At 46.2% G+C, this 288358-nt stretch overlaps 1 protein-coding gene across 2 annotated transcripts; it reads left to right on the forward strand.

The window, feature by feature from the left end:
- The first annotated feature begins 38363 nt into the window (after positions 1-38363).
- Positions 38364-227016, forward strand: cps1 (carbamoyl-phosphate synthase 1, mitochondrial). Of its 2 annotated transcripts, none has more exons than XM_052043652.1 (38): positions 38364-38717; positions 75385-75494; positions 79644-79788; positions 90724-90813; positions 91705-91761; positions 91867-91959; positions 92422-92511; positions 93601-93729; positions 93882-93988; positions 97533-97674; positions 104095-104172; positions 105307-105405; positions 107997-108092; positions 112812-113001; positions 130670-130827; positions 136710-136838; positions 138634-138778; positions 143038-143248; positions 145263-145461; positions 149918-150094; positions 162191-162309; positions 169365-169506; positions 171768-171833; positions 171924-171987; positions 172795-172976; positions 173648-173842; positions 174772-174839; positions 176923-176998; positions 180985-181062; positions 191904-192011; positions 207913-208002; positions 210025-210195; positions 212975-213049; positions 214106-214204; positions 219751-219810; positions 221797-221909; positions 222922-223051; positions 226027-227016. In XM_052043652.1, exons 1-38 carry the CDS (start codon positions 38592-38594, stop codon positions 226126-226128), a joined length of 4509 nt encoding a protein of 1502 aa, XP_051899612.1. In that variant the 5' UTR covers positions 38364-38591; the 3' UTR covers positions 226129-227016. The 2 variants fall into 2 exon arrangements, with proteins under 2 accessions (XP_051899612.1, XP_051899688.1); XM_052043728.1 differs by lacking the exon at positions 38364-38717 and adding an exon at positions 39163-39276.
- Positions 227017-288358: the final 61342 nt, after the last annotated feature.

The raw sequence follows: 288358 nt of genomic DNA on the forward strand, positions 1-288358 counted from the left end.
ATGAACATTGAATTCTCCAATTTCATGCTCCCCTTCTGTCCCTTTCTCCCTCCTTCTGCTCCACCTAGGTCCTCTCACACACACCATACTTTCCAGACCCTCGTTACCCAGTTTCTTTCCTCTCCCCCACCTGCCTCCATCTGCCCATCAACCCCTCCTCACCTGGATCCACCTATCACTTGCCAGCACCTGCTCACTGCCCCTCCCCACCTCTTTACACTGGCTCTCTTCCCTCAATACGTTCGATCCTGACGCAGGGTCTCGACCCTCCACAGATGCTGCCTGACTCGTTGAGTTCCTCCAGCAGTTTGTTTTTTGCTCCAGATCCTGGCATCTGCTGACTCTTGTGTCTCCCCCTGGACCTTCGTTCTCCCCGGTGAACATTTTTGGAGGTTTCCTCTTGCTTCATCCAAACTTGGAAATGTACTTCTATAAACTGATTCGTGTCTTTATTGCACTGAGCAATGAGGATGACTTCCCGTGGAGTCAGAGGTTCAATTGTAAGGTCTGAACGACCTCAGTCCAGTCAGGGGTCGGTCCAGCGGGTGAACCAATTGTCTCGGCTGGTCTCGTGTCATTCTGTTGTGGGGAATGTGACCACCTTCCTTCTGAGTGCAGATGGTCAGCTTGGTGCCAGACACTGATCACACACCAGAATCTATGTATCCAGTCCAGTGCAGGTACCTCCACCTTCCCCATCAGACCCCACCTCCCCACTGCCCACAGGACCCCACCTCCACACTGCCCATGGACCCCACCTCCCCACTGCCCATGGACCCCACCTCCTCACTGCCCATGGACCGCATCTCCCCACTGCCCACGGACCCCACCTCCCCACTGCCCACAGACCCCACCTCTTCACTGCCCACGGACCCCATCTCCACACTGCCCACGGACCCCACCTCCTCACTGTACATGGACCCCACCTCTTCACTGCCCACAGACCCCATCTCCCCACTGCCCACAGACCCCACCTCTTCACTGCCCAAGGACCCCACCTACTCACTGCATGCGGATCCCACCTCTTCACTGCCCATGGACCCCATCTCCCCACTGCCCACGGACCCCAGCTCTTCACTGCCCACAGACCCCACCTCCTCACTGCACACGGACCCCATCCCCTCACTGTCCATGGACACCACTTCCCTTGGAGCTCTCACTGCCTGGGAATTCCACCCGTCCCCCTTCTGGGATCTGGGATCCCCCCTTCCCTCACTGCCTGGGGATTCCCCCCCCCCTCACCTCCTGGGTGTCCCCTTTTCCCTCACTGCCTGGGGGTCCCACACCTCACTGCCTTATTGTGTCACATCCTCCCTTCCCTGGGCAGGACCTGTGGATTGTGCAGGCTGCAGCAATGGGATTGACAGGGTTGGAGATGGAGACATCTCCATTGTCCTCACCTATGAATCAGCTCCAACTCCACTCTGTGCCCAACTCAACAGGTTCCCTGATCTGCTCACTGCCACTGCTAACTGACATTGATTCCAGCTTCCTGGAGCAGGAGCCTCCCCACACAAACAACACCTCTACTCCCTGGACTCCTTCCAGTCCTCCCACTGCATGCAAGGCATAGCTTCCACGGCAGGTCCACTCTGGTTGACTAAACCAATACCAGCCGTCTGCTCAGACAGCTCATCCACTGCCTCATCTCCACTTGTGTAAATGGTAAAGGAAAAGAAATCTTAGCCCTCAAGTGGCTGGACTGGTGGGCAAGCCCAATGTGTGGGTCTGTGCCACACACAGAGGGTGAGCCCAGTGTATGGGTCTGTTCCACATACGGAGGGAGACACCTTTTCCAGGATGAGAGTCAAGGCTGTCCAGCCAGAGCTGTCGTCCCATGGGAATATCCCAGAGTCTTCATGGGATAAGGATGAATCCCAGAAACGGCTGCAGGCAGGATGGAGAGGGAGTTCTGCACAGCATTAGAAGGGTGTGCATTAAGTAGCAAACAAGGGCAGAGGGACATGGAGGGGTGGTGGGGAGTCGTGGAGGGTCAGTGGTTGGTCGTGGAAAGTCAGTAGTCGGTCAAGAAGGGCGGTTCATGGATGCAGGGTTCATGGATGCAGGGTTTAGATCAGGGAGAGTGGGGGGAACAAGGACAGTCAAGGGGGGTGGGGTGTCAGTGGGAGAAGGTATGGGGGTGTCAGTGGGAGGAGGGATGGGGGTGTCAGTGGGAGGAGGGGTGGGGGTGTCAGTGGGAGGAGGGGTGAGGTGTCAGTGGGAGGAGGGGTGAGGTGTCAGTGGGAGGAGGGGTGGGGGTGTCAGTGGGTGGAGGGTCACTAAAGGGCTGAAGCACAAGTGTGTGGGCAGCAGGGGCAGGGAGAGTGGGGGTGGTAGTGATCTCCCATCCCTCTCAGACATCAGTCAATACTGCTGTCTCAGTTGGTTTCTTTTCTCTTCTGTCTCGAGCTGCTGGCATTTAAAGTCATCATTACCTTGATAACTTGGGTCTGCGACCATCACAGACATTGCCCCTGTTCTGTCCACCTCTCCCTGCACCTTAACACATGCCCATCTTCTCACTTTCCCAGCTCTGGCGAAGGATCGCGCTCTCTCTCTCTCTCTCACTCTCTCACCACAGATGCTGCCTGATCTGCAGTTTCCAGCATTTACTGTTTTTGTTTCAGATTTCCTGCGTTTGCAGTTTGTTGATCCAGTGAGCGATACAAGTGTCCCCTGAGGTTTGTCCCTCCACAGGACATTCCATCAGCTCGTCATATTTTAGCAGGTGACAATTGATTGACAGTCCAGAATCATCCAATCAGATGATGCTCTTTTTGCCATTGGCTGGTGAGGAGGATGGGCAGGTCAGGCAGTCAAGGCTGGGACTGTGGGGCAAGTCAGATGAGTTGAGAGGTTAGGCAATAAAACAACCAAGAAATATGTCCAAGAAGAGTTGACAACTCAACATGGGATCAGGAATGAAAATAGTAAGTGACTTGTATTTTACTGCATCTTTCATGGCACTGGGACATCCGAAAGCACGTCACAGCTTTGTGGTGAAGCAGGCAGTTGGAGTGGTGGGAAGCTGCAATGTAGAAGGCAGCATGCCTGGTAAATGTCAAAAGGGGCAGGTCCTGGTCAAGGGTCTTCGACCTGAAACATTAACGGTGCTTCCTCCACAGAACTCTTGGTTCTCCACTTGTCAGTGTGTTTGAGTCTTCCTCCTTGCTATTCTCTGCTATTTCCGTATTCCCTATCACAAATTCTCCTGACTCTGTTAGTAGGGGGACCACATTTGGCTTTTCCTTTTTATGTACCTATAAAACCTCTCACAGACTGTATGTTTTCTGTCAGTTTGCACTAATGTTCTGTCTTTACTTTCTTCAAGTTTTGGTCCTCCTTTGCTGACACTCCTCAAGCCTGCAGCTATTTCTGACAACTTTATAAGACTCTTCATTAGATGTAACACTTTCTTTAATTTCTTCTATCAGCTACAGACAGACAACCTTGCCTTTTGGCATTTGTGTCCTAAAGGCAAATTTCTTTTTGCAAATCATGTATTTTTTAAAATGCTGGTCCTGGATTTATGACCCTAGTTTCTACAATACTAACTCAATGTAAAATTCTACCTGTGGGAGATCACTGACAATTGGATTGTCAATTGCATAAAACAAAATCTAATGTGCCCTTTCTCTGGGTAGGTTCGTCAACACCTTACTTACTTATGACAACACAGAAGTTGGCTACTTGGTCCTCTGGTCCCATGCCTGTTCCCAGAGGAGCAATCCAATCAGTCCCATTCCCCCCTCCTTATTTCCCTGCTCCCCTGCAACGTGTTCTCTCTCATCTGTCCACCATCTCCCCTTTCATCCTTATGCCGTTAACCTACACTAAGGAGTTACTTATAGTGGCCGGTTAACCAACCAACATCCTCAGGATGTGGGAGGAAACCGGAGCACCCAGTGGAAACCTATGTGGTCACAGGGAGAGTGTGCAAACTCCACACAATAGCATCAGAAGCCAGGACTGAATCCAGGTCAATGGAGCTGTGAGGCAGCAGCACTACCTGCTGCACCACTGTGCACCATCTTGTACCCATTCAATGCATTCATCCGCTATCTTACTTCCACTAATTTGATTTGCTGAGTCTGTATGAAGTTCATTGATTACTGTATCACCTCTGTTATATGCATCTCCAATTTCCTGGCTTATGCCACACTCAGTACTACAACCCCTATCTGATGGCCTGTAAAAAACTCCCACCAATGTTTCTGCCCTTTGCTATTTTTTAGCTTGGTCTTGAGTTGATTCTAATGCAGCGTCATGACCTGTAAAGCCAAGATCATATCTCACACTGCGCTGATTTGTCTTGTTCACGCCACTTCTCCATTTCCTTGTTACCTGTCCTATCTAAATGTCACATCCCCTGGAATATTTGTTTCCCACCTGTGATCCCCTGCAGCCATATTTCAGTAATGGCAATGAGACAGAGTCATAGAATCGCACAGCATGGAAACAGACCATTCAACCCAATGTGTACACGTTAATCCCATCTCCCAGCACTCGGTCCATCGCCTTCTGTGTCTAAGTAATTCAAGTGCTCATCTAGACACTTCTTAAATGCTGATCATATCCATTTACTTCTAATTGTGCCATTAATTAATTTCCCTTGTAAATGCTGGGAGCATTCAGCACTGTGGCAGATGGTAGATCCGCTGCCTCACAGCTTCAAGGACCCAGGTTCAATCCTGACCTTGGGTGCTGTCTGTGTGCTGTTTGTGTGTTCTCCCTGTGACAGTGTGGGTTTTGTCCGAGTGCTCTGGTTTCCTTCCACATCTCAAAGACGTGTGTTGGTAGATTAATTGGCTGGTGTAAATTGCCCCTAGTGCGTAGGAGTGGTAGAATCTGGGGGGAGGGGAGTTGATGGGAATGTGGGGAGAATAAAATATGGGACTAATGCAGGATTAGTGTTAATAGTTAGTGCAGATTCCTGTCCAGATGAAGGGTCTCGACCTGAAACATCAGCTGTCCATATCCCTCCACGGATGTTGCCTGGCTTGCTGAGTTTTTCCAGTTTTTTGTGTGTTGCTGTGGATTCAAGGGCCTGTTTCCATGCTGCATAACTCTCTGACTCGATGGGATACAGATCCTTTACTTTAGTATGGTACCATTTTACCATCCTTTGACCTCATTTGCTTCAGCCTCTGTTTTTGCCATCTTTTTATTTCACAATAAGCATGGCCACATTGATAAGAACCGGTTCCTAGATTGTGACTCACATAGTTCCTCATCTGCAAAAGTAAATCCAATTTCAGTGGGAAAATTCAAGAAAAGTTTTATACGAGGATAATGTCTCCCATTTGTTACCTGGAATACATGCTCAGAAGTGATGGCAAAAATTCTGAATGCTACACAAGTAGCACAATGTGTGCAGTAAATCAGAGAAATGTAGTGCACAAAAGCTCCATGGTAGAATTTCTAGCTTGGTGGAATTTATCTTTTAGAATACTTCATTCATTATTTAAGCACTTCTTTAAAAAGAATGTCATCTATATATTTCACTTATGACTTTTCTAACTCCTGCTTCCTACTTTGTTTCTCTCCTTCCTGGAATCATTCAGGCTCCCAACCACCTGTCAGCTGGTAGCTGGGCACAGACCTTCAGCAGCACCACTGGAATGTGGCCGCTCCTGTATCCTTTGTACTCTCTCTGCCATTTGTTGACATCGCATGGAGTGTATCGAATTGACCGGAGATGGGGATCCCAGGGGAAGCTGGGAAGCTGAGAGGGATCACCCACTCAGCACTTCTGATGACTGTGGTTCAAGTTCAGGTTTACTGTCCTGGGCATACATACACGGTATAAATGCCATAAAAATGAGCTTTTTGCAGCAGCAGCACAGTACATTATTAACATAAACTTAAATTAACAAATTATATACGTGTGAAAAATAAACAACAATATAAACATAGTGACACTAGTGCAATTTGAAAGGGAGAAAAAAAATATGGTCCGAGGTAGTGTAAGGGTTTTTCAAGTGGGTTCAAGAACCTGGTGGCAGTGGGGAGGAAGCTGTTGTTGAACCTTGAGGTGCGGGTCTTCAGGCTCCTGTACCTCCTGCCTGATGGCAGCATCGAGAAGAGGGCATGGCCCGGATGGTGGGGGTACCTGATGATGGATGTTGCCTTCCTGAGACATCGCCTCTTGCAGATGTCCTTGATGGTGGGGAGAGCTGTACCCGGGATGGAACTGGCTGAGTTCACCACTCTCTGTAGCCTCATGCGCTCCTGTGCGTTGGAGCTCCCATACCAGGCCCGTGATACAACCAGTCAGAATACTTTCCACTGTACATCTGTGGAAGTTTGTCAGAGTCTATGATGACATGCCAAATCTCCAAAAACTAGAGAGTAGAGACACTGGTACGCCTTCTTCATGGTTGCGAATGTTTCAGCCATTTCTTTAACATTAACATGCTGGGCCCCACCCTCGTTGAAGATGGGGATGTTCTTGGAGCACCCTCCTCTCATTAGCTGTTTAATTGTCCACTCCCATTCACTACTGGATGTGGTTGGACTGCAGAGCCTTGATCTGACCAATCAGTTGTGAGATTGCTTAGCTCCAGCTATTGCATACAAAAGCAGAAGATACTGGAAACACTCGGCAGGTCAGGCAGCATCTATGGAAAGAGAAATGGAGGTAATGTTTCAGTCAAAGACTCTTTGTCAAAACTCATCAGACCCTTTGCCCCCCCCGCCACCCTCACCTGTCTATTGCCTTTTTGTTTTGTCATTTAGCTCTGCCTGATGCAGCCCCCAGCATACACTCTTGCACTCCTCATTGAATGGAGAATGGTCACATGGTCTGACAGTAATGGTAGGGTGAGCACCACTGATGGTCTACAGCACCTCGTGGAGGCTCAGCTCCGACCTGCCACATCTGCTCTGATTCTATCTATTTTAGATCGAGTGTAGTGCCACACACACAGTGGAGGTGTTCTCAGTGTGAACACTTTCTCTCCACAAGGACAATGGTGGTCTCTTTTACTAATAACGTCATGAGCAGAGGCATCTGCTACAGATAGATTGATGAGGACAAGTTGGTTTACCCCATGTGTTGGTTCACCTTTCACAGACCCAATTTGGGTCTTGTACTCTCCAGGACCCGGCCTACTTGTTCTGTGGTAATGCCCCCCACTACATCATCCTGGTAATCACCTACACCAAGGTTTGGCTAAGTTGTTCAAATATTTCCTTTTGCAGCTGGTGTCAATTTTCTCCTGATACGCTCTTGCTATATTTACATTGGTGAGGAAGTATATAAATGCAAGTCATTGTTGTCTCAATGATAGGCTGAGTTTCAACAGAGATACATATATTTAACTGGAGTCCAAGGGCAGGTGTTCTGTTGGCCCAGACATTAATCTGCCCTGGCACACATATCTCTTTCAGTAACATCACCCCCCCCGATCAAAGAAAAAAAATTCATTGCTTATATTTCCCAATTAATGGAGCTTCCTGATGTGAATGAATTGGACCACTACTTTTAAACAAAGTCCACAAAAACAGGATAATATGTCATGCCTGCGGGAGGATATTAGCCAGACAATGCTGTTCCCAGCCATTCAAGAAAATTTTAAAAAGCTGCAGATGCTGGAAAGCTGAAATAAAACCAGAGGGTGCGGGGCACACTTGGCAGGTCAGGTAAGGAGTGTGGAGAGGGAGACAGATTCAAATCTCAAATGAAGAAAGGTCTTTAACCTGAACAATTAACTCTGCCTTGCCTTCCATTGATGCTGGTTGACCTGCTGAGTATTCCAGCATTATCTGCTTCTGTCCCATCCATTTAAGTCTGCCTGACTCTTTCACATTAAAACATTTTGTTTCCTTCTATTAATAGTTGTAATATGATAAAGCTTTTTATATCTTGAAATATTATAACACCAGATACAAACACCGATGAAGTTACTTCTGTGCCTAATTCCAGCCACCTGCAGGAACTTTTATAACAACACTTGGTTCGGTGACATTTTCAACAAATGGTGCATTTCCCCTTTCCATCGCTATGTACATTAGGCTTGGGCAGATTATCCAAATGGACTGTTCGATGATTCTTTAACCTGAGGCAGCCATCTCAAGTGGACAGGAGAACTCCTGCTGCACTAATTCTAAGAACATAAGAGTTAAGAGCAGGAAGAGGCCATTTGGTCTGGTCTGCCCTTCAATAGGATCAGAGTTGGACTTTTACCTCAGAGCCACTTCCCTGTACGAAACCATATCCCTTGATTCCCTTAATGGAAAAAATCTATTGATCTCTGTCTTGAACTTGAACTTCAATGTCCTGGACAATATTTATCTCTCCAACGTCATCACTAACAGCAAAAAATTGGCCACATTACTTTGTATGGTGTGCTAATTGGCCGCCAGGTCTCAGTAACAGTGAGAGGACGTGAGATGATCTGGGGTACTGTGAAGTTGTGGGGGGACACAGAATCAATGCAAGTTCTTTCTTGTGTAAGTCACCTGAGTAGATAAATATACCTCAACTGATGACTGGTGGAAATTGATTTGTCAGCACCATTGTTCTGGCTGCCTATGGCATCCTCACCTCTGAGCTATAAGCCCAGAGCTGGTCTGTACCCATCTCTATTTATCAGATTCTAAACCACACCCCTTGCTGCACCTCCCCAAGGAACACTGACTCACAGCCATCTGGGGGAGAGAATTCCAGATTTATTATCACCCTTCCTTCCTTCATCCCTTAATAAAGTAAAGAGTTTCTCAGTAACTAGCTTGTCAGGGCCCATTGTTATTTTAAATCCTCCTATTAAACTCCTATTAAATCCTCCATCTTCAGAGCTAAGGACACTACAGCCAAGTTTCTAGGAACACAACAACAGGGCCGGGCATCTTCTCCTTGGGCTTGTCCCTACATCGTTCAGTTCAATTCATGTCTAAAATGTATCTTGACTCACCACTTGTCAATTTCCCTACCCTTAAAACCCTCACCCACACATCTCTACATCTTTGCCATCAGGAGATCTTTCGGAGCTGCCATTGGGCAGGAGGTACAGAAGTCTGAAGTCCCACACCACACTTCAAGAACAGCTACTTCCCTTCAACCATTCAGTTCTTGAACCAACCAGCACAACCCTTATCATTACAGTTTAATTAACACTATGACCACTTTGACCTAAAATTGACTTCTTTTAATTTTTGTTCAAGTTATGTTCTTTCTTGTAAAAATTGTGCATAAACTATGTTTAATTTGTGCTTTTATTGTGAGTGCTGCTTATATGATGTTGTGTGCCTGTGATGCTGCTGCAAGTAAGTTTTTCATTGCATCTGTGCAAACATGTACATGTGCATGTGACAATAAACTCGACTTTGACTTTGGGAGTCTGGGTTTGGTCAGCCCCTTTTGTGTAATGAAATGCATCCTAACATCACCTCCAAGTGGTTGACCCTACACTTTGTAGCAGACTGTCCCACTGGACAAAGTAGATTCTCTCTATGTATCGTGTCAACTACTTTGACCATCTTAAGCACCTAGGGTTAGATCAATCCTTCATAGGCATATAAACATATTCAGCCCATCGAGCCTGGTCTGCCATTCAGCATGATTGTGGCTAATCCTCTATCCCAACACCACATTCTTGCTCTAGCCTCATTATCTTCAACACTCCAAGGAATTCAAGCCTCATGTTCTCACAATTTAAACTTTTAAGCTCTGATATTAAATGTTGCAGCTTCCAATTAATGGACAATCCTTTCTTATGTCCCTCTTGGAAATGAAAGTGACCATGGATTCAAATCAAGGCTGGATTAGAACATAGAACATTACAGCACAGTACAGGCCCTTCGGCCCACAATGTTGTGCCAACATTTTATCCTGCTCTATCTAACCCTCCCTCCCACATAGCCCTCCATTTTTCTATCATTCATGTGGCTAAGACTCTCTTAAATGTCCCTAATGTATCTACCCCCACAACCTCTGCCAGCAGTGTGTTCCACGCACCCACCATTATCTGTGTAAAAAACTTATTTGACATCCCCGTTATACCCCCTCCAATCACCTTAAAATTATGCCCCCTTGTGTTAGCCATTTTCGCCCTGGGAAAAAGTCTCTGACTGTCCACTCGATCTATGCCTCTTATCATATTGTATGCCTCTATCAAGTTACCTTTCATCCTCCTTCTCTCCAAAGAGAAAAGCCCTAGCTCGCTCAACCTATCCTTAGCCTCTCCAATCCAGGCAGCATCCTGATAAATCTCCTCTGCATCCTTTCTAAAGCTTCCACATCCTTCCTAGAATGAGTTCTACCAAAATCAGATATAAAATCCTTCCATCATAGTATTAAATGAAAAATCTGGAGATCTCACTGTGAATTCCCATGTTCTAATTACCACCCTCACCACAAAAAGCAGAACAAATCTACTCCAGCAAACTACTAACCAATAAGTCTCCTCTCAGCCATCAGCAAGGTGTCAAGGGCTATTTAGTGACCTAACCATTTTTAGCTGCTTCATCAGCGACCCTCCTTCCATCATAAGGTCAGAAGTGGGGATGTTTGCTGATGACTGAGCTATGTTCAGTTTCATTAACAACTCCTCAGCATATGAAACAGTCCATGCCTGCAAGCAGCGAGACCTGGTCAACATTCAGGCAGGGGTTAATAAATGGCAGGTGACATTTGTGCGACAAAACTGCTGGGTTATGACCATCTCCAACAAGAGAGAATCTAACCAGCTACCCTTCATTCAGTGGCATCACAACCACTGAGGCTCCCGTCATCACTCTCCTGTGGTCATCATTGTCCAGAAACTCAACTGATAAATACTGTGGCTACAAGGGTAGGTCAGAGACTGGGTAGACTCATGCCCTGACACCCCAAAGCCTTTCTACCATCTACAAGGCACAGGTCAGAACCGTGATGGCAAATTCTCAACCTGCCTGGATGAATACTGCTCCAACAACTCTAAAGAAGCTCAACATCATTCAGGACGAAGTATGATGGACACCTCATCCAGCACCCAAAACATTCATTGACCCCACCACCAGCACACCATGGCTGCAGTGTGCAGCACCATGCCCTGTAGTTACTCACCCAGGGCATTTTGACTGCACCTCCCAAACCTCTATCTACCACCTGAAAGGACAGGGGCACCAGGGGTATGGGAACACCACCACATGCAGGTTCCCCTCCAAATCACACACTAGAAATATAGATTCACAGAGTTATACAGCATGGAAACAGGCTCTTCTGCCCAACTCGTCCATGCTGACCATGGTGCCCACTAAACTAGTCCCATTTGGCCCATATCCCTCTAAACCCATCCTAGTTATGTACCTGTCCAAGTCCCTTTTAAATGTTGCTATTGTACCTTCCTCAACCACTTCCTCTGACAGCTTATTCCAAATACGCACCACCCTCTGCATGAAGAAAATGCCCCTCAGGTCCCCTTTAAAACCTTTCATCACTCACCTTAAACCTATGTCCATGAGTTTTTAGCTTCCCTTCCCTGGGAAAAAGACTATGTGTGTTCACCATATCTATGTCCCTCATGATTTTATACACTTCTATAAATTTAAATTAAATTTTAAAAATTTTACTTACAGCGTGGTAACAGGCCCTTCCAGCCCAAAGAGTCTGCGCCACCCATTTTAAACCCTCATATTAACCTACCCGTACGTCTTTGAAATGTGGGAGGAAACTGGAGCACCCTGAGGAAACCCATGCAGACACGGGAGAACGTACAAACTCCTTACAGACAGCGACGGGAATCGAACCTCGATCGCTGGTGCTGTAATAGCGTTGTGCTAACCACTACGCTACCGTGCCGCCTCAATCTCCTATGTTCCAAGGAGTAAAGACCTAGCCTGCCCAACCTCTTTCTATAACTCAGGCCCTCAGATCCTGGCAGCATCATCATAAATCTTCTCTGCACTCTTTCCAGTTTAACCACATCTTTCCTATAACAGGGTGACAAAAATGTGGTCTCACCATCGACTTGTACAACTGCAACATAACATCCCGACTCCTGCACACAGTGGCCTGTCTGATGAAGGCTAGCATGCCAAAAGCCTTCTTCACCACCCTGTCTACCTGTGATGCCGCTTTCAGGGAACCATGTACTTGTACTCTCAGGTCCCTCTGTTCTACAGCACTCCTGAATATGTTGCACCTCTTTCATTGTCACCAGGTCCAGATCCTGGAACTCCCTCCCCAACAGCACAAAGGGAACTCCTTCATTAGAAGGACCGCAGTGGGTCAATAATGTGGCTTACCACCATCTTCTCAAGGGCAATTAGGGATGGGCAATAAATGCTGGTCTTTCCAGTGATGCACACTTCTCAAAAAATGAAGGAATAAATAAAACTACAAAGCAATTCCTCTTTGTTACTGTATATCCCAATAGGCAGAAGAAAAAATTTCCAGGTTTTATCTTAGGATTTCTGCCATTGATCATCCCTGGTAGCCCTTAAACACCTATTCAGATGCATCACGGCTTGGTATGGCAACCGCTCTGCCCGCGACCACAAGAAACTGCAGAGAGTTGTTGGCATAGCTCAGCACATCACAGAAACCAGCCTCATCTCCATGGACTCTGTCTATACTTCTCACTGACTTGGTAAAGCAGCCAACAATAATCAAAGACCCCACCCACCCCGGATGTTCTCTCTTCTCCCCCCTCCCATTGGGTAGAATATACAAAAGCCTGAAAGCACGTACCACCAGGCTCAAGGACAGCTTCTATCCCATTGTTATAAGACTACTGAACAGTCCCCTCGTAGGATATGATGGACTCGACCTCACAATCTACCTTGTTATCGTCTTGCACCTTATTGTCTGCCTGCGCTGCACTTTCTCTGTAATTGTAACACTATTCTGCATTCTGTTATTGTTTTCGATGAACTGATGTGATAAAGTGATCTGTATGGGTGGCATGCAAAACAAAGCTTTTCACTGTACCTCAGCACATGTGACAATAATAAACCAATTTACCAATTTACCAAAACACCTCCTGACCATTTCAGATGTAGTGGGCACTGGACTGGAATCTGAGGTCAGCCTAACCTGACTGACAGTGCATCTCTCATCTCAAGTCCTCATCTCAAAAGTCACTCTTGGAAACTCCTGCTGCACCCTACTCTCAGGGAGCTGTGCCAGAACAGAACACAATATTCCAGTGGAATGTGACCAACAGCTTTTACATCAGTTTAGCTTAACCTCCAGGCACTTGCACTCTCTGCCTCTATTTATAAGACCCAAGATCTTGTTTGCTTTCATTAACCCTTTGGTTACCTGTCCTGGCAACTTCAACCTTTTAAGCACAAACACCCAGTTCTTTCCTTCTTCCTGACCCTTATTTCCAGCATGTCATGTCAATCATTCTTTCAAGGAAAACATATCACATTCTTCCATGTATTGAATTTCCTGTCATTTTACTCATTCCACTAGTCAATCTTTCTTGTCTTTGAGGTCTAAAAATAATAATAATAACGCTGTTACTGCTTTTCCATGGAGAGGATCTGCATGATTTGAAACAGTGCCCAGTGCCCTGAGCCAATGGTGTATATGGGGAATTAACAGTGAATCCCGGGTGATGACAGTGCATATCCTCCTCCAGTCTGGAAACAACCATTCATCACAACTCAGAACTGTCCCTGAATCAATTTTGTACCCAGCCTGTTGCCTGTTTTACTTTATGGACTCCCAGCCTACTGTAAAACACCATTTGGGTGTACACAAATCTAATGTCATATGCACCAAGGTCATGCATCTGTTACCTCATCAAAACATCTCAAATCACACTGGTCACCTTCAGCACCCCATCTACCACCCTGGAGGTTTATTCCCTCTGCCACTGGCGTACAATCATACAGGAATACAACACTGGAACAGGCCCTTCGGCTCAATGTCCATGCCAACTTTGGTGTCCACCAAGCTAGTCCCATTTGCCCGTGTTTGGTCCATATCCCTCTAAATCTTTCCTGTCCAAGTACCTTTTAAATGCTTTTCAGATACCTTCCTCAACCACTTCCTCTGGCAACTTGTTCCATATACTGACCACCCTCTGGAGGAAAAGATTGCCCCTCAGGTCCCTTTTAAATTGCTCCCTTCTCACGTTATTGGTATTGGTTTATGATTGTCACTTGTAGTGAGGTACAGTGAAAAGCTTGTCTTACAAACCGATCGTACAGGTCAATTCATTACACAGTGCAGTTACATTGAGTTAGTACAGAGTGCATTGAGGTAGTACAGGTTAAAACAATAACAGTACAGACCTGTGCCTATGCCCTCTAGTTCTTGGTTCCCTTTCCCTCTGCATTCACCCGATCTATTGCCCCTCATGATTCCATGCACCTCTGCAATGTGGACCCTGTACAAAACGTACTGCAGTTACTGGCTCAAGCGATTCTGAAAGCACCTTTCAAACCCATGTCTTCTACCACCAAGAAAGAAGTTGGTAGATTTATTTTTGCCCTTAACAAGTCCACGTTAGCTCTCATTTATGCTACCATTTTCCTGTTTTCCAGAAGCTTCCCCACCCTCAGTCCTTTTCCAGAAGCTTCCACACCCTCAGTTCTTTGGTCTGGGTGTGATCATTGCAATGCTCCACTCCCCTGCTTCAAAGGAGGGTGGAACATTGACTGTTTTGGATTTCCAGGCTGAGAAGTCTCTCGGCCCAGGTATCGTTAGATTTTTGGATGTCAAGGGAATGAAGCCTTGTGGAGCTAGCACAGGAACGTGGTGCTGAGGTAGAAGGTCAGCCGTAATCTTATTGAATGATAGCTATTGCTCCTTGCACCAGATCAGAGAGATACAGGAGGGCTGGAAATGACTGAAGCTCTCCTCCAAGGATGGTGGAAGTGAAGACAGTCATTGACTTCAAAAGAGGAGCCCCAGCATGGACTCAACAGGCTGAATGGCTTCCTTCTGTGACATCATCGCTCTCTGACTATACAGCACACTGCATTCTGTACAATATATATTGTAACCACAGTACTCTACATGCAGGGTCGAAATCTCTAATACTAGAGGGCATGCATTTAAGGGGGGAGGGGGTAAGTTCAAAGGAGATGTGTAGGGCAGGTTTTTTTTTACACAGAGAGTGGTGGGTGCCTGGAATATGCTGCCAAGGGGTTGTTGTGGAGGCAAATACAATAGAGGTGTTTAAGAAGCTCTTAGATAGGCAAGTGAATGTGAGGAGAATGAAGGGATACGGACATTGTATAGACTGAAGGGGTAAGTTTAGTTAGGCGTTTGATAACTAGTTTAATTAGTTTGGCACAACATTGTGAGCCAAAGGGCCTGTTCCTGTGCTGTTCAGTGTTCTATGTTCTATATAGCATGGCGGGCACCTGCTGTGTGCTACATGCTCTTCCTCTTAGGGAGTCGCTTGGATCGAGGGTGACTTGCTTCCCCTGAGGTTTTGTGGGCTCTGAGGTGGCCGGTGAGGCCAGGGTGGGACCTATAGACTCCCTCACAGGTGGGGCACGAGGGGCTGAAGGGGTGGTGGTTTCTGAGTAGCACCGTCCATCAGCTGCTAACAGATGGGCCTCTCTGTGTCCCCGACATGTGGCCTTGTGGTTCTCACTGAAGTGACCCTGATATTGGTTCACTTATCCTCCTGGTGAACTTGGAGGGTTTTGCAGATACAGCATTGGTGGTACCAGTCTCTGGGTAGATAGGGCGGCAGGGATCACGACTGCCCTGTAAGTGATGGGTTTTGTGCCGGTTCTGATCTTCAAACACCCTTTTCCTTGGATCCCCAAAGGCTGTGCCGGTGCATGGAAGGTGGTGGTGAATTTCATCAATTGATATCTGCCTTCGCTGAGAGGCGGCTCCTTCAAGATGAGAAGTCTCCTCAATATCCAGGGTCTCACCATGAATCTTTATTGTTGGAGGGCAGTGTGAAGTGGCAGTGAAAGATTGTTGGAAGTGCAGCAGTGCAGTGTGAATGATTGATGAAAGCACTGGAGCATCGATACAGCCTTGAATAACACTGAGCTTCACTGAGATTGGCTCTGTTATGGACATGTTGGTTAATATCATGATTACCAAATTAGCATTGATTCTTTGTGTTACCGTTGGCTCTAACTAATCAGGATTAAGTTGTACAATCAAATGAAGGTTACCAAGTGATTCAGAACCAGTAAATACATAAAATAAAGTACTTTACAGCCAGTTACTTCATTGGTTTATTTTAGATAATGGCAGTGGAATGAAACATATCCAGTCTACATTGCAAACACCCATTTAGCCTGTTTGAAGCATTGGGGATTCTTTGGGATACCGTTGGCTCTAACTGATCAGGATTAAGTTTTACAATCAAATGAAGGTTACTGAATGATTCAGAACAATTCTGCTACCATGGAGCAGATGGAAAATGGATACGAATATCGCTGGGCTGCTGATTTTGAGGAGGGTGTTCCACAGTCCCTACTGATTAAAAGTGTCAAAGGCCATGGACCATTTCTCAGCCTTGAGAGGCACCTCTTTGTGAAGGCAACCTCTCCAATGCACCAGAACAGCCTTTGGTCAATTAAGGGAAAGGGTGTTTGAAGAATTATATCTCAGACCTGGCACAAACCCACAGTCTACTGGCAATGACTTCCTCTGTGGCAGAGAGCAGGGAGGATCCCTCTGGAGTTACCACAGTTGGACTTGTCTCCTTTCTTGAAGGTGGTCAGGATTACAACATCCCAAGGATTCCCTGGTATATTCTCCTCTTCCCTGATGAGATTTTGCATTCATAACTTAAGCTCTTCACTGTCAAATTTTAGGATTGTGTTGGGAATATTCAACCACAAATAATTCTACACAGCATGCAAATATTGGATAAATAGAAATGAATGCATACAGCACCCAGGACACCACACATCCATAGTATTCATTACAATCTCAGGATACTATACTCAACACATAAACATTGTATAAACACCACTCAGGACACAGCACATTTACAGGGTATTCCCTTCCATATTATCCTTACCTAGATTCAGTGCAGTCTATGTGTGGCTGATGGGGCATGGATGATGCCGAGTTGGTCAAGTGCCGACTTGGCTGCATTTGCCCACATTCCCTCTCCCTTCATTTTTCTTTCTTCTGTTCTCCACTGCCTGTGAGCAGTGCGGCTCTCTGAAGCTCCAACCCCACTGACAGTTGTTGCTGTCAAAGTGTGTGAACTTCCCAACTTACCAGTCTCAACCCAGAACTACTGAAGGGGGGACCTGCAACCTTGATGGAGCTGGGAATGGAGAACTTGTTGGAAAGATGCAACATGGGCACCAAGAGGCATGGCACAGCTGGAAGTTAAGGAGGTTCATCTTGTCACTGAACACTCGAACAAACTTCTACAGATGTACTGTTGAAAGTATCCTGACTGGTTGCATCATGATCTGGTATGGCACTTTGAATTCGCAGGAACGTAAAAAGCTGCAGGGAGGAACGGACTCAGCCTAAGACATCATTGGCACATCCTGCCCCACTATTGGTAGTATCTACAGGAGGTGCTGCCTCTAGAAGGCAACATCTACCATCAAAGATCCCCACCGTCTGGGCCATGCCATCTTCTTGCAGCTACCATTAGGTAGGAGGTACAGAGCTTGAAGTCCCACACCACCAGGTTCAAGAACAGTTACTTCCCTTCAATCATTCAGTTCTTGTACCAACTGACACAACCCTAATCACTACAGTTTAGCAACACTAAGATCACTTTGCACTAAAATGGACTTTGCGTTTTTTTGTTCTAATTGTGTTCTTTCTTATAAAAGTTGCGTATAATTTATGTTTAATTTATGTTTTTCTTGTGAATGCTGCTTATTTGATGCTATGCGCCTGTGATGCTGCTGCAAGTAAATTTTTCATTGTACCCATGCGTACATGTACTTGTGCGTTAGAAAATAAACTTGACCTTAATTACAACAGGTTATATACAAGCAAGAGCTCTGCAGATACTCAACCAGAATCTGTGGAGGGAGAAACAGTCAATGTCTCATATTGATGATCTTTTGTCAGAAGTTATAACCATGGCCTCGGAGGTGGTGGCATTGGCTTTAGGCAGGACCCTGGTCTTTGAAAGCTGATTCCCATTTGTATGGTTAGTGCAGGAACCAGGGTGTTGAATGGCAGGGCTCTGTGGTTTAATGCCAAAAATGTACTGAACAATTGCAACATACATTTCCAAGAATTTATAATGACGAAGAGCAATAAGGGGTGTCAAAGGGAAGCAAAGGCCCTTGAAACAGATCCAGGGATGAAAGAGTACTGAGTGACAGGCTGTCTGACTGCAGAGGATCCGGGAGAGAATTCTGGAGAATGAGGGCAGTGGAAACAGTGAGGTCACAAATCGAATGTGTTCTGGAGGGAAGTGGGCATCACATGGTGCCAGAGGGCAGGATGGGAGGACAAGGTCAAAGAGAGTGAGGAGAGACAAGGGGAGCAGGGAAGTGACTGGATACTAGGCAGGGGCAGGTGGGGGTCAGAACCCCTGAGCCAGGGTATCAGTGCAAGGGGCATAGACCCTACGTGCCAGGTATCAGACAGGAGGCGCAGAAACCTTAGTGCCCAGGTATCAGTGTGGAGTCGCATAATCCTCAGAGCTCGGGTATCAATGAGAGGGGCAGAAACTACCAATCCTGCATGATATTGACCTTGTCTCCTATTGCCCCATCTCCATCCTGTTGTGTTCCTGGGTCTCTAGGTCCTTGGAGTATGGTTGATGATCAGGGGAAGAGGTCTTGGTGGGGGACGTGATGCCTCTCAGCAGTGGGCTTGTGATCAGCAGGTGGAGAAAGGAGGAGATGGGGAAGCCCAGAGAGGCTGGATGGGGGGAGGAGCTGAAAAGGAGGAGTGAATGAAGCTGGGAAGAGATTAGGAGACAGAGGCTTGAGTGGAGGGGGAGAGGTGAGAGGTAGATGTGAGGGTAGGTGGAGGGGCTCAAGAGAGATGGGGATGAAGGATGGAGTAACTCCAGTGGAGGGTGTTAACAGAGGGAACCAAAGGAGGAGTATAGAGAGGATTGAGGGAGGGGGATTAGGACAAGGGGATATGACTGGAAGGGGGAGAGGACAGGGGTGTTAGGGAAAAATCTGGTACAGGTATGTTTGTGCATGTGTGAACATGTACATTTTTGAGCAAGTGTGTGGGTGTGCATTCATGTGTCTACGTGTATGGATTTGTACATGACTGTGTTTGTCTGTGTGCATGTCACTATGCGTTTGTGTGTGTGTGTGTGTTTTGTCTGTGTGTGTTGTGTGTGCTGTGGGTGTATGTTGAATGTGTGTGTTGTGCGTGTGTGCGCTGTGTATGTTGTATGTGTATGTTGTGCATGTGTGTGTGTGTGCATGTTGTGTCTGTGGGTGTACCTGTGTTTGTGTTGTGTGCATGTTTTGTGAGTATATGCTTTATGTGTGCTGTCTGTGTGTGTGTATGTGTATGTACATGTGTGTAAGTGTTTGTGTTTTCTGTGTGTGTGTGTGTGTGTGTGTGTGTGTGTGTGCGTTTTGCTGTGTGTGTGTGTGTGTGTGTGTGTGTGTGTGTGTGTGTGTGTGTGTGTGTGTGCATGAGTCCATACAATGCCTGTTCTCCCACTGTCCTACTCCTCCACACCAGCGGGCCAAGCCCTCCCTCTCTGTGGTCTGTGCAGCAGTTAGAGTTTGACAATTACCCCAGGTTAACAGAATTCACACATGGGCAACATCTACTCCTCAGAAGCGGAGGGAATGATGAGAGGAGGTGGAGGAGGGCTGTATGAGCAGAGTCAGAGCCCATTACTTCTACAGGCAGCAGCAGGCCGGGGCTGAATCAGGACCCTCAGTCAGAGTTCAGTAACATGGACCACTCCACATCGAACTGAGGCTCCTGACCTTGTGCAACATACAACTCTATCAATTTGTTAAAAGAAGGATGATTAGACAAATTCTTTTAGCTCTACTGCAGAACCGAAGAAGTACAAAGGCAGAGAGACAAAATCCACTGGGCAGCCACTCCACTGATAAGGCAAAACGTGAGGGGATAACCATTAACCATGGAAATAAACCCAGGATAACAAGCTTTAAAGGTCCACAACTGTTGGATTTTACTTCAGCTATTCACTATGGGTCCATTAGCGACTTGCATTTCTTTTTTATAAAAATGAGTTACCATAGAACCATAGAACAATACAGCACAATACAGGCCCTTCAGCCCACCATGCTGTGCCGCCCTTCAAACCACACCTAAGACGATCTAATCCCTTCCTCCCACATATCCCTCTATTTAAAATTCCTCCATATGCTTATCTAACAATCTCTTGAACTTGACCAACGTATCAGCCTCCACCACCACCCCAAGCAGCGCATTCCATGCACCAACCACTCTCTGGGTGAACGACCTCCCTCTGACATCTCCCTTGAACTTCCCACCCATTACCTTAAAGCCATGTCCTCTTGTTTAAAGCATTGGTGCTCTGGGAAGAGGTGCTGGCTGTCCACTCTATCTATTCCTCTTTATATCTTGTATATCTCTATCATGTCTCCCCTCATCCTCCTCCTCTCCAATGAGAACAGCCCCAGCTCCTTTAGTCTCTCCTCATAATCCATACTCTCTAATCCAGGCAGTATCCTGGTAAATCTCCTCTGCACCCTTTCCAATGCCTCCACATCCTCCTATAATGAGGCGACCAGAACTGGACACAGTACTCTAAGTGTGGCTTAACCAGAGTTTTGTAAAGCTGCATCATTACTTTGTGGCTCTTAAACTCTATCCCATGACTTATGAAAGCTAACATCGCATAAACTTTCTTAACTACCCTATGCACCTGTGAGGCAACTTTCAGTGATCTGTGGATATGAACCCCCAGATCCCTCTGCTCCTCTACACTGCCCAGAATCCTACCATTTACCTTGTACCTTGGAGTTTGTCCTTCCAAAGTGTACTACCTCACACTTCTCTGGATTGAACTCCATCTGCCACTATCAGCCCAGCTCTGCATCCAATCAATATCCCTCTGTAAGCTTTGACAGCCCTCCACACTATCCACAACACCACCGATCTTTGTGTCATCTGCAAACTTGCTAACCCATCCTTCCATCCCCTCATCTAAGTCATTAATAAATATCACAAAAAGTAGAGGTCCCAGAACCGATCCATGTGGGACACCACTGGTCACAGCCCTCCAATCCAAATGCACTCCCTCCACCACAACCCTCTGCTTTCTACAGGCAAGCCAATTCTGAATCCACACTGCCAAGCCTCCCTGGATCCCTTGGCCTCTGACCTTCTGAAGAAGCCTACTATGCAGAACCTTGTCAAACACCTTACTAAAATCCATGTAGACCACTTCCACTGCACTACCCTCATCAATCTTTCTGGTCACCTCCTCAAAGAACCCTATCAGGCTTGAGAGGCAAGATCTTCCCTTCACAAAGCCATGCTGGTTGTCCCTAATCAGTCGATGATTCTCTAAATGATCATAAATCCTATCTCTTAGAATCCTTTCAAACAGCTTACCCACCACAGACATAAGACTCACTGGTCTGTAATTCCCTGAACTATCCCTACTACCTTTTTTGAATAAGGGGACAACGTTCGCCACCCTCCAATCCTCCAGTACCATCCCCGTGGACAACGAGGACTCAAAGATCCTAGCCAACGGTTCAGCAATCTCCTCCCTCACCTCCCGAAGCAGCCTGGGGAATATTCTGTCAGGACCCGGGAACTTATCTGTCCTAATATTTTCTAACAGCTCCAACACATCCTCTCTTAATATCTACATACTCTAGAACATTACCCTTACCAACACTATCCTCAGCATCATCAAGACCCCTCTCCTTGGTGAATACTGAAGAGAAGTATTCATTGAGAATCTCACTCACTTTCACAGCTTCCAGGCACAGCTTCCCACCTTTGTCTTTAATCAGACCTACCTTTACTCTAGCCGTCCTTCTGCTCTTCACGTACAAGTAAAAAGCCTTGGGATTCTCCTTAACCCTACTCACCAAAGCCTTTTCATGTCCTCTTCTCGCTCTCCTCAGCCCCATCTTAGGTTCCCTCCTTGCTACTCTATATTCCTCATGAGCCGTTGTGTGAAATCATTCTTTCTTGTCTTAAGGATCAAGGACTCTGGACACGAGCTTTGTAGACCAAAACTAGTTTAATCACAAAGGCAAACGCGGGACAGAATGGATGGGAACAGACACACGCTCACTCACGCACAGGATACCACGAACACGAGAGAAGAATCGCAACTGGGGTAAAATACACACACACACACACACACACAGATACAAACAAGCACACAGTAATAATGTACAACTTCAGGATATAACACTTCAATGCCTGACCCACACTAGCATTGGCCCTTAATGCTCTTTGAGTCTGAGTGAAACGCTCCCTGACCATGTGGTGATGCACTCTTACCAATTATCTCTGCAGCGTTGTCTCACTGCTCCTGGGGTCATCAAAAGAGAGAGGGCTTGGGGATACAGCCCTTCTTATGGTGCTAGGAGGCTGGGTGGAGCCTCACTGTTGTGATTTAAATGAGCCAATGGTGTGGGGGGAGTAAAAGACAAAGGTTCCTGCCACAGCCAATGGTCAGGCAAGTTCAGAGGCAAAAGGTACTCTCACACCTGAGGGGTGGGTGGAGCCGCACCTTGATTGACAGTAGTATCACTTCCGATCAGAGGAGCAATGCTGTCCTCTGGTCAGCGGGGGTCAGTGTCATTACTGTCACGTGAAAGCCACATGGATTTCTCACAACACTCCACCCCTCGGAAGTTAGACAACTTGCCAATCAAGGGGGGAGCTATCAGGGTGCACAGAAACCATAACCAACAAAAGGAGGGCAATGGCCAGTGGGTGACAGTAGCCCAACATCCCCCAGTGACCCAAACGGCCACTTGTTTCCCATAAGGTGTCATGCTGGAGGAGCTGGTCCCTTGGTTCTGAGGTTTGGCCACCGAGTCCCCGAAGTGAGCAGCTAGGTTGGAGGGGTTGCTGGATTTATCAGAGATAAAGGTGCAGCTCTCCTTTGTAATCACCGCACATGTACCACCATTCGCAGTGAGTGGACCATCCAGGGCCGTCTGATTCCGTCAGGTTACCAGCCTGACTGCAGCCAGCTCCACCGCTGTCGTCGTTTCTCATGGGACAGTCTGGCCGTGCAATATGGGGGGCAGGCTATCCTCTCGAGCCTCTCCACCTCCGCGATGGCCCTGCTGTCCCTGTACCCGCTGTGTGCTGGGTGCTCCCCCTGTTCACCGACTGTGGATTCAGGGCACCGTCAAACACTGGAAGACAGCAACTGTACCAGCCCGTGGGGAGCCACGGGTAGGCACTAGAGCCGGAGATCCAGTGGGTCACGTTCGGAGTTTAGGGAGCCCCAGCTTAGCGGCACCATCAGCAGTGGTCATGGGGGCACCTGGACACCAGTCTCGCTCAAACTCACAACGGCCAACTGAAAAGGTGGAACTGTACTCATCCTGGCATCTACACCAGCATTCCCTTGGCGTGCTCAGTAACTGCGGAATACTCTGAGGGTCGGGACTCGTGTGGAGGTCAAATTGTATTGAGGGAAATACCAGCTCCTAAAACACCCACCCCATTTGGAATCTCTGGAAGGAATGTGCAATGGTGGGGGAAATGATGAGGAACTGCCATCCAGCTCCCCCAAAACACGGATATAACGAGCCCGACAGGTGTAACAGGGAGACTGAACCGCGCAACACCGATGCAACAGAGATAAAAGGAAAACTAATAAAAACAAGAGAGTCCATGTAAACAGTCCATTCTGACAAGTAGCCAAAGGAATCATCGTCGATGGCAAGGCTTTAACGGCGTGTGCTGGGATTCAGGGGTAGATTCAACCATTCCACATGTTCCACGGTTCCGTCTTTGGAGGTGCTGGTGGATCCATGAGTAATTTCAAGGGAAGGTTGAGCGGACATCTCGTCAATCATCACAGTCAGCAGAAAGAGATGGAGGGTGGAGGGACCGGTGCCTTCGTCCTGTAGCGGGGGAAACAAACTCATTCCCGGCGGGTCAGGTGTCAGGTATGGAGACAGGACAAGTTAGTTCGACCCGGAATTGCGACCCAATGAGTGTCCCCAGGACCGCGCGCAACGACTTCCCCCTTCTGAGGGGGGCGTTGTGGCTGTCGGACCCAGACCCTCCCGGACTCCTCAGTCCCGGGGGATTCGGGGCCTTGCAAGTCGGATGGTGGGGATAAGCCAGATGGCGGGATAATGGAGACCCCCCTTGGCCAGTGGGCCATGTGTTCAGCTGATCGACAGCCTGCTGTAGCACGCCCGACCACCCCTGCAGTGTGCGGGAGGGTGTCAGTGTGCGTATCGTCTCCTTCAGCAAGCCGTTCATCCTCTCAATCAGGCCCAATGCCTGGGGATGGTAGGGGATGAGAAACAGCCACGAGATCCCCTCCCTTGCAGCCCAGTTTTGTACCTTGGCCCCCGTGAGATGGGAGCCCTGATTGGACTGTACCTCCCACAGTACTCCATAGTTGGAGGAGAGGTACTGCAATCCCTTGATGGTGCTGTTCTGGTCGGCCCTTTCACAGGGCACCGCCACCAGGACACCTGAGTACGTGTCCACCATCGTTAAGGCGTATTGCTTTCTGTTATGGCGTGGGAGTGGTCCGACATAATCTATCTGCCACATGCGACTCACTCCCATGCCGTGGCGAATATGACCCAGTGGTCCTGTCAGCCAACCTCGTGGTTTTACCTGCTGGCAGATGGGGCAGTTCACGATCGAGGTCTTACACTGGTCCACTGTGAGGGCGACCCTGAACTGTTCTGCCCAGCGACGTGTACTTCGGCCCCTAGGTGGCCGCTCTTACGGTGAGCCCATGCAGCTAGGGCGCTGAAGTCAGGTTCATCAGGGGGAAGGGTAGCGCAACATATCTGGGCAGCCTGGTCCACCGTGGCATTGTGGATGGCCTCCTGGGTCTTTCTGTGTGTATGGGCATCCACTTGGTGGAGCGATATGTGTCTCTGGGCCGCTTGGTCCCAGACATAGCGCCAATGTTCCTGGCCCCAGAGGGGACGTCCGTGAATTTCCCACCCCGTCTCATGCCACCGCACCATCCACACCACCATACCATTGGCCACTGCCCAAGAGTGGGTGTAGATGTGGACTGGCCCAGTGGAGCTCTGTAGCGTGAGTGCCACTGCTGCTGGCTCAGCCAATTGACTGGACCCTCCAGCTCCCTCTTTTGTCACTGTTTCCCCGTGGTGGGATGAAGTGCCACTGCTTTCCAATGTTGCTTCCCATTTTCCCAGCGGCTGGAGCCATCTGTGAACCAGGCATGCCGCTTCTGCTCGGGATTGAGGGAGTCGAAAGGTTGGCCCCAGGACACGGGGGAGGGCGCGATCTCGGGAATGTCTGGGAGTGATTCCTGGGATTGGGGAAAGGACATGACCTCTTCGTGGAGGCAGCTGACCCCTTCCGGACCGAGCTTGGTCCAGTCCGCGATGTACCACTTCCACTTCACCACCGAGGACCTCTGGGCTCGGCTCTCTTTGTGAGTGGAGTCGGGGGACTTGACCCATCGCATGATGGGCAGATGGGGGCGAAGGATGACAGGGTCAGGGCCAGTTTGGTGTTCTGTGGCGAGGAGCGCCAGGTAACAGGCTGGCGCTTGAAAAGGTTGTAGTGGGCAGCAGTCTCCGGCAAGGACTTGGTCCAGAAGCCAAGCGGGACTCTGCACCCCTGGATCCTTTGCCAGAGGCTCCATTCAGCGACCGACTCGCTACTGGAGACTTGTAGTTCAAAGGGGACCCCTTCCTGACGGGGAGCAAGGGGCAGGGCTTGCTCCACAGCTTGCTTTGCTGTCTCAAAGGCAGCCTGCTGTTCAGTCCCCCAGGAAAAGGTGGCCTTTTTTCAGGAAACCCTATGGAGGGGTCTCAGGATCATAGTAAGGTGCAGGATATGCTGTCTCCAGTAACCATGGAGTCCCACGAACCTCTGTGTGTCGGTTTCGTTCTTGAGGATGGAGAAATTCAAAATTTTGTTCCGTGCGGGCTCAGGGATCTCTCTCCCGCTGGCGTGCCATTGGATTCCTAAGAACAATACATCCTGGGCTGGGCCTTGCTCCTTTTCCATATTAATGGCCCAGCCCCGCTCTCTGAGAGAGGAAATTACCATGTTAAGGGCTTCTGCAACAATGGCCTCGGAATGGCCTTGCAGCAAGACATCGTCGATGTAATGGGTGTAATGGGAGGGAGCTGGGGGTCTGCCACTCCGTGGGTGAGGGCTCTTGTGGGCGGAACTGGGCCATCTCCTGCCGCAACAGGTCCTGTAGCTGAGCTATGAGTGCAGGAGAGGCCATTTCAGGAAAGGGAGGAGCAGAGGCAATGTCAGCCTCTGCAGGGGCAGCCCACGTGGCCCGGTGGTTGGGGGCACCCCCTCAGTCAGGCTTGGAGCTGGGGTGGCCCCAGGTCTTTCCACGGCCAGGCTTCTGCCCGCAAAGCTCCTTCCAGTGTGCGTGGAGAGCGGAGGTCGGAGCTCCATCTATACTCGCACCATCCACCCCTGCACGCAACAGACCTAGGTACAGCTGCCTGCGCGTGCACTCTGTGGACCTTGGCAGGCATCCCCCGCTTTATGTACTCTAATCCCTCCAGGAGGGTGATGGCATCCCGTACGGTCTTCCCCCTGATCGGTCCCATGAGGGGCAGGACCACCAGTCTCAATTCGGGGCGCGCGGTGGTGATAGGTAGCCTGCTAGCGCGCTGGTTGTCGTGGTATTTTCTAAAAGCTCCAGGTCACCTGCCCTCTCATAAATACCTGTCACCAGCGCCCAGTCTCTGATGACCCCTGTGCCCTCGCTGACCGTACTCTACTGGGGTCTCCCGGATAGGCCCCATTCTAGGAGGGTAGGGTACTGGGCCCTTACTGCAGTCACTACCCAGTTCCACAGCGTGGCATCGTTCCCAGCCCTCCCTGGTGCCACCCGCAGGGCGTTGTTGATGCTTTGCTGGTCGGACAGACTCTCCAGGGCACACACCTCCTGGTGGGAGAGGCTCATGATGGAGGCCCCCCCATCCCACAGCTGGAGCAACCACACGGCCAGGTGCTCATCCGGCTGCTGGCGGTACCGGTCCGCCAGCTGCGTTAACTCCTTGATGGAGAAGTCCCTGGTCTCCGTGACCTCGGAGGGGCTCCGTGCATTCTCCCCCGGGGCTGCCTCATCCCCATTCCCCTCCCTCGTGGAGCGGACCTGGGACCGCGTTCGGACAGGTCGAGCCTGCAAGGGCTCTGGGGCACAGGGTGGTGGTTGGGCTTGGAGGGGCTTCTGCTCTTCAAGCACCCCTTCCTTGTCCATGTCCATCCATATGTCCTCGTCCCCAAGCCATGTGCCTAGCCGGTCGCCGCGCCGGACCAGGGCTCGGATTTTAAAGGGATCTGGCCGCCAGCCGGTTCTGCGGATGGCTTGTGCCTCCTGCACCCGGAACAGCTGGCAGGCAACCTCGGTACCCTGGACCTCAAGGTCATTGGCCCGGGCCTGGGCAGTTTGGACTGCCTCCTGGAGTGTGCAACACCGTTGTCGGAAGGTCTCTATCTCTCTTTCCCTTACTGAGCAAGTATCCTGCAACTGGCCAGTAATCTCGACCTGGCGCCTCAGGAGGGATGCTAGGAGCCAGATGGCACCCCTCGGGCTCCCTCTAGCACTGGGGAACCCTGACTGCTGGAGGAGAGCCACCACGTGGTGTCCCAGTTTCTCACCACGTGGATCTAACAGCTCAGCCCAGTCCACGGGCTTGCCTTGGTTTACCAGCAGGCTGGCCAAGATCCCAAATCCCTCACTCTCATCTGTCCACCCCGGGATCCTCTCCTCTGTATCTGCACTAGCCTTGTATCCCCAGTTCCAAAACATTCTCCCCGCATTTGTGTCCAGCCAAAACTCTCAAGACCCTGCTCGCAGCGCCAGATGTTGTGTGAAGTCGTTCTTTTCAGTCTTAAGGATCAAGGACTCTGGACACGAGCTTTGTAGACCAAAACTAGTTTAATCACAAAGGCAAATGCGGGACAGAATGGATGGGAACAGACACACGCTCACTCACGCACAGGATACCACGAACATGAGAGGGGAAGCGCAACTGGGGTAAAATACACTCACACACACACACACACATACACACACACACACACACACACACACACACACACACACACACACACACACACACACACACACACACACACACACTGATACAAACAAGCACACAATAACAATGTACAACACTTCAATGCCTGACCCACTAGCATTGGCTCTTAACGCTCTCTGAGTCTGAGTGAAATGCTCCCTGACCATGTGGTGATGCACTCTTACCAATGATCTCTGCAGCGTTGTCTCACTGCTCCTGGGGTTGTCAAAAGAGAGAGGGCTTGGGGATACAGCCCTTCTTATGGTGCTAGGAGGCTGGATGGAGCCTCACTGTTGTGATTTAAATGAGCCAATGGTGTGGGAGTCAAAGACAAAGGTTCCTGCCACAGCCAATGGTCAGATAGGTTCAGAGACAAAGGGTCTGGTTAGGCAAGTTCAGAGGCAAAAGGTACTCTCACACCTGAGGGGTGGGTGGAGCTGCACCTTGATTGATAGTAGTATCACTTCCGATCAGAGGAGCAATGCTGTCCTCTGGTCAGCGGGGGTCATTGTTGTTACTATCACGTGACAGCCATGTGGATGTCTCACAACACGAGCCCTGTCTGATCCTTGCTGCTTACACCTTATGTATGCTGCCTTCTTCCTCCTAACTAGTTGTTCCACCTCTCTCGTCACCCACGGTTCCTTCACCCTGCCATTCTTTCTCTGCCTCACGGGGACAAATTTATCGCTAACATCTTGCAAAAGATCCCTGAACATCGACCACATCTCCATAGTACATTTCCCTTCAAAAATGTCATCCCAATTTACACTCCCAAGTTCTCACCTTATAGCCTCATAATTCGCCTTTCCCCAATTAAATATCTTCCCATCCTCTTTGCTCCTATCCCTGTCCATGACAATTCTAAAGGTTATGGAGCAATGGTCACTGTCCCCCAAATGCTCGCCCACCGAGAGATCTGTCACCTGACCCGGTTCATTACCTAAAACTAGATCTAATATGGCATTCCCTCTAGTCGGCCTGTCAACATGCTGTGTCAGGAATCCGTCCTGGACACTTAACAAACTCCGCCCTGTCTAAACCTTTGGAACTAAGTAGGTGCCAATCAATATTTGGATAGTTGAAGTCTCTCATTATAATAAACCTGTTATTTTCGCATCTTTCCAAAACCTGCTTCCCAATCTGCTCCTCAGTATCCCTACTGCTACCGGGGGGGGGGGGGGGGCCGATAGAATACTCCTAGGAGGGTAACTGCTCATTTCTTGTTCCTAACTTCCACCCATATTGACTCTAGAGGGGATCCTTCTACATTATCTACCCTTTCTGCAGCTGTAACAGTGTCCCTGACCAGTAACGCCACCCCTCCTCCTCTTCTCCCCCCTCCCTATCCCTTTTAAAACACACAAAACCAGAAATATTCAATATCCATTCCTGCCTCGTCATGTCTCTATAATAGGCGCAATATCATAGTCCCATGTACTTATCCAAGCTCTCAGTTCATCTCCCTTATTCCTGATATTTCTTGCATTTAAGTAAATGCACTTTAGCCCATCCGCCTTACTACTTTTATAGCCTGTACTCTGCTTCTCCTTCCTCAAAGCCTCTCTACCTGTCAGATCTGACTTATCCCCATCCCCTTCTTCTTCTGACCTACTCCTTCAGTTCCCTTCCCCCTCGCAATCTAGTTTAAACCCTCCTGAACCACCCTAGCAAACCTGGCTACAAGGATATTGGCCCCCCTCAGGTTCAGGTGTAACTCGTCCTCTGTACAGGTCCCACCTTCCCCAGAAGAGATCCCAATGATCCAAAAATCTAAAACCTTCCCTCCTGCACCAACTTCTCAGCCACGCATTTATTTGCCATCTCCTCCTATTCCTACCTTCACTAGCGCATGGCACTGTCAACAATCCTGAGATTGCTACCCTTGAGGTCCTGTTCTTTAGCCTTCTGCCTAGCTCCCGAAACTCACTTTTCAGGACCTCATCACTCTTCCTACCTATGTCATTGGTACCAACATGAACCATGACTTCTGGCTGTTCTCCCTCCTGCTCTAGAATCCTGTGGACCCAATCAGTGACATCCCGGACCCTGGCACCTGGGAGGCAACATACCATCTGGGATTCATGCTCACTGCCACAGAACCTCCTATCTGTTTCCCTGACTATCAAGTCTCCTATCACTACTGCCTTCCTCTTCTCCTCCCTTCCCTTCTGAGCAGCAGGACCAGTCCCAGTGCCATAGACCTGGCTACTGCTGCTAGGCCCTGGCAGGTCATCTCCCTCAACAGCTTCCAAAGTGGAAAACCTGTTATTGAGGGGAACAGCCTCCGGGGTCCTCTGCTCTATCTGCCTGTTCGTTTTCTTTTTCCTTTTCTCTCCCCTGACAGTCACCCTTCTATCTACTTCCTGGACACCAGAAGTACCTGCTGTAAGGGAGGTGACCATCTCCTGATGTACAGTATCTACATAACTCTCCCCATCTCTGATGCTGCGCAGTGTTTGAAGCTGCAACTTCAGCTCATCAATTCTGAGCCGAAGTTCCTCCAGCCTTAAGCACTTACTGCAGATGTGGCCATCATGGACCACAGCAAGGTCCACGGGCTCCCACGTCAAGCAGCTGCAGCACACCACCATCTCCTCCATCTGAACTAATTCTTTTCTTCCCCCTAGTTTTTCCTACTTAAAAATTTATAAACAGATAACAGGTAAAACCTTACCTTTACCTACTTACCAGCTACTCACTCACCCGCCTTGCCCCTTTACACCTAAGCCCCTTAAGCCTAAGCCCAACCACTTTGCTCCCTCTCACTCCACTGCCTGCTCCGACGCTGCCTGGTTTGCTTTCTAAACTGCCCGCACTTTACCTGCTGATGTCATGCGCCTGCGCAGTCCAGCCCCCACTATTCCCGATTAAAACTTATATAACTACTTATAATAAAGAACCTTATAAAAACTAAACCTTATAATAAAAACCCTATTAAAAAAAGGAAAAACTTATCTGCCCCGAAGTCCCGACGTCTGCCGAAGTGAAACCCACGAAACCTCCGAAGTTTTTTTTTACCCGCTTTTTAAACTGCCAGATTCCTGAATTTCTTTTTTCTCAGTCATCAGGGAAGGGAGAAAAGTGGTGAGTTTTCTGCAGAAAACCCACACTGTCCCAGAAGAAAAAGCCACTTGGTTCCTGGGGTGGTGAGGAGGGAGGGTCTACATGAGTCACCCCAGTAGTATTCCCAGTGTTATCCCTGACATTTCAACTAGCGATCTTGGTGAGGGGGGAGTGGGGCTCAAGGAGCTTGGGCCTAGCCATTTGCTCCACATCACCATGTGTCTGGGTAGGGGGCTGTTACACTTTGTGAACGTGCTTGCCCCCAGGTCTGGTGAGATCTAGGTGCGCTTCTATCAAGGAGTGCCAACTCTCTTCAACTCTATTGATAGCAGCAAGTGCATCACTCTCAGGGGGAGGTGTTGGTGGAGGGGAAGGTGTTGGCCGAGTGTTGGTGAAGAAGTTGAGGGAACTGGTCAGTTCCCTTGACTTGGTGGGCATCTGACGAACTCTCCATTCCCACTCCAGTGCCTTCATCTGGATGTCTCTGAGGGGGAAGCTCTCAAATCAACAGCCTGTACGTTTCACAGCTGTACACCTCCTGTACATTTCACAGGTGTACATCCCCTGTACATTTCACAGGTGTACACCTCCTGTATGTTACACAGGTATACATCTCCTGGGTCTCAGTGGCCTCCATGCATTTGGTGCTGTGCTCAGACCACCAGCTGGTGTAGTGGAGCTGATCTTGCTGCGTGACTCTGGGCCCATGGGAGAATGAAGCAGGTGGGCTATGGTGAGATGTGGGCAGGACTCAGATCAGTCTCCTGTCAGGAGTATGCGAAGGGGTAGAACAAGCACAACCCACAAAACTCCAGGTTAAAGTTGCCCTGAGACACTTTCCTCCCTAACGTTTGAATATCAAATCTGTCGTGGTCCCACAGAGTAGGATTCTCAGCTATCACTGCCACACCAAAGGAGGACATGAGTGACCCAATCCCATTGCATTCCTCAAAGACCACCGGGGTACAGGTGGGGCTTTACTCTCAGCCCATCTCCCTGACAGTTCTCCTGCATCAGAAGACTGAAGTCTCTGCATATTTTGGACTGAGACTGCCAAGTGGCAGAGGCTTAAGTGCTTTGAGAGAGAGACACTCAACTTGTGTAGGTCAAGTTGTCAAGACACTGGCCCTGTGGCAGGCATACAAAGTAAAGGGCACACAAAGGGACCTGCAGCTTGAAGGATCCCAAGGCATGGAGGAGATGTGGCAGATCTAGATCCTCGTGAAGCTGCTGCTGATGGCTTCTTCATTATGGATCCGGAGGCTCCACTCCTTTTACGGTCTACATTCTCTCCAGACCCACCCAGCAAGGAAGGACTCAGTTTAGTGGAAGGAGATGCTGGTGATCAGCCCAGAGGGCACCAGTATATTGGATGCTCTGTTAACATTGGCAGAACTGACCAATACCCTCCACCAGCTCCAGAGCGGCAACTCCCTGGGGCTGGACGAGCTGAACGTGGAGATCTTCGGTGCTCTCTGGGAAGTGCTGGGGAGGGGGTTGTGGTGATTACGTACAGTTCCTGGGATAAGCCTCGCAGCTGGGGAGATGCCCCTCTTCTGGTGCAGAGCAGATTCCTTCCTCAAGTACTCAGGTCTTTGCCTGGGCCCTGTCCTCCTGTCAGGGCTCCATGCTGGCCCACGTGATCCATCCTGACCGGTCGCACAGTGGGCCACTCTATTGATTGGACCTGATCCACCTTTCCCAGAAGGCTGGTCTGTCAGACGCCGTTCTCTCCCTTGAGCAGGGTTGATCACAGGTACCTTTTTGGCACTCTGCGTGTGATCAGACTTGGGCTGCATTTTATGGTCCAGGCCCGAGTTTTGTGTGCTGCCACAGGGTGCCTGGTAAAAGTTAATGGGAACTTGATGGCAGCCATTAGCTTTGGGAGAGGAGTGGGAGAGGTTTAATGGGGACCTGAGGGGCAACCTTTTCACCCAGCGGGTGGTCCCGATATGGAATGAGCTGCCAGAGAAAATGGTTGAGGCAGGTACATTAACAACATTTGAAAGATATTTGGACAGGTAGATAGATAAGGAAGGTTTAGAGGGATATGGGCCAAACGCGGGCAAATGGGACCAGCTTAGATGGGAAAATTGGTCAGCATGGGCCAGGTGGGCCAAAGGACCTGTTTCCACACTGTATGGCTCTATGACTCCATGAGTGTATCTGGGATGCCAGTTGTATTCCACCTGTGGCGAGTCTTTGCTGGTCGCTGGGGGAGGTGTACAGGTCTGGCTCTGTGTAAAACATGGAAGTTGTCCCCTCGACTGTGCTGATGACGTGCTCCTTGTGGTTGACCTGTGGAGGCTGTACGAGTGCCAACGGGTTTTCTGGGCCACGTCCTCCACACAAATCATCTGGGAGAAATGTTCTGGGCTCTTGGAAGGCCAGAGGTGGGTGCACTTCTTGCTGGACGAGATGGGCCCGTTTGCATGGAGCACCATGCACCTCCTCTGTGAGAGTCGGCCTGAGCCCTGCTAAGGAAGCCCAACCGGCACACAGGCAGAAAAGGGGGAGGCAAGAGCTCGGGTGTTGGACAAGACTGCTCTGCAGTTCTGAGTCTCCTGACTGAGGAGGACGGTCAGTCACTGATGTGCATCCATACCGACATGGTGAGTCTCCATCTTTGGAGCCTGCAGACATATTTGGACATAGAAAACCTCCCAGATCCTGTGCTTTGGTGACATACTTACTCTGCTGGGGCACTGCCTTCAGGAAGACGCACACCCCCAGTGGCAAGCATCCACAGCACTACTCTAGGGGAATCGCCTATCTTTTACTGGGACCTTTTCAGACTGAGGGGGTGATGCTTCCAGTCAGAGTGCTCTCCTGCTGACAGGGTAGGGAACTCTGGATGACCAGCAGCCAGACAAAGGGATGAGGCAGGTGGTGGGGGAGCAGGCTGCGTGCCCCTTGTGGGCTCATGACCACAGCCTCCAGCGGTTCTGTCTTAGTGGGTCTCAAGGGGTCTAAGGTGTGAAGTGATCCGGCTGAGTCAACCCCTGTTTGAGCGGGATTGTTCATTGGACCCAGTCCCGGAAACCTTTCTTGGGAGCTGGATCCATAAGACCATAAGACATAGGAGCAGAATTAGGCCATTCGACCCTTTGAGTCTGCTCCGCCATTTGACATGGCTGATTTATTTTTCCTTCTCAACCTCATTCTCCTGCCTTTTCCCCATAACCTTTGACACCCTTACTAATCAAGAACCTATCAACCTCCGCTTTAAATATACCCAATGACTTGGCCTCCACAGCCATCTGTGGCAATACATTCCACAGATTCACCACCCTCTGGCTAAAGAAATTCCTCCTCATCTCCATTCTAAAGGGACATTCTTCTATTCTGAGGCTGTGCCCTCTGGTCCTGGACTCTCCCACTACTGGAAACATCCTCTCCACGTCCACTCTATCCAGGCCTTTCAATATTTGGTAGGTTTCAATGAGATCCCCTCTCATCCTTCTAAACTCCAGCGAGTACAGGCCCAGAACCATCAGATGCTCCTCATATGTTAATCCTTTCATTCTCGGGATCATTCTTGTCAACCTTCCCTGGACTGTCTCCAATGCCAGCACATCCTTTCTTCGATATGGGACCCAAAACTGTTCACAATACTCCAAATGTGGTCTGACCAACACCTTATAAAGCCTCAGCGTTACATCCTTGCTTTCATATTCTAGTCCTCTTGAAATGAACGCTAACATTGCATTTGCCTTCCTTACTACCTACTCAACCTGCAAGTTAACCTTTAGGGAATCCTGCACTAGGACTTCTACGTCCCTTTGCACCTCCAATTTCTGAATTCTCTCCCCGTTTAGAAAATAGTCTGCACCTTTATTCCTTCCACCAAAGTGCATGACCATGCACTTCCCTACACTGTATTCCATCTGCCACTTCTTTGCCCATTCTCCCAACCTGTCCAAGTCCTTCTGCAGACTCCTTGCTTCCTCAACACTACCTGCCCCTCCACCTGTCTTTGTATCATCTGCAAACTTGGTCACAAAGCCATCAATTCCGTCATCCAGATCATTAACATATAATGTGAAAAGTAGCAGACCCAACACCGACCCCTGCAGAACACCACTAGTCACCGGCAGCCAACCAGAAAAGGCCGCCTTTATTCCCACTCTTTGCCTTCTGCCAGTCAGCCAATCTTCTATCCATGCTAGTACCTTTCCTGTAATACCATGGGCGCCTATCTTGTTTAGCAGCCTCATGTGCAGCACCTTGTCAAATACCTTCTGAAAATCCAAGTAAACAACATCCACTGACTCTCCTTTGTCTATTCTGCCTGTTACTCCCTCAGAGAATTCCAAGAGATTTGTCAGGCAAGATCTCCCCTTAAGGAAACTATGCTGGCTTCGGCCTATTTTATCATGAGCTTCCAAGTACCCCGAAACCTCATCCTTAATAATGGACTCTAACATCTTACCAACCACCGAAGTCAGGCTAACTGGTCTATAATTTCCACCCAATATGAACCCTTCCTCAGTGCCTCACATTGGCATTTCCTGTACAGGCTGCTTCTCTATACTGTCCACTTCCTCGTCCTTGTCTGCCGCCTGGACATGACATGACAGAACATTCTGCCATCTGGCAGTGAGTTGATCACCAGTGGAAGTCTCTCTCTGTGGGAGGACTCCCTCTTTACAATGAGGACCTGCACAGAACAGTCCCATGCAGCAGATTTTTAAGCTGGTTCACAGACTCCCTGGTCACCTGTGTTTTCTACAAGAGGTTTCAGCCCCTGTTTGAACACCCAAGAGGCTACTCTTCAAGTTCCCTTTGCACTTCAGCCTGATCTTCTGGTGGAGAAGGGGGTTGATGTGATTGGGGGAACCTCCTCATTAGTCTGCTCCTAGGGCTGGACAGGATGGCCATTCACAGGTCCAGGCAGCAGGCCATCGAGGGATCTGTCCAAACCAACTGCATGTCCGTCTTCTGAGGCTACATCCAGAGCACATTGTCCCAGGAAAGGAAGCACACAGTGTCCGCTGGCTCACTGGAGGTCTTTTGGGACCAGTGTACACCACAGGGGCTAGAGTTCATCCTGGACGAAGATGATAATGTTTCAATTCCAGACCAGATGCAGGGTCTTGACCTGAAACATCAACTGTCTATTTCCCTCCACAGGTGCTGCCTGACCTGCTGAGTCTGCCTGACCAGTTTGTGTTTTGCTCTAGATTCCAGCATCTGTGGTCTCTTGTGTCTCCAATGTGTCAATTTAAATGGATTTGTTGTTGTAAATAAAGTTGTCTTACAACAAAAAATCACATTTGATATGGGGTAAGATTCCCAGTGCATTGCCCCACCAACAACCCAGGAACAGTATTTTGAAAGTGAAAATGCCAGCACTAATATTTGCCACATCATTGATTCAATTGGTAAATTGGTTTATTATTGTCACATATACCAAGGTACGGTGAAAAACTTTGTTTTGCATGCCATCCATACAGATCATTTCATCACATCAGTTCATTGATGTAGTACAAGGGAAAACAATAACAGAATGCAGAATAAAGTGTTACAGTTACAGTACAGGCAGACAGTAAGGTGCAAGGACCGTGATGAAGTAGATTATGAGGTCAATATTATCGTACTAGGAGATTGTCCAATAGTCTTATAACAGCGGGTTAGAAGCTGTCCTACAGCCTGGTGGTATGTGCTTTCAGGCTTTTGTGCCTTCTGTTGATGGGAGGGGGGAGAAGAGGTAATGTCCAGGCTGGGTGGGGTCTACTGGCTCTGCACTGTCTGGTTAACAAGGACAGTTACAGAGGGTGATAACAAACAAAGGGACATGTAAAAACAGCAAAATATGGGTCAGGGTGACACACTGGCACAGTGTATAGAGCTGCTGCCTCTCAGCTCCAGAGACCCATGTTCAGTACTGACCTTGAACACTGTCTGTGTGGAGTTTGCACATTCTCCCTGTGACCGTGTGGGTTTCCCCTGGGTGCTCTGGTTTCCTCCCACATCCCAAAGATAGTCTGGCAGGTTATTGATGACTGTAGATTAGAGTTTAGTGCAGGTTAATGGCAAAAGAATCAAAGGGAAGTTGATGGGCATGTGAGAGAGAGAGTAAGTTGCAGGGGTACAGAGAAATAAGGAGGGGGCAATAGGACTGATGGGATTGCTCTGTTGGGGGTAGGCAGGGACTTGATGGCTGAATACCTCTTCCTGTGTGGTAATAGGTATAATGATAGAGTATAAGATTGGTCACAAATGGAATACTGTGTACAGTTTTGGTCACCTTGTCATAGGAAAGACATGGTTAAACTGGACAGAATGCAGAAAGTATTTACGAGGATGTTGCCAGGACTGGAGGGCCTGAGCTATAGGGAGAGGTTGGCCAGGCTAGGTCTTTACTCCTTGGAACGTAGGAGAATGAGGGGGTGACCTTATAGAAGTGTTAAAAAGAGGCATAGATAAGGTGGATGGTAGTGGTCTTTGCCCAGGGTAGGGGAGTCCAAAACTAGGGGGGATAGATTTAGGGTGAGAGGGGAAAGATTCAAAAGGGACCTGAGGGGCAACTTTTTACACAGAAGGTGGTGAGTATATGGAACGAGCTGCCAGGGGAAGTGGTTGAGGCAGGTCCAATAGTATAATTTAAGAAGCACTTGGATAGGTACACGGTGGGGAGGGACTTGGAGGGATATGGGCGGAATGCAGGAAATTGGGACTGGCTGTGTGTGCAGTGGTCGGCGTGGACTCGTTGGGCCGAAGGGTCTGTATCTGTGCTGCGTTGTTCTATGACTCTATGCATTAAAATAAATGATAATTCAAACCTTTTGAATGTTGTTTTTGTTTTCTGATGTTAGTCGGGTTTTAAATCGCAAAAATCGTCACCCTTTAACATTAAGGTGTGTGCATTTGTGCAAATTTGTTAAAGATCAATTTAAAGTTAAAAACTCAAGAAAAATCCAGAATAATGTCAATTATTTTCTGGAAACTTTGGAAAGACTGCAATAATCTGGTCAGTCGTGTTTTATTGTGTTCATACGGTGCAGATTTATTTATGTATTTTAGCAGATCAACAACGGGTTCATATTTCCAATGGAAATCTCCACAGGTAAGGTAAACCTGCTATTAAAGGCGCTGTTTGATTAGGAGAAATACGGTGCTGACATCTCTACACGTCCCAAATGACTAAACGGATTGATGTGCTGTAAGCAGCTGATACGATTTCAGCAGTTTACAGGAGAAACCCCAGATCGAAGTGGAGTGAAATAACCCAACGAGACACGAGGTCGCTGCTGGTCAACCTTTAACGTCAGTCACCCAACACAATAGTACAAAAGAGGCCGGCTCCTGACCCCAGTCACTGGGAGCCAGCCTGGCCGTGGATGAGTTCTACAAGGGGACAAAAAAAAACTTCCAAAGACAATAAAGTAATTTTTAAAAGAAGTTGAATCGTTTGAATCCCAAATCCAATCATGAGCAAGATACTAAGAGCGTGCAACTTGTTCAAATCCATCAAGCATGGCATTACAACCTGCAACCCTGTACAGCGGCCAGTGTGGAGTTTGGAGAAATCAGGAGTCAGATTATACAGCATCAAGGTAACTAAAACTTAATCTACGGATTAATAAACATCGCGAAAACACTACTCTCAGCACGGTGTTTACTTCATCCCCAGCCAATCTGGGAGTGAATGACACAACTGAAGAAACTTTTCCTGATTCATTTTAAACTAACTATTCTCCTCTCTGATATGCAAAACAAATCAAAGCGATGCAATTAATTAGCATTAGTTTGGTGACCCCAGTTCTGCGAATAGGGGAGTGAGACGGGGAGAAAGTGATTTGAACCGCGTGTTTGGCTTTGTGCTTATTTGCTTCGATTCTGGAAGGGAGGCAGCGGTTGGCGTGCATTGCATTCCCTGTCCCCGCCGCTGAGCTGGCTCCGGTTAGCGGAGCACCAGGCGGCGTGGGGGACCATCTGGTCCGGAGCTGCGCAGGCGCAGCGGGCGACATTCAGGAGGCCAGGACTCGCTGCCAGAGCTGCGCAGGCGCGGTTGCCGTCGGCTGGCCTGAGAGGCGAGGAGTCTAGGCCGGGGGGATGGCGGCCGTCGGTTTACCGGGGCTCTCTCCCTGGAACTCGGCGGCGATAGGGTGAATGGTGAGCATCGTGACTGGGCTGCACACGTCCTTGGTTGGAGAACCTGTTGACTGCACAGGGCAGAGAGTGCTGGAAACACTCAGCAAGTCGGGCAGCGTCTGTGGGGAGACCCCTGAATGTGCCGCCTTGTGCTCTCGTCCCTGAGAGGGCGTGAAGTATATCACTGCAATCTTCACTATAATACCATAAACTGTCCCTGCTGTGGGATGTGAATGGGATGTCCTTGTGATGCGGATGTGGCCAGTTTGCTGTTGTAAATCTGAAAGCAGTTGAGAGAACCCACCACTGTTCCCATCCATCCAATTAATGTGTTGGGTCTAACTCACCAGATCTATTGAACGTTCCCAATTCCAGAGACAGGGCTGTGTGCTTTCTCCACAACAGGGTACTGTGGATGCCTCCCCCTCAACTCCTGCAAGCTGTTGGACATGGTGATGGTTTAAAGAGTCACCTACAGAAAGCATACGATAAAGTGGGTGAAGAGTTATACCCAACACATTATTTGGATAGATAGGAACAGTGGTGTAGCTAATAAAAGTGCTGTCCCACAGTGCCAGAGATCCAGGTTCAATCCTGGCCTCTGGTGCTGTTTTTGTGGAGTCTGCACATTGTCATTGTGTTGGACACTAGCCACCTTCAGGCAGTGCAAACACCCAAAACTGCACCATGCAACTCCCAGCTTCACGCTAACTGTGACACTATTACAGCGCCAGTGATCGGGGTTCGATTCCCGTCGCTGTCTGTAAGGAGTTTGTATGTTCTCCCGTGTCTGTGTGGGTTTCCGCCGGGTGCTCTGGTTTTTCCCACATTCTAAAGATGTATGGGTAGGTTAATTTGGGGTTTAAAATGGGCGGTGCAGACTCGTTGGGCCAGAAGGGCCTGTTACCACGCTGTGAAATAAAAAAAAATTTCCTCTGGGTGTTCTGGTTTCTTCCCACTTCCCAAAAATGTGTGAGTCGATAGGTTAAGTGGCATAGTAAGTTGCCCCTAGAGTGTAGGTGAGTGGTGGAACCTGGGAGAGTTGATGAAAATCTAGGGAGAATAAAACAGAATTAATGTAAATAGGTGCTTGATGTTTAGTACAGACTCTGCTGAAGAGTCTGCTTCCAAACTGTATCTCTCAATGAATCCATGAGAACATCAGAACTGTGCAGGAGTAGACTGCTCGGCTCCTAGAGCCTGCTCTACCATTCTAAAATCTTGACACCATTTTGCTTCTATATCCACATTCCACCCCCCCCCCCCCCAATTTCTCAAATATCTAGAAATCTATCACTCAGATTTGAATGCAGTTAATAACCGAGCCTGATACTGATTTACTTCTGACTGTTTACAATACTGTAATTTTTTTTGGTAAATGTTGGGAGACGGGAGAGGTTCCGGAAGATTGGAGGGTTGCGGATGGTGTTCCCTTATTCGAGAAGGGGAGTAGGGATAGCCCAGGAAATTATAGACCGGTGAGTCTTACTTCAGTGGTTGGTAAGCTGATGGAGAAGATCCTGAGAGGCAGGATTTATGAACATTTGGAGAGGTATAATATGATTAGGAATAGTCAGCATGGCTTTGTCAAGGGCAGGTCCTGCCTTACGAGCCTGATTGAATTTTTTGAGGATGTGACTAAACACATCGATGAAAGGAGAGCAGTAGATGTAGTGTATATGGATTTCAGCAAGGCATTTGATAAGGTACCCCATGCGAGGCTTATGGAGAAGGTGAGGAGACATGGGATCCAAGGAGACATTGCAGTGTGGATCCAGAACTGGCTGGCCCACAGAAGGCAAAGAGTAGTTGTTGAAGGGTCGTATTCTGAGTGGAGGTCGGTGACCAGTGGTGTACCTCAGGGATCTGTTCTGGGACCCTTGGTCTTTGTGATTTTTATAAGTGACCTGGATGAGGAAGTGGAGGGGTGGGTTAGTAAGTTTGTGGATGAGACGAAGGTTGGTGGTGTTGTGGATAGTTTGGAGGGCTGTCAGAGGTTACAGAGGGATATAGATAGGATGCAAAGTTGGGCTGAGAAGTGGCAGATGCAGTTCAACCCAGATGTGTGAAGTGGTTCATTTTGGTAGGTCAAATATGTTGGCGGAATATAGTCTTAATGGTAGGACTCTTGGCAGTGTGGAGGATCTGAGGGATCTTGGGGTCCGAGTCCATAGGACCCTCAAAGTGGCGGCGCAGGTTGACTCTGTGGTTAAGAAGGCATATGGTGTATTGTCCTTCATCAATTGGGGAATTGAATTTAGGAGCCGAGAGGTATTGTTGCAGCTATATAGGTCCCTGGTCAGACCCCACCTGGAGTACTGTGCTCAGTTCTGGTCGCCTCACTACAGGAAAGATGTGGAAGCCATAGAGAGGGTGCAGAGGAGATTTACAAGGATGCTGCCTGGGATGAGGAGTATGCCTTATGAAAGCAGGTTGAAGGAACTCGGCCTTTTCTCCTTGGAGAGACGGAGGATAAGGGGGGACCTGATAGAGGTGTATAAGATGATGAGAGGTATTGATCGGCTATATAGTCAGAGGCTTTTCCCCAGGGCTGAATTGGTGGCCACAAGAGGACATAGGTTTAAGGTGCTGGGGAGTAGATATAGAGGAGATGTCAGGGGTAAGTTTTTTACTCAGAGAGTGGTGAGTGCGTGGAATGGGCTGCTGGAAACAGTGGTGGAGGCGGATACAATAGGGTCTTTCAAGAGACTGTTAGATAGGTACATGGAGCTGAGTAAAATAGAGGGCTATGGGTAAGCCTAGTAATTTCTAGGGTAGGGACATGTTTGGCACAGCTTTGTGGGCCGAAGGGCCTGAATTGTGCTGTAGTTTTTTCTATGTTCTGTGTTCTAATATCAGAGAAAACTCAGCATCAATCCCTCTGCTCATCATTCCTTACTCAAAGGCTATAGAACCTGTAAAGGAATGCTGGGGTGAAATTCAAAGCTTTGCTCTGGGGTATGATCTTAGAAACAGTTTTGGATTCTGGGGCCATGGACCTCTTTGACCATACATACTGCAGGAGTACAGGGGCAGACATCACTGAGTGCAAAATGGGTTACTTAAATTGGCACGTTTCACATTAAGGTATTATGTTTTTTGTCTGTGTGAAATGCTGCAGTGTCACATCGCCTTTCGTGTTCTCCTGCATCTCCCTGTAGTAGCAGTAGTGGAGTACTCAAACTTCAGTTGAGAAAGTTGTGCTTTGTAGGTTAGAAGGGTGTGGGGAAGAAAATGGTCCACTCTCTTCGCTTTGTAGGTGTCAGCAGTGCAAATAATTATACTTGGTTCCTGGGACAGGGCAAACTAAAAGAGTACCTGTATAGCCCTTTCACTGTGCTCCAATGTATGAAATACTTGTTACTTTGGCGCTTGGTCACTGTTGTAGGAGAATTGGTTGTGCATTTGCAAATGGTGAGGTTCTGCCAGCAGTGATTTGGGTGCTCTTGTTCCACAAATAGGACCCTCTTTCGGGGAGGGGTAGGAGGGATTGTCTGAAAGTGGATGAAGAGACTAGGGAAGGGAAGCAACAATTGGAATGCCTGAGTAGCTTCAAATGCACAGGAGCTGAGACAAGGCTGGGATAGGGCAATTTTTGTGGAGTTAGCAATGGAGAACACTGGCATAACTGTGAACTCTGAAACGCAACTTCACTGTTAGCGCTGAAGCTCGGAGTTGCGTGGTGCCGTTTTGGGTGTTTGCACTGCCTGAAGGTGGCTAGTGTCCAAGCCAAAGTAATGTTTGAAATTTTGCTGGAGGAAATATTACAGGAAAATGGGAAATGGTGGTCGATTGCAGCTGACTGGATTACTCTTTGCAAGGGCCAATGCAGATTCATAGGGCTGAATGGCCTCTACCTGTGCTGCCCTCTTACTTCCATGAGTACACTGAAGCACTCAGCACAGTGGATGACAGCAGTAAAACAAGCAAACAAAATGTTGCCGTTTCAGAAGCAAAAGGAGCAGTATGTGACTCCAGCAATCTGATTCTGAACTCACTGTTATTTCAAGCCAGTTACTATGAGACATGGTGCCTGAGCTGATATCACGGCTTGGGTGTCTGAATAAAAGGAAGGAAAAGAGCTCTGAGACTTGAAGCTATCAGATTTTAAGAGGAGGCCATAAATCATTCTCTAAATAGGCATGATGAATTGTGCAAGGAGAATGGTGCAACCTCAGAATGTGAAGGCAGGTGAGGAGATTTTGTTTTTTTCATTTCTTGGCATTTGGCTATCACTGGCATTTACTACCCAACCCTGCTTGCTCTTGAAAAGGTGGTGGTGAGTTACCTTGAATTACTGCGGTCAAGAAGCTGCTCCCACGCTGCTGATGGGAAGGAGCTCGAGGAATTGGGCAACACACACCAAATGCTGGCATCCTGTTGTGTTTTTTAAAAGTTTTCTTGTTTCTTCTCTAGTTCTTAATCACCTTAAATATCTGCACTTTTATTATATATCTTAGAATGCACTGTGCTTTTAAACACATATCAAATTTCTGTTCAAACAATTTCACCTTTTCAGCTGAATAGCTAATTGCACCCAGTGAAACATTCCAGTAGTTCCCTTTGGATAATTGCCCTAGCATTCATGTTCTTGCCACACTGTGGTGCCCAGAATGACACACAGTCACTAGCTTTGTACAAGATGTTGGTGAGGCCACATTTGGAATATTGTGTTCAGTTTTGGTCACCCTGCTTTGGGACAGGTGCCATTAAGCTGGAAAGAGTGCAGAGGAGATTTATAAGGATGTTGCCAGGACTCGAGGGACTGAGTTATGGAGAGAGAGGTTGAACAGGTTTAAGGTGAGAGGGGAGAGATTTAATAGGAACTGGAGGGGCAACTTCTTCACCCAGAGGGTGGTCAGTATATGGAATGAGCTGCCAGAGGAAGTGGTTGAGGCAGGTACATTAACATTTAGAAGGTACTCAGACAGGTACTTGGATGGGAAAGGTTAAGGGGGATATGGGCCAAATGCATGCAAATGGGACTGGCTTAAATGGGAATCTTGGTCGGCGTGGACCAGTTGGGCTGAAGGGCCTGTTTTTGTGCTGTATGACTCTATGACTAAGGCTGATATAGCACTTCCATAAATTCAGCATAAAATTCTTGCTTTTGTATTTCAGCCGCTGTTGAGAAAGCCTGGGAACACGTGTTACTTTAACTTGCCTTGCCACTTCCTAAATTGTGCACATATATATGGTCCATGCATGTTGTTTGTTTCAATTCATTTTCGGGATCTCCATGTTGACGATTATTGCCCTTGAGAAGGTGAGGCCGAGTCACTGCCTTGAATGGCAAATGGTGACTCTGGAGCCACACACAGCTTGTTATGGACTTGTTTACAGTTCCCAATCTATCAACCTCTCTAGTCTCTTGCACTGCGGTGCACAACATACCACCAGTGCCTGCTTATAGAGACCTTTATGAACCTCAGTGCCTGCTGTCCTTCAGCCTGTGAACGGATCCCATTTTAATTAAAGTTTTACTTATTATAGAAAATTACTTAAGAAGAAACAAGTTGGTACAGTAACAGTGGGGATAGGTATGGGAGGAGATAGGTCTGTCGTTGTATGACGGGTACGGTACTTGTGGGGATGGGTCTGTCGTTGTATAACAGTGGGATACAGTACTGGTGGGGACATATATGTCACCATAATACAGGTACAGTACTGGTGGGGATGGTTCTGTCACTGTACAACACTGATGTGCAGTAGGGGAGGGGATGGGTCTGTTACTGTATAACACAGGTACAGTGGTGGGGATGGGTTTGTCACTATATCACGGGTACAGTACTGGTGGAGATGGGTCTGTCACTGCCCCCCTTACTAAATTTTTGAGCTCTTTTTAGATTCTCTCTATATTATCTCCACATGGTTTTCACTTGTTAAAAAATGGGGTTACATGCTTTTGAGGAACTGTTCTTGACAGAATTTGAAAGCGTTTTCCTTTCTCATTGTGGCTTTTCCTCCACAGTTGACAGGGCTGTCGACTGCACCAGCACATATAATGATCATTCTGTAACTTCTGGCACTTTCAATGAAATTCCAACACAAGGCACACCTGCTTCTCCACTTCCTACCCACCATTCCAAAAAAGACTATTTACTCTGTGACAGCCTTGTTCATTTCCATGTTCAACACATAGGTCCTGTCTCATGGCAGGGATGTGGGCTTCGCAGGCAGAGCGTTTCGTTGCCATCCTTGGTTGCCGTTGAGAAGGTGGTGGTGAGCTGCCTTCTTGAACCGCTGCAGTCCTTAGAGTGTGGGTATACCCACAAAGCTGTTGTGGGGGAGGGTGGGAGTTCCAGGATTTTGACCCAGCAACGGTGAAGGAACAGTGATATATTTCTAATTCAGGATGGTGTGTGGCTTGGAGGGCAACTTCTGGGTGGTGGTCCTCTCCATGCTTTCGCTGCCCTTGTCCTTTTAGCTGGTAGAGGTGGTGGGTTTGGAAAGTGCTCTCTAAGGGGTCTTGGTGAATGCTGCAATTGTCAGCTTTATTTTTCAGCCCTCCCAAACAAAACTTTCAGATCCTCTGGCACCATGCTCATATCTGTGGAGAGCTGGACTGGTACTTCAGCAGGTCATCATTTTCTACTCTCACTTTCAGCAACCAGGATGCACTTAACCAAGGTCAGGTGACTAACCGACTTCCTCACCTGGTTAACAACCTTTTCTATATCTCTTTTTATCTCATCCAGTATCTCATGCTATGTTGATGTGATTCTCTCTATATTAGTAATCTCATTATTTTCAAAGTTATGCATGATTAATTGTGCTGAAGTTGAGTTTATTGTCATGTGCACAAGTACATCTATGTACAGGTGCAATGAAAAACTTGCAGCAGCATCACAGGCACACAGCATCAAATACACAACATGAACAAGAAAAACATAAATTATACACAATTTTTACAAGAAAGAACACACTAGAATGTAAAAACAAAATCCATTTTAGCACAAGGTGATCAAAGTGGTCATAGAGTTGCTAAACTGTAGTGATTAGAATTGTTCTGGTTGGTTCAAGAACTGAATGGTTGAAGGAAAGTAGCCATTCTTGAACCTGGTGGTGTGGGGCTTCTGTACCTCCTGTCTGATGGTACCTGCGAAAAGGTGGCATGGCCTGGATGGTGGGAATCTTTGATGATAGATGTTGCCTTCTTGAGGCAGCACCTCTTGTAGATTCTACTGATGGTAGGGAGGGATGTGCCCGTAATGTATTGGGCAGAGTCCACTACTCTCTGCAGATACTTACATTCCTGCATGTTCGAATTGCTGTACCAGACCATGATGCAACAGTTCATGTGTAGAAGTTTGTTGGCGTGTTCGGTGACAAGCCGAACCTTCTTAACCTCCTAAGAAAGTAGAGATGCTGGCGCACCTTCACTGTGATTGCATCTGTGCTGAGTCCATAGGTTAACTAATCCAAACTTAACAAGTTTGTTTCTTTAAAAGATGAGTGGAAAAATAACTTCAGTCCATGACAAAAAGAGAATTGTCTTAATTCTTGTTCAGACCAGTTTTTATTTGGCTTCTTGTGGTTGTTTCATAGGGTTTGTACCGGAGAAGTGCTGGCGACATATTTTTCTGGACAGGTGTCTTTACGGGCTGTTTTACTGTTTTGTTTATTCACTGTGGGATCATGGGCATCATTGGCAAAGCCAGTATTCTTTGCCCCACTATAGCCTCCTGTGGTGATTATCTGTTTCCTCGAGTTATTGGAGTTTGTAATGATGATGATAATGCCACATTTGTTGTTGTGCAGGGAATTCTGTGCCTTACGCCCAGGTATGATGATGAATGAACAGCGATTAAGTGATTTCGGGTCAAGTTAGTATGTGCTCTTGAGGGGGAATTACCTGCTGCCTTCCACCATCTAGAGGTGGTGGGTTTGATAGGTGTGGTCAGGTGAGTTTGAATGAGTAACTGCAGTGATGTTACACATTGCACCACATTACACGTTGTTGACAGTGCTGGTTTAATGTGCTGAGAAGATCAAATGTCCAGTTCTCTCCCACTCTTGAGGCTGGTAGCATTTGTATAGCTTTTCTATCTGCATACTTATACAGGTACAAAAAACTTAAAAGGGCTAATGGGATATTGGTCATCATCTCCAGAGCTGAAAGCTTGTAGTCGGAAGAGTAGGAAGTTTTGTCCCACCTGAAGCTCTACTCATTCAGTTTTGGGCACTGCAAAGTGTTGGAGGTAGCTAGAATGACTACTGCCTTAAAGGGACAGAAAATCAGTTCGGGAAGCGGAGGACTAATTAGCAATACTTGCAATGCACAAGTGATGGAATTCTCACTCAAAAATGTATGCAAAAATTGAAAATAGTTCAGTCAGTAAGGATTTTGAAAAGGAAGGTCACTCTTGATCAATCATTGAATTCTTTGAAGAACCAACAAAGGGCAGATAAGGGTCATGTTGTAGACGTAATATATTTGGATTTCTAAAAGGTCACTTGATAAGGTGCTGCATTGACTTGTGAGCAAGGTCGGAATATGTTTAGTCAGGACAAATACCAGGATCGATAGTACTTTGGCTACTAAGCAGAAAAGAATGTGGGAGAAACTCCAGAAACTTCGAGCTGCAGCTCCTGAGGGACCATGTTAGGGAACTGGAGATGCAGCTCGATGACCTGCGTCTGGTCAGGGAGAATGAGGAGGTGATAGAAAGGAGTTACAGGCAGGTGGTCACACCGGGGCCATGGGAGTCAGGCAAGTGGGTCACAGTCAGGAGGGGGAAGGGGAAGAGTCAGGTACTAGAGAGTACCCCTGTGGCTGTACCCCTTGACAATAAGTACTCCTGCTTGAGTGCTGTTGGGGGAGACAGCCGACCTGGGGGAAGCAACAGTGGCAGTGTCTCTGGCACAGAGTCCGGCCCTGTGGCTCAGGAGGGTAGGGAATGAGAGGGGAGGGCACGAGTGATGGGGGACTCTATAGTTAGGTGGGCAGACAAGCGATTCTGTGGACGCAGGAAAGAAACTCGGAAGGTAGTTTGCCTCCCAGGTGCCAGCGCCCAGGATGTTTCAGATCGCGTCCAAGATATCCTGAAGGGGGAGGGAGAACAGCCAGAGGTCGTGGTACATATAGGTACCAACGACATAGGTAGGGAAAGGAATGGGGTCCTGAAAAAAGACTATAGAGAATTAGGAAGGAAGTTGAGAAGCAGGACCTCAAAGATAGTAATATCCTGGTTACTGCCTGTGCTAAGTGACAGTGGGTATAGGAACAGAATGAGGAGGAGGTTAAATGCATGGCTGAGGGATTGGAGTAAGGAGCAGGGATTCAGATTTCTGGATCATTGGGGCTTCTTTTGGGGCAGGTATGACCTGTTCAAAGAGGACAAGTTGCACTTGACTCCCAGGGGGACCAATATCCTGGCGGGGAGGTTTGCTAAGGCTACTGGGGAGGGTTTAAACTAGAATTGCTAGAGGTTGGGATCCGAACTGGAGAGATTGGGGAAGAGGTGTTTGGCTCTCAAATATAGAGAGCTAGTAGTAGGTACGATAGGCAGGTGATAGAGAAGGGACGTGCCCAGACAGGTTTGAGATGTGTCTATTTTAACTCAAGGAGTATTGTGAACAAGGCGGATGAGCTTAGAGCTTGGATCAATACTTGGAGCTGTGATGTAGTGGCCATTACGGAGACTTGGATGGCTCAAGGACTGGAAAGGTTGCTTCAAGTGCCGGGTTTTAGATGTTTCAGAAAGGACAGGGAGGGAGGTAAAAGAGGTGGGGGAGTGGCACTGTTGATCAGAGATTGTGTCACGACTGCGGAAAAGGTGGACATCATGGAGGGACTGTCTACGGAGTCTCTGTGGGTGGAGGTTAGGAATAGGAAGGGGTCAATAACTTTACTGGGTGTTTTTTATAGGCCGCCCAATAGTAACAGGGATATTGAGGAGCAGATAGAGAAGCAGATCCCAGAAAGGTATGAGCATAACAGAGTTGTTGTGATTGGGGATTTTAATTTCCCAAACATCGATTGGCATCTCCAGACAGTGAGGGGTTTAGATGGGGAGGAGCTTGTTAAGTGTGTTCAGGAAGGATTCTTGACACAGTATGTAGATAGGCCGACAAGAGGAGAGGCTGTGCTTGATTTGGTATTGGGAAATGAACCTGGTCAGGTGTCAGATCTCTCAGTGGGTGAACATTTTGGTGATAGTGATCATAATTCTATCTCCTTTACGTTAGCGCTGGAGGGAGATAGGAACAGACAGACTAGAAGGGCGTTTACTTGGAGTAAAGGGAATTATGAGGCTCTCAGGCAGGAAATTGGAAGATTAAATTGGGAACAGATGGTCTCAGGGAAAAGTATGGAAGATATGTGGCAAATATTCAGGGGATAGTTGTGTGGAGTTCTGCATAGTCATGTTCCAATGAGACGGGAGTCACGAGAGGATACAGGAACCATGGTGTACAATAATAAATCTGGTCAAAAGGAAAAGAAAAGCTTACAAAAGGTATAGAGAGCTAGGTAATGTTAGAGATCTGGAAGAGTATAAGGCTAATAGGAAGGAGTTTAAGAAGGAGATTAGAAGAGCCAGAAGGGGGCATGAGAAGGCGTTGGCAGGCAGGATTAGGGAAAACCCCAAAGCATTCTACAGGTATGTGAAGAGCAAGAGGATAAGATATGAAAGAATAGGACCTATCAAGTGCAGTAGTGGGGAAGTGTGTATGGATCCGGAAGAAATGGCGGATGTACTTAATGAATACTTTACGTCAGTATTCACGACGTAAAAAGATCTGGGGGATTGTAGTGGGGACTTGCAGCGGCCTGAAAAGCTTGAACATGTAGATATTAGGAAAGAGGATGTGCTGAAACTTTTGGAAAGCATCAAGTTGGATAAGTCACTGGGACCGGATGAGATGTACCCCAGGCTGCTGTGGGAGGCGAGGGAAGAGATTGCGGAGCCTCTGACAATGATCTTTGCATCGTCGATGGAGACTGGAGAGGTTCCGGAAGATTGGAGGGTTGCGGATGTTGTTCCCTTATTCAAGAAGGGGAGTAGGGATAGCCCAGGGAATTATAGACCGGTGAGTCTCACCTCAGTGGTTGGTAAGCTGATGGAAAAGATCCTGAGAGGCAGGATTTATGAACATTTGCAGAGGTATAATATGATTAGGAATAGTCAGCCTGGCTTTGTCAAGGGCAGGTCCTGCCTTACGAGCCTGATTGAATTTTTTGAGGATGTGACTAAACACATCGATGAAGGGAGAGCAGTAGATGTAGTGTATATGGATTTCAGCAAAACTTTTGATAAGGTACCCCATGCAAGGCTTATTGAGAAAGTAAGGAGGCATGGGATCCAAGGGGGCGTTGCAGTGTGGATTCAGAACTGGCTGGCCCACAGAAGGCAAACAGTGGTTATTGAAGGGTTGCATTCTGCGTGGAGGTCGGTGACCAGTGGTGTACCTCAGGGATCTGTACTGGGACCCTTGCTCTTTGTGATTTTTATAAACGACCTGGATGAGGAAGTGGAGGGGCGGGTTACTAAGTTTGCGGATGACACGAAGGTTGGGGGTGTTGTGGATAGTTTGGAGGGCTGTCAGAGGTTACAGAGGGACATAGGGTGCAAAGTTGGGCTGAGAAGTAGCAGATGCAGTTCAACCCAGATAAGTGTGAAGTGGTTCATTTTGTTAGGTCGAATATGATGGCAGAATATAGTATTAATGGTAGGACTCTTGGCAGTGTGGAGGATCAGAGGGATTTTGGGGTCCGAGTCCATAGGATGCTCAAAGCGGCTGCGCAGGTTGACTCAGTGGTTCTGAAGGCATATGGTGTATTGTCCTTCATCAATCAGGGAATTGAATTTAGGAGCCGAGAGGTATTGTTGCAGCTATATAAGTCCCTGGTCAGACCCCACTTGGAGTACTATGCTCAGTTCTGGTCGCCTCAATACAGGAAGGATGTGGAAGCCATAGAAAGGGTGCAGAGGAGATTTACTAGGATGCTGTCTGGAATGCGGAGCATGCCTTATGAATGCAGGTTGAAGGAACTCGGCCTTTTCTCCTTGGAGAGACGGAGGATGGGGGGCGACCTAATAGAGGTATATAAGATGATGAGAGGTATTGATCGGCTATATAGTCAGAGGCTTTTTCCCAGGGCTGAAATGGTGGCCACAAGAGGACATAGGTTTAAGGTGCTGGGGAGTAGGTATAGAGGAGATGTCAGGGGTAAGTTTTTTTACTCAGAGAGTGGTGAGTGCATGGAATAGGCTGCCGGCAACAGTGGTGGAGGCTGATACGATAGGGTCTTTCAAGAGACTGTTAGATAGGTACATGGAGCTGAGTAAAATAGAGGGCTATGGGTAAGCCTAGTAATTTCTAGGGTAAGGACATGTTCGGCACAGCTTTGTGGGCCGAAGGGCCTGAATTGTGCTGTAGTTTTTCTATATGCAAAGGGGAGGATGAAGTGCTCTGCAGGGGTTGGTACAAAGTCTACTGTTCACCTTTCAGAGACTGGAATCTGACATGCAATTTCACAATTTGAGGAGGATAATAAGTTGGGAACTGTGATTAGTGAGGAATGTGTTGGTTGGCATGGACCATTTGAGCCGAAAGGCCTGTTTCTGTGCTATATGACTCTGTCATTCTGGTGAATCAGCACTTTCAGTTCAAGGTAAGTTTGAGATGTTGCATTCGTTTGGGGAAAACTCTGCAATCAGTTGGCCTCAGCTACCACCCAGCCAATGAAAGCACGCTCACTCATCACATGCTTTGAGAAGAAATATCATTGGGCGACTATATTTTGTAAATGGGATCCAGGATGGGAAGACAGCAAAGTATCCAGGATGGAAGAGTGCCAGTTACACAGTCCGGAGAGATGTAATTTGACATCCTATTTTCTCACAGATTTACACTGGGTGCAGCAGAAATCTGATTAGAGCTGATATGATGCCACCCTACTGGTGATTCGGGTAACAATTATTAATAATACAGCTCCCTGCCGCACTGTTGAAGAATGTATGGTGGGTGTGTTGTTTGAGACGTCCGGCTGGACAATTTGGTTATGTGCTCATCTGCCTCTCTTATCTCCCTTCGACTGCACTTTGAAGTCCAGGCGCTGAGCCTGCTGAACATAAATTGTACAGGAAGGAAACAATTTTTGGACCCCCACCCCCAACAATTGTATGGGGCACATATACACGCTGTGCACTTGGGGTTGAGGTGATTTTCAAACTTCCAGTAGGTGACGCTGGCACCCACATGTGGATGGACAGGAGTCTCAGAATGGGTTTTGTGAACTGCGCTCTTGCCTGAAATAATTGTTCACAGGGCATATTGTATCACCCTGGGAAACTGGGAATGGATGATCGTCCAATCATACATCCCAGGATATGTTACCATGTCCCTGGGCAAACAATGTCCCCAGTTGAACAAAAGTACAAGCAAAGTATCAGCACAATCCCATCCTGGCCTTAGCTTCAGGGGGAGGCTGTCCAAGATAGTGGATGCCACACACAACAATCAATTCAATTAATGGCATTAGTGAGCCAGTATTTTCAGGATGTTGTGTAATTGCCTCTGACTAAAGTATGTTCTAAACCGTGGGCTGAAAATGGGAGGAAGTACCAAACTATCGGAATACAATATTTCTTGTCCAAGTTACAACAGGAGACTGTGAGACCACTTTCCATCAGCAAGAAGCCTGACAGACGAGGTAGATGAACTTGGTGCATGGATAGGTACATGGGACTGGGATATTATAAATATTACAGAAATGTGGTTGAGGGAGGAGCAGGACTGGGAGCTGCATGTTCTGGGGTATGGATGGTACAGGCATGATAGAGGTGGAGGTATGAGGGAAGGGGGGAGTTGCATTTTTGATTAGGGAGAACATGGCAGTACTCAGTTGTTAAATTTGTCCAAAAAAGTTTTCTCAAGCAATTAGTAGATGGCCCTTCTGGAGAGGGGCAGCACTGGACATCCTATTGGGAAATGAGGCAGGACAAATGTGGGACCAGTGACCATAATTCTATTAGTTTTAAGTTAGTTAAGGGGATCTGAAGGGTGCATGGAACAAGTTAACAAGCTGCCAGAGGAAGTGGTAGAAGCAGGAATGATAATTAAGTTAAAGACTTTTGTTTAGGTACATGGATAGAAAAAGTTTGGACAGACATGAGCCAAATGCAGGTAAACGGGACTAGCTTTGATGGGCTTTACGGTTGGTGTGGACGAGTTGGGCCGAAGGGCCTGTTTCAATGATGACTCTAAAAGCAAGATAATTTTTTGGGTTTAAACATTAGCAACAAAAATGGGAAGTGCTTTTAACAAAAAATCTCGGCATCAACCAGCACATCTGGCGAGAAAGTTAATGTTTCAGGTTGAAGGTTGATTGTATTGTATTTTTTGTGATCTTTTTTTCAGGATGAAGTTGTCCTTGTACTGTGCCTTCTTTTGGTTCTGATACTGAATTGTTCTTTTGCAAAGTTGAGCCAGGGCAGATTGAGCACAGCCTTGGCTTTGGAGTAGATTTTTATGCATAATCATAATCATTCATTTTCAGGTTAGTGGAAATCAAATTTATAAAAAATCACAAACTCCAAGTTCTTGTGTGACAATGGACATGATAGCTGACAGTGTTTATTATTCTGGGGCAGATGGAGAAGTAATTGAGGACCTGAAAGGTTGCCATTAGGTGTTCACCGTCTGTTGAAGCATGGAATGACAAATGTGTAAGATTGTATCCTGTCTTTGCTATTTTAACGGTTGGGGAGGCAGTTTGTGTGTGCAGACTAATCTTGTGCATTTTGTTGAACTTCAAGGAGAAATGACAGAACATGCTGCAGCTGAGATAATGTGAATAAACAGAGAATATCAAAAATAAGGTTGTGGCAATGTCAACTGATAACAAAAGCTTTGGTGACCTACACAGACTTGGATAGGAAAATGTGCACAGGAAAGAATTGACAGGACTTTGGTTTCTGCACATAAAAAAGTGTAATCCTGGAAGAGGGGGAGCATTTGAGTTAAAGTTAAGGATATTTTCATGCATTTTGTGTTGGCATGAAAAGATTTGAGCATGTGAGGCAAAATGTCAGATTGTCCATTGACTGTTAATGTCTTTGCTTTCGTGTATGTCCTTAAGACTTCAAATTGCTAAAGTCCTTTTTCTTGTCAGAATGCCAATATTAAAGAACATTTGAAGATCAATGTACTGAACTCTGACTTGGATTTATCCTTGCAAACAAGACGCCTTATCTTATTGCAAATAATGGAATGTAATTAGCCAATATCATGAACAATCACAAAGAAGCTGGCTACATGCTTGAAGATTTTGTACAGTCCCCGTTCTAATAGCAAAACCACAGAAGACTTATAACAAAGTTGGGGTTGTCTCATCTCATTGTGCCAAGGTGATTCTTTGATACAGTGAGTTTTTTTTATAGAAAGTTTGTGTATATGGGAGAAGGAAATGGATGATGAGAGAGATCGTTTAACTTCTAAAGGATGATCCTTTTCAAAATTAAAAGTTGAATTACTGCAGAAGAAATACCTGAAGCTGACAATTAACACAATTTAATTTGGAGGAAGTAACCCCATAACTGAGTTTGTGATGGTGAACAAGGGCGGTACTGGGGAGATGAACTGAAACAGTCAGAGGAGGATAGAGGATGATACTGTAGCGGTTGCTACCGCGGAATAAAACAAGACTCTACTCGGAGGATTGCCAACAGAACTGGTTTATTTTCCCGCCTTGTGCGGGCCCTTTAAGGGAGAAAAACTCCCGCCCAAAAAAACCGGCAATGACGTAAGTCCTACGTCATCAGGACTTTCCCGCGCGCGGGTTCTCCCCGTCGCTCGGAAAGACGAGGCCCGCCGCCATCTTGGGCCTCGTCGCTCCGACGCCGCGCGACCCGACTGCCGAGCCGGTTCGCCCGACTAGACGGTGAGTCGCCACACAACCCCCCCCAGAACCGGCGAGACAGTCCCCAAGGTCCGTGGGCTGTGCCAGCTGCCGCTTAGGGGGGCGGCCTCTGCGTCGTGGCGTGGCAACCTCGACAGGCTGTTGCAGATCCAAATGGGCCGGTTTGAGGCGGTCCGCCGTGAAAACCTGTTCCCTGCCTCCAATGTCCAAAATAAAAGTGGATCAGTTATTCCGTATGACTCGGAACGGTCCCTCATATGGTCGTTGCAATGGCGCCCGAGGTGTGCCCCTGCGAACGAAAACAAACTTACAGTCCCGTAGTTCCTTGGGCTGGCAGGATGGGGCTTGACCGTGCCATGAGGCGGGAATCGGGGCCAAGGCGCCGAGCTTCTCGCGCAGTCTTTGTAGAACTGCTGGGGGTTGTTCCCCTTGGTCCTGAAGGGCAGGTATGAAATCCCCAGGGACAACTAGTGGCGCCCCGTATACAAGCTCAGCTGACGAAGTGCGGAGGTCTTTGGGGGCAGTGCGTATGCCGAGCAGGACCCAAGGCAGCTCGTCAACCCAGTTAGGACCCTTCAGGCGGGCCATCAAGGCCGATTTTAGATGGCGGTGAAAACGTTCCACCAACCCGTTTGATTGAGGATGGTAGGCCGTGGTGGTGTGCAGCTGCGTCCCTAGCAGGTTCGCTAATGCAGCCCAGAGACCGGAAGTGAATTGGGTGCCTCTGTCTGAAGTGATGTGGGCCGGAACGCCAAAACGTGAGACCCAAGTTGTGAGCAGCGCTCGGGCGCAGGAATCAGTTGTGATGTCAGTCAGGGGGGTTGCCTCAGGCCACCTCGTGAACCGGTCCACGATGGTAAGGAGGGTACCGGGCTCCTCTTGAAACCGGCAGAGGGCCCACGAGGTCGACGTGTATGTGGTCGAACCTCCTACGGGTAGGCTCGAACTGCTGTGGTGGGACCTTGGGTGTGTCGCTGGATTTTGATGTCTGGCAGTGCAGACAAGTCCTGGCCCACACTGACCTGTTTGCGCAGGCCATGCCAGACAAACTTGCTGGCGACCAGTCGGACAGTAGATCTGATGGATGGTGCGCCAAACCCATGTACCGAGTCAAAAACGCGTCTCCGCCAGGCTGCAGGGACAATAGGGCGGGGCTGACCAGTCGCAACGTCGCAAAGTAGGGTCCGCTGACCTGGACCAACCAAGAAATCTCGGAGCTGCAGACCCGAGACTGCGGTTCTGTAGCTGGGCAGTTCGTCGTCGGCTTGCTGTGCGTCAGCCAGGGCCGTGTAGTCGACACCCAAGGATAGGTTGTGGATGGTTGGTCTGGAAAGTGCATCAGCAACGACATTATCCTTTCCGGAGACATGTTGGATGTCAGTTGTGAACTCGGAAATGTAGGATAAATGTCTCTGCTGACGAGCTGACCAGGGATCGGAGACTTTGGAGAAGGCAAAGGACAGAGGCTTATGATCGGTGAAAGCGGTGAAAGGCCTGCCTTCTAGAAAGTATCGGAAATGCCGGACCGCCAGATACAGCGCTAGAAGTTCCCGATCAAAAGCGCTGTACTTCAGTTCGGGCGGTCTAAGGTGTTTGCTGAAAAATGCCAAGGGTTGCCAGCGGCCTTCGAGTAGCTGTTCCAGTACCCCACCCACTGTGGTGTTGGACGCGTCTACCGTGAGGGCAGTCGGGACATCAGTCCTAGGGTGTACCAGCATCGTGGCGTCTGCCAGGGCGTCTTTGGCCTTAACGAAAGCAGCCGCAGCCTCGTCAGTCCAGGTGATGTCCTTGCCCTTACCAGCCAGCAGCGAGAACAGAGGGCGCATGATACGGGCTGCTGCAGGGATGAAACGATGGTAAAAGTTGACCATCCCAAGGAATTCCTGTAGGCCTTTGACTGTGTCGGGGCGGGCAAAATGGCGGATAGCATCCACCTTGGCGGGTAGGGGTGTTGCCACCGTCGCTGGTGATTTTGTGGCCGAGGAAATCGATAGAGTCAAGTCCGAATTGGCACTTGGACGGGTTAATCGTGACGGCCGAAATCGCGGAGGCGGGAATACAGCTGGCGGAGGTGGGAAAGGTGTTCCTGGCGGTTACGGCTGGCGATCAATATGTCGTCCAAGTAAATGAACACGAAGTCCAGGTCTCGGCCTACCGCGTCCATCAGCCGCTGGAAGGTCTGCGCGGCGTTCTTAAGGCCGAACGGCATCCGAAGGAATTCGAACAGGCCGAATGGGGTGATAATCTCAGTTTGGGGACGTCATCCGGATGGACCGGGATTTGGTGGTATCCCCTAACGAGGTCCACTTTGGAAAAGATGCGGGCCCCGTGTAAGTTCGCTGCGAAGTCCTGGATGTGAGGGATGGGATAGCGGTCCGGGGTGGTGGCGTCATTCAGCCTGCGGTAGTCGCCGCAGGGCCTCCACCCTCCGGTGGCTTTGGGGACCATGTGCAGGGGGGAGGCCCAGGGGCTGTCTGACCTGCGAACAATCCCCAGCTCCTCCATGTGATGGAACTCTTCCTTTGCCAGGCGGAGCTTGTCCTGGAGGTAATCGTCGTGCTCGGCATGAAGGGGTGGCCCTGTGGTAATGATGTGGTGTTGTACCCCATGTGTGGGCCGAGAATTTGTAAACGAAGGTGCCAAAATCGATGGGAATTCGGCTAGGAGCTTGGCGAAATCGTCGCCAGAAAGGGTAATGGAGTCCAGGCGCGGGGCTGGTGGGCTGATTTCTCCCAGGGGATAGGTCCGGAGAGTGCTAGAGTGGACTAACCGCTTCCTTCGCAGGTCGACTAACAGGTTGTGGGCCTGAAGGAAATCGGCGCCTAGGAGTGGTCGGGCGACGGTGGCAAGGGTAAAGGTCCAGGTAAAACGGCTGCCGCCAAAGTGTAATTGAAGCGTACGGGTGCCGAAAGACCGTATCGTTGTACCGTTGGCGGCATTGAGTAGAGGACCTGGTGGCCTGTCACGAGTGTCGCGGCCTGTCGGGGGCAAAATACTGACCTCCGCTCCAGTATCAACGAGGAAATGCCGTCCAGATTTCTTGTCCTGAACGAAGAGGAGGCTCTGTCGGCGGCCAGCCGCCGTAGCCATCAGCGGCGGCTGGCCCTGGCGTTTCCCTGAAACTTGCAAGGTGGGCGGCATCGACGGGCCTCCGCACCCCACCTCTGATGGTAGAAGCACAGCTGGTCACCCGTGTCGTCGTCTGCATTCCTGGGGCGTGGCTGCTCGGTTGCTGGGGCCGGGCGAGGCAGGCGTTGGGCTCGCGGCCTGGTGATTTGACTGACGGACGAACCGCTCTCGCGCTTGGCCCTCCACAGGACATCTGCCCGGGCGGCCACCTCACGGGGGTTGCTGAAGTCGTCATCAGCTAACAACAAGTGGATGTCATCGGGGAGCTGTTCGAGGAAGGCCTGTTCGAACATCAGGCATGGCTTGTGTCCCTCGGCCAATGCCAGCATCTCATTCATTAGGGCGGATGGGGATCTGTCCCCCAGGCCATCCAGATGAAGCAGGCGGGCGGCGCGCTCACGACGGGAGAGGCCGAAGGTCCGGATCAAAAGATCTTTGAAAGCCGGGTACTTATCTGCCTCCGGAGGCGACTGGATGAAGTCTCCAACCTGGGCGGTTGTCTCCTGGTCCAGAGAGCTAACCACATGGTAGTACTTCGTGGAGTCGGAGGTGATCTGCCGAAGGTGGAATTGCGCTTCAGCCTGGTCAAACCAGACACTGGGCCGAAGTGTCCAAAAGGTGGGCAGCTTGAGGGCCACTGCGTTGGCTGCTGCGCTGTCGTCCATTTCGCGGGTCCAAAAGCCGTTTGGACCGTCGGGGTCACCAATGTAGTGGTTGCTACCGCGGAATAAAACAAGACTCTACTCGGAGGATTGCCAAACAGAACTGGTTTATTTTCCCGCCTTGTGCGGGCCCTTTAAGGGAGAAAAACTCCCGCCCAAAAAAACCGGCAATGACGTAAGTCCTACGTCATCAGGACTTTACCGCGCGCGGGTTCTCCCCGTCGCTCGGAAAGACAAGGCCCGCCGCCATCTTGGGCCTCGTCGCTCCGACGCCGCGCGACCCGACTGCCGAGCCGGTTCGCCCGACTAGACGGTGAGTCGCCACAATACCAAAATAACTAGTGTTGTACGCAGTATAGAAGATTATGAAAAATTACAGGGGGATCTTGATCAGCTAGGTATGTGGGCTGAGGATTGGCAAATGGCTTTCAATCTAGATAAATGTGAAGTATTACATTTTGGAGTGGAGAGTATTATGGAACAGAGGGACCTAGGCATGCAAGTGCATAGTTTGTTGAAAGCGGCATGTCAGGTAGATAGGGTGGTGAAGAAGGCATTTGGCATGCTGGCCTTCATCAGTCAAGCTATTGAGTATAGGAGTTGGGAAGTTGTGTTGCAGTTATATAAGACATTGGTGAGGTGGCACTTGGAGTATTGTGTGCAGTTTTGGTCACTGTGTTATAGGAAAGATATTATTCAACTAGAAATGTTGCCTGGACTTGGGGGCCTGAGATTACAAGGAGAGGTTGTGTAGACTAGGACTTTATTCCCTGGAACGTAGGAGATATAAGATCATGAGGGGCATAGACGGAGTGAAAGCACGTAGTCTTTTTCCCAAGGAGGGAGTGCTGAAAACAAGAGGGCATAGGTTTAAAATCAGAAGCGAGGGATTTAATAGGGACATCAGGGGCAGCTTCTTCATTGCAAAGGGTGGTGCGTATTTGGAATAAGTTGCCAGAAATAGTGGTTGAGGCGGGCACATTAGCAACATTTAAAAACCATCTAGATAAGTACATGGATGGGAGAGGTTTAGAGGGCTATGGGCCGAACACTGGCAGATGGGACCATCTCACTGGGCAACACGGTTGGCATGGATTAGTTGGGCCGAAGGGCCTTTTTCCAAGCTGTAAGACTCTATGACTCTGACTCAGTCAAACATTTATGGGAATCCTCAGTACCACATACACATCTGGCTGTGGCTGTACCTGTCTGCAGTAACATTGCAGTTGGGAGGTGTTCTCTGCCTTGACCAACCCTATGGCAGTTGAAGCTTTTCTCAGTGTCGAGCTTCCACTTGCCATGCCATGAGTTCTTCAGCAAACTGAGCAGGAATTTACACTTGTAAAATTTGTAAACTCAACGAAGGAATAAAGCATCAGGAGAGCAATATTTCTGGCATGTTACTGGACAGTGGGTTCCTGTTGGCTATAGACTGAGTCCACAGTCACCTGAACACTTCTTTTGGGAACTGTGGGGAAAATTTATGATGCAAAGTAGGAAGTTATTTATTTTGCAGTTTTGTGTCACTAGATGGCAAATGTCATTTCTGTTAACTCTCAATAAAAAATATAAATGTATTATATGAACTTTATCATTGACTGTGATAGTTGATCGAGGTTAATCTTTACATGTATTGCACTATTCAGGGCAACAAAACCTGAATGTGATGATATCATTAGTTCTTTCTGTAGACTAGAATCAGTGGATACAACAACTGATAAGCCTGTGGTATGTTACCTGTTTTGCTGTGTCCCTGGGTTTGGGATAGGAAATATGGTTGCCCATTATTCTCAGGGCTTTGTTTCCTAGTGGGGTAGAGTGTTGCGGACTGATGTTTGGAGCATCTTGTCCTTACTGCAATATTCAATCACCGTTTTCCAGGCAGTGTCACAGGATTATGAATAGGAGTGGGAACTTGGAAGAAGTAACTCTGTAAATGAGTTTGTGATGGCAAAGCTTTCCCTCCCCCAAGCCTTACAACACAGAGATAAATTCTATCTCCACTGAGTCAAGCATGGCTCTGATGACAGCTGAGAGGAGAAGTGTGTGTCTCACTGTATTCTACCACTTCTGCATCCTCGAGTTGTAAAACTAGATGCTGAGGCGTTTTTTAAATGTTTCAAAGGTTATAATACATCTGCTTAAATTTCTGCCATGTTCAAGGTACATTCACTATATGGTTAAAAGTGACAGATAGACAGACATAGTTGTGGTCAAAGCCGTAGAAGTTTACAGCACAGTACAGGCCCTTTGGCCCATGATGTTGTGCTGACATTTTATCCTGCTCTAAGATCTATCTAACCCTTCCCTCCCACGTAGCCCTCCTGGTGAATACCAAAGCAAGCTTCAGCTAATTTGATTTGTACCATGATCCATCCAAAAAATGGAAAAGAGCAGTTGACAGTGAAAAGACTCTGGGGCCAGATGACATCTCAGCTGTACTGGTGAAGACTTCCACTTCAAAACCAGACATTCTTCTAGAAAAGCTGCTGCAGTGCAGCTATGTGATGCATGGAAAGTTGCCTAGTGTATCCTGTTCAATAAAAGCTGTGCAAATCTGATCTCAAATTAATGTAAGGTATTGTTTACTCACCAGTTTAGATTTTGCCAGAACTCTTGCTCAAGTCTTCATTGGAACTTCAGTCCAAATGTGGAAAGAAGAGCAATTCAAGATGGGATGTGGGCATCTCTGGGAAGAGCAGAATTTATTTTGCTTTCCTTTGTGTTAAGGGCTACCTTGAATCACAACAGTCTTATGTTGAGGTACTCCTATAATGGGGCAAGTAAGAAGTAACAGAATTTTGCCGCAGTGACAGTGAGCACTTAAAGAGATGGTGGTTGGACAAGAGGAGATTGAGCATGTTAGAGTCATAGGTACTACAGCACACAAACAGCCCATCTAGTCCATGCCGACATCTGCCTAGTTCCATCCACCTGCACCCAGACCATATCCCTCCAAACCCCTCCCATCTATGTACCTATCCATGTACCATTAAATGTTTCAATTGAACCCACATCTACCAGTTCCACTGGCAGCTCATTCCACACTCACACCACCCTCTGAGTGAAGAAGTTCCTCCTCAGATTCTCCTTAAATATTCCACCTTTCACCCTAAACCTAAGTCCTCTAATTCTAGGGCCTCACACAACCTTAGGGTAAAAATTCACAAAACAAAGGCCATTCGGCCCATCGAGTCTGCTTCATGAGCTAAACTAAACTTCTTATCTTGCCCCAATTTCTGGCCACCTCCCCATATCCCTTGATACCTTGACTAATTAGATACCTGATTGTTGCTTCCTTTATCCTTTCAGCTGGTAAATGTTGCAGATTTTGAAAGTGCAGTCAAAAGAGCTCTGGTGGGTTACTGTGCACCTTGTAGATTATGTTGCAGCCATATTGCATCATTGGTGAAGGGGACAAATGTTAAATGTGGGCAATGGAGTGCCAACTGTTTTCTGCTGAATGGTAGGGAGTATCTTAAGTTGTAATTGTACTTACCAAGTCAAGAGTATAACTGTTTTTCTTTATGGCACAAATTTACCAATATGGGTCAATCTGTATAAAAATATTGTTGAATGCAAATTATGTTGAATGTCACTCAGGTTTCTACAATTTGCTAGCTTTAGAAAGATTGTGCCAGAAATAGACTCTGCACACGGTTGTGGGTGTGTCCCTGATGTATTCCTTTGGAGACCTTGAAGAAAACTCCCAAAATTAGTTTGGACTTCTTTGGATGCAATGACATATATTTTAAAATTTTCTAGTGCTGCAATCTAACTAGGAAATAGTTTATGTACTTCTTAAAGGTTACTTAATAACTTAATCAGTTTACCCAAAGGTGATGGATTGAGTCTTTAATATAAAATGATTTTTTTTTAGGATGAATTAAAGTCATTAGACATTGGAACACCAGTGAGTTTTCCAAGTCGTATACTATCCTGACCTAGAAATGTATGCTACTGCTGAACAGTCTCAGGATACAATTGCTGGAACTCTGCCCAAAAATACTGGGAGTTTTTTAATTTATTAATTTTTCAGGATACTTGGCACCCTTCAATGATTGTCCATCCCTAAATGCTTTTAGAAGGTGGTGGTAAGAATACCTGCAGGCTTTCTGTTGAAGATACTTCCACAGTGTTCTGAAGTAGAATTTAGATCCAGGGACATTAAAGGAAGAGTGATACATTTCTAAGTTAGGATGGTGTGTGACTTGGAAGGGAACCTGCAGCTGGTGGTATTGCTTCATGCCTGCTGCCCTTGTCTTTGTAGTAAAGGGTTTGGAAGCACTGTAGGAGGAGCCTTGTGCTCTGATGGGTGGAGGGAATGAATATCCAGGGTAGTGGATGTGGTACCAATTAAGCAGGCTGCTTTGTCCCAGATGGTGCTGAACTTCTTGAGTGATGTTGCAGGTGCCCTCATCCAGGTAACTGAGGAGTATTGCATTGCGCTCCTGACTTTAACTACAATTAAATGTGTGGCTAAGGAGCTGGTGCAGGAGGGGGGGGGGGGCTTCAGGAATATGGCTCATTGGGCTCTCTTCCAGGGCAGGTGGGACCTGTACAAGAGGGACTAGTTACACCTGAACTGGAGGAGAACCAATATCTTGGCGGGGAGATTTGCCACTGCTACTTGGGAGGGTTTAAACTAGTCTGGTAGGAGGGGTGGGACCCAAAGCAGTCTTGAGGCAGGTGGGAATCTTGAGGCAAATATAAATGTTAAGGATTGGTATGTGGGACTGGGGTAATATAATCATAACAGAAACATGGTTGAGAGAGGAGCAGAACTGGCAGCTCAATGTTCCAGGTACAGATGCTACACACATGATGGAAGTAGAGGTAAGGGAGGAGGGGGTGTTGTGTTTTTGATTACATTTCAGAAGTGCTTAGGGAGGATATTCTTGGGTGATCATCCAGTGAGGCTATATGGGTGAAACTTGGAAATAAGAAGGGTGTGATCACTTTGTTGTGGTTCTATTACAGCCCATCCCCAATAGTCTGAGGGAATTAGATAGGCAAATATGTAGATAGCTGTAAGAATAAAAGGGTTGTAATAGTAGGTGATTTCAACTTCTATCATATTAACGGGGACTGGCATAGTGCAAAGGGTTTGGATGGGGTGGAATTTGTTAAATGTATCCAGTGACGTTTTCTCAAACAATATGTAGATGCCCCTACTAGAGAAGGAGCAACACTGCATCTCCTTTTGGGAAATGAGGTAAGTGACTAAAGTGTCAGTGGGATAGCACTTTGGGACCAATAACTATAATTTTATTAGTTTTAAAATAGTTATGGAAAAAGATGGGACTGGTCCACAAGTTAAAGTCCTAAACTGGAGCAAGGCAACTTATGAAGGCCTTGGACATGATATTGCCAAGGCTGTTTGCAGGTAAAGGGATGTCTGGCAAATGGGAGGCTTTTAAAAGTGAGATAGGGAGAGTTCAGGGACAGCATGTTCGTGTTAGAGTGAATGGCAAGGCTGGCAGGATTAGGGAGCCTTGGGGTTGACAAGGGATATTGAGGCTCTAGTCAGGAAAAAGAAGGAGGTGTATGACAGGTATAGGCAGCTGGGATCAAGCGAATCCCTTGAGGAGTATAAGGGGTATAGGAGTACACCTGGGGGGAAGTTAGGAAGGCAAAAAGAAGACATAAGATAGCTCTGGCAGATAAGGTGAAGGAGAATATTAAGAGATTCTACAATTATATTAAGAGGGTAACTAGGGAGGGAATAGGTCCCATTAAGGGTCAACTCTTTGTGGAGCTACATGAGATGGGCAAGGTAATAAGAATCTTTAAAAGACGTTTGGATAGGAAAGGTTTAGAGGGATATAGGCCAAACGGGACTAACTTAGGTGCACCTTGGTCGGAATGAACGAGTTGGGCCAAAGGGCCTACTTCCATGCTCTATTTTTAATGAATATTTCTCATCTGTATCTACCGTGGAGAAGATCATGGAAGCTAAGGAATTAAGGGAAATGAATAGTGATGTCTTGGAACATATCCACATTACAGAAGAGAAGGTACTGGTGGTTCATAAAGCATGTTAAGGTGGATAAATATCCAGAACATAATCAAGAGTATCCTATGACATTGTGACAAGCTAGGGAAGAAATTGCAGGGCCCTGACAGAGATATTTGCATCATCTTTAGCCGTGGGTGAGGTACTGGAAGGCTGGAAGATGGCTAATGTTGTCCCTTTATTTAAGAAAGGCTGCAAGGACAAGCTAAGGAACTACAGGCCAGTGAGCCTAACATCAGTGGTGGGAAAGTTACTGGAGGGGTTTCTGAGGGACAGAGTCTACCAGCATTTGGGAAGGCAGGGATAGATTAGGAATAGTCAGCAGGGTTTTGTGCGTGGAAAATCGTGTTAATTTTAGTGGAGTTTTTTTGAGGAGGCGACAAAGGATTGACAAGGGCAGGACAGTAGAAGTTCTCTACATGGACTTTAGCAAAGCCTTTGACAAGGTCTCATGTGGTAGGGTAGTCCGGAAGATCACATGGGATCATAGGTAATCTAGCTAATTGGATTGCAAGATCGTTTTTCAGATTGGAGGCCTGTGACCAGTGGTGTGCTGCAGGGATTGGTGCTGGGTCCACTGTTGTTTGTCATCTATATTAGCAATTTGGATGAGAATGTAGTTGGCATGGTTAGTAAGTTTGCAGGTGACACTAAATTTGGTGGTATGGTGGACAGTGAAGAGGGTTATCTAAGATTACAATGGGATCTGGATCAACTGTGGAAGTGGGCCAAAAATGGCAGGTGGAATTCAGCTCTAAGTGTGAGGTATTACACTTTGGTAAGTTAAACCATGGCAGGACTTGCACAGTAAATAACAGGACCCTGGTGAGTGTTGTAGAACAGAGAGACCTAGGGGGTAAAAGTATGTAGTTTCCTGAAAGTGGAGGCACAGGTAAGCAGGGTGGTGAAGAAGGCATCTGACACACTTGCCTTCACACTCATGGCATTGAGTACAGAAGTTGAGACATCATGTTGCAACTGTACAAGTCACTGGTGAGGCCATACTTTGGAGTAATATGTTCAGTTCTGGTCACTTGGCTATGGGAAGGATGTCATTAAGGTGGAAAGGGTGCAGAATAGTTTTGGGAGGATGCTACTGGGATTGTCGGGCTTGAGTTATAAGGAGAGGCTGGGTAGGCTGGGTCTATTTTACCTGGAATAAAGAAGGCTGAGGGGTGACCTTAGAGAAGTATATAAAATCACGAGGGGCATTGATAAGGTGAATCCTCTCAGTCTTTTTCCCAGTAAAGGGGAGTCTAAGACTAGAAGGTATAGGTTTCAGGTGAGAGGGGAAAGATTTAAAAAGGACCTCGGGGCAACTTTTTTTACGTAGAGGGTGGTGGGTATATGGAATGAACTGCCAGAGGAAGTGGTTGAGGGAGGTTACAATGTTTAAATGACATTCGGGTGGGTACATGAATAGAAGAGGCCGAGAGGGATATGGGCCAAATGTAGGCAAATGGGACTAGCTCAGGTGGACGTCTTGGTCAGCATGGCCAAGTTGGGCAGAAGGGCCTGTTTCCATGCTTATAATTCTATAACAAAGTAGTCTTCCGACTCCAGGCGCATGTTTCCTCTTTTATCCCTGATTGGTCTTAGTCAATCTCCTATTCTTCATATACGTGTAGAACGCCTTGGGATTTTCCTTCATCCATCTCGCCAAGGCCTTCTCATGCCCCCTTCTAGCTCTCCCAAGTCCATTCTTAAGCTCCCTCCTGGCTACCTTGTAACTCTCCAGAGCCCTGTCTGATCCATGCCTTTTAAACCTTAAGTAAGCTTTTTCCCTCTTGACAAGATATTCTACATCTCTTGTCAACCATGGTTCCTTCACTCTACCATCCTTACCCTGCCTAAATGGGACAAACCTATCCAGAAGCCCATGCAAGTACTCCCTATACAACCTCCACATTTCCACTGTGCACTTCCCCAAGAACCTCTATCACAAATTTACTCTCCCAAGTTCCTGCCTAATAGCATCATAATTCCCCCTCCCCCAATTAAATACTTTCCCATATCATCTGCTCCTGTCCCTCTCCAAGGCTATGGTAAAGGTCAAGGAGTTATGGTTACTGTCTCCAAAATGCTCTCTCATTGAGAGATCTGAAACCTGATCAGGCTCATTGCCTAGTACCAGGTTCTCTAGTCGGCCTGTTCACATACTGTGTCATAGAACATAGAACACTACAGCACAGCACAGTACAGGCCCTTCAGCCCACAATGTTGTGCGGACATTTTATCCTGCTCTTAAGATCTGTCTAACCCTTTCCTCCCACATAGCCCCCTATTTTTCTATCATTCATGTGTCAGGAATCCTTCCTGGACATACCTAACAAACTCTGCCCCATCTACCCCTTTACATTAAGGAGGTGCCAATCAATATTAGGGAAGTTGAAATCACCCATGACAACAACCCTGCACCTCTCCAAAATCTGCCTCCTGACCTGCTCCTCAGTGTCTCTGCTGCTATTGGGGGAGGGGGGGGGGTCTGTGGAATACTTCCAATGGAGTGATTGCTCCCTTCCTGTTTCTGACTTCCACCCACACTGAGTCAATAGACGATCCCTCCAGGACATCCTCCCTTTCATGACACTGACTTGGACGAAAATGTAGCTGGGCTAATCAGTACGTCTGTAAATGACACAAAAATTGGCGGAGTTTTGGTCAGTGAGGAAGGTCGTCAAAGGATTCAGAGGGATATAGATCAGTTGGAAATATAGGTGGAGAAATGACAGATGAAGTTTAATTTGGACAAATGCAAGTTGTTAGAGAAACAAAGGACTGCAGATGCTGGAATCTAGATGAAAAACACGATGATGCTGGAGGAACTCCGCAAGCCGGGCAGAATCTGTGGAGAAAAGCAGGCGGTCGACGTTTTGGTTCAGGACCCTTCCTCAGGACTGAAAATAGGAAAAGGGGAAGCCCAATATATAGGAGGGAAAAGCAGGGCAGTGATAGGTGGACAAAAGAGGGGAGGTGGGGTGGGCACAAGGTGGTGATAGGTAGATGCAGGTAAGTGATAAGCAGGTGTGGGGGAGGAAGGGAAATAGATCCACTGGGGGATGGGTCAAAGGTAAGGAGCAAAGAAAGGGGGTAGGAAAAAAGAGAGAGAGGCTAGGAAAAGGAAGAAAAGAAGAGGCATGGTTGGAGGGGGGGATAGGGGTGTGGGGATCACTTAAAGTGGGAGAATTCAATGTTCATGCTGTTGGGCTGCAAGGTTCCAAGATGGAAAATGAGGTTCCTCCAGTTTGCTCTAGGAATTCTCCTGGCAGTGGAGGAGGCCGAGGATTGACGTATCAGTGATAGTATGGGAGGGGGAGTTGGAGTGACTGGCTACGGGGAGATGCAGATTGTGGTTATGGACAGAGTGCAGGTGTTCTGTGAAACGGTCACCTAGTCTGTGTTTGGTCTCACCAATGTCGAGAAGGCCACACTTGGAGCACCGAATGCAGTTGATGATATTAAGGGAGGTGCAGGTGAAAGGATCTCTGTCTCACCTGAAAGGACCCCTCCTAGACCCAACAGGGATAGGGTCCCCCTTGTCCTCGCATTTCATCCCACCAGCCTACGTATCCAACACATCATTCTCCGCCACTTCTGCCATCTTCAATGGGACTCCTCTACCAAGCATATCTTCCCCTTTCTGCCTTTCGCACACTTGCCCCTACACCACCTCCATCATCTCCATCCAGGGACCCAAACAGTCCTTTCCCGTGAGACAGAGATTCACCTGCACCTCCCTTAATATCATCTACTGCATTCGGTGCTCCAAGTGTGGCCTCCTCTACATTGGTGAGACCAAACGCAGACTGGGTGACCACTTTGCAGAACAATGGAGAGAGTGCAGAGGAGATTCACCAGGATGTTGCTTGGATTGGAGGACTTTAGATATGGGGTGAGATTGGATAGGCTGGGCTTGTTTTCCCAGGAGTGAAAGAGGCTGAGGGGTGACCTGGTATGTAAGGTTATGAGAGGCTTAGATGGGGCAGATAATCAAAATCATTTTCCCATGGTTGGGATATCAAAAACAAGAGGGCATAGGCTTAAGGTGAGAGGAAGGACTTTTGAAGGGGATCCTAAGAGGAAGTCTTTTGCACAGAGTGGTTGATATGTGCTGCCAGAGGAGGTGGTGGAGTCGAATACAGTCACTAGTTTTAAGAGGCATTTAGACAGGCACATAAATAGGCAAGGTATTAGAAGGACACCTAATGCTGGTGAATGTGATAGGTGTAGATAGGCAAATGCTTGCCGTGGACATGTGATAAGCACTGTAATAAGGAGCAGATATTCTGCCTTTGTGACACTGGTAAAATTGTCAGATAAATGTGATAACATCCCTGCTCCTTTTGCTAGTGCTATAGGGGTCCTTCATCTTTACCCAGCAGGATTTAACATTTCATCCAAAAGACAGTACTTTCAACAAATGATCTGCTGGAGGAATTGTTGACGTTTCGGATCAAAATCCTGCATCAGAACTGAGATTGGAAAGGGGAAATGACTGGTATAAAAGAGGGGAAGGGGAGTGGTGAGGCAGGAGTCCGAGGTGACTGGTGGACTGAGGAGGAGTGAAAGATAACAGGCAGGTAGTGCCAGGTAAAGGAACGGAGAAGGTGGAGCTGGGAGACAGTGGCAGGCGAATGATAGAGAGAGGTGGGGGGGGGGGAGGAGGGGGTCACAGACAGAGAGACAGAGAGAAAAAAACTGGAGTAACAGATGGAGCAAGGTGGAGACAGATAAACCTCCTTCTCTGGTTCTCGTTTAGCTATTCACAGTAGCAGAAATTTTGACCAGGGTGCCCAAACTTTTGCATGCCACTGTATCCTTTGTAAATACGGAGACCAAAACTGCACAGAACTCCAGGTGTAGCCCCACCTGTACTCTGTGCAGTTGTACTAATACTTCCTAAACTCAAAGCCTCTTGCAGTAAAGGACAATGTTGCCATTTACCTTCTTAACCACTTCTGCACCTGCTTGTGCTTTGTGCATTAGATCACCTAGAGATCCCTCTGATCCTCCACACTGCCAAGAGTCCTACCATTAAGACTATATATTCCGCCAACATATTTGACCTACCAAAATGAACCACTTCACACTTATCTGGGTTGAACGGCATCTGCCACTTCTCAGCCCAACTCTGCATCCCCTCTATGTCCCTCTGTAACCTCTGACAGCCCTCCAAACTATCCATAACACCCCCAACCTTCGTGTCATCCACAAACTTACTAACCCACCCCTCCACTTCCTCATCCAGGTTGTTTGTGAAAATCACAAATAGTAAGGGTCCCAGTACAGATCCCTGAGGTACACCACTGGTCACCGACCTCCACTCAGAATACGACCCTTCAACAACTACTCTTTGCCTTCTGTAGGCCAGCCAGTTCTGGATCCACACTGCAATGTCCCATTGGATCCCATGTCTCCTCACCTTCTCCATAAGCCTCGCATGGGGTACCTTATCAAACGCCTTGCTGAAATCCATATACACTACATCTACTGCTCTCCCTTCATCGATGTGCTTAGTCACATCCTCAAAAAATTAAATCAGGCTCGTAAGGCAGGACCTGCCCTTAAAGCCATACTGACTATTCCTAATCATATTATACCTCTCCAAATGTTCATAAATCCTGCCTCTCAGGATCTTCTCCATCAGCTTACCAACCACTGAGGTAAGACTCACCGGTCTATAATTTCCTGGGCTATCCCTACTCCCCTTCTTGAATAAGGGAACAACATCCGCAACCCTCCAATCTTCTGGAACCTCTCCCGTCTCCACGGACGACACAAAGATCATTGCCAGAGGTTCCGCAATCTCCTCCCTCGCCTCCCACAGCAACCTGGGGTACATCTCATCCAGTCCTGGCGACTTATCCATCTTGATGCTTTCCAAAAGTTTCAGCACGACCTCTTTTCTAATATCTGCATGCTCAAGCTTTTCAGGCCACTGCAAGTCCCCACTACAATCCCCCAGATCTTTTCCGTGGTGAATACTGACGTAAAGTATTCATTAAGTACCTCCGCTATTTCTTCCAGATCCATACACACTTTCCCACTGCTGCACTTGATAGGCCCTATCCTTTCGCATTTCATCCTCTTATTCTTCACATACGTAGAACGCCTTGGGGTTTTCCTTAATCCTGCCCGCCAAGGCCTTCTTGTGTCCCCTTCTGGCTCTCCTAATCTCTGTCTTAAATTCCTTCCTTTTAGCCTTGTACTCCTCCAGATCTCTAACATTACCTAGCTCTCTGTACCTTTTGTAACCTTTTCTTTTCCTTTTGACTAGATTTATTATAGCCTTCGTACACCACGGTTCCTGTATCCTATCATGATTCCCCTGTCTATTCGGAACGTCAATGCAGAGCTCCACACAAATATCCCCTGAATATTTGCCACATATCTTCCGTACTCTTCCCGGAGAACATCTGTTCCCAATTTAATCTTCCAATTTCCTGCCTGAGAGCCTCATAATTCCCTTTACTCCAAGTAAACACCTTTCTAGCCTGTCTATTCCTATCCCTCTCCAGTGCTAACGTAAAGGAGATAGAATTATGATCACTATCACAAAATGTTTACCCACTGAGAGATCTGACACATGACCAGGTTCATTACCCAATATCAAATCAAGCACAGCCTCTCCTCTTGTAGGTCTATCTACATACTGTGTCAAGAATGCTTCCTGAACACACCTAACAAACTCCACCCCATCTAAACACCTCACTGTCTGGAGATGCCAATCGATGTTTGGGAAATTAAAATCTCCCATCACAACAACTCTGTTATTCTCACATCTTTCTAGGATCTGCTTCCCTATCTGCTCCTCAATAACCCTGTCACTATTGGGCAGCCTATGAAAAACACCCAGCACCGTTATCAACCCCTTCCTGTTCCTAACCTCCACCCACAGAGACTCCGTAGACAATCCCTCCACGACGTCCACCTTTTCCACAGCTGTGACACTATCTCTGATCAACAGTGCCACTCCCCCACCTCTCTTGCCTCCCTCCCTGTCCTTCCTGAAACATCTAAAACCCGGCACTTGAATCAACCATTCCAGCCCCGGAGCCATCCAAGTCTCCGTAATGGCCACCACATCATAGCTCCAAGTATTGATCCAAGCTCTAAGCTCATCCGCCTTGTTCACAATACTCCTTGCGTTAAATAGACACATCTCAAGCCTGTCTGAACACTTCCCTTCTCTATCACCTGCCTATTGTACTTACTCCTAGCCTCCTCTATTTGAGAGCCAAATACCTCTTCCCCAGTCTCTCCAGTACGGATCCCACCCCCCAACAATTCTAGTTTAAACTCTCCCCAGTAGCCTTAGCAAACCTCCCCGCCAGTATGTTGGTCCCCCTGGGAGTCAAGTGCAACCCGTCCTCTTTGAACAGATCATACCTGCCCCAAAAGAGGGCCCAATGATCCAGAAAACTGAATCACTGCTCCTTACTCCAATCCCTCAACCACGCATTTAACCTCCTCCTCATTCTGTTCCTATACTCACTGTCGCTTAGCACAGGCAGTAATCCAGAAATTACTACCTGTATGAAAAGCAGGATCTCAACTTCCTTCCTAATTCTCTATAGTCTCTTTTCAGGACCTCACTCTTTTCCCTACCTATGTCGTTGGTACCAATATGTACCCTGACCTCTGGCTGTTCTCCCTCCCCCTTCAGGATATCTTGGATACGATCAGAAACATCCCGGACCCTGGCACCTGGGAGGCAAACTACCTTCCGAGTTTCTTTTTGCTTTCTTCAGAATTGCTTGTCTGCCCACCTAACTATAGAGTCCCCTATCACTAGTGCCCTCCTCTCTCCTTCCCTATCCATCTGAGCCACAGGGCCGGACTCTGTGCCAGAGACACTGCCACTGTTGCTTCCCCCAGGTAGGCTGTCTCCCCCAACAGCACTCAAGCAGGAGTACTTATAGTCAAGGGGTACAGCCACAGGGGTACTCTCTAGAACCTGACTCTTCCCCTTCCCCCTCCTGACTGTGACCCAATTGCCTGATTCCGATTTTCCCGGCATGACCACCTGCCTATAACTCCTCTCTATCACCTCCTCACTCTCCCTGACCAGACGTAGGTCATCGAGCTGCATCTTCAGTTCCCTAACATGGTCCCTCAGGAGCTGCAGCTCGACACACTGGGTGCAGATGTTGCCCTCCCGGAGGCAGGGAGACTCTGGGAACTCCGACATCTGACACTCCTGTACTCAGAAACCGCACTCATACCCCTTCCTTAACTGAAGTCACCTACCTTTTCTCGCCCCTTTACGCCGAAGTGCCTTGAGCCAAAGCCCAGAACACTCTGCTCCCTCTCACTCTGCTGCCCGTTGGATATGGCGGTTGGCTTTTTAACCTGCCCGCGCCGCGCCTGCGCAGTCCAGCCCCCATTCTACCACTTAAAACTTTTACACCCTTATAAAAACACTAACCCTAATAAATTACAACCCTTTTAAAAACTAAGCCTTATACTTAAAACCATAATAAAAAGATAAGAAAAACTTATCTGCTCCATGGTCCTATAGAAATTTGCATCTATAACATCTATAAAACATCTATAGAAACTTGCAAGAGTCTTTGGTGACATACCAAATCCCCTGAAACTCCTAACAAAGTAGAGCCACTGGTGTGCCTTCTTCGTGATAGCGGCAATGTGTTGGGCCCAGGATAGATTCTCCAAGGTGCCCAGAAACTTGAAGCTGCTCACCCTTTCCACCGCTGACCCCTCAATGAGAACTTGTGTGTGTTCTCCCAACTTCCCCTTCCTGAAGTCCACAATCAATTCCTTGTTGTGACACCACTCAACCAGCTGATCTATCTCAATCCTGTATGTCTCCTTGTTGCCATCTGAGATTCTACCAACAACAATGGTGTTATTGGCAAATTTATAGATAGCGTTTGAGCTGTGCTTAGCCACGCAGTCATGAGAGTAGAGAGAGTAGAGCAATCTGGAATCTTTCTCCATTGAGATAATACACTGTCTTTAGATCCTCTTACCTAAATTTTCATCTTCTCACATAATCCACTTGTATTCTGTTGCAGGATACAAATGTCCTCATTGCAAGTGCACCTTATTTTCATGTCATTGGCACACTCGGATACTTCATACTCTGCTCTTCCCGACCATTGATATAAATTGTAAATAATCGGGGGCCAAGAAGTGATCCTTGGAGCACTCAGCTAGTTAGATCCTTCCGGCTAATGACCTGTTTGTCCCAACTCAAAACAAATTGCTGGAGGAACTCAGTGGGTCAGGCAGCATCTATGGTGGGAAATGGACAGTCGATTATTCAGGTCGAGACCCTTCATCTGGACTGAGAGTGTAGAGGGGAGATAGCCAGTAATAAAGAGGTGAGGGAGAGGGGTGAGGCAGGAGCTAGCAAGCCATAGGTAGAACCAGGTGAGGAGGGAGATGATGGGCGGACCTGACTATCTTTCTGCCTCCACAGATACTGCTTGACCCACTGAGTTACTCCAGCAGTTTTATTTTTGCTCCAGATTCCAGCATCTGCAAGTCTCTTGTGTCTCTGTTTATTCTGACTTTCCGACTTCTGTGTGATAACTAGTCCTTCATCCATGTTAACCTCCGGTCTGCCAACACCACAAGCACTTATCTCATGCACCAGCCTTTTTTTTTGTGGCTCCTTATCAAAAGCTTACTGGACATCATCGTCCTGCAGTCACGGGTGGGGGGGGGGGGGGGTCAATCATTGCATTCTTTTGAATATCCCTTCTCCCGACATCCAAATCCAGCCACCTCTGGGCATGGTCACTGTACAATCATTAATTTGGGAAACCTTGGCTGATATTTGTTGCTTTTTGACCTTTGCTGAAGTTGATGAAAAACACTATGATGCTGGAGGAACTCAGCAGGCCAGGCAGCATCCATGGAGAAAAGCAGGTGGTCAACGTTTCGGGTCAGGACCCTTCTTCAGGACTGAAGATAGGAAAAGGGGAAGCCCAATATATAGGAGGGAAAAGCAGAGCAGTGACAGGTGGACAAAAGAGGGGAGGCAGGGTGGGCACAAGGTGGTGATACGTAGATGCAGGTAACAGATAGCAATAGGCAGGTGCAGGGGAGGAGGGGAGAGCAGATCCACCTGCTCTGCTTTTCCCTCCTATATATTAGGTTTCCCCTTTCCTATCTTAAGTCCTGAAGAAGGGTCCTGAGCTGAAACATTGACCGCCTGCTTTTCTCCACGGATGCTGCCTGGCCTCCTGAGTTCCTCCAGCATCATCGTGTTTTTCATCTAGATTCCAGCATCTGCAGTCCTTTGTTTCTCTACTATTTGCTGAAGTTGAGTCGCAATTCACTGACTTGGCACAGATCAGGAAATAAACCTGTCCTTGCAAGTTTATGTGGGTTGACACTCAACCAGTGGCATCTCTCTGCAGGAAATTTTATTTATGATGGTATCCTTTCCTGTATATTGTAACTGAAATATTTGACGTTTTTAGGCACAAACAGCACAACTGATTCTTGACGATGGAACAAAAATGGAAGGAGTGTCTTTTGGGTACCCTCACTCGACTGCAGGAGAGGTCGTGTTCAACACTGGGTTGGTTGGGTGAGTACAGTGTGACCTGACTGGCTGGGCAGGACATGCAGCTTCTGTTTCCCAACAATCCACAGTCTTTCCTCCTGTGGGTGAGGTGGAGTTACCCTCTCACTTCCTGCCCTCTTTACGAGGCAGAGGGAGGGTGAATGCATTCTCAGTCTCAGTCTTGGGTTTCATTCTCCTTGCCAAAAACAGTTGGTACTTTTCCTTGATCACAGCTGGCACTGTGGAAGCTCAAGTTACTTCACAGCTCCCCTCTCACGAGAGACAGATCGACTGGCTCTTGTGTAGTGTGGTGTGTGACTGACTGCCTCCACTGTTAGCACATGGCACTGAGGCCCAGGGAGAAATGTATCTGCCTGCTGTGCTCCCTGTGACCGATGATAGAATCACAGACCCTTCCCTACATTACCTCTCCCCTGGCGCTGACGTGCCTTTAACTGTAACTGAATCCTCATCAGAGGGCTCCTGACATAAACCAAGGTTGCACTGAAGACACAAACTCAGATTTACAGTACAGAAAGGGGCCATTTGGTCCAAGGGGGATGATGAGGTCTTCCCACACGTCAGTTGTAGCCTTGTATGTTACAAACACTTCAAATGCTGAGTGTGGGGAGGGTTTCTGCCTTTGACGCCATCTCGGGCAGTGATCTCCTGACCTCTTCAACATTTTCTCAAATCCTTCCTGGCCTCTAAGAGAAATCTGTCCTTCCTGTTCTCCCTCTCTGATAACTTCATGCCTCTTGGCCTCCCCTCGCCCAGCTGCACCTATCTAGAATCCTCCAGTTTGAAGAAAGCTGTAGATGCTGGAAATCTGAAATAGAAATAGAAGATGCAGATGAGGCAGCATCTGTGGGAAGAGAAACAGTTAACATTGCAGGAAGGAGAGAGAATAAGTTAGTTTTAATTGGCAGGGAGGTTGGGAGAAGGATGTATGGGAGAAAGGGAAGATCCCTGATAGGGTGAGGTCAGGGTTGCCCTGGAGATGAGCTTTGAACAAGGTGGTCTAGTTGATGGGGGCAATTAGGGAGAGAGAGAGAGCATGGTCCTTAGTTGATGAAAACTGTGAAATGATAGCAGTTGGAGTGTGAGAACACCGAGTAGGGAATGTAAGAGTTGCAAAATGCAAAGCCTGGCCTTGCCTCTGATGCTCTCCATCACTTTGTCATTGTCCATTCCCTGGTCCTAACCAGCTCATCTTTACCACGGCCGTACAATTCCTCCACACCTCTATCCTGCACCAGGTTCGTCTGAAGGCCCCTCTTTTCTTCCTTGAACCAGTTCCCCTCCACCAACACATTTATTTGCTTGGCTGAACTTGTCATCGCATTGAACAACTCTCCTTCTACTTCTCCTTCAACTCCACCCACTTTCTCCAGAACAAAGGTGTAGCTGTGGAACATGTATTGGCCTAAGTTTTTCTGGTCTTTCTGAGGGATATGTGGAACTGTCTTTGTTTCGGGCCCACTCTTCCAACTCTTCTGGTACATCGACAACTGCATTGGTGCTGCTTCCTGCACTCGTGCAGATCACTTTTGTGGCCACTTTTCTGGCCGCCTTTACCACCCTATCAACCTGTGCAGCCACTTTCAGGGAGCTATGGATTTGGATCCCAAGATCCCTCTGTACATCAGTGCTATTAAGGGTCCTGCCGTTAACTGTCCCTTTACATTTGACCTCCCAAAGTGAAACACCTCACATTTGGCCGGATTAAACTCCATCTGCCATTTCTCCGCCCATATCTGCAAGATTGGGTTCAATCTATCCTTTTCAATCTATCAAAATATCCTTTGGGAAAAGCTTTGCTGAAATCTTTGAAGACTACATCAACCATACTGCCTCATCAATACATTTTGTTACCTTTTTGAAAAATTCAATTAAATCAGACATGACCATAACAAAACTGTGGTATCTTTGATTAATTCCTGCACTTCCAAGGGTAGATTAATCCTGTCTCTCAGGACTTTTTCCAATAACTGACCCTACCATTGATGTTCATGTTCTCCACATGCTCCAAACCATTCTTTGACAACTTGTTCCTTCCTAAGCTCTTAGTTCCCTAAGTCCTTTGTCATTGCCCCTTCTTGTATATTCCTGTTTATATGCTCCAAATTTCCTACTCTTTTAAAACTATTTCTTATATAATGTGTGTAATTTTTACTCTGTTCATCCATGGAGTCTCAGTTGATGACCCACAGTGTTTAATCTAACAGGAGCAGAGGGACTGGGAATTTATTTAAAGAACCAGCAGCGAAAGACTAAAAAGCTCATAAGAAGGGAAAAAAATTAATTTGGATAGAAAATTTGCATGTAGTATCAAAACAAACAGTAAAGTTTTCAATGGATATATAAAAATGAAAAGGGCAGCTGAAGTCAGTGTGGAACGTCCAGAGACCAAGGCTGGTGATATAAAAACAGGAAACAAGAAATGGCAGTTATGTAAGATCAAAGATTTTCATCAGTCTTCACCACGGAGGACACTGCAAATATCCCAAAAGTAACAAATGGGCTAATTTCAAATAACATGGAAGTACTTGTAATAATCCCAATTATAGCAACAAAGTATTGGAGAAACTCATGAACTAAAGGCAGACAAGTCACCAGGACCAGATGGCCTGCACTCAAGGATTTCCTCCACTCCCAGAGAGAAAAAAAGGATGGAAGAACCATAGAACAATACAGGCCCTTCGGCCCACCATGTTGTGCCGACTTTCAAACCACTCCTAAGACTATCTAACCCCTTCCTCCCACATATCCCTCTGTCTTAAATTCCTCCATATGCTTATCTAACAATCTCTTGAACTTGACCGACGTATCAGCCTCCACCACCACCCCAGGCAGCGCATTCTATGCACCAACCACTCTCTGGGTGAAAAACCTCCCTCTGATGTCCCTCTTGAACTCCCCCACCCCATTACCTTAAAGCCATGCCCTCTTATATTGAGCATTGGTGCCCTGGGAAGAGAAACCAAGCTGAGCTAATATCACAGATGGATGACTGATATAAACTGAGAAGTCAGCTGGCCTGAAGTTGTAGAATTCAGTATAGAGTCCATAAGGCTGCAACATGCCTAGATAGAAGATAAGGTGCTGTTCCTCGAGCTGGTGTTGGGCCTCATTGTGACAGTAGAGGAGGTCACAGACCAATAGGTCAGAATGGGATGAGGAATTAAAGTGGCAGGTTACAGGAAGTTTGGGATCGACAGAAGGTCTCTGACCTGAAACGTTGACTCTCAGGAACATGTCCCCAAGGACGAAACCACTTATTGCCATCATGGTAACTTATTACAAAAGTTTGGTTAATTCCATGCTTAAAGTTGCACAGTCATGCAGCATGGAAACAGGCCCTTCGGCCCACTGAGTCCACACTGACCATCAAAGCACCCACAGAGTTGTGGCTGCCTCTAGACCCAGCTTCTGTCTCTTACCTCATCCTATTATCATCTGCTCATCGCTGTTATCAATGGCTTTGGTGTGATGACTTGTGGTCCCATTCATCTGTGCCTTATGCAGTTTGATGCCTATCATAGCACACTGATATATTCTTTCCATCAGTGTATACTGGTTAAATTCTTCCATTATCCACAAACTAGAAAACTTTTTTTTCTTTTGGCTCATTGTGTGTGATCCTGCTGTGCATGCCAGTGGCTAAGACTGAAACATGGAATTGATGCAGCACTGAAGGAGATCATTTAGCCCATGGAGTCTGTGCTGACGATTTGAAGAACAATCAAGTCATTCTCATTTCCCTGTTCTTTCTCCTTGGTCTTGAAGGAATGGAAGTGAAAGTGAGTGTCAAAATGCATCCTTGTGTCCAGATTATAATGGGCCATTGTTCCTGTCAGATTTTTACATTCAATTTTTGTATAGTTCTGTTTGAAGGCCAGAATTAAACTTGCATGCACCGTGTGTCCATCTCCAGGTAACGTAGTCCGGGTTCATATCATAACTCCCTTCATTCCCACGTTGTCCCTGGATCTCTTGCCAATTGTGATAAATGTTGTCCTTTAGAGCATCCATTGATTTTTTTTTCCCCTATTTTCATGTCCAAATCTGTCATGATTTTATATATTTGAAAACCAGTCCTTGAAATACTTATGATTGAAGGTAGAAGAAGTTTCTTCTTTTGTTTGATGATATTTTTTTCTTTTTTTTAAGCTATCCTGAGACCTTGACAGACCCAAGCTACAGAGGACAGATCCTGACTCTCACATCACCCATGGCTGGAAACTATGGGGTCCCAGATACAAAGAAATTAGATGAATTGGGTTTAATGAAATATGTAGAGTCTGAATTTATCCAGGTAAATTTTTGAGCAAGTGAATGGTTACTTGACGAGGATACCCATCCACTGATCTGCTGAATGAGTTCTAACATTGAGATGTTCAGTATTTGACTTGCTGTTGGGTAAAACTGGAGCATGAAATGTGAATGAATTGGTGACCAGTATGGGAGTAGAAACATTCAGCAGGTCAGGCGGCACCTGTGGAGAAAGAAACAGAGTTAAAGGTTCAGGTTGATTGGCTTTCATCAGAACTGGGCAAAGTTAAGATAAGTCAAGACATGGAAGAGAAAGGAGGGGAGAACAAAAGGCCGACCTCTGAAAAGAAAGAGCTCAAGTGGGGTAAAATGTTGGAATGGATATTGTTGCAAGGCTAAAGCAGGTGATAATAGGATAGGGTACGAAGTAGAAGCTGGGTTTAGAGGAGGTGTTAGTGAGAGCAGCAGAATCAAACGTAGAATAAAGAACAGTACAGCACAGGAACAGGCCCTTTGGCCCAAGATATTGTGCTGAACTAATTAAACTAGTAATTAAATACCTATCTGAATGAATCCCTTCTACCTACACAAAGTCCATATCCCTCCATTCCTTGCATATTCATGTGCCTATCTAAGAGCCTCTTAAACACCTGTATCGTATTTGCCTCCATTACCACCCATGGCAGCGTAATCCAGGCACCCACCAATCTCTGTGTAAAACACAAAAATTGTCCTGCACATCTCCTTTGAACTTACCCCCTCTCAACTTAAAATCATACCCTCGAGTAATAGACATCTCGACCCTGGGAAAAAGACACTGGCTGTCCACTCTATCTATGCCTCTCATAATCCTATAAACTTCTATCAGGTCTCCCCTCAGCCTCCAGAATAAACAGCCGAAGTTTGTCCAATCTCTCCTTACAGTACCTGTCCTCTAATCCCGGCAGCATTCTGGTAAACCTCCTCTGCACCCTCTCCAAAGCTTCCATTTTCTTCCTGTAATGGGGTGACCAGAATTGACAAGAACATAGTGTTCAGTCTGTAAGGTTGCAATGTGCCATAGGAGGAGCTGTTTCTGGTGTTTAAGATTCATTGGGACAGTATGGAGCCAGAATTCTATGTGGAAATGGGGCAGAAGGATCACAAGCTGGGCTGTTGATGTTCCCAATTTAAAGGAGGCTCCACTGTTGCAAGAGAAGGTTGTCCAAGGTTGAAAGGACTGCATGAAATGACTGCTTCCATGAACAGTGATTGGGGCTGGCCAGTGGAAGAGGGTAAAAACAACAGGTGTTGCATCTTTATTGGTTGCCCAGGTAGATGCCGTGGTGGGGGTTCAGGATGGGTGGCTGGGGGTGGGACTATATTTTTAATTTATTTACTTTTGGGATTTGGTCATTGTTGCTAAGGCCAGCATTAAGTAAGCTTTATTCATAATACGAAATATATACAAAGGAAGAAAACAGTGCAAAATACAAAAGCTTAACATTCATGATTGTTACATTCAGTAGTGTAAAACTTGAAGAGAATAAAAAAATGCACAAACATAGCACTATTGCCACTAATGTGACTCCCTGTGGTAATACCCCTTCTATTGTTCGAGGGGCTTCCCCACCCAACTCTGCCCCTCCATGTGCAGTGGCAGAAGAGGCCTAGACTGTGGTCCTTCCCCACAGAGCCTTAGCATTGGCTGCACCCAGCTTCAGTGCATCCTCCAGCACGTAATCCTGCAGCCTAGACTGTGTCAGTCTGCAGCGTTCCCTTACAGACATCTTGCTGTGCTGGAAGACCAATGAGTTTTGGGCAGACCAAAGGGCATCTTTCACTGAGTTGATAACCTTCCAGCAGCACTTGATATCTGTCTCGGTGTGTGTCCCAGGGAACAGCCTGTATATCAGAGAGTCCTCTGTTACGCAACTGCTAGGGATGAACTGGGACACGGACCCTTGCATCCGTCTCCACACCCTCTTTGCAAATCCACAGTCCGCAAAGAGGTGTGTGACTATTTCCTCTCTCCGTGCAGCCTTCCTGAGGGCAGCGTGCATTGGGGGTGGTGTCGTCTGTAGAGGAAGGCTCTGACTGTGAGGGTACTTCTCACTGCCAGCCAAGCGAGGTGTTGGTACTTATTGGACAGATCTGGCGATGGGGCATTCTGCCATATGCTTGGGCAGTTTGCTCAGGGAACAAACCCACAGAATCCATAGTGTCCCTGTCCCACAGTGTCTGCAGTGCATTCCGCGCTGACCACTGTTTGATGGACTTGTGATGTTTGCTTGGAAGAACTCTTCCACAAAGGACAGGTAGTGTGGCAACGTCCAACTGACTGGGACGTTGCACGGTAGAGGGGCCAGCCCTATCTTCCGCACCACCGGGGACAGGTCAAACCTCAGCATGTAGTGACACTTGGTGCCCATGTGTTTGGATCCACACACTGGCTGATACAGCCACACACAAAGGTGGTTATCAGAATGAGGGCAACGTTGGGTACACTTTAGCCTCCATTCTCAGGGGACTTCTGCAGCTTCTAGTTTATCTGGGGGATCCAAGATGGAGCATAACCCATCGGACTTGCTCCGTCTTGGACCCCCAGATAAACTGGAATACGTCTCGGGTGATTACCGAGGCTGAGGGGCGAGGAACCAGGCCACACTTGTCCCAAGTACAGCAGCCCTGAGAGCACATCACACCTGATAACCAAGTTCTTCCCAGTTATTGACAGAGAGTGCTGTTTCCACAAACCCAAGGTTTGTTTTACCTTCCCAATCTGCTCCAGCCAATTCTTGTTACATGCCTCAGCCCCTCCGAGCCTGATCCCCAGCACCTTCAGGTAATCAGACCTGACAGTGAAGAGGATGTTGGATCGGTCAGGCCAGTTACCGAAGAGCATGACCTCGCTCTTCCTGCGGTTAACTCTGGCCGCCAGTGCCAGCTCGAACTGGTCTCAGATGCTAATCAATCTGCCAATTGACCGTGGGACTGAGCAGAAGATGGCGACCTCATCCATGTACAGGGAGGTTTTGACTTGTGTGCCTCCACTGCCTGGCAATGTCACACGTCTTATCCTCTCATCCTTCCTGATGGATTCGGCAAAGGGTTTAATGCAGCACACAAACAAGACTGGAGAATGGACAGCCCTGCCAGACTTGATGGGGAGACTATCTGTCTCCCATTTGGACTGCACTATGGATATCTGCATAGAGCAGTTGGATCCAATTTCTGGCTTCCTCCCCAAAACCTATTTTGGAGAGCACATCCAGCATGTATGTGTTCAATATCCTGTCGAAGGCCTTCTCCTGGTCCAAGCTGACATAGGCGATAGTACCTCTGAGCAGCGCAAGACTGTCACAGGTTTTCCTGCCAGGTACAGCACAGGTTTGGTCTGGGTGGATCACCTATCCCAGGGCAGACTTGACCCAGTTGGTGATGGCCTTGGAGAGGCTCTTGTAGTCCACATGAAGTGGGTCTCCAACTCCTAATGTCCTCTTCCTCTCCCTTCTACTTGTTAATGAGGGTAATGGAGTCTGACATTCTGCTAGCCAGAAGCATAGCGTTGTAGAGTTCCAGCAGGTCTGGGCCCATCCAGTCCCACAGAGCCAAGTACAACTATGCCGGTAAGCCATCACTTCCGGGAGTTTTATTCGTGCCAAGGGAACGGATAGAGTCAGTCAGTGTCGGCCCCTAAAATTCAAGATCACCAGTATGGAGATGCAGTAGGGATAACTTGGGTAACTACAGGTGATTGAGCCTTGTGTCAGTGGTAGGGAAATTATTAGAGAAAATTCTGGGGGAGTTTTTTGAAGAGGTAACTAAATGCATTGATGAGGACCGTACAGTAGATGCATTTTACATGGACTTCAGTATGAACTCTGACATGGTCCCACACGGAAGGCTGGTCCGCAATGTTAGAGCCCTTGAGATCCAAGGCAAGTTGACAAATTGGATCCAACTTGCCCTGGATCCAAAATTAGTTTGGTAATAGAAGACAGAGTGTGAGGGTGGAGTGTTGCTTTTATGATTGGATCCTGTGATCAGTGGTGTACAAAATGGGTCAGTGATGGGCCCCAAGTTGTTTGTTATAAACGTTAACAATTTAGATATGATTGTTGAAGTTATGACTAGTAATTTTGTTGATGACTCAAAAATAAGTGGTATTGTAGGTAGTGTAGAGAGTTGTCTTTGGCTGCAGAATGATACTGATCAGTTTGGCAAATTGGGTAGGGCAATAGCAGATGGAATTTAATCTGGATAAGTGTGAGATGATGCATTTTGAGGGAGTCTCACCAGGGTAGGATATAAAACCATGAGTGGTAGGGCCCTAGGGACTATTGAGGAACAAAGGGACCTTTGTGAAGACTGGGGAATTAATAATGAGAAAGAAGGAGATGGCAGATGAATTAAACAGGTATTTTGCATCAGTCTTCACTATAGAGGATAGAAATTGTTGCAGCTGCAGACTAATAAGTCTCTGGTTCTTAATGGACCACTCTCGACTCTTAATCAAAGTGGCCATTGAGATAGTAGTTGAATTGGTTTGAATTTTCCGAAATCCCCTAGATTCAGTTCCATTAGATTGGAAAGTAGCAAAATGGGAGTAAAACAGAAGCAGAAAAGTACGGGCCAGTTGGCTGAACATCTGCCACGTGCAAAATGTTCAGAGCTATTATTAAAGGCGTTACGGCAGGCTCTTGGAAAAGTTCAAGGTAATGTAAACTCAACGTGGTTTTGAGAAAAAAAAAGTTCTTGGTATAGGAGGCGAAGGTAGCAGGAGCAGGCAACCAGGTGGCCAACAGTAAACTGAGAATGAGCATAAGTGAATCTTACTCCGATTGGCAAGGAGTGGTATATGGTTTGTCACAAGGATTGGTGCTGGCCTCAACTTTGTACAACCTATAAATGACTTGAATAAGGCACCAATATTATTGTTGCTATACCTGCTGATGGCACAAGGATAGGTAGGAAAGTAAGTTGGGAAGAGGACATAATCGGACTTTAGAAGCACATAGATCAGTTAAGTAAGTGGCAAAGAGTATTGTTTTTCCAAATAAATTACCCCTGGAGTTCTCCTTAATTCTAATTGCCAAGGACATTTCATGGCCCCTTCCCTTTTAGCTCTCCTGCTTTCTTCTTTAAGCTCTTTCCTGCTTCCTTTGTATTCCCCAAGTGCCTTGTCTGATTGCAGTTTGCAGATGCTTTCTTTATCTTTTTCACTAAACTTACAATGTGTCTTGTCACCCAAGGTTCCAGAACCATGCCATCCTTATCTGATATCCTCATGGGAATATTTTGGTCCTGAATTTTAATCAACTGGCCTTTAAGGACTCCCACATGTCAGATGTGGATTTACCCTTAAACAGCCACCCTAATCTACCTTCCCCAGTTCCTGCCCAATACTGTCGTAATTAGCCTTCCCCAACCAGGCATCTCGTACCTGAGGATCAGTCTTATCCTTATCCATAACTATCTTAAAACATACAGAATTATGTCACTGTTCCCAGAATACACCCCCACTGAAACTTCGATCAGATAGCCAGCCTCAATTCCCCAATATAAGGTCAAGTACAGCCCCAGCCCTAGTTGGTTAATCTACATATAATTTAAAGAAACCCTCTTGGAGTACCATTACAAATTCCGCCCCATCTAAGCCTTTGGCACGAAGGGAATCCCATTCAATATTGGCGAAGTTACAATCATCCACTACAAAAACCTTGTTGTTTTCACGTCTTTTCACGATCTGCCTGCATATCTGTTCCCCTAACTCCTGCTGGCTACTGGGAGGCCCATAGTATAACCGCATCATAGTAATTGTACCTCTTGTTTCTGAGTTCTACCCATCGGGCCTCTATGGATGAGCCCTCCATTCATGGAACTCTAGTAATGCAACTCCCCCACCTCTTTTACATCCCTCTCTGTCACATCGGAAACATTTAAACCCTGGAATGTTGAGCTGCCAGTTCTGTCCCTCTCCCAACCAAATTTCTGTTATGGCTACAACACTGTAGTTCCATGCACTAATCCAGGCTTTTAGCTCATCTGCCTTGCCTATTATACTCCTTGCATTGAAATAAATACACTGAAGACCATCATTCCCACTATGATCATTAACCTGGCACTGACTGTTCTTTCAATTAGATTACCTTCCCCTCAACCCCTCCACTTGCTGACCTACTGCTCTGGTTTCCTGCCACACAAGTTTTAACACTCCTGAGTAGCACTAGAGAACCTCCCTGTGAGGATATTGGTTCCCCTCCAGTTTAGGTTCAACCTGTCCCTCCTGTACAGGTCCCACCTGCCCTGGAAGAGAGCCCAATGATCCACATACCTGAAGCCCTCCCTTCTGCACCAGCTCCTTAGCCACACATTCAGCTATACCATCTTACAACTATTTGCCTTATTGGTATGTGGCACAACCCTGAGATTACAACCCTAGAGGTCCTGCTTTTTAATCTTCTATATAACTCCCTAAATTCTGTTTGCAGGACCTTGTCTCTCTTCCTGCCAGTATTGTTAGTACCAATATGGAGCACGACCTCTGGCTGCTCACCCTCCCCTTTCACAGTGTCCTGTGCTCGTCCAGAGACATCCTTGACCCTGGGACCTGGGAGGCAATACGCTCATAGGCACAGAAACACCTGTCTGTGTCTGTGACTATAGAGTCCCCCATCACACTGCTCACTAGGCTTTGACCTTCCCTACTATGCAACAGAGCCAATTGTCGTGCCTCTGATCTGGCTGCTGCTGTTGCTTTTCCCTGAGAGGCTATCTCCTCAACAGTATCCAAAGTGGTGTACTGTTAGAGAGGGGAATAGCCACAGGGGACTCCTGCATTACCTGCCTGCCCTTCCTGGTCGTCATCCTCGTTGAACCTGTGGGTGTGGCCACTTCCCTGAAACCCCTATTTATAATGTTGTCTGCCTCCTGTGTGCTCCTCAGTGAGTCCAACTGCCACTCCAACAGATCCATGTGGTCTGAGAGGAGCTGCAGCAGGACGCACATTCTGCAGATATAAGTCATCAGGGATATTTGACTGCACCCATATCTCCCACATCTCACAGGAGGAGCATACCACTCCACTGACTGCCATTAATCTATTCCTCAAGTTACAACTGGCTTAAGGAAAGACCTTACCTTGTGACTGCTCAGCCTTGGCGAAGCCTCACTTGTCAAAACCTTTGGACTTTGACCTTAAGCACTGCACTTGACCTCAAAACAGCCCTTCTCAATATGGCAGCACCACTATAGATCACAGCCTTTATAAGTCGTTCCTTTCCCTCCATGCCAGTATGGCCAATCTGAAACTAATAAACGCTTACCTCCTCACAGCCTTTTTTAAATTGGATGTTAATGCACAGAGAACTGTTCAGAGAAGTTTACCGGTCTAATACCTGGGTTGAATTATGAGTGAAAGCTGATTTTATTAAATAGCAGGGTAGGCTTGAGCTCAGTGGTCTACACCTGCCCCTGATTTGCATGTTTCTTTGCTTGTCGGTTCAAAGCTGACCAGTTTCTAGTCTGTGCTGGGGTGTATGGGGTTGGGATGTGGTGTGTGGTGGTGGCTGGATGAGAGGTGGGGCCAGGGGATGAGGAATAAGGGTCGGAATGTGGGATGGGATTGTTGTAGAGTCGTACAACATGGAAACAGGCCACTCAGCCCACTGCATCCAAACTGACCAGTGGGCACCCACCTGTATTAATCCCATCTTCCAGCACTTGGCCCAGAGCCTTCTATGCCTAGGTAAGTTCAGTGTTCGTCACTGCTTAAACACTGTCAGTGATTTTGCTTCCATCACTGTCTCCAGCAGTGTGTTCCAAGTACTCACCACTCCTGAGTGAAAAAGGTTCCCCTCAGATCCCCTCTAAATCTCATACGCCATACCCTAAATCTATGCCCTCCAGTTTTATTCATCTCTAAGGGGAAAAGATTCCTGCAGTCTTCCCTATCGATACCCCTCATAATTTTACATACTTCGATCATGTCCCTTAACCTCCTCTGTTCCAGGGAGAACAGACCCAGCTTCTCCGGTCTCTCCACATAACTGAACTGCTCCGTCCCAGGCAACGGCTTGGTGAATTTCCTCTGCCTTCTCTTTAGCGCCATCATGTCCTTCCTATAGTGCAGTGACAACAACTGCACACAGTACTCCAGCTGAGGTCTGACTAATGTTCTATAAAGTTGGAGCATGACCTTCCTGTTCCTGTATTCATTGCCCCCACTAATGGAGGCCAGTATCCCATATGTTGCATTTACCATGTTGTCTACCTGTGCTGCCACCTTCAAGGATCTATGGACTTGCACACCAAGGTCCCTCTGTTCCTCAATACTCCCTAGGATCTTCCTATTCATAGTGTATGTCCAAGCCTCATTAGTATTCCCAGAATGTATCACCTTACGTTTGTCTGGATTAAACTCCATCTACCATTTCTCAGCCCATTTCACCAACACATTGATATCACCCTGTAGCTTAAGACTACCCTCCACACTGTCAACAACTCTACCAATCTTCATGTCATCTGCAGATTTACTGATCTTGCCACCTGTATCCATATTCAAATCATTCACGTATGTTACAAGCAGCAAGCGTCCCACCACTGATCCCTGTTGAACACTACTAGTTATAGGCATCCAACCACAATAACAACCCTCATTTTCACCCTCTATCTCCTATTTCCAAGCCAATTTTGGATCCCGTGTGCCCAAATATTTTGGACCATTGTTGATGGCCTTACTGAAGTTCATATAAACTACATCTAGTACACTGCCCTTGACAATGTACACTGTTACCACCTCAAAAAATTCAATCTGATTAGTCTGACTAGATCTGCTCTTGACAAAACCATGCTGGCTATCTTTGATTGGTCCCTGCTTTTCCAAGTGATCATTAATCCAGTCCCTCAGAATTTATTCCAATAACTTCCCTACTACTGTTAGGCTCACAGATCTGTAATTAGCTGCTTTTCCCTGCTACCCTTCTTGAAAAGGGAGACCACATTTGTTCTCCAGTCATTTGGAACCTCGCATGTCCAGCGAAGATGAGGTGATGTAGTTTGTCCTTAAAAATCTCAGCCAGAGCCCCAGCAATCTCTCCCCTTGCCTCCTGGGATAAATCTTATCCAGCACAGTTGATTGATCCACTTTTATATGTGCTTAAGGCATTGATTACCTCCTCTTTATTTATGGAGACTGGCATGAGAATTTCACCTTTCCCCTTCACTGAGTTCTCCAACTACAAAGTTGGCCTCCTTTGTAAATACTGATGAAAAGTATTCATTTAGGATCTCACCTGTATCTTCTGGCTCCACACACAGTTTACTGCTATTGTCCCTAATGAGCCCTACTCTTTCCCCAGTTATTCTTTTGTCCTCAATATACTTTATAAAATGCCTTCGGATTTACCTGAATCCTGTCTGCCAGTGATGTTTTATGATCCCTTTTTGCCTTTCTGATTTCCTTTTTAATAATCTACTACACTTTATACTCTTGATGGGTCTCCCCCATCTTTAGTTCTCCAAACCTGCTGCGTGCTTCCTTTTTTTTTTCCTCGTTATCCAACCCTCGACATCCAGGGTTCCCTGTACTTGTTACTCCTGGCTTTTAACCTTACAGCCTTGAACTCCTGTGAGTGCTTCCCACTATGTAGATTCACCTACAAGCAGATGCTCCCAGTCTACCTGTCTTACTTTTGCCTTACCACAGCTTAAGACCTTTTATTACTAGTCCATCCCTATCTCTTTCCATAACCACCTCTAAATATATGGATATTGGCCACTATCTCAAAAATGTACCCCCACTGACACTCCCTCCATCTGACCAGCTATATTCCCCAAGATGGGTCCAGTAATGTTCCTTCCCTCGATGGTCTACCTACATACTGCGTTTAAAAAGCTCTCCTGGACACACCACAAAAATTCCTCCTCCTCCCGCACCTTCCTCCCACCCCTCCCCCCACCCCAGCAGAGCTAAGGCAATTCCAGTTAATATTTGGGAAACTAAAATCCCCTGATATAATAACCCTATTTATCACCTCTCTCTGATATCTGTCTGTCTATATGTCTATATATTAGCTACTCTGTGTCTCCATTTGACTGTTGGGAGGTCTGTAACACAACCCCAGCAAAGTGATGACAGTCTTTTGTTTCTAATCTCTACCCATCTGGCCTCATTTGAGGAGCCTTCTAGGATATTCTCCCTCAAACTGAAGTATTGAAATCTTTGACTAACAGTGCAATGCCATCTCCTCTTTTACATCCCCTCCTGTCTCATCTGAATATTTTGTATGCCTGGACACTGCGTTTGCAGTCCTGCCCAACTTTCAACCATGTCTCAGTGATGACAACACTATTAATTAAATCTTTGAGTTCATCTACCTTACTAGTGATACTCCTTGCATTTACTTTAGATGCAATTTATCTTTGTATTCCCCTCATGTGCATATACTCACTTGTTGTGCCTAGTGGGCTTACTATTCCTCCTCTAGGTGACGGTTTCTCTCCATCTGAACATCTACTCTGAGCCCCATTCTTCTGCCAGCTCAGTTTGCACCTTCCTCAAAGTTTTAGCAAACCTTCCTGCTAGGATGTTGTTCCCATTCCACTTAAAGGGCAACCCCTTCCTCTTGTATAGGTCCCACCTTCCCCAGAAACGGCCCCAATGGTCCAGGATCCTGTAGTCCATCCTCCTGCATCACCCCTTCAGCCGTGCATTAATCTGACCCATCCTTCTATTCCTGTACTCACCAGCTCAGGAGACCAGGAATAATCTTTGAGGTCCTGCTCTTTAAGCAGCTAGCTCTCTCCCTAAACTCATGTTGCAGGATTCTCATCCATTCTCCTACAAATGTCAATGGGGTGGGGTTCAGGGATGGGAGTGTCGGGGGAGGATGAGGGGTGGGGCTGGGGGTGGGATAGGGGTTGTGCTTTCTCTCAGATTGCTACAATCACATAAGCATTGCATGATTGGACTAATCTCTTGTTCTGGGATCACCAGGTTTCTGGATTACTTGTGCAGGATTACAGCCATGAATACAGCCATTGGAACTCTGTTAAATCACTTGGCGAGTGGCTACATGAAGAAAAGGTACGTTTCTCATTCCCAACCTTGTCTTGCTGTGGTGTAGATCCAAGGTTCCAATCAACTTGCCGTGCCTTCTGTCCTTTGGACAGGAGGGCCTCACTCTTGTTGGGAGGTTTTACTTCTAACCCTGACTCTGCTACTGATGAGCAGAAACGGGGATTATCCAGCACCACCCCCCACTGACCCTCTCCCAATCCAAGAGGAAGGGAGACCACCAGGTGCCAGGCCTCCAGCTGCTGGTTCTCTGGGGTTCATTAGCATTCTGTGTTTGTCTGTGAGTAGTCAGAGGTGTATGTAGAAGCCTGGCTGTTCTTTGGAAGTGGCGCAATCCGGATATGACCGGGTGTGGGAACCTAGGTCCTGAGTTTTGGAAGTTTTTCCTTTTGCATTTCTGAATCGCGTCTTACTTCCCTGTTTTGGTGAGTTGGTCACAGGAGCCAAGGTGTGAAGGGAGCTGATGATAGAGTGGGCTTTGGGGCCTGAGATCATTCTGGTCTGGGCTGGTCTGTCCACACCTGGGCCAGTCTGGGTCCGAGGTCATCCTGGTCTGGGTTAGTCCGTCCACACCACAACAGGCCCCGGGTATCTGAGCTCATCTGGATCTGCCTGGTTTATTGCACAATGGCTGAACTGGGTGTTTAAAGTTTGCAACTGGGTAAAGCTTAGATTGTTGCCATAAGTTTCAGGATGATGCTTGGTGCTCTGCAGTGCAAGAACTGCATCATTCTGGCTGGTGCCAGTGGTACTGCAGTGGTTGGCATATTCAGTTGAGACTTTGAGGGGCAGAGTTGCAATTGGAAAGGAGGTGCAGCTTGAGCTGAAAACTGGCTGTTGTTTCTGGTGTCAGGAGGAATCTGATGACTTGATGCTTTATGGTGCTTTCTTTTTGAGCAGATCCCAGCCCTTTATGGGGTAGACACCAGAATGCTTACGAAGATTGTCCGGGATAAGGTAAGTATCAAGGTGGCTGTGTTAAAGTTTCTACAACTAATTACAATTTGTTTCCAGTTATTTAAAAAGCCTATTTAATGTAATTTTTAAAATAAATCTTCACAGGGAACAATTCTCGGTAAAATTGAGTTTGAAGGTGATCCAGTAGAATTTGTGGATCCCAATCTGCGAAACCTAATGGCAGAAATATCAACCAAAGTAAGTTTCTAAATACGCATTTGATGATTACCCTGAATGCCATGTTGACAACTTTGTACAGTTTAAATTCACTGTTCTGGGAAGTGGAAGTTTCTGTATCTCAGGTCTGGGGAGATCCCTGATTGTGCTGTGGAACTGAGAAATCTCCTGTGCATCCTCAAAGAACCTCAGCTGAAAACTGCGACATCGCTCTTGGGAATTACCATGGTTTCCTCTGTTTCTGGAACAGATTAATCAGCATGTCTTTTTCCTGGGAGGATGAGGTCATTGTCCATCCCTAGTTGCCCTTGAGAAAATGGTATAAAGCTGGTGCTTTACAATGCTGCTATCCTTGTGCAATCCGCAGTGCTGTAAGGCTGTGTTGATGAATGTGCTGCAGTTGCAGGATGTGAGGGCTCAACTTTTGTGAGTGAGTGTTTTGTGGTGACGTGCAATGTGTTTCACCTCTCTGTCCTTCAACAGGAAATAAAAATCTATGGCAAAGGGAATCCAATCAAAGTTGTTGCAGTGGACTGTGGTATAAAACACAACATCATTCGACTTCTTGTGAAGGTATTTATACATAAACTATCTTTCAATCTTGCCCAATTGGTAATTGTTCCAACCATTGCTTCTATGTGCGGGGGCCATCTGGAATCTTTTTGAGCAGATTCCAGCTCTTTATGGGGTAGACACCAGAGTGCTTACTGAAATTGTCCTACAATTGTGTTAAAGTTCCTACAACTAATGACAATTTGTTTCTGTCTGGAGTCCCCCATTTCCACTCCGACATTATTGGCTTCTTTTGGGAGGATTGTAAATGAGCTCCAATGCCTGTCTCTAGGCATGGAATGTCAGTTTATGTTTATGTGTTGACCCATTGACTGCAGAGATTGCATCAGAATTCCTGCACAATTCAGAATTAAGCATAGAACAGTACAGCACGGGACAGGCCATTCGGCCCGTGATGTTGTGCCCATCTTGATGCCAGTTGATACTAAATGTCCTCTTCCTGTGTATCATCCACATCCTTCCATTCTCTGCATATTCATGTGTCTATCTAAAAGCCTCTTAAACTGCACCAAACTGCCTGCTTCCATTACTACCCCTGGTAACCTTCCAGGCACCTACCACTCTCTGCATAAAAACACTTGCCCCTCATGTTGCCTTTAAACTTACCCCCTCTAACCTTAGAATCTTTTCCCCAGGATAGAAATGTCAAACACCAGAGGAAAAGCTACCCTATATATGGCCCCCATAAGTTTAAAAAAAAACTCTTTCAGGTCTCCCCTCAGCCTCCAATGCTTTAGGGAGAATCTCCTCAATGAATGTGATTTCAAAGTGGAGGGGCTTTAGGTCTGCCCGGTGTGTCTCAGTGCTGACTTCTGCTGGGTTAGCTTTCTTGAGATGTTTTATAATCTCTGGTACCTATCCTTGAGGCTTGGGCTGGGAGTGGTGAGGCGGTGGGATTGCTGAAGGATTCGCTGCAATGTCTTGGAGAGTTGAGGTCATTTGACATCGGCCTCTCTCCCACTACTCCAGTGGCTAGGCTGAAGGGTAGTGATTGTTAATGTCAAGCCAAGCCTTAAGTGTTTATAGCATTTTTCAGAGAGCACTTTGTCTGAGAAGTCCAATAATAAATGATGAATTTTGCTTTCCCAGAGAGGAGTTGAATTACACTTGGTTCCGTGGAATTATGATTTTATTAACATGGAGTACGATGGACTCTTTCTATCCAATGGCCCAGGAGATCCCACATTAGCAGGACAGCTGGTCCAAAACTTGCATAAGGTGCGGCCTTGTCCTTTTCTACAGAAATGTTGTTTTAAAGTTATCTGGAGTTATTTAAATGTTGATTGTGGTCATTTTTCTGCATTGTACGGGGGTGTGGGTTTGAGTGACGTGGTCAGGTTCTGGAAGGTTCTGTGTCGGTTTTTATTTAGGTGATTAAGAGCAATCGACCGGAGCCGATATTTGGGATCTGTATGGGGAACCAGCTGACTGCACTGGCTGTCGGTGCCAACTGCTACAAACTGCCCATGGGAAACAGGTACTGAACTCCTCTCTTGTGTAGTAACTGCCGAAGTCTCTCTACTTTCCTGTTTTGTTTCTGTGTATGTTTTTAGTAGGATGTGGCAGTATAGTGTTTGTGTAACCCTGAGAGTAAAGTGAATAAATCTGATGTTTTTGAGCCAAAAATAAGATACCAACGATGAAAACTGACAGAATTTTACAACAAACCACTGGTTTACTGGAGCTCATTGGAGAAGGAACCTAGAACCTTGTACCTTGCCCCAGTCTGACCTCCCAGCCTCCAGTCACACACCGTGATACTTGGCCTCGGACTTGCTCATCTGTCCCTTGAAGGAGACAAGTGTAAGCTCTCTGTCCCTACAGAACCCCTGTCTGTTCCACATCGGAAACTGCGGCTCATTCTAGCGGTTCCAGGTTCCCCACCTCCTTGTGGTGGTGCATCACTGGAGGATTTCTGTCGGGTAGGTGGTCGGGTGGCACTCTACCTCCACAGAGCCTCAGCCCGGTTCCACACCTAATCCCAAGAGCTCATCCTTGGTCTTCTGTGGAGCAGTGGGGTAGGTGGGCAGTGGGGGCTCACCTCTCTCTGGTGGAGAGGCTGTCCTGCCTGAGGCAAGGCATTCCCTGAATTTGGGCAATGCCAATGAAGCTAACACTGTTCCAGCCTGAGCCCTCCCTGTGCAGTCCTTGTCTGGTAAGAGAAAAGTACCTGAAGAGGGTATATTATGTAAGGTTTCGACTCCATCTTGATATAGATTGCCTGGATGGTTCTGCAGAGTAATGTAGTTTATTGCACAGAGAAAGGCAACGGGCAGATGAGATAAAGCAGTAGAAGCTATTCTAAAAGGCTCACAAGAATAGAGAGGGCACAGTTTGTGCTCCAGCCTATGCAAACAGTCCCAGTCTGTCTGACCTCTCCTCATTACTCAAGCCCTCCTGTCTTGGTAAGATCCTAGCGAATTTTTTCTGTACCCTTCCTAGCTTAACCACATCCTTCCTATAGTGTGGCAACCAGAACTGCACCTATTCTAGGTGTGGCCAAACCAATGTTTTGTACCACTGTAACATGATGTCCCAACTCATGTACTCAGTGCCCTGTCCGATGAAGGCAAGCATGCCATACCTTTACTACCTTGTCTACCTGTTACACCACTTTTAGGGAACTATATTCTTTTACCCCTAGGTCTCTCTGTTCTACAACACTTCCCAAGGCCCTGCCATTTACTATACAAGTTCCGCCCTGGTTTAACTTCTCAAAATGCATCACTTCATACTTGCCAGTGTTAAATTCTATCTGCCATTCCCTTGTCCACTTTCCCAGTTGATCAATATCCTGTTGTAAACTTAGAAAACTTCTTCACTGTCCACTATACCACCAATTTTGGTGTCATCTGCAAACTTACTGGTCATGCCACATATATTCTCTTTCAAATTTTTAATATAGATATCAGCAGAGGACCCAGCACCGATCTCTGTGGCACGCCACTGGTCACAGGCCTCCAATCTGGAAAAAAAAACCCTCATTTCCACCCTCTGACTCCTTCTATCAAGCCAATTTTGTATCCAATTGGCTAGATCACCCTGGATTCCATGTGATCTAATGCTCCGACCAACCTATCATGGGGGACTTTGTCGAAAGCCTTGCTAAAGTCCACAACCTCATCAGTCCTCTTAGTCACCTCTTTAAAGAAAGCTCAATCAAATTTGTGACACATGATTTTCCATGCACAAAGCCAAGCTGACTATCCCTAATCAGTCCTTGCCTATCCAAATTCAAATAAATCCTGCTCTCAGAATCCCTTTCAATAATTTTCCCACCACTGATGTTTGGCTCATTGGCCTGTGGTTCCCGTGGTTCCCTGGCTTCCCTTCTTAAATAAAGCACAACATTAGGCACCCTCCACTCTTCTGGTACCTCAGCCATGGTGAACAATGATATAAATATCACTGCCAGGGTTCCTGCAATTTCCTCCCTTGTTTCCCATACCATCCTAGGATACACCTGGTCAGACCCTGGGGATTTATCCACCTTTATGCGTTTCAGGACTCCAATGCCACCTCCTTTGTCATTTTTATTTGGTCCAGAATATCACTATATCACTATTCTCTACCCTGAACTCATGACTTCCATGACCTTCTCCACAGTAAATACTAACGAAAGGTATTCATTGAAGACCTCGCCCATTTCCTATGGCTCCACATGTAGGTTACCATGTTGATCCTTAAAGGGACCTGCTGTTTCCCCTTGCTACCCTTTTAATATACACATAGAGACTGCAGAAGCTGAGATTATACCCCTTTAGAAAGAGTGGGTTGTGAAGGGATCTGGCAGAGGTGTATAAAATTGTGAAGGGTGCAGGCAGAATAGATTGATTTAAAAACCATTCTCATTGGTGAGGGTGAAGAACTAGGGGACAGAGAATGAAGGCAGTTAGTAAAACAACCATAAGTGACATAAAGAAAAATCTCTTTCCATAGTGAGTATTGCTATCTGGGGTGCATATCTCGGGAGTACTGAAGGCAGACTTGGTAGGAGAGTTTAAAAGGGAGCTGGACAGGGTGGTGAGAAAGCCATAGGCCATGCTTGCCTTCATTGGCCAAGCCATTGAGTACACAAGTTTGGATGTCATGTTACAACTGTACGAGATGTTGGTTAGGCTTCACGGAGTATTGTGTGCAGTTCTGGTCACCACACTAGAGGAAGGATGTGATAAGTTAGAGAGTTTGCAAAAAGTTCACAAGGATTAGAGATCTTGAATTATAAGGAGAGATTGGATAGGCTGGGTTTGTTTTCCCTGGAATGGAGGAGGCTGAGAGATGACACGATAGAGGTGTATAAAATCATGAGAGGCATAGATAGGGTAGATAGCCAGTGTCTGTTTCCCACGGTAGGGTGCCTACAACTAGAGGGCATAGGTTTAAGGTGAGAGGGAGGAAGTTTAAAGGGGATCTGAGGAGTAAAATTTTTCACACAAAGAGTGCTTAGAACATAGAAAAACTACAGCACAATTCAGGCCCTTCGGCCCACAAAGCTGTGCCAAACATGTCCCTACCCTAGAAATTACTAGGTTTACCCATAGCCCTCTATTTTACTCAGCTCCATGTACCTATCTAACAGTCTCTTGAAAGACCCTATTGTATCCGCCTCCACCACCGTTTCCGGCAGCCCATTCCACACAATCACCACTCTCTGAATAAAAAAACTTACCCCTGACATCTCCTCTATATCTACTCCCCAGCACCTTAAACCTATGTCCTCTCGTGGCCACCAATTCAGCCTTGGGGAAAAGCCTCTGACTATCTACCCTATCAATACCTCTCATCATCTTATACACCTCTATCAGGTCCCCCCTTGGTTTATGGACTGGTATATGGCTGATACCATCTTCTTTAGTGACCTGCTGGCAGCTCCGTGCATTCACCCACTGGCCATGGGCAGTTGTTCCATGCTGCTTTCACTTGACTCTCATTAGAAAATACTGTTGTGGTGAAGTGCTTGAGTTTACTGATGGCTTTTACTTTAAGTGCCTGCTCATCAAACTGTTGGTTCCTTTCCACAGAGGACAGAACCAGCCTGTGCTGAATGTAATGAATGGCCAGGCATTCATCACAGCCCAGAACCACGGATACGCCATTGATAGTTCCACACTTCCGGATGGATGGAAGCCCATGTTCGTTAATGCCAATGATGGCACCAATGAGGTAAACAAACACAAGGAAAGAGTAAATTCCCATGTGCAGAAGGTGTTGTATTACTGTTATATAATGTGATATTTACAGTATATCATTCCCCTCTGCTGGTCTGGACATCACGACATCCTGGGTGCAGGGATGATCTCTCCTCTGCACTCACCAGGGATCATTATCTCACAGTAAGGGGAAGGCTATTTCAGGACTGAGGCGAGGGAAAATCTGTTCCCCAAAAGCACAGGCAATCCTTGGAATTCTCTGCCCGTGGAGGCTCACTCATTAATCGCATTCGAAATACAACTTGATAGATTTCTGGAAATAGGAGGAATCAAAGGATATGAGGACGGTGCAGGAAAATGGTGGCGTTGTTTGATCAGCCATGATCTCGATGGATGGCAGAGGCAGCCAGGAGGAGTAAACTGTACCCTCAGTGTGATCGGCACCCTCGGTGCGACGACACCATTGGTGTGATCACCCTCGGCATTCACTTTACCCTCGGTGTGACTGACACCCTTGGTGTGATGCACACCCTGCCATCCTTTGTCATTTTCATTATCTACAAGGAACAAGTCAGGAGAACGATGGAATATTCTCCACTCGCCCAGATAACTGTAACTTCAGTGACACACAAGAAGTTCAACGGCATTCAGGCCAAAGCAACCCTGTGATTGGCATCCATCAACCACCCTAAACATTAATTCTCCTGTGGCTGCTGTCTGTACTATCCACAAAAATGTTCTGCCAGTTACTCACTCAAAGCTGCTTGACATTATTGCATGATAACGAAAAAGTTTATTGAGAAAGTGGCAATTAAAGGGCTTTTTTTGAGAACAGTAATCATAAACTAAGAGTATTTTGTATGAAAATTGGAAGTGATTTAGATCAGTCTGATTTTGACTGAGTAAACTGTGAAGATGTGAGATGGCTATGGTAGACTGGGAAACAACACTGAAAGGTGTGACAGTAAACTAATAGCTAGTATTTGAAGAGTTAATATACAGTTTACAAGTAACTTATAACTCTTCTAAGGCTTCAATACTGAATGGAGAAGGCATGCACCCATAGCTAAGAAAAGTTAAAAAATATATCGAACTTAGGAAAATGCTTGTAACATTGCCAAGGCTTTGAGCCAGAGGAGGGGAAAAATTCCAGAATTCATCAGAGGATGATGATAGGGAAAATAGATGAGAGTAGTCTAGCAGGAGGAGCAGGCTGTAAGAGCTTCTACAGGTACGTAAATGAGAAAAGATTGACAGCGTGGGTCCTTTGCACACTGAGACAGAAATTATATTGAGGTGTAAGGAAATGACAAACAAATAAACAAATAGTTGACATCTGTCTTCATGGAAAATGCACAGAATGCTCCTAGAAATACTGGAGAACAACAGGCCTGGAGTGAATGAGGAGACTAAAAACAAAAAAAAAACTAATACTGGAGAAATCAATGGGACTGAAGGACAGTAAATCCCAGAACCTGATGACCTGCATCCAGGGTTTTGAAGATTGTGGATCCATTGGTTGTCATCTTAAATTCCATAGATTCTTGAACAGATTGAAAGGTAGCAGAAGTAATTCCACTATTTAAGAAAGGAGAGGGAGAGCAGTAGCAGGGAAAAGGCTGGAATCTACTTTGAAGGGAGGGACAGAGGAGACATAAAATAATAACCTGATTATTTTAAAATAATAATCAACATGGATTTATGAAAGATACTGCTTGATAAATTTGTTAGAGATATTTTTGCAGAATAGGAATAAGAAAATTATGTACTTGAACTTTGAAAGTCTTCAAGAATGTGTCACACAGTTTGCTTGTATGGTATTGAGGTAATGTATGGTGTGGAGTATAGTTTGTTTAAGACAAAAGATTAAGGAAGAAAAGAATGGGTCAGTTTTGAGCTGGTGATGCAGGGGTCAGTGCTGGGACCTCAATAATTTACCGTCTATATTAATGACCTGGATGAAGGAAGCCAGTGTCCTATAGCCAAGTTTGCTGAAACAAAAACAGGCGATTGTTAATTGTGAGGAGCATGTAGAGTCTGCAAAGGGATATTGATAGGTCAAGTGAATGGGCAGGAAGTTAACAGATGGAGTAATACTAAGGGGAAAATGAAAGGTTATCTACTTTAGAAGGAAGAATACAGATGAGACAACAAAATGTTGCAGTTGGAAGAAATCAGATGGTCTCAGAGTATCAAAAACAAACTGTTTGGTGTGTAGGTATAGCTAAAGGGACATGGGCCTTTATTTCAAGCGATATGAAGCATAAACAAAAGGAAAGTTTGATGCAACTTGATAGGGCTTACAGGCCCAACTAATCCATGCCGACCAGTTTGCCTACCTGAACTTGTCCCATTTGCCTGTATTTGGCCTGTGTCCCTCTGAACCTTTCCCATCCATGTACCTGTTCAAATGTCTTTCAAATGTTGTAATTGTACCTGCCTCTGCTACTTCCTCTGACTGCTCGTTCCATATACACACCGTCCTCTGTGTGGAAAAAGTTGGCCCTCAGGCCCCCTTTAAATCTTTCCCCTCTCACTTTAAACCTATGCCCTCTAGTTTTAGACTCCCCTACCCTAGGAAAAAGACTGTGATTATCTACCTAATATTTGTCCTTCATGATGTTATATACCTCTATAACGTCACCCCTCACCATTCTTCACTCTAGGGAAAACAGTCCCAGCCTATGCAGTCTCTCCTTATAGCTCAAGCCCTCCCATCTTGGCAACATCCTTGTGAATCTTTTCTGTACCTTCTCTAGCTTAATCACATCGTTCCTATAGTAGGGTGACAAGAGCAATCTCGCCAACACCTTGTATAGCTGTAATATGATGCCTGAACTCTTGTACTCAGTGCTCTGACTAATGAAGGCAAGTGTGTCATACACCACCTTCACCACTCTGTGTACCTGTGTTGCCACTTTTGGGGAACTTTACACTTGTACCCACAAGTCTCCGTCATTCACTGTGTATGCCCTGCCTTGGTTTAACTTTTCAAAATGCATCACTTTGCACTTGTCTGGGTTAAATTCCATCTGCCATTCCTTTGCCCACTTTCCCAGTTGATCTAGATCTTTTGTCATTCTTAGACAACCACCATCACTGTTCACTATACCACCAATTTTAGTGTCATCTGCAAACTTACTAATCATACCAACAACATTCTCATCTATGAATAGAGATCACAACAGAGGACCCAGCACAATCCTTGCGGCACACCACTGGTCACAGGCCTCCAGTCTGAAAAACAACCCTTCAACTACCATCTTCTGACTCCTTCCTCCAAGCCAATGTTATATCCAATTGACCAGCTCACCCTGGATCCCATGTGATCTAACCTTCCAGACCATCTGACCATGCGGGACCTTGTCCAAAGATTCTGATGGGGACTTATGTAGAGAAATTCTAAGAATAGTTGTAAGAATAGTAAGGTTGTATTAGTGGAAGATTTTAATTTCCCAGTACTGACTGGACTACCCAGAGTGTTAAGGACCTGAATGGGGTGGAATTTGTGAAATGTATCCAGGAAAGTTTCCTGAGTCAATAATAATGAGAGACCAACTTGGGAGAATGCAATACTGGACCTTCTCTCGGGTAACAAGGCAGGGCAAGTAACTGAAGTGGCCGTCAGGGAGCACTGTGGCTCTAGTGACCATAATTCTATTAGTTTTAAGATAATGATGGAAAAGGATAGGATAGGTCCACAGGTTGGGGTCCTAAACTGGAGCAGGGATAATCTTGGGGGAATTAGGCAGGATCTAGTAGAGGTCGATTGGGTGAGACTGTTTGAAGGGAAGGGAATGATGGCAAGTGGGAGGCTTTTAAGAGTCTGATATCAAGAGTCCAGGAGCAGCATGTTCCTGTTAGGGTGAAGGGTAAACCCAGCACATTTAGGGAACCTTGGTTAACAAGGGATAATGAGGCTCTAGTCAAGAAAAAGGAAGCATACATTGTGTTTAGGAGGTCTGGGTCGAGTGAATCCCTTGATGACTATAAAAGATTCAGAATACTCTTAAGAGGAAAATCAGGAGGGCAAAGAGAGGGTATGAGATGCATCTGGCTGGTAAAGTTAAGGAAAATCCTAAGAGGTTCTATAGCTATATAAAGAGTAAAAGGGTGGCCAGGGAGAGAGTAGGTCCCCTTAGAGATCAGCAGGGCCGCTTATGTCTTGAGCCACAGGAGATGGGTAGGATTTTTAACAAGTATTTCTCCTTGGTGTTTACGGAGAAGAAAATCATGATTGCTCAAGGGAAACCAGTGGAGGTGCTTTGGAGAACATTTGTATTATCATGGAGGAGGCATTTGCATCCTTAAGGTGGATAAATTCCCAGGGCATGACTGAATTCATCCTAGGACTGTGTGGGAGGCTAAGGAGAAATTGCAGATCCCTTGTGGAGACTTTTGCATCATTGCTAGCCACTGGTGAAGTTCCCAAAGACTGGAAGGTGGTTAATGTTCCATTGTTTAAGAAAGGTAGCAAGAACAAGCCAGGGAACTACAGGCCAGTGAGCCTAATGTCAGTAGTGGGGAAGTTACTGAGGAACAGGATTGACCAGCATTTGGATAGACAGAGTCTGATTAGGAGGAGTCACCTTGGCTTTGTGTGTGGAAAGCCATGCTTGATGAATCTTTTCGAGTTTTTGAAGAGCTAACCATAAAGGTAGATGAGGTAGGGTAGTGGATGTTGTCCATTTGGACCTTAGCAAGGCTTTTGACAAGGTTCCATATGGTAGGCTGGTCTGCAAGGTTATGTCCTCTGAAACCCAGGAAGAGCTAGTTAGGTGGAATCAAAATTGGCTTAGAGGTAGGAAGCAGAGGGTGGTGGTTGAAGGTTGTTTCTCAGAATGGAGGCCGGTGACTAGTGGTGTGCTGCAGGGGTCAGTGTTGGGACCCTTGTTATTCGTTATTTATATAAATGATTTGGATGCAAATACACAAGGCTTGATCAGTAAGTTTGCAGATGACATGGAATTAGTACGTATTGTTGATGTGAAGAAGGTTATTGTAGAGTACAGGGGATCTTGATCAGTTAGGGAAGTGGGTCGAGGAGTGGCAAATGGATTTCAATACAGATAAGTGTGAGTTGATGCGTTTTGGAAAGTCAAACCAGCGTAGGTCTTGTAGGACACTAGGGAGTGTAATGAAACAGAGGGACGTAGGAGTACAAGTGCATAATTTGTTGAAAGCGGCATCACAGGTAGACAGGATGGTGAAAAAAGCATCTAGCATGCTGGCCTTCATCAGTCAGGGTATTGAGTATAGGAGTTGGGATGTTATGTTGCTGTTCATTGGTGAAGCTGGACTAGGAGTACTGTGCACAGTTTTGGTCATCCTGTTATAGAAAATAAGTTGCCAGGACTAGAGAGCCTGAGTTATAGGGAGAGGTTGGCCAGGCTAGGTCTTTATTCCTTGGAATGTAGGTGAATGAGGGGCGACTGTATAGAAGTGTCTAAAATTATGAGTGGCATAGATATGATGGAAAATAACAGTCTTTTCCCCAGGGTAGAGGAGTCTAAATCTAGGGAGCATAGAGTTAGGGTGAGAAGGGAAAGATTTAAAAAGGACCTGCGGGGCAACCTTTTCACACAGACGGTGGCGAGTATATGGAACAAGCTGCCAGAGGAAGTGGTTAAGGCAGGTACAATGGTGTCATTTAAGTAGCACTTGGAAAGGTACATGGAGGCGAGGGACCTGGAGGGATATGGGCCAAACACAGGAGATTAGGACTAGCTGGGTGGACAATGTGGTTGACATGATGGGCCAAAGGACCTGGATCTGTGCTGAATTGCTGTTTGACTCTATGACTCTAAATGTAAGAGTGTTTACACTTTTAACTCTTTGTTTGGAGTATGGGTTTTCATCTGTTGGAGACACACTTGAAGAACTGCTGAGAGGGACAGGTGAGGTTTACTTGGAATAGGGATGTGTAGAGATCAGGCGAACCAAAGAGGAGATACAGCAGTGTTGATGGAAGGGTTTTGATGGTGCAAATGTAGGAAAACTACATTTTTCACTGTGTGGAGGGATGTTAACTTGAAAATAAAGATATAAGCCAAAGGGACCAGAGCAGAGATGTGTCTTTTTCATGGAATGAGTAGTGACCTGGAATGAACTGCCTAAAACGTTGGTGGACAAAGGTTCAATGGCATCTTTTGAATGGGAATTGGATGAATAGTCGAAGGAACGAAAGTGTATGGAGGAATGTGGACAAGGAAGGAATTGGGAGGAGCTGAACAGCCCTCCCTCCAATCCTGTGCCGACTCTTTGAAAGGAATGGCCAACTCTGGGGCTGTGATGTTCTAGAGATGGGGAGGGAGGTGTCTCTCAACGTGTGGTGCGAAGTACAGGGAACTGAGGAAATTATGTAACGTGTACCCACTACTGGAAATGTGAGTCTCATAAATGGGAAGCATTAAGTTTAATTCTTGTGTTGCAGGGAATCGTTCATGAGAGCAAACCGATCTTTACCGCACAGTTCCATCCAGAGGCAAAGGGAGGACCAACAGATACTGAGGTACATAAAATATTTTTGTTTCATTGTAACAAGGAGGCCAGGGAAAATTAGAGTCCTAGAGTTCTACACCATGGAAAACAGCCCTTCGGCCTATATGTGTCCATGCTGACCAAGATGTATATTCAAGCAAATCCTATTTCCCAGCACTTGGCCCATATCCCTCTAAACTCTTGTCATCCATATACCTGTCCACATACTACTTAAATGTATCTAATGTACCTGCCTCAACCACTTCCTTTGGCAGCTGGTTCCATATATCTACCACCCACTATGTGTAAAAAAAATATATAAAAATGATTTGCCCCTTGGGTTCTTATTAAACCTTTCACATAAAATTGCTTACTGGATTCAGAGTTTTGAGACTGAGTGTGTGTTTCAGATTATAACTAAATGGGAGATAGGGCAAAGAACGTGGAGTAGTACAGCACAGGAACAGCTTTCAGCTTAATTAGTTCAGCACAACATCGTGGGCCGAAGACCCTATTCCTGTGCTGTACTGTTCTATGTTCTTGAGTCATATTAAACTAATCCCTGCTGCCTGCACATGCTCCATATCCCTCCATTCCCTGCCTAGTCATAGAAATTAGAATAGTCCAGGCCCTTTGGCCCACGATGTTCTGCTGACCTATATAAATACCTACTCCCTGATCAATCTAACCCTTCCCTCCTACACAGCTCATAAACCTTTATTTTTCGTATATCCATGTGCCTATCTAAGAGACTTTTAAATGCCTCTATTGTATCAGCCTCCACGACCACTCCTGGCAGTGCATTTCAGGCACCTGCCACTCTCTGTGTGTAAAAAAAAAAATAACCTCCTTCTGACATTTCCCCTAAACTTTCCTCCTCTGACCTTAAACTGATGGCCTCTGGTATTGATCATTGCCGCTCTGGGGAAAAGGCACTGGGTATCCACTCTATATATGCCAATCATAATCTTATACACCCCTATCAAGTCGCCTGTTATCCTGCGTCACTCCAAAGAGAAAAGCCCTAGCTCGCTCACCTTTCCTTGTAAGTCATGTTCTCTAATCCAGGCAGCATCCTGGTAATATTACTTGTGCTTGCTGTGTAAACATGCACCTGGTTTGTAAACAGTAGCATGGATGCACTCATTCATCAACTCTCTTTCAGTTCCTGTTTGATGCTTTCATCTCACTGATAAAGAAGGGTAAAGGTACCAGCATTGCTTCAGTCATGCCACCTGTGCCCTCTGCCCCCAAGAGGCTGGAGGTAGGTTTCCTTTACTCACTGATATTAACTGAAATTAATCCACGGGTTGCATCTCAATTAGAGGGGGACCAGTATCCTTGTGGAGAGATTTGTGACTGCTCCTCGGGAGGGTTTAAGCTTGTTGGGTAGTGGGTGGGACCTAATGTACTAGTGTGGCAGATGAGAAAGTTGAAGCAAATATAGAGGTTAAAGTGAGCAGGTCCAGTTGGCAGGGCAGGGAGCAAGGAAGGTCTGATAGGCTGAACTTCATTCGCTTTAATGTTTGAAGGCTGACAGTTAAGGCAGATCAACTCGGGGCATGGATTGACACGTGGGATTATGGTAATACAGCTATTGCAGAAACGTGGCTGAAAGGTGGACAGGACAGGCAGCTCAATGTTCTGAGGTATCGCTACTACTTGTGTGGTGGAGGTGGAGGTAAGAGAGGAGGGGGAGTTTTGCTTTGACTCAGGAGAACATCACAGCAGTACTTAGTGAGGATATTGCAGGAAGAAGATCCAGTGAGGCCCTATGGGGAGAGTCTAAAAATAAGAAAGGAGTAATCACTTTGATGGGATAAGATATCTTTACTAGTCACATGTACATCAAAACACACAGTGAAATGCACCGTCTGCATCGAATGTTCTGGGGGCAGCCTGCAAATGTTGCCACGCTTCTGGTGCCAACATAGCATGCCCACAACTTCCTAACCCGTACATCTGTGGAATGTGGGAGGAAACAAGAGCACCTGGAGGAAACCCACACAGATACGGGGAGAACGTACAAGCTCTTTACAGACAGGTTGCTAGCGCTGGAATAGTGTTACTCTAACTGCTACACTAGTGGAAGAAAATATGTAGGGAGATCAAAGGTAGGTGTGAAAATAATGGGCTTGTAATAGTTGGCTATTTTAATTTCCCTAATGTTGACTGGGACTGCCATAGTGCTAAGGGAGTAGATGGGGCAGAATTCGTTAAATGTGTCCATGAAAGTTTTCTGAAGAAATTGTAGAAGGTTCAACCAGAGAAGGGGCCACAAAAAACTGCAGATGCTGGAATCTGGAGCAAGAGATAGACTGCTGGAAGAACTCAGTGGGTTAAACAGTATCTATGGAGGCAGAGGGATGTTAATGTTTTGGGTCGTGACCCAGCATCAGGAGAGAAGGAGCAACACTTAACCTCCTCTTGGGCAATGTGACTGGGAAAATGCTGATGTGCCAGTGGGGGAGCACTTTGGGATCAGTGACCATAATTCTATTAATTTAAAAAGTTATGGAAAAAAATAGGACTGGTCCACAAGTTAAAGTCCCAAATTGGAGGAAGGCTAATCTCAATGACATCAGACTCATCAAAGTTGATTGGGAGAGGCTGTTTGCAGGTAAAGGGACATCTAGCAAGTGGAAGGCTCTTAAATGTGAAATAGAGGTAGTTCAGGGACAGCATGTTCCTGTTAGAGTGAAGTGCAAGGCTGGCAGGATTAGGGAACCGTGGCTGATGAGGGGTATTGAAGCTCTGGTCAGGGGCAAGAAAGGCATGGGTCAGGTACAGGCAGTGGGGATCAAGCAAGTCCACTGGAATATAGGGGATGTAGGAGTACAATTGAGGAGAAAATTAGGAGGGCAAAATGGGGGCATATAATATCCCTGGCAGGTAAGATAAAGAAGAATCCTAAAAGTTTCTATTAGTATATTAAGAGCAAAATGGCAGCTAAGGAGAGGGTAGGTTCCTGTGAGGATCATTCTGGTAATATGTGTGTGGATGGCGCAAGGTCGTAAATGAATACTTCTCGTCTGCATCTACTGTGGTGAAAGACATGGAAGATAGTGTGTCCAGGGGAGGAGACAGCGGTATCCTGGGGCATATCAACTTTATGAAGCAGGAGGTGTTGGGCATCTCGAAAGCCATAAAGGTGGATAAATCCCTGGGGCCTGACTAGATGTGTCCGAGAATGTTACGGGATCTGAAACGTCAACTCTACACTCTACTTTTCTTCCCACAGATGCGGTGTGAGCTGCTGAGTTTTTTCCAGCAATTTCTGTTTTATTTTAGATTTCCAGCATCTGCAATTTTTTTTGATTTTCACTCACTTGTGTAACTTCTACATTGGTGGGACTTGCTGGCTGCTCTCTGCTTATTGTACTGCAGATATTTCATCGATAGATTCTCTCTCCATGGAGAATGACTGAAGTGGAGGTAACCCATGGAGGGGCACAGCAAGAGTCAATGCAACAGCGGGGTGAAAGGGTGAAGTTACAAGGGTATTCCATGTAGATCCAGTTGAAAGTGGAGGTCGAAGTGGTGATCTAACTGAGCTTTAAGACAATTAAAAGACATGTGAAAGGGAAACTGTCCTCTTGTGATGGAGGGTGGGGTTTGGAGTGGGTGCAGGAAAGAGGAGAGAGGAGGGGCTTCGGGAGTGATGTGAGGAAGCAGTCGAAGCTACAGGTCAAGTACAAGCTTCACTTGGGTTGATAGAATATCAACCATAATGGTTATCATGGCTCTCCTCAAGGTGAGGAGAGGAAGGCAAGTGCTTACCTGCCAAGCTCTGAGGGCTGAATTTCTGTTCTTATCCCCTCCCTGTGACGCTTCATGATCTTTTGCTTGTTTCAGGTTTCCAAGGTTCTTGTCCTGGGTTCAGGAGGCCTCTCCATCGGCCAGGCTGGCGAATTTGATTACTCTGGATCACAGGCCGTCAAAGCTTTGAAGGTGATTCTCATTTTGCCTGCTTAAGGAGGCACTGATTCACAGGGTGCAGCTTCATATTGCTTTCCCAGGGGGTGAGCATGGGCACGTGTGCAGGCTTGAAGGATGGTAGACAATGGTCCTGCCTGGGTGAAAGTGCAGGTTAGAATTCCTAAATCTTGGAAGTGTGATGACAGTGGCAGAATGAGCAGCTAGTTGCTGGATGAAATTTAATACAGTAGAAAAGGCCACTCCTGGAGTTACGCAGCCAAATCTGGTCGTGACAAGGATGTGAAGGTGACAGAGAGGATGCAGAGGAGATTCACTAGAAGGGCTCCAGTGGCAGGGTTAGACTGGAAAAGCTGGGTGGTTCTCCTCAGAACAGATAGAGGTGGACAAGGTTAAGGAGACGGGTCTATCCATGGATGGTTGAAGTATTGGGACCCACGCATTCAAAATCTAGAGGGTAGATGTGAGAAAAATCTTTTCCAACTCAGTGTGGTTGGAATGGGGAACTCACTCACTGTAGGACAGTGAAATAGAATCAGATAGTCCAGCAACTTTGGAAAGGGACTTTGGCAGGCATTGGAGAGGGAAGGAGCAGGGGAATGTGACTACCTGGGATTACTTAGCTAGGAGCCAGTATGGTTGGAGCAGACCAAATGGCCTCTTGTGCTGGGACGGTTCTGTAACTCTGACTGTGGTGTCCTCTTTATCTGGTGTGCACGAACTTACTTGTATCTACCTTGCGGAAAAGTCCCCTCCCTAAACCTCCTATCTCTGTTCCCGCCTTTAAGGCAACCCTTACAATCTACCTGTGTGGGTCTTGGTTGCTGCCTGTCACTGTAGCTTGGTGTAGACATTCTTCAGTTACAAGTCCCAAGAGCTCACTGACCTGTTATTAGTGATCACTATGAACTCTACTGCTGAAGGAGTCATAACTGAAAACATTTCCTTCTCAATGATTAATGTCCTGTTGCACCCTCCCAGGGCTTGGAAGGGACAGTGCAGATTAGAAGCAGAGTAAACATCCCTCTACACTGTCCTGTCCCATAGCATTGGGGCAGCGACAGCATGGGTTAGACACAGAGTAAATCTCCTGTCCCATCATTCACTCCCAGGTCAGGTGTAATTTATCTACTGAGGGAAAGAGGAGAAGAAATGCTTTTCTCTTCAAGAAGAAGAAAGAGAACATGGAACAGGAATAGGTCCTCCTGCCCAGCATGTTATTAGTAATCTAGTAATTAAATGCCTAACTAAGTAGAACTTTACAGACTTCTTGTAAGGTTGGTGCTGTGTTTGGAGAGACTGCTTGGGGAGGCTAGGGACTTAACATCTAAAGGGTGGGGCTGCTAGATCCAACGGGGGGGCTTGAACTGTGCTGCTTCCACAATTATGCCCGTGGGATTCCCTTCCCACCCCTGCCCCGGGTCAGCTGGAGCTGCCTGAGTGATGAGTGCTTCCAGGACCCTCGAAAGACCCAAGCATCTATAGCTGACCAGGTTCAAGGCTCCTCGCCCACGTAAAGAGCCACCATCAGAAAGACTGTGTGGTGTCAACAATCATCCTTGGCTGCCTTCTCCCCCTCAGCCCAGTTCACCTTCACTCTCCCTCAACCCTTGTTGGCTGGTGCTCCACTATATATTGTGATAGTTCAGCTGAGACTGGCCTTTTTCTGGTTGCAGGGCCTTCCTGTGGTCATGTGGCAGGAGCAGCCATTTGTGTGCCCCTGTCACTGTTTCAATTGCCGACGTCATATGTGGGGTTAAGTGGTCTCCACACCAATGTAACTATTTGAGGTCTGTGTAAAGGCAATGGCCAAGGTTATTGCACCCACTCCCCACCCCTTGGCCATTGTTGGTGCGCCATATGTATGGGAAGGCTGCCTTTTTCCTGAAGACCAAGCAGTGTCCCTGGCTGTGGGCAAGGGGCTTACAGAGGGCATGAGCTTCCTACCAGTGGAACCCAGAGGCCATCGTGCAGAGGGCAGAATGTCCGGTCCCACCTTCCAGCTGAGCTGCTCATCCCCCAGATTCAGATGAGTTTATTGTCATATACACAAGGGTGCAATGAAATTCCTTGCTCGTGTGAAGCTCACAGAGTAAACAGAACACATGGTAATAATAAATACAGGGTTGAGTGCAAAAACAACTGAAGTAGTGCAACTGAAGTAGTGCAGAAAGAAATGCTAAAGTGACGGTAACGGAATGACTGAGAGATTTAGAATTGAGAGCTTGAGAATGTGGCAGCACCACCAGGAAGAGAATGTGAAAGAGGAGATTGGTTCAGATTTCTGATAGCAGTGGGGAAGAAGCTGTTCTTGAGTCTGGATGTCCAGGCTTTTAAACTCCTGTATCTTCTCCCAGAGAGCAGACGAGAGAAAAGGGAATGGCCAAGATGGCAGGCATCCCTGATGGTACTGTTAGCCAAGAACCATGTGGGGAAGGTGAGATTGGGGACCACCCCAGTCCCACTGTCCCTTCGGGAGTGCAGCCTCCACCATATCTTTTCCTTTCACCGCCAGCTGTTAATGCAAGGGAGAGTAAAGTGTGTGATTCCAGCTGTTGGCAATTCCTTCCCCCTGCACCGCAGATGCTGGGCATGGGGTTGAGCCAGAGGTTGGTAAGGAGAGGGGTGGTGACCGTCCAGCTGGAAGGAAGGCATGGAGGAAGCCGAAATACCCCATTCCGAGCCTGGGCTTTGGGCTGGGGAGCCAACTTTACCGAGGATGTGCAAGGGCCTTGGGGAGGCAGTAGGGAAAACAGAGGTGGAGACCTTCCCTGCAATGGAGATATCCAAGCCTCCACGTCCTCGGTTAAGAAGAGGAGGAGGCACCCTTCCCCCGAGGTGGGAGAGGTGCAGTGGCTCCCTGCTGGGTGGGGGGTGGGTGGAGTTGGTTGCTGGGGTGATCCTTGCCTTCTCTCAACATCTGAACCAATGGGGCCTTCAGTTGTAAAGGGGGGGCGCTCTGTCCCGTGGGAATAGGAAGCCCCAGTGGTGTCAGTCCCACATGTCGGGCAGAGTGAGAGCACCCCAGTGTGGTCAGGGAGGCTGGGGACCCTCCCTCTGTCTGGTAACCTGGGTGAGGAGGGGGGTGTGGCTGTAAAGATCGGGTCTTCCACTGTGATGTGATGCTCGCAAAGCCCAGAGGCAACAAAGGTTGCTTTCCCTGGGTTTTACCCAAGTTCTGGGCCTGTGGGCGGTGGCAGGGTTGAGTGTCCCCCTCTCTCGGTACCTGGCCAAGGCCAGATCTTCGAGCCGGATACAGTGGGCTCAGCCTTTGGCCTGACCCCTGAGAGCCAGTTACCGCACACAGGTCCAAGTTCCCCAGGGATTATTCTGCTGCTGCTAATGGGATGGTGCTGGAGGTGGGACCGACTGGTGTGGGATGGTGACAGAGGTGGGGTGGGCCTTTTGTCTGGTGCCAGTGACTGACAGGAGGGAGAGGGAGAGGACAGCTTGGTGCCCCCTGCCAAGTCTCCCCCTCATCCCCGCAGAAGAACTCTGGGATTTTCTGGAGAGAACTAGGGGTTGCCGCAATAAAGTATAGCCAGCTGTTGGCCACTGGTTGGGACTGGTGCTGTTGGTGGGGTCTGTCTGTGCTGAGAGACAGGGAGTGGTACAAGTGTGGCTCCAATTGAGTGGCTCTGGGGCAGGGGTTTCCTCGCAGGGGTTCTCCACTCTGCTAGAATCACTCATTGTCCAGGGCCCTGAAACTCTCTATGGGAGCCGCACAGCGTGAGCCATCTCTCAGGGAAGTTTTCTGTGCTGTTCCAAGCCTTATGGAGGTGCTTATTGTACAGACTGCTTCTGCACAGTCTCCACTTCCTCGCCCTCGTCTGCTGTCTGGATAGGCCATGGCGATCCATTCTGCTTGAGATGGTGGGATCCCCAGTGCAGGTCTCTCTATGTGGAGTGCTCCCCCTTTAAGTTGATTAATAGACTCCCAGGCTGCCTGCCATTTCTGCAGTCTGGAGGAATCTGTGTCCTGTGAATATACGGAGTGTGAGAGGTTGCAGCTCCTGTTTGATTACTTGAAGTGTTCCTCAAGTTGTTCTTGCACGTTATCCCCACTCCCCTGATATTTGGGTGCCCGATGCAGTGAGGGGAGTAGTTGGTGGGCCAGTTCAGTCAGTGGACCTCCTCCTTGGTCTGCTCCTAGGCCTGGACATAGCGGCCTTTGATGGAGCTGACCGCCTGCCCCGCTTCCGAGGCTACATCCGTGCCTGGGCGTAACTGGAGAAGGGAGCAGGTGATGCCTACTGGCTCTCTGGAGGCCTTCCTGGACTTGTGGGTGTTACAGGGACTGCAGTACATCCTGGACAACAATGACGATGTAAATTTGTAAATATATGAAAATTATGTAAACATTATACAGGTGTAAATAAGTATTTTATATATTGAAACAAATGGGTTAGACACAGAGTAAAACTTCCTCTATGCTGTCCCGTCACACACTCCCAGAGCAGGGACAGCACAGGTTAGCACAGAGCTAAGTTCCCTCATCATAAACCATTAACACTTTGCACAGATGGAATCGCTGAGCCAAGAGGGAATAAATTCACAGCCTGTGTCAGGGTTAGTTGTGAGTGTCAACTGGAATGGGATCTGATTGAGCTGGAGTAATTGATTATATGTACATTGTCACCTTTTTCACTGTGAGATTGTACATGGAAGCCCTTGTCTGTTTAACACAGTCCTTCCCACTGTTACACTCTGCTAAGTTTTGCCTGTCTTTTATAGGAAGAAAATATCAAAACTGTATTAATGAACCCGAACATTGCATCGGTGCAGACAAATGAGGTGGGAACAAAGCAAGCAGACACAGTTTATTTCTTACCTGTCACGCCAGAGTTTGTGACTGATATTATTAAAACCGAGAAGCCTGATGGGATACTGCTATCCATGGGAGGGCAGACAGCCCTGAACTGTGGTAAGTTGTTTGCGGGGAGTATCACCATTTTCTATTATGTTTGGTTTCTGTAGACAACCATATTCCCTCTCCTCTCCTGTCCCTTGAGTGAGCCTCACTTTTCCATGTGTGTCAAATGCTCTGCATCTGTCAAAGTTGAGCTTATTGTCATATGCACAAACATGTGTATGCACAGGTGCAATGAAAAACTTACTTGCAGCAGCATCACAGGCACATAGCATCAAAAAAGCAGCACTCACAAGAAAAACATAAATTTAACATAAATTATACACAATTTTTACAAGAAAGAACACAATTAGAACAAAAAAAAAACAGTCCATTTTAGTTCAAAGTGGTCATAGTGTTGCTAAACTGTAGCGATTAGGGTTAAAACTTTTAAAAACTTTATACAGCGCAGTAACAGGCCCTTCCGGCCCAACAAGTCCGCACCACCTGTTTTAAACCCATGTTAACCTACCCGTATGTCTTTAGAATGTGGGAGGAGACCGGAGCACCTGGAGGAAACCCACACAGACATGGGGAGGATGTACAAACTCCTTACAGACAGCGGGAATCGAACCCCGATCACTGGCGCTGTAATAGCATCACGCTAACTGCTACGCTACTGTGCTGCTAGGGTTGTGCCGGTTGGTTCAAAAACTGAATGACTGAAGGGAAGTGGATGATCAAGGCTAGACTGTGGAGTACTGGTAGATTGTTTGACACCGAGGTTTCAATTCTCTTTCACCCAGTGTTTGTGGATACTCACACTTCCAACTGAGATTATTGAGGAACAAGCTGGAGAAGGAGGGATCCAACCAGATCATCCCTCAACTTGACCAGGGTCAGTTCTGTTGGAACTGCTGCCTAGTTGAGGTGGGCTGTCTTGACACAGATATGCCATTGGAAGCCGTAGCCAGTTTGTAATGTGACTGTTGTCTACCTTTCAGTGTTGTTGGGTACTGCAGGGACGAATTGAACTTTAAAGACCTTTGCACCACTTGTTGTGTTCAGGACACAGTGGAGAGTCCAGTGTCGCGGGCAGCTGGAAATCCACATCCAGCTCTCGTCCAGTCTAATGGAAATCAGAGCTGTTTGTCTCTGCCTTCTGCACGCTCCTGAGCTTGCCAGGATTTGGATCTTCATTTGGCTGCTGTAGTTCATGCATGGTCAGGGTACATGGGAGGGACAGTCCATGGAAACCCATCTACCACCCTGATTTCCAGTGAATTTCTGTCCTTCACTCACTTAAATAGTTTGAACTTCATACACACGTGTCTGGAATAGACTGGTGTGGAGTGGTAAATTACAGTCTGTGAGGGGCACGTCTCTGGGACACCTTAACCAGAGTGGGACCAGCATCCTTATGGGGAGATTTGCTAGTACTGTTGGGGAAGGTTTAAACTGAGTTGGCAGGGGAAGGGGACTCAGACAAGATGTTCAGATGGAGAAGTGCAGTCACCTAGAGGAGAAATAGTAAGTTGAGGAAGGGGAACAAGTGAGTAAGTGCACCTCAGCGAAATTCAAAGCTAAGCCATATCTATTGTAATGCACGGAGCCCAACTAGCCAGGTGGATGAACTTGGAACAGTAATTTACACGGGGAAATGAGATATTGTTGTCATCACTGCATCTGGGTTGAAGGATGGGTCAACTATATATTCTGCAGCTTAAAATATATGGGAAGGAGCATTACTGGACCTTGGGGAATGAAGCTGGCCGAGTGGAAGGTGTGTCAGTGGGGGAGCATTTTGGGAATAGTGATCATAACTCCATAATCCAAGTGATTATGGAAAAAGATGGGGATGGACCAGAAATAAATGTCTTTAACTGGGGGAAGGCCAATTTCATTAGAATCAGACAGGAACTGATTGGGAACATCTATTTGCAGGTGAGACTACAATCGCACAGTGGGAAGCATTCAAAGGAGAAATAACAAGATAGTGATAGGAGACTAGACAGTGAGGGGAGCAGACAGGAGATTCTATGGCCTCAGAAGAGATGCCAGGGTGGTATGTTGCCTCCCAGGTGCCAGGGTCAAGGATGTCTCTGAGCGGCTGCAGTAAATACTTGAGGGGAAGGGTGAAAAGCCAGAAGTCCTTGTACATGTTGGTACAAATAACATGGGTAGAACAAGGGATGAGGTTCCTCAGAATGAGTATAGGGAGTTGGGTAAGATGTTAAGCAGGACCTCAAAGGTGGTAATCTCTGGATTACTTCCAGTGCCACGTGCTATTGAGGTTAGAAATAGAAGGATAAGCCAGATGAATTTGTGGCTGAGGAGCTGGTGCAGAGGGCAGGAATCCGGGTTCTTGGACCATTGGGATCTCTTCTGGGCGACCTGTATAAGAGGGGTGGTTTGCACTTGAACCAGAGAGGGATAAGTATCCTTGCAGGAAAATTTGCTAATGCTACACAGGAAGGTTTAAACTAGATTGGTGTGGTGGGGGGGAGACTCTGAGCAGGAGCAAGTTGTGGGATAAAGCAGTAGCCTGTGAGAGCAAGTTCAGTAATCAGGATAGCCAGGGGCACAGTAAAGGCAAGGAAAGGAATACCCAGTTTAACTGCATTTATTTGAATGCACGAGGTTTAACAGGTAAGGTGGACAAACTCAGAGCGTGGATAGGCTCTGAGGACTGGGATGTTATAGCCGTAAGAGACATGGTTGAGACTGGCAGCTCAATATTCCAGGATACAGATGCTACAGGTGTGACAGAGGTACAGGTAAGCGAGGAGGGGGTATTGCCTTTTTGATAAGGGGAGGACGTAATAGCAGTACTTAGAGACAACATTCTTGGGGGATTGTCCAGTGAGGTCATATGGGTAGAACTTAGAAACAACAAGGAGAGGGTCACTCTAGTGGGGCTGTACTACAGACTGCTCCCCACCCCCAAATAGTCAACAGGAACTTGAGAAGCAGGTGTGCAGTGAAATTGCTCATAGTTGTCAAAATAATAGGGTTGTATTAGTGGGAGATTTTAATTTCCCCGGTATTGACAGGACTACCCAGAGTGTTAAGGGCCTGGACGGGGTGGAATTTGTGAAATGTATCCAGGAAAGTTTCCCGAGTCAATGTATAGACGGCCCTACTCGGGAGGGTGCAATACTGGACCTCCTCTTAGGGAACGAGGCAGGGCAAGTAACTGAAGTGGCCGTCAGGGAGCATTTTGGCTCTAGTGACCATAATTCTATTAGTTTTAAGATAGTGATGGAAAAGGATAGGACAGGTCCGTAGGTTGGGGTCCTAAACTGGAGCAGGGTTAATCTTGGGGGAATTAGGCAGCATCTAGCAGAGGTCAATTGGGAGAGGCTGTTTGAAGGGAAAGGAACAAATGGCAAGTGGGAGTCTTTTAAGAGTGTGATATCAAGAGTCCAGGGGCTGTGTGTTCCTGTTAGGGTGAAGGGTAAACCTGGCACGTTTAGGGAACCTTGGCTGACAAGAGATATTGAGGCTCTGGTGAAGAAAAAAGAGGCAGACATTGTGTTTAGGAGGTCGGGCACGAGTGAATCCCTTGATGACCGTAAAAAGATTAAGAATACACTTGAGGGAAATGAGGAGGGCAAAGAGAGGGTATGAGATGGATCTGGCAAGTAAGGTTAAGGAAAATCCCAAGAGGTTCTATAGCTTATATTAGGAGTAAAAGGGTGGTTAAGGAGAGAGTAGGTCCCCTTAGAGATCAGCAGGGCCGCCTGTGTCTTGAGTTGCAGTAAACACTGAAGAGAAACAAATTTCTCTTCAGTGTTTACTGAGGAGAAAATCATGGTTGCTCAAGGGATAACGGAAGCTAATGGAGATGTTTTGGAGGAAATTCATATTACGAGGGAGGAGGTATTTGCAGCCTTACAGTGCATTAAGGTCGATAAATTGCCTGAGCCTGACCGAGTGCATCCTTGGACTTTGTGGGAGGATAGAGAAGAAATTACAGATGCCCATGCAAAGATATTTGCTTCATCATTAGCCACTGGTGAAATTTCTGAAGACTGGATGGTGGTTAATGTTGTTCCGTTGTTTAAGAAGAGTAGCAGGACCAGCTGGGGTATAGAGGCCGGTCAGCCTGACATCAGTAGTAGGGAAGTTACTGGAGGGAATTCCCAGGGACAAAATCTACCAACATTTGGATAGATAGAGGACTAAAGGTGAGTGAGGCCCATTAGGAATACAAAAAGTGTATGGATGAACTTAAAGAAATTAGGAGGGCAAAGAGAGGTCATGAAATGTCACTGGCAGACATGATTAAGGTTAATCCGAAGTCATTCTGTCAGTATATTAAAGGGCAGAAGAATAACCGGGGAAAGTGTAAAGCCCATTAGGGACAAGGGGGCAATCTGTGTATGGAGCGAGAAGGTACCACGGAGGGTCCTAAAAAATATACTTGCCATCAGTATTCAGACTTTGCAGTTGGAGAATTTAGTGAAGGGGAAGATGAAAGTCAGGTGTAAGTCTCCACAAAAAAGAGGAGGTACTTAATGCCTCAAGGATAAATCCCCAGGGTCAGATCCATCCCAGGTTGCTGTGGGAGGGAAGGGAAGAGATTGCTGGGGCTTTAACTGAGATTTTTAAATCCTCCCTGACTACAAGTGAGGTTGCTGTTGACTGGAGGACAGCAAATGTGGTCTCCCTTCTTCAGAAGGGCAGCAGGGAAAAGCCTGGTCGTTATAGAGCTGTGCGCCTAACATCAGTGGTAGGGAAGCTATTGGAGAAAATGTTGAGGGAGAGGATTAATGATCACTTGGATGACAGGGTCTAATCAGAGACAGCCAACATGGCTTTGTTAAGGGCAGATCCTGTCTGACCAATTTGATTTAATTTTTTTTGAAGAGAAAATCAAATGTATTGGTGAGGGCAGAGCGGTAGATGTGATTTACATGGACTTCAGTAAGCCCTTTAAGGTCCCACATGAGGCAGGAGCTGGAGCAGCAGTGTGAAGCTTAAAAAAAAGAGCTCTTCTGACTGGCTAATAGAGCTTTTCAAAAAAGCATTTCATGTTGGCTAATTTGGAGACACATCAGCCAATAAAGGGAAGTAGGCTCTAGCAGAGCGGCCATTGTGTGAGTGGTAATCAAGAGGCTTTGGCTCATGAGGCTTTTGGCGAGCAGAGGTGCAGGTAAGGTTCCTTGAATGTCCTTTTTTTGTCTTAGGGCATTCAGATGGCAGTTAAGGCAGTGGCATGCTCCTCCTGCGAAATGTGGGAGATCAGGGAGATTTCCAGTGTCCATGAGGACTTCACCTGTGGGAAGTGTGTCCAGCTGCAGCTCCTGACTGACCATGTGCAGGAGCTGGAGTTGGAGCTGGATGCACTCAGGATCATCCGAGATGCTGAGAGTTTCATAAATATGAGTTTTAGTGAGATGGTCACACCTAAGGTACAGGCAGAAAGTAGTTGGGTGACCACCAGGGAAGGAAAAGGCAGATAGTGCAAGATTCTCCTGTGGCTATTCCCCTTGAAAACAAGTATACAGTTTTGGATACTGCTGGGGGGTGGGAGGTGACTGTTCAGGAGAAGCCAGCAGTAGCCAGGTCTGTGGTGCCAGGACTGTCTCTGATACTCAGTGGGGAAAGGTGAAGGCAGAAAGGACTAGTGTGATAGGGGACATGATATAGTTGTAAGGGGGGGCGGGGGGGTGCGGACAGGAGATTCTGTGGCTGCAAAAGGGAGTCTGGAATGGTGTGTTGCCTCCCTGGTGCCAGGGTCTAGGATGTCACAGAGCAGCTGCAGAACATTCTCAAGGGGGAGGGTGAGCAGCCAGAAGCTGTTGTGCACATTGGCACAAACGATATTAGTAGAGAAATGGATGAAGTCTTGCGGAGTGAATATAGGGAATTAGGAAAGAAATTAAAAAGCAGGACCTTGAGAGTAGTAACCTCTAGATTACTCCCAGTGCCACGTGCCAGAGAGATTAAGAATAGGAGGATATGGCAAATGAATGCGTGGCTGAAAAATTGGTGTAGGGGGCAGGTATTCAGAAGAGACCATTGGGATCTCTTCTGGAGCAGAGGTGATCTGTACAAGAGGGACAGATTACACCTGAACTGGAGGGGGACCGATATCCTGGCAGGCAGATTTGCTAGTGCTACCAGGCTGGGTTTAAACTAGATTGGCGGGGTGATGGGATCCCTAGCAGTAGGAAGGCAAATGAGAGGCTGGAAAGTGATGCAAAAGTCAGTGACAGCAAGTTGAATAGGCATGACAGACAGGGGAATAGCCAGGAGCGAGGAAAGCCTATTGGATTAAATTGTATTTATTTAAATGTGACAGGCCTGACAGGTAAGGTGGATGAACTTGGGGCTTGGATAGCTACGTGGGACTAGGATATTATAGCCATTACAGAAACATGGCTAAGGGAGGGACAGGACAAGCAGCTTAATGTTCTGGGGTACAGGTGCTTTAGGTGAGATAGAGGTAGAGGAAAGGGAGGAGGGGAAGTTGCATTTTTGATTAAGGAGAATGTCACAGCAGTGGTCAGAGATGAAATTACTGAAGGATCATCCAGTGAGGCTTTATGGGTGGAGCTGAGAAATAAGAGGGGGGTGACCACATTGTTGGGATTGTACTATAGGCCCCCAAATAGTCGATGGGAACAAATATGTAGGGAATTTGTGCAGTTATAAGGATAATGGGGTTGTCATAGTGGGGAATTTTAACTTTCCTGACGTAGACTGGGACTGCCATACTGTTAAGGGCTTAGATGGGGTGGAATTTGTTAAGAGCGTTCAGGAAAGTTTCCTTGGGCAATATATAAAGAGGGCAAAGCTTTACCTACTCTTGGGAAATAGGGTGGGGCAAGTGACTGTGGTGCGTTGTGAGACAATTTCGAGGTCTCAAAGGACAAAGACTCTGAACACAGCCTTAGAGTTAAATGATTTATTTACAAAGGTAAATGCGGGGAAAAGGTAACAGGGGCAACACACACACACGCACCAATGATAGCTAGTGTGGGGAAATGGCAACAAGGGTAAGATACACAAACCCACACACAATGAACTGGGTACAAACAATCAAGGAAAAGCAATACGCTACCCGCCACCCCTTCACTCAGTGCAGGCACGGCTCTATGCTACCAGGGATATTAACTAATTTCTCCAGCGCTGTTACGGTTCCTCGGCCTGGAGTGAAGCAGACGCTCCTAACTCCGCCAAACAGTGCACAGCTTATCGACAAGGCATCCCTCGGAGACAAAAGAGAGAGAACCAAGTACATGTGGCACTCTTTATAGTGCGGGAGGGCTGGGGGTCCAGCCCAGGTAGTTCAAACAGGTCAATGGCCTGAGGCCAGTTACAAAGGTGCTTAAAGGGACCAATGGTCAAGTGTGCCCTGATGGGTGGGGTGGAGCCAAACCTTGGTTGACAGTGGTGTGTCTTCGACCAGGTAGGGGCAGTATTGTCACGTGACAGCCACGATCCTCCACAATACAATCCACCCCTCGGAAGTCACACCACTCACCAATCATTACATGGAAATAACTTTCTAAGCCTAAAACCATATGTCAGTATGCAGTACTAGTGAAGGGCAGATGTGCTCTTAATAACCTGGCAAGCACAGCATGATAGCGATGACAATGAGAGCAGTTGCCCAGTGGATGACAGTTGCCCACCATCCCCCCAGGGACCCAAACGGCTACCAGTTTCCCCATGAGGTGTCATGCTGGAGGAGCTGGTCCCTTGCTTTTTGAATTTTGGCCACCGAGTCCCGAATGTGAGCAGCCAAGTTGGTGATGTTGCTGGACTCATCAGGAATAAACGTGCAGCACTCCTTACCAATCACTGCACAGGTACCACCATCTGCAGCGAGTAGGTAATCCAGGGCCATTCGAGTCTGCAGGGCAACCATCCTGATGGCCATCAGCTCAGCTGCTGTCCGCATCAGGGCGTCTCCGGTATGTTGCAGTGCCACTGTCATTTCGTTGGCCAGTGTCTTGAGTATGCTGGCCATATGGATGACCTCATGGGGCAATCGGGCCGTGCCATACGTGGGAAAGGCTATCATCCAGAACCTCTCCACCTCCGTGATGGCCCTCTTGTCCCGATGGCCACTATATGCCGGGTGCTCCCCAAGGTCATCTAGGGCGTGGATACAGGGCACCACAAATGCTGGAAAGCAGCAGCCATACCAGCTCATGGAGAGCCATGGGTAGGCATGGTAGCCACAAATCCAGTGGGTCCCGTTCAAAGTCCAGGGAGCCCCCAGCTTAGCGGCACCATCGACAGTGGTCACTGAGGCACCCGGATACCAGTTTCGCTCGCAGTCGCTGTGGCCAACTGAAAGGGTGGAACCGTGCTCATTTGGGAGCCTGCACTAGCCTGCCTTAGGCTTGCTGAGTGGCTGTGGAATGACCCTGAGAGTCAGTACTTGGGTGGATGTCAATTTGTAGGGAGGGAAATACCAGTTCCTGAAACACCCAGCTCATCGGGGATCGCTGGAAGAGATGTTATGTAGTGGTGAGGGGAGTGGTGGGGGACTGCTATTTGCCCCCCCCCCAACCCCCAAAACAAATATCCCAAACCCCACAGGAGTGAAAAGTCTATGTAAACAGTTCATTTGAAAGTCATCCAGCAGGATCGGTGTATATGACAGAGCTTCACTGGTATGTGCTGGGGTTCAGACGCAAATCCAGCAGTCTGATTTATTAATGGTGCTGGCAGATTCATAGACGGGGCAGACTTTGTTAAGTGTGTCCAGAATGGATTCCTGTCACAGTATGTTGACAGGCCAACTAGAGGGAATGCCATCTAGTATTAAGTAATGAACAGGGTCAGGTGACAGATCTCTCCGTGGTTGAGCATTTGGGGAACAGTGACCACCGCTCCCTAACCTTTAGCAGTGTCATGGACAGGGATAGCAGCAAAGAGGACAGGAAGATATTTAATTGGGGAAGGGCAAATTATGAGGCAATAAGGCTAGAACTTGCGAGTGTAAATTGGGATGACATTTTTGAAGGGAAATGTACTATGGAGGTGTGGTCATTGTTCAGGGATCTCTTGCAGGATGTTAGGGATAAATTTGTCCTGGTGAGTCAAAGAAGGAATGTCAGGGTGAAGGAACCATGGGTGACAAGACAGGTGGAACAACTAGTTAGGAGGAAGAAGGCAGCATACATAAGGTTTAGGCAGCAAGGATCAGGTATGCTCATGAGGAATATAGGGTAGCAAGGAAGGAACTTAATAAGGGGCTGAGGAGAGCAAGAGGGGACATGAGAAGGCCTTGGCGAGTAGGGTTAAGGAAAATCCCAAGGCTTTTTTCACTTTTGTGAAGAGCAGAAGGATGACGAGAGTAAAGGTAGGACTGATTAGAGACAAAGGTGGGAAGATGTGCCTGGAAGCTGTGGAAGTGGGTGAGGTCCTCAATGAATACTTCTCTTCAGTATTCAAGGAGAGGGGCCTTGATGACGCTGAGGACAGTGTTGGTAAGGTTAATGTTCTGGAGCATGTAGATATCAAGAGGGAGGATGTGTTGGAGCTGTTAGAAAATACTAGGACAGATAGGTCCCCAGGACCTGATGGAATATTCCCTAGGCTGATCCGCGAGGCAAGGGAGGAGATTGCTGAACCGTTGGCTAGGATCTTTGAGTCCTTGTTGTCTACTGGAATGGTACCAGAGGATTGGAGGGTGGCAAATGTTGTCCCCTTATTTAAAAAAGGTAGTAGGGATAGTCCAGGGAATTATAGACCAGTGAGCCTTATGTCTGTGGTGGGCAAGCTGTTGGAAAGGATTCTCTAGAGATAGGATCTCTGGGCATTTAGAGAATCATGGTCTGATCAGGGACAGCCAGCATAGCTTTGTGAAGGGCAGATCATGTCTCACAAGCCTGATAGGGTTCTTTGAGGAGGTGACCAGGAAGATTGATGAGGGTAGTGCAGTGGATGTGGTCTACATGGATTTTAGTAAGACGTTTGGCAAGGTTCCACATAGTAGGCTTGGCCGTGTGGATTCAGAATTGGCTTGCCTGTAGAAAGCAGAGGGTTGTGGTGGAGGGAGTGCATTCAGATTGGAGGGCTGTGACTAGTGGTGTCCCACAAGGATCTGCTCTGGGACCTCTACTTTTTGTGATATTTATTAATGACTTGGATGAGGGGGTAGAAGGGTGGGTGTGCAAGTTTGCAGACTACACAAAGGTTGGTGGTGTTGTGGATAGTGTGGAGGACTGTTGAAGATTGCAGAGGGAAATTGGTAGGATGCAGAGCTGGGCTGACAAGTGGCAGATGGAGTTCAATCTGGAGAAGTGTGAGGTGGTACACTTTGGAAGGACAAACTCCAAGGCAGAGTACAAAGTTAATGGCAGGATTCTGGGTAGTGTGGAGGAGCAGAGGGATCTGGGGGTTCATATCCACAGATCCCTAAAAGTTGCCTCACAGGTGAATAGGGTAGTTAAGAAAGCTTACGGGATGTTAGCTTTCATAAGTTGTGGGATCGAGTTTAAGAGCCACAAGGTGATGATGCAGCTCTGCAAAACTCTGGTTAGACCACACTTGGAGGACTGTGTCCAGTTCTGGTCACCTCATTATAGGAAGGATTTGGAAGCGTTGGAAAGGGTGCCGAGAAGATTTCCCAGGATGCTGCCTGGTTTGGAGAGTATGGATTATGAGGAGAGACTAAGGGAGCTAGGGCTTTACTCTTTGGAGAGAAGGAGGATAAGAGGAGACATGATAGAGGTATACAAAATATTAAGAGGAATAGATAGAGTAGATAGCCAGCGCCTCTTTTCCAGGGCACCAATGCTCAATACAAGAGGGCATGGCTTTAAAGTAATGGGTGGGAAGTTCAAGGGAGATATCAGAGTAAGGTTTTTTACCCAGAGAGTGGTTGGGGCATGAGTGCACTGCCTGTGGCGGTGGTGGAGGCAGGTACATTGGTAAAATTCAAGAGATTACCAGATAGGCATACGGAGGAATTTAAGATAGAGGGATATGTGGGAGGAAGGGGTTAGATAGTCTTAGCTGAGGTTTAAAGGTTGGCACAACATTGTGGGCCGATGGGCCTGTATTGTGCTGTACTGTTCTATGATGATATAAGTGACTCTGCACCCTTGGATCTTCTGCCAGAGGCTCCATTCGGCGACTGTCTCACTGGCCGAGACCTGCAATTCAAAAGGGACTCCAGCCTGGTGGGGAGCAAGTGGCAGTGCTTGTTCAGCAGCTTGCTTTGCTGTTTCAAAAGCCGCCTGTTGTTCGGGTCCCCATAAGAATGTGGCTTCCTTATGGGAGATTAAGCCGTGGCACATAGTGGGGCTATGAATATCTAAATCCACCCCTGCATGCCAAGGCTTGACCAGGCACCCCGCAATTTCCTCCACTAGGGTGACTATGTTGGGCTCGGCAGCAGCGAGGTGGGGGCAGACTTGAGGTGTCTGTAGTCCACCGTCATGCGCCACATCCCATTCTTTTTGTGGATGGGCCAGATGGGACTTTTGAAGGGAGAGGCTGTGGGTCTAATGATGCCCTCCCGCAGTAGGGCTTGGATGCCCTCAGCGATATCTCGGTGTCCCCCCGGCACTCTGTACTGTCGGCTACAGACGACCTTGGAGGGAGAGGGAACAAGAACTGGTTCCTGTTTGGCTGCCCCAACCACAACTCTAGCCCGCGTGACCCCGAACATAAACTTGCCCCGGTTAGTATGAAGGGACTGCCCCTTTAAGACATTGATCCCTAGGATACACGCAGGCGAGTCTGCTGTCAACACTGTTATGGGTTGAGGAGGCTAGTTCCCAATGGCCATGCGGATCGTGACTTCTCTCGCAGGGGAAAAAGGAACCCCCCTAACCCCTCTATTTGCATCTGTGTCCCTTTCCACCCAGTGGGGTCACCCGGGATGATGGTGTGTTGGGCACCCATGTCAATGAGTGCCATCCACCTCTGTATGTTCCCCCTTCCCCTATGTACAGCGGGTATATGTGGCCTCAGGTCTCCCGAGCAGGAGAGGGCGATGGAACAAATGCACTGGGACCCCTGGCCTCCCTCCTGGCCACCCCGTGGGTGAAGGTTTCTGCTGGCAGAGATGGGCCATTTTCTGTATCAGCAGGTCTCAGAGCTCAGCCTTGAGGGCAGGAGAGACTGTTTCGAGTGGGGGAGGGGCAGAGGGAGTGTCGGCGGCGGCAGCCCGTGTGGTCTGGAGGTTGGGGGCGCCCCCTGTGTCGGGCTTGCTCCCAGGGTGGTTGTGGGTTTTCCCTTGGCCAGATGTCCCCCTGCAACACTCCTTCTAGAGCGCGTAAATGGCGGAAGTCGGGATCCCATCTTTGCTGGCGCAGTCCACCCCTGCGTGCAGCAGGTCCAAGAAGAGCCATTTGCGCGTAAAACAAGGGGTTGTGTCTCCAGCCCTTGTCTTTTGCCCTATGGACCTGGGTGGGCTTCCCCCGCTGCAAGTACTCTTGTCCTTCCCGGAGGGTGATGGCATACTGCACGTTCTTCCCATTAGCCGGTTCCATGAGGGGCAGGACCACTGGCCTCAAATTGGGGTGTGCGGTGGTGACCAGGTATCCCGTTAGTGCGCTGGTCACCCTGGTATTTTCTAAAGAGTTGCAATCGTGGGCTCCCTCATAAATGCCGGTCACCAGCGCTCACTCCCTAATGACCCTGGTGCCCTCACTGACCATACTCCATTGGGGTTGCCCGTATATATCCCACTCGAGAAGGGTTGGGTAGCGGACCCTCATGGTGGTCACTACCCGATCCCACAGGGTAGTGCCATCCTCAATCCCTTCCTGTGGCGCCCGTAGGGCATTGTTAACACTCTGGTCGGACAGGCTCCACAGGGCGCTCGCTTCCTGGTGAAGGAGGCTCATGTTGGGGGCCCACTCATTCCGCAGTCGGAGCAGCCATGCAGCCAGGTGCTTGCCTGGCCGCTGGTGGTACTGATCCGCCAGCTGGGTCAGCTCCTTGGCTGAGAAATCCTGGGTCCCCGTAGTCTCGGAGGGACCACAGGCACTTTCCCCTGCAGGGGCCTCATCCTGATTCCCCTCTCCTCCCCTCTGTGGCAGACCTGCGACCGCGTGGTGATGAGTCGAGCATGCAGGGGTTCAGGTGGGTAGGGGGGGGAACGGCGGGTGTGATGGGACCCAGGCTCCTTGGGCATCCCTTCCTTGTCAGTATCCATCCATATAGCCCCATCCCCCAGCCATGCATCCAGCTTGTCGCTGTGCTGGACCAGGGCTTGAATTTTGAGTGGGTCCGGCTGCCAGGCAGACTGGCGGGGTGCCTGCGCCTGCTGCAGTTGAATCAGCCTGCAGGCAACCTCGGTATCTCTGGCCTCGAGATCGTTGGCTTCCAGGCAGCCTGTACTGCCTTCTGCAGCATACAGCAGCGCTGCTGAAGCACCTCTTTCTCCTTGTCTTTTTGGAGATACATATCCTGTATCTGGCCAGTAATCCTGGCATCTCAGGAGGGTGGCAACAGCCAGAAGGCACCCCTTTGACTCCCCTTAGCCTTGGGAAACCCTGACCTCTAGAGGATGGTGACCACGTGGTGCCCCAGTTTCTCACCACGGGGGTCTAACTGCTCGACCCAGTCCACTGGTTTACTGTGGTCTGCCAGCATGCTGGCCAAGCTGGCAAATCCCTCGCTATCATCGGTCCACCCAGGAATCATATACTTGGTGCCTGCACTGGCTTTCTTGCCCCTATCCCAGAACATCCCTCCCCGCGTCTGTGTTCAGCCAAGACCCTCGAGACCCTGCTCGCAGCGCCAAATGTTGTGAGACAATTTCAAGGTCTCAAAGGACAGACTCTGAACAGTCTTAGAGTTAGATGATATATTTACAAAGGTAAATGCGGGGAAAAGGTAACAGGGGCAACACACACACACGCACCAATGATAGCTAGTGTGGGGAAATTGCAACAAGGGTAAGATACACAAACCCACACGCAACAAACTGGGTACAAATAATCAAGGAAAAGCAATACGCTACCCGCCACCCCTTCACTCAGTGCAGGCACGGCTCTATGCTACCAGGGATATTAACTAATTTCTCCAGTGCCATTACAGTTCCTCGGCCTGGATTGAAGCAGACACTCCTAACTCCACCAAACAGTGCACAGCTTACCGACAAGGCATCCCTCGGAGACAAAAGAGAGAGAACCAAGTACATGTGGCACTCTTTATAGTGCGGGAGGGCTGGGGGTCCAGCCCAGGTAGTTCAAACAGGCCAATTGCCCGAGGCCAGTTACAAAGGTGCTTAAAGGGACCAATGGTCAAGTGTGCCCTGATGGGTGGGGTGGAGCCAAACCTTGGTTGACAGTGGTGTGTCTTCCGACCAGGTAGGGGCAGTGCTATCATCCGACCAGGTAGGTGTGACAGCCGTGACCCTCCACAATACAGGTGACAGTGGGGGAGCACTTTTGGACTAGTGACCATAGTTCTATTAGTTTTAAAATAGTCATAGTAAGGGACAGAACTGGTCCACAGGTTCAAGTTCTAAATTGGGGCAAGGTGAATTTTGATGGTATGAGACAGGAGCTTGCAAAGGTTCACCAGAGTAGGTTGTTTGCGGTCAAAGGGACCACAGACAAGTGGAAAGCTTTTAAAGGTGAGATAGTGAGAGCTCAAGGTCTGCATGTTCCTGTTAGAGTGAAGGGCAAGATTGGCAGGAGTAGGGAAACCTGGATGATGAGGGATATTGAGGCCCTGGCCCGGAAAAAGAAGACATAGGTCAGATACAGGCAGCTGGGATGAACTGAATCCCTGGAGAAGTATAAGGGATGCAGACGTGTACTCACAAAGGAAATCAGGAAGGAAAAAAGGGCATGAGATAGATTTGGCAGAGAAGATTAAGGAAAATCCAAAGAGATTTTATGTATATTAAGGGAAAAAGTGTAACTAGAGAGAGAATAGGGCGTCTCAAAGAGCAAAGGGGACACCTTTGTGTAGAGCTGCAGGAGATGGACACGGTCCTTAATGAATATTTCTCCTTTGGTTTTACCGTGGAGAAAGACATGAAGACTTTGGAACTAGGAAAAGTAAATGGGGAGGTCTTGGGGATAGTCTGCATTACAGTAGAGGAGGTGCTGAATGTCTTAAGGTATGAAGGTAGACAAATCTCCAGAGCCCGACCAAGTTTATCGAAGAGCACTGCTGGGGGCTAGAAAAGAAATTGCAGGAGCCCTGGCTGAGATATTTGCGTCATTGTTAGCAATGAGGTGTGAGCAAACTGGAGGGTAGCGAATGCTAAGAAGAGTGGCACAGAAAAACCTGGGAACTATAGACCAGTATGTCTAACGTCTGTGGTAGGTAAGTTACTGGAGAGGATTCTGAGGGATAACATATATGTACATCTGGAAAGACGGGGGTTGACCAGGGGTAGTCAGCATGGCTTTGTGAGTGGGAGATCATGTCTTACAAACTTGATTGAGTGTTTTAATGAGGTGACCAAGTAGGTTGATGAGGGCAGGGTGGTAGATGTGGTTTATATGGACTTCAGTAAGGCCTTTTGATAAGGTTCCACATGGTAGGCTGTTCTGGAAGATTAGATCATATGGAATCCAGGGAGAGCTGGCTAATTGTAGACACAATTGGCTTGATGGTAGGAAGCAGAGGGAGATGGTAGAAGGTTGTTTCTTGGACTGGAGGCCCATGACTAGTGGTGTTCCTCAAGGGTCGGTGCTGGGCCCATTGTTGTTTGTCATCCATATCAACGATTTGGATTAGAATGTACAAGGTATGGTTTGTAGGTTTGCAGATGACACTAAAGTAAGTGGTATAGTGGGCAATGAAGAAGGTTATCAAAAATTACAGGGGGATCTTGGTCAGCTGAGTAAGTGGGCCGAGGAATGGCAAATGGAGTTTGATTGCGAGGTGTTGCATTTTGGAAAGTCAAATCTAGGTAGCTCTTTCACAGTGAATGGCGGGGTGCTGGGGAGTGTTGTAGAACAGAAGGACCTTGGAGTACAAGTACATGGTTTACTGAAAGTGGAGTCACAGGTAGACAGGGTGGTGGAGAAGGCTTTTGGTACACTGGCCTTCATCAGTCAGGGCATTGAGTATAAAAGTTGGGAGGTCATAGTGCAGTTGTACAGGATGCTGGTGAGGCTGCACTTGGAGTATTGTGTTCAGCTTTGGTCACCCTGCTATAGGAAAGATGTTATTAAACTGGAAAGAGTGCAGAAAAGATTTACAAGGATATTGCCAGGACTTGAGGGACTGAGTTATAGGGAGAAGTTGAACAGGCTAGGACTTTATTCCTTAGAGCGCAGGAGACTGAGAAATGATCTTATAGAGGTGTATAAAATCATGAGGGGCGTATATAGGGTGAATGCACTCAGTCTTTTTCCAGATTTGGGGTATCAAGAACTGGAGGGCATAGGTTTAAGGTAAGAGGGGAAAGATTTAAGAGGAACTTGAGGGGCAACTTTTTTTCCACAAAGGATAGTATGTATGTGGAATGAGTTGCCCAATGAAGTGGTTGAGGCAGGTATAATAACAACTTTTAAAAGACAATTGGACAGGTACATGGATTGGAAAGGTTTAGAGGGATATGGGCCAAACACTGGCAAGTGGGACTAGCTTGGATGAGGGATCTTGGTCAGCATGGACCAGTTGGGCTGAAGGGCCTGTTTCCGTGCTATATGACTCTGTGGCCTGTTGTATCCAATAGAAATTGACACAGAGGGTGATGGTGGAGGGTTGTTATTGTGACAAGTGGTGTTCCACAGGGATCGATGTTGGGACCTATGCTGATTGTAATATGTGTTTATGATGTAGATGTAGGAGGCACTATCAGTAAATTCGTGGATGGCACAAAGATTGGCAGAATCATGGATAGTGTATAGGATAGTTTTAGGCCGCAGAGTGATATTGTAGTGTTCGTAAAATCGGCTGAGAAATGACAAATGGAATTTAATCCAGATAAAGGCAAGGTGATGCATTTTGGGAGTAGTAATGAGGTAAGGAATGGTAGGGTCTTAGGGAGTATAGAGGAATAGAGAGACCTTGGAGTACAAGTCCATTGATCCTTGAAGGTGACAGTACAGGCGGATAAAGTGGTTAGGAAGGTTTTTGGGATACTTGTCTTCATTGGTCAGGACATTGAGTACAGGAGCGGGGGGGGGGGGGGGGGGGTTTGGTCCAACTTTATAAAACTTTGGTTAGGCCTCAACTGGAGTACTGTGTGCAGTTCTAGGCACCACCCCAGAGGAGGGATGTGACGGTGCTGGACAGGGTGCAGTGGAGGATGTGCCTGGGATGGACTAGTTCAGTTGTGAGGAAAGACTGGAGAAGCTGGGTGTGTCCTTCCTGGGGCAGAGGAGGTTAAAAGGGGACATGACTGAGGCATGTAAAATTACAAGGGATAAAGACAGAGAACTACTTTCCATATCAGAAGTAGATAAACCAGAGGAGATAGATTTAGGGTAAGGGGGAAGAGATTTAGAGGGTATATGAGGGGGACCTTTGGCACCCAGAGACTAGTGAGTACTTGGAATGCACTGCTGGAGAGAGTGGTTGAAGCTGGGTTGCTGACAGCATTTAAGAAGTGGTCAGATGAGCACTTGAAACACTTGGGCATAGAAGGGTAGAGGCCAGGTGCTGGGAGATGGGTTTAATATGGATGGGTGCCCACTGCTCGGTGTGGACGCAGTGGGCTGAGTGACCACTTTCTATGCTGTATAACCCTGACCTTTCATGCTGCATTGTTGTTATAGATTGATGACTGGGAGTGACTCCAAGTGGTGGCATAAATGGTTAATGTGAACTGTCTTCCTTATGGCAGGTGTGGAGCTGTACAAACAAGGGGTGCTGGACAAGTATGGTGTCCAAGTGCTGGGAACCCCCATCACCTCTGTCATGGCCACCGAGGACAGGCAGCTGTTTGCGGACAAACTGCTGGAAATCAATGAGAAAATAGCTCCAAGCTTTGCAGTTGAGACGGTGAGTCACAGATGGAAATCCTTCCCTGCCCTCTCTGTCTCCTCCTCATCCCACGTATCCATCGCTGTTTTCGGCCCCTGTTGTATTGTTTATCACCTGACCAAGCTCTCTGACCCGCCTGAGTCCTGCTCGGGCAGTTGATGGCTGATGTGTTTGTTCTTCATTGTTTTTTCTCCTGCTCCTGGAAGGGAATTACCCTCAACTCAGTGTCCCTCAGAGTATGTGAGTTGTGCTGGAGAGGTCCCTGTGGAGACGCTGACTGAGTTAGGAGGTTTCTGTGATAAATGTCCTGCTCAGGTGCCTGGTCACCCAAAGCCAATAAACACCTTCCATTCTGAGCAGTTGTGTCAGCACAAATCCTGCACTGCAGCTACTGTTCCATTGTTCTGGAGTTTGCCTGATAGTCTGGAAGTGCCATTGCTTTTATACAAGTGCCTGTGTTTCCCACTTAGCGGAGCTGCAGGTTGTCACTGCAGAACTCTGAACACGTCAGATAACATGCCCTGGCACTGTGTGCATTGTTATTCACACAGAATCAGCCAGGTATTTCTGGAAGTATTTGTAGAGTTAGAAAATAGACATAGAACAGTACAGCTCTGGACAGGACATTCAGCCCACGATGTTGTGCTGATCTTGATGCCAATTTATACCAAATGTCCTCCTCCTGTGTATCATCCATATCTCTCCATTCCCTTCATGTTCATGTGTCTATCTAAAAGTGTCTTAAACTCCACCAAAGTGCCTGATTCCACCACTACCCCGGTAAGCCATTCTAGGCACCTACCACTCTCTGCATTCTTAAAAAAAAAACTTGCCCCTCACATTGCCTTTAAACTACCCCCCCAACCAACCAACCAACCTGAAAAGCATGTCCTCTGGTGTTTGACGTTTTTACCTTGGGGAACAGACTCTGACTGTAAGCTATATGTGCCTTTCATAATTTTAAAAACCTCTATCAGGTCTTCCTTCAGCCTACGAAGCTCGAAGGAGAACAACCCAAGTTTGTCCAACCTGTCCTTATAGCTCATACCCTCTAATCCAAGCAGCATCCTGGTGAACCTCTTCTGCACCCTCTCCACATCCTATAATGGGGTGACCAGAACTGCACACAATACTCCAACTGTGGTCTGACTGAAGTTTTATATAGCCGCAGCATGACTTCCTGTAGGTAGGGTGAGGAAATAGATTTAAGGTGAGGGGTGGAGAGGGTTAGAGGGGATCTGAGGAATAAAAATTCTTCCTGAAAGTAGCAATACAATTGGATAGGGTAGTAAAGAAGGTGTATGGCATGCTTGCCTTCATCAGTTGGGGTATTGAGTATAAAAGTCATGTTGCAGCTGTATAAAACTTTGGTCTGAGCTGATGAGGAGGGTATGAGCTATAAGGACCAATTTGGGTTGTTTTCTGTAGTGTTGGAGGCTGACGGGAGACCTGACAGAAGTTTATAAAATTCTGGGAGGCTTGGATAGAGTAGGTAGTCAGAGCTTTTTTCCCAGGGTGGAGATATCAAATACTAGAGGGCATAGCATAGCTATAAAATGAGAGGGGGTAAGTTTAAAGAAGGTTTTTTACACAGAGAGTGGTGGGTGCCTGAAATGGGCTGTCAGGGGTGGTTGTGGAGGCAGATAGGATAGTGGCGTTTAAGAGACATGAACATGGAGGGATATGGATCATGTGCAGGCAGCTGGGATTAGTTTTGGTTGGCATCGTGGTTGGCACAGACATGAGTCGTGCAACATAGAAATAGGCCTTTCAGCCCGTCGAGTCTGTGCCAACCATCAAGCACCATTTACACCAATCCTACTCTGAGCCATTTTACTCTCCCCGCTTTCCCATCAACTCCCCCCAACCCCCCCCCCTCCCCCCCCCCGACTACCAGTGGCCTCCACTCAGGGCAATTTACCATTGTTAATTAACCTACCAACCCCCATTTCCCAACATTGACTGGGATTGCTTTTGTTCAAGGGGCTCAGATGGGATGGAATTTAAGTGCGTCCAAGGATGTTTTTAGAGACTATACGCAGAGAGTCTTTTTAGAGATGGGGCTGTACTTGACCTCATCTTAGGAAATGAAACTGGCAGGTGGTGGTGGTGTCGGTGGGGAACACATTGGGAGCATTCTGTACATTTCATGGGAGTTACAGAAAGAACAAGGCAGGTCCTCATGTTAAGGTCTTGAATTGGGGGAAGGCTGATTTCAGTTGCATCAAAGAGCACCTGGTGAAAGTAGATTGGGAGCAGCTGCTGGTGGGTAAGAGAGTTGGTGAGAATTCAGGGCAGAATAAAGGTGAAAGGCAAAGATGGCAAGATTGGGAAGCATGGGTAATGAAGGATATTGAAGGTTTGGTCAGGAAAATAAAGAAGCATATAGCAGGTGCAGGCAACTGGGATCAAGGAATGTAGAAGGTGTAGGAGAGAGCTTGAGAAAGAAATTAGGAGAGCATAAAAGGGCCCTGAAATATCCTTAGCAAGTAAGATCAAGGAGAACCCCATGACATTCTATTAATGTCTTAGGGACAAGAGGCTGGCCGGGGAAAGAGTGGGTCTCATTAGCCATAGGTGACGTGTCAGAAGACTGGAGGGTTGATAATGTTGTTTCTTTATTTAAGAAGTGCAGCAGGGATAAGCCGGGTAGCTACAGGTTAGTGAGCCTTGCATCAGTGGTAGGGAAATTATTGGAGAAAATCCTATGAGATTGGATTTACGTACATTTGAAAAGGCAGGGACTGATCTGGGATAGTCAGCACAGCTTTGTGTATGGGAAATATTGTCTCACTAACTTGAGTTTTTTTGAGGAGGTATCTAAGGAGATTGAAGACATGGCAGTAGACGTTGTCAATAAGGCACTTGACAAAATCCTGCATGGTAGGTAGGTCCAAAACGTTAAGGTATGTGGGATCCAAGGTGAGCTGGCTAATTAAATGCAACATTGGCTTGGTGATGGGAGGCAGAGTAGTGGTGGAAGGATGCTCTTCTGGTTGAAAGTATGACTCATGGTGTACCACAGGGATCGGTGCTGGGACTGTTGTTGTTTGTTATTTATATTAAGGATGGACCTGAATGTAGGAAGTGTGATCAGTAAGTTTGTTGGTGACATGAAAATTGGTGAGGTGTTCTGGTTGGTGAGGAAGATTGTGTAAGGTTACAGCTGGCCATAGGTCAGATGGAACATTGGGCGGAGCGTTAGCAGGTGGAATTTAATCCCAACAAGTGCAAGGTGATGAATTTCAGGAAGTCAAGTAGAGGTACATAGAACATAGAGCAGCACAGCACAGGAACAGGCTATTCGGCCCACCATGTCCACGCTGAACACAGTGCCAAATTAAACTAAACCAAACCATGCACATGATCCACATCCCTCCATTTCCTGCATTTTCATGTGTCTATCTAAAAGCCTCTTAAATGTCACTATCATATCTGCTTCCACCACTGCCCCTGGCAGCCTCTTCCAGACACCTACCACTCTGTGTCAAACAAAAACTTGCCCCGTACATCTCCTTTAAACTTACCCCCTCTCACCTTAAGTGCACATCCTCTAGTACTTGACGTTTCTACCCTGGACTGTCAACCCTATCCATGCCTCTCATAATTTTATAAACTTCTATCAGGTCTCCCCTCAGCCTCCGCTGCTCCAGAGAAAACAATCCAAGTTTGTCCAGCCTCTCCTTATAGCACATGCCCTCTAATCCAGGCAACATGCTGTGAACCTCTTCATCACCCTTTCCAAAGCCTCCACATTCTTCCTGTAATGGGGCAACCAGAACTGCACACAATACTCCAAATATGGCCTAACCAAAGTCTTATACCACTGCAACGTGACTTTCTAATTTTTATGTTCATTGCCCCAACCAGTGAAGGCTAGCATGCCATATACCACCTTTACCACTTTATCTACCTGTGTTGCCACTTTCAGGGAGCTATGGACTTGGATATCAAGATCCCTCTGTACATCAATGCTCTTAAGGGTCCTGCCATTTACTATGTACTTTCCCTTTGCATTTGACTCCCAAAGTGCAACACCTCACACTTCTCTGGATTAAACTCCATCTGCCATTTCTCCACCCACATCTATAACCTGCTGTATCCTTTGGCAAACTTCGTCACTGTCCACAACTCCACCAATTTTTGTGTCTTCTGCAAACTTACTAATCAGCCCATCTCCAACTGTAACGTGACATCCCAACCCTTGTTGTTCAGCTGATGAAGGCAAGCATGCCATGTGCCTTCTTCACCACCCTTCAACCTGTCTTCGCCACTTTCAGGGAACTATGTATTTGTACTCCAAGGTTTCTCTGTTCTACAAAACTCCCAGGGCACTGCCATTCACTGTATATGTGCTGCCCTAGTTAAACTTTCCAAACTGTATCACTTCGCATTTGTCTTGAGTTAAGCTTCATTCCTTTGCCCACTTTCCCAGTTGATTTAGATCCTGTTGTAACCTTAGACAACCTTCTTCACTGTTCACTATATCACCAGTTTTGATGTCATCTGCAAATTTACTAACCATGCCACCTACATTTTCATCCAAATCATTCATATAGATGACAAACAATTCAGCACCGATCCCTGTGGCAGACCACTGGTCACAAGCCTCCAATCTGAAAAGCAACCCTCCACTGCAACCCTCTGACTCTTACCAGGAAGCCAATTTTGTATCCAATTTGCTATCTTGCCCTGGATCCCATGTGTTTTAACCTTTCAGACCAACCTACCATGTAGGACCTTGTCGAAGGCCTTGCTAAAGTCCATGTAGACAATGTCTACCACCCTGTCTTTGACATTGCTCTTGGTCACCTGCTTGAAAAACTCAATCAAATTTGTGAGACACTATTTCCCACACACAAAGCCATGCTGACCGTCCCTAATCAGTCCTTGTCTTTCCAAATGCAGGTAGGTTCTGTCTCCTAGAATCCCTTCCAATAATTTTCTCACCACTGATGTAAGCCTCAATGTCCTGTAGTTCCCTGTTGCCCTTCTTCAATAAAGGTACAACGTACACATCCTGTGTTTTGGTACCTCACCCATGGCTAATAAGGTGCAAAGATCTCTGCCAGGGCCCCAACAATCTCCTCCTCGTTATGGGGAGAGATTGGATTGCCTGGGTTTGTTTTCGTTGCAGTGAAGGAGGCTGAAGGGTGACCAGATAGAGGTAATTAAAATTATAAGAGGCACAGATAGGGTAGATCGTCAAAATCTCTTTCCCATGGTAGGGGTATCAAAACAAGAAGATGTAGGTTTAAGGAGGAAGGAGTCTTAAAGGGGATCTGAGGGGTAAGTTTTATTTTTTACACAGAGAGTGGTTGATATGTAGAACTCGCTGTCAAGAGGGTGTGGTGGAGTCAGATAGAATCACTGTGAGAAACATTCAGACAGGCACTGCAATAGGCAAGGTATAGAATATTATGGACCAAATGCAGGCAAATAGGATTAGTTGTAGATGGGCAAAAAAAGTTGGCATGGATGTAGTGGGCTGAAGGGCCTGTTCCTGTGCTGTGCAGCTCTGAATCTTTGGGATGAATGTAGTTACTGTTGCATGCAGCAGAAGCCCAACGAGAATGTGCAAACTCCACATGCACAGCACTGGAGGTCATGATTAAACCTGGGTCGCTGGAGCCATGAGGCAACAACTCTACTAGCTGTGTTACAGTGCCATCCTGATGAGGTACTCCCTCATCAACAGTTTCACAAACAATTCCTTCTGTGAGATTGTTCGTGCCACTGTGCACAATAACTGCTCTGTGGTGTGATAGCGGGCATGCCAGTAAATGGTTTGCATTTTTATCAGGTTAATGAGTAACCTGGTGACTGTCAGTAGGTAAAATTTGACTTTTAGAGGGAATCTGATGATGTACATTTGGCAAGTTGTATCTCTGAACCTACAGCTGGAGGACGCCTTCCAAGCAGCAGAAAAGATTGGATATCCTGTCATGGTGAGGTCTGCTTACGCACTTGGTGGCCTTGGTTCTGGTCTGTGCAACAACAAAGAAAAACTCAATGAAACTGCTAGTAAAGTAAGTAACATTTCCTCATTGTATCCTGGATAATGAGAATCTGTGCTTCAGTCCTGTTGGTGAACACAGTTGAGAGTGAATGCTGTGGATTGCGTGGTATGTGTGTTGCTGGGGATTTTGTATCTGGCCTGTGTTTGTAGTTGTCTATGCTGACGGCATTTTGTTCAGGATGATGTTGACTGGGTGTTGAGTCCATTGTGCATATGCTATGAGGGGAGAGGTTGGACAAACTTGGGTTGTTTTCTCTGGAGCGGTGGAGGCTGAGGGGAGACCTGATAGAAGTTTATAAGGTTATGAGAGCCATAGATAGAGTAGACAGCTGGTATCTTTTTCCCAGAGTAGAAATATCCAATGCTAGAGGGCATGCATTTAAGGTGAGAGGGGGTAAGTTCTATGATATCTTTATTAGTCACATGTACATTGAACTACACAGTGAAATGCATCTTTTGCACAGAGTGTTCTGGGGCAGCCTGTAAGTGTTCCCACACTTCCGGCGCCAACATAGCATGCCCACAACTTCCTAACCCGCACGTCTTTAGAATGTGGGAGGAAACCGGAGCACCCGGAGGAAACCCACGCAGACATGGGGAGAACATACAAACTCCTTACAGACAGTGGCCTGAGCTTCCTCTGCTCAGTTGACAGTTAATTCCAGAACTTCTCCAACACCAAGGTTAAACTGACTGAGTTATGGAGAGAGGTTGAGCAGGTTGGGACTGTTTTCCTTGGAGTGTAGGAGAATGAGAGGTGATCTTATGGAGGTGTATAAGATTTTGAAGGGCATAGATAGGGTGAATGCATGCAGTCTTTTTCCCAGGGAAAGGGAATCAAGAACTAGAGGGTTTAATGTGAGAGGGGAGAGAGTTAATTGGAACCTGAAAGGTTTGGAGGAACATGGGCCAAACGCAGGCAAATGGGACTAGTTTAGATGCGAATCTTGGTCGGCATTGACCAGTTGGGCCGAAGGGCCCATTTCCCTGCTGTATGACTCTGTGACTCTATGACTGGTCTGTAGTCACTGGGTTTAACCCCCCCCCACCCCCCAACACCCCACACATTGAAAAAGCGCCATTTACCATCACCCCTGAATCTATAGTTATTTGGGATATTACGGCCAAGGTCTCTGCAATTTCCTCCCTGCTCCCCTATTGGGACCATTTTACAGGCTGCTCGCCTGTCCAGAACATCGGCTATATCTTCCTTTGCAGTAATTCCATTAGCATCTTGCTTGCTAAAGGTGTTAAATTAGAATAATTCACAATTTTTTCAAAATCCTGGACAGACCCATTAAAGAAATGAGTTCAAATCCTGGCATGAAAGTTCATGTAATTAATCGAATCTGGAATAAAGAGTGGTGATGGTGAGACAGAAACAACTGATTGTCATGAGTTCATTAGGTTCACTGACACCCTTTTATGGAAGTGCTGTTCGTGACCCATCTGATTTATATGTGACTCCAGACTCACATATAAGACACTTGTACCACACTGGGTATGGAGATAGGGGACTTCAGATGGATTGCACTGGTTCAAGAAGCAGCACCTTCTCAGAGCAATTGGTGGTGGGTAGTAAATGCTGACCTTGGCAGTGAAGCCCCTGTCATATTAATGAATGAAGACTGTTGTGATAAATTTCCTCCGTCCTTGATTTACTTCCCAAAACGTTGTGCCCAGAGCAGGATGCAATGCTTTAGTAAAGTTGGCACAGTTCCCTTGCTTTGGGAAACTCTGCCTCTGTTTATAAAGCCAGGCACAGTTTTGCTGCTATACTTCTGATGGCAGTTTTCTTTCACCAGGCTTTGGCGATGACCAACCAGATCCTGGTGGAACAGTCACTGCTGGGCTGGAAAGAGGTGGAGTATGAGGTGGTGCGAGATGCTGCTGACAACTGTGTGACTGTGTGCAACATGGAGAACTTTGACCCCTTGGGGATCCACACAGGTAAAGCTATCTGAGAGATGTGGAGGAGAGGAGTGTAAAACAAACTTTGGAGCTTGCCTGCTGTTCTACATTGCAGTAGATTTTCCTTGGTCTTTTCGCTCCTCCCCTGTGCCCTTGGTGCTCTGCAGTGGGCAGCCTATGTTATGTAGTTGTTCAGGATGACACTTGCTAAAGACCACTGCGTCATTTTGCAGACCAGCAGGAGATGGATGACAAGCTCATCCCTGCCACAGCCACCTCAAAAGCAATACGCAGTGGGATTGATTGTATGGCTGTGTAGGAAGGATTAGACTGTGTGAGGGGGCCTTGTTTGAGAGCTGTCTTCACCAGACATTCTGCTGATTGACTCTGATGGTCTGCTTGGGGGACCACCCAACAGGATCCACCATCTCCCTGCCTCGTAGGGCCTCCTCCAGGACATTCTAAGCAGACCACTGCCTGATCGTCTTGTGGTTTCCAATCCACAAATCTCTCTATAAGGGACACATGGCATGGTCCAACTAAATGGAATGTTCATGGAACATAGAACAGAACAGGACAGGACAGGAACAGGCTGTTCGGCCCATGGTGTTATGCCAAACTACTTAAACTAATTATTCTAAATTAAACTAATCCCTACTGCCTGCACATAGTCCATATCCCTCCGTTCTCTGAATATTTATGTGCCTTTCTAAGAGCCTCTTAAATGCCTCTATCGGATGTGCCTCCAACATCACCCCTGGCAACCTGTTCCAAAACAAAAACTTGCCCCACACGTCTCCTTTGAACTTTCCCCTCTCACCTTAAATACATGCCCTCCAGTATTAGACATTTCGACCTTGGGGGGAAAAAGATACTGGCTCTCTACTGTATCCATGCCCCTCATAACTTCTATCAGGTCTCCCATTAGCCTCCATCGCTCCAGAGAAAACAACCCCGGTTTGTCCAACCACTCCTTATTGCACGTGTCCTCGAAGCCTCCTGGTAAACCTCTTCTGCACTCTACAAAGCCTCCACATCCGTCCTATAAGGGGGCAACCAGAATTGAATGCAATACTCCAGATGCAATCTAACCAGAGTTTGATAAAGCTACAACATAACTTCCTGACTCTTGAACTCAATGCCTTGACAAATAAGGGCAAGCATGCCATACGCCACCTTTACCAACCTATGCAGTCACTTTCAGGGGGCTATGGACTTGGACCCCAAGATCCCTCTGTACATCAACACTGTTAAGGGTCCTGCTGATAACAGTGTACTGTCCCTTTACATTTGATCTCCCAAAGTGCAACACATTGCACTTGGCCAGATTAAACTCCATCTATCACTTCTCCGCCCACAAAGAACATAGAACAGTATAGCACAGTACTGGCCCTTTGGACCATGATGTTGTGCCGACCTATATAGACCTACTTCATGATCAATTTAACCCTTCCCTCCTACACAACCTATTACTCTCCATTTTCCTTGCATCCATTTGCCTATCCAAGAGTCTTTTAAATGTTCCTATTGTATCAGCCTCGAATCCACGCAGCCAAGTCTCCATGGATCCCATGCCTCATGACTTTCTGGATGAGCCTACCATGTGGAACCTTGTCAAATGCCTTACTAAAGTCCAGATACACCACATCCACCGCTCTACCTTCATCAATTTGTTTTGTCACCTCCTCGAAAAACTCAATTAGGCTCATGAGGCATGAGCTGCCCCTCACAAAGCCATGTTGACTGTCCCTAATAAGACTATGCTTCTCCAAATGCTCATAAATCCTGTCCCTAAGAATCCTCTCCAATAGTTTACCTACCATTGACGTAAGACTCACAGGTCCATAATTCCCAGGATTATCCCTATTACCTCTCCTGAACAACAGAACAACATTTGCAATCCTCCAATCCTCTGGTACCACTCCTGTGGCCAGGCAGGATGCAAAAATCATCGGCAACACCCCAGCAATCTCTTCTCTTGCTTCCTGTAGTAACCTGGGGTATATCCCGTCTGGCCCCGGGAACCTATCTTTTCTAATGTTTCTAAGAAGCTCCAACACTAACTCTTTCTTAATCTCAACATGGTCCAGTGCATTAGCCTGTTCTATGCTGACCTTACATTTGTCAAAGTCCCTCTCCCTGGTGAACACTGAAGCAAAGTATTCATTAAGGACCTGCCCTACCTCCTCCACCTCCAGGCACATGTATCCCCCTTTATCCTTGAGTGGTTCTACCCTCACTCTCGTCATCCTCCTGTTCTTCACAGTGGGGTAGGTAGGGACGGTCCTTAATGAATACTTTGCTTTACTGTTCACAGAGGAGAGGGACTTGGCGTTTTCCTTAATCCTACTTGCCAAGGCCTTCTCATGTCCCCTTCAAGATCTCCTAAGTCCTTAAGGTTCCTTCCTGGCTACCTTATACCTCAAGAGCCCTGCCTGATTTTTGCTTCCTATATCTTCAGTATGCTTCCTTCTTCCTCTTGAGTAAATGTTCCACTTCTCTTTTCAACCATGGTTCCTTCACCTGTCTCAGTGGGACAAACCTCTCCAGAACCCCATGCAAGTGATCCCTAATCAACCTCCACATTTCTGCTGTGCATTTTCCTGAGAATGTCTGTTCCCAATATACGCTCCCAAGTTCCTGCCTAATACCATTGTAGTTAGCCCTTTCCCAGTTAAATAATCTCCCATATAATCTGCTTCTATCCTTGTCTATGGCTATGCTAAAGGTCAGAGAGTTGTGGTCACTATATCTGCAACTGATCAATATCCTGCTTGTAATCCTTTGGCAATCCTTTGGCAGCACCACCACCAATCCTTGTGTCGCCTGCAAACTTACTAACCCATCCATTAATGTTTTCATCAAAGTCATTTTTATACAGCAGAGGTCCCAGTACGGATCCCTGCAGAACACCACTAGTCATGGATTTCCAGCCAGAATAAGTCCCATCGACCACGACTCTGTCTTCAATGGACAAACTGGTTCTGAATCCAAATAGCCATGTCACCATGGATGCCATGCATCTTAATCTTCTGGATGAGCCTCCCATAAGGGACCTTGTTGAATGCCTTACTAAAATCCATGTAGACATCATCCACAGCTCTACCTTCATCAATCACCTTCATCAGCTCTTCGAAAAGCTCAATTAAGCTAGTAAGACAAGACCTGCCCTGCACAAAGCCAGGCTGACTGTCCCTCATTGGGCTGTGATTTTCCAAATGCTCATAAATCCTATCCCTCAGAATCTTCTGCAATAGCTTCCCTGATGTGAGATGCACCAGTCTATAGTTTGCAGGATTATCCCTATTTCCCTTCTTGAACAAAGGAACACCATTAGGTACTTGCCAGTCTTCTGGGACCTTGCCAAATCATCCTTTACAACACTGATGGTACCTTAGCAGGTAGTGACACTTAGGGTCTTTGCGCACAGCTTGATACAGCCACACACAAGGGATGAGGACCTTGTTGGGTATATGGTTCCCTGCTTTCTTTGGAGATTCTTACTTTGTCCCTCTTCAGACAGGATCCAGTTTAGGTCTCCAGATAAAGTGGAAAGTGTCTCAGGTGTTGCATAGGAGAGTGAGGAAGTGGCCACCCCAGACCGTGTGCAGCAACCGCAGGAGCAGCTTGCAGGAGCTGATGACTAGGTTCTTGCCTACTGTCGAGAGTACTGCTCCCACATTCCCAGTTTTGGCTTCAACCACATGCTCCATCCAGATCTTGTTCTTCCAGTTCTTCTGAACCATGTTTCCAGCACCTTCAGATGATCAGACCTGATGGTGAAGGGGGACAAAGGATCTTGGGACCAAGGAGCACAACCTCACTTTTGCTGTGATTGGCTTCAGTAACAAGGCCAGTTTGAGCCAGTCACAAATGCTCATCGAACTGCAGACCAACAGTGGATCCAAGCAGGGACCTCTTAATGCTGCATCCTGCCTGAAGCTCAGTACAACTGCAGACAGGAGACAGGGGCTTGAATTGCTCAATGTGATTCATCAGGAAGCTTTCAGTTTCCCACTCATTAGTTCAGCCTTTGCTACCCACGTCTGTGTGGAGCACTGGAATCCAACAACAAATTCCCTCCCCAAGTTCTGTATATGAGAGGACAAATGCTTGGGGCTGAGAAGTATGTGGCTTCCATGAGGAAGACTGGGAGAAATGAGGAGTTCCCTGGGTCAGAGAGAGAGAGCCCCTGATTGGGTTGAGTAAAGATGCTGTCTCTGATGTGCTTTACAAGCGCTTTCTGTCCTTGGATCCCATGGTTTTCATTGTCCATCTCCTTGTGTCTTGTGTTTTAGGAGACTCAGTGGTTGTAGCCCCAAGTCAGACCCTGTCCAATGAAGAGTACCACATGCTGCGTGAAACTGCGATCAAGGTGGTGCGTCACCTGGACATCATAGGGGAGTGTAACATCCAGTACGCCTTGCACCCTGCATCCCTTGAGTACTGCATCATCGAGGTCAATGCCCGGTTGTCCCGCAGCTCAGCTTTGGCCTCTAAGGCCACAGGGTAAGGAGGGAGGAGAGGTCTTGACATCAATGTGCTGGTCATTCAGCCCCACATATGCACAGCAGAGTCTCTCTGCTCCATCTGAGCCATCGCCCACCCTTCCAGTCCATCTCTTCCGTTCCACTTCATGTTCCTCCAGCTTCTCCTTAACTGCAATTTTGTTTAATTCATGAACTATTCCTTCCAGGAGCAGTTTCCCACTGTGCTAGTTAGTGACTATATCTGTAGCACTAAGTTCTGGATGTCACTGCAAGTGGAAATGTTTCCTCTGCATCTTCTGTTAACTGAGAAACCCTCCTCACACTCACACCCACACCACTGTTTTCTCGGGAAAATCACCCACCCTTTTTAGGGTGTGTAATAAATGTGTCCTCACCATCCCCAAAATTGAATAAATAAAAAAAAAATTCTGATACATGTGACCTCTCTTTTCATCTTTAATCCTCCTGAGGTAGACTTCAGAGGTGTTGACTGCTCTCCCAAATATGATCTTTCCAAGGTCCTAGACTTCCTAATTTTTGAATTCCATCTTTCTAGATGTGCAGACTAGTATTTGGTTTGCTCCATTCATGACCTTACTAATCTGTGCTGCTGCTTTTACTGATCTTTCTATTTAAACAACTGTGTTCTTAGATTCTTGATTGGTGTAATTGAGATTCTGGGTGAAAATGAGGAAATAATTGGAGTATTTTCAGTAGAGGAGGTGCCAGGAAAACTAATTGATGGGGACTCACCACAATGAGTTTAAGCAGAATGATTGATAATGACAGTAGATGGTTGATGAGGCCACGTTTGGTATATTGTGTTCAGTTTTGGTCACCCTGTTATAGGAAGGTTGCCCTTAAGCTGGAAAGAGTGCTGAGGAGATTTACGAGGATGTTGCTGGGACTCAAGAGACTTAGTTATGGAGAGTAGGTTGCGACTTTTTTCATTGGAGCGTAGGGGAATGAGGGGTAATCTTATAGAGGTGTATAAAATCATTAGGGGCATAGATAGGGTGAATGCGCGCAGTCTTTTCCACAGGGTTGGGGATTCAAGAACAGGAGGGCTTAGGTTTAAGGTGAGGGGGAGAGATTTGTTAGAAATCCGATGGTCAACTTTTTCACCCAGTACGTGGAATGAGCTGCCAGAGGAAGTGGTTGAGGCAGGTACATAAACAACATTTAAAAAGTACATGGACAGGAAAGGTTTAGAGGGATATGGGCCAAATGTGGGCAAATGGGGCTAGCTTAGATGGGAATCTTCATCGACATGGACAAGTTGGGTTGAAGGGCCAGTTTCTATGCTGTTTGACTCTGCGAGAGGATTGACAAATTCCTGAGAGCAGGAACCTTCAATACTGGAGAAAGTAACTGGGAACATTGTACCGCCCTAATGATGTCCTTGACAAATTCTCATGATTTCTTTAGACTGGAAAATTATACCCATCACTCTGCTACATAGGGAAGGCATTGAGACAGGATTTGAGAAATTCCAGACTGATTAGTCTAATGCTGGCTGCTGGGTGAATTAACATCTTACATCAGAAATCAAAAAATTACATAAGTCTGAAATAAAAGCAGAAAATGTTGGAATACTCAGCAGATCAGGCAGCATCTGGGGAGAGAGAACAGTTAATAGCTGAGGATATATTTTTAGAGGGTAGGTCAGCACTGATGAACCTGATTGAATAGGTGGCCAAGCATTGATCAAAGCCATTTGATCCTGACCTGCCTGTGAGTTTGATGGTGAGGGCTCACCAGCTGTTCATCACTTGGAGAGCAGCAGCTGCTCAGTATCCCCTGACCCTGCCAAGGGCTCTCTAGTTCTCAACACATTTTCACCAAAGCAGAAGAATAAAATTCTGATCTCTCTACATTCTGATCTCTCTACAGAGACTAAAGCTATTCAGGCATCATGCTTTAATCTGCACACTTGTGCCTCTGCACCATGAACAGCCTTGTGTCTGGGAATGAAAGCTGCTTTTCTCTGTGTTGTGGTCACCAGTCACTTATTCTGATCATTTCTTCCCCAGATATCCACTTGCCTTTGTGGCTGCTAAGCTGGCCCTTGGCATTCCCCTGCCTGACATCAAGAATGCTGTTTCAGGGAAGACCACAGCATGCTTCGAGCCCAGCCTGGACTACATTGTAACCAAGGTTCCTCGGTGGGACTTGGACCGTTTCCATGGAGCCTCTCGAGAGATTGGCAGCTCCATGAAGAGTGTTGGGGAGGTGAGCAGGTTAACCAACTCCTTTGACAGGTTTCTACATCTGATGGCCTCTTTCTTCCACAGGCCTTTGTGAAGGACAAACTGCCCCTTCTGGACTGAGTTAACATTTACACTGTGGTGGTTATTTAGCTCAAGCCCAAGAATGACAAAGATTATTCAGTCAACAAAGACAGTTAACATAGAACGGTACAACACAGGAACAGGCCCTTTGGCCCACGATGTTGTGCCGAACTAATTAAGTTAAGGACTACTAATTAAACTAATCCCTTCTGCCTGTATATGGTCCATATCCCTCCATTTAGTTAAATTCAACACTTTGATCCATATCTATCAGTGAATTGAACTTAGCAGATGAGGCAGCATCTGGGGAGAGAGAAGCAGTTAATAGCTGAGGTTATATCCTCAGAGAGTAGGTCAACGCTGATGAACCCGATTCAATGGGTGACCAAGCATTGATCATAACTTGAGTATTCAGTGCCTTGGGATCAAAGGTGACTAGCTTTTCACTCTAGTTCTGTGGTTTGTGAGGTTATTCATGAGACCGAAATGGGAACACTGACTCTTCTATTGATGGGGCATGAAGGGCCCAGATGGGTGGTTTCTGAGGTGGTGTGCTCTTACTACTGCTTACACTGGCCTTCTATGTGTTCCTAATGCTTGGACAGGATGTCAACATTGAGCAGTTGTGGTCCACTGATTCAGAATTCAGATGAGTTGTATTTTTTCAAAGATGATGTCCTTGAACTTTTTGCTCTGTCCACCTCCTAATCTCTTCCCATGACAGACCTTGTAATAGGGTGTATATTGCAGGGGTCTAGTGTTGGGAAATAAATGGTCTACCCTGCCCAAAGGAGTTGACTGAGTGTAATCAGGACCTCATAGGTTTAAAGTGAGAGGAAAGAGTTTTAAAGAGGATTTGAGGAGAAGGTTTTTTTTAATACAGAGAGAAGTTGATATCTGGAATCTGCCGCCGGGGTGGTGGTGGAGTCGGCTACAATCACTATGTTGAAGAGGTATTTTGATAGGCACTTGAGTAGGCAAGGCACGGAAAGATACAGTCCTAATGTGGGCAAATGAGATTAATGTAGATGGGTATAAAGGTCAGCATGGACATGGTGGGCCGAAGGGCCGTTTCTATGCTGTACAACTCTGATTCCATTGGGGACGTTGACCTGGGAGAGGACACTGACATTGGTTCACTCACCCTTTCAGAGAATTTGATGGGATCTTTCCATTGCCTGAAGCACCTGATGTGGGTACAGGAGGGCAGGGATCACTACTGTCCATCTGAGGCCTTGATCTTCAGCTACTCTTTTCCTCAATCACACAAAGACTGCGCTGGTGTATCGATGTCTGTCTTTGCTGTGACATGGTTCTTGAATTAGAAGTGGTCCACGTTTCCAAGGGCTCGACATTTATTGTTTGAGAGAGGGGTTCTACAGTGGCTGCTGGTTGGTGAGATCTTGGTTTTGTGGGTGGAAGACCAATCCACTTGAATGCTTCAGTGAATGAGTTGAGGATGTCTCAGACTTTTGCCTCTAAAACTTGTGCGTACGCAAGCATTACTTCCACTGTAACTTGAAGACTAATGTTGGGGTGATGTAGGTTCTGGAGGGAAGGAGACGTGTTGAGCCAGTCTGCCCTATAGGTTTGCCTCACTGCCGCTGGAAGGGTGTTGGAGGTGAGGTGCTCCACTGCACCAAGAAAAACTAAGAGAAGTGTTGGGGCATTGGTGGAGCCTTGTTTGACACTTGTGGATTACAGGAACAAAGACTGAAACAGTAAAGAGGTTGTCTGAGATTACAACAGGATCTAGGTCAACTGGGATAGTGGGCCAAGGAATGGCAGATGGAATTTAACTCGGACAAATGCAAAGTGATGCATTTTGGGAAGTTAAACCAGGGCAGGGCATACACAGTGAATGACAGCGCCCTGGGGAATGTTGTAGAACAGAGAGACCTAGGGGTACAGGTACCTAGTTTCCTGAAGGTGGTGATACAGGTTGAGAGGGTGGTGAAGAAACAAGAAAAACACCAATAATGATGTCCAACAGTTCAACAAAGTAAAGCAATGATGTACACCCACTTTTAGCAAAGAATGCAGAGATTGGGGGGATTGTGGTTAGTTTAGACGACTCCCAGAGGATATAGATCAGTTGCAGATATGGGCGGAGAAATGGCAGATGGAGTTTAATCTGGCTAAGTGTGAGGTTTTGCACTTTGGGAGATCAAATGTGAAAGGACAGTACGCAGTTAATGGCAGGGCCCTTCACAGTGTTGACGTACAGTGGAATTTAGAGGTCCAAATCTATAGCTCCTGAAGGTGGCTGCAGTTTGATAGAGTGGTAAAGAAGGTATATGGCATGCTTGCCTTTATTAGTTGAGGCACTGAGTTCAAGAGTCAGGAAGAGTTGGGAGACCACAGTCAGTGCGGATTGGTAGTAACCTCAAGGATGTGTGCTTAGCCTACTGCTCTACTCTCTCTACACTCATGATTGTGTGACCAAGCACAGTTCAAATGCCATCCATAAATTTGCTGATGACACCACTGTTGTCGGCAGAATCTCAAATGGTGATGAGGAGGTGTACAGGAGGGAAATGGATCAGCTGGTTGAGTGGTGTCACAACAACAACCTCACACTCAACGTCAGCAAGACCAAGGAATTGATTGTGGAATTCAAGAAGGGGAAGTTGGGAGAACACACACCAGTCCTCATTGAGGGGTCAGCGATGGAAAGAGTGAGCAGCTTCAAGTTTCTGGGCATCAACATCTCAGAGGATCTAGCTTGGGCCCAACACATTGATTCAATCATGAAGAAGGCACACCTACTTCATTAGGAGTTTGAGGAGGTTTGGTATGTCACCAGAGGCTCTTGCAAATTTCTACAGATGTATGGTGGAGAGCATCCTGACTGGTTGCATCACAGCCTGGTCTGGAGGCTTCAGTGCTTAGGATCGAAAGAAGCTGTAGAGGGCTGTGGACTCAGCCAGCTCCATCACGGGCACAACCCTCCCCATCATTGAGGACATCTTCAAAGAGGCAGCGCCTCGAGAAGGTGGCATCCATCATTAACCACCCTAATCACCCGGGACATGCCCACTTCACATTACTACCATCGGGGAGGAGGTACAGGGGCCTGAGGACCCACACTCGACGTTTCAGGAACAGCTTCTTCCCCTCCGCCATCAGATTTCTGAATGGTCCATTATCCCATGAACACTACCTCGTTATTCCTCTTTTGCACTATTTATTTATTTTTGTAACTTATAGTAATTTTTATGTCTTTATGTCTTGCACTGTACTGCTGCTGCAAAACAACAAATTTTACGACATATGTCAGTGATAATAAGTCTGATTCTGATTCTGAGTTACGTTGCAGCTTTATAAAACTGTGGTTAGGCTGCACCTGGAGTATTGCATTCAATTCTGGTCACCCCATTATGGGAAGGTTGTGGAGGCTTTGGAGAGGGTGCAGAAGAGGTTTACCAAGTTGCAGCCTGGATTTCAGGGCATGTGCTAAAAGGAGAGGTTGGACAAACTTGGATTGTTTACTCTGGAGTGGCAGAGGCTGAGGGGAGACCTGATAGAGGTTTATAAAATTGTGAGAAGCATAGATAAACAGATGGTATCTTTATCCCAGGGTCGAAAAATCTAATACTAGAGGGGAGAGGGCGAAAGTTCAAAGGAGATGTGCAAGGCCAGTCTTTTTTACACCGAGAATGGTGGGTGCCTTGAATGCACTGCCAGGGGTGGTGAAGAAGGCAGATATAACAGAGGTATTTAAGATGTTCTTAGATAGGCATATGGATATTAAGAGAATGGAGGGATATGGACCATGTGCAGGCAGAAGGGATTAGTTTAATTTTGCATCATACTTAGCACAGACATCGTGGACTGAAGGGCCTGTTCGTGTGTTGTACTGTTCTTGGTTTAATCTCTAGGTACATGGTCTGCTCCAATTATGCTTATTCACAAGTTTTGTGAACGGCCTACTCACAGGGGTGCCAAGGGTAGGGCAGAAGGCTAGTTTAAATAACAAATGTTACATTCCAGTCTAGCTGAAAAGTTACTTTGAAGGTTAAAGTGCAGATTCATCATGTGCTTTGGGACTTGGGTGAAAGACCTGAAGTTTCTTCCAGCTGAGACCTGAGCAAACCAGATGTTAATTGGGTACACCTTGTTTATAGTTTTCTGTAAATCTTGTTTTTATTTTTAAACAAATTCTGCAGTTTGCAATCTGTCAGATTCGAAAATCTTCCTGATTTGAACCAAATACACGTATCTTGTGGAGATGGTAAATGGATCATATAGAGGTGGGGTGAAAATAGTCTGTGTGTCGGACCAACATATTTCTCTCCAGAAGCTCTGGAAGAGAAAGGGTGATTTTAAAATGCAGACCTTGAGTAAAAAGGCACATGACTGGTGTGAGTTCTGAGATGTGTGCTTGCATTGTCCAGGTGATGGCCATTGGCCGCACGTTTGAAGAGAGTTTCCAGAAGGCCCTGAGAATGTGTCACCCGTCCGTGGAAGGGTTTGTCCCCCGCCTCCCCATGAAGAAGTCCTGGTCTGATGACTTCGACCTGCAGAAAGATCTCTCTGTACCATCCATTAACCGCATCTACTCCTTGGCAAAGGTAATGACTTCTCACTGAAACACAGCTACTGCTTGTCACTGGGAGTTCTACTGCAATGTTCCCCAGAGAGATGCTTGTGGTTTTGGTTTTGTGATCCCTGATGCCGGGCTGAAGTGCCTTTAAAAATCAGAGACTTCATAGTAACGATCTGCCAAGATGCGACTCCCAGCAGTGGGTCCAGATGCACTACTCCCAATGAAGTGGGTGGTGACAAGGTTAATGTTCCCTGCTTACATTGGCATATCTTCTTCCAGAGGTGTGTGGAAATCTGGTGTATTCTCTCCACAGAAACCTGTGGAAACTGATGGTCAATGAACATTTTAACCAGAGGCTGATAGATTATCTTTGTGCAAGAGGATCAGAAGATCACAGAACCAAGGCAGTAGAGTAGAGTTGAGATGCATCTGTCACATTCCAGGGAAGGCTGCTGAAGGTGGGTATGTGCAGGGAATCCAGGCTGCCTCATTGTCCGAAATAACTGAGGATTTGCTGATGCACTGTCTACCTAGACAGAATGAACAGAGCAAGCACTTCTGTGTGTCAACCACCGCGCAAATTCACAAAGGCATTCTTGCTCCTTTCACAGCGGTGGTGGGTGCAAAATGCTTGCATTTCCCTGCGGTTACAGATGATTCACTTTGAACATTCTGTCATCTGTGAAGCTGCTTGTATGTTCGGGTTAGATTTAACTGTCAGATAGATGGACTTGTTACTACCATCAGGGAGGAGGTACAGGAGCCTGAAGACCCAAGCTCAATGATTCAGGAACAGCTTCTTCCCCTCTGCCATCAGATTCCTGAATGATCCATGAACACTTCTTTTTTGCACTATTTATTTATTTTTGTAACTTGTAGATTTTTATGTCTTTGTTCTGTACTGCTGCCGCAAAACAACAAATTTCATGTCATGTCAGTGATAATAAATCTGATTCTAACTTGTTTTTGAGGTGATGTTGTAAATGCACAAGTCAGTGTGGCTCCTTCCACCATTCCACAGTCCACATCCCCTTAAAGAGCAGTGATGTTGGTAGTTCAGTGAGTTTAATCACACATTTGAAGCAGATGTTGTGGAAAGCCAGCTTTCTCTCTCAGCATGTGACGGGTGTGGGTACCTCCCTCCCAGGGTCACCCTGCACAGGAAACACAACACTGCTTGTGATCTCCCATGCTACAACAGCAGGGGTCACCCTCTCTCCATGTGGAACCTTGCATTCTATCCTTTAGCTCAGCAGCCATCTTTAACCATATTGCCAAATCCTCTTCCATTCTGTGGGGTAAGAACGCAAAACATTAGAGCACAGGAACAGACCCTTCGGCCCACCACGTCTGTGCCAACCACTATGCCAATCCAACTAATCCTATCAACCTGCATGTGGTCCCTATCCCTCAATTCCCTGCATTTCTCTGTCCAACTTTCCAACTGATCTATATCCTGCTGTATCCTTTGACAACAGTTCGACCCGTAGTCAGCTCTGTCTGTGCTCTTCAAATGTCTCGTCCCGTTTAACCTTAGTTTATGTATTGCTGGACTGAAGAATCCTGAGTCCCAGTGGGAATGTTCCTTGTGACCAGGTGACTCCTCCTGGTTTAGTTTCTGACTTTCACAGCCAGTGAAGATTGCATCCTAACCCTGTCACTTCCCGTGCCATCCTTCTCCTGCCATTTACGTAGGAGCAAATTTATTATTGTTAAAAATATTGTCTCTCAAATTTTGTCAGGAATTCTCTCCCCTCCCATTATAACTGATGGAAACCTAACAAAAGTTTCTGAGAAAGGCTGCGTGAGCCATTCCATGTTAATTGCAATATTCCTGGATGGGCCTTGCTGGGGATATCTGGACTGAGGATACTTCCAACATTCTTTAAATCTTCACTGACTTGGCTGCGAGGTTTTTCCCGTGAAAGGAGATGTTAAGGGATATGGAATGTCTGTCCAATAAATGGCAGAAAGGTTTCGATGCTCTGTACCAACCTGTCCTGAAGGTGGTGTAAGGTATAAGCACTGACGTGAAGCTGTTGGTCTGAAGGGTTGTAGATGCAGTGCAGGAGCAGGACCTTGAAGAGGAGGCGAACCCTTCAGTGATGGATAACATTCAGATTTCATTAAAGGAAGACTAAATTGACTAAATTTGATTTTAAAAAAAGCTCAATTTGGAGGGGGAGATTGAGTCAATCTCAGAACTCAGAGGGAGATATTTCGGGCTTCTATTGAGGGTGGCTCTGATTTGGAAAGTGGTCAAAAGTGGAGCCAATTTAAAGGAGTTTTGACAGCTAACTAGGGGAATCATGGACCTGTTATCTTTGGCACCAGTGGTAGAGCAAGTACCTGTCTGTCTGCATGAAATACCCTGAGAAGAGAACAGTACTGTTTCTGCAACTTTAATCAAAATTAAAACTGATGAAGCTGCAGACTTATGTTGTACAGCTGTTAGCTGCTGAATAACCAAAGGGGAATTAAATGTTAGGGTGTTGGTTTGCGGGCAGTGGGATAATTACCTCTTTTGTGTTTGCCATTCTCTTTACTGAAGATTCAGTCTCACTAGAAACTGATCTGGTGCATGCCTTCATTACCCTTGTCCAGTTCCAATCACCTTTATTAGCGTCCAGGCTTTATTGTTTATTAGGGGTGGGTGGGAAGCCCAAGCATTGTAGTGTGTTGGAGGGCAGAGTTGACAAAGATAATGAAGGGAACACTGTTACTGGGAAGTTCCTGTGCATGGGTCAATCAGGCTGGTCCAGTTGTTGAACTTGTACTGCCCATGTTGTACTGCAGTCATTTGGTTCCTGCTACACGTGTAAAATTTGGTGCTCCTATCTTGTCATTATTGATGTTGTGACGGGGGAGTCTCAAAGCACCATCCCTGGGCAAGAGTGCAAGTCCTAATTGATGCATTTTCACATTCAATATGCAGAGTGGGTGTTTCCCATTCCGTCTCCTCTTCATTCCATTTCCTTCCACACACTAAGTGCAGGCTCATCTGCAGTGCAGTTCCAAGAGTTTGGAAAAAGAACAGAGAATAGTAAAGCACAGGAACAGGCCCTTCGGCCCACAATGTTGTGGCGATCAAATTAAACTAATACTTAAAAGTCTACTAAACTAGTCCTTTTGGAATCCAAGTGGCCAAGTCATTGTGGATCCCATGCATCTTAACCTTCTGGATGAGCCTCCCATGTGGGGATGGTTTTGAACTGACCTGAAAAACCTTAACACTACCTCAGACTGTATCTACTTTTCCTCTCTCCCTCAATCTTGCATTAGTGCTGTTATGTTTATCTTGCACATGTGCAAGTTTTGTATAATTAATTTTAATTTAAGTTTATGTAAACCTATGTTTGTCCTCGTCTTATAATGTGTGGTGCTGCTGCTGCAAAAAGCTAAAATGGCATTTATACCCTGTGTATGTATGCCCCTGACGATAAACGTACTTGATTCAGCCCTAGCGCCGGCATCAAGTAGGAGCAGGTTGTGGAAGCCGGGGCAGGGGGCAGTAGGAGAAAGCTGCCTGTCTGCTGAGTAATCAGCTGTTGATGTTTTCACTTCCACTCCTTCCCCTTGCTCAGTTTCAGACCCAGTCATTTCCTGTCTGAGTTAAAGTGAGAGAGAAAGTATCTTGCTCTTCAAAAGCTATTACTCTTTCCCAGTTCTATTTCACAGGCCAGTCATTTTTGTTTCCCTTTAGTTTTCAGGAACTTTGATGTTTTCTTTATGCAGGGGCTGGGCGTGCATCTGGTTCCTGACTTATAGAAGTGGTACAGCACAGGAGGCCATTTGGCTCATCGAGTCTTTGCCTGCTGTTTGTCACCCACTCTGTTCCATCTAATTGCCTTCTGAAAGCCCAGTTGTATCTGGATCTACCACATTCTCAAGCAATGTGCTGAATCACTGCATAGGTTTTCCCTCACGTTACCACAGCATCTTTTACCCTACCCTTTTAATGCTCTGAGCTCAGGCACTGGTCCCTCTGCTGATGGGAACGACCTCCCTCTGGTTATCCCATCCAAACCAGTCATGGCCTTGTGCAACTCCACCAAATCTTCTCTCAACCTTCCCAAAGCAAATGTCTGCAGCTGCTGACAACCTGAGTTAACAACAGTGACTATTGGGAATACTTGGCTAGTCAGGCAGTAACTGTGGAGAGGGACACAGTTAGTGTTTCAGGTCAATGACTCTTCATCAGAATACCCAATAAAAGATGATGACCAGTCTTCAACCTGAAATGTTAACTCTACATCCCTCTCCACAGATGCTGCTTGACCTTCTGAGTTGTTCTTGCTCCTCTCCACCTCTGCTTAAAGGAGATAACCCTCGATGCTCCAGATGCTCTCTGAAAATCCTTCCGTCTTGCACCCTCTCTATGACCATCAAATCCTCCTTAAAGTGCCACAACCAAAATTCAATACTGTCATGATCAGTCTTTTAGAAAGATTGGGCATAACTTCTTGCTTTCATACTCGCTGCCTCTTATTTTTGAAGCCCAGTAAAGAGGTGTTTTACTTGCCTCTCTCTCAGCCTGCTCATTCACCTTTAAAGGTTTATGTACGTGTACATGCCCTGCTCCTGCCTACCCTGTAGAATTTTGGCTTTGCTCTGTCCTCTCTTTCCTCAGTTCTTCATCAACGTGTAATACCACATGACTTCTGCTCCTTGTCTGCCCATTTTGCCGGCCTGTTTCTGTCGCCTTGCAGTCTGTTGCTATCCTCCTCGCTGTTTCTCACTCCTCTAAGCTTTGTGTTGTCTGCAAGTTAGGTAGTTTTAGTGTGCCCTCCTGTGCCTGTCTGTAATGTAACTTCATGACTGGACAGTGGTTTGGCACTGACTCCTAGGGGACAAGCCTCACTACCTCCCTCCAGACTGCAGAACATCCCTTTACCTCTGCACTCTGACCCTAGGCTGATGCTACTGCTGACCCCCATTAAACCATGGGCCGAAGCTTTGTTGATTAGGCTATTCTATGGACAGACACCTTCTGAAAATGCAGATAAACATTCCCTCGGAGCCAAGTGAGCTGCTTATTTAGGCAAAACCATCTTTACAGTATCACAGCCAGTCAGGCAGTGTTTGTGGTGAGAGAGATGGAGATAACTTCCCAAGTGGATGACCCTTCATCAGAAGAAGCATTTTCTGTCCTGGAACCTCCAGCTTTGTACCATTTGCTTTCACCTTCACCCCATCCAGTACCTCTGCTTCTCCCCTCCACTGAGACCTTAGCAACATTGTCTTCCTTAGTAAAGATCAATATACATTATTCATTAAATATTTCAGCCATGTCCCCAGTCTCCGTGCATCACGTCCAGATCATTAATAAGCCCACTCCTCATCTGATGTCCTGCTTACTGTTCATCTGCTCACAGAAGAATTCTGGCACTATTCTGTGATAGTGAAGGGAGGAATAGGAGGAGATGGAAAATAAATGCGTGGCTGAGAAGTTGGTGCAGGAGGGAGGGTTTTAGATTTTTCAGTCATTGGGATCTCTTCTGGGGTAAGTGGGACCTGTACAGAGAGGACGGGTTACACCCGAACCTGAGGGGGGCCAATATCCTTGCGGCCAGATTTGCTTGGGTGGTTCAGGAGGGTTTAAACTAGATTGTGAGGGGGAAGGGAACCGGAGGAGTAGGTCAGAGGAAGAAGGGGATGGGGAAAATTCAAATCTGACAGGTAGAGAGGCTTTGAGGAAGGAGAAGCAGAGTACAGGCTATAAAAGTAGTAAGGTGGATGGGCTAAAGTGCATTTACTTAAATGCGAGAAGCATCAGGAAAAAGGGAGATGAACTGAGAGCTTGGATTAGTACATGGGACTATGATACTGTGGCTATTATAGAGACATGGCTGACACCAGGGCAGGAATGGATATTGAATATTCCTGGTTTTCAGTGTTTTAAAAGGGATAGGGAGGGGGGGAGAAGAGGAGGAGGGGTGGCGATACTGGTCAGGGACACTGTTACAGCTGCAGAAAGGGTAGATAATGTAGAAGGATCCTCTCTAGAGTCAATACGGGTGGAAGTTAGGAACAAGAAAGGGGCAGTTACCCTCCTAGGAGTATTCTATAGGCCCCCCGGTAGCAGTAGGGATACTGAGGAGCAGATTGGGAAGCAGTTTTTGGAAAGATGCAAAAATAACAGGTTTGTTATAATGGGAGACTTCAACTTTCCAAATATTGATTGGCACCTACTTAGTGCCAAGGGGTTAGATGGGGCGCAGTTTGTTAGGTGTGTCCAGGACGGATTCCTGACACAGTATGTTGACAGGCCGACTAGAGGGAATGCCATATTAGTTCTAGTTTTGGGTAATGAACCGGGACAGGTGACAGATTTCTCGGTGGGTGAGCATTTGGGGGGCAGTGACCATTGCTCCATAACCTTTTAGAATTATCATGGACAGGGATAGGAGCAAAGACGACGGGAAGATATTTAATTGGGGAAAGGCGAATTATGAGGCTATAAAGCGAGAACTTGGGAGTGTAAATTGGGGTGACATTTTTGAAGTATTATGGAGATGTGGTCAATGTTCAAGGATCTTTTGCAGGATGTTAGGGATGAATTTGTCCCGGTGAGGCAGAGAAGGAATGGTAGGGTGAAGGAACTGTGGGTGACGAGAGAGGTGGAACAACTAGTTAGGAAGAAGAAGGCAGCATACATAAGGTGTAAGCAACAAGGATCAGACAGGGCTCGTGAGGAATATAGAGTAGCAAAGAAGGAACTTAAGAAAGGGCTGAGGAAAGCGAAGGGGACATGAAAAGGCTTTGGCGAGTAGGGTTAAGGAGAATCCCAAGGCTTTTTTCTCGTATGTGAAGAGCAGAAGGATGGCTTGGGTAAAGGTAGGTCCGATTAAAGACAAAGGTGGGAGGATGTGCCTGGATGCTGTGGAAGTGGATGAGGTTCTCAATGAATACTTCTCTTCAGTATTCACCAAGGAGAGGGGTCTTGATGATGCTGAGGACAGTTTTGGTGAGGGTAATGTTCTAGAGTATGTAGATATTAAGAGAGAGGATGTGTTGGAGTTGTTAGAAAATATTAGGACAGATAAGTCACTGGGACCTGACGGAATATTTCCCAGGCTGCTTCGTGAGGCAAGGGAGGAGATTGCTGAACCGTTGGTTAGGATCTTTGAGTCCTCGTTGTCCACGGGGATGGTACTGGAGGATTGGAGGGTGGCGAATGTTGTCCCCTTATTCAAAAAAGGTAGTAGGGATAGTCCAGGGAATTACAGGCCGGTGACCCTTACGTCTGTGGTGGGTAAGCTGTTAGAAAGGATTCTAAGAGATAAGATCTATGAGCATTTAGAGAATCATGGACTGATTAGGGACAGCCAGCATGGCTTTGTGAAGGGAAGATCTTGCCTCACAAGCCTGATAGGGTTCTTTGAGGAGGTGACCAGGAAGATTGATGAGGGTAGTGCAGTGGATGTGGTCTACACAGATTTTAGTAAGGCGTTTGACAAGGTTCCGCATGGTAAGCTTCTTCAGAAGGTCAGAGGCCAAGGGATCCAGTGAGGCTTGGCAGTGTGGATTCAGAATTGGCTTGCCTGTAGAAAGCAATGGGTAGTTGTGGAGGGAGTGCATTCGGATTGGAGGGCTGTGACTAGTGGTGTCCCACAGGGATCGGTTCTGGGACCTCTACTTTTTGTGATATTTACTAATGACTTAGATGAGGGGGTGGAAGGGTGGGTTAGCAAGTTTGCAGATGACACAAAGATTGGTAGTGTGGATAGTGTGGAGAGATGTCGAAGCTTACAGAGGGATATTGATAGGATGCAGAGCTGGGCTGACAAGTGGCAGATGGAGTTCAATCCAGAGAAGTGTGAGATAGTACAGTTTGGAAGTACAAACTCCAAGGCAGAGTAGAAGGTAAATGGCAGGATTCTGGGTAGTGTGGAGGAGCAGAGGGATCTGGGGGTTCATATCCACAGATCACTGAAAGTCACCTCACAGGCAGATAGGGTAGTTAAGAAAGCTTATGGGATGTTAGCTTTCATAAGTCGGGGGATCGAGTTTAAGAGCCGCGAAGTGATGATGCAGCTTTACAAAACTCTGGTTAGGCCACACTTAGAGTCCTGTGTCCAGTTCTGGTCGCTTCATTATAGGAAGGATGTGGAAGCATTGGAAAAGGTGCAGAGGAGATTTACCAGGATGCTGCCTGGATTGGAGAGTATGGATTATGAGGAGAGACTAAAGGAGCTAGGGCTGTTCTCATTGGAGAAAAGGAGGATGAGGGGAGACATGATAGAGGTATACAAGATGTTGAGAGGAACAGATAGAGTGGACAGCCAGTGCCTCTTTCCCATGGCACCAATGCTCAAAACAAGAGGACATGGCTTTAAGGTAATGACTGGGAAGTTCAAGGGAGATGTCAGAAGGAGGTTTTTCACCCAGAGAGTGGTTGGTGCGTGGAATGCGCTGCCTGGGGTGGTGGTGGAGGCTGATACATTGGTCAAGTTCAAGAGGTTGTTAGATAAGCATATGAAGGAATTTAAGATAGAGGGATATGTGGGAGGAAGGGGTTAGATAGTGTTAGGTGTGGTTTGAAGGGCGGCACAACATGGTGGGCCAAAGGACCTGTATTGTGCTGTATTGTTCTATGGTTCCGTGGTTCCTTTATGTCTGCAGCCACTCCATTCTCATGTTGATCATTGGCCCAGCCCTTCCAAGGTGTAACCTGTCCATCCAGGCCCTACCTGCGCCACAGCTGGTCCCAGTGCCTCAAGAATCCGAACCCTCCCTCTTGTACCATGCACTAATCTGTGCAGAAACTTGTCCCTTTCCTCCTTCTGTTATTGCTTCCAACTTAGGGCAATAGTAGGCCATCTCCACTATTCAACAAGATAGTGGCTGATTTTCCACCTCCATACTGTATCCCTTGATTCCTCTTCTTTCCAGAAATGTATTGGTCTCCCTTTTGAATGCAGTTAATGACCAGAGCCCCCAAAGCTGTCCGGGACAGAGAATTCCAAAAACATCATTGTCCTGAAGAAGTTTCTCCCCATCTCAGTGCTGAACAGCCTACCTGTTGTTCTGATACTGTGACCCCTGGTTCTAGACACTTCAGACAAGGGAAGCACCCTCTCTGCATTGAGCCTGTTGAGCACTTTAGGAATGGTGTAACATTTAGTAAGGTCACCTCTCATTCAATAGAATGAGGCCCAGCCTACTCAGTCTCTCCTCATATCACCGACCCACCGTACCATGAACCTGTTTTGTGAATTTCCGCTGCACTCCCTTTATAGGAAATATACAGTATCTGTGTTTTTGGTAAGGAGATCAAAACTGTGCACAGTCTCCCAGTGTGTTCTCAAATTATAGTAAGATAATTTTACTCTTGTACTCAAATCCTCTTGCCAACATGCCATTTCCCTATCTAATTGCCTGCTTCACTTTCATTTCAGCCTTCAGGGACACCTAGGTCCTCTGGACTTCAACATTTCCCACACTGGGTGACAGTTTTACTTCCTCCAACCTTGTCTACAACATTCGGTGCTCCCAATGTAGCCTCCTCTACAGTGGTGAGACCAAGCACAGACTGGGTAACCACTATGGGGAGCACCTGCACTCTGTCCACCATGGCTGTCTGGATCTTCTGGATGCCAGCCATTTCAATCTCCCTCCCCATTCCCACAGCGACATGTCTGTCCTTGACCTCCTCCACTGCCAGGGTGAGGCCAAACACCAACTTGAGGAACAGCACCTCAAATTCTGCCTGGGTAGTCTTACAGCCCAATGGCATGAAAATTTGAATTCTCTGATTTCTGCAAACCTGCTTTTCATCATTCCTTTATCTTTCCTTCTGATCCACCCAGGTTCTCTCACACACACCCTTCTTTCTCAATTCTCCACAAACACCCCCCACCCCAGCGCTCAGTTTTGGTTTCCCAGTTTCTTTCCTCACCACCACCCCGTCCTCCGGTCTGCCCATCACTCGCACACTGGGTTCCCTATCCCCTCCCATTTCCCCACTGTTCCCATCTGCCCACCATCCCTTACTTATGTCAGATTCCATAGTCTGCAGCCCTTTGTTGTCTCCACTTATCACCTCTTAGCCTCTGTATCTACCACCACCCTCCCTCCCCCAAAGGACTCCATCTGTCAATCAACCCATCCTCGCCTGCATCCACCTATTGCTGGCCAGCTCCTGCCTTACCCCTCCCCCCATCTCTCTACACTGACTCTCTCCCCTCTGCACACTCAGTCCTGATGAAGGATCTCAACCCAAAATGCTGACTATCCCTTTGCTGCTTACAGATACTGCCTGACTCGCTGAGTTCCTCCAGCAGTTTGTTTTTGCTCCAGATCTCAACATCTGCAGTCTCTTGTGTCTACATTTCCCAATTTTGCACTATTTAAAAAAAATAATGAGCATTTCATTTTGGTTAACAAAATGGATGATCTCCCATTGGACTGTATGTCATCTGCCATGCTTTCTCTGCTCATTCAGCTTGTCCACCTCCCCTCAAAGCGTGGTTCCATCTTCTTCATATTCCCACTTGGTTTTTGTCACCGGAAAGCTTGGACATATGACATTTGATCTTGGCCAGTTAGTTGACAGAGATTGTGAATATTTGGGCCCAGCACCCATCACTGCACCATCCCACTAACACCAGCCTGTGAAGGACCTGCTTATTCCCACCCTTTCTTTCCTTTTGTTAACCAGTTCTAAATTCAGCTCGGCACATCAGCCCCAACTCCAGGTGTTCTCACAAAGCAAGATGATGCTGGAGCATGGCGACTCGTTGCAAGCTGCTCTCTACAGATCTACTCATTACCCTCACTATAATCGTTCCATACTTTTAAATTTAAACACTATGTCATTAATGCACTCTGTACTAACCCAGTGTAACTGCACTATGTAATGAATTGACCTGTACGATCGGTATGCAAGACAAGTTTTTCACTGTACCTCGGTACAAGTGACAATAATAAACCAATACCAGTTCCTTGTTCACCAACTTCCAGTGTGCAATCTCATTGAAAGCCTTCTGAAAATCCAAAGTCACAAGTTCCCCCAACAGACACATCCTCAAAGCACTCCAATAAATTAGAGAAACATAATGTCCCTTCCATAAATTCATGTTGACTCTGCTCACTCCTATAATTATTTTCTAAGTGTCTTGATCTTTTATCCTTTATTACGGATTGCAGCATTTTCCCAACTAGTAATGCTTCTGGCTCTTCTCTTTCGTTCGTAGAGTATCCTGCACCCTCTTCGTAGTGTCCCTAACCCTGACAGCAGAGGAGTGAATACATTGTGGAGGAACTGTGCTGATTGTCTGCCCTCTGAGAACTGCATTTCTGTCTCATGGTGCCATGTTTTAGACTGAACTCCTTTCCAGTCCTCGTCACTGAGAGTGGTGCACAATCCGTATTTACCGCTTCTTCCTATTCTTCCCAATTACTATCCTCAAACATGTCTGACTGCAGGAGGTCACTGCGTAAAATGTATCATCTAGGGAACTTGTAGTCATGATGCCCGGTGATGGCACCAGCTGACCATCGAGCTCTGAGGGCAGTGTGGTGGCACGGCGGGTAGTACTGCTCCCTCAAACTCCTGGGACCCAGGTTCAATCCTGAGCTCGGGTGCAGTCTTTGTGGAGTTTGCACATTCTCCCTGGGTCTCCATGGGTTTCCCATCAGGTGCCCCAGTTTCCTTGCATGCTCCAAAGATATGCTGGTTATTGTAAGCTACCCATTAGTGTAGGTTAATGGTTAAAAAAAATAAAAGTGGAGTTGTTGGGCATGAGAGAGAGAGAGAGAAAGAGAAAGTTGAAGGTGTATAGGGAAATAAGGAGAGGGGGAATGGGACTGATGGGGTTGCTTCCCTGGGAGCCAGCATGGACTGAATGGGCCAAGTGACCTTCTGTATGAGCCCTTGAGCCTGATTACATGTGACACTCCCAGCGTAGGTAACACATTCTGAAGTTCCCACGTGGAGCAGGAATTGGAGGCGATAAAACTCAGCTGTTTGTCCTTTATTTTGAAGACATTTCTCTTCACAACTCTGGAAGTACAGATTATTGTTTTGTTGTCACGAGCTCTCAGTTGCTCTCATCCTTATGTTGTTCTGAATTGGCCGATCGCTGACTGCTGTGGTCTGTTTCTCACTCCACTGCAGGCGTTGCACAGCGGTATCTCAGTGGATGAGATCTATGACCTGACTGCCATAGACAAGTGGTTCCTCTACAGACTCAAGCAGATCGTCACATTGGAGAAAGAGCTCTGCAAGCACAACAGGTAACTGTGCCTAGTGGTGCCATGATCTATCAAATGTTAGTGTCCAGTGACATAGAATATTATAACAACCATTGACACAGGCGTAGATAATAGTGCCATCGATAAGATAATGGGACATCTCATAGGACGATGATCTAACACAGTTTGGGATTTACCAGGACCACTCAGCTCCTGATCTTATTAGTTGACCCAAACATTGCCAAAGAGCTGATTTCCATGCGCAAGGTGAGGATACCTGCCTTTGATGTCAAGGCAACATTTAACTGAGTTTGGCACTATAGAGATGTAGACTGACGATATATTCAAAAGTCAGAGTGGTGTTCAATTTGGGGAGGAACTTAGGGGTGGTGGTGTTCCCCTGCGCCTGCTGCCTTTGTCTTTCTCAGTGCGAGAGGTTTGGGAAGCACTGTTGGTAACTGCAGCGCATTTTGTGAATGGTACACACTGCCAGTTAAGCAGCTGTTTACTCTTGGGTGGTGTTGAGAGGTGTTGGGGCTGCACTCATCCAGGCAAGTGGAGAGTGTTTCTTCACACTCATGAGTTGCATCTTGCAAATGGTAGAAAGGTCTTGAGTGTCAGGAAGTGAGTCACTTGCTGCAGGATCCCCAGTCAATAGTGACCTGCAAGGGGTCGATGGTGGTGACGTTGGCAATTGTGAAGGCATTGAATGAGGAGCAGGTGGTTCGGCTCTCTTGTTGGTGATGATCATTACCAGGCACTTTAGTGGCACAAATACTACGTATCAGCCCATGCCTGAATGTTGTTTAGGTGTTGCTGTGAGAAGAAATGTCCTGCTTCATTTGCTGAGGAGTTGTGTATAGAATTGAACACAATAATTGATGCAGTGTATTCGGGCTTTCAGGTGTCGCACAAGAGATTATTAAAGATAATTAGCGCTTCAAGTGTTGGGGGGAATATTCAGAGTGAATTGTTATTCCCATTAACCTTGCAATAAAAGCAGGATATTTCCAGGTCTGTAGCCCATGACCAGTGAGGTGCTGGGACCCTGGCTGTTCACAATCTAAGTCAATGATTTGGATAATAGGATCAAGTGTGATCTGTACTGTTCAAAGCTAATGACAGTGTGTGCTGTGAGGATGTATGATGTCAAGGGGCTTCAGGAAGATATAGACAGGCTAATCAAATGGGTAAGGACATGACACATTGAACATAAAAGGTAAAAATATGAGGTCATCCACTTTAGAGAAAAAGTAGAGAAGTGTAGTTTTTTTTAAATGTTGAAAGAAATTGGTGTTTAGTGGGGCCTAGGTCCACAAATCACTGAAAGTTACAAGGTAGGTCGAGCAAGTGATTAGGAAGGCAGAAGGTATACAAGACAGCAAGTGGCCTGGTGGGACTCCAGTGACCAAGGTTTAGTCCTAACCTCTGGTGCTGTCCATGTGGAGCTTCCACATTCTCCCTGTGACTCTGTGGATTTCCTCCAGATGCTCCAGTTTCCTCCCATGTCTTAAACATGTACTGATAGATTAATTGGGCATTGTAAACTGCCCTTTAGTATAGGTTAATGGCAAAAAGAATCAAAGGGGAGTTCATGGGCACATGTGCAGTGGTAGAATGAAATAAGGTGTAGGGAAGTCCTGGAGGCCGGCATGTGCTCAGTGGGCCAAGTGGCCTCTTCGTGTATCAATCACCTTGGACAATATAAGAGTTAAGACATTTTGCTCCAATTATATAGGGCCAGATAAGACCAGAGCAGGACTATTGTGTACAGGTTTGGTGTCTCTACTTAAGGAAGGATTAGCTTCAGATAGAGGGAGTATAGTGGTGATTCACTATAGGTCATAGAACAGTACGATAGCGGTGTTCAAGAGGCTTTTAGATAGATACATGAATATGCACGGAATGGAGGGATATGGATCAGGTGCAGGCAGAAGGGATTTGTTTAATTTGCTATTGTGTTCAGTACAGACGTTGTGGGCCAAATGGCCTTTTCCTGTGCTATACATGTACTACGTTCTATGTTCTAGTACAGCACAGGAACAGGCCCTTCAGTCCACCATGTCTGTGATGAACATGGTGCCAAATTAAACTAATCCCTTCTGCCTGCACATGCTCCAGATCCCTTCATTCCCTGCATATTCATAAAAACTAGAACAGTTCAGGCCCTTTGGCCCACGATGTTGTGCTGACGTATATAAACACCTGCTTCCTGATCAATCTAACCCTTCCCTCCTACGCAGCCCATAACCCTCCATTTTTCTTACATCCATGTGCCTATCTAAGAATCTTTTAAATGTCCCTATTATATCAGCCTCTACCACCACCTCCGGCAGTGCGTTCCAGGCACCCACCACTCTCTGTGTTTGGGGGATAAAAAACCTACCTCTGACATCTCCCCTAAACTTTCCTCCTTTGACTTTAAACTGATGTCCTATGGTATTGGCTATTACTGCACTGGGGAAAAGGTGCTGGCTGTCCATATGCCCCTCATAATCTTATATACCTTTATCAAGTCACCTCTCATCCTGTGTCACTCCAAAGAGAAAAGCCCTAGCTTGCTCAACCTTTCCTTATAAGACGTTCTCTAATCCAGGTAGCACACTGGTAAGTCTCCTCTGCACCCTCTCTAAAGCTTCCACATCCTTCCAATATTGAGGCAACCAGAATGAAACACAATACTGTAAGTGTGGTCGAACCAGGGTTTTATAGAGCTGCAACATTACCTTGTGACTCTTGAACTCAATACCCTGACTAATGAAGGCCAGCACACCCTATGCCTTCTTAACCACCCTATCGACTTGTGTGGAAAATTTGAGGGATCTATGGACTTGGACCCCAAGATCCTTCTGTTCCTCTACACTACTAAGAATCCTGCCATTAACCTTGTACTCCGCAATCAAGTTCAGTCTTCCAAAATGTATCACTTCACACTTTTCCGGATTGAACTCCATCTGCCAGATATTCATGTGTCTATCTAACAGCCTCTCGAATGCCACTGTAGTATCTGCTTCCACTACCACCCCTGGCAGCGCATTCCAGGCACCCACCACTCTCTGTGTTTAAAAAAAAATTTTGCTCTGCACATCTCCTTTTAAAGTTTCTCCCTCTCAGCTTGAAGCTATGGCCTCTAGTATCTGACATTTCTACCTTGGGAAAAAGACCAGCCAGGCATTTGCAAGTGATTGAGTCCAATGTCAGTGGCAAGGAAGTTATTGGAAAAAAATCCCACTGCTGTAAGGAGTTTGTATGTTCTCCCTGTGTCTATGTGGGTTTCCTCCAGGTGCTCCAGTTTCCTCCCACATTCCAAAAAGACGTACAGGTTAGGAGCTGTGGGCATGCTATGTTGGTGCCGGAAGAGTGGCAACACCTGCAGGCTGCCCCTAGCACATTCTTGATAATGCAAAAAGACACATTTCACTGTGTGTTTCGATATACATGTGATTAATAAATAAATATCTTAATCTACACTTGGATTGATTGGGATTTACCAAAGATAGTGGCATGGCTTTGTGAGGGGGAGATGCTGTCTTACCAATTTGAATTTTTTGAAGAGGTTACAGGTGCATTGATGAAGGCAGGGCAGTTGATGTAATCTACATGAACTTAAGTAAGGCCTTTGCCAAGATGGTGCATGGGACACTGGTCAAAATGTTAGACCCAAGGGATCTAGTGTAAGTTGGCAAATTGGATCCAAAATTGGCTTGGTAAGTGGAGATCAAGGGTGATGGTGGAGGATTGTATTTGTTATTGGAAGCCCTTGACCAGTGACGTATCACAGGGATATGTGCTGAGATCCTTGCTGTTTGTTACTTCTATTAATGATTTGGATATGAATTGACAGGGTCACAAATGACTCAAAAATTGCTGATGGTGCTGATAGTGAGGATGGTAGTCTGAGATTACAAAATGATTTTGATCAGTTTGGCAGAGCAATGGAAATTGGGTGTGACATTATACATTTTTGGAGGGCTAGTAAGTACTCCATCTGGCCTGATCAATGAATGATTTGCCCCTAAGGAGTACTGATGAACAGAAAGACCTTGATGTAAAGTCCAGAGATTCCCCAGAGTGGCAGCACAAGTAAGTAAAGTGGTGAAGGCGGCTTATGAGATACTTGCCTTCATTAGCCGGGGCACTGAACATAAGAGCAGAGAGGTTTTGATAAGATAAGATTTCTTTATTAGTCACGTACATCGAAACACACAGCGAAATGCATCTTTGCGTAGAATATTCTGGGGGCAGCCCGCAAGTGTCGCCACTCTTCTGGCACCAACGTAGCATGCCCACAACTTCCTAACCCATACGTCTTTGGAATGTCGGAGGAAACTGGAGCACCCGGAGGAAACCCACGCAGTCACGGGAAGAATGTACAAACTCCTTACAGACAGTGGCCAGAATTGAACCCGGGTCACTGGTGCTGTAGTAGCGTTACACTAACCGCTACACTACCGTGCCTGCTGGTACAAGTTTATGAAACCTTGATTCCACCACAGCTGAAGTACTGTCTATAGATCTCATTGTCTCTCTGGAGGGCATGCAGAGGAGATTCACCAGAAGTTTCCTGGGGTGGAGTGTTTCAGTTCTGAGGAGAGACTGAAGAGGCTGGGTTTAATTTCCTTGAGGCGGGGGAGGACGAGATCAGTGGGGCATAGATAGGGTAGATGGTGAGAAGCTATGCCCCATAGATGACATAAGTTGAGGGAAAGGGTAAAAGGTTTGGAGGGAATCTGAGAACTTCTTTTCACCCAGAGGGTGAATGGACTGGAACACACTGCCTGAGGGAGTGGTGGAGGTAGAGACTCTCTCAATACCTAAGGAATTTCAAGGTGAGCACTTGAATCACCAAGGCAGAGAAGACTACAGACCACACACTGGTAAATGGGGTTAATATAGCTGGGTACTTGGTAGTCAGCATCGATCTGGTGGGCTGAAGGGCCTGTTTCTGTGCTGTATGACTCTGACTCTGATATTGAGGGAATCCAGGGATATGGGTTAGTGCAGGAAAGTGGTGCTGATTTAACAGACTGGCCTGGATCTTAACAAATGCTGGAACAGTCATGAGGGGCTGAATGACCTCTTTCTGTTTCTTATGTTTTCAACCAGTACAGACACAATGGGTGGAGTGGCCTTTTGTGCTGTAAACTTACTAGTGTTATATCTAAAGCTGCAGTAGTCCCAATGAAACTTCAACAGGTGTTTTCTACACTTCAGCCAATGTTATGTCCACACTGCTAATGTCTTTTTAGAATTATGTGCTGTGAGAGGTCCATCCTGGTGTGAGTTTGCTGAGGACGCACTTGCTAAAGTCACCTTTATAGTTCCCAGCTCTGCGTCTTAATCCCAGGTTGAGGTTGATTTTCATTTGTCCTTCGACATGGCAGTTGATGGTGGTAAGTGTAGATATAAAGTGAGCTCTCTCTTTGCTGAGCAGCACATCTCCTTTAAACTTTCCCTCTCTCACCTTAAATGCATGTCCTCTCGTATTTGACGTTTCTACCCTAGGAAAAAGATTCTGACCGTCTACCTAATTTTTACCTCTTATAATTTTATAAACTTCTATCAGGTCTCCCCTCAGGCTCCGACTCTCAAGAGAAAACAACCCAAATTTATCTAACCTCTCCTCCCTCTAATCCAGGCAGCATCCTGGTAAACCCCTTCTGCACCATCTTCAAAGCCTCCACATCCTTCCTGTAATGGGGCGACCAGAACAGCACACAGTACTCCAAATGTTGCCTGGAAAGGAAAGGGGCTGAGAGCACATCACACAAACCAGCCACCCCTCCGTGGACTCTGTCTATACTTCTCGCTGCCTCGGGAAAGCAGCCAACATAATCAAAGACCCCTCTCACCCCGGACATTCTCTCTTCTCCCCCCTTCCATCGAAGAGAAGATACAAAAGCCTTTGATTTAGAGAAAGTGAGTGGAGTTACTGAAGTTGTTGAAAGTGAGAAAGAGTTTAGCCAGGCCAGATGGTTGGTGGTGTTAGGGATATTGCTGGGGCATCTGTTCCAGTTACTGGAAAGTAAAACTGCTTACCCTGTGTTTGCTGGTGCTGCACTTTCGGATTTCATCTCCAGCTGGTTCCCTAGAGTCAGAACTTTACAGAATAGAAGGTGGACTTGCACCATTACAAATGTGGCAAGCTTATAAAATGGTTTTCACACCTTCCGGTCCTTTCGCTTCCTATTTCTCTACTTTTTTGTTTCACTTACAGTTCAATAATTTTGTGGCTTCTAGTCCAGGAATTCTAATTCCTAACTGTTTGCTTTTGGTAATCTTAAATTTGTGTTCTGTCGATATTGTCTCTTGTGGAATCAATAAGTCACAATTTAAATATTTCAACTGGAAAGTATTATACTGCAGATGCTGGAAATAAGAAATAAAAACGCAAAATGTTGCAAACAATCAGTGGGCCAGGCAGTGTCTGTGGAAAGAGAAACTGAGTTAGTGTTCAGATTGAAGCCCTGAATTAGACATTAACTCTGTTTCTTTCTCCACAGTTGCTGCCTGACTTTCTGAGTATTTCCAGCATTCTCCATGTTAACACAGGAACATAAATATAGGACAATACAGCACAGGAACAGGTCCTTTGGCCCAACATGTCTGCAACGGCCATGATGCCAATCTTACTAATCCCATCTGCCTGCACGTTGTCTGTGTCCCTCATTTCTTCCCTCCAGTTCATGTGTCTGTTTAGGTGCCTCTTAAACATTGCTATTGTATCTGCTTCCACCACCTCCCCTGGCAGTGTGTACCCTCTGTGTAGCAAATAAACAAACTTGCCTCATAAATCTCCTTTTAAACTTTCCACCTCTCACCTTTAAAACTATGCCCTCTAGTATTTGGTAATCTTCCCTGAACCTACCAGGTTCACTTGGCCGCACTCCCCTGAAACTTGCCAGGTTACTTTACAGTGTTACTGTAAAGCATCTTGTATACAAAAAAAACTTGAATTAAATGTGTGTTGGAGTAAACTACATTCTCAACTCTGCCTTATAACACAGGCCTGCTGCTGGAAGGTTCCATCAATAAAGTACATTGTTTTAAAGTTAATTCTAGACTTAGCATGAAATAGCTGTGATCTCTTCCACTAGTGAAACCATCACTGATGCACTGCTATTAAAGGCAAAACAAGACGGGTTTTCAGACCGCCAGATTGGGGACTGCATTGGCCTCAGTGAACTTGATGCGAGGAAGCTGAGGATGAAGAGGAACATCAAACCACAGGTTAAGCAGGTGGGTGACTCGCTGTTCTCTGCTGCAGTAGAGCTGTGCCCATCACTGGAGAGCATTGTTCTCACCGGTGTGGATTGAGTGAGGTGGAAGGCTCTAGTGTCAGTACACTCCGGCCGACCCAAACATGGGAATGTGTGGACTCATTTAGTCTGTCAGATGTGGGCTTTCTCTTTGCTGTGGTCCTGACTCCCAGTTTACCAACTTTGACTGTTAAAGTTCACTCCATGGCTTTACTCCTCCTTCTTCCCATCCTATGAGCTGCCAACATCCTTGCGCTGCTTTATTCTGACCTCCTTAACCTGGGAACTCCACTGTGGAGAACTCCTGGAATTCCCATCCCATGCCCCTTGCCTTACAAAATGGTGCCTTGAACTTGCCTCTTTCCTCATCGTCCATAAATGGTTGTGTGGACTTCATCATGGGCTGAAGAGCCTCAGACGTACATCAGTTATGTAGAACAGTACAGCTTGGGAGCAGGCCCTTCAGCCCATTGTGTCTGTGCTAACCATAATGCCAATTTAAACATCCCTTCTGCCTGTACATGATCCATATCCCTTCATTCCCTGCCTGTTCATGTATCTGTCTAATGGCCTCTTAAACATTACTATGGTATCTGCTTCCACTACCACCTCTGGCATTCCAGGCATCTACCATTCTCTGTGTTTTTAAAAAAAACTTGTCTTGCAAATCTCCTTTTGAACTTTCCCCTTTCACCTTAAACCTATGCCTTCTAGTATTTGACATTTCTATCCTGGAAAAAATACTTTGACTGTCTACCCTGTCTATGCCCCTCGTAATTTTCTAAACTTCTATCAGGTCTCCCCTCAGTCTCTGACGCTCCAGAGAAAACAACCAAAGTTTGTCCAACCACTCCTTGTAATTAATACTCTCCAAACCAGACAACGTCATGGTGAACCTCTTCCGCACTCTGTCCAAAGTCTCCACATCCTTCCTGCTGGGCAACCAGAACTGCACACAATATTCCAAATGTGGCCTAACCAGAGCTTTACACAGCTGCAACATGACTTCCTAACTTTTATGTTCAACGCCCTGACCACTGAAGGCAAGCATGCCATATGCCTTCTTTACCACTCTATCCACTTGTGTTGTCATTTTCAGGGAGCTGTGGACATTTGTCCCAAGATCCCTCTGTATGTCAATGCTTCTAAGGGTCCTGCCATTTATTGTATACTTTCCCCTTCCATTTGAGCTCCCAAAATTCACCACCTTGCACTTGTCCAGATTAAACTCCATCTGCCACTTCTCTGCCCAAATTTCCAACCAATCTGTATCCTGCTGAATCCTTTGAAAATCTTTCACACTGTTACCAACTCTGCCAATTTTTGTGTCATCTGCAGACTTACTGATCAAACCAACTACGCTTTCAAATTGATGAATATTTCAAACAATAGGGGTCCCAACACTGATATTTGCGGAACACCACCGGTCACAGACCTCCAGCCAGAATAACACCCCTCCACCATTACCCTCTGTCTCTTACGATCAAGCCAACTTTGGATCCAATTAAGCAACTCACCATGGATCCCATGGGATTGAATCAGCATACCATGAGGGACCTTGTCAAATGCCTTCCTGAAGTCTATGTGGACAACACCCACTTTCCTACCCTCATCAATCATCTTCATCACTTCCTCAAAACACTCAAATTTGTGAGACAGGACTTACCCCACACAAAGCCATGCTGACTGTCCCTAATAAGCTCGTGCTTTTCCAAATATGAGTAAATCCTCTCCCTCAGAATCTTCAATAATTTCCTGACCACTGATATGACTCACTGGACTATAATTTCATGGTTTGTCTCTATTGCCCTCCTCAAACAGAGGAACAACATTTTCTGCAACAAACATACCGCTGGAGGAACACAGTGAGTCAGGCAGCATCTTTGCAGGGAAAGGGATAGGCGACATTTCAGGTTGAGACCCTACACCAGTCCTGATGCAGGCCTTGAACTGCAACGTCAACCAGCCCTTTCCCTCCACAGACGCCGCCTGACCTGCTGAGTTCCTCCAGTAGTTTGTTTTTTTTTTGCTCCAGATTCCAGCACCTGCTGTCTCTTGTGTCTCTGGGCAAGATTTGCCATTCTCCACAGTGAAAAATCTTTAGGGAAAGTTCCACGCAGTGATCCACACCCTCCTGGATAAGTGACGGAGGCACACAATTTGGTTTGATGCAGAGAAGCAGGTAGGCTTAGGGCTGCCATTTCTGGCTCACTCTCTCCATGCTCTGCTTTCCTTTACCAGATTGACACCTTGGCTGCAGAGTACCCAGCTGTTACCAATTACCTCTACTCCACATACCATGGACAGGTGAGTGTTACCAAGGCTTTCCTTGGCTTTTATTTGCCAAGTTCCCCTGATCTTGTGACCAAAAGTAGCCGAACTCTATTTCTTTTTCAGGAGCATGACTTGGATTTCAACGATCACGGAATAATGGTGCTGGGATGTGGACCATACCATATTGGTAACTTAAGGCAGAGTTGAACTGCCATTCTGACATCTTTGTTCTTGACCTGATCCCTCAGGTTTCTACCCACTCACAATACTGAAGTAGATTAATAACCACTGGACATCTGGTGTGATTGTGACAATGCACTGGTCCCTCTGTACTTATCTCTGGTAAACTCAGTGCACCCATTAATACGGTGAAGCACACACTCCACAACTGGCACCTCTACTGCCATGTCTGGTTGGGCAGCACTGTTGCTGCTTGGAGTCCATGACAGTCAGCGGTGGCTTACATTCCCGTCATTACATCTAGAATCCCCAGACACTGTCCTACTGCCCATCTAACGATCCCTCAGCAACATCACCTGAAGCCCTGAATTGGCTGCAAGTGCTCATGACACCCAGTTGTCCCAAGCACCAGCTTCTAGTCTGCTTGTAAAACATCCAGTTTTGAAACCATTCTTGTCTGTCCCAGTCTCAACCTTCATGTATTTGACCCACTTTTCTACACCTTTGTCCCTGCCGCTGCTTTTGGGCTCCTGTTGACCAGTCCAGTAACCTCGCTGAGGTCCCTACAAGGGTTAGCTGAACTTTTCCCTTCAGCACAAGTAGCGGAATTTTGTGGGTAATAGCTCTACTGTATCATCTTGCTGTCTTTAACAGACAAGCTGCCAGCTGTGTGTCTCATTAGGTAAGGATCGTTGACTCTGGGTTCTTGGTTATCGTTTCCTCAGTCGTTGTTCCTCTCCACGCGTGGAGCCCAGTGACTGCTGCCTTGTCCACGCACAGAGCCCAGTGACTGCTTCTGGTTTTTGTTTTCCAGGTAGCAGCGTGGAATTTGACTGGTGCGCTGTCTCCAGCATCCGCACCCTGCGGCAACTCGGCAAGAAGACGGTGGTTGTAAACCACAACCCTGAAACCGTCAGCACTGATTTTGATGAGTGCGACAGGCTCTACTTCGAGGAGCTCTCGCTGGAAAGGATCCTGGACATCTACGAACAGGAGGTGAGACAGTAATTCCTCTTCATCCAGAGTGGTGTTCCAGACTGGCCTTGTTAACTGGAGTTGTCCTGCCCTCCTGCACTCTTACAGGAAGATCCAACAAGACCACATCTTCTGGACTGGTCTACGGGACATGTCCCCCTGCCCTGTTATAAGAAGCACATAACACAGATAGAGAAGCTTAATCTGATTATAACGGCTGCAATTTTCATTTGGTCTTGCCCTATCAGAGATATTTCCTTTGTTCTACATACCTATCACCACAAATACTGTACCCCAGCGTTATACAGTGACAGACCCATCCCCACCAGTACTGTACCCCAGTGTTATACAATGACAGACCCGTCCCCACCAGCACTGTACCCCAGTGTTATACAGTGACAGTCGAATCCCCACAGGTACTGTACCCCAGTGTTATACAGTGACAGACTAATCCCCACCAGTACTGTACCCCAGTGTTATACAGTGACAGACCTGTTCCTATTAGTTGTGCACTACTAATTTTGAACAGATCAGTTTAACTTGGATTGAGTTTCACCTACTGTACCTTGTAGGACCATCCCATGTTTCCTAGTCTCTCATTGCCTGTGTACTCTGTAATCCGTTGTGTGAGTTTGTAGTGTGTTGAGCAGTGGGTTGTTGAGTTATTGCACTGTGATTTGTTTCCCTCTCAGGGTTGCAAAGGGTCCATTATTTCGGTGGGTGGGCAGATTCCAAACAACCTGGCCCTCCCCTTGTACAAATACGGTGTGAACATCCTGGGCACCAACCCAAAGCAGATTGACCGGGCTGAGGATCGGTCCATGTTCTCTGCAGTGCTTGATGAGCTCCAGGTTTCCCAGGCCCCGTGGACAGCCGCCAATACCCTGGTAAGTAATTGCAGCGAGATCTGATGAAGAACGTGGGTGGGGTTGAGTCGGGCTCTCTGGGGAAGGTGCCCCTCCTGTTCCTGATTCCCTCGTCCAATAACCACCCAGTTGGAGGCCATTGAACCCATCAGTTCGCTGCCAGCTCCCAGGACAGCAATTCCATCAGTCCCCTATTACCTTCCTGTACCCTTGCACCTTCTCCCTCCCATGGCCATCAACTTCCATTCGATCATTTTTGTCTTTGATCTACACAGAGGGTAATTGAGTGGCCAATTAATCTATCCACACGTTATTGGGACGTGGGAGCAGACTATAGTACATTGTGAAAAATTACTCCGTCACAGGGAGAACATGCAAACTCCACTCACACAGCACCTGAGGTCAGGTCTGAACCCCGGTTGGTGAAGCTTTGAGGCAGCAGCTCTACCAAATGTGTCACTGTGCTGACGATTTTATTCCTCCCCTAATCTCAGTGCCCCTCTGTTTCTGAATCCCTAATCCCTCTGCCTCTATTCCTGAATTCCTAATCTCTCTAGCCCCATTCCCAAACCTATAATCTCACTGTTCTCCAGTACCAAATCCCCAATCTCACTGCCCCTGTTCTTGACTTCTTAATCTCACTGCCTCCCTTACTTACATCTTGATGCTTAACCTCAAATGTGTAACCATTGTTGAGCCATGGGAACCTGCTGTTAAATATTTGGACCTACTAAATCAGAGAGGTAGAAGGAAACGTAAATGAGACATGCTGGGAAGACACGTCAGGTTCCGGTAATTTTCTAGGCGCATTCTGTTGATTGGAGCAGTAATCCAGTGAAACTGTACTCGCCTGTTACCTGGTGATGTGACTCCTGCACTGCTCCGTGTGAGAGGGATGCCTGGTGTGAGCCAATGACCTATTCATTTGCCTGGTGTCTTTTCTCTACCAGGAGGATGCACTGTCGTTTGCGGAGTCCGTTGGATACCCCTGCTTGCTGAGGCCATCTTACGTCCTAAGGTACAGGAGCTGTTATGTCTCTGACAGAACTATTGGCTTCATTTTTGGGAGGAAACCAAACGTCTAAACTCTGGTGTGCAATATCAATTTTGCAGAGATTTGTTTCATAGTATGTTTGCCTTGGTCATAGAGTCATAAAGGACGGACACAACCCTCTCTGCCCAGCTGGTCCGTGCTGACCAAGATACCCATCTAAGATGGTCTCAGTTGCCTGCGTTAGGCCCACATCCCTCTAAACCTTTCCTATCCATGTACCTGTCCAAGTGTCTTTTATAAGTTTTTATTGTACCTGACTCAACCACTTCCACTGGCAGCTCATTCCATATACTGACCACACTTCATGTAAACAAAAAGTTGACCCTTTTAAATCTTTCACCTGTCAACCTATGCCCTCTAGTTCTTGATTCACCAACCCTGGGGAAAAGCCTGAGTGCATTCACCCTATCTATGCCCCTCATGATTTTATACACCTCTATAAGGTCACCCTTAATTCCCCAACACTCCTCTCCTGTTCCTGGTTGTCCTTTTCTGAAAGACTGACTTGTTCCCCCAAGTGACTTTTGTTTATGTGAGTGTCGATGTGTCAGAGGATGGCCCCAGCAGTTGGCTGCACTGTCTGAAGACCTCTTTATTTCCTTGATGAATATCCCACTCTCTTGTAGGATCTGCACAGCTGGTTTTGGACAAGATTGTGAAGGTAGTCCTGATCATTAACTGCAAAGATTAACGGTTAAAGCCTTACACCCACACTTCCCACGGCTTCATCAAATCCAGCTTTGACCTCATGCATTTGAGGTCATGACCTGATAAACTCGGGACCTTGAGTATGTAGGAATAATTGAATGGTATTTAAGGGGATAATGAGGCTGTTGAATGGTGGAACCACTATTGCTGCTGTGTATCTAGATTTTTAAAAGTTTTTGAAATCCACACTGAGCTCTGTCTGGTTGTATAGGACTTTAATGAGGATCCTCTGTCTAAATCAATAAAATGAAGCCACAATAGATTCATGCTTTTCCATCTCATATCAATGATGAAGGTAGAAGGATTGGATTACAGATCTATTGTTGAACTGTTAAATTTAGTGGATGCTGGGAACTTGGAAAATTATGGACATCCTCTGAATGGATCTGAGATTACTTTCAAGTCCCAGATGTTGCTTCTGGTATGTGTACTTCAGACAGGCTTTGCTCCAAGGTAGAAACCTCTGGACCATTGGTAATTGGTTTTTTATTGTCACATGTACCGAAGTACAGTGAAAAGCTTTTGCATGCCTTCCATACAGATCATTTCATCACATCAGTACATTGAGTTAGTACAAGGGGAAAAAAAATAACAATGCAGAATAAAGTGTTACAGTTACAAAGAAAGTGCAGTGCAGGCAGACAGTAAGGTGCAAGGGCCATAATGAGGTAGATTTTGAGGTCAAGAGTCCATCTTATCGTACTAGGGGACCATTCAAAAGTCTATAACAGTGGGATAGAAGCTGTCCTTGAGCCTGGTGGTTCGTGCTTTCAGGTTTTTGTATCTTCTAACCAACGGGAGGGTGGAGAAGAGAGAATATCCGGGATGGTGTTCTTTTGAAGATCCCTTTTTAACACCAGTAAATGGGCTGTATAAATAAATGGCTAAAACAAGTAAACAAGAAATATTATCTTTGCCATTCATGACCTTGGTCTGATTGCAACTTAAATTCTTCCTCTGATCCCTCTAAACCTCTTGTCCACTAGTTTTAAACACCTCTCTATAGGTAAACGTTTCCTGCTATCTACCCTATCTGTGCCCCTTCTAATTTTGTATATATCTCTATCAGACCTCCTCTGCTCCAAGGAAAACAAATCCAGCCTCTCCAATCTCCTCATAACTGCTCCATCCCAGGCCATATCCTGGTGAACCTCCGCTACACCATCTCCAATGCAACCAAGACCTTCTGCTCGTGTGGTGGGAAGTGTGTCGGGTGGGAACGTTAGTGCCAGATGTGTGTGGTTGGGGCTAGATGAGGAAGTGCTGAAAGCTGGTCCCGCTGAGCCCCAGTGGCAACGTGCAGACATTTGATGCTGGTGTTTGGTTTCGTCTCTTCTAGTGGCTCGGCGATGAATGTGGCTCATGACGCTGGTGAGATGAACAGGTTTCTGGCGGAGGCTGCCCGTGTGTCTCAGGTACCTGTTGTCAGTCTGGCCCTCCACATCTCCTCCTATCTTGGTGCTGTCTGTGCTCTTCCTGGTGCTACTATTGATCAGCGAGAACAACCTGCAGCTTTGATTTCTTTGTCTAGAATGTGACAGAAGTGCTTTACTCTGTGGAATTATTCATTCTCTTCAATTCCCAGGAAGTCTACGCCTCTTGATTTGTAAAATAAGACTCACAACATAGGGAGCAGTCAGCTAAAACTTTAACCTACCTGCAGCTTCCTTGTAGCCTGTGGAAGCTCTGGATTCTAGCTGCTGCTGGGAGCAGAGGCTATGAGGAAGGTTGGAGGCAAACGATCCAGGCAATCAGGCGGTATGCAGAAGGCAAAGTTGTAGGTGAAAGGAGAGGTATGGGGATGACTAGGGTACAGGATAGTGATTTACTTGGGAGGCAACCTGTAGATGGTGGTATTTCCAAGTGCTGCTGTCTTCCTCAGAGACTGATTTGGGAGGTGCTGGTGAGTTCTGTAGGTTGCATCCTCTGAAGCCAGTGGTGGAGGGTATGATGGTTGAGGGTGGTGGATGGCTTGCCAATCAAGTCTGTGCCCTAGATAGTGGTGAACTAATGCTGGAGCTGCACTCATCCAGGCAGGTGAAGAGTCCTACATCTTGTATGTTACAATGAGACCACCTCTCATTCTGCAAAACTCAGAATATTATCAATTGCAAGGAAGTCTTGACATCAGTATTTGAGAAAACTGCATTCTGTTATTAAGGAGGAGGTAATAAGGCAATTTAAAAACATTTTTGAACAAGCCGTCATTGGGATGTTTACTGGTCCACCCCCTGTTTTCCGGAGAAATTGTTTTTGGTCATCTTCAGGTACAACAGCATATAGAACATGGAACAGTACAGCACAGTACTGGCGCTTCAGCCCACTATGTTGTGCCGACCTGTATAAACCTACTCCATGATCAATCTCCTACACAGCCCATAACCCTCCATTTTTCTTACATCCATGTGCCTATCTAAGAGTCTTTTAAATGTCCCTATTGTATCAGCCTCCACCACCACCCCCAGCAGTGCGTTCCAGGCACCCACAACTCTTTGTGCAAAAAAAAACCTACCTTTGACATCTCCACTAAACGTTCCTCCACTCACTTTAAACTGATGTCCTCTGGTATTGGCCATTGCCTTCCTGGGGAAAATGTGCTGGCTGTCCACTCTATCTATGCCCCTCATAATCTTACACACCTCTGTCAAGTCACCTCTCATCCTGTGTCACTCCAAAGAGAAAAGCTCCAGCTCGCTTAACCTTTCCTCATAAGACATGCTCTCCAATCCAGGTAGCATCCTGCTAAATCTCCTCTGCACCCTCTCTAAAGCTTCCACATCCTTCCTATAATGAGGCAACCAGGACTGAACACAATACTGGTCTAGCTAGAGTTTTATAGAGTTGTAACATTACCTTGTGGCTCTTGAACTCAATCCCCCGACTAATGAATGCCAGCACACCATACACCTTCTCAACCACCCTATCAACTTTCACGGCAACTTTGAGGGATCTATGCACTTGGACCCCAAGATCCGTCTGTTCCTCCACACTGCCAAGAACCCTGCCACAAGAATCCTGCCATTAACCTTGTACTCTGCTTTCAAGTTCGATCTCCCAAAATGTATTACTTCACAGTTTTCAGGATTGAATTCCATTTGCCATTTCTCCTCCCAGCTCTGCATCCTATCAATGTCCTGTCGTAACCTACAGCAACCTTCTACCCTATCCACAACGCCACCAACCTTCAGATTATCTGCAAACTTACTAACCTATCCCTCCACTTCCTCATCTAAGTCATTTATAAAAATCATAAAGAGCAGGGGTCCCAGGGCATCCCTGCAGAACATCACTGGTCACCGACCTCCAGGCAGAATACGCTCCATCTACTACCACCCTCTGCCTTCTGTGGATAAGCCAATTGCAAATCCACGCAGCCAAATTTCAATGGATCCCATGCCTCATGACTTTCTGGGGAACCTTGTCAAATGCCTTACTAAAATCCATATACACCACATCCACTGCTCTATCTTCACTGATTTGTTTTGTCACCTCCTTGAAAAACTCAGTTAAGCTTCTGAGGCATGACCTGCCCCTCACAAAGCCATGCTGACTATCCCTAATATGACTATGCTTCTCCAACTGCTCATAAATCCTGTCCCAAAGAATCCTCTCCAATAGTTTGCCCACCACTGACATAAGACTCACTGGTTATCCCTATTAACTTTCTTGAACAATGGAACAACATTTGCCATCCTCCAATCCTCTGGTACTGCTCCTGTGGCCAGGGAAGATGCAAAGATCATAGTCAATGCCCCAGCAATCACAGCAGATGGCTACAATTGAGGATTTACTCAACCATGGTTGGACATGGGTTGGGCTGGGTGAAGTGTTGGCTAGACAGAGCACTGCCTTGATTACATCTGCTGAAACCAACAATTTACTTTGAGAGGGGTGAAACTGATTTTAAATCCTCAGTGGAATGGTGGGATTTGAACAAGGGTTCTCTGAACTATTAGTGCATTTATACTTGCTGGGCTGCCAATGATAACTTGCCATTTTGACAGGGAATAAAAGCTTCAGATTGAATGGTAAGTGTGCACATTTCCTGTTTAGTGGCAACAATAAATCCAGTTTAAAATAATACTGCCCATAATGACCTGACCAGACCAGCCCTTAGTGGAGCAGCTGCTGGGACTTGCCTTACTGTGGGGTTGGAAGCTGAGTAGTTCAGCAGGGTCACTGAGATGACCACCTTCTGACCATTCTCACACCCGCCTGGTGAAAACCCAGTCCCTCACTGCCTCTCCCGGCAGTTTGCTTTTCAGTGAACCAGTGCCAGTCAGTTGGCCAACTGGTTGGAGAGCTGTAGTTGAGTGAGAGCCCTTCCTTCCCCAGGGCGTGTGACTCAGTCTGAGACAGCAGGGCGTAACGACTTAGGTGGACTTTGCCCATGAGGTAGGAACTGGACCAAACTTGCTGTTGAAATGTTTGATAGATTTTTCTAACTGCTGCTTCCTCCCAGATGAACCTTCTGTGTCCTGTTTTGTGTGAAGACGGGCATGAGGCCATTCCCCAATCCAACAATGCACGCGGTTGGGTTTCCACACCAGCCATCTGTGAGATGAAGGAAGCGGTCCCATCAGGAAGAGTGGAGGTGATCAACACCTCTCAGCTGAGTAGCCCAGACTCTGCACAGGGCGGGCTGAGTCTCAGGTGACAGACCAATCACCTGGCCAGTCATGTGTGCGGCTGACGTTATGCCTGTGACTCATTGATGAATGGTGCCACTGGGTTACCATTGTGTGATGTTTTGTGTTTATGAATGGTTTCTTTGCCCTCAGTTACCCAAAGGTTCCTGCCACATGTGGCTGTAATCCAAATCCTGCACGGATTTAGCAGGTGAATGTTTCTTGGTGAACATGGAGGGTAAACCAGATGCATTCTGAATCGGGCCATCTCCATCTTCTGAGGCCGTTCAATTCTGAAATAACCTGCAGATAAATTACATTCACTCAGTCACCTTCCTGAGATTCACTATCAGGGCAACCACCACTCTCAGTCACATGGTGTGGGTAGCGGATTTCTGAGGGTGTGTTACAGGGGCAGGAAAGACCAAACATCACTCTGTCCCATCCAGTCCTACTGCCCAGGAGATGTCTGCACAACCAGCAATGGCCATGGCTTTCCATTGGTCTCCTGCTGAGGCTCTGTCCTCCCTACTTCTTAACTGTGCTGAGCTGGACATTCTACCCAGATTGAAACTTACCACTGCTGACACTCACCCTTTGGACTTGCCCATGGCTGAGGGAATGGAGGCATTAACTGTTGGACGAGCTGGAACTCTGCAGGAAAATGGACCTGGCACTGAAAACGGGACACTGCTGGTACCAGCTGCTTGCTTGGGAACACACTATGAGATTCAATACTGCTCACACAAAAACGTCTCTTCTGTTTCCTGCAGGAACATCCAGTTGTCATCACCAAGTTTGTTGAAGGAGCCCGAGAGGTTGAAGTTGATGCAGTTTCAAAGAATGGGAAGGTAAGAAAGAGACTGACTGCATTCAATGTGAAATCTGTGTATAACTTGTGTTTTTCTTGTGAATGCTGCTATTCAGAATCAGATTTATTATCACTGACATGAAATTTGTTTTTATTGCGGCAGCAGTACAGTGCAAAGACGTAAAATTACCATAAATTATAAAAATAAATAAATAGTGCAAATTTATATTATATGATGCTATGTGCCTGTGATGCTGCTGCAAGTGTTTTTCATTGCAACCTGTGCAGACATGGACTTGTGCATATGGCAATAAACTTGACTTTGACTTTGTCGTTTGACTTTGGGGAGATGTAAAAACAGCTCAATGTGTGGTCAGTGTGTAACCTATGGAGCTGTAACAACAGAGCACTGTGTGGTCAGTATGCCATATATGAATCTAACAGCAGCTCCAAGTGTGGTAAATGAGTGACCTGTGATGCTGCAATGACAGCTCAGAGTGTAGTTAATGTGTAACTTGTAATGCTGTAATGGCAGCTCATCCTGTAGTCAATGTGTAACCAGCAGTGATGTAATGGCAGCTTAATGTGCAATTTGTGAAGCAGTAACAACAGTTCAGAGTGTGATCTGCGGAGATGTAACAACAGCCCCACCTCTGATCAGGCCAGGCTTGTGCTGCAAGCTCCTCAGTGCCATAAATGGTACTTAAGCTCCAACCAACCCATTGAAACAGGGTCCTTCCACACACCATAGAACCGTAGAACAATACAGCACAATACAGGCCCTTCGGCCCACCATGTTGTGCCGCCCTTCAAACCACACCTAACATTATCTAACCCCTTCCTCCCACATATCCCTCTATCTTAAATTCCTCCATGTGCTTATTTAACAATCTCTTGAACTTGACCAATGTATCAGCCTCCACCACCACCCCAGGCAGCGCATTCCACACACCAACCACTCTCTGGGTGAAAAACCTCCCTCTGACATCTCCTTTGAACTTCCCACCCATTACCTTAAAGCATTGGTGCCCTGGGAAAGAGGCACTGGCTGTCCACTCTATCTATTCCTCTTAATATCTTGTATACCTCTATCATGTCTCCCCTCATCCTCCTTCTCTCCAATGAGTAAAGCCCTAGCTCCTTTAGTCTCTCCTCATAATCCATACTCTCCAATCCAGGCAGCATCCGGGTAAATCTCCTCTGCACCCTTTCCAATGCCTCCACAACCTTCCTATAATGAGGCGACCAGAACTGGACACAGTACTCTAAGTGTGGCCTAACCAGAGTTTTGTAAAGCTGCATCATTACTTCGCGGCTCTTAAACTTGATCCCCCCAACTTATGAAAGCTAACATCCCATAAGCTTTCTTAACTACCCTATCTACCTGTGAGGTGACTTCCAGTGATCTGTGAATATGAACCCCCAGATCCCTCTGCTCCTCCACATTGCCCAGAATCCTGCCATTTACCTTGTATTCCACCTTGGAGTTTGTCCTTCCAAACTTTACTACCTCACACTTCTCTGGATTGAACTCCATCTGCCACTGTCAGCCCAGCTCTGCATCCTATCAATATCCCTCTGTAAGCTTCGACAGCCCTCCACACTATCCACAACACCACCAATCTTTGTGTCATCTGCAAACTTGCTAACCCACCCTTCCACCCCCTCATCTAAGTCACTAATAAATATCACAAAAAGTAGAGATCCCCGAACCGATCCCTGTGGGACACCACTAGTCACAGCCCTCCAATCCGAATGCACTCCCTCCACAACTACCCTCTGCTTTCTACAGGCAAGCCAATTCTGAATCCACACTGCCCAGCCTCCCTGGATCCCTTGGCCTCTGACCTTCTGAAGAAGCCTATCATGAGGAACCTTATGAAACACCTTACTAAAATCCATGTAGACAACATCCACTGCACTACCCTCATGAATCTTCCTGGTCACCACCTCAAAGAACCTTATCAGGCTTGTGAGGCAAGATCTTCCCTTCACAAAGCTATGCTGGCTGTCCCTAATCAGTCCATGATTCTCTAAATGCTTATAGATCCTATCTCTTAGAATCCTTTCTAACAGCTTACCCACTACAGACATAAAGGTCACTGGTCTGTAATTCCCTGGACTATCCCTACTACCTTTTTTGAATAAGGGGACAACATTCGCCACCCTCCAATCCTCCGGTACCATCCCCGTGGACAACGAGGACTTGATGATCCTAACCAATGGTTCAGCAATCTCCTCCCTCGCCTCATGAAGCAGCCTGGGGAATATTATGTCAGGCCCCGGGGACTTATCTGTCCTAATATTTTCCAACAACTCCAACACATCCTCTCTCTTGATATCTACATACTCTAGAACATTACCCTTGCCAACATTGTCCTCAGCATCATCAAGACCCCTCTCCTTGGTGAATACTGAAGAGAAGTATTCATTGAGAACCTCGCCCACTTCCACACTTCCAGGCACATCCTCCCACCTTTGTCTTTAATCGGACCTACCTTTACTCTAGCCATCCTTCTGCTCTTCATGTACGAGAAAAAAGCCTTGGGATTCTCCTTAACCCTACTCGCCAAAGCCTTTTCATGTCCCCTTCTCACTCTCCTCAGCCCTTTCTTAAGTTCCTTCTTTGCTACTCTATATTCCTCACGAGCCCTATCTGATCCTTGCTGCTTACACCTTATGTATGCTGCCTTCTCCTTCCTAACTAGTTGTTCCACCTCTCTCATCACACATGGTTCCTTCACTCTGCCATTCCTTCTCTGCCTCACCAGGACAAATTTATCCCTAACATCCTGCAAAAGATCCCTGAACATCGACCACATCTCCATAGTACATTTCTCTTCAAAAATATCATCCCAATTTACACTCACAACTTCTCGCCTTATAGCCTCATAATTCGCCTTTCCCCAATTAAATATCTTCCCGTCCTCTTTGCTCTTATCCCTGTCCATGACAATGCTAAAGGTTATGGAGCAGTGGTCACTGTCCCCCAAATGCTCACCCACCAAGAGATCTGTCACCTGTCACGGTTCATTACCCAAAACTAGATCTAATAAGGCATTCCCTCTAGTCGGCCTGTCAACATACTGTGTCAGGAATCCGTCCTGGACACACTTAACAAACTCTGCCCCATCTAAACCTTTGGCACTAAGTAGGTGCCAATCAATATTTGGAAAGTTTAGTCTCCCATTATAATAACCCTGTTATTTTTGCATCTTTCCAAAAACTGCCTCCCAATCTGCTCCTCAGTATCCCTATTGCTACCGGGGGGCCTATGGAATACTCCCAGGAGGGTAACTGCCCCTTTCTTGTTCCTAACTTCTACATTATCTACCCTTTCTGCAGCTGTAACAGTGTCCCTGACCAGTATCGCCACCCCTCCTCCTCTTCTCTCCCCCTCCCTATCCCTTTCAAAACATTGAAAACCAGGAATGTTCAATATCCATTCCTGCCCTGATGTCACGTGCTATCAAAAACTCGCAGGGAACATTAGTATCTGTCCTTTCACACACAGGACCGGTCTGCAATGTGTCCTATAAACTAAACTAGATTTGCTTTATTTGTTCTCTTTATATTAATTTTTGGGAAGGTGCTCTTAAGACAAAGGTGTGGTGAGTCACCTTTGTGATAAAGGTGCTTCCTCAGTGCTGTTGGGAAGACATCTTGCACCCCCCTCCCTCACCACTATCCAGGGACCTAAACAGCCCTTCTGGGTGAGGCAAAGATTCACGTGCACCTCCTCCAACCTCGTCTACTGCATTCGGTGCTCCCGATGTGGCTCCTCTGCAACGGTCATCCTGAGCTCCCAGTTACATGTCACTTCAGCTTCCCTTCCCACTCCCACAATGACCTGTCTGTCCTCTGCCTTCTCCACTGCCAGGGTGAGGCCCATCATAAACTGGAGGAACAGCACCTCATATTCTGCCTATGTGGTCTGCAAACCAATGGTATGGATATTGAGTTTTCCAATTTCTCCTGTGTTCTCCCCCACTGTCCCCCTTTCCGGCCGATCCACCACTTGTTCTCCCATTTTGCTTCCCTTTCCCATCACTCAATCTATAAGAGAAGATATAATAAGATTTCTCTATTAGTCACATGTACATTGAAACACACAATGAAATGCATCTTTTGCGTAGAGTGTTCTGGGGGCAGCCCGCAAGTGTATGCCCACAACTCCCTAACCCCTACGTCTTTTTTGGGAATGTTGGAGGAAACCGCAGCACCTGGAAGAAACCCATGCAGACGCGGGGAGAACGTACAAACTCACAGACAGCGGCCACAATTGAACCCAGGTCGCTGGTGCTATAATAGTGTTATGCTAATTGCTACACTACCGTGCCTGCCCATTCCCCTCCTGGTTCCATTCACACACTACCCACACACAGTTCAATCACTGGATCCCCCACCCCCCTCCCCCTCCCCACCCCTCCCACATCTGGTTCTGGTTCCACCTGCCCTTCACCTCTCCCCTAATGGTCCCTGTTCTCACCTCTTACTTAGTCCAGCACTTTGTGTTCCTGCTTATCTCCTTCCAGCAACTCTCCATCTTCACCCTCCCTTTCCCCCACCTGCCCATCTGCCTTTTTTATTCTTTTCCTTCACTGTTTCCATCTATCACCCACCTGCCTCTGCCTCCCAACTCCACACCTCCCTCTCCCCCACCTGGCTCCACCAACCCATCATCTTTCACCCCTCCTTAGTCCACCAATCGCCTCTTCCCATCTCTTTATACTGGCCATCTCCCCTCTCATTCCTGATGCAGGGTTTCAACCAGAAACATCGAGAATTCTGTCCCCCCACAGATGCTGCTCGACTCACTGGGTTCTGTTGGGGAGGGAGCTGCAGGATTTAGACCCAGCAATACTTCCAGGTCAGGATTGTTTGCAAATTTGGGGGGGTGGGCAGAAGGAACCTGCTGGTAGTGGTGGTGTTCCCATGCTCCTTCTTGGTGGTTAAGGTCAGAGGTTTGGGCAGTGCTGCATTTTGTAGGTGGTACACACTGCACTAATTGGATGCTTGTGGTGGAGAGAAAAAGTAAATTGGTAACACACGCAAAATGCTGGAGGAACTCAGTGGGTCAGGCAGCATCTATGGAGGGAAATACAGTCAACGTTTCAGGTCGAGACCCTTCATCAGGACTGGTAATTTACAGTAAATTGGTAAATTGGTTTATTATTGTCATATGTACTGAGGTACAGTGAAAAAATTATCTTGCATACAGATCAATTCATTACAACAGTGCACTGAAGATATACAAGGGAAAACAATAACAGAATGCAGAATAAAGTGGAACAGTTACAGAGAAAGTGCAATGCAGGCAGATAATAAGGTGCAAGACCATAACAAGGTAGATTGTGAGGTCAAGAATCCATGTTATTGTACTAGGGGAACGTTCAATAGTCTTATAACAGTGGAATAGAAACTGACCTTGAGCCTGGTGGTACGTGCTTTAAGGCTTTTGTATCTTCTACTCGATGGGAGGGGGGAGAAGAGAGAATGTCTGGGGTGGGAGGGGTCTTTGATTATGTTGGCTGGTTTACCAAGCCAACGACAAGTGTAGACAGAGTCCATGGAGGGGAGACTAGATTCCATGATGTGCTGAGCTGAGCTGTGTCCACAACCCTCTGCAATTTCTTGTGGCCATGCACAGAGCAGTTGCCGTACCAAGCCATGGTGTATCCGGATAGGATGCTTTCTATGGTACATAGATAAAAAGTGTTTAGGTGCATGAGAAAAAAATGTGGAAGAAGTATCGATGTTATCAACTACTTTATTCTGGGTGATACTGAGTTTCTTGAGTGTTGTTGGAGCAAGTGGAGACAGTTCCATTATAAACCTGACAGGCTTTGTAGTTAGAGAAAAAGCCAAGGGCGCTCAGGAGGTGAGTAATTCTGCAAAGGGGAACCAATCTGTAACCTGCCCTTCAGGCCGCAGTGTATACGTGTCTGGTATGGTTGAGTCTCTGGTCAGTGGTGACCCCTGACCACGCATTCTTTTTTTAAGTTCATATTTACACCAAATGCATTTTGATTTTCAATGTCAAGGTTAAGAGGTTAGACTCTCTCTTGTTGGAGATGGTCACTGTATGGCACTTTTGGGGTTGAATATTATCTGCAGCTTATCAATCCATGCCTGAATGTTGTCTAGGTCTTGCTGCATGCAGGCATGGGCTGTTTCATTTGCTGAGCAGTTATAGAGTTCATAGAGTTATACAGCATGGAACAGGCCCTTCAGCCCAAGGGTCCATGCCAACCAAGATGGCCCATCCAATCTAGTCCCATTTGCCCGCATTTGGCCCACATCCCTCTAAACCTTTTCAATCCACATATCTGTCCAACTGTCTTTTAAAAATTGTTATTGTACCTGCCCCAACCACTTCCTCTGGCAGCTGATTCTATATGCATACCACCTTTTGTGTATGAAAACAAGAAGTTGCCTTTGAAGTTCCCATTAAATCTTTCCCCTCTTACTTTAAACCTGTGCCTTCTCGTTCTTGATTTCCCAACCCTGGGGAAAAGACTGAGTGCATTCACCTGATTTATGCTCCTCATGATTTTATACACCTCTATAAGATCACTTCTCAGTCTCCTGCACTCTAAGGAATAAAGTCCTAGCCTGTCCAACTTCTTCCTCAGTCCCTCAAGTGCTGGCAGTGTCCTTGTAAATCTTTTCTGCACTCTTTCCAGTTTAATAACATCTTTCCTGTAGCAGGGTGACCAAAACTGAATATAATATTCCAAGTGCGGCCTCACCAGCATCCTGTACAACCGCACCATGACCTCCCAATTTTTATACTCAATGCCCTGACTTATGAAGGCCAGCATGCCAAAAGCTGCCTTCACCACCCTGTCTACCTGCAGCGTCACTTTCAGTGAACCATGTACCTGTACTCCAAGGTTCCTCTGTTCTACATCACTCCCCAGGGCCGGGCCATTCACTGTGAAAGAGCTACCTGGATTTGACTTTCCGAAATGCAACATCTCACACTTATCCGAATTAAACTCCATTTGCCATTCCTTGGCCCTCTTACTCAGCTGATCAAGATCCCCTGTAATTTTTGATAACTTTCTTCATTGTCCACAATACCACTTATTTTAGTGCCATATGCAAACTTATTGTATGTGCTATATAATGCCTTGTACATTCTTATCCAAATCGTTGATATAGAGGACAAACAATGGGCCCGGCACCAACCCCTCTAGACACACCTCTAGTCACGGGCCTCTAGTCCGAGAAGGAACCTTCCACCATCACCCTCTGCTTTCCACTATCAATGCAATTCTGTATCCACTTAGCCAGATCTCCCTGGATTCCATGCAATCTCTCTTCTAGGGCAGCCTACCTTGTGGAACCTTATCAAAAGCCTTACTGAAGTCCATATAGATCACGCCTACTGCCCTGCCCTCATTGACTTTCCTGGTCACATCATCAAAAAACTCAATCAAGTTTGTAAGACATGATCTCCCATGCACAAAGCCATGCTGACTACCCCTAATCAGCCCCGTCTTTCCAGATGTATATACATCTTATCCCTCAGTATCCCCTCCAGTAACTTACCTACCGCAGATGTTAGACTTCCTGGTCTATAGAACCCTGGTTTTACTTTGATGCCCTTCTTAGATAAAGACACAGTTTACAGGTACTTCACCCATGGCCAACGCTGATGCAAATATCCTGCAATTTCTTCTCTATCCTCCCACAGTGTTCCTGGATATGCCTGGTCAGGCCCTGGAGATCTGTCTACCTTCATAACTTTTAAGACATCCAGCATCTCCTCTGTGAACCAAATTGATGCAAATATCATGAATAACAAACAAGAGTGTAATGTTCCCTGTCCTAAACTACAGGCCAGATGGAGCTCAATCTGGAGAAGTGTGAAGTGATACATTTTAGAAGATCGAATTTGAAGTCAGAATAAAAGGTTAATGGCAGGACTCCTAGCAGTGTGGAGGAACAGAGGGATCTTGGGGTCCAGGTCGATAGGGTTGTTAAGAAGGTGTTGGTGTGTTGGCCTTCATTACTTGGGGTATTGAGTTCAAGTGCCGCTAGGTAATGTTGCAGCTCTATAGAACTCTGGTTAGACCACACTTAGAGTATTGTGTTCAGTTCTGGTTGCTTCATTATAGGAAGGATGTGGAAGCTTTAGAGAGGGTGCAGAGGAGATTTACCAGGATGCTGCCTGGATTGGAGAGCATGTCTTATGAGAATAGGTTGAGTGAGTTAGGGCTTTTTTCTTTGGAGAGGAGGATGATGAGAGGTGACTTGATAGATTGTACTAGATGATAAAAGGCATACTGTAGATCGAGTGGACAGTCAGAGACTTTTTCCCAGGGTGAAAGTGGCTAACATGAGGGGGCATAATTTTAAGGTGATCAGAAGAAGGTATAAGGGGGATGTCAGAGGTGAGTTTTTTTTTTACACAGAGGGTGGTGGGAGCATGGAACACACTGCTGGCAGAGGTTGTGGGGGCAGATGCATTAGGGACATTTAAGAGACTTCTAGATAGCCACATAAATAATAGAGAAATGGGCAGGAAGGGTTAGATAGATATTAGAGCAGGATAAGATGTAGGTACAACATTGTGGGCTGAAGGGCCTGTACTTTGCTGTAATGTTCTATGTTCTTGTAATGTGCCCTGTCCTAAACTACAGAGCAGATTATAACATGTCCTGCGTAAATGATATATCAGATCGCAATGTCTTATAGAATCGTACAACACAGAATCAGGCCAACCAAAATGCCTAATTACAATATTTCCCTGGTTCTGGCCCATATCCCTCTACTCATTTCCTATCCAAATACCTGCCCATATGCTTTTTAAATGTCATAATTGTACCTGCCTCTACCATCTCATCTGGCAACTTTTTCCATTAGCCCATAACGCTCTGTGGGAAGAACTTGTCCTTCAGACCTCTTTTCAATTTTTCCCTTCTTAATTTAAACCTATCACTTCAAGTTTTATACTCCAATACTTTTGGAAAAAGGCTGTGACTGTCTACTCTATCTATGCCCTTCATAATGCTATAAACCTCTGTCAGGTCACCCCTCAGCCTCCTGCAATCCAGTCTGTCCAATCTTTCCTTGTAACTAAAGTTCTCCATTCCAGGCAACATCCAGGTGAATCTCTTCTGTACTCTTTCTAGCGCTAACACATCTTTAGTGTGGTGCCCACGACTGCACACAATATTCCAAGTGTGGCCTATCCAATGTCTTGTACAGCTGCAACATGATGTCCCAACTCTTGTACTCAGTAGCCCTGCCTATGAAAGCAAGCAAGGTAAACACCTTCTTCACTACCCTATCTACCCTTGTTGCCATTTTCAGGGAGCTATGAAATTGCACCTCAGGGTCCCTCTGTACATTAACACTTCTAATGTCCCTGCTGTTTACTGTATATGCTCAGCCAATATTAGACCAGCCAAAGTGCATTGTCTAACAATTGTCTGGATTAAATTCCATCTATCACTGCTTTGCCCAACTTTCCAGCTAATCTATGTCCCTCTGTGTCTTTAGGCAACCATCCTTGCTATCTACAATTGCACCTACAAACTATCATCAGCAAACTTTTATTTATCAGACCACAGACATTCTCCTCCAGGTCATTTATACATACGACAAATAACAAGTGTCCCAGCACCAATCCCTGTAGTACATCGCTGGTTACAGACTTCCAGTCTGAAAAACAACCTTCCACCACTACCCTTTCCTTCTATCACCACCAACCCAATCCTGGGTCCAGTTTGCCAAGACACCGAAGGCCATGTTCCCTAAATTTCTGGGCCAGCGACGCTGCAGAACCTTGTCTCCCATCCTTAACTACATTGTATCCTGCCTGAAACTACGGACCAGGTTGATGTTTCTGGGCCTGTACTCTATGGAGTTCAGAAGGATGAGGGGAGATCTGATTGAAACCTACCAGATACTGAAAGGCCTGGATAGAGTGGACATGGAAAGGATGCCTCCATTAGGAGGAGAATCTAAGATCTGAGGGCACAGTCTCAGAATAAAGGGATGTCCCTTTAAAACTGAGATGAGGAGGAATTTCTTCAGCCAGAAGGTGGCTAATCTGTGGAATTCATTGCCACAGAGGGCTGTGGAGGCCAAGTCATTGCATGTATTTAAGGCAGAGATTGATATGTTCTTGATTGGTAAGGGGGTTAAGGGTTATGGGAAGAATGAGGTTTAAAACAAAATCAGGCATGATTGAATGGCGGAGCAGACTCAATGGGCTGAATGGCCTAATTCTGCTCCTATTTCTTGTGGTCTTATAAATTGCAATGTGCCGTATCCTTAACTACAGACCAGATTGTATTGTATCCTACCATAAGTTACAGACCAGATTGGAATGTGTCCTGTTCTCAACTGCAGACCAAACTGCAGCATGTCCTACCATGAACTACAGACCAGGCTGCAACACAATAGGTATAACTGACATTAATTTGAAGAATTAACTAGTAATTTCTAGGGTAGGGACATGTTCGGCACAGCTTTGTGGGCCGAAGGGCCTGAATTGTGCTGTAATTGTTCTATGTTCTAATGGATGGAGAGTTAACCTAGAATCTTGGCCCATGTTTTTCCAGACAAACTAAATCATTTTGTTTTTGAGAGCTTGGCTGCTGAGCTGTCCGCATGAAGAGCTTTGCCAATTCCTGATTGCTGAGGGATAAGAATTACTTTCTTGACGTGCCACAGGGCACAGCATTGAGAGGTGGACTTGGAAAGATTGTGTCTGTATCTATACCCAATGCAAACCTCTTTTTAGCGACGGGGCATCTCCTGCTTTTTCTGTCTGTTTCTGGTGAGTGGTCACAGCTGCATTTTCTGTGCTGTGTACTTGCTGACACTGGATGGCTGATGGTGTTTTTCCTCTTTCCCTGCCAGGTACTGGCTCATGCAATCACAGAGCACGTGGAAGATGCTGGTGTTCATTCTGGGGATGCCACACTTATCCTCCCAACCCAGACCATCAGCCAGGGAGCCTTGGAGAAGGTAGGAAGCACTGCACATGTATCAATTGATCACGGGTGGCATGTTGCAGGGACTGGTGTGGAAACTGATGGTGTGGTAGGTAGTGAGGAGGATACAGATCAGCTGGAAAGTTGGGTGGGAAAATGGCAGGTGGAATTAATCCTGTTAAGTGTGAGGTGATGCACTTTGGGAAGTCAAATAGGGGTAGGACGTGTAGGTGGGCCACAGGGAGTGGGGATATGTCCACAGATCCCTGAAAGTGGCAGCACAGGTGGACACAGTGGTGAAGAAAACAGCGGGATGCTGCCTTCAGTAGCCATGGCAAAAGAGACAGCATGTATGTTACAGCTTTATAAATCAGTGATAGGTCACACTAAAGTATTATGTGTACATGCACAGTATGAGAGGTTTTCGGTGGATGTGTGGGTCTCTCAGTCTGTGGGTCTGTCTGTGTGTGTGTTGGTCTGTTCGAGCGACGTCTGTGGGTCTGTGTGTGTGAGTGGGTCTGTGAGTCGATCTGTGGGTGCGTGGGCCTGTCAATGTTTGGGTCTGTCAGTCTGTGGGTATGTGAGGGTGGCAGGTGTAGGCACTGATGCCTACTCTGGTCTGATTTGCTGTCAGTCTTCATCCTGCACTTCTCTCATTTCTTCCTTCAGCGGTGTTGGCAGATCAGAAACTCTCCCCCATCATTGTCAATGTACAAACTGATCGATTTCCAAAGTTCAAGAATCTCTGTTGAAAAGGCCTAAACCTTTAAACAAGTCATGAACCGAAGTGTCTGGAATAATCAAATATCATTTTATCAACATTTTAAATAATGAAGCTTTCCTCATGTACCCTTTCTGGGTGGCTGCCAAGTGAAACACACCAGATCCAAAGGGTCTTGTCAGGGTGGACACATCCTCATTGGGGGAGAGAGCACTGTCTCTTGACCAGGGGTCATCTGAGGGCAGAGATGCAGCAGAACTTTTTCTTCCAAAGGGCTGAAAGTCTTTGGAACTCTTCCTCAAAGACCGGTGAAATCAAGATCTTCTTTGAGGTAGATTCTTGATAGAAGGTTGAGGCAACAATCAGGTCAGCCATGATCTTAGATTCACAGAAGAACCATAGAACTATACAGCACAAAACAGGCCCTTCGGCCCACCATGTTGTGCCGTCCATCAAACCACCCTCGCACTATCTAACCCTTTCCTCCCGCATATCCCTCTATCTCACATTCCTCCATGTGCCTATCCAACAAACTCTTGAACCTGTCCAATGTGTCTGCCTCCACCACCACCCCAGGCAGTGCATTCCATGCACCAACCACTCTCTGGGTGAAAAACCTCCCCCGACATCTCCCCTGAACCTCCCACCCATAACCTTAAAGCCATGGCCTCTCGTCTTGAGCATTGGTGCCCTGGGAAGGAGGAGCTGGCTGTCTACTCTATCTATTCCTTTCAATATTTTATATACCTCTATCATGTCTCCTCTCATCCTCCTCCTTTCCAGTGAATAAAGCCCTAGCACCTTAAGCCTCTCCTCATATTCCATACGCTCTAATCCAGGCAGCATACTGGTAAATCTCCTCTGCACCCTCTCCAATGCCTCCACATCCTTCCTATAATGCGGTGACCAAAACTGAACACAGTACTCTAAGTGTGGTCTAACTAGAGTTTTGTAAAGCTGCATCATCACTTTGTGGCTCTTAAACTCAATCCCATGATTTATGAAAGCTAACATCCCATAGGTCATCTTAACTGCTCTATCCACCTGTGAGGCAACTTTCAATGAACTGTGAATATGAACCCCCAGATCCCTCTGCTCCTCTACACTGCCAAGTACCTTGCCATTTACCCTGTACTCTGCCCTGGAGTTTGTCCTTCCAAAGTGTACCACCTCACACTTCTCTGGATTGAACTCCATCTGCCACTTGTCAGCCCAGCTCTGCATCCTATCAATATCCCTCTGTAAACTCCGACAGCCCTCCACACTATCCACAACACCGCCGATCTTAGTGTTGTCCGCAAACTTACTAACCCAGCCTTCCACCCCCTCATCTAAGTCATCTATAAATATCACAAAAAGTAGAGGTCCCAGAACCGATCCCTGTGGGACACCACTAGTCACTGCCCTCCAATCCGAGGGCACTTCTTCCACCACAACCCTCTGCTTTCTACAGGCAAGCCAATTCCTAATCCACAAAGCCAAGCTTCCCTGGATCCCTTGGAGGAGAAGTTTGGATGTCTGCTGCTGCTTTTAATTTGTCCTGGCTTTGTGTGTCAAGGTGGCAGCAGAAGGTGAGAGGCAAGAGGCAGAGTTCTCTCCGCTGTTTGGGTGATGGTGGTGCCAGTGAATCTGAACTTAGTGAAGTTTGCAACGTTTATGACTAGGGTTCTTCCTGTGACTGTCCCTGATGAACAAGGATTAGGGAAGGTGTCACTGGACATGTGGACAACTCTTCCCTTCTGTACCTGTGAAAGCTCCTTAACAGCAAAGCAGGGCATCTTCCATCATGTAGCCACGTCTAATGCTGCCCATGTTGGGATTATTGTCATTGAAGACAGCTATCACTTACTTGATGTGGCAGAACATCTCTGAAAGCATCTTTGTGGTGAGCTGCTTTAGTGGTGACTTCTTGCTGATGATCAACCGAATCCCCATTGGTGAGCTGTTTGCCATGTGGTTCCAGACCATCCTGATCCACTTCGTCAGACACTTCTCCACCTTGACAATGGAGATTCTTCAGGTTTGTAAACCTATGGGTCATGCACACACTCTGGTCAGAACACCGTTCTGGGTTAGGACGTCCTAAGAAGCTATGGCTAGCTTGCAGTGGGAAACCTTCTAAGTATCTTGACTAGTGGGTTTGTCTTTGCTGCTTGACCTGAAATGACATGCCTCATTCCAGGCTGTGGATAGGAAGCCTTGAACATAGCAATACCACCTGGTCTATGGGTTGTAACAGTGAGGAGGTCTTAGTGGGGAAATATGATATCCAGATGTTCTTAGCCATGTCCTCAATGTTACCCAGATCCCAGGATTGAGCAAGGCCATATCCCTCCATTCCCTGCATGTCCACGTCTGTCTAACAGCCTCTTAAATGGCACTATCGTATCTGCTTCCACCTCTATCCTTGGCACTGCATTCCAGGCACCCACCATTGTGTTTTCTTAAAAAAAAAATTGCCCCTCACATCTCCTTTAAACTTTCCCCCTCTCACCTTTAAAGCGATGTCCTCTGGTATTTGATATTTCCACCCTAGGAAAAAGACTCTGATTATCTACCCTATCTATAGAATCATAGAGTCAAACAGCATGGAAATGGGCCCATTGACCCAACTGGTCCACGCTGACCAAGGTTCCCACCTCAGCTAGTCCCATCTGCCTGTGTTTGACCCATATCCCTCTAAACCTTTCCTATCCATGCATCCTGTCCAAGTACCTTTTAAATGTTGTTAATGTACCTGACTCAGCCATGTCCTCTGGCAGCTCGTTCCATGTACTGACCACCCTGGGTGAAAAAGTTGCACCTCAGGATCCCATTAAATCTCCCTCCCTCACCTTAAACGTCTATCTCTCATAATTTTATAAACTTCTATCAGGTTGCCCCTCAGCCTCCAACACTCCAGAGAAAACAATCCAAGTTTGTCCAACCTCTCCTTATAGCTGATACTCTCTAATCCAGGCAGCATCCGGGTGAACCCCTTCTGCACCTCTCCAAAGCCTCCACATCCTGTAATAGGGTGACCAGAATTGCACAAAATACTCCAAGTGCAGCCTAACCACAGTTTTATACAGCTGCTACATACCTTCATGACTCTTATACTCAGTGCTTTGATCAATGAAGGCGGGCAGCGGAACGTCGGAGCAGGCAGCGGAGTGAGAGGTAGCAGAGTGATTGGGCTTTGGCTTAATGGGCTTAGGCGGTAATGGGGCGAAGCGAGGTAGGTGCTAATTGAGGAAAGTATGAGTGTGGTTTTCTGTGCTCGGTGTCAGATGTGGGAGGTCCTGGAGTCTTCCAGCCTTCAGACGGCCACATCTGCACCTGGTGTGTCGAGCTGCAGCTCCTAAGGGACCGTGTTAGGGAACTGGAGATGGTGCTCGATGACCTTGTTATGGTCAGAGAGAGTGAGGAGGTGATAGAAAGGAGTTATAGGCAGGTGGTCACACCGGGGCCACAGGAGTCAGCCAAGTGGGTCACAGTCAGGAGGGGGAAGGGGAAGAGTCAGGTACCAGAGAGTACCCCTGTGGCTGTACCCCTTGACAATAAGTTCTCCTGCTTGAGTACTGTTGGGGGAGACAGCCTACCTGGGGGAAGCAACAGTGGCGGTGCCGCTGGCACACAGTCTGGCCCTGTGGCTCAGAAGGGTAGGGAAAGAGAGAGGAGGACAGTAGTGATGGGGGACTCTATAGTTAGGGGTTCAGACAGGCGATTCTGTGGATGCAGGAGGAAACTCAGATGGTAGTTTGCCTCCCAGGTGCCAGGGTCCGGGATGTTTCAGGTCGCGTCCAAGATATCCTGCAGAGGGAGGGAGAACATCCAGAGGTCGTGGTACATATTGGTACCAACAACATAGGTAGGAAAAGGGATGAGGTCCTGAAAAAAGACTATAGGGAGTTAGGAAGGAAGTTGAGAAGCAGGACCGCAAAGGTAGTAATTTCAGGATTACTGCCGGTGCCACGCAACAGTGAGTATAGGAATAGAATGAGGTGGAGGTTAAATGCGTGGCTGAGGGATTGGAGTAAGGGGCAGGGATACAGATTTCTGGATCACTGGAGCCTCTTTTTGGGTAGGTATGACCTGTACAAAAAGGACGGTTGCACTTGAATCCCAGGAGGACCAATATCCTGGTGGGGAGGTTTGCTAAGGCTACTGGAGAGAGTTTAAACTACAATTATTGGGGGGGAGGGGTGGGATCTGAACTGGAGAGACTGGGGAAGAGGTGTTTGGCTTTCAAATAGAGAAAGCTTGTAGTCGGTACGAGAGAGAGGATAGGCAGGTGATAGAGAAGGGACATGCTCAGACCGATGGTTTGAGATGTGTCTATTTTAACGCAAGGAGTATTGTGAACAAGGTGGATGAGCTTAGAGCTTGGATCAATACTTGGAGCTACGATGTGGTGGCCATTACAGAGACTTGGATGATTCAGGGACAGGAATGGTTACTTCAAGTGCTGGACGGAGGGAGGCAAAAGAGGTGGGGGAGTGGCACTGTTGATCAGAGATAGTGTCATGGCTGCAGAAATGGTGGATGTCATGGAGGGACTGTCTACGGAGTCTTTGTGGGTGGAGGTTAGGAACAGGAAGGGGTCAATAACTTTACTGGGTGTTTTTTTTATAGGCTGCCCAATAGTAACAAGGATATCGAGGAGCAGATAGGGAAGCAGATCCTAGAAAGGTGTGACAATAACAGAGTTGTTGTGATGGGAGATTTTAATTTCCCAAATATCGATTGGCATCTCCATACAGCAAGGGGTTTAGATGGGGTGGAGTTTGTCAAGTGTATTCAGGAAGGTTTCTTGACACAATGTGGATAAGCCTACAAGGGGAGAGACTGTACTTGATCTGGTATTGGGAAATGAACCTGGTCAGGTATCATACCTCTCAGTGGGAGAGCATTTTGGAGATAGTGATCATAATTCTATTTCCTTTTCAATAGCATTGGAGAGAGATAGGAACAGACAGATTAGAAAGGTGTTTAATTGGAGTAAAGGGAAGTATGAGGCTCTCAGGCAGGAAATTGGAAGCTTAAATTGGAAGCATATGTTCTCAGGGAAAAATACAGAAGAAATGTGGCAAATATTCAGGGGATCTTTGTGTGGAGTTCTGCGTAGGTACGTTCCAATGAGATAGGGAAGTTACAATGAGACAGGAAGGATAGGATACAGGAACCGTGATGTACAGAGGCTATAATAAACCTAGTCAAAAGGAAAAGAAAAGCTTACAAAAGGTTCAGAGAGCTAGGTAATGTTAGGGATCTGGAAGAGTATAAGGCTAACAGGAAGGAGCTTAAGAAGGAAATTAGGAGAGCCAGAAGGGGGCATGAGAAGGCCTTTGCGGGCAGGATTAAGGAAAACCCCAAAGCATTCTACAATTATGTGAAGAGCAAGAAGATAAGACATGAAAGAATAGGACCTATCAAGTGCATCAGTGGGAAAGTGTGTATGGATCCAGAAGAAATAGCAGAGGTACTTATGAAGGTATTCCCTACGGAAAAAGATCTTGTACTGATGACTTGCAGCAGGCTGAAAAGCTTGAGCATGTAGATATTAAGAAAGACGAGGTGCTGGAGCTTTTGGAAAGCATCAAGTTGGATAAGTCGCCGGGACCGGATGAGATGTACCCCAGGCTACTGTGGGAGGTGGAGCCTCTGCCGATGATCTTTGCATCATCAATGGAGACGGGAGAGGTTCTGGAGGATTGGAGGGTTGCGGATGTTGTTCCCTTATTCAAGAAAGGGAGTAGAGATAGCCCAGGAAATTATAGACCAGTGAGTCTTACTTCAGTGGTTGGTAAGTTGATGGAGAAGATCCTGAGAGGCAGGATCTATGAACATTTGGAGAGGTATAATATGATTAGGAATAGTCAGCATGGCTTTGTCAAGGGCAGGTCCTGCCTTACGAGCCTGATTTAATTTTTTGAGGAGGTGACTAAATACATTGATGAAGGACGAGCAGTAGATGTAATGTATATGGATTTCAGCAAGGCATTTGATAAGGTACCCCATGCAAGGCTTATTGAGAAAGTAGGAAGGCATGGTATCCAAGGGGACATTGCTTTGTGGATCCAGAACTGGCTGGCCCACAGAAGGCAAAGAGTGGTTGTTGACAGGTCATATTCTGCATGGAGGTTGGTGACCAGTGATGTACCTCAGGGATCTGTTCTAGGACCCTTACTCTTTGTGATTTTTATAAACAACCTGGATGAGGAAGTGGAGGGATGGTTTAGTAAGTTTGTTGATGACACAAAGGTTGGATGTGTTGTGGATAGTGTGGAGGGCTGTCAGAGGTTACAGCGGGACATAGATAGGATGCAAAGCTGGGCTGAGAAGTGGTAGATGGAGTCCAACCCAGATAAGTGTGAAGTGGTTTATTTTGGTAGGTCAAATATGATGGCAGAATATAGTATTAATGGTAAGACTCTTGGCAGTGTGGAGGATCAGAGGGATCTTGGGGTCTGAGTCCATAGGACGCTCGAAGCAGCTGCACAGGTTGACTCTGTGGTTAAGAAGGCATATGGTGTATTGTCCTTCATCAATTGTGGAATTGAATTTAGGAGCTGAGAGATAATGTTGCACCTATATAGGACCCTGATCAGACCCCACTTGGCGTACTGTGGTCAGTTCTGGTCACCTCACTACAGGAAGGATGTGGAAGTCATAGAAAGGGTGCAGAGGAGATTTACAAGGATGCTGTCTGGATTAGGGAGCATGCCTTATGAAAACAGGTTGAGGGAACTTGGCCTTTTCTCCTTGGAGCGACGGAGGATGAGGGGGGACCTGACAGAGGTGTATAAGATGATGAGAGGCATTGATCAGGTAGATAGTCAGAGGCTTTTTCCCAGGGCTGAAATGGTTGCCACAAGAGGACACAGGTTTAAGTTGCTGGGGAGTAGGTATAGGGGAGTAGGTATAGAGGAGAAGTCAGGGGTAATTTTTTACTCAGAGTGGTGAGTGTGTGGAATGGGCTGCCAGCAATGGTGGTGGAGGCGGATATGATAGGGTCTTTTAAGAGACTTTTGGATAGGTACATGGAGCTTAGAAAAATAAAGGGCTATGGGTAAGCCTAGTAATTTCTAAGGTAGGGACATGTTAGGCACAACTTTGTGGGCCGAAGGGTCTGAATTGTGCTGTCTTCTATGTTTGTATGTTTCTAAGCATGCAATATGCCTTCTTTACCACCATGTGTTGCCACTTTCAGGGAGCTATGGATTCAGGGATCCCACAATCCTTCTGTACATCAATTCTCCTAAGGGTCCTGCTATTAACTGTATAATACTTTCCTCTTATATTTGACCTCCCAAAATGAAACACCTCACATTTGTCCAGATTAAACTCCATCTAGAACATAGAATATTACAGTACAGTACAGGCCCTTCGGCCCACAATGTTGTGCCAACATTTTATCCTGCTCTAAGATCTATCTAACCCTTCCCTACCACATAGCCCCCCATTTTTCTCTCATTCATGTGTCTATCTAAGAGTCTCTTAAATGTCCCTAATGTATCTGCCCCCACAGCCTCTGCTGGCAGTGCGTTCCATGCACCCACCACTTTCTGTGTAAAAAAGACTTACGCCTGACATCCCCCTTATATCTTCTTCCAATCACCTTAAAATTATGACCCCTCATGTTAGCCATCATCACCATTTCTCTGCCCATATCTGTAACGGAACTATATCCTGCTGCATCCTTTAGCTCTCTACACTATCCACAACTTTGCCAATCTTTGTGTCATCTGCAAACTTACTATCCCATGCATCTACATTTTCATGCATCTACGTTTTCATTGAAGTCATTGATATGTATCACAAACAACAGAGGTATTGGCACTGATTCCAGTGGAACACCACTGGTCACAGACCTTGGGTCAGAATAAGACCCTTCCACCCTGTCTTCTATGGGCAAGCCAGTTTTGAATCCAGTCTATGAAGTCACTGTGGATCTTGTGCATCTTAATCTTCTGGATCAGCCTTTCACCAGAGACCTTGTCAAACGCCTTACTAAAATTCATGTAGGCAATATCCACTGCCCTACCCAATCTTTGTCACCTCTTTAATAAACTCAATAAAGTTTGTAAGACATGACCTGCCCTGCACAAAGCCACACTGACTGTCCCTAATAAACCCATGCTATTCTAAATGTAAGTAAATCCTATCCCAAAGAATCCTCTCCAATAGCTTCCCTACAACTGACATGAGACTCATAAGTCTATAGTTACCAGGATTATCCCTATTTCCCTTTTTAAACAACGCAACAACATTAGCTACTCTCCAGTCCTCTGGGACCTTGCCTGTGGCTAGACAGGACACAAAGATCTTGGTCAAGGCCCAGAAAACTCATATCTTGCCTTTCTCAATAACCCGGTGTATATCCCATCAGGCCCTGGGGATACATCCAATATAATGTTCTTCAATAGACCCAACACCACCTTCTTCTTGATCTCAAAATGTCCTACCATGTAAGTATACACAACACTGCTCTCGCTATCCTCCATGTCCTTCTCACTGGTGAATACCGACGCAAAGTACTCATTTAGTACCTCGCCCACATCCTTTGACTCCAAGCATAAATTCCTTCCTTGAGTGGTCCTAGCCTCTCCCAAGTTTACCTCTTGTTTTGAATGTATGTATAAAATGCCTTGGGATTTTCCATAATCCTGCTCACCAAGGACATTTCATGGCCCTTTTTGACCCTCCTAATTCCCTACTTGAATTTTTTCTGCTTTCTTTACATTCCTCAAGGGCCCAGTCTGATTTTACCTTCTGAAACCTTATGTATGCTTCCTTTTCCTTCTTGACTACATTCACAATCTCTCTGGTCATCCAACGTTCCTGAACCTTGCCATCCTTGTCCTTTTTGCTGGAACAGGCCAGTTCAGAATGCTGATCAGTGGGTCTTTAAACACCCTCCACGTCAGATGTGAAATTGCCCAATAACAGCTGCTCCCAATTAACTCCCCCCAGCTCCTGTCTAATAATGTCGTAATTTGCTCTGCCCTAATTTAGTACTTTCCCACAAGGTACAGAATTATCCTTTTTCATAACCATCTTAAAACTTAAGGAGTTGTGATCACTGTTCCCAAAATGCTCTCCCACTGAAAGTTCAGTCACCTGGCCGGGTTCATTTCCCAGCACCGGGTCCAGTACGGCCCCTCCTCTCGTTGAACCATCTACATACTGTTTCAAGAAACCCTTTTGGATGCACCTAACAAATTCTGCCCTGTTTAATCCTCTTGCACTAAGGATGTCCCAGTCTATATTGGGGAAGTTGAAGTTACCCACTTCAACAATAATTTTACTTTAACATCTTTCCATATTCTGCCTGCATATCTGTTCCTTTATCCCCCACTGGCTATTGGGAGGCCTCTAGTATAATCCCATCAGAGTGATTGTACCTGTCCTATTTTTGAACTCTACCTATACTGCCTCACTTCATGATCCCTCCAGTATGTCCTCTCTGAGTGCAGCTGTGACATCCTCCCAGAATAGTAATGCAACCCCACCATCCCTTTTACCTCCTTCTGTACCTTGTCTGAAACATGGAAACCAGGAACATTGAGCTGCCAGTCCTGTCCCTCTTGCAACTTAGTCACTCCAATGGCCATAACCTCATAGTTCTATGCACTGATCCAGGCTCTAAGTTCATCCACCTTGCCCGTAATACTCATTGCATTGAAGTAAACACAATTCAGCCTATGAGTTCCACTATGTTCATTTACCAGGCCCTGCCTGTCCTTCCCATCAGGCTTACTTGGCCTAACCCCACATGGAACAATATGGAGCCCTTCCTCCATTCCTTCCATTATAAAAGTTCTGCCTGTCATAATTTACGGTGCATTTCCTGGGTAACACTCTGGACACTAACTTTCATTTTTCCTGAGTTAGAGAGTTTATGGAGAGATACAGCACAGAAACAGGCCCTTCAGCCCACAGAGTCCACACCAACCCATTTACACTAATCCTACATTAATCCCATCAATTCTCATCAATTTCCCCCAAATTCTACCACTTGTCTGCACACTAGGGGCAATTAACACCAACTGTTATGTCTTTGGGATGTGGGAGGAAACTGAAACTTCAAGGGAAACCCATGTACTCACGGAGAATGTGCAGACTCCACTCCGACAGCACCTGAGGATTGTTTGCTTGGTGAGACTGGAAGCTGTAACCAAAAGCTGAGCTCATTTTTACTTCCACTTCTGTTAATTACCCCATCTTAGTATTAATACTTCAAGCTGGCAGTGATTTCTAAGAGGTACCATCCTCAGAGGTGCTGAGGCATTTAAAAGTCAAAATAATAAGTCAAAGTCGAGTTTATTGTCATATGCACAGGTGCAATGAAAAACTTACTTGCAGCAGCATCACAGGCACATAACATCATATAAGCAGCATTCACGAGAAAAGCATAAATTAAACATAAATTATACATAATTTTTACAAGAAAGAACATAATTAGAACAAATCAAAAAATCCATTTTAATGCAAGGTAGTCATAGTGTTGCTAAACTGTAGTGATTAAGGTTGGTTCAAGAACTGAATGGTTGAAAGGAAGTAGCGTTCTCAAATCTGGTGGTGTGGGACTTCAGGCTTCTGTACCTCCTACCCGATGGTAGCTGTGAGAAGGTGGCATGGCCTGGATGGTGGGTATCTTTGATGATAGATGTTGCCTTCTTGAGGTAGCACCTCCTGTAGATGCTACTGATGGTGGGGGGAGGGATGTGCTTGTGATGTACCAGGCTGAGCTATCTTGGAGGATGCACGGAATAAATGCTAATGAATCTTGATATCAAGTAAATCACTGTACTGTCAACAAAGTCAAAATGGGGTGGTGGGATGTCCGGCACAAAATGGGGTGGTGGGATGTCCGGCATGCTACTCGTGAACCAAGGGTGTTGGACCCCAAAGAGTCAATGGATTATTGCACGGATTTGTGAATGGGCTGTAAATGAGAGATGCCTGTACCGGGATGTAGGTGACTGTGCCATGAGTAGTTGACTCTGCTGATTTGTGGATTGCTTGCAATGTGTCTCATTTGAGTCACTGCCACCAACCTAGTCTCGGTCTCAGTTGATGGGTGGTTTCACCCCATCACCAAGTGGTGTCGATTCCCATCTGCCCACAAAGCCCCAGCGATGAGCTGGTCATGTCTGGCAAACATCCTGCCCTCCCCACAACGTGCTGAAGCAGAACTGAGTACACATCCTCATGTTGGTTCAGGAACCATGAGGAAATCACGATGAAAGATTCCAACCAGCAACGTTATCCTGGTTCCCTCTCCACGGATGCTGCCTGACCCACTGAGTGTTTTGATTTTCACTTACCCCCTCTCAGCTGGATTGGTCTGAAGCCTGGATATTAATCAGTGCTGGACCAGGGCTAAAAAAAGTTGCAAAAAAAATTTGGTTCTGTCTTGTGCCACTGGTGTCTCCACCTGTTCCATCCAACCCACGAAAAGGTTAAACTATCCCCAGGTCCCACCCTGTAACTCTTGTGGGTTCAGCACCTGCCCTCATGGGTAATCAAAATCAGATTTATTATCACTGACTTAAATTTGTTGTTTTGCGGCAGCAGTACAGTGCAAAGACATAAAATTACTATAAATTACAAAACCAAATAAATGGTGCAAATAAAAAGGAATAACCATTCAGAAATCTGATGACAGAGAGGAAGAAGCTGTTCCTGAATCACTGAGTGTGGGTCTTCAGGCTCTTGTACCTCCTCCCCAATGGTAGTAACGAGAAGAGGGCGAGATGGTGAGGGTCCTTAGTGATGGATGCCGCCTTCTTGAGGCACCACCTCTTGAAGATGCCCTCGATGGTGGGGATGGTCGGGAGGGTTTAAACTAGTTTGTGAGGGGGAAGGGAACCAGAAGAGTAGGTCAGAGGAAGAAGGGGATGGGGAAAAGTTAGATCAAACAGGTAGAGAGGCTTTGGGGAAGGAGAAGCAGAATACAGGCTATAAAAGTAGTAAGGTAGATAGACTGAAGTGTGTTTACTTAAATGCAAGAAGCGTCAGGAATAAGGGAGATGAACTGAGGGCTTGGATAAGTATGGGGGACTATGATATTGTGGCTATTACTGAGACGTGGCTGACGTCAGGGCAGGAGTGGATATTGAATATTCCTGGTTTTCGGTGTTTTAAGAGAGATAGGGAAGGGAGGAGAAGAGGAGGAGGGGTGGCGATACTGGTCAGGGACACTGTTACGGCTGCAGAAAAGATGGATGTTGTAGAAGGATCATCTCTAGAGTCCGTATGGGTGGAAGTGAGGAACAAGAAAGGAGCAGTTACTCTGCTAGGAGTATTCTATAGGCCCCCCCGGTAGCAGTAGAGATATAGAGGAGCAGATTGGCAGGCAGTGTTTGGAGAGAAGCAAAAATAACAGGGTTGTTATAATGGGAGACTTCAACTTCCCAAATATAGACTGGAACCTGCTTAGTGCCAAAGGTTTAGATGGGACGGAATTTGTTAAATGTGTCCAGGAGGGATTCCTGACGCAGTATGTCGACAGGCCGACTAGAGGGAATGCCATGCTTAGATCTAGTTTTAGGAAATGAACCGGGACAGGTGAAGGATCTATTGGTGGGTGAGCATTTGGGGGACAGTGACCATTGCTCCATAACCTTTAAAATTGTCATGGACAGGGACAAGTGCAGAGAGGACAAGAGGATATTTAATCGGGGAAGGGCGAACTATGAGGCTATAAGGAGAGAACTTGGGAGTGTAAATTGGGATGTCCTTTTTGAAGGGAAATGTACCATGGAGATGTGGTCGATGTTCAGGGATCTTATGCAGGATGTTAGGGATAAATATGTCCCGGTGAGGCAGAGAAGGAATGGCAGGGTGAAGGGACCATGGGTGACGAGAGAGGTGGAACGACTAGTTAGGGAGAAGACGGTAGCATACATAAGGTATAAGCAGCAAGGTTCAGACAGGGCCCGTGAGGAATATAGAGTAGCGAGGAAGGAACTTAAGAAAGGGCTGAGGAGAGCTAGAAGGGGACATGAAAAGGCGTTGGCTAGTAGGGTTAAGGAAAACCCCAAGGCCTTTTTCACGTATGTGAAGGGTAGGAGGATGGCTAGGGTAAAGGTAGGTCCGATTAAAGACAAAGGTGGGAGAGGCGGCGGAAATGGGAGAAGTTCTCAATGAATACTTCTCTTTGGTATTCACCAAGGAGAGGGGTCTTGATGACGCGGAAGGGAGTGCTGGTGAGGGTAATGTTCTCGAGGTTGTTGATATCAAGAGAGAGGATGTGTTGAAGTTGTTAAATAATATTAAGACAGATAAATCTCCGGGGCCTGATGGGATTTTCCCCAGGCTGCTTCGAGAGGCGAGGGAGGAGATTGTTGAACCTCTGGTGAGGATCTTTGAGTCCTCGTTGTCCACGGGGATGGTGCCGGAGGATTGGAGGGTTGCGAATGTTGTCCCCTTGTTCAAAAAAGGTAGTAGGGGTAGTCCAGGGAATTACAGATCGGTGAGTCTCACGTCTGTGATGGGTAAGCTGTTAGAAAGGATTCTAAGGGATAGGATCTGTGAACACCTAGAGAATCATGGACTGATTAGGGACAGCCAGCATGGCTTTGTGAAGGGAAGATCTTGCCTCACAAGCCTGATAGAGTTCTTTGAGGAGGTGACGAGGAAGATTGATGAGGGTAGTGCGGTGGATGTGGTCTATATGGATTTTAGTAAGGCATTTGATAAGGTTCCTCATGGTAGGCTTCCTCAGAAGGTCAGAGGCCAAGGGATCCAGGGAAGCTTGGCTGTGTGGATTAGGAATTGGCTTGCCTGTAGAAAGCAGAGGGTTGTGGTGGAGGGAGTACCCTCGGATTGGAGGGCAGTGACTAGTGGTGTCCCGCAGGGATCGGTTCTGGGACCTCTACTTTTTGTGATATTTATAGATGACTTAGATGAGGGGGTGGAAGGCTGGGTTAGTAAGTTTGCGGATGACACTAAGATCGGTGGTGTTGTGGATAGTGTGGAGGGCTGTCGGAGCTTACAGAGGGATATTGATAGGATGCAGAGCTGGGCTGACAAGTGGCAGATGGAGTTCAATCCGGAGAAGTGTGAGGTGGTACACTTTGGAAGGACAAACTCCAGGGCAGAGTACAGGGTAAATGGCAAGGTACTTGGCAGTGTAGGGGAGCAGAGGGATCTGGGGGTTCATATTCACAGTTCACTGAAAGTTGCCTCACAGGTGGATAGAGCAGTTAAGAAGGCCTATGGGATGTTAGCTTTCATAAGTCGTGGAATTGAGTTTAAGAGCCGCGAAGTGATGATGCAGCTTTACAAAACTAGTTAGACCACACTTAGAGTACTGTGTTCAGTTTTGGTCGCCGCATTACGGGAAGGATGTGGAGGCGTTGGAGAGAGTGCAGAGGAGATTTACCAGGATGCTGCCTGGATTAGAGCGTATGGAATATGAGGAGAGGCTTAAGGTGCTAGGGCTTTATTCAGTGGAAAGGAGGAGGATCAGAGGAGACATGATAGAGGTATATAAAATATTGAGAGGAATAGATAGAGTAGACAGTCAGCGCCTCCTTCCCAGGGCACCAATGCTCAAGACAAGAGGGCATGGCTGTAAGGTTATGGGTGGGAGGTTCAGGGGAGATGTCAGAGGGAGGTTTTTCACCCAGAGAGTGGTCGGTGCATGGAATGCACTGCCTGGGGTGGTGGTGGAGGCAGATACATTGGACAGGTTCAAGAGTTTGTTGGATAGGCATATGGAGGAATGTGAGATAGAGGGATATGCGGGAGGAAAGGGTTAGATAGTTTGAGGGTGGTTTGATGGACGGCACAACATGGTGGGCCGAAGGGCCTGTTTTGTACTGTATGGTTCTATGGAGAGTTGTGCCTGTGTTGGAGCTGGCTGAGTCTACAGCCCTCTGGAGCCTTTTGCGATCCTGTGCATTGGAGCCTTCGTACCAGGCTGTGATGCAACCAGTCAGAGTGCTCTCCACAGTACATCTATAGAATTTTGTAAGAGTCTTAAGCACGATCAAGCAGCTGGAGGATAGTCAGGAGAGAAGTGGCACAAAGGGAAGGTTGGAAGGCTGAGGTTGGCTGCTGAGTGTGGCCAGGCCCCATCGTGATGCACCTTCCCAAGCAACACAGTGCTCTCTCCGACACAGCACACCCAATGTGCTTTCAGTGGGGGATCCTAATCATTCAACTCCTGGGAATTTTCAAGTGATTATGAATTACCCGATTGTGTTCTTTTTTTCTTCAGGTGAAGATGGCAACCCGGAAGATATCCCAAGCATTTGAGATCTCTGGTCCATTCAACGTACAGTTTCTTGTGAAAGGAAATGATGTGATGGTGAGTTAGCTGGTGTCCTTCTTAAAGTGGGCGGCAAAACACATGGGGAAAGGAGGAGAGGGCTGTACTGATAGATGGGGAAGGCTGGAAGGAGCTTGAGTGGAGCAGGATGGCTGATTGTGCTGAATGACTGGTTCTGATCTGAATATTCATTACCACACAGTGAGCACTAAGCCTCATCTACCGAACCTTTTAGAATGTGTACAGTGAATCTGGTTCACCACGCCAACTACAGATCAGTGATCTTGTGTTCGATCTCCATTCGAATTCTGTGTTCCTCTCTTGCCTCCTTTCGATAATTTGGTCACATGCAAAAATTCCAGCATTTTAAATCATTGTTTGTTGGACGTCAATCATCCCAGCCCCAGGATACCACTGCAGGAGTTCCACGGGAACCTACTGCTTCATCAATGATCTTCCTTTCATCAGAAGGCCAGAAGTGGGGATGTTCACTGATGATTGTACGATGCTTAATTGAATTCACAACTCCTGGGCAGGTGAAGTAGCCCATATCTGCATGCAGTAGCCCACTTGCTGGGCACACTGTTCCCTCCACTGGTACACAGTGACTGCACCTGTGCACAGCCATCTACAAAATGCACTGCAGTTACCTGCCCAGGCTACTCCGACAGCACCTCCCAAACCCACAATCTCTACCACTAAAATGGACAAGGGCAGTATGGGAGCACCGCCACCTGTTTGTTCCCCTCCAGATCATACGTTGTCAGGACTAGCAAATATAGCATGACCGGGATGAAATCCTGGGACTCCTTTCTGGAGAGCACTGTGGCAGATGTTCACCAGAAGGAATGCAGCAGTTCAAGAAGGCAGCTCGTCACCACTGTCTTGAGGGCAGCTCAACATGTGAATTATATAATGGTCTCGTCAGCGCTGCCCACATCCTGTGCATGAACAAGCAAAATGTAATCAATTAGTACTCCCTGGCCTCTGCTTTTTACAGATAAAAGACCTGGTTTCCTGACCCTGGGTTGTGCACCGGAGTTTGAAAAGGGGCATGAAAATTGTCATGTTCTGAGCTATGTTAGGGAAGTGGAATGGATTAGTCCCAGCAATGTTTTGATCAGGGCCTGTGGTGAAAATAAAATGCTCCATGTTAGTTGTTAATCTGGCTCCAGATTTGGTGAAATAGCCCAAAACCTTCAGAGAAGTGTTACCAAACAACATGTGGCACTGAGCCTGCTGAGGGGAGCTGACTTCTATAAAGAATGGCAGAGAGACACTGAGACTTCGGGAGCAAATCCCAAAGCTTGTTGTTTGGCTGCTGGAGCCAATGGCTGGGAACAGATTAAAACCCGGGTTGAGCAACAAGGTAGAGATGGAGTATGAAGATCTGAGTTGTCAAGCTGGAGAAGGCAGCAGAGGTCGGCAGGGGTAAGACCGTGCATTTTACAGAAGGCTTTGGATTTAAATGTGATAGTCCTGTTGTACTTGACGCCAGCAGAGGCCAGCAAGCACTGGTCTGCCACCTGAGGAGGACTTGAGTGAGGTGGTATGGCAGAGATTTGAATCAGTCTGGGTTTAAGGAAGGTGGAGATTAGACTAAGAACATGTCTCTCCAGAGATGAGTTTATGACCTTGACATGAAACAAGCAGACTTTTGGCCCAACCTCCCAGATTTGGAGCAGGAAATTCTGCCAAATGGATTTTGTTTTTCCAGAGCCTTCAGCGAAGCTGGAAGTTAGTTTGGTGCCTTGTCCATGAGGGATACTCTAAGGTTCGCTAATTAATACAAAAGTTAATATAATACTAGCATAGATCTCCATATGCCCCGAATCATCGGGCAGAGGGTAAACTTGGATGAGAAGAGAAATCACACCAGTTTGTAGTTAAGTGAGGAGAACACGCAGCAGTCAGCCTATCTCTACCACCTCCACCTGGACGCCCGTCAGGAACGTTGTGCTGTGCGTGAGTCCCTGCAGGATCTCCACCCAGCTGATAACTATGCTGTTGAATAAATCTGCCAAGAGCAGCCTCTAACTCTTGTTCCCTACTTGTCATCAGGTGATTGAATGCAACCTCAGGGCATCCAGATCCTGTCCCTTCGTATCAAAGACCATTGGAGTCGATCTTATCAATGTGGCTACACGAGTGATGATTGGAGAGAGCTTGGATGAGACGGGTTTGCCATCGCTGGAGAACCCCATCATACCGACTGAATATGTGGGCATTAAGGTACAAGTTACAGTCCCTGGAGTGTTCTGTGTTGGGATTAATGTACATATTATCATCCCTGGAGTGTACGGTGTGGGCATCAAGGTAGCAATTACCGTCCCTGGAGTGCACTGTGTGGGCATTAAGGTACCAGTTACCATCCCTGGAGTGTACTCTGTGGCTTCTGACAGAATGTCCAGTGCAAGGTTCTGCCATTTTGTTCATCAGGTTGATGGTCAGACAGCTTCTGATTCCTATGGGAATGGTGCAATTCCCATGCATGCAGCTGGGTAATCGGTAGACGAGTATTGCTGGAAGAGAGATTAGGACAGAAGGATACTGTCTAAATGCGGGCAAATGGGATTAGTGTAGATGGGCAAAAAGGTCGGCCTGGATGTGGTGGGCTGAAGGGCCTGTTTCTGTGCTGTACAACTCTATGACTCTGTAACACCCCTTTAGACATACATTTGTCCGACTTATCCTCCCATTCCTAAACTCAGAAGTGTCGTCAGAAGTAATCAAGAAGTCTTAAAGATCCTGTTCTAAACTGTGATTCAGTTCTCTTAGTTTCTCATTGCAGGACCTTATCCTGCTTTTTACCAGTGTCGTTAGTTCCATTGTCAGCCACTGGTGCTCACCCTCCCCTTTCAGAATGTCCTGTAGCTGCTCTGAGACATCCCTGACCCTGGCACCAGGATGCAGCGTAACCATTCAAGAATAGTGTTTGCGGCTACAGAAACACCTGTCTCCTCCTCTCCAATCCCCGACTGCTATAGTTTTCCCAGTCTTCCCCCTGCCCTGCGATACTTCAAACCTGGCTGTTGCTGCTTTGCTCTGGGAGGCCAACCCCCAAACTGTATTCGACACGGTACATCTGCGTGAGTGGGGAACGGTCACAGGGAGTTCCTGCACCACCTGCCTGCACCTACTGTTTTACCTGGTGGTCACCCATTGCTTGTCTGCCTGTGCAGCCAATAATTGTGGGGAGACCAGCTCACTAAATGCGATATCATGGATGGTCCATAGCAAATCCATCTGCAACTCCAGCTGTAGCTGGACATACTTCCTGCACACACACAGTCACCAGAGGCACTGGAGGTCCCTCAGATTTCCCACAAGTTGCAGGAATGCCCCAGGGCCAAGCTCCTCAGCTGTGAATTACTTTAGTACTCTAATTAATTATGCTTGGGGTTTTATTCCATTGTAAGCACAACTTACTGCAATCTGTTCCCTATCTATATCTTACTCAGAGAACTAAAGCACAATCTACCTTGTATTGACCTTGCACCTTATTGTCTACCTGCACTGCACTTCCTCTGTAGCTGTGACACTTTACTCTGTATTCTGTTATTGCTTTTATCCTGTACTACCTCAATGAACTGTGTAATGAATTGATCTCTACAAACAGTATGCAAGACAATTTTTTCACTGTACCTTGGTACAAGTGACAATAATAAACCAATACCAATAAAGGTAAAAATACCCACTGATTGCTGCTCACCAATTACCTACTCCCTGAAGTCCCCTCCCTCACTGAAGACTACACAATGAGACTCCCCTCCCTCAGTGAAGACTACAAAATGAGACTCCTCTCTCCCTCACTGAAGCCTCTGCACTCCAAGACCGCTGATTCTTTAAAAGCCAATTGACAGTAGTGTGGGAATTTCCATGTTAAATGTGTCAGCTTCTTGAGTTGGTTGTCACTACTCCTGCAAATTCCCAGCAGTAATGCTGCCTACCATGTGAGACTGGGACTTGCCCCTTCCCTAAACCCCTCAGGCTTTCTCCCCTCTTGCTCCTCCTTTACGATTCTGCTCTTTGTCTAGAATTTGAATGGTCCTTCTAAGGTCTCACTCAGCCCAGGTGATGCCTGCCTGCTGACTGTTGTGCTGGGCTCTGGATGTTTCCCTACAATAAACGTGTTATATAAATACACACTAAAAGTGAGTGGTTTGTTTCTGACCCCAATTGTCTTGGCTGCAAAGTTGGATGGCGGGGGTATTGTTTCAGTGGTCTGGTATCCATGGTACAGAGATAGATCAACTGTCTGAATGTTGGCACGATGATATTTTGTGAGTATAAATGAGATTTTGTCTTATTTTAACTGAACTTCTAATATGTTTCTCTGTTCCCAACACCACATTCATTGCTGAGGACCCATGCCTTTAACTTGGGTCTCCTCTAATGCTGTACAGAGTCAAATGGAATGTTGGTGGGAACATTGAGCCATGATGTTGGAAATGATCCAAAGTTGGGAGAGAACTGGAGAGGCAGAGTGCTGAGGAAGAAGAGGAATCACCTGCTAACATTTAAGGCATTTTGCCCAAACTTGCGTTCCAACAAAATCAAATGAGTTATGTTTTGATCAAACTAAGTTTTGGACCAGCTGTGGGCAATTGAATGTGATGAGCTCTGGCCTTGGCTCCAGGGGTCTCCAGTACTCCCTTGGTGCTGTTAGTGTCAGTCCCAACATTACATCTAGCTCTCCGCAATGGGACTTGATGCGACAACGTTCTGACTTGGGCTGTCACTGAGACAAATGGAATGACATCAGCCATGATGTTTATATAAATGTATCTGGTTAAGTAATGTTTCTCTTTGCAGCAAATCCTTGGGATTGGTCTGCTTCCGTTTCTACGAGTTGTTTGCTTTAGGTTAAATACTTGCACTGCAGTTAAGGTAATATTGCTTACAGCAAATGACCTCAATGGAATTCTAGCAGGTTGTTCTTGTTGAATAATCTAGGAAGCATCGATGTGAACGGTACTGAAAAATGAGATTTTGTTTTGTGCATTTGCAGGCACCCATGTTCTCCTGGCCCCGGCTGAGAGATGCAGACCCAGTCCTGCGCTGTGAGATGGCATCTACTGGAGAGGTACCCAAAACAAGGCACGCCCTTAATAGAGTCAGTCATACAGCACGGAAACAGGCCATTCGTCCCACCTGTCCTCGTCAGCCAGTGGGCACCCATCCGTATCAATCCCATCTTCCAGCACTTGGCCCATAGCCTTCTATGCCTGGGCAATTCAAGTGCTTGTCTCGACACTCCTTAATTGCTGTGAGTGACTCTGCTTCCACCACTCTCTCCGCAGTGTGGTCCAGGTACTCACCACTCTCTGGGTGAAGAAGATCGCCATTAGATTCCCCTCTAAATCTCTTAACCCTAAATCTATGTCCTCTAGTTTTATTCAAATTTCCTCCAAACACATACATTCCCCCCCCACCTTCCTTTTACTTGTTCATCTGAAAATTCATTAGAAAAACAAGCAGAGGCGAAAGAAAATGGAGGCAGGCTGCTGTGGTGTGCTGGTGGGAAGGCGACTGACTCCATACTTGTGATATGACATACCGATAGGAAATTTAAATTACTTTCATCCCTGAAAATAAACATTATGTCCAAAAGTTTACCCTAAGGACAAGAAAGTGGGTAGAGAGGACAGAATGGAAAAAAAAATGTGTGGGTTAGTTGTTTTTCTATGTTGGCTTTGGAAATTGAGGTGATGAAAACTGATGTGGTATTTTTGAAGTGCTTTTTTATTTGCTGGTTTAAAAATAGGGAACACTTCATCCTTGAGGCATGCTGGCTCCCTCTGAGAAAAATCATTGGCTTTAGTGATACTGGGTGGGATGTTGGGGAAAATCTTATGTTTTGTGAAATATTTTTGCAGTCTATTCTGCCTGAAAAAGCATGGTCTTTGTTTCAAGGTCTCTCGAAAGGACAGCAACTCCGACAGTGCAAGGCTTTCTCAGTGTTACATTGGAGTGTCAGCCTGGATCTATGCTCGGGTCTCTGGAATGGGCTGAACACAGACTCTGAGGTGTTCTACACTGGAGCTGAATAGAACAGCAAAGGCAACTTTACTTGCACACAGGCGAGCGGGTAGTTAATGTTTTATTTAACAAATGGGATTGGTCTGCTTCTCTTTTACAGGTTGCCTGTTTTGGGCCAAATATTTATTCTGCGTTCCTGAAGGCAATATTGTCCACTGGCTTCAAGATGCCCCAGAAAGGAATCCTCATTGGAATTCAGGTACACCTTAAATACAGCCTCTCTCAGAGTTATTTGTGTACGGTGGCATCAGGGTTGATTTTGCCTTTGGTTTTTGGATGGTGTCCATTGTCCCAACCTCTACATTGTCCAACCTCTACAGTGTCCATTGTCCCAACCTCTGGACTTGAACCTCAAAGACCCTCTGTTCATCATGGTGCCCTACCATTTACTGTACGTATCCAACTACTATTTGCCTTCCCGCAATACATCACCATGCACTGTCACGATTAAATTCCACCTGCCAATGCTCTGTCCAACTGTGCATCTGATCTATATGCTGTTGTAGCCTTAGACAACCTTCCTCACTATCCACGGCACCACCATTCATATCTGCTTTACCAACTCCCCGGCAACGCGTTCCAGGCACCTACCACTCTGTGTGTAAAAAAAAAACATGGCTCAGATATCCTTTTAAACTTTTCCCATCTCACCTTAAACCTATGCCTTCTAGTATTTGACCTTTATATCCCAGGGAAAAGTCTTTGACTATCTACCATATCTGTGCCTCTCATAATTTTATAAACTTCAATCAGGTTGCCCCTCAGCCTTTGATGCTCTAAATGTGTCCAACATCTCCTTGTAGCACATGCCCTCTAATCCAGGCAGCACCCTTGTGAACCTCTTCTGCACCCTCTCCAAAGCTTCTACATCCTATAATGCAATACCACAGATGCAGCCTAACCGGAGTTTTATGTACATTCACATCCAAGTCATTAACGTATATCACAAACAAAGGTCCCAGCACCGATCCCTGTGGAACACCGCTGGTCACGGACTTGCAATCAGAGAAACATCCTTCCATCACTACCCTCTTCTCCTTTCACTAAGCAAATATTGGATCCAATTAGCCAGCTGGCCCCAGATCCCACATGCCTAAACCTTCTGGACCAGCCTACCATTTGGGACCTCATCAAATGCCTTACTAAAGTCCATATTGACAATGCTACTGCTTTACCTCCTTAAAAAAACTCAATCACACAAATTCATGCTGACTATCCCTGATCAGCCCTTGCCTTTCCAAATGTACATAAATCTTATTTTCTCCAATGACTTCCCACCACTGATGTAAGGCTCACCGCCCTGTAGTTACCTGGCTTATACCTGTTACCCTTCTTAAATAAAGGAACAACATTAGCTATCATCTTGTAGACACGAGACACTGCAGATGCTGGAAATCTGGAGCAACACACAAAATGCTGGAGGAAATCAGCAGGTCAGACAGCATCTATGGAGGGAAATGGACAGTCGATGTTTTGGGCCGAGACCCTTCATCAGGACTGGAAAGAAAGGGGGCAGAAGCCAGAATAAAAGGGTGGGGGGAGGGGGAGGAGCACGAGTGGCGGGTGATATGTGAATCCAGGTGAGAGGGGGAAGGTAGGTAGGTGGGGGAGGGGAGAATGATGTGAGAATCTGGGACGTGATAGGTGCAAGAGGCAAAGAACGAAACAAGATGGAATCTAATAGGAGGGGACAGTGGACCATGGAATAAAAGAACTGGAAGGAGGTAGGTGTGGGTGATGGGCAGGTGGTGAGGGCAGAGGAGGAGACAGGAAAAGGTTAAAGGAGCCAGAGGGATAACAAAAGTTGGGGGGGGGGGGGGGGCCAGGAAACAGTGGGGAGAGGTACATGAAGTTGGAGAAATTGATGTCGATGCTGTCAGGTTGGATTCTACCAAGACAGAAAATGAGATGTTAAAACTTTAAATAAAGTTCTTTTTACAGCACAGGCCCTTCCGGCCCAACGAGTCCGCACCGCCCATTTAAACATATGTTAACCTACCCGTATGTTTTTAGAATGTGGGAGGTAACTGGAGCGTCCGGAGGAAACCCATGCAGACACGGGGAGAACGTACAAACTCCTTACAGACGATGACAGGAATTGAACCCCGATCACTGGTGCTGTAACAGCGTCACGCTAACTGCTACACTACCATGCCGCCCCATATTGTTCCTGTAATCTGAGTCTTGCCTCAACTTGGCAGGAGAGGAGGCCGTGGACAGACATGTCAGTGTGGGAATGGGAAGTAGAATTAAAATGGCTGGCCACTGGGAGATCCTGGCTGTTGCAGTGGGTGGAGCGAAGGTGCTTGACGAAGTGATCCCCCAAACTGTGTCGGGTCTCACCGATGTAGAGGCAACCACACCAGATGCAATAAATGACACCGATGGATTCACATATAAAGGACTGCCTCACCTGGAAGGACTGCTTAGGACCCTGAATGGTGGTGAGGGAGGAGCTGTAAGGGCAGATGTGACACTTAGCACAGTTATAGGGATAAGTACCTGGAGGGGGATCGGTGGGGAGGGATGAATGGACAGAGTAGTCACGAAGAGAGCGATCCATGTGGAAAGTGGGGAGGGTGGGGAAGATGTGCCTGGTTGTGGGATCCCACTGGAGATGGCGGAAGTTGTGGAGAATGATATGTTGGATGCAGAGGCTTGTGGGGTGGTAGGTGAGGAGAAGGGGAACCCTTATCCTCATTATGTCACAAGATCACAAGACAAAGGAGCAAAAGTAGGCCATTCGGCCCATCTAGTCTGCTCCATGAGCTAAATTAAAAACTATTCCCAAATTCCGGCTTTATCCCCACATCCCTTGATACCTTGACTAATTAGATACCTATCTATCTCCTCCTCAAACACCCCCAATGATTGGGCTTCCACAGCTGTACGTGGCAAAGAATTCCATAATTTCACTACCCTCTGCCTAAAGAAATTTCTCCTCATTTCTGTTTTAAACCACTAACCGCTACACTACACTACCATGAAGCAGGCCCAGAGACAGAGGCGATGGAAGAAGAGCTCGGTGTCATGATGGACATGGAACTCGTTGAGCTGCGGGCGCAGGCGTCAGGCCCCTGCTGAGGACAGAACATTCAGCCTCAGAGAGGGGAAGGTCGGAGAGGACAGTGAAGACATGTCAGTGGTTGGAGCTGGGGTCAGGAGGGTTGGAGGGGTCAGGGAAAGTGGGGTGGGAGGAAGAGGGGGCTCAGAGGATTGAAGAGGTGGAGGGGTAGGGAGAGGCATGAGAGACTGGGGGTGGCTGGGGAGTGGTGGTGGAAGAAGAGGAGCAAAAGGACCCAGTGGCAGCACGAGAGGTTTCAGTCTGGAGGTGGCTGGGGCCGGAACAGCAGCAGGTGGGGGCCGTGGCCTGGAGGCGGGTGAGCTTCTGATCCTTCCTAGATGCGAGGGAGGAGAAGAACCAGTGGTTGGAGGTGTGAATCTGGTGGAGGACAGTGTTGGAGAGGTCTGTGGCAGGTCGTGGAGAGTGAGGCCTGGAACCATGGGAGAGAAGGGGACGGGGCCAGCAGGTATCTGCGCCTAGAGGTGAGGGTAGTGCATAGAGTATGGTGAGGAGCAGTCAGGAGTACCTGGGATCCTTGTTGGGGCCAAACTGGGAGGCCTGGAAAAGGAGCTGGAAGCCATGTGGCACAAGATGGTGGCGGAGACAAATGTCCAGGAAGGACACGCGGCTGCGGAAGTGAGTCTGGGTGAGCACGTGGTCGGAGAGCAGCAGAGATCGAAGGGGGAGCAGTGAGAGAGGGCCTCGCAGAACTCCCGTTGAAGAGAGGAGGAAAATGCAGATTAGAGGAACAACACCTCATATTCAGTCTTGGTAGTTTCCAACCTGACAGCATCTACATTGGTTTCTTTAACTTCTGCTAACCTCTCCCCGTGTTTTCCCCTTTTCTGTTATCCCTCTGGCCCCTTTATCCTTTCATTTTCCCCTGCCCATCACCCCCATCTTCCTCCCTCTGGTTCCCCACCTCCTTCCCTTTATTCCATGGTCCACCGTCCTGTCCTATCAGATTCCATCTTATTCAGCCCCTCCCCTCTTCCACCTATCACCTCCCAGCTTCTCACATCATTCCCACCTCCTCCCTCCCCCACCCACCTACCTTCTCTCTCTCGTCTGGATTCACATATCACGTGCTCCTCCCCCACCCTTTTATTCTGGCTTCTGTGCTCTTTCCAGTCCTAATGAAGGGTTTTGGCCCATAACGCTGATTGTTCATTTCCCTCCACAGATGCTGCCTGACCTGCTGAGTTCCTCCAGCATTTTGTGTGTTGCTCCAGCTATCCTCTTGTGTTCTAGTACCTCACCCTTGGCTAACCAAGATGCAAAGTTCTCCACCACGGCTCCACCCATCTCCTCCCTTGCTTTCCATGGCATTCTGGGATAGATCTCATCTGGCCCTGGTGGTTTATTCATCCTTGTGTGTTCCAAGACATCTACCATCTCCACCTTCTTAATACTAACGTGCTTCTCTTTGGTGAATACAGAGGAGAAATATCCATTTAGTATCTTGCCATGTCCCCTGGCCCCACACATAGATTACCTCTTTGCTTCTAAAATACAAGAATACTTACTTATTGGCTAAGGATATTTCATGGCCACTTCTTGCCTTCCTAATTTCCTTATTAAATTCTCTCATACATCCTCTATATTCCTCAAGGAAGTCACTCAGTTCTAATTGCCTTTATCTGTCGTATGCTTTTTTTCCCCCCAATATCGTTTGATATCCAAGGTTCCCTAATCTTGCCATCTTTGCCTTTCACCCATATCAGTACAACCTGGCTTTGAACTCTTGCTAACTCCCTTTGTCAGATGTCAAATTACCCGCAAACATCTGCTTCTAATCTACTTTCCCCAGGTATGCATGGGAAATCAGTTCCCCTAATTCAAGACCTTAACTTGAGGACCAGATACATCCCTTTCTATAACTACCTTGAATCTTACAGCATTATTGTTGCCATTCTCACAGCGCTCCCCACAAATCTGCCCGGTTTCATTTCCTAAGATAAGGGTAAGTACTGTGCCACCTCTAGTAGGACAATGGTCTCGATATTAACTCAAAAAAGACTCACTTGGGCACAGTTAACAAATTCCACCTTATCTAAACTCTAAAAGACAACCCAGTCGATACAGACAGTCCACAAGTTGCATAATGGTTCCGTTCCTGAGAACTGTCTGTGAAACCGATTCCTCTGTAAATCATAAATGAACAATTTCAGTGAGGGTCAACCAACATGAACATTTATCTGTTGTCTTCCCCCGTGTAGTTACAATATACAGAATCCATTTTGCCAACTTCCTTTGGAACACATGGGCTCTAACCTTTCTGGACCAGACTTCACTGTGAGACCCTTTGAAAGGCCTTATTGAAATCCTTGTTGACTACATCAACTGCAGATCCCTCATAAATATATTGTTCTTATTTCTTCAAAAAAAACTCATTCAAGTTAGTCAGACAGGATCTCACCCTTACAAAGTGATGCTGACTGTTCCTGGTTAACCTCTGTCCAAGTGCAGATTAACCCTGTCCCTAAGAATTTTTTCCTGGAAGCTACAGAGAATGCACAGTGGCAAGGTTCTTCCAACTTCAGCCAGCAATGAAACCCACCAGAGCCCAGTACATGTTCCTGGCTGGGACCCTGTACACCATGCACTGATGCTTAGTATAATTGCTCCACACAGAGCTTCACTCAGATTGATTAACATCATTCTTTCTACCTTTCTGTTAGAGCTCCTTCCGATCAAAGTTCCTGGACACAGCGGAGCAACTGCATGAGCAGGGTTACAAGGTGGGTCACCCTGCAGCTGAAGTAAGGATTTGTTTCTTAAAGTGCAGAATGTGTGTTTGTGTCGCTTGGGCAAACTTCAGGGATCATTCTGGGAAGGAGCACCAGGAATTCAAACACCCATTGGCCCTGGTCAGTGGGTGATGGGCTGGGTCACTGGTGGGTTGGAGGGTCACAATGGACCAAATGACTTGGGCTGTGATTTTGGGGAGCCTTGGGTTGGGAGTGAACCTGAATGTCATTTCTTTTAAGCGCAGCCATAATTTTATGTTCGGTATCTTGTGACGTGGACTGGTGGATATGACCAAGGTGAGACCACAGTGTGGAGAGAGATGGTCAGGGGCCAGAGTCACTGAGAGTCAGTGGGTGCTTTCAGTTAATTTTGCTGCATCCTTATGATGTGTTCCATAGACCCCCATAAGACGTAGACGTAGATTTGGCCCATCGCATCTGCTCCGCCATTCGATCATGGCTGATTTATTTTTCCCTCTCAACCCCATTCTCCTGCCTTCTCCATGTAACCTTTGACACCCTTGCTAATCGAGAACCTATCAACCTCTGCTTTAAATATACCCAATGACTTGGCCTCCACGGCTGTCTGTGGCAATGAATTCCACAGATTCACCACCCTCTGGCTGAAGAAATTCCTCCTCACCTCTGTTCTAAAGAGACATTCTTCTATTCTGTGGCTGTGCACTTTGGTCCTAGACTCTCCCACTACTGGAAACATCTTCTCTGCGTCCAGTCTGTCCAGGCCTTTCAGTGTTTGGTAGGTTTCAATGAGATCCCCCCTCATCCTTCCAAACCCCAGCGAGTACAGGCCCAGAGCCATCAAACGCTCCTCATACGTTAACGCCTTCGTTCCCGGCATCATTCTTGTAAACATCCAACACCAGCACATCCTTCCTTAGATATGGGACCCAAAACTGCTCAGAGCACTCCAAATGTGGTCTGACCAATGCCTTATAAAGCCTCAACATTACATCCTTGCTTTTATATTCTAGTCCTCTCGAAATGAATGTTAACATTGCATTTGCCTTCAACCTACAAGTCAATCCTGCATTAGGACTCCTAAGTCCCTTTGCGCCTCCGATTTCTGAATTTACTCCCCATTTAGAAAATAGGCTATGCTTTTATTCCTTCTACCAAAGTGCATGACCATATACTTCCCTACACTGTATTCCATCTGCCACTTCTTTGCCCATTCTCCCAATCTGTCCAAGTCCTTCTACAGACTCCCTGCTTTCTCAACACTACCTGCCCCTCCACCTATCTTTGTCTCACCCACAAACTTGGCCACAAAACCCTCAATTCCATTATCCATATCATTAACATATAACGTGAAAAGTAGCAGACCCAACACCGGCCCCTGCTGAACACCACTAGTCACCGGCAGCCAACCAGAATAGGCCCCCTTTATTCCCACTCTGCCTTATGCCAGTCAGCCAATTTTGTATCCATGCTAGTTCCTTTCCTGTAATCTCATGGGCTCCTCGGAATGGAGCCATGTAGTGGATCTCGGCCCCATGCAGTGGAAACACATTTCAGAGTACTGAAACACCTCATTCCAGGCAACATCCTAGTGAATCTCATCTGCACCCAGTACAATCCCATCTTCCTACAGTTGTCAGGCCACCTCTGATCCCATGAGAATTCCAGGACATCACCACCTCCTTGACCTGTGCCAGGGGAACACACTAGCGCTGACCTGACAATGGGAGCACCAGGATATTGCAGACTCCCTTTGCTGATCCCTGGGAATGTCGGGACATCAAAGCTCAATGCCCTGATCTTTTGGAATCCCAGATGGCACAATTTATTGGCTGTACAAAGAACAAGGAAGTATATTCACACTCAGTGAGTCAGGCAAGAGAGCAGGATGGGGAGGTAAAAGGACCTGTCGTCTGTAGCATTGTGAGCATTGCTGAATGTGCCACAAAGAATGAAGTGGCCCATGTGTGATGTGAACACACTGTCCTTGTTTTGAAGCTTTATGCCACGGAAGGCACGTCTGCGTGGTTGAATGCCAATGATGTCCCGACAGGGCTTGTGTCATGGCCCACAGCAGAAGACCACAGCACCAGCATCCCTTCCTACACCAAGTGAGTGAGGCTTGGTTTCACTGTTGGAGCATTAGATCCAACCTCTGTGTGATGGACAGTGGTGGTGCCTGAAGGGGTAGTGGGTGTACTGGGGAAACACTGGGCGTGGGTGTACTGGGGAAACGCTGGGGGGTGGGTGTACTCGGGAAATGCTGGGGGGTCAGTGTACTGGGGAAACACTGGAGGGTGGGTGTACTGGGGAAACTGGGTGTACTGTGGAAACATTGGGGAAACACTGGGGGGTGGGTGTAATGGGGAAACACTGGGGTGTCTGTGTACTGGGGAAACACTGGGTGTACTGTGGAAACATTGGGGAAATGCTGGGGGGTGGGTGTACTGGGGAAACACTGGGGGGTGGGTGTACTGGGGAACCATGGGTAGTGTGTATACTGAGTGTATACTGCGGTGTAGGTGCATGGGGGAAACATTGGGAGTGGATGTGCTGAGGAAATACTGGGGATTGTGTGCAATGGGGAACCTCTTAGTGTACTGGGGAAACATTGGGGGTTGTGTGCAGGCGAACACTGGGTGTTGGTAAATTCCAGACTGGGGAGTGGGCACATATCACCAATGTTGTTCCCGCCCCCCCACCAGGTTCTTCCCTGCCTCTCATTTTACACAGGGTGGGGTAAGATTTTTGGAGATCCGTTTATAACTGCTGATCTGGTCTCATTCTCATCCCTCCCCAGTGTATGTGGGCGGGTTTTGGTTTGAAAATCTCACCAGACTAACATCACATTCCTAGATTTTTGTTCCCTCATTTCTCACCCTCGTCATTCGCAGAGTCCCCACTCTCATTCTCTTAAGTGGAAATGTACCTGGTGGTGTTGAGGGAACTACCGTAAATGTCTTTAACGGGGGAGGCAATAACTTAGATTGGAGGGTGGGGTCAGGGGAAGGGTCACTGTAAACTCACATGGACCAGATCACTGCCATTTGACCCATTACACACCCCCTTCTGCATAACGTGTGCACTAAGAGGGTCGGTGACCTTTCTCCCTTTCCCTTTCAGACTGATCCATGATGGTGTCATTGACCTGGTGATCAATCTGCCCAACAACAACACGCGCTTCATGAGGGAGAACTACCTGATCCGTAGAATGGCCATCGATCATGGAGTCCCCCTCATCACCAACTTCCAGGTAATGTGCCCTCCACACACTGTTTGGGGACAGTTAGGATGACAGAGGGGTAGTTCCCGGCTGGCGCAGTGGTTGGACTGAGCAGTGGGGAGAGGCTGTGGCTGGTCATTCAGAACCTTTGAGGGGCTATGTCACTTTCATCGACTGTGTGATTGTGGCCTTGGATTCTGCCAGATGTTACAGAGGCGATGCGATTCACCCTTACGTTATTTGAATATTTTCCCTGAGATGACTCCAGGCAATGTTGCACATTGACAGGTAGATGTCATTGTTGGAGTCATACAAAGACAGTCCATGCCTGCCATCATGTAACTATCTGCACCAATCTCATTGACCAGCATTTGGTCCACAGACTTGGTGATTCGAGTGCTCCACTAGGTACTTATTGAATATTGTGACAGTTCCTCCCTCCATCTCCCACTCAGGTGGTGCATTACAGATTCTAACCACTCTCTGAGTGGGGAAAAAGTTCCTCCTCAGTCCCCCTCTAACCTACTTGCCACTTACCCTATCTGGCTGGCAGAACCTCCTCTCAGCCCTGGGGATGCCCAAGTACAAAGCACACTCTCCAGACCTCAGTCTCCTCTAGTTTCTGCTTTTGGGAAAAGTTTCCATCTATCTGTCCTCTCAATATTCTTCATAATTCTGTGTATCTCTATCACACCCCCTCATCCAAGGAAAATAAACCAGCCTCTCCATTGTCTCCTCATAAATGAGCTGCTCCATCCCAGGCAACATCTTGTTAAATCTCCTCTGTACCCTCTCCAGTGTAATCACCTCCTTGCTGCAGTACTCTAACTGTGGCCTACCCAAAGTCTTATAAAGTTGTCCCATGACCCTCCTGCTCTGAAGTTCTATGTCTGGCTAATCAAGGCAGGTATCCCGTATGCCGCCTTCACCACCAGGGATCCTTGCACCTGTATACCAAGGTTCCTCTGGGAACAGTTCACCCTTGGGCCCTACCATTCGTTGGGTATATCCCGGCCTTATCCATCCCCTGTGCATGGATGCAGGGGGTGGATGGTAGTGGTGGGAGCAGTGTTCATGTTGGTCGAGAGCTCTGCCTGACATAACAGGTGGGGTTCTGACACTGTCCTGGGGGCGGGCAGGATCTGGCTAGCAGAAACTCCTCTAAGACTTGGGGGGCCCCCAGGCACACAGCACACCCTTCAGGCCTCAGTCTCCTGTAGGATGGTGTCTGTACCGTGTTGGGTGAAACGTGGGTCCCTCTCCCATCTCCCTGGCAGCCATATAGGGTGTTGAGCTGTCTGTTCAGGCCACTTCCTGATGTAAACCAAGCAGATGCCTTGTTGGCTCTCTCTGCAGTGGATGTGATTGGGTGTCTGTGGTGTACATAGTATACACGGTTCCAGTGGTGTACACAGTGTTACACAGTGTCTGCATGTACACGGTGCCCACGGAGTACACAGGTTCCAGCGGTGTACACAGTACCTGCAGTGTTCATGGTGTCTGTGGTGTACATGGTTCTAGCAGTTCCTGCGGTATATATGGTGCCTGCAGTGTACACGGTTCTGGTAGTTCCAGTGGTGTACACTGTATACATGGTGCCTGCAGTGTACTAGTAGTTCCGGCGATGTACACGGTGCCGGTGTATCGATCTGCAAAGGGGCATATTCCAGTTTCTGGGCACTGCAAACGACCCAGTCACCTTCACTAATATAACAATGGGCCATGATGGGGCGGGGCTTCACCAGCTACTGAGCCATGAGTTTGGTGGTTTGGAGGCAGGGCTCCATGTGAACATGGTGGTGGAGTCTCTGGTTAGGTTCACCCAGTGACAGAAGCCCAGAGAAGGCTAGCTCAGGTTTTGGGATACCATGGTGATTCTGCCCGAGGCCGTGAGACCTGGCCCGGTGTTTGGGTTGAGTTTGATGGCACTCTCCCAGAGCCACCTCATTCCCCTCTGCACCTCCACAACTGGTGCCCTTGTCCATCCCAGCGCCTGCCTGAGGTTTCTCGGCTGGCAGTGTAGAGAGGCTGGAGCCGGTGACTTGGCTCTGCACTCGGTAAAGCAGCCAACATGATCAAAGACCCCACCCACCCCAGACATTCTCTCTTCTCCACCCTCCCATCAGGCAGAAGATGCAAAAGCCTGAAAGCACGTACTGCCAGGCTCAAGGACAGCTTCCGTCCCACTGTTATAAGACTACTGAACAATTCCTCTTGACCTCACAATCTACCTTGTCATGGCCCTTGCACCTTTTTGTCTACCTGCACAGCACTTTCTTTTGTAACTGTAACATTATATTCTGTATTGTGTCGTTCCTTTTCCTTTTGTACCACCCCAATGTACTTATGTATGGAATGATCTGTCTGGATGGTGTGCAAACAACTGTATCTCAGTACATGTGAACCACAGAAGAACCATAGAACAATACAGCACAATACAGGCACTTCGGCCCACCATGTTGTGCCAACCTTTAAACCATGCCTAAGACTATCTAACCCCTTCCTCCCACATATCACCCCATTTTAAATTCCTCCATATGCTTATCTAACAATCTCTTGAACTTGACCAACGTATCTGCCTCCACAACCACCCCAGGCAGCGCATTCCATGCACCAACCACTCTCTGGGTGAAAAACCTCCCTCTGATAACTCCCTTGAACTTCCCACCCATTACTTTAAAGCCATGGCCTCTTGTATTGAGCATTGGTGCCCTGGCAAAGAGGCGCTGGCTGTCTATATATTCCTCTTAATATTTTGTATACCTCTATCATGTCTCCCCTCATCCTCCTCCTCTCCAAAGAGTCTCTCCTCATAATCCATACTCTCCAATCCAGGCAGCATCCTGGTAAGTCTGTTCTGCACCCTTTCCAACACCTCCACATCCTTCCTATAATGAAGAAGAATGTGACAATAAAAAACCGGTTACTAATTACCAATTCTCTCTCACGAGCAGCTCTTCCACTGCACACACTGCCTGAGTGACAATGTTACTGATTCCTTCCAGGTGGCGAAGCTGTTTGCAGAAGCCATTAAGCACTGTGGGAAACTGGACTCCACCAGCCTGTATCACTACAGAGAGAACAGTGTGATCAGAGGACTGCAGTGAGCTCGGGGCCGCGGGCACCTCCACCCTCCCCACCTGTACAAAGCTGGTTCTCCGATACAAGCTACAAGAGACTTGTCTGTAACTGTTTAAATAAAGAGCCTTCACTGTTACCTCGAATTCCCCATTATTCAGCTCTGAGGTGTAATCACTATGTAATTAACTCCTAGCTGTTTTCACTCAGGTAAGAGGCGTGCAGCCCCTGGGCCCACTGAATGCTCACCTATCAGGGATAGTCTTGTGCCCTTTAACCTCTTGCCTGCCCTACTCAGCACAAACTGTGGCACTCACAAGACTGCAGGCCCGAACTTTCCGGCAGTTGTGAGGTTGCCTTCCTCTTCCTGCGCTGGTCCCCTGATGCTGATGTGGTAGCAGCCCCCTCTGCTGTGTGCCCAATGGTGACCAGGAAGCTGAGGCCATCAGAGTTCTCGAGTGCCAGGCCCACACGTGTATCCAGCCTGGTACTGCCAGCCACTGTCCTGTACCTGGAGATGGCCATTCAGGTTCCTCCCTCTCGCCCTTCTCTCTCCCGGAAGAGAGCACCATTTGTGGATGTGCAGCGTTCACTCTTGGGTTTCCTCACATCTGGCAGCTTGTATTAGGACGACCTCCGTGAGTGTAGCATAGGCTGGGACCAATGGGCCCTGAGGTGGGAATGGTCTAACCCTAGGGAGCACTGGCCCTGGGCTTTCGCTGGGTCCTGGGCTGCCCTCATGCTGACTTTCCCCTGCAGTCGTTCAGTCACCAGAGACATCTCCTGTGCTGTGCACCCCTGCAGTAAGCAGGGCCACTGGAAGCAGTTCTTTGCATAGTGCTTTGTGTTCAGTCCATTTTTCTGTAAACCTTGTAAGCTAACCCAACACAAATAAATCGTTCTTTAATTAAAACTAATGTTGTGCACCTTGTGAGTGATTGGGAATGTCAACCTTGTGTACCTCATAGACCTGACATGAGAAACCGAAAACGCTGTAAACATCAGCAGGTCAGCGGGAAGAGAAACAGTCAAAGTTACAGGTCTGGGACCCTTTCTCAACTTGGAAAGAGAGAAAGTAAATTAGTTTTAGGTTGCAGAGAAGATAAGGAAGGGATGGATACCACACAGTGAATATCTCTGATAGGGTGAGACCAAATGTGTTGACAAGGACAGACAGAATCAGATTCTGCAGCCTTGTGTAATGTGGTGCAAGCATGAGGGGAGTGTGATGTACCCAGCAGGATGCACCATATGATCAGAATCAGAAACCTGACCAAATTGATGATAGGCAGAAATGGCTATTACTGATACAAGCGACCCACCAGCGTTACAGGGGAAGGGGGGGGGGGGGAATTGTGTTGCGTTCCTAGAACTGATCTGTATCCCAATTTTCTACAAAGTGAAGCCCTGTCATCTGCGCATGTGTGAAGAGATGAATTTTTTAAAATTACATTTTGTATTTATTTACTTAATTTTTTCATGTAAATTCCATAGAGCAAATATTATTCCATATGTCAAATTTTTGGATAGTGATTTCTGTAAGGGCAAATTTCTGTTACCCAAACGGCTGTAACGTGGGGGTCACTTGTACATGTAGAAAGAAAAAGTGATTTACCTGAAGTTAGGGGTTCAATATTGATTCCAGCCCAGATGGAAGAGAACATAGAACAGTATAGCACAGAACTTGTGAAGAGACAAGACTAGTTTCTTGCTAGATTCACTTTTGCAGGAGTCGGGGGCTGAAAGTAAGAGCAAGAACTTGTGGAAAGGCAAGTCTTATTCATTGGCTAATTGGAGGGCACTTTAACCAATAAAAGGAAAGTGAGGTTAAGTGGAGTGGCCATTGTGAGAGTGGGCCTGTGACAGAGTGGGAAGCTGAGGCTTTGGGTAGAGAGGTTTCAGTGAGGAGGCACAGGTGAGAAGCAGTTGAGATTTTTATTTTCCTGTTAGTCCAAGACCTTTGATTTAGTGTAGACAAAATGGCAGTCAGAGTAGCAGAATGCTCCTCCTGCAAGGTGTGGGAAGTTAGGGAACGTCACGGTCTCCCTGATGACTACAGCTGTGGGAAGTGCACCCAGCTGCAGCTCCTGACAGATTGGGTCAAGGAACTGGAGCTGGATTGAATGTACTCAGGATAATCTGGGATGCTGAGGACATCACAAATGAGAGTTTGTGAGGTGGTCACAACTCAGGTGCAGACTACAGATAGATAGGTGACCACCAGGAGAAGTAAGGGGAGCAGGCAGACAGTGCAGGGTTCCCCTGTGGCTATTTCCCATACTAACACATATAACCCTTTGGATACTGTTGACAGGGAATGACCTTTCAGAGGCCAGTGGCAGAAGCTTGGTCAGTGCACCGTTCTTGGCTCTGAGACAAAGAAGGGAAGGGTGAAGTCATGCAGAGCGATAGTGATGGGGGACTCGATGGTAAGGGGCACAGATAGGCATTCCTGTGGCCACAATTGAGCCTCGAGTATGGTGTGTTGCCTCCCTGGTGCCAGCATCAAGGATGTCTCACAGCGGGTACAGGACATTCTGAGATGGGAGGGTGAGCAGTCAGAGGTTGTGGTCCATATAGGTACCAGTGACATAGGCAGGAGCAGGGATGAGATCCTGCAAAGTGATTTTTAGGGAGCTTGGTAGAAAGTTAAAAAGCAGGACTTTCAGGGTTGCAATCTTAGGATTACTATCTGTGGCATGTGCTACTGAGGTGAGAAATAGATACATAGTGCAGTTCAATACGTGGCAAAGGAGTCGGTGCAGGAAGGAGGGCTTCAGATTTAGGGATCATTGGGCTCTCTTCCAGGGCAGGTGGGACTTGTACAAACAAGACAGTTTGCATCTGAACTGGAGGGGAACCAATATCCTCACTGGGAGGTTTGCTGGTGCTACTCAGGAGGGTTTAAACTGGAGTGGCAGGGGGATGGGAACCACAGCAGCAGGGCAGTGTTTATTTCAACACTAGGAGTATTATGGGTAAGGGAGGATGAACTTCGAGCCTTGATCAGTACATGGGATTACAATGTTGTTACCATTACAGAGACCTGGTTGGGTGAGGGACAGGACTGGCAGCTCAACGTTCCTGGGTTTCGTTGTTTTAGACATGATAGAGTGGGGGGGGGGGGGGTTGCACTACTGATAAGGAAGAATGTCACAGCAGTACTCGGGACATACTGGAGGGCTCATCCACAGAGGCAATTTGAGTGGAGCTCAGAAATAGGATGGGTGCAATTATGCTGATGGGATTATACTTTTGGCCTCCCAAAAGCCACTGAGAGGTGGAGGAACAGATATGTAGACAGATTATGGAAAGGTGCAGAAACCACAGGGTTGTCACAGTTGGGGACTTTAACTTCCATGTGTGACATGTGGGAGTTGTTTAAGGACCAGCTGAGCATTGTGCAGGATCAGCATGTTCCAGTAAGGAGAGACGACAAGGATGGTAAGGGAAGGAAACCTTGGATGACCCGAGAGGTCCTAAATTTAGTTAGGATGCAAAAGGAAGCATATATAGAACATAGAACATAGAACAATTACAGCACAATTCAGGCCCTTCAGCCCACAAAGCTGTGCCGAACATGTCCCTGCCCTAGAAATTACTAGGTTTACCCATAGCCCACTATTTTACTCAGCTCCATGTACCTATCCAACAGTCTCTTGAAAGACCCTATCGTATCAGCCTCCACCACTGTTTCCGGCAGCCCATTCCACGCACTCACCACTCTCTGAGTAAAAAAACTTACCCCTGACATCTCCTCTATATCTACTCCCCAGCACCTTAAACCTATGTCCTCTTGCGGCCACAAATTCAGCCCTGGGGAAAAGCCTCTGACTATCTACCCTATCAATACCTCTCATCATCTTATACACCTCTCATCATCTTATACACCTCTATCAGGTCCCCCCTCATCCTCCATCTCTCCAAGGAGAAAAGGCCGAGTTCCCTCAACTTGCTTTCATGAGGCATGCTCTGCATCCCAGGCAGCATCCTTGTAAACCTCCTCTGCAGCCTTTCTATGGCTTCCACATCCTTCCTGTAGTGAGGTGACCAGAACTGAGCACAACACTCCAAGTGGGGTCTGACCAGGGACCTATATAGCTGCAACAATACCTCACGGCTCCTAAATTCAATACCCCGATTGATGAAGGACAATACACCAGGTTTAGGAAGCTAAAATCAGAATGAGCCCTTGTGGAATATAAAGAAAGCAGGAAAGTGCTCAAGCAGGTGATTTGGAAGGCCAAAAGGGGCCATGAAATGTTCTTGGCAAGCAGGAGCAAGGAGAATCCCACGATATTTTATACATTCAGAAAAAAAGAGGATATCTATGGAGAGGGTAGGTCCACTCAAGGATAAAAGAGGCAATTTGTGCTTGGAGTCAGAGCAAGTGGCTGAAATACTAAATGAGTACTTTGCATCAGTATTTATTGAGAAAAAATTGGAGGATAGCGAAAACAGAGTGGGGCATGCTATTGTGCTGGAACATTTTGAGATTAAGGAGATAGCTCTTGGTCTTTTGAAAAGCATTAAGGTGGATAAGTCCCCAAGGGCTAAGGGCATATATCCCAGAATATTGAACAAAGCAAGTGAGGAGATTGTTGGGGCTTTGACAAAGATCTTTGCATCTGCACTAGCAACAGGCCAGGTCCTGGAGGACTAGAGAGTAACAAATGTTGTACCTTTGTTCAAGAAGGGAAATAGGGGTAATCCAGCAAGCCTCACATCAGTGGTAGGGAAGCTATTGGAGAGGATACTGAGGGAAAGAATTTATGCACATTTGGAAAGGCATAGCCTGCTTAGGGACAGTGTGACTTTATGCAGGGAGGTCACATCTTACAAACTTGATTGAGTTTTTTGAGAGGTGACAAAGGAGCTTGATGAGGGTAAGGCAGAGGACATTGTCTACATGGACTTCAGTAAGGCATTTGACAAGGTCGCTCATGGTAGGTTGATTCAGAAGATAAAGATGCATGGGATCCAGGATGAATTGCAAGTTTGGATTCGGAACTAGATTGCCCATAGAAGACAGAGACTGGAGGTCCGTGACCAGTGGTGCTCTGCAAGGATGGGTGCTGGGACCTCTGTTGTTTGTGATATATGTCAATGATTTGGGTGAAAATGTAGATGGGTAGATTAGCAAGTTTGCAGATGGCACCAAGATTGGTGGAGCTGTGGACAGTGTAAAGGACTATCAAAGATTAAAATGGAATATAGATCAGTTACAGATATGGTCAGAGAAGTGGCAGATGGAGTTTAATCCGGGTAAGTGTGAGATGTTGCACTTTGGGAGGTCAAATGAAAGGAGAAAGTATATGGTTAATGGTAGGCCCCTTAATAGCATTGAGGTAAAGAGGGCTCTTGGGGTCCAGGTTCATAGTTCACTGAAAGTGGCTACACAGGTGGATAAGATGGTAAAGAAGGCATAAGGAATGCTTGCCTTCATTGGTACGGGTGTTGAGTATAAGGGTAAGGAAGTCATGCTGCAGCTGTATAAAACTTTAGTCAGACCATTGCAGTATTGTGTAATGAAGTAGTGTTCATGATCTGATGGTGCAAATCTGATGGTGGAGGGGAAAGGAGCTGTTCCTGAATCATTGAGTGTGGATCTTCAGGCTCCTGTACCACTTCACCCAATTGTAGTAACAAGAAGAGGGCATGTACCAGATGGTGAGAATCCTTAGTGATGGATGCTGCTTTCTTTAGGCACCACCCCTTGAAGATGTTCTTGATGGTGGGGAGGGTTGTGCCCGTGATGGATCTGGCTGTGTCAATAACCCTCTGCAGTCTCTTGCGATCCTGTGCTTTGGAGGCTCCATACCAGGTTCTGATACAACCAGTCAGAATGCTCTCCACCGTCCATCTATAGAAATTTGCAAGGGTCTTTGGTGACATACCAAATCTCCTCAAACTTTGAACAAAGTAGAGCCACTGGGATGCCTTCTTCGTGGTTGTATACCCATCTACACAAATTCTATTTATCAGCACTTGGTCCAGAGCCTTCTATGCTTTGATGATTGTTCTCATCCGAATGCTTCAATGTTGTGAGAGTCTCTGCCTCCACCACACCCTCAGGCAGTGGGTTCCAGACTGGAACAACCCTCAGTATGAACAATTTCTTCCTCAAATCTTCCTTTAAACCTCTTACTTCTCATCTTAGAGCTATGCATACTGGTTTTAATCATCTCCATTACAGTGGATAGTGCAAAATCTTCCCCCTCATAATTCTTTCTCCCTCTATCAGGTCCCCCCTCAGCCTCCTTCTCTCTAAAAAAAAACCCCGCCTATCCAGTTCCCCCTCATCGCCAAAACACTCCATCCCAGGCAAATATCTTCACCCTCTCCAGTACAGTCATGTCCTTCCTATAGTGCAGTGACCAAAACTGCACACAATACACTAGCTGTGGGCTAATCAAGTTTAATAAAGTCCTACCATGACCCTGCTCTCTTATTCTATTCTCCAGCTAATGAAGGCCAGCATCCCTAATGCCTTTTCACCTTCTTATCTACCTGTGCTGCTGCCTTTGGGGATCTATGTATTGGTACACCAAAGACCACCTGTTCCTCAGTACTCCCTCAGACTTTATTATCCATGAATTATACCCTTAGCCTAATTGGACTTCCCAAACTGCACCTACTCACACATTATTATAGAACATAAAACATTACAGCACAGTACAGGCCCTTTGGTCCACGATGTTGTGCCGACCTTTTAACCTACTCTAAGATCAATCCAACCATTCCCTCCCATATACCATGATGCTGGAGGAAACCAGTGGTCCAGGCAGCATCCGTGGAGAAAAGCAGGTGGTCACTGTTTTGGGTCAGGACCCTTCTTCAGGACTGAAGATAGGAAAAGGGGAAGCCCAATATATAGGAGGGAAAAGCAGAGCAGTGATAGGTGGACAAAAGAGGGGAGGTGGGGTGGGTGCAAGGTGGTGATAGGAAGATGCAGGTGAGAGATAGTGATTGGCAGGTGCAGGGAGAGCAGATCCACCAGGGGATGGGTCAAAGGCAAGGAGAGAGAGGGAAAAAAAGTGGTAGAAAAAAAGAGAGATAGGCTAGGAAAGGGAAGAAGAGAAGAAGCATGAGGTGCTGTCCCTCCAGTTATCTCCCGCACTGCATATCCTTCCTATCCACCTCACGGTCTCTCTACACACTGCATCAACCTGTACACCAACTGCCCCATCCTCTGACCTATCACTCGGGTTCTCATCCCCCTGCCAAACTAGTTTAAACCCTCCGCAATAGCTCTAGCAAACCTGTCCACAGAGATATTGGTCCCCCTCCAGTTCAGCTGTAACCCATCCATTTTATTATTGTCACATGTACAGAGGTACGGTGAAAAACTTTGTTTTACATGCCATCCATACAGACCATTTCATCACGTCAGTACATTGAGGGAACACAAGGGAAAAGAATAACAAAATGCAGAATAAAGTGTAACAGTGACAGAGAAAGTGCAGTGCAGGCAGACAATAAGATGGAAGGCCATAACGAGGTAGATTGTGAGGTCAAGAGTCTATCTTATGATACTAGGGAACCGTTCAATAGTCTTATAACAGCGGGATAGAAGCTGCCCTTGAACCTGGTGGTACGTAGTTTCAGGATTTTGTATCTTCTGCCAATGGGAGAGAGGAGAAGAGAGAATGTCTGTTATCAGGAATGTGGCATCTGCCATTGCTCTACTCAACTTACTAGCTGATTGATATCATTCTGTAACCTATAAGACTACCCTTCTCACTGTTGACGACACCACCAATTTTCATGTCATCCGCATATCTGCTAATCATACCTCCCAAAGTCATATGCAAATCATTACTGTGGATCACAAACAGCAAAGGTCCAAACACTGATCTCTGTGGTGAATCACTAGTCACAGGCTTCCAATCACAGATGCAAACCTCCACCACCACCCTCTGTTTCCTATTAGAGTCATAGAGTCATACAGCATGGAAACAGGCCCTTTGGCCCAACTGGTCCATGCCGACCAAGATTCCCGTCTAAGCTAGTCCCATTTGCCCATGTTTGGCTCATATCCATCTAATCCTTTCTTATCCATCTACCTGTCCAAGTACCTTTTAAATGTTGTTAATGTACCTACCTCAACCACTTCCTCTGGCAGCTTGTTCCACATACTGACCACCCACTGGGTGAAAAAGTTGCCCCTTAGGTTCCTATTAAATCTCTCCTCTCTCACTTTAAACCTAAGGTGATTCCCCAACCCAGGGAAAAAGACTGTGCATGTTGATCCTATCTATGCCCCTCATGATTTTATACACCTTGAATAAGTCACCCCTAATTTTGCTACACTCCAGTGGAATAAGTCCCAAACTGCTCAACGTCTCTCCTTTAACTCAGTCCCTCGAGTCCCGGCAACATCCTTGTAAGTCTCTTCTGCACTCTTTTCAGCTTAATGGCACCTTCCCTCCCCCCACCACCTCTTCTTTTCTTCCCTTTCCTAGCCTATCTCTCCTTTTTTCTACCCCTTTTTTTACTCTCCTTACCTTTGACTCATCCCCCGGTGGATCTGCTCTCCCCTCCTGCCTCACACCTGCCTATCAATGTCTCTCACCTGCATCTACCTATCACCACCTTGTTCCCACCCCGCTGATGCTCTTTTTTCCACCTGTCACTGCTCTGCTTTTCCCTCCTATATATTGGGCTTCCCCTTTTCCTATCTTCAGTCCTGTAATGCTGACCGCCTGCTTTTCTCCACAGATGCTACCTGGCCTGCTGAGTTCCTCCAGCATCATCGCGTTTTTCCTCCCTTAGCCAAATTTGAATCCAATTTGCCAACTTACCTTGAATCCCATGGGCTCCAACCTTTTGGACCAGCCTTCCATGTGGGACCTTGTCAAAGTCCTTACTTAAGTTCATGTCAACTACAGCAAGTACACTGCCCTTACCTAAAGAAACTCAGTCAAATTGATGAGACAGGATTTCCCACAAACAAATCCATGCTGACTATTCCTGATCAATCCCTGCCTTGCCAAGATTAATCCTGTAGCTCAGAAGTCTTCCTCACCACTGACGTTTGGTTTATCCATGCTGTCCTCCTTGAATAACATTTGCTGTCCTCCAGTCATCTGACACCTCAACTGTGGTCAGCAAAGATGTAAAAATCTCCATCAGGGCCCCAGCAATCTCCTCCCCGGCCTCATATAACATAAGGCTGGTACTATAATCAATGATCGAGGTGGATCTGTGGAAGCAACTGGATGGATGGGGACAGAAGAAGTTGAGGGCTGCCCTTTTGCAGGGCAACAGAGGAGAGGGGCCAAGTGGGCAGTTCCATCACCAGCTGCAGGAACACAAGAGGACATAGACGTCGGATCAGTTTGTCAGAATGCCATCAGTGACACTGAGCAAGCAGATCATGGTGAGGTGAACTCGGAAGGTTTCATCACTAGATCAAAAAACTGCTGGATATCTGAAATAAAAAACAGGAAACAGAAAGTAGGGCTCAAGTGCTGGGCCCATTGCTATTTGTAATCTATGTCAATGATTTGAATGAGAATGTACAAGGCATAGTTAGTAAGTTTGCAGATGACACTGAAGTATGTGGTATCATAGACAGTGAAAGAGGTTATCAATATTTCCGGAGGGATCATGATCAGCTGGGTAAGTGGGCTGAGGAATGACAAATGGAGTTTAATTTAGAAAAGTGCAAGGTGTTGCATTTTGGGAAGACAAATGAGGGTAGGAACCTCACAGTGAACGGTAAGGCCCTGAGGAGAGCTGTAGAACAGAGGGACCAAGGAGTGCAAGTACATGGTTCCCTGAAAGTGGCTTCATAGGTAGACAGGTTGGTGGAGGAGGCTTTTGGCATGCTGGCCTTCAGTCAGGGCACTGAGCACAGAAGTTGGGATGTTATGTTGCAGTTGTACAAGACGTTGGTAAGGCCACATTTTGCGTTCAGTTTTGTTCAGCCTGCTATGGGAAAGGTGCCATTTAGCAGGAAAGAGTGCAAAGGAGATTTACGAGGATGTTTCTAGGACTCAAGGGACTGAGTTATGGAGAGAAGTTGAGCAGGCTGGGACTTTTTTCTTTGGACCACAGGAGAATGAGGAGTGATCTTATAGAGGTGAATAAAATTATGAGGGGCATGGATAGGGTAAATGCTCACAGGCTTTTTCCCAGGGTTGGGGAATCAAGAACTGGATGGCATAGGTTTAAGGGGAGAGAACCTGAGGGGCAGCTTTTTCACCCAAAGAGTAGTCAGTATATGGAATCAGCTGCCAGAGGTTGAGGCAGGTGCATTAACAACACTTAAAAGGTAGTTGGACAGGTAGATGTATAGGAAAGGTTTGGATGAATATGTGCCAAATGTGGGCAAATAAGATGAGCTTAGATGGGAATCTTGGTCGGCTTAGACCAGTTGGGCCGAAGGGCCTGTTTCCATGCTGTGTGACTATGACTCTGAAAAGTGTTGGAAACTATCAGGTGATCAGGCAGTGCAACAAAGCAAGAAAGAGTTAGTGCTTCAGGTTGATGATCCTGACCCCAACAGGGCTTCAATGTGTTCACAGGCTTCAGGGAGGAGAGGAGGTGGAGCCATTAGGGTTAAGGTTAAGCAAAAGATGAAGGACTAGTTCATTGAGAAGGTCACAATGAAAGAAGTTTTCTGACCCATGACGTTAACCGCATGATTTTCTCCATGGATGCTGCCTAGCCTGCTGAATTCCTCCAGTATCATAGTGTTTTTCATCCAGATTCTGCCATCTGTAGTCCTTTGTTTCTCACAATGAGAGAGCTGTGGGAAGTGATGTACATACCACAAAATCCAGCAGAGTCAGGAAGGGAGGCTGGGAGTGGGGTGGAGGGAGCTGGAGATGGGACTCATGGACAGGACACATTTTCAGAGGGCATGAAGGATGATTGAAAGTTGAAAGTCGGAAGTCGAATTTATTGTCATCTACACAAGTACATGTTTGCACAGGTGCAATGAAAAACTGACTTGCAGCAGCATCACAGGCACATAGCATAAGCCGTATTCACAAGAAAAACATAAATTAAACACAATTTTCACAAGAAAGAAAACAATTAGAACAAAAAATAATATAGTCCATTTTAGTCCAATGTGACCAAAGTGTTGCTAAACTGCAGTGATTAGGGATTTGCCAGTTGGTTCAAGAAATGAATGGTTGAAGGGAAGTAGCTGTTCCTGAACCTGGTGGTGTGGGACTTCAGGCTTCTGTACCTCCTGCCCGATGGTAGCTGTGAGAAGAAGGCATAGCTTGGATGGTGGAGATCTTTGATGATAGATGTTGCCTTCTTGAGGCAGCACCTCATGAAGATACTGCTGATGTTGCAGAGGGATGTGCCAATGATGTATTGGGCAGAGTCCACTGCTCTCTGCAGCTTCTTACGTTCCTGTGCATTTGAATTGCCATTCCAGGTCATGATGCAACCTGTCAGGATACTTTCAACAGTACATCTGCAGAAGTTTGTTGGAGTGTTCAGTGAGAAATTAGAGAAAAAGGTGGGTCAGGGGCCAGGGTGATAGCCCAGAGGCTAAGCACAGAGGAAGGGCGTGCTTGCATCCGACTGAATGGTGTTAGGCCTGACAACAATGGATGGTTAGAGCAGGTACCTCTAGGGTTCAGGAAGCGGATAGAAGGGTGACTGTCAGGGGAGAGAAAAGGAAAAAGAAAATGAACAGGCAGATAATGCAGAGGACCCCGGAGGCTGTTCCCCTCAATAAAACGTTTTCCACTTTGGAAGCTGTTGAAGGGGATGACCTGTAGGGATCAAGCAGCAGTAGCCAGGTCTCTGGCACTGGGACTGGTCTTGTTGCTCAGAAGGGAAGAGAGGAGAAGAGGAGGGCAATAGTGATAGGGGACTCGATAGTCAGGGAAACAGATAGGAGATTCTGTGGAAGTGAGCATGAATCCCGGATGGTATGTTACCTCCCAGGTGCCAGGGTCTACAGTATCCTTGAGTGGGAGGGAGAACAACCAGAACTCATGGTACATGTTGGTACCAACGACATAGGTAGGAAGAGGGATGAGGTCCTGAAAAGTGAGTTTAGTGAGCTAGGTGGAAGGCTGAAGAACAGGACCTCAAGGGTAGCAATCTCAGGATTGCTGCCAGTGCCACCTGATAGTGAAGGTAGGAATAGGAGGAGATGGCAGATAAATGCGTGACTGAGAAGCTGGTGCAGGAGGGAAGGTTTTAGATTTTTGGATCATTGGGATCTTTTCTGGGGAAGGTGGGACCTGTACAGAGAGGACTGGTTACACCTGAACCCGAGGGGGGGCCAATATCCTTGCAGGCAGGTTTGCTAGGGTGGTTCGGGAGGGTTTAAAATAGTTTGCGAGGGGGATGGGAAGCAGAGGGGTAGGTCAGAGGAAGAAGTGGATGTGGAAAAGTCAGATCTAACATGTAGAGAGGCTTTGAGGAAGGAGAAGCAGAGTACAGGGTATAAAAGTAGAAAGGTGGATAGGCTAAAGTGCAAGTATCAGGAATAAGGGTGATGAACTGAGAGCTTTGATAAGTACAGAGACTATGATATTGTGGCTCTTGTAGACACTTGGCTGTCACCAGCGCAGGAATGGATATTGAATATTCCTAGATGTCAGTGTTTTAAAAGGGATGGGGGGGGGGAGAAGAGGAGGGGTGGTGTTACTGGTCAGGGATACTATTACAGCTGCAGAAAGGGTGGATAATGTAGAACGATCTTCTTTAGAGTCAGTATGGGTGGAAGTTAGGAACAAGAAAGGAGCAGTTACTCTACTGGGAGTATTCTGTAGGCCCCCCGGTAGCAGCAAGGATACTGAGGAGCAGATTGGGAGACAGATTTTGGAAAGGTGCAAGAATAGCATGGTTGTTATCAGGGTGTAAATTGGGATGACATTTTTGAAAGGAAATGTACTATGGAGATGTGGTTGTCGTTCAGGGATCTCTTGCAGGATGTCAGGGATAAATTTGTTCCGGTGAGGCAGAGAAAGAATGGCAGGGTGAAGGAACCATGGGTGACAAGAGAGGTGGAACAACTAGTTAGGAGGAAGAAGGCAGCATACATAAGGTGTAGACAGCAAGGATCAGAAAGGGCTCATGGAAGGAACTTAAGAAGGGGCTGAGGAGAGCAAGAAGGGGACATGAAAAGGTCTTGGCGAGTAGAGTTAAGGGAAATCCCAAGGCTTTTTTCATGTACATGAGGAGCAGAAGGATGACGAGAGTAAAGGTAGGACCGATTAGAGACAAAGGTGGGAGGATGTGCCTGGAAGCTGTGGAAGTGGGTGAGGTTCTCAATGAATACTTGTCTTCAGTATTCACCAAGGAGAGGGGCCTTGATGATGCTGAGGACAGTGTTGGTAAGGTTAATGTTCTAGAGCATGTAGATATCAAGAGAGAGGATGTGTTGGAGCTGTTAGAAAATCTTAGGACGGTAAGTCCCCGGGGCCTGACGGGATATTCCCCAGGATGCCCCGCGAGGCGAGGGAGGAGATTGTTGAACTGTTGGCTAGGATTTTTGAGTCCTCATTGTCCATAGGAATGGTACCGGAGGATTGGAGGGTGGCAAATGTTTTCCCCTTATTCAAAAAATGTAGTAGGGTTAGTCCAGGGAATTACAGACCAGTGAGCATTATGTCTGTGGTGGGCAAGCTGTTGGAAAGGATTCTTAGAGATAGGATCTATATGCATTTAGAGAATCATGGGCTGATTAGGGACAGCCAGCATGGATTTGTGAAGCGAAGATCATGTCTCACAAGCCTGATAGGATTCTTTGAGGAGGTGACCAGGCAGATTGATGAGGGTAGTGCAGTAGATGTGGTTTATATGGACTTTAGTAAGGTGTTTGACAAGGTTCCACATGGTAGGCTTCTTCAGAAGGTCAGAGGGCATGGGATCCAGAGACACTTGGGTGAGTGGATTCAGAACTGGCTTGCCTGTAGAAAGCAGAGGGTTGTGGTGGAAGGGGTGCATTCAGATTGGAGGTCTGTGACTAGTGGTGTCCCACAAGGATCGGTTCTGGGACCTCTACGTTTCGTGATATTTATTAATGACTTGGATGAGGGGGTAAAAGAGTGGGTTAGCAAGTTTGCAGACAACATAAAGGTCAGAGGTGTTGTGGATAGCGTGGAGGACCGTAGGAGATTGCAGAGGGATATTGATAGGATGCAGAGCTGGGCTGAGAATTGGCAGATGGAGTTCAATCTAGAGAAGTGTGGACTTCCAAAGTACACTTTGGAAGGACTAACTCCAAAGCGGAGTACAAGGTTAATGGCAGGATTCTGGGTAGTGTGGAGGAGCAGAGGGATCTAGGGGTTCATATCCACAGATCACTGAAAGTTGCCTCACAGGTAGATAGGGTAGTTAAGAAAGCTTATGGGATGTTAGCTTTCATAAGTCATGGGATCGAGTTTAAGAACCATGAGGTAATGATGCAACTCTACAAAACTCTGGTTAGGCCACACTTAGAGTACTGTGTCCAGTTCTGGTCGCCTCATTTTAGGAAGGATGTGGAAGCATTGGGAAGGGTACAGAGGAGATTTCCCAAGATGCTGCCTGGTTTGGAGAGCATGGATTATGAAGAGAGACTAGGGGAGCTAGGGTTTTACTCTTTGGAGAGAAGGAGGATGAGGAGAGACATGATAGAGGTGTACAAAATATTAAGAGGAATAGATAGAGTAGACAGCCAGCGCCTCTTTCCCAGGGCACCAATGCTCAATACAAGAGGGCATGGCTTTAAAGTAATGGGTGGGAGGTTCAAGGGAGATATCAGATGGAGGTTTTTTTATGCAGAGAGTGGAATGCACTGTCTGGGGTAGTGGTGGAGGCAGGTACACTGGTCAAGTTCAAGAGATTGTTAGATAAGCATATGGAGGAATTTAAAATAGGGGGATATGTGGGAGGAAGGGTTTAGATAGTCTTAAGCAAGGTTTAAAGGTCGGCACAACATGTATTGTGCTGTATTGTTCTATGGTTCTAACAAAGGCCACCACCTCCATACACTGGATCATGGAGGTGATGGTGGGGTACAGAGACAGGTTTTGGTAAACTAAAGTGCTGGCTAGACCTTTTTAACCACAACCAAATGTGGGACAGACCTGGACTTGCTCCTACCAGTTGGGGCCCCACCACTGACATTGACAACATTGAGTTAGGTCCTCAGCAGCTTCCTTGAGGTGGGAAGTTTGGAGTTCCAAGGATTTGGAGTGCTTTGGTCAGGGTGCCAGCAGGTGTCTGTGGGTTGTGCTGCCTCAGGGCTGATAGCCTGTTTGTTGTGTCGATTCCAGCTCTACCCTGGGACTGACAATCCTCATGTGGGCTCTGGCAGGTGGCCCTAGGAATGGGGTCAGGGAGGTCCATTGCATCTTCAAAGGGTAAGGTGAGTAACAGAGGAAGGGGGGGCCCCGCAGGCAGAGGAGTTCTTCCCGTACAAAGCTAATGAGTAAGGAGTTCCTTTCACAAAGCAGTTCCAGTGCTCTGAAGGACACATTTCACATAAATCATCATCTGCCCTTTGGAGCTGACATCCTGGACAAAATTAAGTTGGTGTCTCCCGAGGGATCATGACCAAAATTGGCACTGGTATGGTTCCAATGAAATGGTTATTGGAGGCTCAGCCCTCTCACTGCCAAGCATGGAATGTTTCACTGATTTATTTTTAAACTTGGCCTCCAGAATACTTCAACAGAACAGCAACTGGTTGGAATCAATCATCAAATCAGCAAAAGCAAGGACACGGATTGTGATTGAGAGAGACCAGGCTGGTGGGAGAGTGACTGTGATGTTTCCATCACCATTACAGACACGGAGCCCATTTCTCCACAGTCTGTAAACACTCTACAACAGCTCAGATCTCCACACAACCAGCTGTGGTGTTACCCATCTGAGAAATGGAGTAAAGAGTAAACAGATCCTTTTATTCCAGAACAGGTAGGATCACTCAAGCAAAGTGGCTTGTCTTCAAAACATAATGAAGCAGTAATTGTGCAGTGTGTGTGTGTGTGTGTGTGTGTGTGTGTGTGTGTGTGTGTTTTATGTGTGTTTTATGTGTGTTTGAGTGTGCTTTTGTGTCTGTGATTGTGTGTGTGTGAATTTGTGTGTGTGTGTTTGTGCATGTTTGTGTGTTTGTGTGTGTGTTTGTGCATGTTTCTGTGTTTCTGTGTGCATTTGTGTGTGTTTGTGCATGTGAATGTGTGCATGTATGTGTCTGTGTGTATATGTGTGTTTCTGTGTGTGCATTTGTGTGTGTGTGTGTTTGTGTGTGCTTATGTGTGATTGCATGTGTGTGTCTGTGTGTGTACTGTATATGTGTGTGGTTTTTTGTGTGCATTTCTGTGTGGTTGTGTATGTCTTTGTGCATGTAGGCCTGTCTACGCATTTGTGTGTGTGTGTGTGTGTGTGTGTGTGTGTGTTTGCATGTCTGTATGTGTGTTTGTGTTTGTGTTTGCATTTATGTGTGTGTGTTTGTCTTTGAACATATTTTTTGAAGTTACCTCACCTGGATATGGCCAACATGGCAATACCAGCACTTGTTGCCCATCCTACTTGCCCCAGAGAAGATAAAGCAGACGTGGGAGTTATAGGGTGTAAATGACACATGACTATCAAGGGATTATAGGAATACGGATGATAAACAGGAGGAGGACATTTGGTATAAATTGGCATCAAGGTCGGCACAACATGGTGGATCGAATGGCCTGTCCAGTGCTGCACTGTTCTATGTCTATGTTCTATGAATCTGCTTCAGTTCAAGGACTCTGAGTAGTAAGGTGAACGAACTTAGACACGGATCAGTACATCAGGTTATAATATTGTTACAATCACAGAGACGTGCTTAAGAGAGGGCAGGGCTGGTGGTTCCGCATACTAGATGTTGAATCTTCAGGCATGACAGGGCAATGTAAAAGAGGAGGGGACTTTACAACAGGGATCATGGAGTCCAGTATTATGGCAGTGCAATGTAGCCATAACATACAACTGAGAAACTAACCCTTTGGTCTAACATCAAGTACCTATCAGGAGTACCTTATAGTCATAGAGTCATACAGCATGGCAACAGGCCCTTCGGCCCAACTCGTCCATGCTGACTGTGTTGCCCAGCGAGCTAGTCCCATCTGCTCATGTTTGGCCCATAGCCTTCTGAACCTCTCCTCTGACACCGCTTTCAGTGAACTATGGACTTGCGTTCCTGGGTCCCTCTATTCCATAACACTCCCCAGGGCCCTACTATCCACTGTATAAGTCCTGCCCTGGTTTGATCTACCAAACTGGATGACTTCACATTTATCTGGATTGAAAGCCATTTGCCAATCCTCAGCCCACATACCCAGCTGATCAAGAATCCCCTGTAACCTTCCACACCGTCTACTAATACCAATACCAATACCAATACCAATACCAATACCAACCATGCCTTGTACAGTCACATCCAAGTCATTTATATCAATTACAAACAACAAAGGTTCCAGCACTGACCCCTGTGCCACACTGCTAGACACAGGCTTCCAGTCCGAGAAACAACCCTCAATCATCACTCTCTGCTTCCTATCACTGAGCTAACTATAAATCCAATCTGCAATGTCGCCCTGGATCCCATCCAATATAACTTACCAGCACTCCGTCCCTAGTCCAACATACCTTAGTGATTCAAGTGCTTCTTAAATGTTGTGAGAGTATTTACCTCCACCGCATTCTCAGGCAGTGTGTTCCAAGTTGCAACCATTCTTTGAGTGAATTTTTTTTCATAACCCCTCATCTTAAACCTCTGGGTTTAGACACCTCTGGCATGGGGAGAAGTTCCTTACTATTTACCCAATCCATGCCTCTCACAACTTTGTCTGTCTCTATTAGATCCCCCCTCAGCCTCCTCTGCTCCAGCCTACCCAGTTTCTCCTCACCACTGAAACACTCCATCCGAGACAACATCCTGATGCAGGGTCTCGACCTGAAACATTAACCTTCCCTCCACCTCCAGAGATACTGCCTGACCCACTGAATTCCTCCAGCAGTTTGTTTGTTGTCCCAGATTCCAGCATCTTCAGTCCCTTGGTATCAACACCCTGGTGAACCTCCTCTGCATCCTCCCCGGTGTAGTCACATCCTTTCTATCGTGTGGTGACCAGATCTGCATACAATGCTCCAACAAGAGGGAAGATATCTTCGAATGGTCTTCAGATGAGGACACATAGATAGAACTTAGGAACAAAGAAAGGGTAATCACTTTGCAGGGGGTATACTACAGACCTCCCAACAGGAGATAGCTGAGCAGATCTGTGGACAGATCACTATTGAACTATATGTTGGTACAGTATAATCTCCCTAGAATGAGGATACTGTTAGACACCTATAACTGATAAGACTTAAGGTCCTGACTTGAGTTTAGGAATTTAGAAAGGAGACACTCAATATCATCAGACCTAAATGTGGCAGCACAGGTGGATAAGAGTGAAGAAGGTGTGTGGGATACCTGCCTTCATTAGCCAGGGCATTGAATGTAAGGGCAGGGAGGTCATGGTTGAACTTTATAAAACATTAGGCCGTAACTGGAGTACTGCGCACAGTTCTGGTCACTGCACTATAGGAAGGATATAATTGCACTGGAGAGGGTGCAGAGGAGATTCACCTGGATGTTGCCTGGGATGGAGTGCTTCAGTTATGAGGAGAGACTGGAGATGCTGGGTCTGTTCTCCCTGGAGCAGAGGAGGCTGAGCGGGGACCTGATAGTAAGAAAGCAGGAAATGTTTCCCCATAGCAGAAGTGTCTAAGACTAAAGAGTGGAGGTTTAGGGTAAGGGGTAACTGAGGAAGAGTATTACTGAAGTGGAACACACTGCCTGAGGGGGTGGTGGAGGGAGGTAATGTCATCACAGTACCGCACGAGCACTGGAATTACAAAGGATTAGTAACTTCGTGCTGATCCTGTTACTTGTGTTTTATGTAAGTGAGACAAGTAGTGAGTGGCAATGTCACAGTGAGAGAGAGTCTGTGACAGAGACACACAGAGAGACAATGAGGGACAGTGAGGGACAGAGCAAGACAGTGAGACAGTGAGTGACAGTGAGGGACAGAGAGAGACAGAGAGAGACAGTGAGTGACAGTGAGTGACAGTGAGGGACAGTGAGAGACAGTGAGAAACTGACAGTGACAGAGACGGTGACAGTGAGTGACAGTGATGGATTGGGAGGGACAGTGAGTGACATTGAGTGACATTGAGTGACAGTGAGTGACTGTGAGTGATTGTGAGTGATTGTGAGTGATTGTGAGTGATTGTGCACATAATACTCCAAGTGTGGTCTCCCTAATCACTTGTACAAGTGTAACACGACGTTTCAACTCCTGTATTGAATGGAGAAACAAAAGACTACGGATGCTGGAATCTGGAGCAACAAACAGTCTGCTGGAGGAACTCAGTGGGTTGAGCAGTGTGAGTCCCGATGCAGGGTTTTGACTGGAAACGTCAACAATTCCTTTCCTCCTACAGATGCTGCTCAACCCACTGAGTTCTTCCAGCAGTTTGCTTGTTGCTCCGATACTCAATGCCCTGACAGATGAAAGCAAGTGCCTTCTTCTCCTCCCTGTCTACCTGTGACTCCACTCAGGGAATCATGCACTTGCACCCCAAGGTCTCTCTGTTCTGCAACATTCCCCAGGGCCGACCCTTCACTGTGTCAGTCCTGACCTGGTTTAACTTACCAAAGTGCAATACCTTGCACTTCTCTGAGTTAACTTCTATCTGCCAGTCCTTGGCCCACTGTTCCAGTTGATTTACATCCTAGGATAACCTTCTTCACTGTTCACTGTACCACCAATTTTGGTGTCATCCGTAAATGTACTACTTACGTTCTCATTCAAATCATAAATAGGTGACAAACAACAGATGACCCAGCACTGATCCTTGTGCCACACCACTGGTCACAGGCCTCCAGTCTGAAAGACAGTCCACCCTCCCACCCTCTGACTCCTACTATCGAGCCAATTCCGTAGCCATTTGGCTAGCTCACCCTGAATCCCATGTGATGGGTTCTTCATTGGTAAAGGGGTTAAGGGTTACAGGGAGAAGGCAGGAGAATGGGGTTGAAAAATCAGCCATGATTGACTTAACATAGAACAGTACAGCACAGGAACAGGCCCTTTTTTCAGCCCACAGTGTTGTGCTGAAATAATTAAGCTAATCATGCCTAATTAAACTAATCCCTTCTGCCTGCACATGAACCGGACGAGTCTAACCTCCCAGACCATGCTGGGCCTTGTCCAAGGCATTGCTAAAGTCCATGTGGACATCCACCACTCTGCCCTCATCGGTCCTCTTGGTCACCTCTTCAAAAAAAATCAATCAAATTTGTGAGACACGATTTCCCACGCACAAAGCCGTGCTGACCATCCCTAATCAGATCTTGCTTTTCCAAATGCAAGTGGACTCTGTCTCTTAGAATCCCCTCCTGTAACTTTCCCACTACTGATGTTAATCTCACTGACCTGTGGATCCCTGACTTGTCCTTGCAGCTCTTCTTAAATAATGGCACAACATTAGCCACCCTCAGTTTTCCGGTACCTCACGTGCAGCTAAAGATGACACAAAACTGTCTGTCAGGGCCCCTGCTTCCCTAGGTTCCCGTAGTGTCCCAGGATACACTTTGTCAGGTCCCCTGACCACCAATTTAAGACCACCAGCACTTCTCACTCTCACTCACTTGCTACCTCTCTCTCTCTCTCTCTCACTTTGCCTCACTGTCACTCACTGTCGTTTACACTCTCACTCACTGACTCTGGCTGAGCAATAAGCATTGAGCAGGACATAAGACATTTCCTGGGAATACGGTGTTCATGCACAGGAGGGGTTTCTCAAGGTCCCTGCGCTACGGTTGCGCTTGGCTGGGTTCCAGCTGTGGCAGCTGTGACAGGTCTCAGCCCATCCCAGGTGAAGGCGGTGGATAAATTTAGGAGGCTGGTGGACAGCCACAGGCTCCATTGTCCCAGTGTCAGGCGGTCAGGTGGTACTTCAGGAGGTGATTTGTCCCCGGCACCTCCTTCACCAGCCTGTTCTTCCTCACACTGCCCGACCTGCCCTGGGTGGTGACTGGCATTACCAGATGCCAGCTGTTCCCCGGACTGAGGGGTCGCAAGGCCAGAGCAGGTGGCATGTACATTGGGCAGGGGTCTTGGGAACAGACAAGTCAGGTCTGCGGGTCTGGGTAGGCAGGGGGCTTAGCCAGCAGTGAGCGTGGCACCGATCGTGGGACCGGCACTGGTGTTGCAGCCCGCTGAGCCTGCCCAGCCCGGCTGCAGGGCTGCACCACTGTCGGGGACGCTCACCGACTGCAACGCTGCCAGTCCCACAGATAGCTGCAGCGTGCAAGGGAGCGGGGGTACATCCCATCGGGTGTGGGCAGTACGTTGGACAACACGTTGGGAGAATCCACAGAACACTTTCACTAACAAAGATTACAGTGCAGAGTTCTGAGGGCTTTAGAAGGTGTGAGGAGGGTGAGGAGGGAGGGGGAGTGAGGAGGGAGAGCAGGGGAGGGGGAGTGAGGAGGGAGAGGAGGGGAGGGAGGAGCGAGGAGGGAGAGAAGGCGAGAGGGGAGTGAGGAGGGAGAAAGGAGAGGGAGAGGGAGAGGGAGAGGAGGGGAGAGGGGAGTGAGGAGGCAGGTCAATGTTTACTATAGCATTTGTCTCTTTGTCCAGTTTTATATTATTCCCTTGTTTCACACTCCAGCTGATCTCTCGTTATAATTAGCCAATTTTACCACTTTGCAACACTGTGTGCCTTTCCTTTCAGTTCCTTTGTTTGCCACATGTGGTGAATCTTTCCTGTGGAGCATGGTGCAGCTGAACAAAACATCAGTCAGACCACACTTGAAGTACTGTGTGCAGTTCTGGTCACCACACGACAGGAAGGATGTGTTTGCAATGGAGAGAGTGTAGAAGAAACTCCCCAGGATGTGGCCTGGAATGCATGGTTGTAGTTATAAGGAGAGACTGGATAGGTTGGGTTTATTCTCACTGGAATGTAGGAAGCTGAAGAGTAACCTTGTAGAGGCTTGTAACATTATGAGAGGCATGGATAGGGTAGATGATAGTTGTTTTCCCAGGGCAGGGGAGTGTAGAACTAGAGGGCGCAGGTTTAAGGTAAAAGGGGAGAAACTCAAAGGAAATCTGATTTAACTTTGAAGGAGTCAGAGGGTAGAGTGCAGGGCTGTTTTTCAGATTGGAGGCCAGTGACCAGTTGTGGACCCAGCCCTGTTCACATTCAGTGGTCCTGATCCATTTGTACATCTGTTTGCTGATGGTAAGAAACCTTTGGTGTGGGTGGGGATTGAGGGTAATGATGTCATTAGAGGAAAGATGGACCATGTATCAGGTAAACAGGAATTCCTGGAGCTGCAGTAACTTGACCTGGATCTTGGTTTGTGCGGCAGATCCACAGCCAACAAACTGAAACCAAACTCATTCTGGCATTGGTGGGATGGTGATGGAAAATCTTCAATAAGTAACCTCTAATTTAATGCATAAACACTGAACATTTCAAACTGAGGAACGTTGGTGGATGTAAGTGGGGAGCTGGGCTGGAGAGATGATGCATGTCCTCATGTTAGCTGTACATCGCCTCCTGTTTTGGACTGGCTGGGGGAAAGCTGGTATCAGTCAGCCCTTGAAACAAAGAGGTAACTCAGAGCTGACTTAAGCTTCCTTCCTTTACAGGCGTCAAAGGGAAGTTCCTCCTATTGTACATCATCACAGAAACACAGAAGTTGCCTGATTGTAAGAGATCACAATGAACTTTCTGGCTTTCTTTCTGATTTTTATCCTGAGTTATTATTGTAAGTATGAAGTTCCCACTTCCTTCGAAAGCACATTTCCAGTCTGTTGTAATGTAGTGCTGCTGATCGTTTGTGATTTTACCACTTCTGGTATTGCCTCTCCCGATCTCTCCTTAAACACATGGGCAGGATGTAGAGTATGTTTAAAGTACTTTTTAACTGTTTTTTTTTAACTTTCACTATTTTTTAACTGTACACAATGTTGGTGAAACCACACTTGGAGTACTACCAACAGTTCTGGTCGCCGTCCTATGGGAAGGATGTCATTAAACTGAAAAGGGTGCAACAAGGATGTTACTGTGACTGGAGGGTTTGAATTAGGAGAGGCTGGATAAGCTAGGACTTACTTCCCTGGAGCTTAGGGAGCTGAGGGATGACTAAATGGAGGTTTATAAAATCATGAGGGTCATAGTGTTACGGATTAAGTTACTATTGATGAATGTCCCTTTAAGTAGTGTGTGTGTGTGTGTGTGTGTGTGTGTGTGTGTGTGTGTGTGTGTGTGTGTGTGTGTGTGTGTGTGTGTGTGGCCTGATTACAACAACAACAAGAAATAACGACGTGATGACATTTTGGGGCAGTCAGAGTCAGAGAAAGTGAGAGAAGGAGAGAGAGAGACACCCTGCCTGCTGGTCTCTGTATCGATGGATGAAAAACAATAACTGTGTCTGTCACTACAATCCACGTGTGGATTTTTGGAATAATCCAGTGGAGTCCACTTTGTCATTAACCTGTAGTGGGAAACAGGTATTTCTGTGGACGGCCACATCTTGAATGCTTTTCGGGGTGGCAGATACTTCGGAACAAAGCAATGGAGACCTTTGGAGACTGAGGTGTCGTATGGGTTCCATCGTGGAACATTCAGATTTTGTAATTACTCTCTGTTTTCTCTCTACACTTCTCTTCAGTCAACAGTGGTTTTGCAGGAGCCTTTGTTCACGTTTCACCTTATGGCTTGCTGAACTGAACTTTGAGAACTATTCCTGGACTTGGAGTTTGGGAATTTGCCACACACACACTTCGGGTTTAGAGTTTTTGGGGTTAATGTTTGATATCTAACATTTTTACTTCTAACATTCTTATTATCATAAGGTATTTTTATTATCATAAGTAGTTATTAAATTTCTGGACATAGTCCAACAAATTCAAAGGCACCTCCTTATTAACCCATTGTTCCCCTAGCAATTTTAAAATTCCTTTATTTTTATTTTTCTTATTATCATAAGTAGTTATTAATAGAACAGTTTCTAACACTTATACGTGACCCGGTGTGTTTCTTTTGTTGCTGGTACGTAACAAAATTGGGGGCTCGTCCGGGATTTGAACCCCAGACCTCTCACACCCCAAGTGAGAATCATACCCCTAGACTGATGTGACTTCGCAACCAGAGGAATTGGAGGGGGAAGAGTTAGAACAGGTTCTTGGGAGGGTGCCAGAGATTTCAGAGGCCCAGGTGCAGTTAGCAAAGATAGAGTTAGAACAGGCGCGAATGAAGTTTGAGTTGGAACAAAAGAAGATAGAGGCTGATCTAGCAATGAAGAAGATGGAGATGGAACAGAAAAGGATGGAGTTAGAAATGAAATGAAAGAGTTCTGAATCTGATTCTGATGATGGTTTCATAGCCAGTAGGGAGGTTCAATTAGTCCCTCCTTTTGAGGAAGATCAGGTTGATCAGTATTTCCAACATTTTGAAAAGGTTGCTGTGAGTTCAAACTGATCATTTGCTTTTGTTTGCAGTGAAGAAATCCTTAGGATTTGAACTTGTATCTGGACATAGAGAAAAAGGAATTTTAAAATTGCTAGGGGAACAATGGGTTAATGAGGAGGTGCCTTTGAATTTGTTGGACTATGTCCAGAAATTTAAAAACCAATTACGAAAAACTTGCCAGATTGAAAACCTTTGTTTTGACAAAATAGCAGCTGTGGCCAATTCTGTTGACAGTAAATTGTTGAGTCTTTTGGTGGCACCGTATGGAGTAAGTTGTATCTTGGCTTTGCTCCACTTACCTTTTAACTCCTTATGCACCACCCTTTACTAAGACTTTTATAATACTTTTACAAGATTGATTTTGACTTCTAAGTGTCGGAATGAATACCAGAGCTAAGGCTGGAGTAGCAAGGGTAATGGAGACCCTCAACTCACTTTGGAAGCTATCTCTAAACTGGATAAAAAACTTGACCAGAGATTTGCCACTTAGGAAACGCTGTTAAAAGATATTGGAAGACAGGCAGACCACACTTATACAGGAGAGTGTTAAACAACAGCAATTAATTGCTGAACTGGATCAAGCTGGCAAAGAGAGAGATCACAGGCTTGATTTGCTGGAAAAAGATTTCATGGTGACCAAACAAAGACTGGAACAGCAAAGTCAGAGGATTACTGATTTAGAAAGCTGCAGTTGGAGGAATAATGTGAGAATTATCGGTCTCTCCGAGAACGCTGAATCCGGTAATCCTATTGAATTCTTTTCTAAACTTCTGAAGGATGTGTTTGGCCCTGAAGTTTTTCCTACAAGCCCTATACTGGATCGTGCCCACCGAGTGTTAAGACCAAAACCTCCAGCAGAGCAAAAACCACAGCCAGTAATATTGAGATTTCATTATGTCAGTACCAAAGAGCATTTGATTTGAATTGCTCGTCGTCAAGGAATGATTCAAAGTAAAGAATGGAAGTTTCATCTGGTTGAAGATTACACCCCAGAAGTTATGAAAGAGAGACTGTTTTACAAACCGATTATGTCGCAGCTTTATCAAGAGAATTACCAACCTGCATTATTGTTTCCAGCCCGTTTGAGAATCTCACTTCCCAACAAATCACGCTGGTACTTTAATTCCGTTAAAGAAGCCGAAGATTTCCTTCAATGTTAACTTTTTGTCTCCAGATGGTCAAGAAATGTGCTTTTCTTTGACTTTATACTTAATTGGTCTACAAAGCAATGATTAACTTTCAAGTTTAAACGCTTTTTATGCCCGGAAATATTTTCCTGCCCTTTGCTGATTTTTTTGTGCTTGGTTCTGGAACATGGATACTTATCAGGTTTAAATTTAATTTTTTTTCTCTCTATTATTTTACTTTAACATTTTTAATGTTCTGTTTGGGTAATAATTAAGAATTTAACTGAGTGACTGATTGCCTTTTTCTCTTTGGAATTAAAATAAGACTGTATTTTTTGCAAGTCTGTTTACAGTTTGAAAAATTATTTTGGCTAATCTATCTTTTGTTTAGTCTATAGATGGTGTCTTGCATTCTTTTAAATTTGGAGACATGCCACCAAAAGGTCAGGGTTAAACAGTAGCATTCTGGCTGTCTATTGGCCAGTTTTCAGGCTTTGTTGGGTGGGGGGTGGGGCTGTTTTTAGGTCAGTTGTTTTTTTCCTCTGGACCGATAAACTACAAGTATGTCTGAACTGTCGTCATATCCAGCTCCTCTTTGAACTTTTTTTCCTCTTCCTGTTTATGAATCTCCTTAGCAACAAGGTTAACTCTTTACATACCATATGTTTCTTTTAGTCTATTAAAATGGATAAGATGATTAATTTTGTTACATGGAATACAAACGGCTTGAATAATCCAATTAAGCGTAAGAAGAAGTTTTTCATAGATCGAACGCCCAGATTATTTTTGCACAGGAGATTCATATCAGGAAAGAGGATAATTAGCGCTTTTTTAGATTTTGGAGAGGTTAACAGTTTCATTCTAACTCACAAGCAAAGGTGAAAGGAGTCTCTATTTTTATAGACTCCTCAATTTCATTTGTTCATCATGAGACAATTTCAGACCCGAATGGTAGATTTTTAATAATTACTGGCTGACTTCATAACAAAAAAGTTGTTATGGTTAATGTTTATGCACCTAATGTGGATCATCCTGAGTTTTTTAAACATTTATTTACATCTTTTCCTAATTTAAACGAATATATGTTGATTATGAGTGGAGATTTTAATTGTTGTTTAAACCCTTGGATAGATAGATCTGTGTTGAATCCTGCACTTCCTAAAAAATCTGCTGTTTTCATCAACTTTTTAGTTGATTACTGAATTTTAGAAGTTTGGAGATTCCTACACCCAAATGATAAAGAGTTTTCATTCTTTTCTCATGTTTATCAGGATTGATTACCTTTTTCTTGACACACGATTAGTTCCACTTGTTACTGATTGTAAGTACGATGCAACTGCCGTTTCCAATCATGTGCCATTGAAATTATCAATTAAATTAGTGGACGTACCCTCTGGTGCTAGACAATGGCGACTCAATCCTTCCTTATTGCAAGATTTAGACTTTGTCCATTTTATTAAAGAACGGATTTCCTTTTCCTTCTCAACTAATTTTACTGAAGAAATTTCCAGTGGGATATTATGGGATACTTTTAAAGCTTATATCCATGGTCAAATTATTTCATACTCTGCTGGACTGAAAAAATGAACTAATAATGAATTACGTATATTGGCTGATAAGATTAAAGAAATCAATAAAAAATACTCTGATGTTCCTAGTTTGGAGTTCTATAAAATGAGAACAGAACTTCAATTTCAACAGTTTATTATTAACATCTCCAATTGAAAATCAATTACTCAAAACCAAAAGTCAGTTTTATATACATGGTGATAAATCTGGTAAATTGTTGGTCAACCAGCTGAAAGCTGTTTCAACTAAACATCAGATTATTAAAGTTTGTAAACGAGATGGTAACTACACGGTAGACCATGATCAAATTAACAAATCTTTTCAAGAATTTTATACTTCTTTATATCAATCAGAACCTCCTGAGGATTCTATATTAATGCATGAATTTTAAAGGAATTTGAAATTATCACTAAATGAACATTTATTATTAGATGCACCAATTTCAGAGGAATAAATAAAGAAAGTAATTTCTTCAATGAATTCGGGTAAAACACCCGGTCCTGATGGGTATACAGTTGAATTTTTTAAATCCTTTTCTGACCTTCTCTCTCCCTGGTTAGGTAAAATTTTTAAAGATGCCCTATCAATGGGTAAATTACCACAATCTTTTTATGAAGCAACTATTTCTTTAATTCTTAAAAAGGATAAAGATCCCACTGAGTGTGCATCTTATAGACCTATTTCTTTATTGAATGTGGATTCTAAAATATTTTCCAAAATATTGGCTTCTAGACTGGAAAAGGTACTTCCACAAATTATTCCTGATGACCAGACAGGATTCATTAAGAATCGTTATTTGCATTTTAATATTAGGAGGTTAATGAACATTATATATACCCCTTCATCTGTAATTCCAGAATGTGTTATTTCGTTAGATGCCGAGAAGGCGTTTGATAGAGTCGAATGGGAATATTTATTTAACACGCTTGAGAAATTTAATTTTAGTTCAAATTTCATATCCGCGATCAAATTGATTTACCACACACCTATGGCTTCAATACTTACTAATAATCAGAGATCCCCCTTGTTCAGGCTGTTTTGAGGCACTAGACAAGGCTGCCCTTTGAGTCCTTTATTATTTAATATTGCTTTGGAACCTTTGGCAATTGCCATTTGGGATTCTTCTAACATATTTGGTATTACTAGTGGAAAGGGGACTCATAAGATATCTCTTTATGCAGATGACCTGTTACTTTATATCTCTAACCCGGAGAAATCTATCCCTACAGTATTATCACTACTTGCTCAGTTTAGTGTTTTCTCTGGTTATAGATTAAATCTTAATAAGAGTGAACTTTTCCCATTAAACATGCAAGTCCCAATTTATAGGCAAGTACCACTTAGATTAGTGACTGATTATTTTTCGTACCTGGGAGTTTAAATTACCAAGAAATACAAGGACTTATTTAAAGTGAACTTCTTACCTGTAATTAATTACATTAAACAATTATTTACTAAATGGTCCCCATTCTCTTTATCATTGATTGGCCGAATTAATGCAGTTAAGATGAATATTTGACCAAAATTTTTGTATCTATTTTAGGATATTCCAACCTTTATTTCAAAATCCTTTTTCGACACTATTGATTCCAAAATTCTTTCATATATATGGCACAATAAAAACCCAAGGTTAAGTAAGAAATATTTACAAGGGTTAAAAAAGGATAGTGGTATGGCTTTGCCTAATTTTAGATTTTACTATTGGGCAACTAATATTAGATACTTAATTTTTTGGGCACAACTCGTTGTCCCTGTTGGGTATACCTTGAGTGTGAATCAGTGCAAGGATTTTTGTTAATTTCTATTTTAGGAGCTTCATTCCCTTTTGCACTTACTAAATTGAGTAAGCAAGTGACTAATCCAATAGTTAAACATACAATACGGATATGGTTTCAATTTCATAAATTTTTTGGATTGAATAAATTTAATTTATCAAGTCCTATTCAATCTAACTTTTTCTTTCAACCATCTAGAATTGACTCAGCTTTTTCCTTATGGAAAATGAAGGGTATAACATGTTTTTGAGATTTATTCATTGATAACTGTTTTTTATCTTTTGAACAGTTGTCTAATAAACACAATCTGCCGAGATCACATATTTTTCGATATTTACAGATTAGAAATTTTTTAAAAGTTACTTTACCTTCTTTTCTGACACCAAATAAAATTGAAATTATGGAAAAAATTTTAGGTTTTAATCCTTATCAGAAGAGCCTGATGGCAATAATTTATGATCGGATTATGAAAATACGTTCAGAGAAACTTGATAAAATTAAGAATGATTGGGAAAGAGAACTCCAGATACTTTTACCTACAGAGACATGGAAGAAAATTCTTCAATTAGTTAATACATCTTCTATGTGTGCTAGACACTCTTTAATACAGTTTAAGGTGGTTCACAGGACCCATATGTCCAAGGACAAGTTAGCCCATTTTTATCATCATATAAATCCTATATGTGACAGATGTAATTTGACACATATAGGACACATACGTTTTTTTTCTTTTTCAATCTTTTTATTAGTTTTCAAATTAATACAGATTAATATATAACATCAATGTTTGTACATGTAATACAAAGAGATCAGAACAATCATGGCAAAGAACAATAAAATATAAAAAAAATCTGTAGATCCCTCAATCTCTTAGTAAATGAATATAATATAAAAGAAAGGGAAGAAAAAGATTTATTATATATATAAAAGAAAAGGAAGAAAAAAATCCCCAAATCAATTAGAAAAATTATAAACAATATATCAAACCAAACAAAACAGAAACATTTTTTAAAAAATTAAAAAAAAGAAAAAAAACTGGACTGAAATTTCTCAGTAGAAACAGAGTAATATTATGTCGTCAACTCTGTTCCTCTAAATTGGAAAGTTATTGAAAGGGGATCTATATCATGTGAAAATATTGAATAAATGGACTCCAAATATCTTCAAATTTAAGTGAAGGATCAACAGTACCACTCCTAATTTTTTCCAAGTTTAAATATGATATAGTTTGAGAGAACCATTGAAAAGTAGTAGGGGGTATTGGATCCTTCCATTTAAGTTTGGCCATTAATGTAACAAAGGCAATCATACGGTTAGTGGAAGCAGATAAATGACCAGACTCTATCCTTGGTAATCCAAAAATTGCAGTAATAGGGTGAGGTTGTAAATCAATCTTCAATACATTTGAAATAATGTTAAAAATGTCTTTCCAATATTTTTCCAAAAGAGGACAGGACCAAAACATATGTGTCAAAGAAGCCACATTCGATTTACATCTGTCACATATAGGATTTATATGTTGATAAAAACGAGCTAGCTTATCTTTTGACATATGGGTCCTGTGAAATACCTTAAACTGTATCAAAGAATGTCTGGCACTAAATAAAGAATTTTCTTCTATGTCTCTGTAGGTAAAGATGTCTGGAGTTCGCTCTCCCATTCATTCTTAATTTTGTCCAGTGATTCTGGACGTATTTTCATAATTAAATCATAGATTATCGCTATCAAGCCCTTCTGATAAGGATTAAGACCTAAATTTTTTTCCGTAATTTCAGTTTTGTAAGGTGTCGGAAAAGAGGGTATAGTAGCTTTTAAAAAATTTCTAATCTGCAAATATCGAAAAAAGTGTGATCTAGACAAATTGTAGTTGTTAGACAGTTGTTCAAAAGATGAAAAATAGTTCTCAATGAATAAATCACGAAAACATACTATTCCCTTCCTTTTCCATATAGAAAAAGCTGAGTCAACTCTGGATGGATGAAAGAAAAAATTAGCTTGAATGGGACTTGACAAGTTAAATTTATTGAATCCAAAAAATTTACAAAATTGAAACCATATTTGTATTGTATGTTTAACAATTGGGTTAATCATATGTTTAGTTAATTTGGTAAGTGCAAAAGGGAGTGAAGCTCCTAAAACAGAAACTAATGAAAATCCAAGTACTGATTGGTGCTCAAGGTGTACCCATTTGGGACATTGAATTATGTCTGAATCTTGTATCCAAAAAATTAAATATCTAATATTGATTGCCCAATAATATAATCTAAAGTTAGGCAGGGCCAAACCACCATCCTTTTTTAGTTTTTGTAAATATTTCTTACTTAACCTTGGGTTTTTATTCTGCCAAATACATGAAAGAATTTTAGACACATATGTTTTGGTCCTGTCCCCTTTTGGAAAAATATTGGAAATATATTTTTAACATTATTTCATCTGTATTGAATATTGATTTACAACCTCATCCTATTACAGCAATTTTTGGGTTACCAATGATGGAATCTCGCCATTTATCTGAGTCTGCTTGTCGTATGATTGCTTTTGTCACATTAATGGCCAAGCGATCTATTTTGTTCAAACGGAAGGATCCAATGTCTCTCACCACTTTTCAGTGGTTTTCTCTAACTATAGCATGTTTAAACTTAGAAAAAATTAGGAGTGGTACTGTTGATCCTTCGCTTAAATTTAAGGAAGTTTGGAGTCCACTTATTCAATATTTCCGTATGATATAAACTGACCTTTATCAGATCCCTCTCAACAACCCTTGAGTGCAGAGGAGCGGAGTTGACGACATAGTAATGTTTCTTTTTCTTTTTAATTGAAGAAATATCAGTCCAGTATTTTTTGGTTTTTGTTTTTTTTTGGTTTATTATCAATTTTTTTGGGGGGGGTTCTTCTTTCATATAATTAAACTTCATTTCTTTTCATTCTTTCCTTTTGTATTTGTTCACTTAATAAGAGAACGGGAGGTCTAGATTACCTTTTTGTTTACTCCTTGTGATTATATATATTAACTGTTATGATTGCTATCCTGATCTCTTAACACCGTATGTATAATTACTGATGTTATATATATTGGTTTGTACTAACTTGAAAATTATAAAAAGATTGAAAAAGAAAAGACAGTAAATTGTCTGAAAACTCAAAATTTGAGACCGATAAAGGTCAGTTTGTACCAGCGAAACTAGTAAACAAAATTGAATTGAAAAACATTGAAAAAATTGGAACAGTTCCAATTGCCACAAGGACAACACGTGAGAGAATTAATTTTGTTTGAAAATGGATAAAATGGAAGTATGAATACGTGATATGTCATAGAGTCACATGGAAGGCAATCAGCAATGAACTTTCCCAATGTTAAATGGGAAAAATGTATCTTTACTAATCTGATATTCTGTAATTGTGTAGATTATGTAGAATGATAATTATTAACACATTTCTTTACTAACTGTATGTGCAGTTAAAAATTTTGCTCTTGTACATCAAAACTTTTTTTAGGGTGGAGGTGTTTACGGATTAAGTTACTATTGGTGAATGTCCCTTTAAGACATAGCACAGTAATGTGTGTGTGTGTGTGTGTGTGTGTGTGTGTGTGTGTGTGTGTGTGTGTGTGTGTGTGTGTGTGTGTGTGTGTGTGTGTGGCGTGATTACCGATGTGATGACGTTTTGGAGCAGTCAGAGTCAGAGAAAGTGAGAGAGGGAGAGAGAGAGACACCCTGCCTGCTGGTCTCTGTATCGATGGATGAAAAACAATAACTGTGTCTGTCACTACAATCCACGTGTGGATTTTTGGAATAATCCAGTGGAGTCCACTTTGTCATTAACCTGTAGTGGGAAACAGGTATTTCTGTGGACGGCCACATCTTGAATGCTTTTCGGGGTGGCAGATACTTCGGAACAAAGCAATGGAGACCTTTGGAGACTGAGGTGTCGTATGGGTTCCATCGTGGAACATTTGGATTTTGTAATTGCTCTCTATTTTCTCTCTACATCTTCTCTTCAGTCAACGGTGGTTTTGAAGAAGCCTTTGCTCACGTTTCACCTTATGGCTTGCTGAACTGAACTTTGAGAACTATTCCTGGACTTGGAGTTTGGGAATTTGCTACACACACACTTCGAGTTTAGAGTTTTTGGGGTTAATGTTTGATATCTAACATTTTTACTTCTAACATTCTAACATTTTTACTTTTATTTTTCTTATTATCATAAGTAGTTATTAATAAAACAGTTTCTAACACTTATACATGACTTGGTGTGTTTCTTTTGTTGCTGGTACGTAACAGAATATAAGGTGAATGGTCACAATCTTTTCCCCAGGATAGGGGAGTACAAAACTGGAGGGTTTACGGTGTGAGGGGAAAAATTTAAAGGGGACCTGAGAGGCAAGTTTTTCACATAGAAGGTGGTATAGGGAACAAACTGCCAGAGGAAATGGTAGAGGCAAGTACAATTACAATGTTTAAAATGTACTTGGACAGGTATAGGAAAGGTTCAGAGGGATATGAGCCAAGCACAGGCAAATGGGACTAGATCAGTTAGGCAACTTGGTTGGTATTGACGAATTGGGCTGAAGGGCCTGTTTCCATGCTGTATGTCTTCTATGACTCTACAACTTAAGATGATTACCTCTCAAGTAGTTTACCCGTAATTATCACATTTCCCAGGTTCTCAACGAAACAATGATTGGCCATTTAAAATGAGTGTTGAGCATCATAGGATAGAAGCTGGTCATTGAGACCTTCAAGCCTGTTCTATCCCTCAGTACATAAGCCACCTGTATGTTAACTGATTTGGCTCTGCCAACTTTATTCCAACTGAACAAAATTGCCTCATCCTCAATTCCAAAGATCTCAACTGAATTAAAAGTCAAATCAAAGTCAAGTTTATTGTCATATGCATAAGTACACATATGCACAGGTGCAATGTAAAACTTACTTGCAGCAGCATCACAGGCACATAATATCAGATAAGCAGCATTCACAAGAAAAACATAAATTTAACATAAACTAAACACAATTTTCACATGAGAGAACGCAATTAGAACCAAAAAAAAAGCCAAAAACCATTTTAGTGCAAAGTGATCAAGGTGTTGCTAAACTGAGTTAGTGATTAGTGTTGTGCTGGTTGGTTCAAGAATGACATCGTTGAAGAGAAGTAGCTGTTCTTGAACCTGGTGGTGTGGGACTTCAGGCTTCTGTGCCTCCTGCCCGATGGTAGCTGTGAAAGGATGGCATGGCCCTGATGGTGAGGTTCTTTGATGATGGGTGTTGCCTTCTTGAGGCAGCGCCCCCTCCTGTAGATGCTACCGATGGTGGGGAGGGATGTGCCCGTGATGTACTGGGCAGAGTCCACTACTCTCTGCAGCTTCTTACGTTCCTGCACATTCGAATTGCCATACCAGACCATGATGCAACCAGTCAGGGTACTTTCAACAGTTCATCTGTAGAAGTTTGTTACAGTGTTCGGTGACAAACCAAACCTCCTTAACCTCCTAAGAAAGTAAAGACTTCCTTGTGATTGCTGGGCCCGGGACAGGTCATCCGATATGTTAATGCCCAGGAACGTAAAGCTGCATTGAATGTTGGGACTGTTTCCCCATGTTATCTGAATCTAATATTAAGGTTTTATCCCCTCCACACCCCACCTCAGCCCACCTGCCTCCACTCCCTTGTTCTGTGCACATCCCCCACCACCCCTAATACTATTATCACCACCAAGAGAATTTGTTTTTACAATCTGTCTGACCATTTGTTCATCATAATCACTCACTTTTATCATTGCCTAACCTTCAATATTCAGTGAGCGTGGAGACGAAACTTTGTAAAAGTATACAAACTTGTATAAAACTTTGGTTAGGCCACATTTGGAGGACTGTGTGCAGTTCTGGTCACCCCATTAGAGCATGTGGAGGATTTAGAGAGGGTGCAGAAGAGGTTTACCAGCATGCTGCCTGGATTAGAGGGCATGTGCTATAAGGAGAGGTTGGACAAACTTGTGTTGTTTTCTCTGGAGCAGAGGAGGCTGAGGGGAGACCTGACAGAAGTTTAACAAATTATGAGATAGGGTAGATAGTCAGAATCATTTTTCCAGGATAGTATGGCAAGCTTGTCACCAAACTCTGAGACCTAGGACTCAACACCTTCCTCTGTAACTGGATCCTTGACTTTCTAACAAACAGACCGCAATCAGTGAGGATAGGCAGCAATTCCTCCAGCATGATAATTCTTAACACTGGTGCACCTCAAGGCTGTGTCCTCAGCCCTCTACTCTACCCCCTATACACTCATGACTGTGTGGCCAGATTCTGCTCTAACTCCATCTGCAAGTTTGCAGATGATACTACCGTTGTAGGCCATATCTCAAACAGTGATGAATCGGAGTAAAGGAAGGAGATAGAGAGCTCCTTCATGGTGTCATGACAACAACCTTTCCCTCAATGTCAACAAAACTAAAGAGCTGGTCATTGACTTCAGGAAAGGAGGCGGTGTACATACACCTGTCTACATCAATGGTTCTGAGGTTGAGAGGGTTGACAGCTTCAAGTTCCTGGGAGTGAACATCACCAACAACCTGTCCTGGACAAACCACGTGGATGTCATGGCCAAGAAAGCTCACCAGCACCTCTACTTCCTCAGGAGGCTAAAGAAATTTGGTTTGTCCCCTTTGACTCTCACCAACTTTTACCGATGCACCATAGAAAGCATCCTATCAGGATGTATCACGGGTTGGTATGGCAACTGCTCTGCCCAAGACCGCAAGAAGCTGCAGAGAGTTGTGGACACAGCCCAGCGCATCAAGAACACCAGTCTCCCCTCCTTGGACTCTGTCTTTACCTCTTGTTGTCTTGGTGTAGCAGCCAGCATAATCAAAGACCCCACCCACCAGGGACATTCTCTCTTCTCTCCTCTTCCATCGGGTAGAAGATACAGGAGTCTGAGGACACGGACCACCAGACTTAAGGACAGCTTCTACCCCACTGTGATAAGACTATTGAACAGTTCCCTTATACAATGAGATGGACTATGACCTATGACCTCACGATCTACCTTGTTGTGACCTTGCACCTTATTGCACTGCACTTTCTCTGTAGCTGTGACACTTTACTCTGTACTGTTATTGTTTTTACCTGTACTACATCAATGCACTTTGTACTAACTTGAAGTAACTGTACTGTGTAATGAATTGACCTGTAAGATTGGTTTATAAGACAAGTTTTTCACTGTACCTCGGTACAAGTGACAATAATAAACCAATAGCAATACCAATACCTTGCAGGAGAGTATTAAATTGTGGCAGGGCAAATTACAAGAGTATTAGGCAGGAACTAGGGAGAGTAAATTGGAAGCAGCTGTTAAAACTAGACTTGTTGGGGGGTGGGATCCGAACTGGAGAGTCTGGGGAAGAGATGTTTGGCTCTCAAATAGAGAAAGCTTGTAGTCGGTACGAGAGGGAGGATAGGCAGGTGATAGAGAAGGGACGTGCTCAGACTGATGGTTTGAGATGTGTCTATTTTAACACAAGGAGTATTGTGAACAAGGCGGATGAGCTTAGAGCTTGGATCAATACTTGGAGCTATGATGTGGTGGCCATTACAGAGACTTGGATGGCTCAGGGACAGGAATGGTTACTTCAGGTACTGGGTTTGAAATGTTGCAGTAAGGACAGGGAGGGAGGAAAGAGAGGTGGGGGAGTGGCACTGTTGATCAGAGATAGTGTCACGGCTGCAGAAAAGGTGGACGTCATGGAGGGACTGTCTACGGAGTCTCTGTGGGTGGAGGTTAGGAACAGGAAGGGTCAATAACTTTACTGGGTGTTTTTTATAGGCTGCCCAATAGTAACAGGGATATTGAGGAGCAGATAGGGAAGCAGATCCTAGAAAGGTGTGAGAATAACAGAGTTGTTGTGATGGGGGATTTTAATTTCCCAAATATAGATTGGCATCTCCATACAGTGAGGCGTTTAGATGGGAAGGAGTTCATTAAGTGTGTTCAGGAAGGATTCTTGACACAATATGTAGATAGGCCTACAAGAGGAGAGACTGTGCTTGATTTGGTATTGGGAAATGAACCTGGTCAGGTATCATACCTCTCAGTAGGAGAGCATTTTGGAGACAGTGATCATAATTCTATCTCCTTTATGATAGCATTGGAGATAGATAGGAACAGACAGACTAGAAAGGCGTTCAGTTGGAGTAAAGGGAATTATGAGGCTCTCAGGCAGGAAATTGGAAGATTAAATTGGGAACAGATGTTCTCAGGGAAAAGTACGGAAGAAATGTGGCAAATATTCAGGGGATATTTGTGTGGAGTTCTGCACAGGCATGTTCCAATGAGACAGGGAAGTTATGATAGGATACAGGAACCATGGTGTACAAAGGCTATAATAAATCTAGTCAAAAGGAAAAGAAAAGCTTACAAAGGTTCAGAGAGCTAGGTAATGTTAGAGATCTGGAAGAGTGTAAGGCTAACAGGAAGGAGCTTAAAAAAGAAATTAGGAAGCCAGAAGGGGACATGAGAAGGCCTTGGTGGGCAGGATTAAGGAAAGCCCCAAGGCATTCTATATGTATGTGAAGAGCAAGAGGATAAGATGTGAAAGAATAGGACCTATCAATTGCAACAGTAGGAAAGTGTGTATGGATCTGGAAGAAATAGCAGAGGTACTTAATGAATACCTTACATCAGTATTCACTATAGAAAAAGATCTGGGGGATTGTAGTGAGGATTTGCAGCAAGTTGAAAAGCTTGAGCATATTAAGAAAGAGGTGGTGCTAGAACTTTTGGAAGGCATCAAGTTGGATATGTCGCCGGGGCCGGATGAAATATACCCCAGGCTGCTGTGGGAGGCGAGGGAGGAGATTGCGGAGCTTCTGACAATGATCTTTGCATCATCGATGGAGATGGGAGAGGTTCCGGAAGATTGGAGGGTTGTGGATGTTGTTCCCTTATTCAAGAAAGGGAGTAGGGATAGCCCTGGAAATTATAGACCAGTGAGTCTTACTTCAGTGGTTGGTGAGCTGATGGAGAAGATCCTGAGAGGCAGGATTTATGAACATTTGGAGAGGTATAATATGATTAGGAATAGTCAGCATGGCTTTGTCAAGGGCAGGTCCTGCCTTACGAGCCTGATTTAATTTTTTGAGGATGTGATAAACACATCAATGAAGGGAGAGCAGTAGATGTAGTGTATATGGATTTCAGAGAGGCATTTGATAAGGTACCCCATGCCAGGCTTATCGAGAAAGTAAGGAGGCATGGGATCCAAGGGGACATTGCAGGGTGGATCCAGAACTGGCTGGCCCACAGAAGGCAAAGAGTTGTTGAAGGGTCATATTCTGCATGGAGGTCGGTGATCAGTGGTGTACCTCAGGGATCTGTTCTGGGACCCTTACTTTTTGTGATTTTTATAAACAACCTGGATGAAGAAGTGGAGGGATGGGTTAGTAAGTTTGCGGATGATACAAAGGTTGGAGGTGTTGTAGATAGTGTGGACGGCTGTCAAATGTTACAGCGGGACATAGATAGGATGGCAAGTTGGGCTGAGAAGTGGTAGATGGAGTTCAACCCAGATAAGTGTGAAGTGGTTCATTTTGGTAGGTCAAATATGATGGCAGAATATAATATTAATGGTAGGATTCTTGGCAGTTTGGAGGATCAGAGAGATCTTGGGGTCCGAGTCCATAGGACGCTCAAAGCAGCTGTGCAGGTTGACTCTGTGGTTAAGAAGGCATATGGTGTATTGTCCTTCATCAATCATGGAATTGAATTTAGGAGCCGAGAGGTAATGCTGAAGCTATATAGGACCCTGGTCAGACCCCACTTGGAATACTGTGCTCAGTTCTGGTCATCTCACTACAGGAAGGATGTGGAAGCCATAGAAAGGGTGCAGCGGAGATTTACAACGATGCTGCCTGGATTGCAGAGCATGCCTTATGAAAGCAGGTTGAGGTAACTCGGCCTTTTCTCCTTGGAGCGACGGAAGATGAGGAGGGACCTGATTGAGGTATATAAGATGATGAGAGGCATTGATCAGGTAGACAGTCAGAGGCTTTTTCCCAGGGCTTAAATGGTTGCCACAAGAGTACACAGGTTTAAGTTGCTGGGGAGCAGGTATAGAGGAGAAGTCAGGGGTAATTTTTCACTCAGAGTGTGGTGACTGTGTGGAATGGGCTGCTGGCAACAGTGGTGGAGTCGGATATTATAGGGTCTTTTAAGAGAGTTTTGGATAGGTACATGGAGCTGAGAAAAATAGAGTGCTATGGGTAAGCCTAGTAATGTCTAAGGTAGGGCATGTTCAGCACAGCTTTATGGGCTGAAGGGCCTGAATTGTGCTGTAGGTTTTCTGTTTCTGTTTCTGTTTCTGTTTTTGGGCAAGTCCACATCTGACATGTGGAGGGTGTTTAAAGACCAACTGCACAGAGTACAGGACAGGTATGTTCCAGTAAGAAGGAAGGATAAGGATGGCAAGGTAAGGAAACCTTGGACTAAGAGAGAGTTGGTGAAGTTAGTCAAGAAGGAAAAGGAAGAATATTTAGGAAGCATATTTAGGATATTTAGGTTTAGGAAGCTAAATTCAAATGGAGCCCTTGAGGATTGTAAGGAAACTAGAAAAGAACTCAAGAAGGAAATTAGGAGAGCCAGGAAGGGCCACAAAAAGTCCTTGACAAGTAGAATTAAAGAGAGGACCAAGGTATTCTATACATATATCAAGAGCAAGAGGATAACTGGGGAAAAGATAGGACCAATCAAGGATAAAGGATGGAACATGTGCTTGGAGGTGGAGGATGAGGGTGAAGTCCTAAATGAGTACTTTGTATTGGTATCTACCAAGGAGAAGGATGTGGAAAGTAGTGAGATCAGTGCGGAGTGTGCTAATCTGCTAGGAGATTTTGAGATAAAGGAAGAGGTAGTGTTAGATCTCTTAAAGAACATTAAGGTGGATAAGTCCCCAGCGCCTGATGGGATATACCCCAGATTATTGAGAGAGGCAAGAGATGAGATTGTTGGGGCCTTGACCAAGATCTTCGTGTCCTCTCTGGCTACAGGTGAGGACTGGCGAGTAGCTAATGTTGTTCCATTATTCAAGAAAGGAAACAGGAATAATCCTGGAATCTATAGACTGGTGAGTCTATAGATTCAAAGATACTGGAGAGGATTTTAGGGATAGGAATTATGAGTATTTGGAAACCATGGCCTAATTAGGGACAGTCAGCAATGGCTTTGTGTGGGGCAATTCGTGTCTTACTAACGATTGAGTTTTTCGAGGAGGTGACGAAGATGATTGATGAAGGTAGAGCTGTGGACATTGTCCACGTGGATTTTAGTCAGGTGTTTAACAAGGCCCTTCATTGTCTGCTCATCCAGAAGATTAAGATGCATGGGATCCATGGTGACTTGACTGTTTGGATTCAGAATTAGCTTGCCCATAGAAAACAGAAGATATGGTCGATGAGAGTTATTCTGGCTGGAGGTCTGTGACTAGTGCTGTTCTGCAGGGATCTGAACTGAGACCTCTGTTGTTTGTGATAATATATAAATAACTTGGATGAAAATATGGATGGTTAGTAAGTTCGCAGACAATACACAGATTGGTGGTGTTGTGGATAGTGTGAAATATTGCCAAAGGATACAGCAGGATATAGATCAGTTGCAGATATGGGTGGAGAAATGCCAGATGGAGTTTAATTTGGGCAAGTGTGAGGTGTTACATTTTGGGAGATCAAATGTAAAGAGACAGTACACAGGACCCTTAATAGTATTGATATACATAGGGATCTTGGGGTCCAAGTCCATAGCACCCTGAAAGTGGATACTAAGTTTAATAGGGTGGTAAGGAAAGCAATTGGCCTGCTTGCCTTTATTAGTCGAAGCACTGAGTTCAAGAGTTGGGAAGTTATGTTGCAGAATTATAAAAGTCTGGAGTACTGCATTTGATTCTGGTCACCCCATTATAGAAAGGACATGGAGGCTTTGGAGAGGGTGCAGAAGAGGTTTACCAGGATGCTGCATGATTAGAGGGTATGTACTTTATGGAGAGGTTTGACAAATTTGGGTTGTATTCTCTGGAGCGGTGGAGGGTGAGGGGAAAACTGATAGAAGTTTATAAGATTATGAGAGGCATAGATGGAGATAACAGGGCCTTTTACCCTGGGTAAAAACGTCTAATTCTAGAGGGCATGCATTTAAGATGCAAAGGTCTTAAATGCATGCCGGCCAAACGAGCCCATGCCGCCCAATTACCCCCAGCTTAACCCACTAACCCATACGTCTTTGGAATGTGGGAGGAAACCGGAGGAAAACCACACAGTCACGGGGAGAATGTACAAACTCCTTACAGACAGCGGCAGGAATTGAACCCCGATCACTGGCGCTGTAAAATAGCGTCACGCTAACCACTACGCTACTGTGCCGCCCTAACAGAAAGATTTAACAGAAAGAAGTAACGCACTTTGATGAGAAGAATGAGAAAGGGCAAAATGCTAAACTAAACGATAAACTTCAGAGTGGGATCTGGGGCAGGGGTATATCTACAACTGGAGAAGAAGCCTGTTTCACAAAGGAGGAATTCTGGGCTAAAGAGAGGAAATTTTGCTAAAATCCAACTTTGGGCACTACACTGTAAGATTCCACCCCTGCCACCTTCTCCCCATAACCTGGTTGAGCAGTGATGGTGAGGGGTGGGGCTGTTTGCTTTAGCACAGGGGAGGTTAAGAGGACATATGATAGAGGCGTCCCACAGCCAGAAGAGTTATGGGGTTATAAAGTAAGAAGCAGCTGTTACCTAAAAGAACCAGTAATCAGAGGTCATACTTAAGGGAATACGACACAACATGGAGCAAACAGTTTTTTAAGCAGCAGTGATTGTGATCTGGAACACGTGGATTCAAATGTTTCAAAAGAGGATTTCAAAGACAACTAAAAACAGGGAAGATCTCTGGAATATGGGAAGAGCATGGAATTCTTCAACTATTTCAATTCTACAACTATTTCAAAGAGCCGAGAGTCTGTGCAGCCTCAGTCTGTGTACGTACAATCCCACAATGTGTGAAGTGAACATCAGCACCATGAGCCTCAGACACACTGATACAGACTGGGCAACAAGCAAAATACTGCAGGTGATGGAAATCTAAAACAGAAACAGAAAGTGCTGGAAATACTCAGCAGGTCAGGCAGTATCTGTGGAGATCGCAGCAGATTCAATGTTTCAGTTTGAAAGCCCTTCATCAGAAGTGGGGAAAGTTAGAGCTTAAAAAAAGAGTTTTAAGTTGTGGAGAGCCTAAATGACACAAGGGGTTGTGGAGCTGGCAGAGAGATGATGGTGAAAATGTGTGTGGGAGAGATGTAAACAGGAAGAGGTGAATGAAGTCTAAAATACCAGAAGTGGAGAGGGAACAATAATTGACTCCTGAAACGTGAAAACAAGGTAAAAAAGGCTGATTAGTTAAAGGTGTTGAATTCAGTGTTGAGTTGTGATCAGAAATCAGAATCAGGTTTATTATCACGGACGTATGTCATGAGATTTGTTTGGCAGCAGTACAGTGCAAGACATAAAAATTACTATAAGTTATTCCTGTCTGTGTAGAGTTTGCGCATTCTCCCTGTGAAAACATGGGTTTCCTCCTCTGTGTACTCCAGTTTCCTTCAATGTCCCAAAGACTTGCCGGTTGCTGGGTTAATTGGCCACTGGTGTGTAAGTGAGTGCAAGGATCTTGAGGCAATTGATGGGAGTATGGGGAATATAAAATAGGATTACAGAAAATGGGTGCTTGATGGTTAGCATAGACATGGTGGGCCAAAGGGCCTGTTTCTGTGCTGGAAGACTCTATAAATGTATAGCTGTTAAAGGTGATCCTCTGTTCCACTCCCACTCTGATCTCAATGTGAGCTCACGGAACAGATGATGGAGGCAGTACCACTTGACTCATAGCAGAAGCAGCTAGATGGTAAAATAGAAAGACATCAGAAAGACAAAGCAGTTTTCCAGACTGGAGGCCAGTCTGTGTGCCACAGGGATCACTGTTGGGTCACCTGTTGTTTATCATCTATATTAACAATTTGGATGAGAACGTAGGTGGTAAGTTTGCAGATGACACTAAAATTAGTGGTACAGTGGACAGTGAATGTTATCTAAGGTTACACAGGATCTTGATCAACTGGGCCGGTGGAACGGCAGATGGAGTTTCATTCAGATAAATACGAGGTGTTTGAGCCATGCTAATGTGCTAAGGGCATCATGAGATCAAGAAGGAGGTGGTGCTGGGACGTTTGAAGAGCATTAAGGTGGATAAGTCCCTGGAGCCTGATGGAATATATCCCAGATAATTGAAAGAGACAAGATAGAAGATTGCTGGAGCCTTGCCAAAGATCTTTGTATCCTCACAAGCAACAGACGAGGTTCTGGAGGGCTGGAGAGTAGCCAGTGTTGTTCCTTTGTTCAGGAACCTTCCTTTGTTTAGGTGTTGCACTTTGAGAGATCAAATGTAAGGAGAAAGTACGCAGTTCGTGGCTGGACCCTTAATGGTGTTGATGTACTGAGGGACATTGGGATCCAAGTCCCTCGCTCCTTGAAGGTGGCTACACAGGTTGATAGGGTGGTTAAGAAGGCTTGGCTTTATTAGTTGAGGAAATGTGTTCAAGAGTAGGGTAGTTATGTTGCAGCTTAATAAAACTCTAGTTAGGCTGCGATGGAGTATTGCATTCAATTCTGGTCACCCCATTATAGGATGTGGAGGCTTTGGAGACAGTGCAGAAGAGGTTTATCAGGATGCTGCCTGGATTAGAGGGCAGGTGCTATAAGGAGAGGCTGGACAAACTTGGGTTGTTTTCTCTGGAGCATCAGAGGCTGAGGGGAGACCTGATAGAAGTTTATAAAATTATGAGAGGTATAGACAGGGTATATAGACGGGGTATATCTTTTCCCAGGGTAGAAATATCAAGTACATAATTCTATTATATTTAAGATAGTGATGGAAAAGGACAGGACAGATCACAGGTTAGGTCCTAAACTGGAGCAGGGCTAATCTCGAGGGAATTAGGCAGCATCTAGCAGAGGTTGATTGGGTGAGCCTGTTTGAAGGGAAAGGAATGAATGGCAAGTGGGAGGTTTTTAAAAGTGTGATATCAAGAGTCCAAGGGCAGCATATTCCTGTTAGGGTGAAGGGTAAACCTGGCAAGTTTACTGACAATGGATATTGAGGCTCTGGTGAAGAAAAAGAAGGAAGCAGACATTGTGTTTAGCAGGTTGGGGATGAGTGAATCCCTTGATGACTATGAAGAATACACTTGAGGAAAATCAGGAGGTCAAAGAGAGAGTATGAGATGGATCTGGCAGGTAAGGTTAAGGAAAGTCCTAAGAAGCTCAAAAGCTATGTTAAGAGTGAAAGGATGACCAGGGAGAGAGTAAGTCCCCTTAGAGATCAGCAGGGCCGCCTATATCTTGAGCCGCAGCAGATGGGTGGGATTTTCATTGAATATTTCTCCTCTATGTTTAGTGAGGAGAAAATTATAGTTGCTCAAGAGAAACTAGTGGAGATGTTTTGGAAAATATTCCTACTACTAGGGAGGAGGTATTTGCAGCCTTACAGCGCATTAAGTTGGATAAATCCCCAGGGCCTGACCGAGTGCATCCTAGGTCTTTGTGGGAGTGTAGTGGAGCAATTGTGGAGGCCCTTGCAAAGATTTTTGCTTCATTGCTGGCCACTAGTGAAGTTCCTGAAGACTGGAAGGTAGCTAATGCTGTTCTGTTGTTCAAGAAGGGTAGCAAGGACAAACCAGGGAGCTACAGGCTGGACAGTCTGACATCAGTCGTGGGGAAGTTACTGGAAGGAATTCTGAGGGACAGGATCTACCAACATTTGGATAGACAGAATGTGATTAGGAGGACTCACCATGGCTTTGTGTTGAAAGTCATGCTGGATGAACCTTTTAGAGTTTTTTGAAGAGGTAACCAAAAAGGTAGATGAGGGTAAGGCAGTGCGTGTTGTCTATTTGGCCTTTGACAAGGTCCCGCACGGCAGGCTAGTCTGGAAGGTTAGGTCCTTTGGAATCCAGGGAGAGCTAGTTTGGTGGATTTAAACTTGGCTCGGAGGTAGGAAGCAGAGGGTAGTTTCTCGGAATGGAGGCCGGTGACTAGTGGTGTGTCGCAAGGGTTGGTGTTGAGACTCTTGTTATTTGTTATTTATATAAATAATTGGGAATCAAACATATAAGGCTTGATCAGTAAGTGTGCAGATGACAGGATATTAGGAGGTGTTGTTGATAGTGAAGAAGGTTATCGTAGATTACAGGGGGATCTTGATCAGTTAGGGAAGTGGGTGAAGGAGTGGCAAATGGACTTCAATACAGATACGTGTGAGGTGATGCATTTTGGAAAGTCAAACCAGTGTAGGACTTGTACAATGAATGGTAGGGCACTAGGGAATGTAATGGAACAGAGGGACCTAGGAGTACAAGTGCATAGTTCATTGAAAGTGGCATCACAGGTAAACAGGGTAGTGAAAAAGACATGTAGCTTGCTGGCCTTCATCATTCAGGGCACTGAGTACAGGAGTTGGGACATAATGTTGCAGTTGTATAAGCCATTGATGAGGCCGCACTTGTACTGTGTACAGTTTTGGTTACTCTGTTATAGGAAAGACATGGTTAAACTGGAAAGAGTGTAGAGAAGATTTACGAGGATGTTGCCAGGGTTAGAAGGCCTGCGTTGTAGAGAGTGTTCCAAGTCTTTATTCAAGTAGGAGAATGCGTGGTGATCTTATGGAAGTTTATAAAATCATGAGGGGCAGAGATAAGGAGGTCTTTCCCCCAGGGTAGGGGAGTCCAAAACTAGGGAGCACAGATTTAGGGTGAGAGGGGAAAGATGGGCGGCGCGGACTCATTGGGCCGGAAGGGCCTGTTACCACGCTGTAAATAAAATTTTAAAAAATTTAAAAGGGACTTGAGGGGCAACTTTTTCACGCAGACAGTGGTGAGTATATGGGACGAGCTGCCCAGAGGAAGTGATTGAGGCAGGTACAGTGGTATAATTTAGGCTAGGTACATTCAGGGGTGGGGCTGGAGGACTTGGAGGGAAATAGAGATAATCCAGAAAATTATAGGCTGGTTAGCCTCACATCAATGGTAGAGTTTTATGGCAGGTCATGTCTTACAAACTTGATTGAGTGTTTTGAGGAGGTGACAAATGTATTTTTTTTATTTACAGCGTGGTAACAGGCGCTTCTGGGCCAACGAGTCCGCGCCGCCCATTTTAAACCCAAATTAACCTACCTGTATGTCTTTGGAATGTGGGAAGAAACCGGAGCACCCGGAGGAAACCCACGCAGACACGGGAGAATGTACAAACTCCTTACAGACAGTGATGGGAATCGAACCCCCATTGCTGGCGCTGTAATAGCGTCGCGCTAACCACTACTCTACCGTGCCGCCATATTGATGAGGGTAGGGCGGTGAATCTTATCCACATGGATCTGTAAAGCATTTGACAACATCCTTCATGGTAGGCTGATCCAGAAGATTAAGATGCATGAGGTCCACAGTGACTTGGTAGTTTGGATTCAGAATTGGCCTGCCCATAGAAGACAGAGGGTAGTGGTGGATGAGTCTCATTCTGACTGGAGACTGTGTCTAGTGGTGTTCCACAGTGATCTGTACTGGGACCTCTGTTGTTTGTGATATACATATATAAATGACTTGGATTAAAATGTAGATAGAGTCATGGAGTAATACAGCATGGAACCAGAGAGTGGTGGGTGCCTGGAATGGGCTGCCAAGGGTGGTGGTGGAAACAGATACAATAGAGACATTTAAAAGGCTGTAAGAGAAACACATGAATATGCAGGGAATGGAGGGATCTGGACCATGTGCAGCAGAAGAGATTTAGTTTAATTCGGCATCGTGTTCGGCGCAGACATGGTGGGCCAAAGGGCCTGTCCTGTGCTGTATTGTTCCATGTTCTATGTATGTTGCATTTTGGTAAGGCAAACCGAGGCAGGACTTATATAGTAAATGGTAGGGCCCTGGGGAGTGTTGTCAAACGGAGAAGTACAGGTACATTGTTCCTTGAAAGTTGTAGCACAGGTAAACAGGATGTTGAAAAAGCTGTTTGGCATGTTTGCCTGCATCGGTCAGGATAGGGGTTGGGACGACATGTTACAGTTGTACAAGATGTTGGTAAGGTCACATTTGGAGTATTATGTACGGTTCTGGTCACCTTGCTATGGGAAATATGTCTTTAAACTGGAGCGGGTGCAAAAAAGATTTACAAGGATGTTACTTGGACTGGCGGCCTTGAGTTAAAAGCAGAGACTGGATAGGGGGCTGGGACATTTTTCCCGAAAGTGAAGGAGGCTGAGAGTGACCTTATAGAGATTTATAACATCATGAGGGGTAGGGCATGGTAGGGGAGACTAAAACTACAGGACATAGGTTTAAAGTGAGAGGGGAAAGATTTAAAGAGGACCTGAGGGACAACTTTTTCACCCAGAGGGTGGTGGGTATGCGGAATGAACTGCCAGAGGAAGCGGTCGAGGTAGTACAATTACAATGTTTAAAAGTCACTTGGACAAGTACATGGATCAGAAAGGTTTAGGAAGATTTGGGACAAACATGGGCAAATGGGGTGGGCTCAGGTAGGCAACTTGGTCAGCATGGACGACTTGGCCTGAAGGGTGTTTTTCTGTGCTGTATTACTGTAACTCTATGACTAACAGGGCTTGTACTCAAAGGAGGTTTGTGTAGGCACCAGTATTGATGTGATTTGCCTCTCTGTGTACCTCTCTCTCACATTGCTGCTTTGTTCTTTCAAGGGACAAATGTCTTTTCCCAAAGTTCAGAACACCACTTGTGCCACATTGCTGAGAAGAAGGGCAGCATCCTGATGGATATGGCAGTAAAGTCGGCTGATTACCACTTCAAACAGAGCCCAGAATCAGACAGGATGGCCATTGACTACATTGAGGTGGAGCGCAAGAATAACGCAACGTTCTATGATGCTGCCTGGCTCCGAGCCTCCAAGGAATGGCAGCGCAGGAAGCTGGAGGTCAGCATTCCAGACGGGCTGCTGGAGGAGCATGTCATAGCAGTCTTGTGCTACACCTTAGACCAGCCACCTCTCTACAGATACTTCAATAAAGCCATAAGAAACTATGGTGTGAATGATGAAGTATATTCAAAGTGTTTCCATTACAAAAGTCTGCACTATCTCCTGTCAGTCACTCTCAGTGTATTACAGAACAGTTCTTGGTGTCCTGATGCAGGAACAGAGGTCTACAGAGGTATGGACAGAAAGGTGCAGGTCAGCGAGGGAGCACACGTTCGTTTTGGGCAGTTTGCTTCAACGTCTTTGGACATAATACAGTCTGTTTCACAATTCACTGTTGAGGAGACAAGCAGTAATACTCTCTTCAACATCACCACAGCCCATGGTGTCTCCATCCAGAACCTCTCCTTCTTCCGCAGAGAGAAGGAGGTGCTCATCCCACCTTACGAGGTGTTTAATGTTGCAAAAGTGGTCGACTGGGAAGATGAACATGGGGTCCTGGGTGTCAACGTTGTCCTTTCATCCATTGGAACCCAAATGACAGAGGTACAGCTGCAGTCAGATGGTCCCGACCACCTGCGGGTGGTGAGGGTGCTGGAAGCTGCCTCTCCCTGGTGGCTCTCCATTCTGGTCATTCTGCTGGTCCTATTGCTCGCTGCTTGCATTGTGTTTGTGGTGAGACGTAAGTTGATTACTGGCTGACTGGGAGCTGCAGTAACTGAGAAGCAGAGACCGTCTCTCACAGGTTGGCTGAGGCTGCCCTCTTCCACCTTCTGCCCAGCCTTCAGCAGAGTCACTGGCCTTCATCAGATGTTTTGGCTTCATCCCATTCCAAATGCAATGATCCAGATAAATTTCATTGAAAACCAACAATTATCAATTTGTAACTTTGAGTAAGGAGACACTGAAAGTGCTAATCATCAATGATACACAAAGAGAAAAGGGCAAGATGCATGTTGACTGATCCAGGGGTGTTCATAAGACACAGCACAAGGCAGAGCTGTAGAAGGAGCTGAAGACAGGGCTATGGGTAAAGTGATGGTCAGAAATACTGGAGGATATCCTTGGACCTTGCCGGGCAGAGCTGCAGGTTGTGACAATTATCATTCAGAGCCATTGATGGGATCATTCCCACGTCATCAACAGTCACCAAAACACCAAGAAAATACCACACCAAGTGTCCAGCAACTTCTGGAGAAAAAATAGGCAGAGTAATGGAGTTAGGTTAGAGAGACAGAGAGACAGATGGGTACACTCGGACAGTGTCAGAGACACTGAGACAGACACAGATAAAATCACAGATATGGACACAGATGGAGTCACTGAGACTGACACAAGATGGAGCCACTGAGATTGACACAGTCAGATCCATTAAGACAGGTGGAGGCAGACTGTCACATAGATAGGGAGACAGAAACAGAGCATGAGCCCCAGGGCAGACGCAGAGACAATATCAGACTGAGACACAGATGGAGCCACTGAGACAGACAGGCAGAATCACAAAGACAGGTGTAGGATGAAGTCACACAGATAGACAGAGACACAGAAACAGTCGAAGACACAGAGGGTCAGTCACAGATGGAGCCACAGAAACAGACCAGACTACAGGAACCATTGCTATTTTGAATGTGGTGGTCCAACAACAACAGCATTGCTCTGTGCTCTCTCCAGAGCTGTACATTTCTTTCTTCAGCAATATCTAATGGGAATTATCACAAGCAGCCCCTGCAAACGTTTCAAGTTTAAAAGTCACTTTGCATTGTTCCTTGGCTCTAAACAGAAACCTGGTCTCCCCAACCCTTTAACCCTTTTGTTAGTCCTTACATTAACTCTTCCCCCATTCCCTCTGTCATGATACTTAGTAATTTCGAAAACTTGACTAAATAACCAGTTTGTCAAAGAGTCATAGAGTCACACAGCACAGAAACATGTCAATGTTAACCATCAAGCACCTACCTATACTGATCCCATTTACTAGCACCAGATCCATAGCCTACTAAGCTTTGACAATTCAAGCGCTCATCCAGATGCTTCTTAGAACATAGAACAGGACAGGAAAAGGCTCTTCGGCCCATAATGTTGTGCGAACTAATTAAGCTAATGTTACCTAATCCCTTCTGCCTGCACATGGTCCATATCCCTCCATTCTCTGCACATTCATGTGTATATCTAAGAGCCTCTGAAACACCTCCATTGAATCTGCCTCCACCACCACCCACGGCAGCGCATTCCAGGCACCCACCACTCTCTGTGTAAAACAAATTGCCCCACACATCCCTTTAGAACAATCCCCCTCTCACCTTAAATGCTTGCCCTCTAGTCTTCTGCCCATATCCTTCTAAACTCTTGTCATCCATATACCTGTCCACATACTTCTTAAATGTACCTAATGTTCCTGCCTCAACCACTTCCTCTGCAGCTGGTTCCGTATATCTACCACCCGCTGTGTAAAAAAGTTGTCCCTCAGGTTCTCATCAAACCTTTCACCTCTAAACTTAAAACTATGTCCTCCAGTTTTCGATTCCCCAACCCTGAAAAAAAGATACGTCACCCAGTCTGTGCTCCTCATGACTTTATATATCTCTACGAGATCACCCCTCAGTCTCCTACGCTCCAAGGAGTGAAGGCCCATCCTGTTCAATCTCCCCTTATTACTCAGTCCCTCGAGTCCTGGCAACATCCTCGTGAATCTTTTTTGCACTCTTTGCAGTTTAATCACATCCTTCCTATAAAAGGGTGACCAAAACTGAACACAATACTCCAAATGTGCCCTCACTAAATGCCTTGTACAATTGCAACATAAATTCATACTTAAGGCACTGACTAATGAAGTCCAGCATGCTGAAAGCCTTCTTCATCGACCTATCTACCTGTGACTCCACTTTAAGGGAACTGTGCACCTGTACTCCAAGGTCCCCCTGTTCTACATAGAACCATAGAACAATACAGCACAATACAGGCCCTTCGGCCCACCATGTTCTGCCAAACTTCAAACCACACCTAAGACCATCTAACCCCTTCCTCCCACATATCCCTCTAAAATTCCTCCATATGCTTATCTAACAATCTCTTGAACTTGACCAACGTATCAGCCTCCACCACCACCCCAAGCAGCGCATTCCATGCACCAACCACTCTCTGGGTGAAAAACCTCCCTCTGACATCTCCCTTGAACTTCCCACCCATTACCTCAAAGCCATGTCCTCTTGCTTTGAGCATTGGTGCCCTGGGAAAGAGGCGCTGGCTGTCCACTCTATCTATTCCTCTTAATATCTTTATACCTCTATGGTGTCTCCCCTCATCCTCCTTCTCTCCAACGAGTAAAGCCCTAGCTCCTTTAGTCTCTCCTCATAATCCATACTCTCTAATCCAGGCAGCATCCTGGTAAATCTCCTCTGCACCCTTTCCAATGCCTCCACATCCTTCCTATAATGAGGTGACCAGAACTGGACACAGTACTCTAAGTGTGGCCTAACCAGAGTTTTGTAAAGCTGCATCATTACTTCACGGCTCTTAAACTAGATCACACGAATTATGAAAGCTAACATCCCATAAGCTTTCTTAACTACCCTATCTACCTGTGAGGCAACTTTCAGTGATATGTGGATATGAACCACACTGCCCAGAATCCTGCCATTTACCTTGTACTCCACCTTGGAGTGTGTCCTTCCAAACTGTACTACCTCACACTTCTCTGGATTGAACTCCATCTGCCATTTCTCAGCCCAGCTCTGCATCCTATCAATATCCCTCTGTAAGCTTCGACAGCCCTCCACACTATCCACAACACCACCAATCTTTGTGTCATCTGCAAACTTGCTAACCCACCCTTCCACCCCCTCATCTAAGTCATTAATAAATATCACAAAAAGTAGAGGTCCCAGAACCGATCCCTGTGGGACACCACTGGTCACAGCCCTCCAACCCGAATGCACTCCCTCCACCACAACCCTCTGCTTTCTACATGCAAGCCAATTCTGAATCCACACGGCCAAGCCTCCCTGGATCACTTGGCCTCTGACCTTCTGAAGAAGCCTACCATGCAGAACCTTATGAAACACCTTTCTAAAATCCATGTAAAGCACATACACTGCACTACCCTCATCAATCTTCCTGGTCACCTCCTCAAAGAACCCTATCAGGCTTGTGAGGCAAGATCTTCCCTTCACAAAGCCATGCTGGCTGTCCCTAATCAGTCCATGATTCTCTAAATGCTCATAGATCCTATCTTTTAGAATCCTTTCTAACAGCTTACCCACCACAGACATAAGGCTCACTGGTCTGTAATTCCCTGGACTATCTCTACTACCTTTTTTGAATAAGGGGACAACATTCGCCACCCTCCAATCCTCCAGTACCATCCCCGTGGGCAACGAGGACTCAAAGTACCCAGGGCCCTTCTGTTCAATGTTAAAGTCCTACCTTTATTTGTCCTTCCTATATGTAACTCTTTGCACTTATCTCAGTGACCCGGGTTCAATTCCCGCTGCTGTCTGTAAGGAGTTTGTACGTTCTCCCCGTGTCTGCGTGGATTTCCTCTGGGTGCTCCAGTTTCCTCCTACATTCCAAAGATGTACGGGTTAGGAAGTTGTGGGCATGCTATGTTGGCGCCGGAAGCGTGGCGACACTTGCAGGCTGCCCCCAGAACACTCTACGCAAAAGATGCGTTTCACTGTTTGTTTCGATGTACGTGTGACTAATAAAGGTATCTATCTTAAGTTCCATTTGCCATTCCTCAGCCCACCTACCCAACCTATAAAGGTCTCACTGCAATTCTTGATACTCCTCTTCACTGTTTACAACACCACCTATTTTAGCATCATCTGCAACTTACTAACTACTCTTCATATATTCTCATCCAAATTGTTAATATAAATGACAAATAACAATGGGCCCAGCACCAACCCCTGGGGCACACTACTAATTACACCTCCAATCTGAGAAATATCCTTCCACCATCACCCTCTTGCCATCCAGCCAATTTTGTATCCAGTTTGCTAGCTCTTCTTGGATGCCATGTGATGTCACCTTCCAGAGGAGCCTGTCACGCAGAACCTTATCAAAACTGAAATCCATACATACTATGTCTACCACACTCCACTCATCAACCTTCCTCGCCACTTCATCAAAATACTCAAATTCGTAAGACAAGATCTCCCACACACAAAGCTATGCTGGCTACTCCTAATCAACACCTGCCTTTCCAAATGTAAGCATATCTGAAGAAGGAATCTTAGGAATTATAAGAAAATTGGGAGTTTGTAATATGCTCAACTTTAGTATCATATAAGTTAGAAAGGGATGATGGGAAAATAAGCCAATAGTGGAGATGGATCAAAGGTCACTGAGAAGAAACAGGCTGCTACTAAGAGCAGGGAAGTGTTTAGATTACTGGAGCAGGGATAAACAAATGGAGGCTCAAATGCAGTTTAAGTGCAGGGCAACGATCGTGAGATAAGCTGAAACATGACAGAAGGACAAAACCATAAACCGGAACTTCTAATTGCAGGGAGAATGGGGGAAACTGCTATGTGGCAAAGGACGCAAAGTCCCATTTGTCAGGCAGTTAGAGGCAACCCCTGCAGAGATAAAACAAAGATCGAATACTACAAAGAAAGGTGGGTTATGGATGAAATTGTGAAATCTGCATGTAACTACTGTAATGCAAATTTTATAAATTGCTGGAAATTTTTTGGATCAGTGGATTATCTTTGAGCTCTTACTCGAAATGCTCCCCAGTGCACACTGTAACAGGCCTGAATAAACCGACTTGTTTGAGAAACTCACCGCTGCTGTACCAGAGATTTTCTCTGTGTGCTGTCCTGATCTGAGCCGTAATTAAGAGGGCGGCTGGGCCCCACGTGAAAGCCAGATTCAGACACACAAATTCCTCCAACACTATCTTATGCCTCCGAATATTTTCCAGCATCTTACCCACCATGGTGGTTAGGCTAATGTGTCTATATTTACCAGCCCTTCTTAAACAAAGGCACAGCATTTGCTAGCCTCCAGTCTTCTGGCACCTCGCCAGAGGATAGCAATGTTTCAAATAACTCCAGAGGGCTCCAGCAATTTCTTTTCTAGCTTCCTTGGATGTACCTCATCTGGACCTGGAGGTTTGTCTTCCTTCATACATCTTAACACATGCAACAGCTCTTCTACTGTAATATGGACTGCTCCCAAAACATCTCAATTAACTTTGCCCAGTTCCCATGTCTTTGCATCTTTAGAACCATAGAATAATACGGCACAATACAGGCCCTTCGGCCCACCAAGTTGTGCCACCCTTCAAACCACACCTATGACTATCTAACCCCTTCCTCCCACATATCCCTCTAACTTAAATTCCTCCATATGCTTACCTAACAATCTCTTGAACTTGTCCAATGTATCAGCCTCCACCACCACCCCAGGCAGTGCATTCCATGCACCAACCACTTTCTGGGTGAAAAACCTCCCTCCGACATCACCCTTGAACTTCCCACCCAATACCATAAAGCCATGTCCTCTTGTTTTGAGCACTGGCGCCCTGGGAAAGAGGTGCTGGCTGTCCACTCTATCTATTCCTCTCAATATCTTGTATACCTCTATCATGTCTCCCCTCATCCTCCTTTTCTCCAATGAGAACAGCCCTAGCTCCTTTAATCTCTCCCCATAATCCATACTCTCCAATCCAGGCAGTATCCTGGTAAATCTCCTCTGCACCCTTTCCAACACCTCCACATCCTTCCTATAATGAGGTGACCAGAACTGGACACAGTACTCTAAGTGTGGCCTAACCAGAGTTTTGTAAAGCTGCATCATTACTTCACGGCTCTTAAACTCGATCCTCCAATTTATGAAAGCTAACATCCCATAAGCTTTCTTAACTACCCTATCTGCCTGTGAGGTGACTTTCAGTGCCCTGTGGATATGAACCCCCAGATCCCTCTGCTCCTCCACACTACCCAGAATCCTGCCATTTACCTTCTACTCCGCCTTGGAGTTTGTCCTTCCAAACTGTACTACCTCACACTTCTCCGGATTGGACTCCATCTGCCACTTGTCAGCCCAGCTCTGCATCTTATTAATATCCCTCTGCAAGCTTCTACAGCCCTCCACACTATCCACAACACCACCAATCTTTGTGTCATCTGCAAACTTACTAACCCAGCCTTCCACCCCCTCACCTAAGTCGTTAATAAATATCACAAAAAGCAGAGGTCCCAGAACCGATCCCTGTGGGACACCACTGGTCACAGCCCTCCAATCTGAATGCATTCCCTCCACCACAACCCTTTGCTTTCTACAGGCTAGCCAATTTTGAATCCATACGGCCAAGCTTCCCCGGATCCCTTGGCCTTTGACCTTATGAAGAAGCCTGCCATGTGGAACCTTGTCAAACGCCTTACTAAAATCCATGTAGACCACATCCACTGCACTACCCTCATCAATCTTCCTGGTCACCTCCTCAAAGAACCCTATCAGGCTTGTGAGGCCAGATCTTCCCTTCACAAAACCATGCTGGCTGTCCCTAATCAGTCCATATTTCTCCAAGTGCTTACAGATCCTATCTCTTAGAATTCTTTCCAACATCTTACCCACCACAGCTGTAAAGCTCACTGGTCTGTAATTCCCTGGACTATCCCTACTACCTTTTTTGAATAAGGGGACAACATTCGCCACCCTCCATTCCTCTGGTATCATCCCCATTGACAACGAGGACTCAAAGATCCTAACCAACGGTTCAGCAATCTCCTCCCTCACCTCACGAAGCAGCCTGGGGAATATTCCATCAGGCCCCGGGGACTTATCTGTCCTAATATTTTCCAACAACTCCAACACATCCTCTCTCTTGATATCTACATACTCTAGAACATTACCCTTACCAACATTGTCCTCAGCATCATCAAGACCCCTCTCCTTGGTGAATACTGAAGAGAAGTATTCATTGAGAACCTTACCCACTTCCGCAGCTTCCAGGCACATCCTCCCACCTTTGTCTTTAATTGGACCTACCTTTACCCGAGCCATCCTTCTGCTCAGAAATCTCCTCTAAACTTTAAACTTGCCTCAGAAATCTCCTTTAAACTTACCTTAAAGCTTAAAGTGATGCCTTCTAGTGTTTGATATTTGCAGCCTGGGAGAAAGACTGGGAGAAAGACCCTTCCATAATTTTATGTACTTGGATTCAAAATTGGCTTAGTGGTAAGAGTCAAAGGGTGGTGGTGGAGGGTTGTTTTTCAGATTGGAGGCCTGTGACCAATGAAGTACCGCAGGGATTAGTGCTGGGTCCACTGTTGTTTGTTTTCTATATTAATACATTGACATGGTGGTGACATGACATGGTGGTGGCATGGTTAGTATGTTTACAGATTACACCAAAGCTGGACAGTGAAGAAGGTTATCTAAGATTACAACAGGATCTAGATCAACTGGGAAAATGGGCCAAGGAATTCCAGATGGAATTTAACTCAGACAAGTGTGAATTGTTGCACTTTCGGAAATTAAATCAGGGCAAGGCTTACGCAGTAAATGACCAGGCACTGGGGAGCATTGTAAAACAGACAGGCCTCAGGGTACAAGTACATAGTTCCCTGAAAGTGGAGACGCAGGTAGACAGGATGGTGAAGAAGGCATTTGGCACATTTGCCTTCATTGAGTACAGGAGTTAGGACATCATGTTACAGCTGTTGAGACAGCACTTGGAGTATTGTGCGCAGTTCTGGATGTCTAGCTATAGGAAGGTTGTCATTAAGCTAGAGAGGATGCAGAAAGGATTCACAAGGATACTACTGGAACTGCAGGGCTTGAGTTAGGAGAGACTGGATATGCTGGGACTGTTTTTCCTGGAGCATCAGAGGCTGAGGAATGACCTTGTAGAGGTTTATAAAATCATGAGGTGCATAGATATGGTGAATGGTCACAGACCTTTTCCCTGGGTAGGAGAGTCTAAAAGTAGAGGGCAGTGATTTGAGGAAGGATTTAAAGGGAATCTAAGAGGCAAACTTTTCACAGAGGACGGTATGTATATGGAATGAGCTGCCAGAGGAAGTGGTAGAGGCGAGTACAACTGCAATGTTTAAAAGACATTTAGACAGGATAGAAAAGGTCCAGAGGGATATGGGATAACTGCAAGCAAGTGGGATTAGCTCAGGAAGGCACCTTAGTCGGCATGGATGTGTTGGGCTAAAGGTCCTGTTTCTATGACTCTATAACAATCCAAGTTTGTCTCCCTTTATAATTCATACCCTCTGATCCAGTCAACATTTTCTGCACTCTCTCCAAAGCCTCCACATCCTTCCTGTAATGTGGTAATCAGAACTGCACACAATATTCTAAATATATTCTAACCAAAGCCTATACAGCTGCAACATGACTTCCGACTTTTATACTCAATGCCAACCAGTGAAGGCACGTTTGCCATATGCCTTCCTTACCACCCAATCTGCTTGTGTGGCCACCTTCAGGTAGCTAGATCCCTCTGTACATCAACACTGTTAAGGGTCTTGCCATTAAATGTGTACTTTCCTCTTACATTTGACTTCCCAAAGTGTAACACCTCACATTTTTCCAGATTAAACTCCATCTGCCATTTCTCCACCCAAATTTCCAACATCTATATCCTGCTGTATCCTTTCACAACCTCCCTCACTGTCGACAACTCCTCCAATTTTAGTTCGCCTGCAAACCTATGATTTAACCCTCCTACATTTTCATCCAAATCATTTATATATTGGTGCTGTGGACCCTGCTGCTATATTCAAGGAGTGTGAGCTTCACGAGCTGAGTCAGCAGTTAATTGCCCATCCTGAGTTGCCCTTGAGAAGGTGGTGGTCAGCTGCGTTCTTGAACCGCTGCAGTCCTTGATATGTGGGTGTACACACAGTTCCGTTAGGGAGGGAGTTCCAGGATCTTGACCCAGCAATAGTGAAGGAATGGTGATATACAGCACAGTACAGCACAGGAAAGAGCCTTTCAGTCCCTGATGTCTGTGCCAACCATGGTGCCAATTTAAATGAATACCTTCTGCCGTTACATTATCCATTTCTCTCCATTCCTTGCATATTTATGCACTTATTTAAAAGCCTCTTGAAAGCCACTATCATATCTGCTTCCACTACTTGTCCTGGCAGTGCATTCCAGGCACCCACCACTCTCTGTATAAAAAACTTGCTCTGCGTGTCCCCTTTAAACTTTCATCATCTCACATTAAATATGCCTTCAAATATTCAACAGTTCTACCCTGGGAAAATGATTCTGGCTGTCTGCCCTGTTACGGACTCAGTGAAAGTCCCTTTAAGATAGCGAGTGTGTGTGTATGTGTGTGTGGGGCGAGCTTACGTCAATAGAAGATAAAGGACGTAATGACGTTGTTGAAGAAGTCAGAAGAAGAAGGAGAGAGAGAGAGAAGGGAGAGAGACACCAGCCTGCTAGTTTTCTCTATCGATGGATGAGAAACAATAACTGTGTCTGCCACTGAAATCCATGTATGGAAGTTGGAAGTAATCCGGTGGAGTTCACTTTGTTGCTGACCTGTAGAAGGAAACAGGTATTTGTGTGGACGACCACGATTCGGATGCTTTTCGGGGTGAGGAAGTCACTACCGAGTAAACACTGGAGTGTCGTTTGGGTTCCATCGTGGAACATTTGGATTTCATATTTACTCTCTCTATGTTTCTCTACGTCTACGTCTTATCTTCAGACAACGGTGGTTGTTGAAGAAGCCCTTGCTCATGTTTCACCTTATGGCTTGCGGAACTGAACTTTAAGAACCATTCCGGAACTTGGAGTTTGGGACTTTGTCACACACACACACGAAGAGTTTAGTTTTGGGGTTAACGTTCAAGGTTTAACATTTCTGAATTCTAACATACTAACATTTTTACTTTTATTTTACGTATTATCATAAGTAGTGATTAATAAAATAGTTTTTAACACTGAATCATGCTCAGTGTGTTTCTTTTGTTGCTGGTTCGTGACAACCCTTTCTATGCCTCCCACCAACCACTAGTCATAGTCCAGTCCAAAAAACAACCTTCCACAATCACCCTCTGCTTCCTACCATCAAGCCAATTGTGTACCCAATTAGCTAGCTCTCTCTGTATCCCATGTGATCTAAGTTTCCATAGCAGCCTACCATGTGCAACCTTATAAGAACATAAGAATTAGGAGCAGGAGTAGGCCATCTGGCCAATTGAGCCTGCTCTGCCATTCAGTAAGATCATGGCTGATCTTGTCATGGACTCAGATCCACCTACCTGCCTTTTCCTCCTAACCCTTAATTCCCCTACTATACAAAAATCTAACTGTGCCTAAAGTATATTTAATGAGGTTGCCTCCACTGTTTCCCTGGGCAGAGAATACCACAGATTCACTACTCTCTGGGAAAAGAAGTTATTCCTCATCTCCATTCTGAATCTATAGCTCCGAATCTTGAGGCTATATCTTGTCGTTCTAGTCTCACCTACCAGTGGAAACAACCTTCCCGCCTCTATCTTATCTATCCCTGTCATAATTTTATATGCTTCTATAAGGTACCCTCTCATTCTTCTGAATTCCAGCGAGTATAGTCCCAGGTGACTCAATCTCTCCTCATAGGCTAACCCCTTCATCTCCAGAATCAAGCTGCTGAACTTGCTCTCCAGTATACCTTTCCTCAAGTAAGAAGACCAGTACCCTGTACAGTTGCAGTATAACCTTCCTGCTCTTAAATCCTATCCCTCGAGCAACGAAAGCCAACATTCCATTTGCCTTCTTGATAAACTGTTGCACCTGCAAACCAACCTTTTGCGATTCATGCACAAGCCCTCCCAAGTCCCTCTGCACAACAGCATGCTGCAATCTTTCACTATTTAAATAATAATCTGATCTTCTATTTTTCCTTCCAATGTTGATGACCTCGCATTTACCAACATTGTACTGCATCTGCCAGACCCTTACCAGCTCAACCTATCTATATTTCTCTGCAGACTCTCTGCATCTTCTGCACAATTTGCTTTTTCACTCAATTTAGTCTCATCAGCAAACTTAGATACGCTACACTCGGTCCCCTCTTCCAAATCGTTAATGTATATCGTGAACAGTTGCGGGCCCAGCACCAACCCCTGCGGCACCCCGCTCACCACTGATTGCCAAGCAGAGAAACACCCATTCATCCCAACTCTCTGCCTTCTATTGGTTGACCAATCCTCTATCCATGCTAATACATCACCCAAACTCCATGCATCCTTATCGATAAGTCTTTTATGTGGCACCTTATTGAATGCCTTCTGGAAATCCAAGTATACATCATCCACCTGCTCCCCTCTATCCACTGTGCTCATTATATCCTCAAAGCACTCCAGTAAGTTTGTAAAACAGGACCTGCCCTTGCTGAATCCTTGCTGTGTCTGCCTGATAGAATCATTTCTATCCAGGTGTTTCATTATTTCTTCCTTAGTGATAGCTTCAAGCATTTTCCTGACTACAGACATTAAGCTAACTGGCCTTTTGCCTACATCCTTTTTTAAACAGTGGTGTGACATTTGTTGTCTTCCAATGCTGGAACCTGCCCAGAGTCCAGAGAATTTTGTCAAATTATCACACATGTCTCTACTATAACTTCCGCTATTTCTTTTGGTACCCTGAGATGCATCCCATCAGGACCAGGAGACTTGTCTACCTTTAGGGCCACCAGTTTGCTCATCACTACCTCTTTAGTGACAGTGATTGCATCTAAGTTCTCACTTCCCATCGCATCCATAACATCTGTCTTTGGCATGTTAGACCCACCATGAAGACTGACACAAAATAGTTGTTCAAGGCCTCGGCCATTTCCACATTACCCGATATTAATTCCCCCTTCTTATCTTCCAATGGACCTACATTCACTTTAGCCACCTTTTCCGCTTTATATAATTATAAAAACTTTTACTATCTGTTTTTATATTTTGTGCTAGTTTACTTTCATAATCTATCTTCTCTTTCCTTATTGCTTGCTTAGTGGTTCTTTGTTGCTTTTTAAAGTTTTCTTAATCTTCCAGTTTCCCACTACTCTTGGTGACTTTGTATGTATGAGTTTTGAGCTTGATGCCTTCTTTTATTTCCTTAATTATCCAAGGCTGGTTCTCCCCACCCTTACTGTCCTTGCTTTTAAGTGGAATAAACTTTTGTTGAGCACCATGAAAAATCTCTTTGAAAGTCTTCCACTGTTCCTTAACTGTCCCACCATATAGTCTGTGTTCCCAGTCCATGCTAGCCCTCATCCCATTGTAATCTCCCTTGTTTAGGCATAATACACTGGTTTTGGATTGAACTATTGCACCCTCCATTTGTATGAGAAATTCAATCATACTATGATCACTCTTTCCAAGAGGATCCCCAACTACAAGATCGTTAATGTTACCTGTATCATAGCACAGGACATTGCAAAGATAGCATTTTCTCTTGTAGGTTCACAAACATGCTGTTCATGAAAGCTATCATGGATGCATTCTATGAAGTCCTACTCAAGACTACTTCAATCAACTTGATTCGCCCAGTCTATGTGGAAGTCCCCCATGACAACTGCCGTTCCATTCTTACATGCATCAAATATTTCTTGGTTTATTGCCTGTGCCACTTTAATGTTATTATTTGCTGGCTTTTAGACAACTCCCACCAGTGACTTTTCTCCTTTACTATTCATAAGAAGGCATATGGTGTATTGTCCTTCATCAATCGCGGAATTAAATTTAGGAGCCAAGAGGTATTGTTGCAGCTATATAGGACCCTGGTCAGACCCCACTTGGAGTACTGTGCTCAGTTCTGGTCGCCTCACTAAAGGAAGGATGTGGAAGCCATAGAAAGGGTGCAGGGGAGATTTACAAGGATGCTGCCTGGAATGCGGAGCATGCTTTATGAAAGCAGGTTGAGGGAACTCGGCCTTTTCTCCTTGGAGCGACGGAGGATGAGGGGGGACCTGATAGAGGTATATAAGATGATGAGAGGTATTGATCGGGTAGATAGTCAGAGGCTTTTCCCCAGGGCTGAAATGTTGGCCACAAGAGGACATAGGTTTAAGGTGCTGGGGAGTAGATATAGAGGAGATGTCAGGGGTAAGTTTTTTACTCAGAGAGTGGTGAGTGCGTGGAATGGGCTGCCGGCAATGGTGGTAGAGGCGGATACGATAGGGTCTTTTAGGAGACTTTTGGATAGGTACATGGAGCTGAGAAAAATAGAGGGCTATGGGTAAGCCCAGTAATTTTTAAGATAGGGACGTGTTCAACACAGCTTTGTGGGCCGAAGGGCCTGAATTGTGCTGTGGGTTTTCTATG

This window comes from Pristis pectinata, chromosome 1, assembly GCF_009764475.1.
Source record: "Pristis pectinata isolate sPriPec2 chromosome 1, sPriPec2.1.pri, whole genome shotgun sequence".
NCBI lineage: Eukaryota > Metazoa > Chordata > Chondrichthyes > Rhinopristiformes > Pristidae > Pristis > Pristis pectinata.

Coding starts and splice junctions, on each gene's coding strand:
- cps1 (XM_052043652.1), top strand. CDS start 38,592: ATGAGCAAGATACTAAGAGCGTGCAACTTGTTCAAATCCATCAAGCAT. Junction 192,012..207,912: donor GCCAGGGAGCCTTGGAGAAG/GTAGGAAGCACT, acceptor TTTTTTCTTCAG/GTGAAGATGGCAACCCGGAA. Junction 221,910..222,921: donor AGCATCCCTTCCTACACCAA/GTGAGTGAGGCT, acceptor TTTCCCTTTCAG/ACTGATCCATGATGGTGTCA.